At 41.7% G+C, this 288,358-nt stretch overlaps 5 protein-coding genes and 1 long non-coding RNA gene across 6 annotated transcripts in view; 3 read left to right on the top strand and 3 right to left on the bottom strand.

Annotated features, from left to right (window-relative positions):
* LOC139448674 (uncharacterized) overlaps window positions 1-16,900 on the bottom strand; it is a 28,488-nt gene extending 11,588 nt beyond the window's left edge. The window contains exons 1-10 of the mRNA XM_071230227.1: window positions 16,759-16,900; window positions 16,161-16,246; window positions 15,898-15,925; window positions 14,573-14,634; window positions 13,200-13,266; window positions 12,319-12,368; window positions 12,071-12,113; window positions 11,691-11,785; window positions 11,036-11,093; window positions 8,403-8,509 (exon numbers count right to left, since the gene is read on the bottom strand). Coding sequence (XP_071086328.1) covers window positions 8,403-8,509; window positions 11,036-11,093; window positions 11,691-11,785; window positions 12,071-12,113; window positions 12,319-12,368; window positions 13,200-13,266; window positions 14,573-14,634; window positions 15,898-15,925; window positions 16,161-16,246; window positions 16,759-16,900 — 738 coding nt within the window. The remainder of the gene's footprint in view (window positions 1-8,402; window positions 8,510-11,035; window positions 11,094-11,690; window positions 11,786-12,070; window positions 12,114-12,318; window positions 12,369-13,199; window positions 13,267-14,572; window positions 14,635-15,897; window positions 15,926-16,160; window positions 16,247-16,758) is intronic.
* Window positions 16,901-19,477: 2,577 nt separating this feature from the next.
* Window positions 19,478-20,019, bottom strand: LOC139447412 (uncharacterized). The gene is made up of 3 exons (XR_011652023.1): window positions 19,961-20,019; window positions 19,676-19,779; window positions 19,478-19,526 (listed from the first exon to the last, which is right to left on the bottom strand). It is a non-coding gene; the product is annotated as an uncharacterized lncRNA (long non-coding RNA).
* An 870-nt stretch (window positions 20,020-20,889) lies between these two features.
* LOC139448672 (uncharacterized) lies at window positions 20,890-57,295 on the bottom strand. The gene is made up of 10 exons (XM_071230226.1): window positions 57,259-57,295; window positions 41,486-41,567; window positions 32,191-32,256; window positions 28,896-29,288; window positions 28,532-28,591; window positions 26,403-26,474; window positions 25,913-26,260; window positions 22,177-22,226; window positions 21,850-21,892; window positions 20,890-20,933 (listed from the first exon to the last, which is right to left on the bottom strand). Exons 2-10 carry the CDS (start codon window positions 41,562-41,564, stop codon window positions 20,890-20,892), a joined length of 1,155 nt encoding a protein of 384 aa, XP_071086327.1. The 5' UTR covers window positions 41,565-41,567; window positions 57,259-57,295.
* A 19,331-nt stretch (window positions 57,296-76,626) lies between these two features.
* On the top strand, window positions 76,627-87,463 carry LOC139447673 (patatin-like phospholipase domain-containing protein 4). The gene is made up of 5 exons (XM_071229102.1): window positions 76,627-76,677; window positions 80,710-80,952; window positions 82,303-82,533; window positions 84,185-84,250; window positions 85,330-87,463. Exons 2-5 carry the CDS (start codon window positions 80,743-80,745, stop codon window positions 85,669-85,671), a joined length of 849 nt encoding a protein of 282 aa, XP_071085203.1. The 5' UTR covers window positions 76,627-76,677; window positions 80,710-80,742; the 3' UTR covers window positions 85,672-87,463.
* Window positions 87,464-114,319: 26,856 nt separating this feature from the next.
* LOC139448671 (uncharacterized) lies at window positions 114,320-139,101 on the top strand. The gene is made up of 9 exons (XM_071230225.1): window positions 114,320-114,605; window positions 125,924-126,040; window positions 128,276-128,445; window positions 129,081-129,225; window positions 131,912-132,013; window positions 133,643-134,056; window positions 134,776-134,952; window positions 136,536-136,805; window positions 138,968-139,101. The coding sequence occupies exons 1-9, from the start codon at window positions 114,521-114,523 to the stop codon at window positions 139,099-139,101; spliced, it is 1,614 nt and encodes a 537-aa protein (XP_071086326.1). The 5' UTR covers window positions 114,320-114,520.
* A 1,143-nt stretch (window positions 139,102-140,244) lies between these two features.
* Window positions 140,245-272,262, top strand: LOC139448341 (uncharacterized). Its single transcript, XM_071229885.1, has 83 exons — window positions 140,245-140,844; window positions 142,747-142,848; window positions 143,515-144,156; window positions 145,410-145,427; window positions 146,311-146,433; window positions 147,553-148,251; window positions 150,212-150,319; window positions 150,743-151,236; window positions 152,473-152,629; window positions 153,464-153,490; window positions 154,414-154,522; window positions 155,939-156,099; window positions 158,313-158,330; window positions 158,808-158,898; window positions 160,009-160,230; window positions 162,248-162,493; window positions 165,435-165,547; window positions 167,018-167,126; window positions 169,320-169,526; window positions 170,234-170,577; window positions 172,575-172,680; window positions 174,955-175,188; window positions 176,099-176,326; window positions 177,087-177,320; window positions 183,575-184,731; window positions 185,321-185,415; window positions 186,184-186,346; window positions 186,967-187,048; window positions 188,427-188,645; window positions 189,760-190,020; window positions 191,275-191,526; window positions 192,015-192,183; window positions 193,296-193,542; window positions 195,420-195,534; window positions 196,485-196,715; window positions 198,017-198,280; window positions 200,037-200,291; window positions 201,040-201,404; window positions 203,221-203,253; window positions 203,578-203,680; window positions 205,060-205,287; window positions 206,297-206,453; window positions 207,298-207,413; window positions 208,078-208,326; window positions 209,101-210,242; window positions 213,457-213,542; window positions 214,169-214,340; window positions 215,905-215,992; window positions 216,409-216,630; window positions 217,785-218,063; window positions 221,310-221,730; window positions 222,787-222,982; window positions 224,979-225,105; window positions 225,930-226,154; window positions 227,244-227,492; window positions 228,558-228,803; window positions 229,370-229,541; window positions 230,444-230,624; window positions 232,446-232,559; window positions 236,528-236,645; window positions 237,937-238,170; window positions 239,740-240,024; window positions 241,140-241,373; window positions 242,130-242,491; window positions 247,436-247,538; window positions 251,336-251,530; window positions 252,452-252,587; window positions 253,366-253,523; window positions 254,105-254,318; window positions 255,235-255,314; window positions 256,092-256,158; window positions 257,254-257,454; window positions 258,744-258,843; window positions 259,844-259,973; window positions 261,192-261,337; window positions 262,699-262,817; window positions 263,592-263,762; window positions 264,428-264,608; window positions 265,950-266,149; window positions 267,056-267,289; window positions 268,546-268,660; window positions 270,275-270,416; window positions 271,576-272,262. The coding sequence occupies exons 1-83, from the start codon at window positions 140,340-140,342 to the stop codon at window positions 271,778-271,780; spliced, it is 18,108 nt and encodes a 6,035-aa protein (XP_071085986.1). The 5' UTR covers window positions 140,245-140,339; the 3' UTR covers window positions 271,781-272,262.
* The last annotated feature ends 16,096 nt before the right edge of the window (window positions 272,263-288,358 follow it).

Genomic DNA, 288,358 nt, shown 5'->3' with positions numbered 1-288,358 from the left:
TATTACTGCCTACACACAACCTATATAGAGGATGGCCCCACCAAATACACAGGCCCATACAGTGCTGAAACAATCAGAATATATTACTGCCTACAGACAACATGTAGAGAGGATGGACCCACCATATACACAGGCCCATTCAGAGCTGAAACAATCACACTATATTACTGCCTGCAAAAACCTGGAGAGAGGATGGCCCCACGAAATACAGAGGCCCGTTCAGTGCTGAAACAATCAGAATATATTACTGCCTACACACAACCTATATAAAGGATTGTCCCACCAAATACAGAGGCCCGTGCAGTGCTGAAACAATCAGAATATATTACTGCCTACACACAATCTATAAAGAGGATGGTTCCACCAAATACAGAGGCCCATTCAGAGATGAAACAATCAGAATATATTACTGCCTATGCACAACCTGTAGAGAGGATGGTTCCACCAAATACACAGTCTCATTCAGAGCTAAAACACCAAGAATATATTACTGCCAACACACAACCTGTATAGAGAATGGTTCCACCAAATACAGAGGCCCATTCAGTGCTGAAAAAATCAGAATGTATTACTGCCTACACACAACCTATATAGAGGATGGTTCCACTAAATACAGAGGCCCATTCAGAGATGAAACAATCAGAATATATTACTGCCTACACACAACCTATATAGAGGATGGTTCCACCAAATACAGAGGCCTATTCAGTGCTGAAACAATCAGACTCTATTACTGCCTACACACAACCAATATAGAGGCCCATTCAGAGCTGAAACAATCAGACTCTATTACTGCCTACACACAACCTATATAGAGGATGGTTCCACCAAATACAGATGCCCATACAGTGCTGAAACAATCAGAATATATTACTGCCTACAGACAACATGTAGAGAGGATGGACCCACCATATACACAGGCCCATTCAGAGCTGAAACAATCACACTATATTACTGCCTGCACACAACCTGTAGAGAGGATGGCCCCATCAAATACACAGACCAATTCAGAGCTGAAACAATCAGAATATATTACTGCCTACACACAATCCGTAGAGAAGATGGCCCCACCAAATACAGAGGCCCGTTCAGTACTGAAACAATCAGAATATATTACTGCCTACACACAACCTATATAAAGGATTGTCCCACCAAATACAGAGGCCCGTGCAGTGCTGAAACAATCAGAATATATTACTGCTTACACATAATCTATATAGAGGATGGTTCCACCAAATACACAGGCTCATTCAGAGCTAAAACACCAAGAATATATTACTGCCTACACACAACCTGTATAGAGCATGGCTCCACCACATACATAGGCCCATTCAGAGATGAAACAATCAGACTATAGTACTGCTTACACACAACCTGTACAGAGAATGGTTCCACCAAATACACAGGCCCATTCAGTGCTGAAACAATCAGAATATATTACTGCCTATGCACAACCTGTAGAGAGGATGGTTCCACCAAATACACAGTCTCATTCAGAGCTAAAACACCAAGAATATATTACTGCCTACACACAACCTGTATAGAGCATGGTTCCACCAAATACACAGGCCCATGCAGTGCTGAAACAATCAGAATATATTACTGCCTACACACAACCCATATAGAGGCCCATTCAGAGCTGAAACAATCAGAATATATTACTGCCTACACACAACCTGTAGAGAGCATGGCCTCACCACATACACAAGCCCATTCAGAGCTGAAACAATCAGACTTTATTACTGCCTACACACAACCTACTTAGAGCATGGCCCCACCACATACACAGGCCTGGGCAGTGCTGAAACAATAAGCATGTATTACTGCCTACACACAACCTGTATAGAGGATGGTTCCATCAAATACAGAGGCCCATTCAGAGATGAAACAATCAGAATATATTACTGCCTACACACAACCTATATAGAGGATGGTTCCACCAAATAGAGAGACCCATGCAGTGCTGAAACAATCAGAATATATTACTGCCTACACACAACCTGCAGAGAAGATGGCACCACCACATACACAGGTCCGGGCAGTGCTGAAACAATCAGAATATATTTCTGCCTACACACAACCTTTATAGAGACCCATTCAGAGCTGAAACAATCAGAATATATTACTGCCTACACACAGGCAGTAACGCTTAGTCTCATTTAGAGCCGACACAAACGGAATACATAACATTGTACAACTTGATATGGCTGATTCTATGTTATGTAATGATATCATTAATATTTAGTAAATTAAGCCAGTATATTAACAGACGAATCGTTACAGATTCCATATCCACGCAATGAGCTCAACACGCATTAGCAGTAACTGACATTCACGAACATTGTAAACAAGGAGGACTTACCGTGTAAAGAGGCGAGGTGGTCTTCATCATCGAGAATCATCTGAACACAGAGAGTGGAAGAGTTGAGTTTAGTGTCTAATGTACAAGGAAACACACAAATAACATCATTGTATAATGTATCTGTGCAACGTGGTCTCACATAATGGAGTATCATGAATTTGATGTTCCTTGACTTACTAATCTTGACATACTCGTTGACCTGAACTGTTTTGTATCAAGTCCATGTTCTCCACTGAAGTATGGGTTTCCCGAAGGTCGAAGATAACACCAGTTTGGTTAATCTTTGCCAGGCACGATCCATTGATTTGTAAGCACCAAACACATGCTCATAGGTTTATTATACTATATGTGAGTTTTACATAGTGAGTATATATATATATATGAAGGGAGTGGCAATAACACACAGGCAGACAGACAGTGAGTCTGATACACATTTCACCCAGGAACTTTGAAAACACTAAAAAGAAAACGCTTAACACTTCCCACACAGGCAGAGTGAAGACACACAAGACACAGGACGAAGATAACACTTGTCACACTAAACACTTCCCACACAGGCAGAGTGAAGATACACATGGCACAGGACGAAGATAACACATGTCACACTAAACACTTCCCACACAGGCAGAGTGAAGACACACAAGACATGGGAAGAAACAGATAATCATTACAACTCGTCTCTCACTCAAACCCGTAAATCAAAGACAATGAACATTACACGTCTCCCACAGGCAGAATATAGACAGTAAATACAACCCGTCTCGCACAGACAAAATATAGAGAGTGAATACAACACATCTCACACAGGGAGAATAAAGATAGTGAATACAACATATCTCCCACAGGCACAATATAGATAGTGAATACAACACATCTCACGCAGGCAGAATATAGATAAGGAACACAACACATCTCCAACAGAAAGAATATAGGTAGTGAATACATCACATCTCCCACAGGTAGAATATACATAGTGAATACAACACATCTCCCACAGGCAGAATATAGATAGTGAATACAACACATCTCCCACAGGTACAATATAGATAGTGAATACAACACATCTCACTCATTCAGAATATATATAGATAGTGAATACAACACATCTACCACAGGCAGAATATAGATAGTGAATACAACACATTTCCCACAGGCAGAATATAGATAGTGAATACAACACATCTCCCACAGGCAGAATATAGATAGTGAATACAACACATATATCACACAGGCAGAATATAGATAGTGAATACAACCGGTTTCCCACAGGCAGAATATAGTTAGTGAATACAACACATATCACACTGGCAGGATATACATTGTATATAGAGAATACAATACGTTTCATACATGAAGAATATAGATAGTGAACACAATGTATCTCATACAGGCAGAATATATATGTACACTGCAGTGCTGCATTACTTAAGACCTGACGAAAGACATGGAGTAATCCTAAGGGATGAACCACACTGCATTGCTGAATTACTTAACCCCTGAAGTAAGACATGGAGTAATCCTAAGGGGTGAACCACACTGCATTGCTGTATTACTTAACAACTGAAGAAAGACATGGAGTAACCCTAAGGGGTGAGGCACACTGCATTGCTGAAGTACTTAACCCCTGAAGTAAGACATGGAATAATCCTAAGGGGTGAGGCACACTGCATTGCTGTAGTACTTAACCCCTGAAGAAAGACATGAAGTAACCCTGAGGGGTAAGCCACACTGCATTGCTGTAGTACTTAACCCCTGATGAAAGACATGGAGTAATCCTAAGGGATGACCCACACCACATAACTGTATTCCTTAAACCCTGAAGTAAGACATGGAGTAATCATTAGGCGTAAGCCACACTTCATTGCTGTAGTCCTGTATTACCATCACTTTAGTGCTGTATTACCCAACCCCTGAAGAAAGACATGGAGTAATCAAATGGGCGATCCACATTGCATTGCTGTATTACTTAACTCCTGAAGAAAGACATGGAGTAATCCAAAGGGGGGAACCACACTGCATTGCTGTATTACTTAACTCCTGAAGAAAGACATGGAGTAATCCAAAGGGATGACCCACACCACATAACTGTATTCCTTAAACCCTGAAGTAAGACATGGAGTAATCATTAGGCGTAAGCCACACTTCATTGCTGTAGTCCTGTATTACCATCACTTTAGTGCTGTATTACCCAACCCTGAAGAAAGACATGGAGTAATCAAATGGGCGATCCACATTGCATTGCTGTATTACTTAACTCCTGAAGAAAGACATGGAGTAATCCAAAGGGGGGAACCACACTGCATTGCTGTATTACTTAACTCCTGAAGAAAGACATGGAGTAATCCAAAGGGGGGAACCACACTGCATTGCTGTATTACTTAACTCCTGAAGAAAGACATGGAGTAATCCTAAGGGGTGAATCACACTGCTTTGCTGTATTACTTAAGCCCTGGCGAAAGACATGGAGTAATCCTAAGGGATGAACCACACTGCTTTGCTGTAGTACTTAAACCCTGGCGTACAACATGGAGTAATCCTAAGGGGGGATCCACACCGCATCACTGTATTACTTAACAACTGAAGTTAGACATGGAGTAATCCTAAGGGGTGGACTACACCACATTGCTGTATTACTTAACTCCCCTGAAGTTAGACATGGAGTAATCCTAAGGGGTGGACTACACGGAATTGCTGTAGTACTTAACCCCTGACAAAAGACATGGAGTAATCCTAAGGGATGAACCATACTGCATTGCTGTATTACTTAACTCCTGAAGAAAGACATGGAGTAATCCTAAGGGGTGGACTACACCGCATTGCTGTATTACTTAACCCCTGACAAAAGACATGGAGTAATTCTAAGGGATGAACCATACTGCATTGCTGTATTACTTAACCCCTGAAGTAAGACATGGAGTAATCCTGAGGGGTGAACCACACCACATCGCCGTATTAATTAGCACTGAAGTAAGACATGGAGTAATCATTATGGGGTAAGCCACATTTCATTGCTGTAGTCCTGTATTACCAATGTTGTAGTGCTGTATTACTTAACCCTGAAGAAAGACATGGAGTAATCTAAAGGGATGAACCACACTGCATTGCTGTATTACTTAACTCCCCTGAAGTTAGACATGGAGTAATCCTAAGGGGTGGACTACACGGAATTGCTGTATTACTTAAATCCTGAAGTAAAACATGGAGTAATCCTAAGGGATGAACCACACTGCATTGCTGTATTACTTAACTCCCCTGAAGTTAGACATGGAGTAATCCTAAGGGGTGGACTACACGGAATTGCTGTATTACTTAAATCCTGAAGTTAGACATGGAATAATCCAAAGGAATGAACCACACTGCATTGCTGTATTACTTAAACCCTGGCGTACAACATGAAGTAATCCTAAGGGTGAAACCATATCGCATCTCTGTATTACTTAACAGCTGAAGTTAGACATGGAGTAATCCTAAGGGGTGGACTACACCACATTGCTGTATTACTTAACTCCCCTGAAGTTAGACATGGAGTAATCCTAAGGGGTGGACTACACGGAATTGCTGTAGTACTTAACCCCTGACAAAAGACATGGAGTAATCCTAAGGGATGAACCACACCACATTGCTGTATTACTTAACCCCTGACAAAAGACATGGAGTAATCCTAAGGGATGAACCACACTGCATTGCTGTATTACTTAACTCCCCTGAAGTTAGACATGGAGTAATCCTAAGGGGTGGACTACACGGAATTGCTGTATTACTTAAATCCTGAAGTAAAACATGGAGTAATCCTAAGGGATGAACCACACTGCATTGCTGTATTACTTAACTCCCCTGAAGTTAGACATGGAGTAATCCTAAGGGGTGGATTACACGGAATTGCTGTATTACTTAAATCCTGAAGTAAGACATGGAATAATCCAAAGGAATGAACCACACTGCATTGCTGTATTACTTAAACCCTGGCGTACAACATGAAGTAATCCTAAGGGTGAAACCACATCGCATCTCTGTATTACTTAACAGCTGAAGTTAGACATGGAGTAATCCTAAGGGGTGGACTACACCACATTGCTGTATTACTTAACTCCCCTGAAGTTAGACATGGAGTAATCCTAAGGGGTGGACTACACTGCATTGCTGTAGTACTTAACTCCTGAAGTAAGACATGGAGTAATCCTAAGAGGTGAACCACACTACATTGCTGTAGTACTTAACCCCTGACAAAAGACATGGAGTAATCCTAAGAGGTGAACCACACTGCATTGCTGTAGTACTTAACTCCTGAAGTAAGACATGGAGTAATCCTAAGAGGTGAACCACACTACATTGCTTTAGTACTTAACTCCTGAAGTAAGACATGGAGTAATCCTAAGAGGTGAACCACACTACATTGCTGTAGTACTTAACTCCTGAAGTAAGACATGGAGTAATCCTAAGGGATGAACCACACCACATTGCTGTATTACTTAACCCCTGACAAAAGACATGGAGTAATCCTAAGGGATGAACCACACTGCATCGCTTGTTACATTAATCCCTGACGAAAGACATGGAGTAATCCTAAGGGGTGAGCCACACTGCATCGCTTGTTACATTAACCCCTGACGAAAGACATGGAGTAATCCTAAGGGGTGAGCCACACTGCATCGCTTGTTACATTAACCCCTGACGAAAGACATGGAGTAATTCTAAGGGGTGAGCCACACTGCATTGCTGTATTACTTAACCCCTGAAGTAAGACATGGAGTAATCCTAAGGGGTGAACCACACTGCATCGCTGTATTACTTAGCCCTGAAGTAAGACATGGAGTAATCATTAGGCGTAAGCCACACTTCATTGCTGTAGTCCTGTATTACCAATGTTGTGGAGTGCTGTATTACTTAACCCCCGAAGAAAGACATGGAGTAATCCTAAGGGGTGGACTACACGGAATTGCTGTAGTACGTAACCCCTGACAAAAGACATGGAGTAATCCTAAGGGATGAACCACACCACATTGCTGTATTACTTAACCCCTGACAAAAGACATGGAGTAATCCTAATGGATGAACCACACTGCATTGCTTGTTACATTAATCCCTGACGAAAGACATGGAGTAATTCTAAGGGATGAACCACACTGTCTTGCTGTATTACTTAAACCCTGGCGTACAACATGGAGTAATCCTAAGAGGTGAGCCACACTGCATTGCTGTAGTACTTAACCCCTGACGAAAGACATGGAGTAATCCTAAGGGGTGAGCCACACCACATTGCTGTATTACTTAGCCCTGAAGAAAGACATGGAGAAATCCAAAGGGGTGAACCACACTCCATTGCTGTATTACTTAACACCTGATGTAAGACATAGAGTAATCCAAAGAGGTGATCCACACGGCATTGCTATGTTACTTAACCCCTGCAGAAAGACATTGAGTAATCCTGAGGGATGAACGACACCTCATTGCTGTATTACTTAACCCCTGAAGTAAGACATGGAGTAATCCAAAGGGGTGATCCACACTGCATTGCTGTATTACTTAACCCCTGAAGAAGACATGGAGTAATCCTAAGGGATGAACCACACCACATTGCTGTATTACTTAAACCCTGGCGTACAGCATGGAGTAATCCTAAGGGATAACCCACGCTGCATTGCTGTATTCCTTAAACCCTGAAATAAGACATGGAGTAATCCTAAGGGGTGAACCACACAGCATTGCTGACGTACTTAAACCCTGAAGTAAAACATGGAGTAATCCTAAGGGGTGAACCATACCACATTGTTGTAACACTTAATCCCTGAAGAAAGACATGGATCTATTCTAAGGGCTGAGGTACACTGCATTGCTGTATTATTTAACCCCTGAAGAAAGACATGGCGTAAACCTGAGGGGTGAGCCACACTGCATTGCTGTATTACTTAACCCATGAAGAAAGACATGGAGTAAACCTGAGGGATGAGCCACACTGCATTACTGAATTACTTAACCCCAAGCGAAAGATCAGAAATGGGCCCCACTGGATATAAATAGATATAAGATAATGTCTTCTTACGTTTCCTATGATGTCAAACAGGTCACTCTCCTTCAGCAGCCCTTGTTGAAACCGCCTCAGTTTGGCAATCTGACTTCTCTTCACAGGCCTCTGGTGGATTTCATCTTCTGATAAAATATAGAATGGCATTGTGGGTAGAGAGAAGAAGCTGGATCACATATATAGAATCCTTATACAAATATGGCAATTATTATCATTGGGATGTGGCACTCAAAGTTTGCTTAGGACAACACATATATTGATCAACAACGTGATTATCAAACTTTAACTTGACCATGTTTAGGTAACCCATGACACACAAATTTTGGCTTTCACGCACTATGCGTGAAGGGAAATCAATGTGTATACAAATATGCTGTACACTTAATGCTGTATGTGCTGCAGAGCATGGAATCGTTTCCAACCAATGCAGTCCTCAACGCAGCGGGAGGACAGGCTGCTGAAGACATCCGTTCATGCCGGCAAACAGTCACGTAAGCCACACTAGTAAACATGTCAAGACAAGCAATGTGTTTTCAAGGAGATCTTCGTTCCTCCAGATCAAGTATCCCATACAACTGATTGGCATACACGGGCCCGTTATGCCTGGTGTTGAGATAACACCAACTGGACGTTGCTTGACTGGTCGTCCCCGTTCCTCTTCACTAGTTGACTTCACAGAACCGACCCGTGAAGATCCGGGGTAGAATAGGTCTCCAGCAACCCATGCTTGCCATAAAAGGCGACTATGTTTGTCCTAAGAGGGGACAAACGGGATCAGATGGTCAGGCTCGCTGTCTTGGTTGATGCATGTCATCGATTTCAATTTCGTGGATCGATGCTCGTGATATTAATCACTGGACTGTGTGGTCCAGACTCGATTATTTACAGACCACCGTCATAAAGCTGGAATATTGCTGAGTGCGGAGTAAAAAACAAACCAACCAACCAGCTTCACAGAACCTCGTGGTCGGGTGTTGCGCAATGGTGTCAGGAGGCTAACGTTGCTAAGTGGGTCAGAAAAGGTCAGCAACGTTGTATGAACAGATCTCCTTGTCCTTAAGGACAGCTATTCCCTTCAAGGATGACATTTGCGATATGTACATTCGTTACCATTGGTGACTACGTAAATCCTCATCATGTCAGCGCTATGGACCAGTACTTGAATGTTGACAGAATCGACCGTATTGTATGACCAGCTCGATCACCTGACCCGAGTCCATGAGTACATGTTTGGGACGTTCATTACACCATATCCTGCAGTTCCCCGATATAGACAGGTCCTGCTTAGTGTTGCCATTACACCACATCCTGCAGTTCCCCGATATATACAGGTCCTGCTCAATGTTGCCATTACACCTTATCCTGCAGTTCCCCGATATATACAGGTCCTGCTAAGTGTTGCCATTACACCACATCCGGCAGTTCCCCGATATATAGAGGCCCTGCTTAGTGTTGCCATTACACGACATCCTGCAGTTCCCCGATATATAGAGGTCCTGCTTGGTGTTGCCATTACATCACATCCGGCAGTTCCCCGATATATACAGGTCCTGCTTGATGTTGCCATTACACCACATCCTGCAGTTCCCCGATATATACAGGTCCTGCTTGGTGTTGCCATTACACCACATCTGGCAGTTCCCCGATATATAGAGGTCCTGCTTAGTGTTGCCATAACACAACATCCTGCAGTTGCCTGATAAATAGAGGTCCTGCTTACTGTTGCCATTACACCACATCCGGCAGTTCCCCGATATATACAGGTCCTGCATGGTGTTGCCATTACACCACATCCTGCAGTTCCCCGATATATAGAGGACCTGCTTGGTGTTGCCATAACACAACATCCGGCAGTTCCCCGATATATAGAGGTCCTGCTTAGTGTTGCCGTAACACAACATCCTGCAGTTGCCTGATAAATAGAGGTCCTGCTTACTGTTGCCATTACACCACATCCGGCAGTTCCCCGATATATACAGGTCCTGCTTGGTGTTGCCATTACACCACATCCGGCAGTTCCCCGATATATACAGGCCCTGCTTAGTGTTGCCATTACACAACATCCGGCAGTTGCCTGATAACTAGAGGTCCTGCTTGGTGTTGCCATTACACAACATCCGGCAGTTCCCCGATATATAGAGACCGTGCGTACTTTTGCCATTACACCACATCCTGTAGATCCCCGATATATAGAGGTCTTGCTAAGTGTTGCCATTACACCACATCCTAAAGTTCCGCGATATACAGGTTCTTGGACTGTCATTATCTGATAGTTCCTCATTAAGCTAAAACTCAGATGCTATTGGGAAGCATGACGTGGCAATCAATCAGATCAAAGTGGTCACAAACACACATTACTGACACCTGTCTCCGCGACTCGGAACACTCGATGCAGTTGTTTTCAGATTTTGACAACAGGACTGAATGTCTTGTTTGATCGATTATCGAACCGGACGGACCAGTCGTCCAGAGCTCCGAATAATGATTCTTGGCTCGTTCTTGTTGGTTCCGCCAAAGTGGTAAATGTGCTTACATCTGCCTCACCTCCCCCCACATCAGGCTGACACGACCTGATGTAACTGAAATACTGCTCGAAGTAGTGTTAAAATTCACTCATGGGTAGGATGAACATTGAGTATGATGAGTTTTACCTGGAGAAATCTCTAACTTGGCTGTCTGGATGTGGGAAGGTCCGGGTCTGACCATCTCCTGCAATCATTTCAGATAAAGATATAAATATATGAACAGACTTGATGAGAATCGCTCGCGATGTCAACAATTAATTCAGTGTGATAATGTATGTACACATACTCACCATTGTGCGAGACCTGTTCGACATATTGAAGTTATCAGAATTGTGTGACGTTTTTTGTGCCTTAAATTCATTTACTGTGTGATATTATGACATTATAGCTATTGTAAGCCATATTTACATATTCACCTTTTATACACATTACTTTAAAAACAAATTCATATGAATCAGAGTGGTGAGTTCTATATATGGCCGAGCGCCTCCTTGTGTATGAATCACGTACACAATACACACGTGTTACAGGTTCACTGTCAGCAGTAGGTTCATCAAGTTATACCTGTGCTCAACAATTTCGAACACTTTGTATGTATCATCACTAATTGATAGTGATTCATTTACTCATGTTATGATACAGACACAGCTTTTTGGACAGATTTCTTATGATTTCAGTGTTTTGTTGCTTTATTTAGAAGAAAGATTTGTTGATTGGGTTCATTGGTAGAGGAGAGGAGTGCCTCTCTGATCTTGATCAATAAATATGAATGCCGACTCACACTGATGACTTCCGGCAGCTCCACGTCGTACAGGGACAAGACATCCTGGTGTCTCTGTAGGTAGTGCACTTTGATGTGCCACTCATCAGGAAGGTCTGTAGGTACAAGATAAATCACGTGACATGTTCTTGATAATTGTGGTTTAGGTTTAGACGGAAGTGTTCATGACCTGCATGTGCCATTTCAGATCTATTTGTCTGTACAATGCAAGTTGTTAATGTAAGTTATTGGTTCTCAATTCATGATTTCCTCAAGTCCATTTGGACATTTGTTTGGTCAACCCTGAAACTTCAGGTGTAGTTATGTTTATCCACAGATTCCAACCGTCTGTGGCAACATGTTATAGAGAAGTATAACCCGTGCACTATCGTGATACGTACCACAGTACAGCGAATCAAGGTGTCGTTTTTGGAGGTCTTGTTCCTTAAAATACACGGGAAAATCATTCAAACCATTCATATTTAAACGTCGATAGTGCATATTATTCATTATCAAAGTTGGCTATACAATTAGATTATGTACTAAAATAATGGGCCAGTTATCCATTACATATAGAGATTATTATGAGTCATTGGAACTTGATACGGATGTAATTTGAATTTATCAATTGTGGTAGAGAAAATTGTACCTCCTTTAAGGTCAGCAACATCTTCTCTTGTTCGGCGATCTCTGCAATACCTGAAGGAGAAGTCCACATATAAACAGTGTCAGAGTGAGAAGCGCTGACACTGATGTCTGCTACATTAATACTAATGTCTGCTACATTGATACTTATGTCTGCTACCTTGGTGTGTCTGAGATTCCAAGGAGTGTGTGAGTGAGTTTGGTTTAACGCCGCTTTTAACAGTATTACAGTTATATCATGGCGTGTCAGCTTAATGTGGGGGGGAAAGCCCGAAGTGATGCAGGTCTCATACGTTTACCATTTCGGTTAAACCCACGAGCACAGGTATGGTGCTGACAAACCTAGAAACATAATCGGGTCGAACCGGGATTCCAACCCACAATCATAAGTTTCTGGCGTGCCCAAGAGATGCAACTCTGCACAGCGAATCGCGGCGCCTTAGACGACTGGGCCACCCGTACCCCCAGATTCCAAGGACATAACCACACACATTCTATACGTTCATAACACAAACACATCCACTGATAATGGGAAGGGACAATAGGGCGTGTGACTGCACTAGGTCACACTGTTTGACACCTGATGTCACGATTTGTTAGGCTTAGATACCTCAGGGAATTTTCCCTCCCAATACCTTGTGTAAAAGCCCATGTTACAATTATGGAAAACTGACTTTCCACAGCCACAATACATGCTCGGGTCGAAACAGTAACAGATATTGTAATTAATGCAATGTAATATGCTGTTTACTCCCTGGTACATTCATTGATTCTCAACACTTTTAGTTCAGGCTTAGTGTCATATACCATGTCACTGCGGACATTTGAGCATTGATATCTTTCAAGCCAGGAACGTTGTCTATACATGTCAAACTGAACACTTACATATTTGTGTCTCTGCAGCTCTCATGTCCCGTTCTTGACTTGCAGTGTAGTCATCACTCAACGTCTCCTACAAACATATGTGATTTACAAGTCTGCAAGTTGTCCATACAACAATATCAACTTTTTAGGGAATTTACTGCTATCATTTGACCAAAACGTGACACTGATCCTACCTTTGATATAGATGGCTCATCAAAGTGATTGCTATGAGACTCGTCCATATCTGAGGAAAATGAATTCTTTGTTAGTATCAAACATATGACAGTTATTACATACACATAAACATAAATCTATAACATAGTATCATGTTTTGCATCGATGTCTATATGAACTAAGTTGAAAGATGATCATGATGCTTTAAACACACAAAGAATTTCTTAATTTGAATAACCTGGCACACAGACTATGACTATTGCTCTGGATAAATTAAACAGATATAAAAAAACACAAGTTAAGATGAAAACGTTGTTGCTAAGGTACTCTTGCTGTAAACATTTCACTTGTGTACTTTTCGTTATATCATCAACGTTCCATATTCCGCTTTTGAAACATAATGCAATTATATTTACATTTATTATGCCCAACTAAGAAATGCGTGCACTTGGAGTCAAATCCAAAACTGATTGATACGCTGCTAGCTGACTGGTACCTTTAGCCATCTTAATAGGGCGGAGTTACTATGAGAAGACTACAGGGAGCAGTGGATATTATTGGATACATTGCATGGGGTTTCCATTTGTTTAAAAAATATTACAGTTGAAAAATTCCCCAAACCTAAAAATCAGTTCACCTTTCGATTGAAAAGTGAGGAAGTACAATGGTTCATGAGTTCTGCTATGGAAATGAAGCCTTCATTAAATTGGAATTTGAAAAGATTTTCCCTTAAAAACATTCCAGAATAGCCAAGGACACCAGTTCAAGCCTTGACTGATATCTGTGCAATTTGTACTCATGAAAGCCGGATAAAATATAAACTTCAAAATTTTCTGTGATACCTGTGAAAAGTTTGGTACTGAAATATTGAGTGATCTTTGAGTTTTCGTCCGGAAACAAAACGTGACGGACGGAAGGCGGGACGAACAACACTCAATCCTGTGTCCCCTCCCACTGTGGCGGGGAATATTACATCAGCAAGGACGAAAACAACCAGACTCACCTTCGGCCCTTTTCATAATATCCTGGAACTGAGAGAAAAGAGTTCGTTGGTATTGTAGTAAGAAGATAATTAGTCCATTCATTAATAACTGTAAGATATAATTGTCAATTATATAGGGTTATTGTAAATGCATTCTTGGGCTCATTGTCTGCTTCTGTACAGTGAGAGCTGTCGGATGAGATTCGAAGAACCGAATATTAATCCACTGTATGGTTACCTTGATTGACATCTGCCCCATTTCCCCTGTCTTCGTCTCGTCTCTTTCTTTGTCTCCGGAATCTTTAAGAGAATTTGCAATCATCACAGACAAAATGTTTACAGAAATAGAGCCAGGTTTCATGTTTTTAGTCCATTACGTTTCAGTTAAACATATGTTGATTTGTTGAATAATAGTTGCTAATATAATGTTATAGGTTTATCATCAATAGATGTTTATATGTTGCAAAATGATTTAAGATTGTCACCTGTGTCACCAAAAGCGGGCAAAGGTTAATTTAATTTTTAACTAATACTGTCTCCAACTTAATACGATTAATTATAGTAGATTTCTGAGCACGTAATGAATTGATTTGTTATACCCTGTCTTTGGAGAATACTCAAATCTGATTGGCCAATAACAGATATCAAACGTCACATTTCCACCTAAAATTACGCCCCATTATACCATCTGTTTTTCATATTTAGATATAGGCATAGAGATTCAGAGTGACAGAAAATAAAACTGCATGACAAGAGGGACGAGTTCGGCTTTCCAATTTTTAACTTTCCTTTTCAGTCGAGCAATATTACAGCCTTTGATGTCTACATTTTCCAACTATTGAGTGAGTGAGTGGGTATGGTTTTGCGCCACTTTTTTTAATATTCCAAGCAACATCATTGCGGAGAACACAAGTAATAGGTTTCATAGAATTGCACCCATGAAGGAATCGAACCACTAGGCTACCCACCGCCCCCGCAACAATTGGAGCTTTCCAAAATGGTATTGTACTAGAAGTTAAAGCTTCCTGTCCTTGTTGTATACACAGTTCAAAGACTGACAAAAGTGACACTTTGCACTTTCAGGGACGAAGTAACAATTGGTCACATGAGGTAAAATAACTTTGTTTCTTAGCAGTACAATACAATAGCAGTAATTCGTCAATTCAGGAGGGAGGAATATTAGACGCGTGTAGCATTTACCTACTTGGGATTTACGCACACTATATTAGTTTCTTACAATTGTAAGTAACTAATAGAAACACATTGTGTGTTACTACATGCTGTTCATTCATAACACCTCCAAATAACCAAATAATAAGTACTTCAAAATATCGAACACGATTTACACTGTTTGTTATTGTGACATGATTGAGAATAATTGAAAAACCGAACCCCCTTTCCTTGTCACTTTGTTATGGTAGATTAGTCTGCTAATTAATCCTTTATATCTGTTTTCTAAGTACAGGAAAATGTCAATAACAATTCAATAATTATAATAATTATTTAACTACTGTTTGCCACAGTTTTAGAACATCATGTTTTAATCATACGACATACACTTACCTCTTTCACTGTTTCTCTCCATATTTACCTGCAAGTGAGTAAATTTAACTGCCAATTAACATTTCATCATGGAAAAGAATCAAATCCAAAGCACAAAATGTCCATACTTTTCCCCCAAAATGTAACAATGCTAACCAAACTCATAAATAGTCAGGTTTCAACAACAGTACCTGCTTTATGAACCCATAGTTGGACGCCAGACAAACAGCCAGGTGTGCTCAGATGTATGAGATCATTCCTACATCGTATGTATAACAACGTACCTGCTGGGTGACGCGTTCCAGTTCCCTTCCAAGGTTTATGGCTGCGGAATCATCAGCTTCATCATAATCATCTTCATCATAAAGATCTAAAATAGAAGGACGTGTATTAAAATGAAACTAAATAAGACTTTAAGACATTCACTAATGAAAGCCGTTTGACATGCCAGATTACTATTTGTTGGTAGGTTATTACTCTACCTGTCTGCCACTATTTCATTATCCAAGAATTTGAAAAATAAAGGTGCTGTACAGAAAAAAAAGAATATGTACTTTATTACATCATATACTTCCAGCCAAGACATTATCTACAGTAGTAGTTGTTAACACTGTTCATTTATTCTGGACTGCAGCACAGTAAACACATCAGTGTAGTGTAGTGTAGTGTAGTGTAGTGTAGTGTAGTGTAGTGTAGTGTAGTGTAGTGTAGTGTAGTGTAGTGTAGTGTAGTGTAGTGTAGTGTAGTGTAGTGTAGTGTAGTGTAGTGTAGTGTAGTGTAGTGTAGTGTAGTGTAGTTATAGGCACAATTAAGCCAAATAGGGGATACTAACAGCAATAGTGTTTCACATTGTTAGTAATAACATTATTTCGCCACCGTTACACCATATATGTCCATTGACAGCGACGAGGTTAACTCTTCTATCATCGCCAAAATCTTCATTAATTTCCATTCCATCACCTTTTGTAACAGCGGGATATCGTCCATGACGTAGATAGTTTTGTGACGTCATTGACTCCCTCATTATGCGAATAAATTGTGACGAGCAAGACCGCGTCCGAAACATGCTACAAATCAGTTACTCTACCCAATCTAGAACCATACATCTGACATTTGAAGATCCAAGCAAACCGTGTGGTAACTAGACGAATCTCTCATTTGAAAGAGGGATAATTTTAACGTGAAAATAGAAGGACGTGTATCAAAATGAAACTAAATAAGACTTTAAGACATTCACTTATGAAAGACGCTTGACATGCCAGATTACTATTTGTAGGTAAGTAATTACTCTACCATTATGTCGGCGCCGCCATTTCATTATCCAAGAATCTGAAAAAAAGGTGTTGTACAGAATTATTTTCATTAACTTTATTACATCATATCCTTCCAGCCAACACGTTTTTGTCGAAAGTAGACTTTATAGACAGCAGTAGTTGTAGAAACACAGAAACACTATTCATTTATTCTGGACTGAAGCACAGTAAATATATCAGGAAACACCCCGAACACTCAAAATCAAACTCAACTTTATTCATACTCTTCTTAGAATTAAGCTCAACAAAACTATACCATCATTCCAGATGTTTCAGAATGCAGTGAAACAATATCATATGATTACTAAATGTTCTTCCTTACTAAACTAATTTACATTTGGTCTTCGTGCCTCACTCTATTCCTGTGAAAGAACACTATTATATTGAGACCATTTTAAAGATTTCGTAGTTATTCAACTAGATGCAGAGATGTGACTGCTTGTCAATCGAATGTCTTTGTATTTAGTGTTACAAAATGTTGGCATATGCTACAAAACAATTAAATTCTAAAAAAACCTCTTTTGAAAAATGATGATTGGCTCAATTAAGCCCCCCACTCCAGCCCCCATGAAATCGGGGACCAAAAATGTACTAACAGCAATAATGTTTCACATTGTTAGTTATAACATCCCCTCGCCACCGTTACATCACACATGGCCGTTGACTGCGACGAGGTTAACTCTTCCAACATCTTTAAAATCTTCATTATCTTCCATTGCATCACCCTTTTGCGACAGCGGGATATCGTCCATGACGTAGATGGTTTTTTGACGTCACTGACTCCCTCATTATGCGAATAAATTGCTGACGAGCAAGACCGCGTCCGAAACATGCTACAAATCAGTTACTCTACCCAATCTAGAACCGTACATCTGACAATCGAAGATCCAGTCAAACCGTGTGGTAACAAGACGAATCTCTCATTTGGAAGAGGGATAACTATAACGTGAAAATAGAAGGACGTGTATCAAAATAAAACTAAATAAGACTTTAAGACATTCACTAATGAAAGACGCTTGACATGCCAGATTACTATTTGTAGGTAAGTAATTACTCTACCTCTATGTCGGCGCTGCCATTTCATTTTCCAAGAATCTGAAAAAAAGGTGTTGTACAGAATTATTTTCATTAACTTTATTACATCATATCCTTCCAGCCAACACGTTTTTGTCGAAAGTAGACTTTATAGACAGCAGTAGTTGTAGAAACACAGAAACACTATTCATTTTTTTCTGAACTGAAGCACAGTAAATATATTAGGAAACACCTCGAACACTCAAAATCAAACTCAACTTTATTCATACTCTTCTTAGAATTAAGCTCAACAAAACTATACCATCATTCCAGATGTTTCAGAATGCAGTGAAACAATATCATGATTACTAAATGTTCTTCCTTACTAAACTCATTTACGTTTGGTCTTCGTGCCTTACTCTATTCCTGTGAAAGAACACTATTATATTGAGACCATTTTAAAGATTTCGTAGTTATTCAACTAGATGCAGAGATGTGACTGCGTGTCAATCGAATGTCTTTGTATTTAGTGTTACAAAATGTTGGCATATGCTACAAAACAATTAAATTCTAAAAAAAACCCTCTTTTGAAAAATGATGATTGGCTCAATTAAGCCCTACCACTCCAGCCCCCATGAAATCGAGGACCTATAAAGTACTAACAGCAATAATGTTTCATATTGTTAGTAATAACATCACCTCGCCACCGTTACATCATACATGGTCGTTGACTGCGACGAGGTTAACTCTTCCAACATCGTCAAAATCTTCATTAATTTCTATTGCATCACCCTTTTGCGACAGCGGGATATCGTCCATGACGTAGATAGTTTTGTGACGTCACTGACTTCCCTATTCTCCCGATAAATAACTGACGAGCAAGACAGCAAACGAAGTTAAGTCAAACCGTGTGGTAACTAGACGAATCTCTCGTTTGGAAGAGGGATAACTATAACGTGTGTTATTTAGCAACATACCTCAATGGCAAATCGACACGGAGCTCTTACTTTTCCTTTAGATAAACAGCGAGTGTAACTGCTTTCGTGTTCTGTCATTCGTGTAACTGTGCTCGACAAAACAACTTCAGTTTGATTCTGAGCAAAGTTCCTGGCAAACCATACATGAAGATGACGTCATAGTGCATAACATAATAACGAAGGGTTAACCTCTAAGAGGTCATCTTATTACCTGATGCTTAAATTACATCTAATGTCTAGAGTAGAAGTGGTGACTATAAGCATAATGATCCTTCCATGAGCATTCTATGTACTTACCTATTGTAGTCTGGAAATAATCAATGAGGATCTTGTCTTCAACTCGAAACTAGAGAAACCATAACAATATTAGTTGCTTACAGTCATGCATGTATACATGTACATAGTTGTATGTTGTTTTGCTTTTCTGTTTATCGTGTTTCTTACCAGATGTTTATTTTTCGTGTATGCCCCTGTTTGTCTATCTCATATTCTCACCTCTTTTATGCTGCACAGAACGTCTTCCTGTCGCAATATTCTCTGTTTAAACTCCATGAGTTGAGGATTCATCCTAATAGCGAGGAGGTCCCGACCGTCACACACTGTAACAGAAGACATCCGTTTAATTGTGAGAATAGTATTCCAAAGGATGAATGAAGGATATTTCTTATGGTAAACAAGCTTAAAGAACAACGCAGCCAGCCACAGCATATACTTCTTACACCTTGTTATAACACACAAGTTTATGTAGCTTCACAATGCGTTTAACCTCCTCATTCTCACCTGGTGAAAGGTCGTCAACTGGAGGGTGTCGAAGTGCCTTTTTCTTTCGATCAAGTTCCTACAAAAATAGATGAATACAACAACAAAACTGATAGTGACGCAAAGCCTTCTCACCATTGCACTTCAGAATCACATGGCCAAATTCACACGTGTATAATAGACTAATTCTCATCGAATGTCAAAGTGTACTTATTACTATCAATGGATGTTTATATCAATGTCAATGAAATGATTGACTATTCCAGTGAACGCAGTGAATGTGCTTTAGGGCAAAGCTATCTCTAAACAACAAACTAGCCAACAAGGCATAATCGAGCGAACACTGGCGACATAATGACATCTATAACTGTTCTGAAACATATGCAGCTTATATGGCAATGTGTCGATACTGATTTACTTGTACCGGCCCCGAATACCGCATGTTAGTTGACCATTACATGCCAAATGCTTGCTGAGCAACAACGGGATAATGTCGGTTTAGCGACACTAGCACCGGTAGGGATAACTATCACTATAGATAATTCATTGATTCGGTGATGGCCCAAAGCCAGATCTCTGCAACAGGGCCATTCTTCGGTTGTTGTTACAAGCCAATTATATACTTCTTTACCGTGTTTTAATACATTTTGCGAGATTCTTTTCAGAGGATGTTGTCTGTTAGCGAGACACTGTTGTACACAAGTAATATAATTATTTAAACGAATGCTTGATTATGTTAGTTTAAGTATATTTAAATCTAGCAGGGCAACGTTCCTGAGGATTACTTTTTGAGCAGCGATTGAGCAGCGAATATTCAAACATGACTATGTCTGAGAGTGTGACATTTTGTCACTGTCATCATCTCACCTGTGGTGTTTGAGCAAAAGGAAGACCTGCCTCACAATGATATATTTTATTCCGACAAAGTTTGGTCGAGGTTATTGTCAGTTTTAAGAAAAGTACTTGAGACCATTATAAAACCAGTAGCGGTTGACTATAAAAACACAGATAATTTATAACGGTGCAAATAACGGGCAAAACAGGCTGAATGTTATCGGCCTGAAAAGGACCAGTATTGTACTGGCACCCACTGAAGTCAGTATGCAAAACAGTAATCAGGAATGTTGTAATCACGCAAGTAATGCAGTGTCAGCTAAACGATATCAGGCGTGAAAAGGACCAGTATTGGACCATGGAGCCAATACATAAAATGTACTTCCAAGTCAATGTGCAAACCAGTAGTAAGCAGGGGATGGGGCGGACTCACTGTTGTGATCGGGCTGCTATTGGTCTAAGTACGCAATGTTAGCTGGGGTATGTTTTGAATGGCTATACCATTATTAAATGTCGAGGTTGATGACGAATTGAGTCTTCACCCTCAAAATGTTATACATTACTTTACTATTATATAACTATTCGGTGTCACTCACAGTCATGAGGCGCTTTAATTTTACAGATAACAGCCGCAACACGTCCATTTCTTCAAAAAGGAAGTTTATTTGTCTTTGCCAGCCAACTGGAAAGACATGAAACGTAAAGACACAAAGTAAACTCCAGAAAGCAAAAGCATGCTACAAACATATAACAACATGTTTAAATATCCTGCAGGCAGCAGGTTGTCATATTTCTGCCTTACCTCGGTCATAACAACAACTAAAAAACATTACTTTCATAGGGGTCTTAAATTGAGAGACTGTTAGAGCATCTTGAGAACAAACTGTGATACAGTTCACACAAGAACTGATACACACGTTTACAAACAGCTCAGCCTTGAACCGTTGAGGACGTTATCGATACCCTTATTTAGAGGAAAATGTGGAATATTTGCTTAGTATTCCCGAATAAATTTAATAACTGATCGATATGAAAACATGGAATATATATATTATTCTTGCGTGTCATGAACTCACCTTCCTTCAATGCATCTATTTGTCCTTTCATCCTGTCCACCTCCTGAAACATAAATTAATCCATTATTCTTCTCACTGACTTTATCAATACACCCTCATACACTACATACACATACAAGCTGATGCAGATAACTAACCACGTGTAAGACAGGCATCAACGAAGTCATGATGTTTTCTGTGGTCCATGTCAGTCAAGTGGTAAAGCAAAGCCTCACGGTAATTTCTTTAAGTATATAATCGTTACATATTACAAGATATGCTTATATATATCGATGTAAGACTCCAAGTCATATATTGTACTTATTCAAAGCATCTATGTATACTTACTCTTTTCATGGCTGTGTAACGCTTCTTCAGGTTTGCCAATTCCATTTGAGCTGCAACAAAGATTGTTATTAACAGTCATAGCACTCAAATACTTTGAATTGTTTTACAATGTATTTCTGCAAAGTAGTAGCAACTGTGAAAATGTATATTCTACATGCGATCGTAATGTTGTTTTATTCAACTGTTTTTTTTCATGGCGAAATCAATTAAAAGAATTGCTGTCGTCGTATGTTATGCAAAGTATAATTGGTTTTTAATGTCATGTTTCTAGTTCGCCTGGGTCAATGTATGTGTACAGATAGTTTTACATGCAATGTATGGAGTAGAAAATCTCCGAGATATAATATGCTACAACTTGTACAGAAGTATAACCTATATGATATACTTGTTAACTATGTCAATATTTGTCAATTGTTGGTCCAAGGCAATGAATGATGCTATTAAATCTCATCAAGATGATGTATTTTATGTCCATCTTAATTCAAGACTTAGCCTGTTAATATATGTAGTATAAGATCAAGTAAAGAACACGATCTCTGGAAACTAGCCGTGGAGAAGTATGACCATTTAACCAACATTGCAAGACTTGTATTCTTGGGATCAGCTGAAATTGTCTCTAGAGAAAGCTGGTGTAAAACTGTCGCCAATGATATTGTAAAGCGCGTGTTTATGTCTTGTACAATCAACATGAATGACCGAAATTAACTTTTTAACACCATATGTGATATCCTGGATGAAAATGTTTTTGTTAAGATCTGGGAGAAAGATGATGATGTTATTCTTGCGTTTTCACTTGGTGAATGTTTAATTGAATTATTATTGAACTAGAAAGAGATGTGTGGGCGGAAGTACTAATTAATGTAAGCCGCTTTTTAAGGAAATGGCGATACCTGCTACAAAACTTGTATGTTTATGAACATGTGTAAATATACCCCCGATTCATGTTAAACATGTAACATATTTACAATCTGCATATTGTAATTGTAAAGTTTAATGTGTTCAGACTACACATCCCTTGTGAGTAGTACAGTTTAATGTGTTCAGACTACACATCCCTTGTGGGTAGTACAGTTTAATGTGTTCAGACTACACGACCCTTGTGGGTGCTACAGTTTAATGTGTTAATGCTACACGACCCTTGTGGGTATTACAGCTTAATGTGTTCATGCTACACGAGCCTCGTGGGTAGTACAGCTTAATGCGTTCTGACTACAAGACCTTTGTGGTTAGTACAGCTTAATGTGTTCTGACTAGAAGACCTTTGTGGGTATTACAGCTTAATGTGTTCATGCTACACGAGCCTCGTGGGTAGTACAGCTTAATGTGTTCATGCTACACGAGCCTCTTGTGTAGTACAGCTTAATGTGTTCATGCTACACGAGCCTCGTGGGTAGTACAGCTTAATGTGTTCATGCTACACGAGCCTTGTGGGTAGTACAGCTTAATGTGTTCATGCTACAAGACTTTTGTGGGTAGTACAGCTTAATGTGTTCAGGCTACAAGACTTTTGTGGGTAGTACAGCTTAATGTGTTCAGGCTACAAGACCCTTGTGGGTAGTACAGCTTAATGTGTTCATGCTACAAGACTTTTGTGGGCAGTACAGCTTAATGTGTTCAGGCTACACGAGCCTCGTGTGTAGTACAGCTTAATGTGTTCATGCTACACGAGCCTTGTGGGTAGTACAGCTTAATGTGTTCATGCTTCAAGACTTTTGTGGGCAGTACAGGTTAATGTGTTCAGGTTACACGAGCCTTGTGGGTAGTACAGCTTAAGGTGTTCTGACTACAAGACCCTTGTGTGTAGTACAGTTTAGTGTGTTCAGGCTACACGAGCTTCGTGGTAGGGTAGGACAGTTTTACGTATTCAGACTACAAGACCCTTGTGGGTAGTACAGTTTGATGTGTTCAGACTACACGACCCTTGTGGGTATAATAGTTTAATGTGTTCAGGCAACAAAACCCTTGTGGGTAGTACTATCAGTAGCCTATCAGTACGGCTGATAGGGTTCACACGACATGACCCTTGTGGGTTATACAGTTTAATGTATTCGGGCTACCCGATCCTTGTGGGTAGGTTCTATAGAACTAATGTTGCCAAGCAACTCACAACTTCAAAAAGATGGTGTATTAAGTGTTCTTATGGTAACAAAAGCCAGCAGTTTAATATTTTAAAAACATATCAGCACCTCGAACACACATTTTCTCACACTGTGTCTTGACTCATGTATTTCCGTTTGACATATTTGCTGTTTCATCAATTGCTTATCTATTTGTGTTATGGTTAAACATGAATGTTTTGAAGTTCTGACTTCAAGACCCTTGTGGGTAGTACAGTTGAATGTTTTAAGGCTACACGACCCTTGTGGGTAGTACAGCTTAATGTGTTAAGGCTACACGAGCCTCGTGGTTAGCACAGTTTAATGTATTCAGACCACAAGACCCTTGTGGGTAGTACAGCTTAATGTGGTCTGACTACAAGACCCTTGTGGGTAGTGCAGTTTAATGTGTTCAGACTACAAGACCCTTGTGGGAAGTACAGTTTAATGTGTTCAGACTACAAGACCCTTGTGGGAAGTACAGTTTAATGTATTCAGACCACAAGACCCTTGTGGGTAGTACAGCTTTGTGTGGTCTGACTACAAGACCCTTGTGGGTAGTACAGTTTAATGTGTTCAGACTACAAGACCCTTGTGGGAAGTACAGTTTAATGTATTCAGGCTACCCGATCCTTGTGGGTAGGTTCTATAGAACTAATGTTGCCAAGCAACTCACAACTTCAAAAAGATGGTATAGTAAGTGTTCTTATAGTAACAAAAGCAAGCAGTTTAATATTTTCAATACATATCAGCACCTCGAACACACATTTTCTCACACTGTGTCTTGCCTCATGTATTTCCGTTTGACATATTTGCTGTTTCATCAATTGCTTATCTATTTGTGTTATGGTTAAACATGAATGTTTTGAAGTTCTGACTTCAAGACCCTTGTGGGTAGTACAGTTGAATGTTTTAAGGCTACACGACCCTTGTGGGTAGTACAGCTTAATGTGTTAAGGCTACACGAGCCTCGTGGTTAGCACAGTTTAATGTATTCAGACCACAAGACCCTTGTGGGTAGTACAGCTTAATGTGGTCTGACTACAAGACCCTTGTGGGTAGTGCAGTTTAATGTGTTCAGACTACAAGACCCTTGTGGGAAGTACAGTTTAATGTGTTCAGACTACAAGACCCTTGTGGGAAGTACAGTTTAATGTATTCAGACCACAAGACCCTTGTGGGTAGTACAGCTTTGTGTGGTCTGACTACAAGACCCTTGTGGGTAGTACAGTTTAATGTGTTCAGACTACAAGACCCTTGTGGGAAGTACAGTTTAATGTATTCAGGCTACCCGATCCTTGTGGGTAGGTTCTATAGAACTAATGTTGCCAAGCAACTCACAACTTCAAAAAGATGGTATAGTAAGTGTTCTTATAGTAACAAAAGCAAGCAGTTTAATATTTTCAATACATATCAGCACCTCGAACACACATTTTCTCACACTGTGTCTTGCCTCATGTATTTCCGTTTGACATATTTGCTGTTTCATCAATTGCTTATCTATTTGTGTTATGGTTAAACATGAATGTTTTGAAGTTAGACAACACCTTTTAAAAATAAATGTGATGTCAAATGTATTTGAATTCTTTACAGAATATGGCATTTTATGTCGGTATTATTAACATCACAAGCACACTTACCGAAATTGTGACTCAAGTGACGTCCAGAAGACTGACTCAACTTCACCTGCATCTTGATGTCTGTCACTTCTGCATCCAGTTTACTGAGAAGGTGTAGAATACGGTCTTTCACCTGTCTGTGCTTGATGATCATATTCAAGGCCTCTCCTCTAGATTTGTGTTTAAAGAGAAATATCAGACTTCCCCGTTTTGTTTGTTCGAGGTCAGCACCGAAGTTTTCTTTCATCTCGTCCTTAAAGACGGCAGTGTCTCTGCTGGATGGTTCAGATAAGGCTCGGTTCTTCGTATCGTTGATGTTCCACTCGCTTCCGAAATTAACTGTACTATTGCTTATGTTGAATGTATTTCCTTCAAATGAAAATATTGTATTCAAAGATGTATACAAATACTGACTAACGTCTTGAATTAAACGGAAGCAGAGCGTTTATAACATTTAATAAACAGATAGTCAATTTGTATACATATATTTAAAGACGTGATATATGAGTACCTTCATTTCTTGTTGTCGTGTTCTGTGTTCCGAAAACGTTCGAGTTTGTAGCCTTAGAGTTGCCGTCCATTCCTACAATAGATGTATCTGAAAAACATTACTGGACATCAGAGAGATACGAGTATCCTAGGGTGGAGAAAAAGAAAATATACAGTCAGACAAAAAATGTCAAATGGTTCAGCTATTGTCATTGCAGACGCTCATCTACGAAGCTATAATTCTTTTTATCAAACTGCCACTAATTGATGCCATTCACTTCAATATCATAATCATATTAGAAATTTCTGTGGTGATAGTTGTCACCTAATTGAAATCGATGATCTGTTTTTTACTTTTAAGGGAGATAAGGGTTTCTTTATCCCCTTAACAATAGAGACACAGAAGAACATACAAAACACCAAAGAACTCGATGGGATGAGAGATATAATGTTAACAAGCGACAAAATCCTTTCATAAGTCAGTTCATTGCACGATCCCGACTAATAAGCATGTGTTTATGAATCACCATCAAATTGGGAATTGGGTATTTGACCTTTATTAAAATATCAGATAATTGTTATATCTCACGTTTAAGTTTTTGGCCAAATTCTTGGGGGGGGGGGGGGGGGGGGGGGTATTTTGCCAATTTGGATAAAGAAAAAGGGGAGCACAGTTGACATTTGCTTCACCTTTTGGTGTTTTGTTTGTTGTTTAACGCCACATTCAAGATTCACTCAGCAATATTCCAGCTATATGACGGCGCGCTGGAAATCCAGTGATTGACATCATGAGCATCAAGTCAGCGAGCTTGACCACACCAGATTTAGTTAGTCGCCTCCTACGACAAGCAATTGCTGATTCCCAATTCTGACCCAGATCTTCACGGGGGAGATAGAGATGTAACTATATGGAATCGGAACCATGATATTAACCATGTGATTGTGAAATAGGCTATGCAAGAATTTATCTGAAAAAAAACTAAGAAAATATACATTTGGTCTATGTGTACAGATTTGTTTAGGACATAAATGATCCCATGTTTAGAAAAAGAATACCCTCTAAAAAAACATTAGATAAAGGGACATAACTCTGAAGTGTGTCATTATTCATTGTGACATCGTGTTGCCTCAAAATAACAAGGAAGTTATATTACCTGACCTTACTTCGTTATTTTTACTGTTAGTGGCATCCAGGCGATTTTACCAATCACACATACAACAGCAGAGGGTATTACAAGGTATTTTGATAAACAATTACCTTCCATAAAAATATTTGCAGATTTAGAAACATCACTCGGATGATCTCTCTCAAAACCATAAGATACATCTTGGTTCTTTTCCTCCTGTGGACTTTCTAATACTAACTTGTATATGTATAGTTAATATGGTTAACATGAAAAGAACCTGATTCAAGGATTTATTGTCATAAGGCCATAATACCCAAAAGACATACATGGTGAAGGTCATGTAACTCACAGTGTGGTGTGTGAACAATATGGAACAATTAGTAGCATACATGGTAGGATTGAGTATAACCTCACAGTTCATTTCCTATACGAAATCATTAAGCATACTATAAATTCTTACAATGTCACGGTTGAAAAACATGTCAGAATGTTCATACTTGGACAAATATTTACTATTTATTTGAGACTAGAGAGGAGAACTGAACACTTATATACACAAAGGACCTAGAAAAGCATCTTCATTCTCCAAAGAATTGTTTCTTATGTATTCCTGGACACAAAGTATATTATAACCAGTTCTAAGTTTCAGCAATGCAGTTCTATACTTAGAAGTATTCATATTAACAACATCGTTCTCACATCGAAAACCTGACTTAAATTGTGTATAAAATACTACAGAGGGGTTTAAGACCATTGTTTTGTTTGTTTGTTTGTGTATTGTTTAACGCTGCGCTGGGCTATATTCCAGCTTTATGACGGTGGTATGTAAATAGTCGAATCTAGACCAGACAATCCAGACATCATGAGCATCGATTCACGCAACTGGGATACGATGACATGCATCAACCAATTCAGCGAGCTTGACCACCCGATCCCGTTAGTCGCTTCTAACGACAAGCATGGGTTCTAACCCGGAATCTTCACGAGACTGGAGGGATTGTGAGAATATGCGAGAAATACCTACCTGTACATAAAGGAACCTGTCCAACATTGCCAAGGTCGGATTCTATTGAAGGAGTCATCGCTATTAAAATAACGGGTAAATATTTTTAAAGCTTGTACATTTCATCATCATCCTTAATGAGGCTGTTCATAATTTAGTAGTAGTGTTTTATTGTGCAATAAACAACTCCAACTCGTCGTTTATTTCTCAAATAACACATCATAAATTGGATAACACATTATGATAGCATGTACACATAAAATATTTTTGAAGGAGTGTTATCTTCGATATAACAAATTGATGCCACTGTAAAATAATTAAATACGCTTGAGTATCTAAATTCATGCTTTGCATAAACATGTAAGGAGAAATTGAATACCCGTACTCTTTTTATGTTCAGTTGCTGCTCCTTGTGTCGGTGTTCGTGACTTCACTTCAGCAGTCATTTTTATAAATTTCACATTTGAATCAACCTTCTTCAGAAACTTTTTAATGGTGTGCTTTACCACTCTAAATCTCTTAGCCTTCTCTATTGCGTGTACACGTGTTTCATGTCCAAAGATAAACATCAAATTTGAGCTTTGTAAAGTCATCAAGTCGTTATTAGTACATTTCAACAGGCACACATGGTCACAGAGGTCTTCACTCAGCTGAAGGTAGTATGTCACTGGTTCCGTGTCGCAGTTCCACCGTGTCTCATGCTGCCATGAGGGATTGTCATCGAAGTGTAAACTCAGGATTCGTCCATTGTCTCCAATTATGTTGAATACAACTGTAACTGAGAAATAGATGGATTGGACTGACGGTCTTGTGCATTGCCATACTTATACTTTTTATTTCTGTAAATGTAGGGCAACATTATATTACATGACGTGTAGTATACATTCAACATATTTATATAAAATAGTTGACAAGTTAGAAGATTTATGACATTATATCCTCAGAATTACATCACATGCTAAAAATATGTAGCTAACGTACAGCTTTTTGTGGCCATTAGAAGGTATATAAAATTATTCTTATCAGGACGAAGGCTATAAGTTTCTTGCAAACTAATATGAAGTGATATTCATCTTCAATTTATCCATAGTTACAACATTTTCATAATCGACCACTTTGCGGTATCTTTACATATCTACCGGTTTCAATATGCAGAAAACATCGAAATAGTGTAAGGGCCACTTTGAATTTTTTGATAGATATAAAATTGAGGTACACCTCTGTACCAAAACAATAAATATGATGATGTTCAAGTACCGTTTTAGAACATGCTATCCCAATCCTGTTGATGGGTATATTTTAGGCGTGACATGAATTCATATAAGAAAGATTTTGAATAGTGAATATCCTGCTGTTCCCATATACATGTATATCCGAAGCAAAAACTAAAGGTGATATATTTACATTTCTAAACCCAGTTGTGTTTGCCTTTATTAGATGCCTAGTACATCATGTTGTAACACCTTTTTGGACAACGGGAGTCAGACATAGAGATAAGCTTTATCCAGTATCTGATACATCTTTAGAAAGCATCAAAATATGATGGATATCGGCCTCACTCTTCGAGCACGATGTGGTTAGGGGAAGACACCTTAACACCAAGAAAGTGCTTACACGCCAACATACATGTATGTACAATTTCCATTTCATCATTTTGATACAACCCCCATACCTATGATCCATAAAGCAATATTGGGGTTATTTTCATGTCAAATATTCTAAAACATAGTTCATGTCCAAGAATTATCTACTTTACATAAAGACTTCAAAATGCAATTACAGCTTTTATCCCTTGCAAAGCTGCATTTTCGAAATGTCTGAACGATGAGAGATTTCTAGAAAACATAACGCCTAAGTATTTGTAACCTTCACTCATGTTTCGTCAATTTGTAAAACCATATCTCAATTCTCGATAGATGTCCTCCCTTCTTGAAAACCATCACTTCAGTTTCATCCAAATCAACATCTAATTGATAATCAATGCAATATTTTCCAAAAAACATCATTTCGTTTTTGCAAACCCCAATAGAAATTTGAATAATATCATCTGCGAAAAGCAAAAGAAACAATTGCATCAGATCGGGGTGCAGCTGGATTCCTGGTTGGCAGCTTTCCTCATTTTGGATTGCTAACTCATAAATAAAAATAAAAAATAAAAACGGACTTAATACGCAACCCTGACGAACTCCGCGTGGACATTGAAACATTTCAGAAAATGAGTGATCAAATCTTACACAAGATTTTACTGATTTATCGACTGATTGATACACCTCTTTCTGTTAAGACTAGCCACAATTTAGTACGATTAACACTGTCGAATGCTTTAGAAAAATCCACAAAACAGTGCAAAAGGTTTACCCTTTTGTTTACATAAGTATATACCAATAATAGACTGTAATATAAAAATATTGTCAACCGTCGAATATCCATGTCGAAAGGGGAGGAGTTATCTGCCTTACTGGCATGACGTGTGTGGGAGCACGGAGCAAGTGTTCATGGGATAGTGAAGCCAATAGCTTCAACAAGTAGAAGTATATATAGGTTTCCGAAAGGCTGAAGGAGCTATTCTGCTCAGAATGGGCGTCACTATAGATGTGTGGAGGGCAAGAATTGGTGCTTTTGTCACCCACGAGGGACTCGACAAGTCGGCCATGTTGCTGCATACACCCCATACTCGAGGTGGACACCGGGTGAAGATGTGGACTATCGTCTTTTGGGTACCTTTGTGTTACTGACGTCAATATATAACACGAGTATGATCATCCTTCTTCGTGGGACAATATTCTGCTCTCTAGCGACGTGGAAATGAATCCGGGAGCAACCAGTAAGATTATAGACAGTGCTGAATTGAATGTTTTGAAAAGTGATATTTTACAGGAGTTTTGATCAATGAAAAATTAACTAGCAAGACATCAGAGACATAAAAACACGCACATTTGGAGACAATGTTGAAGATATCAAACATAGCATTGAGAAACTAAAGGGAGAACAGAATCAATGAACGCATGGACAAGATTGAACAAGCACATTTTACCCCCACTATCTATGCAGCTACTGAACAACTGACAGAGATACAGAATGAATTAGAAAGACTAGAACAGTACTGTAGAAACAATAATGTCTTATTGTATGATGTTTCAGAAAAAGTTGATGAAACAAGAGAAAGGTGTAAAGATATGGTATGCGATTTTTTTAACTCTTTGGATAAGCAAGAGGGATGCAGCCCACTCTGTCATTCTGACATTGCTGGAAAAATAAGGCTTCATACGAAACGTCCAAGACCAATAATCATCAAGTTCTACAACACAGATGAGGTGCTTAAAACTCCAAAGCGAATTGTAATCTACAGATGTGGGAATTGCACTTACATGTAAGTGACTTAACCCAGGAAGAAGCTACGTTCAGAAAACAAGGGGGATTGTTTTACCATTATACATGTTTTGTTTGTTTGTTACATTCATTCATGAAAATGGCGTAAAATAGTATTTTCCCTTTTGTTCCAGGTATCGTGCCTAAAATAAATTGATATTCAGTGTAAATCAATTTGATAAGACATAAATGTTCGATTACTAAATATAAAACGTCGAACCCAGAGAATAACAGAAAAATTGTACTGGGCATAAAAGACAGAATAGCGGTATTATGATTGACATCATTCTCATGCATAATTTTACACATACCTGTTCTAGGTTCATCACACTCATGGACCACAGCTGTTGGTATATCAATTGTTACTGGGAGAATGTCTAATAATAAAAAAACAAGACATATAGTTAAGTGTCAGTATAGTTCAAGTTTATTTGTTGTAACTGTGTGAGTGTGTTGGGTTTAACGCCGCTTTTAACAGTATTTCAGTTATAAATCGCGGCGTGTCAGTTTAATGTGACGCAGGTCTCAGACATTTACAACTTCGTTGAAACATACGAGCACGGGTATGGTGCTGACAAACCTAGAAATATAATCGGGGCGAAACGGGTTTCGAACCCACAATCATAGGTTTCTGGCGTGCCCAAGGGACGCAACTCTGTAAAGCGAATTGAGGCGCCTTAGACAACTGGGCCACCCGTGCCCCATTATTGTTACTCTCGCTGGCAGCAAATGCTTGAATTGCCCCTGAAATATCGAGTGTTGTGTAGGTACTGGAAGTGTGGGTTAGAGTTATCTGCCCTTGGTTGTAAACACACAGGACAAACTACATTGTTTGATTAGGTTTTATGATGTGACAGTTTGTAGAAACATGTCTGTACCTATACATGAGCGCGACTTAACGTCAGCCCCCAATACTATTTCAAGGCATTCAACAGTGACATTCATGAGTGTACTGCATGCCTATGCCTCTTTCGTACTTGATTCCAACCCCATAAAAATCCGTACAAAGAGAAAGATAATCCTAAATACGGTCAAAACACTAAAAAAATCAGGGTCTTTTTGTGGCTTATATTTTCTGCCAAAATGTATACAGTTAGTTTTTCATTTAGAAAATGTAAACCCGTTTGACCACTTGTGAATTTTGTTAAGATAGTTTTGTCACTGCTTCTCTATTGTTTCCATATTTTTACCAAGACAAGAAATATTAAAATAATCCATGAAAAGTGATGCATCTACTTAATACTGTTGTATTGGCTTCCTGTCTTTTTGTGTGTTCTCTGTCCATCATGTTGTTACAGTATTATCCTTTTGTCGTCATTACTTAACTTACTCATGAATGCAATTGTTGTTACTGTTCATCCTCCACCTAATATAACGGCCTAATTCAAAACCTCCAAGACAAAGCCATTGATGGAAGAATCCTAAATTTCATTCACTCTTTCTTAACAGAGTGAAATATTACAGTAAAATCAAACCACACACTCCCAGACCCTTACTCATTAGAAAACGGCGCCCCACAGGGAAGCGTCTGAACCCCAACCCTATTTATTTTCATGATTGACGACATTTTCCCCAAACTACCTATTAATATAACTACAGCCACATTTGCTGATGATATTTCATTTTGGACTTTTTCAACATCATTAAGAGAAAATGAAAAAATAATCCAGCCTATATAAAGCGATTTTGAATTCTGTGTTTCCCAGCGGGGATTCTAAATTAACACTAAAAAAACAATTGGCTTACTTCTAAAAAAACAACAGATGCCAAATTTAACGACCAGACTTACACTTAATAATGAAATTATTTCTTTCCAAAAAGAAGCAAAATTCCTAGGAATCACCTTTGACCAACAACTCACATGGTCACCCCATATTGATAACTTGGTCAACTCATGTCAAAAAGATACTATCCTTATGAGAGCCATCGGCGGCTCTGATTGGGGCGCTGACAGACGAAACAGGGGAGACGCACACTGATTGCAAGGTCAAGGTACTAGACATCTTGAACAGCAATGTTCAGACCAAGACATGGGTTAGTGATGACGTCATCCGTGCACATCGACTCGGCGCCCAACGTGAGGATACCTCTAAACCAAGACCGCTAATTGCTAAATTACGGCTGCCTGATGACAAGATTGAAGTATTGAAAGCTCGACCAACACTCAAGAATATCGGTTATGGAGTCTCAAGTGACTTAACTATCCGCCAACGCGAACAACTTAAAGCCGTGAAAGATAGAGGACTGATTGGCTATTTTAAAAATGGTAAGCTGTTAACTAAACCACGAAATGATGAACATAACCATGACACACAGAAATCTGAGAGCTCCAAACGACAATTGAGGAGTACCTCAAAGCATGGTGGCTACCATAAGAGATAACAATCCGGCCAGGGCCAGTATTCGACACAGAATGGAAATAACACCGGTAACGATAAACATTTGTCATTGTTGTCCTGGAACATTTGTGGCCTTCGTAAAATGTTTGATGATTGTGACTTTATTGCCTACCTCCAATCATTTGATATTGTGTGTCTCTTGGAGACATTTATATCAGATTTCCCAGACTTAAACTGGTTACCTGGTTACCAAATGTACTTTGCCCCAGCAGTTAAAACATCATTGTCAGGTAGATGTTCTGGTGGTGTGTGTCTCTGCGTTAGGCAAGATGTTGTGAACATGTGCATTCACCTTAGCACAGACAAAGAAAATTTCATATGTTTAAAATTTCCAAAATCTGTGTTTAATTTGAAATGTGATTTAATGTTGTTGTGTAGTATGTGTACATATGTCCCTCCGGCAGGTTCAACATTTTACAAAGGGAGAACTGATTCAGGTTGCCTTATTGATAAAGTGGAAGCTTTTATATTGGAGCATTGGTCTGATTTCACTTCTTCACATGTGCTACTCTGTGGTGATTTTAATGCCCGCACAGGCAACGAAAATAATCCCATTTCTGAGGAAAGTGATGACTTTGGACATGATGATGTATACATTGATGTCGACAATGCCCCTGTTGAACAACGTGTATCGCACGATGGTACTATCAATAGATTCGGACGCATTTTATTGAATCTATGCTTTGTACTTCGTATGTTTATACTAAATGGGAGAGTTTATGGTGATAGTGCAGGCGAGTTTACTTTTGTAGGAGACACTGGTTCTAGTGTTGTTGATTATTTTATTGCATCTGCTGATTTTTTACAGTATGTAGATATGTTAAATGTTGGTGATCGATCAGATTCAGACCATTTCCCTCTTGAGTTATCCTGCAGGTTTCCTTGTAGCAATCGTGCCATACATAGTTTAGACTGTGAGGATGATGTCTCTATGAACAGTACATTTTCATGGAACGAATCGAAGAAAAGCATTTTTATCACAGCACTTAGATGGTCCTTGCATATTCATGAAAATTCCTTGATGGATAAAATTGTAGCTAATGTAGAGGAGGGGATTACATATTTGGTACAGTATGTTCTAGACTCGGCGTCCTGTATGAGGAAACAGATCAAATATGGTGAAAATAAACACGATAAACCAAACTTGAATATAGCTTGTAGGGCAGCAAGATCTGAATCCAGGAAGGCTCTCAGAAGATATACGTGTTGTCGCAGTGAATACAACCGACAACGCTACTGTAAACTGAGAAATGTGTATAAAACCTTTTGTAGAAAGTTCAAATATGATCTTAAATTGTCACGGCTAGTCCGACTTAACAGCACTTTACACAGTCCGAAATGTTTTTGGAATACTATACGTTCTCTTCAGAGACATCCTACCCCCAAAGGATCTATATCCCAAACAGAATGGTTACATCATTACAAGAAGTTATTCTCAAAAGATGATTCGATATATTTGGTAGACAATGAGTGCTTTGAACGCGATGATGATGGCGTCAGTGAAATTCTTAGTGATGTTGACATGCTTCTGTTGGAATCGTCTATCACGGAAACGGAAATATTTAATGCTATATCTCACCTTAAAACAGGTAAATCTGCTGGGATTGATTGTGTTATAGCTGAAATGCTCAAGTACTCACTACCTGATACTATGCCTTTTCTGGTTAAATGTTTCAATCGGATTTTTGATACAGGTATTTTTCCTTCTATCTGGTCAAAATCTATTATTATTCCGTTATTCAAGAATGGAAACGTAAACAATCCTGACAATTATCGGGGTATATCTCTCACGAGTATCCTTAGTAAAGCATTTACATCTATCATCAATAATAGATTAACATAGTGGTCAAATATGAGAGATTTGAACTCTGAAACACAAGCGGGATTTAGAAAGGACTATTCGACTTTTGACCACATATTTACTTTGTATGCAGTCATTGAGAAATATTTATCGTACAGGAAACGTAAGTTGTATGTGGCCTTTGTTGATTTTAAAAAGGCATTTGATTCTGTAACTAGAGCTTATTTGTGGAGGTGTTTGAAAAATAAGGGTTTAGGAGGCAAAATGCTTGTCATTATCAAATCAATGTATGCAAATGTAAAATCATGTGTTCGCTGTGGTGATATTAAGAGTGACTTTTTTGATTGTCCGATAGGTTTACGTCAAGGATGTGTTTTAAGTCCTTTACTTTTCTCATTTTTTATAAATGAGTTATATGATGATATCATACAGTCTGGTAGACATGGCGCCCAGCTCTCCCCTGATATAATAGAACTTTTCATGCTACTTTTTGCAGATGATGTGATTTTGATGTCTAGTACTATTATTGGTCTACAGAAGCAGCTTAACATACTTTCGGAATATTCAGATAAATGGAAACTTAGTGTTAATCTTGATAAAACAAATATTGTTATATTTCGTAGAGGTGGTCGAGTGGCCACAAGAGAGAAATGTTTTTTTAAAGGTACATGTATTAATGTTGTGCATGAATACAAATACCTTGGCATATTGTTTACCCATACACTGAATCTGAATAAGTCAGTAATTAATCTCACAAAAAGAGCAAAGAAAGCTCTGTTACAAATCCACTTTGTTATGTCTAAGCTCGGAGTTATTTCACCAAAAATGTATTTTAAATTATTTGATTCTCAAATACAACCTATTTTACTATACGGGTCTGAGATATGGGGTTGTAAAGAGTTCTATACAATTGAAAAGGTTCATCTCCTCGCTTGTAAAAAGTTTTTGAATGTTGGTATGTCAACACCAAGTAATATGGTTTATGGAGAATGCGGGAGATTCCCATTGTACATTGGATCTTACACTCGTTGTTTGAAGTATTGGTGTAAAATAATAATAATGCCTGAACACCGTTTACCCAAGAAAGCCTACAACATGCTCGTACACCTCGACAATCTTGGAAAGAACACATGGGCTTCTTGTATTCGTACATTGCTTTTTACATATGGCTTTGGTTTCATTTGGCTGTCCCAGACAATTGGTAATGCAAATGCCTTCATTAAGTACTTTCGCATGCGTGCCATTGACATGTTTCATCAGAAATGGCATTCAGATATTTATGAAAGTTCAAGATATGATACTTATCGCCAATTCAAGTCATTGCTTGAACCAGAATCCTATTTATCAAATTTACGGTACAGGAATTCTCGTAACACCCTTATTCGGTTTAGACTTGGCCTGAATGATCTAAAAATTAACACAGGGAGATTTTCATCTATTGAGAAATCGATACGATTATGCCCATTTTGTGACATTGTTGTCGAAGATGAATACTATTTCATGTTTATTTGCCCTATATACGAAAATCTAAGAGACAAGTACTTACGCAGTGGTCTCTATATCATTTTAATGCTAAAAGATTGTCTTCATTACTGTTTTGCAACTCCGTTGTATATGGGCCTGTGGCCTTTCATACAATAAAGAATTGAATTGACAAGCAGACATATTACTAAACGTATGAAAAACTCTTATCAAACCCAAATTAGACTATGCTGCTCCGGTCCTCCATTTTATCACTGAAAAACTTAATTCTATACAGTATAAAGCATTTAAGATAGCCCTGCGTACTAGAGCCGGTACTTCACTTAACACATTATTCATACCATCAGGCATCACATCTATACGACTCGGACGACATCAAACCATACTCAACTACTGGGCTGGGGCCCCACAAAACCCAATCTACAAGCACATCAGCCACAAATATCCGAACCTAAGGCCTGCAAAAATTTTAAAATTTAAAAACATTCACCACACAGCACCATACTTCACCCAGCTACACAAACTAATTAAAATCCACAAACTAGAAAACACCCAAACACATCCCGCTCCTTTACACATACATAAACGACCAACCCCCTCCAGACACAGACACATAACTATGTGCAATATTCCAACATCAACCTAATCTCACCAATATAGAAAAAAACGACAATATCACTCAACTACATACAACAAAAGTGGCCACAAAATACACATATCTATACTGATGCATCACTAAACACTGACAAAAAACAGGGCTGGGTATCCATGTAACACAACCCGACACAATTACAACTAACTTCCACTACACTAACTATTCCAATACCAATACAGCTGAACTATTGGCCAATCAATGTGCATATAACCAAATTAAAGTATAAAAAAACAAAAATGTTCTCATAATTTCCGACTCTCAATCCCTCCCCCCACAATACAAAAACAACATCACATTACTACTACAGCTATCAAATACAACAGCCATATACTCACAAATATCTAAATTCCTTAAAAACACTAATCTACAAAACATACTTTCGGCCAATCCCAAACAAATTACAAGCCTAACTAACTAACTTAGTTGGAGATTTAACGTGCGCTTTCCGCATAAGGAAAAATACATCCCGCGTACTTCGCACACGTGGTTGCACTTATGCTATTGGGAGAAAATCGGGGGAGGGCAGGTGCTTGTGCTGTGATCCAGGATCTGGTCAGCTAGTCGAGCCAAGTCCACTCGGGGGTGGGGGGTGGTCTGGGTGTGGCTGTCGTTGGGCGTCGGGGTCGGGCGGGGGATAGTCTCGGGGGAGACCTCTCTCCTCTTCCTCTTCTTTATCCCGTGTCCGGTGTCCTTAGGCGAGCGGAAGGGCTCCTCCCCTCTGGATTCGAGGGGAGAGAGGTCCTTATTTGCGACAGGGGTCGGGGGTGGGGGGGGTGCAGGGTGGGGGGGGGGGGGGACTTCTAGATCTTCCTCCTCGGTTGCCTGACTTTCTGCACCGGGCGTGGTGTAGAAGGGTTTTGGCCGGGGTTGTTCTCTCCTTAGGCTTGGACTTGGCCGGAGCCTTGTCCAGAGGCCTCTTCCTCTGATCTAAGTCGAAGGAGATGGGGAGGGTCGAGGTCTTTGTGCTGTAGGATGTCTCTTTGTGTGATTCGGATCGGAATCGAAATTCCAAGCGCATGTTGTCTACTACGACGTCCGCGCGAAAAATTGCTCTTTATCCATACACACTAATAGTAAGACTCTTTAAACCAGCCTGTCAGCCAATGCCTAGGCCACTACTAACCCGCCACCGACACACACATGCACCAAGGTTTTCTAGTATAGGTTACTCAGTTGTTGCGTTTTTCTTTATTAATTAGATATATAATAGTTTAATAAATCAGCTTAACTGATTCTATATAATTATATCACTCTATACTTATTATCATATTATTTTATGTTACAGTATATGCCTCCTTACAGCTCCTCATTGCCTCTAATTGCTCTTATACCATTAAATCTCTTTACTATTTTCATTTCTTTACTTTATCCCTCCTCATTCGTTTGGAATTTCGATCCCGATCCGAATCTTGGAAAATGTTGTTTGTAGCTGCTAATTTATAAAGAGAGAATTGTTGGGGATGTTTCTACAATCGGTTTGAAAGATTAGTATTTTGAATACACTTTGATATTTTGGTTGAAATAATAATATTATGTTGTTTTTGTATTGTGGAGGTACAGTTGTATGTGTTGTGGGCTGATGAGGGGAAAGTGATTGAATATTTGGTTTATGTCTTCAGGTATGTTCCAGTGATTGCAGTTTTGATGTGGGCAGCGATTCTGTTTGTATAGGAATGTATTTAGGTTTGCTTGGTCACTGTGAATTCTATTTATAATTTTGTCTAAAAGGACCTAGTTGGTAATGTTGTGGCATTTGTTGATTGGTTTAGTGAAAAGAGACTTTATCCAGTTGGGTTTACAATTTTGACTAAGAATTTGGGAATTTTGAATTTTCATGTATTTCTGTTAGAGGGATTTTGTTTCGGCTTTACTGGTGGTGAAGTTTATAGAGGGGGAGGGGAGTGTAGTTTATATTTTGGTAGCTACATCCGCGAGGTTATTCCTTGGTACTGTTGTATGTTTGTCATGAGAGTTTAAAATATAATTTAGGTGAATTATGTTTTATATAAATCTTGGTGTGATTTTGAAGTTTTCTTTTGAATTTGTTGTATAGAGCCTAATAAGTCTGAAATTATTAAAACGTTTGTGTTTTGTATACTTTAATTTTATGAAATGCACATTGGATTGTGAATAATGAGTGTAATGGAAGTTAGTGGCGATTGTTTCTGGTTGGGTTACATGGATAGCCAGCCCGGTTATTGTGTTTCAGTTCTGCGAAGCGCCGGTATAAATATGGGTGTGTTGTGGCCAATTTTGTTGTATGTTTCTCTTGCCATAAAATAGATAGTTTTCTATCACTCTGAATCTATATGCACAGATCTAAATATGTAACAGATGAGATGGCTTCACTGGTCTCGTTTATTTCTAATTCAGGTAAATCGGTCAATGGGAAAGAAATTCATTTGACGCATCTGACACTTAAATCAAACTTCTTAGCGAGATTTCCTTGGTTTTTACTCCAATGTTTGTAAGAAACAGATAAACAAGGAGTACAGTTGGTGTTCATGTGAATGCCTACTTCTTACCTTAATGCCATCCCCCCACACATTACATAGATGTTATCGATGAGGAAGTTGCAACTGAGCATTTCACATATTATTTTCTCAGAAAAAAATTAAGATGATATTTGCTTTTATTTTTGACCTAATTCTTAGCTATAAACTGAGGAATATAAACTAGATCTATTATTTTACGGGGTGGGGTAGCTGTGTACAAAGTTTATGTTTCGACATTATTGAACTTGATTCTTTTCTGAGTTTGCAAAAATCAAACACCTCCTTTAAGTTTTTGAGAATCCACCTGGAATTAATTCCGCTTTTTCAAATATTTTCTGTGAATATGATGTATATCCTTGAGGGATTATTGTTATATTTTTAGACAGGGATTGGTGGTAGATTTGCTGGACCCTCTTACCTATAAATTTATGGAGCTTTGGAATCCAGTATAAACGATAAATGGTCATGTCTTTAGGCTTCAAGAGTCAAAAGTTAAAAGTACGCATGCACATTGAGTGACCCTGACCTTCATGTGAATGAAATAATCCCGACGTATATAGGAGGTACGTGGGTATAAAGCCTCAAACACTTGTTTTTAGTGTGTGGTTGACAAAACCTAATTGTGGCAGGGCTGCTAAATTTTCAGATGTGGACTCATATGTTCATGACAGGAACATGATTATTTTTGCATCAAAAACTAAAAACGATACTTTGAACACATTCGACACTGAACACTACCGCTAACGAAACAGCAACAATTGGAAAGACAAATACCTTCGCTTGGCACATCATCCTCGCTTTCAGAACTTGTTGATTGTTCCTTTATATCGTCTTTGTCGTTTGTGCTGGTCATCTTCTGTAATGAAAATAATAAATATGCCGTTTGTAACTAACTCAATGTGTTGAGACAATTATTTTTCCCAATGGCGACGATAATACTACTTCCCTGGTAGACAATAAATTATTGATTTCATCACATTTACAGGTGTACTCAAAACATGTAATGAAGCTTCACCCACATGCACATAAATAATTAATAATGGTAGCATATTCGAGGGACATCGACATTCAGCCGGGACAAATTATAAGTAGTGAAACCAGAGTATCGGATGTACATGTGCTCTCCTTTATTCAGTGATAAGAGGGGTTAGTATGCGCTAAAGTAGCTATGTTGTCTTAAACTAATTCTGACCAACACAAGGATACGATTACATTTGATTCAAGCTCTAGGATCATGTTATTATTTCCTTAGGTTGATTGGTTCCAGAAACTATATTAACATTCACATTTCAAAAGGTTACCCCGAAAAATCATGTTCCCGCATTAACTCTGATTATTTGAATACACATATAGTTTTGAAAACTTCATTAACCGATCATATCAAAAGTGCAATAATCAATATCTGTATTGATGATGATGATGCTAGTGATAGATTTAACTTTCACACATTTGAATATCGCTCTTATTGCATGCATTTTATTACTTATCTGAATAAAAGTAAAACTTGAGATACTTCTTGTTTCTGCGTATTTTGTTGGTTAAGTGAGTGAGTGAGCATGGTTTTATGCCGCTTTTAGCAATATTCCAGCAATATCACGGCGGGGAACACTAGAAATGGGCTTCACACATTGTACCCATGTCGGGAGTCGAACCCGGGTCTTCGGCGTGACGAGCAAACACGTTAACCACTAGGTTACCCGACCGCCCCTGTTGGTTATGTACTGATCCTCTCATAACACTGTAATTTCCGCATGTGTTACATCATTTTTAGAGATATGAGCTTGCTTACTGAAGAACTCTAAAGTATATTGTGTGCTTCCTGCATCAACTGACAAGGACTAGATCAAAAACTAGGTATAAGTGACATATCAAATAATGCTACATATAAAGCGAGCATCTGCAAAAAACATGCCTTAGTGCTATAAGCTTTTCGCTTGACTCTAAAACCTGAAGACTTGTCCATTCCTCGTTTGTACTGGATTCCAAAGCTCCATAAAAATCCGTACAAAGAGAGAGATATTGCTGGGTCGACTAAATGTACCACCAAATCCCTGTCTCAAACACTAACCATAATCCTCAATACAACCAAGGAAGGACTTTCTTCATATTCATAGAAAGGCATTTAGAAGTGATTCGCATTCTTCATTCACCTGATGAAGGAGTAAGCATATAGTCCGAAACGTTGTGTTCCTCATAATAAAGAAGTTGGCATCCATAAATTCTTTTCCTTAGGCATTTAGAAGTTGGAGGTCTAAGTAAGGATAAGAATTATGGATGAACAAATTCTTTTTTACAACTAAGAGCGACGTTTCGGTGTAGGTTCTGACACCGTTATTCGGGTAAGTTATCACTTGCTTGATAACGGTGTTGCTATGCAGGTATCTGAGAATGAGCCAAGAGCAATATAAGTTCAGGGTGGTGGAAACATAAAGGATTGAACGAATTGTTTGTTGCCCAGTTTGTCATGGCTGATGGTAGAGGATTCCGTTCTCAAGACCAACATTAAGCACAAACCTGAGACCAGTCTTCAATATGTTAATGAAGGTGAAGGTAATGAATTAGCGTAGCTGCAGAACAAATGAAAAGAACCTACACCTAAATATGTACCAAATGACGTACATAGCTCTTGTGTTGTGTTTGGCCTATGGTGCAGTGATAAGGGCTACACTGTTCAAGATATAATATCACAAGATATTGCTGCATGTTATCCAGGTAGCTTTAAGAGTATGGGAACCATACTCCGAACATTACGGACATCCTATTCACCATGAGATTGTACGTATTAATAGGGGATGGGATCCGACTGCATAGTTAGCGATAACGCTTGGTGTAAACCTATTACTAAACCTAGAAAATGCCGAAGCCATAGTTTTATCAAAGGTACAGAATAAGGTACTGTCGTGTTTGAAGTATGAAATATTAAATTATGAAATCCGGTATCACTGATAAAGTATCAATTGTTACATTATTATTGTATGAAATATTAAATGTGAAAAATGTTAACCTTTCCTTTGTGGTTCTTTGTGTGTGTGTGCGTTTGACCTGGGGGGAAATGACCTAGAGGGGGAATTGACCCACGGGAATTCGACACGGGGGGGGGGGTATTTCCAGCTTTTATGTTTTCTATATTTCTTTACAATCTTATTCTTGTCAAAAGATATTTAAAACTTCATATCAGTGGGTATTTGACATATAGGACCAGTACCACACAATAAGATTTGAAGTTAGAATTTATAGAATATGGGTGATAACATACACATAGCTTTTGCTGTCAGGGGCCTGGCAGAAAAAAAGAAAAAGTAAGGCAAAAAAGATTTATTTTCAATTATATGCCCACAAGATATTTACATCTCTAAGGAAGATGAAACCATAATGAGAAATGAATGAGGCCACCAAAGCGTTAAAGCACCTTACAAATCAAACTCAAGAGTGGTTGCTGTCCTATTTAATAATAATTAAGAAATAACAACCCAGTAGATACCAATGGAAACTATATTATAATAGATGTAAGTATAGAAGGTATAAGACTCACACTGTCTAATACCTACTGACCTTATCAAAATGAGTTCTACAATGCATTATTTCAGAATATTGATGAATTTGAGAATGAATTTCTTGTAATATGTGAAAACTGGAACTAAGTTCTGAATACATCTCTTGACTTAGAGAGCTATAACAATATTAATAATCCAAAAACAATGAAAGTAGTGTTAAATAAAATAGCAAACTATGATTTGAATAGATATCTGGAGGAAATGAAACCTTGAGGTTAAGGAATACACATTGTGGAAAAAAGAATCAAAATAGCTAGACTTGATTTCTTTTTAATTTCACATTTAGCAAATATCACTACTGACTTCTAAACTCTCCCAGGTTATAGGTCTGATCACTTGGCAATTACCTTACCCTTTTCTTATGAACTTAGTAAAAATCGTGCCGGGAAATACTGGAAATTAAACACATCATTACTCTACAACCAATAATATGTACTACAAGTCAAGGATATACCAGCTGACACACGATGATAAACTCGAACTGCACTGAGGAAGAACTATGTGACATCTGTGACTTTGATCCACAACTAAATATCAGTAACTCTCTTTTTTGGAAACATTTGAATGAAAGGGACGAATAGGAAAGATAATTAAATGGTGTGAGGAAGGAGATAGACTAACTATACTGAACCGCAAAAGAAACGTCACCGTGGATAGATATATGAGAAACCTTATTTGTCCAAACACTGTAAACATACTTTGAGACATATTAAAAAGATGAAACTTGGCAAAACTGATCATCAAGGTTGAAATTAAAGTGTCAAATGTTCTTAAAGTGAAACGCAACACTAGTCTCTGAGAAAATTGCATCACAAGTCAGTATCTCGTGTGTCCGCCACGTGCATTGATGACGGCCGTGCAACGTCAATTCATGGAATGGAGGAGGCGGTTGATGAAGGCCATAGGCACTTAAGCCCATACTCTGGGGAACGCCTGACGCAGTTCAGCTGCAGTTGTCAGCCTTGGTCGTACGTCATTCAGCCCTCTTTGAATCTCGTCTCACAGGTGCTCAATTAGATTTAAATCGGGTATGAGGGCAGGTCACTGCATGGTTCTGATGCAAATCTGCTGGAGGAAGTCTCTTGTTGCTCTCGCCGTGTGGGCACGGGCGTTATCATGCTGAAACTAGTGGTTGCCGCGACGTGCCAAATGAGGTATGGCGTGTGGTCTAAAGACTTGATCAATGTAGTGAGCTGCTGTGACATTGCCTCTCCCAGGACCGATGTTCTGGAAGACCACAGGGCCGACCCTCCGTTCAAGACCAATTCCACCCCAAACCATATTGCTCGGACCACCCTATCCTCACTCAACAATGCAGGCATCCAAATAACGTTCGTTTCCCACGGCGTCGCCAGACTCTCTCTCTCTCTCTCTCTCTGCCAGAGATACAGTAACCGCTCTCGTCTCAGAAGAGGACTCTTTTCCACTGCTGGTGGCGCCAATGCTGGTGTTGTGATGCCCTCTGAAGACGGTCCCGGCGATGACGTGGTGTCAGAATGGGTCCCCGGTGTGGACTGTGACAGTGTAGGTGTCTGCTTGTCAATCGTCAACGCATGATGTCCATACTAATGTGTTGCTGGTGTGTCCCCATGGTCTGTCGAGCAGTTTCCGCAGCAGTAACAAAACGATCTTGAAGATGCTGTCGCACAAGCTGACGATCCTGACGTCGGGTGGTGACCTTTCGCCTTCCACTACGTGATCGGTCATCTGTAGTGTTGGTGGTCTGGACCGTTGCTTGAGCCTGCATATGGTCCTTACATGGACTTGCAATGCATTGGATACTTGCCAGGCAGATTGTTCAGCTTGCAATCATCCAAGGGCTTGGTGTCGATGATTTCTTGTCAATCTTGGCATGTGGCAGCAATTCAACAACGAATGAATGTTAACCAATCTGGGTGAATTTTTATAGGGCAAGAAATGGGGGAACGCGTGTGCATTTCAATTTGCATGGAACTCACGTGCATTGGGTTACCATGGCCATTGCTGTGATGCATTTGAGCGATCAGTTTTATTGTCAGCTGCTTTGTTTTTTATCAACAAATTTCATATTTCCGGACAAGGTATTGGCAAAACTTAGACACTTTGACAAAAATTACCAAGATGACAACTTTTCACGCAATGTTACTTGGGGTTACGTTTCGTTTGCGGTTCAGAATATTTTGCAAACTTGAAAAGAGAAACTAGTTAATTTATGAACAGTGTTATCAATGACAAAGGGGAATTAATATCAGATGGGAAGGCTATTTTATATTAGTAAAGATATTAATATGAAAACATTCTTCAGGTTGTAAAATACCAGATGAAAATATTGATATATTTGACGACACTAATACACTCCTGCACAGGCTGAAAGCACTGATGGCGATATTACTATGGATGACATAACACAAGCTATTAAGTCAACGTAAAATAACAAAGCCCAGGTACACATGGTTTCCCAATGATTTCTGTAAGGATCTTCAAATTTGTGTTGGTAGTTATATATCAGAAACTTTCCGGCAAAATAAGTTAAGTTCAGCAATATGGCATTATCACATGTATACCCTAAGCTAACAAAAATAGCGGTTGTTAAAAAAATTGGCGTCCAATTTCCACACTAAATTCTTTGAGTAAAAGATTGAGAACTTGTATAGCTAATAAAATAAAAAAGTGATTAAATACATAAAATCAAACCGGTTTTATACCATTAGACAACATACTATATGATATTATATTTGAAGCAAAGTTAAAAGAAAAACAGGGTCTCTTGTTACTTACTGATTTTGAAAACTGACACTGTTTCTGAAGAATTTATTATTTTGATAATTGGAAAATATGGCTTTGGAACCAATATGGAAAAATATATCAAAATACTAATTAAGAATGCCTCATGTGGTATACAAAAAGGGCCTTTATCGTCGTTTTTTAACATGAAAGGGACTGTAGACAAGCCTATCCAGATTTTTCCTTCTTATCCTTCTTAGTAGCTGAGATCTTAGGAATAATGATCAGTAACAACAGTGAAAAATAAAAGGAATTATACTGAATAACATTGAAATTAAACATGGACAATACGCTGATGATTTACAGAATTATTTCTTGATGGAACTGAAGAAAGTTTAAGAGGAGCTACAGTAAACTAAGGTTATAAGGAACTCAAAGGGACTACTATTTTTAGTTTGTTATAACCGTAGTTCGTTATAAGCATATATACAGCATAACAACAGCAAATAGTCGGGACGAAAAAGTTAGTTTGTTACATCCGTCAGTTCCTTATAAGTGTGTTCGTTATAACCGTAGTTTACTGTATTAATACCCTCAATGATTTATATGACATGTATGGTTTAAGAATATACATAAATTTAACTAAAGCTATTTGGACAGGCTCAGTGACATTACTTTATGCCAGTTTGAGGGGCATCATGTTTTGGTTTTTTTATATTCTAGGCATCAGGTTCAATCCTTACTTAAATAACCTTAGGGCCATTAACACAAGAAAAGACTAGAAATCATTAATAGACCTTTAGTACATAATAAACGTGGTCATTTAATTCCATGTATTATGGATACGATTTCGTGATAACAGTGAGCTGACACGAAATATTAATGCACATATCACTGTTGAAAATGGGGTGTATGTAATTGTTTACATTTCATCGACGTGATGACCACTTTCGAGTCTCGAAACAGCTTAAATAATGTTTTCCTTCACTGAAGGTAACAACGGACGTTATTCTCGTGACATATACATTGCACGAGCATTCATGAAAAGAAAATATTTTAACCACCCGTTCTAGAGTTTTTCTATAGTAAATACATGGCGTGTCCGCCATGTTTGTTCGTCTAGTGGAGGCGGCCATTGTGCAGTCATTGCCTGGGTCAGTGTAGCGCCAGCGCAGCATACCCAGGGAACCAGGCTGTGTAAGGCACACTCTGTATGCATGTTGACCTACACACGTTAGCCACGTGATTTCCCCACCGAACTCCTTCTCTTTCCAATCACTACGGGTGTCGTGACGTGCTATACAGATTGAGACGTTTTTATTCTTTACCTGAGAATAATTTTCAATCCCGTCGGTGTTTTCTCTCGCGATTTAATCATGGATGATCAAGTAGTGTGACATTCCCCTTGCTTGACATGCGGGAGTGGTTTTTTTCACCCTCGGATACCAATTACATTTGGCCCGATTGCTGGGGATGTTGTAGCGCATCTTCCCTTTGTGATCAATGTTGGGATTTACCTGAAGAACCCTTCAGCCTCTCTTTGCACAAATGGCGACGTAGAGAACAGTATTGCCGTGCTAAATCATCTGAAAAATCTTCAGTGTCAAAGAAAACGCCGTCCAAGAAAAATCATTTACAACATCGAGAAACATCACTGTCTCGTGCCCTCCAATCGCCCTATTCTCGAATAACGACGAGGGTGTGTCAGATAGCTTCCTGACTGACGATGTCAGGTTCGGCGAACGTTCCCGAGCACTTCAGCGAACCTACCATAGGGGAGGAACGTTCGGAAAGTGCTCGTGGGTGTTTCGAATCCTGCCGACCATACTACTCCTACTTAGGCCTCGGGCATTTTACCTTCAACGAACCCTTTGGAGGTACGGAATAATTCTCGTTTGTCCGTTCGACGATCCATAACTGCTGGAAGTTATCGTCGGCGGATGGTACTTCATTAGATCCCTTGATGGAGACGAATCGATTATACCATCGTTTACGTAGGCAGACAATCGATCTACGATCCCCTACTCGTCACTCATCTCGTGAGATATCTTCTCTAGATTCCTCAACTTCGTCATCTGATGACAACTCTCATGAAAATCGCCGATCAGTTTCGATCAACGTGGAAACTACCCTCTACAGTTCGGGTTTCAGACTAGTATCATTTTGGGTGAACCGTCCAGGATCGGCATATTTCGAAGAGTCGCGATTCATCATCGGACCAACCTGATTTTTAATGTGCGTCAAACGTCTCTGGATCACCATGCTTTAACTACTTAGCCTTCCAGTAACGTTTGACGAACCTCGGAACATCTAGAACGAACATCTAGGGTGCGTAGCAGGCAACGAATTGCTGAGAGTAATCAAATTAATCAGTCATTCTGGTGTCTGCAACAGCTTGAAAGACTTGCAGGGCACGGGTGACCCTGTCGTCTAAGGCGCCACGATTCACTGTGCAGAGTTGCGTCCCTTGGGCACGCCTGAAGCCTATGATTGTGGTTCTAATCTGGGTTCACCCCGATTATGTTTCTAGGTTTGTCAGAACCTCCCACTTTAAGCTGACATGCCGTGATATAACTGGAATACTGTTGAAAGTGGCATTAAAGTCAACTCACTCACTCACACTCGAAACACTTGCGCACTCTTCCAAAATGGTGGTGCATCTACTACCCTTGGTTGCCTTGCTCTAATGAAGAAAGGAATAGAAGAGTCTTGATGACAAACTGAGGAAATCTATGACTACTTTGAAGATGTGAAGCAGACTGAGGATGATGTGGTTTTAGCTGCCTTTGCTCATGATCCAGTCAAGAATTTCTTGTTCTGCTATTCATCTAAGGATCGCCGATCGGGAGTTCAATTTTCCTCACATCGTCGCTAATGCAGGGACACTTCAGATTCGTCACATGATATGGAGGATGGACATTATAAAGACACATTAACCCGACAGTCTCATTTTGCTCCTTTATCTTCAAGTTGTCTGGGATCGAACGGCTATCATCACCAATGCCTTCAACAATCTTCCCATTCTCACCGACGCTGTAGAAAAAGTTTATCAGAAAGACCACCATACAATGCCGACCACTCCAGGATTCTATATATCTGGTTCCAAAGAAAGACGGCCTTCAACAACACCTCATTTTCAACATGAAATTATTCAACAAGTTGTACCGAGAAGAACCTCCTCACTACCAGATGATGTCCATTGTGCTGTTATGCACGATTCTTTGTCCCACAGGGTGCGTATTTACACGTCCCATTTCTTTAGGAGCACCAACGTTTCCTTCGGTTCATTTGTCTAGTCCAGCATTACCATTGAAAGGTCCTCCCATTGGGAATTTCTTCAGCCCTGTGGCTATCTACCTGCCTTACCAAGCCCATCGCCAGATTCCTGCATGATCGCGGCATAGTCTTTGAATTGTACATAGACATTTGCATCCAGGCCAACGAAGATCCAGACATGTTATTCCTGCATCTCAGTTTCATGCAGAATCTTCTTCATTAGCTTGGATGGCTCATGAAAGAAAAGAAATCCGAAAACATTACTGTCCAGCGTCTTTTTCGACATATGCCAAGGCAAGATATTCGTGCCCTAGGATTAACAAATAAAGGTACAAGGCCTTGTTCCATTGGCTCTCTTTGCCAATGGCAACAACTCCTCAGTCACCTGATATCAGCACAGGCTCTCACCACGAGAAGTCAATCTCATTTACGACCGATTCAGCAATTCAGGAATCCATTTCTCTTGACCGACGACTATCAGGTTCCAATCTCCTTGCTAAACCAATATCTCCATAATCTACTTTAGCTACATATTTGGCTGTGATTACCTCCGTTGTCGCATCTCCTACCGATGCAAAGGTATCCATGATGGCCGAATGACAATCATTGATTTGGTCATACAAGTTGGCGGACCAGTCCTCTCAGTTTTGTCTCCCGACCTAGAATCTGAACATCATACTTCGCCATCTCGGTTCGGCGGATTGGCTGAGAAAGAAATTCGAGCTCATTGCATATGAACGTTTTCCTGGGCTAGAGATGGGATTTTATCGCCAAAAATCAACTTCCGGGTCAATGTTATCGGTTATATACTATTCCACCTTTGACGTCTTTTTTGAATCCTGAAGATACAAACCCATGTCGTTGTGTCCTGTACGCGCTCTTTGGATTTATCTTGATGCAGCAAAAACACTTCCCAGGTGAAGCCTTTCGCTGTCGCCTCTACCATGACTTACACAGTAATTGTATCTTGGCTGCAATTATGGAGGTATCTTACCAGAAATCGGATATGGTTTTCGAGTCCCATTATCTCCGAGACATTTCTGTGATGGGCGTCCAAGGTCTACACCAATTTGGACCCTTGGTACTTGCACAACAGGTCTCCAGGACACCTTTGCACGGATAGAAGTTGATTGTGCCATGTCTTACGTCACATTTTTTTCCTTAAATAAACTTTGAACTGTTTCATTGTGTTTATGAACTTTGGGGGTATTTTTTCCAGACTTTTTATCATCGGAGAATGTTCCACTCGTCTGTGGAGACTTTGGTCTTCATCACTAAGTTGCCATACGGTGCAATCGGCTGCTTTACCAGTGTCCCGATCCTTTATTCCACTCACCTCTGCCTTGTGTATCTGATTTGATGGGCACTAGATCAGGGATCCTCTTGTGGATAAAGTAGATCGTTCCCTCTTCTCGTCAAACTGACCTAATGGCTATACTATTCATGGGTTCCAGGGTTCGTTGAAGCGTTAAAAGAGATGCCAACCAGGTTATGTAATGTCGTCTGTTGGAGATAAGATGCCCCTATCTTGAAGAATTGATTGGCTGGATTTCACTCCAAATCAGTTGTAAGTAGTCGTACTCGTTTTGTTAAGCTTCACGATTACGCTGAGCTCCGTTGAACATGATTTACATATAAGTACCTGACTTCATGTTTCTCTCCTCTGTTCACGTCTCAGGGTCACAAAATGTGGTTGAGTGTTCATCACTATTCAAGAGCTCTGTCTTAAGCCAACAGATAAGCCACACTTAATAGTTTGGTATCCGTGTTCAGTTCCAGCTTCCTCGTTTGCCTCTTCTGTATAGTCTGTGGAGTTGCGCCCCACCTTCCAACCGTGGGATAGATAGTGAGAGATGGGATAAATTTTAATATTTTCCAAAAATTTCAATAAATTGTATATTTATAAACTTATCCTATTTAACCCATTTTATGTCCACCCGTCCATCCCCGCATCACAATTCCCTTAGACTATTAAATAATGTGGTAAAAATAGTGTAGTAAAAAATAACCTCCAGTATGTGAAAAGTGGCAATTTAAATTTCATATTGCAATTCCATGGAAACGTATTTTTAAACAATATAGAAAATGTACAAGAGATATTAATTTGATTGATTGCCAATTTAAATTTATTCATGATATTATTTATACAAATAAAGAATTGTTAAGAATGAAATTAGTGGATGAACAAATTTGCTAGAGACATTTATTAAGATATTATGTGATATATTCCAGACAGAAAGATTTATTGACAATAGAAATACAAACAAATACATATTAAAATAAAATGGTCAACTCGTTTAAATCTATTTTCTTAAATGCCTGTATTGAGGAATATTGCCGTGTACTTCAAACTGTTGCCACTACGAACTTGCCCATGTTTAGCATATGAACACCCACTATTTTGTGAAACTATGTAATATTGTATATGTCGACCACTTGTACCTACTGATTGAAATGAATGAAAAAAATAAGAAATAACAAAGCGATGAAGTCGTGCACTCAGCTCTCCTGCTGCTCGACAGACGATGAACCACGCGCCACGACATAAGCTCACTTGACTTTCATTTAGGTGAACTAATAAAACCAATTGTAAGATGTCATAAGCATGTTTATGAATCTCTATCCAATAATGATGACACGCGAAAAGGTAGACGCGTAGACGATTGTGTGATGCCTAACTTAATTGTAATAGTTTATGACTATATTCAAACTATGTAATCCGTCGTCATTGACTCCTTACTATCTATGTTGATCATGTGGTAGGGTCTGCAAAACATATACTAGTAACTGATCTGGCTATTGGACAGCCACATTAATGCAGTATATCTTTCGTGATACTTCAATGATACTTTGAAAGTAGTAATCAATACATGAATCGTACATAAGCATTCGATAAACAGCTGCCCTTACATATAGATGTTTACAAGTCGTGAACATGTCTTTTGATCTGTCTTTCGTGTCAACGGTCCTCTTTTACAAGTAAGTAAAACTTTCACATTTTTAATACACAACTGGCGAAATGAATGGACTGCATTTTGCAGTATTTAGGAGCATGAAAAGTGATGAATTGGGCAGCTGTTAATTTTATTCTTATCTTACAGTTTAAGTGAGAATAAACTCGTGTGTGAGCCTCCTTTGAACCATTAAGAATAAGGCATTTTTCAATTTAATCGAAATTCTTTTAACAATCTGTCAGTGTGCGAGTGATAACAAGTTTTTGAATATATTTTACGTTTTGTCATAATGTTGTGATATTTTGACATAATATCACTGATTCCGGAAGTAAGACAGGTTGTCAACAGACGTACAGGTATACATGATATGAAGTCAAATCTAATACCTTGAGACCAGTTAGTAGCAACAGAGCTACATACGTACATATGTACAATTTTATTCCTTGTTGCTCACGACAAACGTGTCATAACTACTTCTGCAAGATGTTAATTTTACATATCTCGCATATAAATTAAAGTTGCTTCTTTTACGATAATTGTGCACCTTCACCTCTTAGTTCTTGCAAGGGTCACATTGACAGCTTGAGGGCGTAAGCTCTTTGCAGAGTCCAAAACTCAAGTGGTACAGGGTGGCGTCTGTAAGCACGGTGTCCATGTTCATCCCAGGGGAGTTTAAAGAGCCCAAGTCAGCAGAACAAGCAGGTCACATGTATTGTTGGCGAATAAATGCATTGGCCAAATTTCTACTCTGTGAAGAGCTTTACTGTCTTTAAAGATCACCTCTAGATCTATAGTTTGTTTGTTTGTTGTTTAACGCCGCACTAAGCAATAGTCCAGCTATATGACGGTGGTCTGTAAATAATCGAGTCTGGACCAGACAATCCAGAAATTGAAAACATGAACATCGATCCACGGAATTGGGATACGATTATATGCATCAACCAAGTCAGCGAGCCTGACCACACGATCCCATTAGTTGCCTTTTACGACAAGCAGAGTCGCCCTCTACGGCAAGCATGGGTTGCTGAAGAGCTATTTGATTGATCATGCACCAATACAACATTCTCAAACCGTTAATGACACCGTCTGTAAAGACGCCTTCGGTCACCATGGAAGGAGATATTAAATCTGCTTTCATCCAATAAAATATCTGACCACCATATATTAACGAGCTTGCCTATGGATTAGGTTAACAAGCTATTTCGATTCTGGGTGGTGACCGGCGACTAGGTCTTTGAGCATGGCACAGTATCCCAACAAAACTCCGGGTGAGTTAAGTGTCGCCCGTTTGTTACATCCAAATAATTAACTATCACGAATTTCAGTTCTCAGTAGGCATTATATAAACTGTTTACTGGCCAGGATAATTTGAAAACAATACAACAATTTCAACTGACTCTTTCGAAACTAGTCTTTCACGTCTACACACACAGAGAGATATATAGATTCAAAGTAGCTTTTCCACAATTTATCATTATAAATCTTACTATTTGGTTATCTCTAGAAAAATGGGGGTATGTGAAGGTATTTGCTTCATCAAAAATCAAACTATTGACACCATAAGTTACTGTTTTTGAGGTTTTGGATGCAATATGCCGATCTAGAATTGCATGCACAGATAATGACAACTGTCTGTGTTCGCGTTTTGTTTTGTTTTTATATATAAAATATACATCTGAAATCATTGGTGCGTTTTTGCAGAGTATAATGTAGGTGCTAAATAAAAAAAGGTGTGTGAGTAAGTTGGGTTTAACGCAGCACATTATGTCGAAATTACGAGAAAATAATTGAAATAATGAGAATATAATTCAAATTACGAAAATATTCGAAGGAACGAGGAAAACTCCATAGGTTTTTAATAAACTTAAAATAACAAGAAAATAATTGAAAGTATGATAAAATAATCGAAGTAACGAGACAATATCGAAGCAACGAGAAAATAATTGAAATTACCAGAAAATATTTGACGTAATAAGAAATAACTGAATTTCGAGTTTTTCACTATATCAAAGATAATGAGAAATTAATCTAAATTACATAAAAATAATCAAAGTAACGAGCAAAAACTCGAAGCAACGAGAAAAAAATTGAAATAACGAGAATATAATTCAAATTATGAAAATATTCGAAGGAATGCGTAAAACTCGAATGTGTTTTTAAAAAACTTGAAATAACAAGAAAATAATTGAAACTATGATATAATAATCGAAGTAACGAGACAATAATCGAAACAACGAGAAAATAATTGAAATTACCAGAAAATATTTGACGTAATAAGAAATAACTGAATTTCGAGTTTTTCACTATATCAAAGATAATGAGAAATTAATCTAAATTACATAAAAATAATCAAAGTAACGAGCAAAAACTCGAAGCAACGAGAAAAAAATTGAAATAACGAGAATATAATTCAAATTATGAAAATATTCGAAGGAATGCGTAAAACTCGAATGTGTTTTTAAAAAACTTGAAATAACAAGAAAATAATTGAAACTATGATATAATAATCGAAGTAACGAGACAATAATCGAAACAACGAGAAAATAATTGAAATTACCAGAAAATATTTGACGTAATAAGAAATAACTGAATTTCGAGTTTTTCAATATATTAAAGATAATGAGAAACTAATCGAAATTACATAAAAATAATCAAAGTAACGAGCACAAACTCAAAGCAACGCGGAAATACTTGCAATAACGAGAAAAATAGTGGAAGCAACGAGAAAGTTATTGAAAAAACGAGAAATTAAATAAAGTAACGAGAAAAAAATCGATATTTCGAGTTGTTGAAATAACAAGAAAATACTCAAAATTACAAGAAAATGATCAATGTAACGATAAATTAATCGATAATAACACGAAAATATTTGAAGCAATGAAAAAAACCGATATTTCTAGTTTTTTAGATAAACTTTAAATAGCGAGAAAAACCTTGTTATTTCGAGAAATAATTGAAATGATGGGAAAATAATCAAAGTAACGAGGAAAACATCAACATTTCAACTTGTTGAAATAAAATTTAAATCGTGAGAAAATACTTGAAATTACGAGAAAATAATCAAAGAAACAGAAAAGCTCTACGAAACGAGAAAATAATCGAAATAAGGAGAAATTTTTCGAAATAACAAGAAAATAATTGAAGCATCAAGGAAAAACAATAGAAATTTCGAAATTTTCGATAAACTTGAAATAACGAGAAAATATTGGAAGTAACATGAAAAAAAACTCGTTATAGGAGAAAATAATTAACATAATGAGAAAATGATTGAAATAACGAGAAAAAACTCGTAATAACGAGAAAGAACTCGAAATATCGAGAAAATAATTGAAATATGTAATGCTACTATAGTGGCACCATTAGTCTTTCGTAAGTTATATCAGTTATATAAAATAAGAATAATACAATAGGGTGAATATGGGCTTTGAACCCAGGTTCACAGGATTTTCTCACTATGAAGACATTAGACTTTACACAGAAAATGACGCTGAATACGACTAGGTCACCTGATCATCGCAATGAACGAACAAGTCGGATCAGGTGTGGAAAAGTCATCCCGTTTCATCACTTGCTCATCAGGTTTATTTCAAGCCGCGCTCACAGCCCTTAAAAATACGTTTTAGTTGCTAAAATGTATGTATCACTGGACACTTTAATAAATAATTCACTCACTTCACAAAACTATTGCTGTTGTTTAAAGTACCATTGTGATACTATTGCAACTATTAGCCAAAGGAAAATTGCAGTGAATCGATAGTTACAGCCCTATAGCGGGTGAAATAGTCGTGTGTCAATGTAATAGACACACCACGTCAGGGGTACACGGGTATGCATTGTGTGCATATGACCCAGCAGTTTGATATACAATACCCCAACAACGATCGTCATTTTGATAACATTCGGCCTTCAACGTAACATAGTTGTTTCCAGTTGATTTAAGTCGCGCTGACACACGTTACGACTGCTGATAAATCTTATTCTCTAGTTAGTGAGGATAACTGTACAATATAATATTTAACAAATGTTAGTGCTGATGATCTAACATACAATAACCACTTACCTCACGCTAACCCACGTAATCTTCCTGCTGTGGCGTGCGCTGCAAGTTACACCCCGACCACGTGTTTTAAGTCGTCCAATCATAGTTCACATTGCTGATATACGGGTGTACTTCCTTGTACACTGGTTGTTCTCTCAACATGTCATGCTATCCATTCTTCCTCATATGAGGTCCGATGTCGGAGTGAAATAAATAATGTTTCTCTCGGTTAAGTGCATTATGAATAAGAGAAAAAACTGCTTTCTCCTTAGCGGTATGCAATGGCTAATGGAGGTAATTAGCTTGGTTATGTTACGGGTATAAATAAGGGGTGGGGAGAGCAGCTCGTCTCTCTCGCTTGTCAGCACGGCAGTAACACTGAACGTAAGTGTCAAGTTCTGTTATGTCTCAAGACGATCCATCTACAGCGGGAAGACTTGACGCCATTTTGAAAATATTGGACACAAATCAAAGAGATACTGAGAGTGATGTTGAGGAAAGAATTTCTCAACTGAGAAAAGAATTTATTCAGCAAGCCAAAGGTTTGGAAAAAAAGTAGGAAATCGAATTCAATTTAATGTTAATTCGGAAGTTTTAGAAGATTTACTTATTATCAGACAAGCCATTCAGAATAGGAATTGTGATAAGTCAAGGTGTGTGGAAGAAGCTATCGGGAAATTAGAGAAAAGAAATAAGCTGATAAAAATTGCAGATTCGTCGTGAGGCGGTTGGGAGACCGTTAAACATTATGTTTCAAATGTGTTAGCGGAAGATTCGGATGATGACAAGAAAAATGACGTCGTAGAATATTGTGGTGTACGGACAATCAAATGTGATTACCATAGTGGATAAGGGTAGTATGAAACCGCAATTACAAAGAATAGTTATGGACTTTTTTTAGTCAAAACGTTAATCTGGATATGCAGTGGATCCCGCGTACAGAGAATGAGACCACAGATATGTTGAGTAAAATTGTTGATTTTGATGATTGGTCCATTTCGAATCACATATCTAAGCATATAGATGCCAGATGGGGTCCTCACGATGTAGATAGATTTGCATCTTGGTACAATGCTAATTTGCCATGTTTTAATTCCAAGTATTATAACCCGGGATGTGCGGCTGTGGACTGTTTCACAGTCAGCTGGAGGGGTGTGGTATATTGGGTTGTCCCCACTGTTGGTATGGTACCAAGAACCTTAAGACAAAAGTCTGTTGTGCTAAAGGCACCATTGTTGTACCCGAATGGCATTCCGCATGCTTTTGGCCGCTTATCACTCGCAATTCTTCGTTTAATCCACAGGTGATGGAACACATGTATTTGCCAAAATCTAAACAAGCTTATGTACCGTCTAGGATGGGAGGTGGATTTTTTGGAGAACAAGATTTGCTGTTGAATATGCTAGCTCTGCGTGTTGATTTCAGCATATGTTGAATGTGCAAATTCTGTTTACAGATGTGATAAGTTCCTCTTTTTAGAGGAGTTAAAGGCGTCACCTCCTGGTGTGAGGGGGTTGACAGCGGGTTTGCCTCCTGATCTGCTGGCGAATTGTATAGCAGATTCCACTGCTAGAAAATACAGATATGGCCTTGATGCGTGGAAACGGTGGGCACATTCTTGTTTGATGGCTACGAGTTTACCGATTTCACCTTTACACTGCGCATTATATTTGCTGTCTGTTGTTCAGCGGAGTGAATCGTTTGCCCCTGTGCTAACTGCGTTTTATAGTATTCGCCATGCTCATGTGATAGTAGGATTGCAAAGCCCGACTGAGAAAGGTTTAGTCAAAAAAGTTTTAGAAGCGGCAAAACAAGATTGGCCAAATGTGTTAATAAAAAGGAGCCGATTACCGTAGAATTATTAGAGAAATTAGTTGATGTAACAATGCTTAATCCTACACTTTGTAATTGAAGGATTATGTGTATGAACCTTTCAGCATATTCAGGATTCCTGATATCTGCAGAACTATTACACATTAGACGATCTAACATTGGCTTGTATGAGAGTCATATAATGTTATTTTTTTAACAATCAAAAACAGGCATATACAGATACGGCTCACGGCTTGTCATTGGTAGGACAAATTCAAAATTATGTCCCGTTACAAGTTTGGAAAAATACTTTACCTTATCCGGAATATTGACTCATTCTGATGAATATATTTTTAGAAGCATTACTAAGACGAAGAATGGTTATAAGCTTAGGAAATGTGACTCCCCTTTGTCTTACACTCGCCTGAGAGAATTGTTTATAGATGCTTTTACGTCATTTGTGTGCAACATCAAAAGTTATGGACTTCATAGCTTGCGTATTGGTGGCACGTCAGCAGCGGCAAACAACGGCGTACCAGATCGAATGTTTCAAAGACACGGACGCTGGAGAAGGGAAAATGCCACGGACGGTTACATAAAAGATAATCTTCAGAGACGATTGTCTGTTTCCCTGTCTCTAGTGCCCTAGACTTTCTTTGAGTCTCTGCCCGTGTTGACACTGCGACCGGGCCATTGTAAATATTGGTTTTATGCTGTATGTATACATGTCTGGGTATGTAGCATTGCATAGTATGGGGAGGAGAAATACTGTTTCTCTCAATTGAGTGCATTATGAATAAGAGAGAAACTGCTTTCTCCTCAGCGGTATGCAATGGCTAAGAGAGGTAATTAGCTTGGGTATGTTACAGGTATAAATAAGGGGCGTGGAAAGCAGCTCGTCTCTCTCGCTAGTCAGCACGGCAGTAACACTGAACATAAGTTTTGTAATCCATTATTAATATGTATGATTGATCAAAATATTTATGTATGTTTCTGTTTGGAGAATTTCAATTCTGACGAGAAGGATTGTGCGATCGGGGAAGATGTGAAGTGTGGGAATTTTCATTGAGCAGTTACGCCCCTGTCGGGTTGGTTTATATATGTACCATTATGTTTCTGAGTTGGTTGACGAGTTGTCATAATACGTGAAAAAGTTATTTGTAATCCATTCAGTTTTGGAAGTTAGGCTGGCGAGCCGTCATTATACGCTCGTGGAATAAATGATGTAAATATATATTTCGTTATGGATGGGGCTGACGAGTCATTATGATACGTGCAAGAATTATGGCCTTAATGTATAATTGGTGATGGAGTAGGCTGGCGAGTCTTTATAATACGAGTGTAATGAATGTATATCCCATTATGTATTTGGCTGAAGTCAGTATACCTTGCTAACATGCTCATTTTAAGTCCTAACACTGTATACCTCATAAGGTTTATGTACATCAAATAGATATTCTATAAACTCCCCAGAAAAGAGACTGTTGTCTTCGTTGGGAGAACACGGTCCAGAGCAATGTTGGTTTTTGATCCTACGACACAAATCTTAGACACAGACACAGACACACACACACACACACACACACACACACACACACGCACGCACGCACGCGCGCACACACACACACGCACGCACGCACGCACACACTCAAGTGAAGAGTAGGTTCTTCACAACTAAATCTTTATTAATCTCACCATGTGCTTAAACTCGATGGATGATGCCAACATTCCTCTCGTCTGATGTTAACTTTGTAATTATGAAATTTTTGTTCTTAAAATGTTTTCATTTAGCCTAAAATATCCAAACATTACCACATTTAAATATTCTAAATCCATAGATTTTCAAATGAATACATCGTTTTTTTTATGTTCATGAAACCAAACAGTGGGATTTCACAGATTGCATTTAATAACACAAAAAAGTTCTGTTCTGTGTGTCACAGAACGTGTGCAGGGGGCACGGATGGCCAAGTCGTCTGAGGCGCCGTGATTCGCTGTGCAGAGTTGCGTCCCTTGGGCACGCCAGAAACCTATGATTGTGGGTTCGAATCCCGGTTCGCCCCGATTATGTTTCTAGGTTTGTCAGCACCATACCCGTGATCGTGGGTTTCACCGAAGTGGTAAACTTCTGAGACCTGCATCACTTCGGGCTTTCCTCCCACATTAAGCTGACACGCCGTGATATAACTGGAATACTGTTAAAAGCGGCGTTAAACCTAACTCACTCACAGAACGTGTGCACACACTGATTGCAACCCTAGATATACTCTGCAAAAAAACGCGAAAGTGATTTTGAATGACTGTATATTTAATATATAATATAAATAATCAACAGAGGCTAATCGATTGTTCAAAACTTGCACAAATCAGTATCATTAACCCAGGTTCCATATGACACACATGGAACAGTAGATTTTCAAGGTGAAGGGCATCTGTTCTCAATATTTTGTATCTTGTAATCATATTCCAAATTGTGGCCTGGTAATTGTTCTCCCATTCTGCCTGCAGTGCTTGTGCAAACAGTGGGAGATTATGTGATTGTTGCTGACGTGCTCGCAGTCGTTGAACCAGTACCCGTGAAGGTCCAGGTTAGAATAGGTCTTCAGCAACCCATGCTTGCCGTAAAAGGCGACTGTGCTTGTCGTAAGAGGCGACTAACGGGATCGGGTGGTCAGTCTCCCTGACTTGGTTGATGCATGTCATCATCCCAATTGCGTGGATCGATGCTCATGATGTCAATCACTGGATTTTCTGGTCCAGACTCGATTATTTCCAGACCGCCGTCATCTAGCTGTAATATTGCTGAGTGCGGCGTTAAACAACAAACAACCAACAACCAACCCTATTGTATGGATAGATACTCATGATGTCAATCACTGTATTGTCTGACGCAGACTCGGTTATTTACAGACCGCCGTCATATATAGCTGGAATATTGCTGAGTGCAACGTTCATCTTTCTACAGGACTGACTCGACTCTTACTCACTGCCGAAGTGTTGCTATTATCTCACGTGATCAAATGCCACGCGTACTTGTGGTCTAGGGGGCACGGGTGGCCAAGTCGTCTTAGGCGCCGCGATTCGCTGTGCAGAGTTGCGTCCCTTGGGCACGCCAGAAACCTAGGATTGTGGTTTAGAATCCTGGTTCGCCCCGATTATGTGTCTAGGTTTCTCAGCACCATACCCGTGATCGTGGGTTTCACCGAAGTGGTAAACGTCTGAGACCTGCATAACTTCGGGCTTTCCTCCCACATTAAGCTGACACGCCGTGATATAACTGGAATGTTGTTAAAAGCGGCGTAAAACCCAACTCACTCACTCACTCACTTGTGGTCTAACATATCAGACTAATTTAACACCCTGGGAAAGAAAAGTATACGCGCTTGGTGGATAGTGGCTAAAAATTGAAATCACCAAGAAATGCTTATTCAATGGCAATGTATTTTTTACCGGCATCTTAGTTGTGTTTTAAGTTTGCAGTATTTTGGCGACGGTTTTCAGGCTTGTAACGTTTTGATAACGTTTGTATTTTGGGGTCTGATCCAATTAACGAGTGTATTCTTTCTTAGGCCTGCAGTTCATCCCCTCAAAAACAAGGGGAGAAACTTTCCGTTTGGCCTCTTCGTGGAAGACAATATCTGACCGGTGAAGATTCCGGGGTAGAATAGGTCTTCAGCAACCTATACTTGCCGTAAAAGGCGACTATGCTTGTCGTTAGAGGCAACTAACGGGATCGTGTGGTCAGGCTCGCTGACTTGGTTGATGCATGTCATCCATCCCAATTGCGTGGATCGATGCTCATGATGTCAATCACTGGATTGTCTGGTCCAGACTCGATTAGTTTACAGATCGCCATCATCTAGCTATAATATTGCTGAGTGCGGCGATTAACAACAAACAAACTGGAAGACAATATCTGAAAATATTTTACGTACGCTTCAGTGACTATTGAACGAATAATACTTTTCGTTCATTCTCCTTGAAGTTTTGCAGTTCAATTGTCAAGTATGTGTTTATCTCTACATTTATTAAAAAGCCTTAATTTGAGGCTCTGAAATTTTGACTGTGACCAGTGCGTCAGGAAGACGTGAAAACAATGACCCACAACCTTTGTAAGTGAACAAGATGTCATATACCCCCTGGAAAAGCTAACCACTTTGTTTGTTGTTTGATAGGCATTACTTAGAAGTTGACGGATGACAAGATAGACACAATTTTTTTATGGATAACAACTTCTTTAATACTGTAAAAGTCTTGCTTGACAACGGTATAAGGATCTATACCGAAACATCGCCTTTTACAGTATTAAAGAAGTTGTTATCCATAAAAAATTGTGTCTATCTTGTCACTTTGTTTGTGTTCATATATCCCGAACTTCCATGTACACTTTGGAAATATGGTATTAACCTCACTTTGATAGTTGTCTAAGGCACTACAGACATCTGCTGAAACATTGGTTCAGATTACGATGTATCTTCCCCCAGACGGACAAAGAACTTGCCCCATGGGACACTCGAAAACTTAGATTTAGATACCGATTTCGGTTTCTGTGTATCAATGGGAGTGTCACTTTGTAATTAATTTGTTTGTTTGTTTGTTTGTTTGTTTAATCCCGCACTCAGCAATACTCCAGCTATATGACGGCGGTCTGTAAATAATCGAGTCTGGACCAGACAATCATGTGATTGACATAAATCAGCTTATAGAACACAACTTGGTTGGTTTGTTGTTTTACGTCGCACTCAGCAATATTCCAGCTATATTACGGCGGTCTGTAAATAATCGAGTCGGGACCACACAATCCAGTGATTGACATCATGAGCATGGATCCGCGCAACAGGGATCAGTGACATGTATTAACCAAGTCAGCGAGCCTGACCACCCGATCCCGTTAGTCGCCTTTTACGTCAAGCATAGTCGCCTTTTACGGCAATCATGGGTTGCTGAAAACCTATTCTACCCCGGATCTTCACGGCAATCCGATCCGGGGGATGGAGGTGGGGTAGGGTCAGCAAAAATCAGCTTATAGAACACAACAGGCAAATCCAATCCATCCGCTTTAAAACAAAAATAACCTGCACAAGGACACAATGGTTCACAATGGTTCCCTCGGGTTTAAACTTTCCGAAATGCTCAATACAAGTAACCCAATTTGGATCAGGGTGTTGTGGTGTATTATATAGGTACGTAATCCACAATCATCATACGCTACGTTCATGAGCCACAAATGAAATCCAATCCCAATTATTAGACATTATGATGCTCTAGCCATATTATCCTTTGTGTTCAGAAAGTGTTTCCACACAACGCGCACGTAATCGGGATTGTGTGGGAAATCCCCATTCTATAAATAGACAATTTAAAGTAGCATGTTCGTTTCATTCATTAGAACACAATAGTAACGTAAACATGAGGAATGCATTTTTGGGCAGTTAGAACAGATTCTAGATAGGACGATCCTGCATCCACATCTACGAATAAAAATATCGATTTTAAAGGATCCGGAAACAAAATATAAAACTATCATATACATCAACCAGAATAGGATACTATAAACTTCACCACACGATCTCACATCATATCGGTTTGTTTGTTGGCTCCGAAAGTTCACTTTGATGTTCAGTGGTCGGAAAAGAAGACAACCACTTTTAGTTTTAAAACACTGTCGGGCAAAAGAACGTTACATTTACAAAGTGGACGTGACCAAAAACGTCCAAACCTCATGAAGACGTTCCTAGGCTGAAGGCATGTGCAGTCGCCGAAACACTGCACACTTAAGGTCCAAAACACTACTATATATATGATACCTGTATCAAATACATCACCCTCGAATAATTATTTCGTGTGTATTTCATTAATAGCTACCATCAAACATCGACAATGCATATTTATTTTTTTGGCAGTGTTTGACTGTACTCTCACAGATTGAGAGTAATTTATGATATTTTAGTCGGATCCTTTTCTAATCGGATGGAATTATCATTGACAAGTTTAATGCTTCAAGTGATGTTAATCTGTTCTCTTGACACCTGGCCCGTGAAGATCCGGGGTAGAATAGGTATTCAGCAACCCATGCTTGCCGTAAAAGGCGACTATGTTTGTCGTAAGAGGCGACTAAGGGGATCGGGTGGTCAGGATCGCTGACATGGTTGATGCACGTCATCGATCCTAATAGGGTGGATCGATGCTCATGATGTCAATCATTGGATTGTCTAGTCCAGACTCGACTATTTACAGACCGCCGTCACATAGCTGGAATAGTGCTGAGCGCTACGTTTAACAACAAAACAACCAACCAACCCTTGACACCTGCTAATATCCTAAGAACTTATAAAAAATATTATATTTTTATATTTTTTATGTGGAGTTACATTTTAGGAATTCCTTTCTTCTGAACATAATAAGATTATTATGAGGTTATTATTGCCCTTCACCCTTTACCCATAGTCTGTATGTATTTAAGTAAGGATGTACTTTAATATAATATTTTCTATGAGAAAATGGACCCCAAATAAAGTTGTTTGATAAAATTAGTATGAGTGTCACGAGAACCAAGCATCAATCTGTTGAAGGCTTCTTGCATGTACCAAACTCTATTTGCATGGACAAATTGAAAATTAATTACCCATCGAAATCCTGCTCCATCAGCATACATCATTATTAAGATTCATTAATGAACGACGTATAAAACATGTCCTGAACTTTGCTGACGTTAATTACATCCTTGCTGCAGTCGATTTGAAACGCCACAGATGTTTGACTGGCACGTCGGGGTAATGGATATAGCTGTCACCACCCACGTGACAGATCGTCATTCCAACATGGCTGCACTTCCGGGTTGACTGGGGGCAGATTTATCTTCCGCCTGGGTGGGACAGAGAAATAAAATAGTGTAGTATCTTGGAGAAAACATACTGTTTGTTTGTTTGTTTGTTTATTTGTTTGTTTGTTTGTTTGTTTAACGTCGCACTCAGCAATATTCCAGCTGTATGACGGCGGTCTGTAAATAATCGAGTCTGGACCAGACAATCCAGGGATTGACATCATGAGCATCGATCCACGTACTTGGGATACGATGACATGCATCAAACAAGTCAGCGAGCCTGACCACCCGATCCCGTTAGTCGCCTCTTCCGACAAGCATAATATCCTTGGTTTGCTGAAGACCTATTCTACCCCGGATCTAAAAAACACACAGAGGAAACTGAAAAGTTGTTTTTGTTGTGGATGCTGGTGCTGGTGTTGATGCTGGTGGTTGTGGTGGTAGACTTGTTGTTTGGTGGTGGTGACAGGATAACTGATGACATAACTTATAATATTCAGAGAGGCTACTCTCTCACTCACTCACTCACTCACTCACTCACTCACCCACCCTCACACAAACTCTTACTCACTCACACGCAAACACACCAACTCACTCACTCACTCACCCATTCACCCATTCACCCACACACCCACTAACTTTGAAAACATTATTTACGTAACTCAAAACCTGAGCGGCGTAAAGCACAAATCATTCTCTCCCTTCTTTTCATCACCAAATCAAACGGCTCTAATCACCAGATGTCACTCGGAGATCACAGCAGAACCACTGGCTGATCTAGTGATTGTATCTCCCGCTGCATATTGCTTGCCCTATCACCCCGCCAGCGCCGTATACCCCTATCACCAGCCACTACCTACCTACCGACACACGCTAAGATACCACACACCCCAACCACTGCGGTCTGTGTCAGTGACACACACAGTGTTTACACAAGGCTTCGTTTCAGAAGCTCTGGTTTTGACGACCTGGTCCACTTTTAACTAAATAAGGACATACAGTAAACTACGGTTATAACGAACTCAAGGGACCACTGCTTTTAGTTCTTAATAACCGTAGTTCGTTATAAGCATATATACAGCAACTGGCCTGGACTAAGAAATAAGTTCGTTACATCGGTCAGTTCGTTATAAGCGTGTTCGTTATAAACGTAGTGTACTGTGCTTAGAAGTGCGAGGCAACTAAAGTACGATATGTAATGACGTTGCTTGACATGGTGTGGTTATATAATTTTGGTAACATACAATATGTTGTGGACCAAAAGACGTTAAAAGATGGTACTTGTTGTTACTCTGTCTGGCGCTCGGCATTAAGGGGCTAAAACAAGGACTGGTGGGCTCGGAGTCAGTATACTGTGTCTGAGTGGGGTATTCATGTTAAACTGCGGCATGGTATCTCATAGAGCTAGCACTATAAATCGGCATTAGTCCGGACTAGTACAAGCAGCCACACACATACATACACGTGCATGCACGTCGCTATATAAGTGCAATGATCTTGGACGCGACGTTAAACCCCATTTCACCTCACCTCACCAATATGTTGTGGACCAAAGACGGAGCAACTATTTAATACTACACCCAACGGTTTGATTAAGTCGATTTGTCTGTTTGTTTGTTGTTTAACGCCGCAATATTCCAACTTTATGGAGGCGGTCTGCAAAATTAATAACCTGAGCTGGACGAGACAATCCAGTGATTGACATCCTGAGCATGGATTTATGTAATTGGGATGCGATGACATGCATCAACCAAGTCATCGAGCCTTACCACCCGATCCCGTTAGTCGCCTCTCAGGACAAGCATTGGATGCTGAAGACCAGTTCTAACCCGGATCTTCACAGGAAGCGCCGTTCCAAGCACTTATGAATTATATGGAAGCCTGTGAGCTAGACGAGGAGGAAAGCCCTGGATGCAGGTTGTGGTTGAGACCCATAAGGAGAAATCCAAGAGCAGAGGTATATTGTTGACAGACCACGGGTCATAATCCAAGCGAACCTGGAAATCGAACCCGCGATTAGCAGATCCTGGTACGGCGGAGTTGAAATGTGACGCCGTAGACTACTGTGCTACCCACACCCTTCCTCAGTATCTTCCACATTCAAAAGTCACTGTGACCATCCGATACCCATTTTAGCGTCATCGCCTGTATACATCTCGTGAGGACACCAAAATTTGTTCAAGAGGTTCGAATCCGATTTTCAATTTGGTTGCCATGGCATCTCTAATGAAGAGCTTATTGATGGCCATTATTCGGCCAGTTTTGTTCAAAATGTAATGAAACTTGGAATGTGTTCAGTTTGTAGTGGGACTCGAGACCAATGTTTCGTTTTTGGCAATAGTTATAAGTTTGATCATATTTTATAACTTCTTGTTTGTTGCTAAACACGAACTCAGCAATATTCCAGCTATATGACGGCGGTCTGTAAATACTCGAGTCTGGATCAGACAACCAAGTGATTTACATCATGAGCATCGATCCACGCAATTGGGATACGATGATATGCATCAACCAAGTCAGCGAGCCTGGCCACCCGATCGCGTTAGTCGCCTCTTACGACAAGCATAGTCGTATATTTTATAACCATTGTGTTTTGGCCACGTTCTTAAATAATCTTTTTTTCCTCTGTAAACTGAGGAAGCTGAAGTTTGCCATGTTACGTGTTGTTTTATTATTTGTTAAAATCCAGAGACTTTCGTGTTAGTGTTTATTCCTCAGGTTTTATTCAGAAACTTTCGGGTTTTGGTTGACAATTTGATCAGTTGACTGCATATCCACGTGAGCTGCAGTTCTGTAACACTAGTTGTATCGCCTTTTCGGAGAAGGCCTCTTCTGCCCCGGTTTGCCCTTTAAGAAAAATGATAATTGTTTGTTTGTTGTTTAACTCCGAACTCAGCAATATTCCAGCTATAGGACGGCGGTCTGTAAATAATCTAGTCTGGACCAGACAATCCAGTGATTGACATCATGAGCATCGATCCACGCGATTTGGATACGAAGCCATGCATCAACCAAGTCAGCGAGCCTGACCACCCGTTAGTCGCCTTTTACGACAATGATGGGTTGCTGAAGACCTATTCTAACCCGGATCGCGAAAAATAATAACGATGAAAGAATTCGCTGTATTATAAAGAAAAATGTTGCTATGGAAACTAAATCAAATTTCTTCATTTAGCCTCTATTGGATGTGTTGAGTAATATGCAAACCACTACTGTCAAAATAATCTGCATTTTAAAAAAGTTTGGTTTGGATCGAAAAACATGCTGAGTTATGTTAAAAACCACGCCCACCATACTAACAGCCTGCTATTGCCTATGTGTTATCAGTACCTAAGACGTGCATAGCTGATCCCAGCCTAGTTGTCAAGGGGCAACATGTCCAATCTGACATAGAGTACAGGGTACATGGAATAGTTTTTCTTGAACGTATATTTAATCACTCTTGATTTTTTTTTAGTTATGCATATCAGATGTCCATCAAAAAATATTGTAGCTGAATTATTTCAACGTGACAAGCGTTGGAAGAGGCTTAGGAACAAAAGTACGTATGCTTATCTGGTTGTCATTTACGTATGAGTGAATAGATTCTTCCTCGCTTTCAGCAATATTCCAGAAATATATTTGGCATGGACACTTGAAATGGGTTTCACATTGTACCCATGTGGGGAATCGAACTCGGGTCTTCGGCGTAACGAGCGAACGTTTTAAGCACTAGGCTAGTATGAGAACATATAAACGTATAAATATGTTCTGCCTTGATATCACGGCATATGGACGCAATAGGCTCCATACGTTACACCATGCGAAGAGACGAACGCAAGACTACAAGCCCGCCGTACACGCGGTACGCAAACATGATTATAATGCATACGGATATAACGTACTAGTTATAACTTACAAGCCGTTATAACGTACTAATCGTTATAACGTACCATATACAATTCACGCGAGCAGTGATTCCTCTGTAGCGAATATGCGGCTTCAGCCAACTGGTGTTCCAACTTTTAGAGCGAGTGAGTTGTGTTTAACGCCGCTTTTAACAGTATTCCAGTTATAGCACGGTGTGTATGATTAATGTTCGAGAAAAGCCCGAAGTGATGCAGGTCTCAGACTTTTACCACTTCGGTAAAAACCCACGAGCATGGAAATGGTGCTGAAAAACCTAGAAACCTAATCGGGAGAAACGGGATTCGAACCCACAATCATAGGTTCCTGGCGTGCCCAAGGGACGCAACTCTTCACAGCGAATCGCGGCGCCTTAGACGACTGGGCCACCCGTGCCGAGAGACATAAACTCAGTATATTCTTACGTGGATAGCGAACTGGTCAAACGTGGTCAGTGTCTCACCATCAGTGGAGACTCAGACATTATATCTCGCCTACACGGAATAAATATACGATAAGCAGATACCTACTTGTATTTAGCAATCAAAATCAATAACCCAACAACGGTCCAAATAAATCATAGCCATGATGTTAAAACCAGGCAAAAGACCGAGCAAAGATTTCACAATTGATTACTTTTATTTAAATTAAAGGTTAGCCTTAATGTCATTAAAATAACCTTCAACTATCAGTACACGTTGAAGTTAACATTTTATGTGCCTCTTTCAGTGACGTTACATAATAGTCAGGTAAATACAGGTAAGTACACATGTAAGGGTCTCTGTTCACGTTGCCTGGGGGCGTAATCCGATACGCGGCTAAGTCTAACGTTACATCATACGTGTAAGAGCGATTGTACACACTGGGGATACGGCTTGTCACGAGAGACCATTGCAAGGTATGGCCTTGATGCAGTGATGGTATTTCACAGGCTGGCGAAATTAACATTTTAGGATCGGTGTGTAATCAATTGACCTCTTTATTGGTTCAACGTGAACTTGTGACCTGTGTGGTCTCGTCAATGCGTTCTACCTGTATATTAGAACCTGTGATTTGGCGCTTATGGGACTTTGTTAACGCTGAAGGCTCGCGGCGACTCGCGGCGACTGAGAGACGTGTGTGCGTATACCGATATCGTCTCGGCCAAGGTTGCGCTACAGGATTATCAGTACGCTGGGGACAGTCGTGTGCACATGGAGTATTGTATCTCACTACCTGTCGATCCTGCCATGGTAAGTATTGATGTTTCTGATTGAAATGTATGTTCCTCATGGAGCTGAGAATGCAATTTGGAGCCTTATTGATTCGATCACCTGACTAATGATATCATGTTGGAAATGTGAGAATTTACATCCGTGGTGAGAGTCGTGAGTCTTTCAAGTGAGAGTCCGATATCGCAGCAGCAGTATATGTCGCAGTAACAGCAGCAGCAGCACTAGTAGTAGTAGTAGTAGTAGTAGAAGTATAGTGTATAGATGTAACAGTATTAGTTGTGCAGCAGTAGTGGCACTAGTGGCAGTAGTAGTAGTAGCAGTAGTAGAAGTAGAAGAAGTAGAAGTAGTAGTAGTAGTAGTAGTAGTAGTAGTAGTAGTAGTAGTAGTAGTAGTAGTAGTAGTAGTTGTTGTTGTTGTTGTTGTTGTTGTTGTTGTTGTTGTTGCTGTAGCAGTAGTAAAGTAATGATATATATATTATTTTATATACTACCACACAAACCCTCCCACCCAACCCCACAGCAACAACACACCACACTCACGCGCACACACACCTCTGTCCACAGACCAGTGAAGATACGGGTTAGAATAGGTCTTCAGAAACCCATGCTTGCCGTAAAAGTCGACTATGCATGTTGTAAGAGGCGACTAACGGGATCGGGTCGTCAGGCTCGCTGACTTGGTTGATACATGTCATCGATCACAACTGCGTGGATCCATGCTAATTATGTCAATTACTGGATTGTCTGGTCCAGACTCGATTATTTACAGACCACCGTCATATAGCTGGAATATTGCTGAGTGTGGCGTTAAACAACAAACAAAACCTCTGTCCACACATTTTGCGTTCGACCCGTGAAGATTCCGGGGTAGAATAGGTCTTCAGCAACCCATACTTGCCGTAAAAGTCGACTATGCATGTTGTAAGAGGCGACTAACGGGATCGGGTGGTCAGGCTCGCTGACTTGGTTGATGCATGTCATCGATCCCAATTGCGTGGATCGATGCTCATGTTGTCAATCACTGGATTGTCTGGTCCTGACTCGATTATTTACAGACCACCGTCATATAGCTGGAATATTGCTGAGTGTGGCGTTACACAACAAACAAAACCTCTGTCCACGCATTTTGCGTTCCATTCGTGATTTCTTCAGCTGCGAGAATATTCCTGACAGCGGCGTAAATCTATATTCACTCACTAACGATGAAAGACATATGTTGGTGTTCAGTATTCTACTGAGACAAAACTGTTGATCATATGAGATACATCAGGGCGGTTGTTAGTGTGTAGGTCAACACTTCTACAGATAACCTCGTCAACAACAGTACACTGCGTTCATAAAAAGTTGGTTTGACGATAATGGCGAGAGTCAAACTGTCTGGAGCATCTCGTTATCGCTTTGTAAAAATGCAGGTGACACATGATACAGTCCTTGACGAACAGGTGCGGTAGCACTAAGGGTCATATACTGATGATTATAAATAACGGAACATAGAATAAGATGTGATGTGAAATTGGGTTTAACGTCGCGTCCAAGATCATTGCACTTATATAGCGACGTGCACGTACGTGTGTGTGTGGCTGATTGTACTAGTACGGACTGATGCCGATTTATAGTGCTAGCTCACTGAGATACCATGCCGCAGTTTAACATGAATACCCCACTCAGACACAGTATACTGACTCCGAGCCGACCAGTCCTTGTTTTAGCCCCTCCAGACAGAGTAACAACAAGTACCATCTTTTAACGTCTTTTGGTATGACGTGGTCGGGGATCGAACCCCGGACCTTCCGCTCTCCGGGCGGACGCTCTACCACTAGACCACGTAGGCGGTACATAGAATAAGAGCGAGTTGGAACGTATGACCGACACAAAACGAAAGACAGGTATTGTCGTGAAGGGCGAAATCTTTAAGGGCAAGTTAATTGAACATAGCAACTTTGCAGATCTTAATAAATTAGGGCATACTTAATCTCAAATGCTTGACCAAAATCAAATTTGAAAAAAGGAAATAGCATAAACAAACGATAAAGGTATAGCTAGATCGTCACCTGGACACAAAAAAATCGCCACTCGGGTTAAAACGGGTTCCCGATGTTTGTCGCGCTGCGAAATTTCAACGAATTTATAATCACATGACAGGGCTTTTTTGTCTGTACATCCGTTTGATTACCATGTCCATAACTTATGCCAAGAACTAGTGAAAAGAGAAAATACTTTCAGACCACTCAGTTGTCTTTGACAGGCATTCATTCTGTGGAATAGGACCAATGCAGCAGGTTGTGTGTATTGTACCCAAACAGGATGATAGTCATAATCTACTACTACCACTACTACTACTACCACTACCACCACTACTACCACCACTACCGCAAACACTACTACTACTACTACTACTACTGACCCGTGAAGATCCGGGGTAGAATAGGTCTTCAGCAACCCATGTTCGCCGTAAAAGGAGACTTGTTGACGTAAGAGGGGACTAACGGGATAGGGTGGACAGGCCCGCAGACTTGGTTGATGCATGTCATCAATCCCATTTGCGTTGATCGATGCTCATGATGTCAATCACTGGATTGTCTGGTCCAGACTCGATTGTTTACAGACCGCCGTCATATAGCTGGAATATAGCTGAGTGCGGCGTTAAACAACAAACAAACAAACAAAACGTAGATGACCCTTCAATAATGACGCTAAGTATAAATTGAGTGTTTGTTTGTTTGTTTGTTGTGAACACCGCACTCAACAATATTCCTGCTGTATGACGGGAGTTATAGGGAGTGAGTGAGTTTGGTGCCGGTGTGTCTGCGTGTCGGTGTGTCGGTGTGTCGGCGTGTCGGCGTGTCGGTGTGTCGGTGTGTCTGCGTGTCGGTGTGTCGGTGTGTCGGTGTATCGGCGTGTCGGTGTGTCGGTGTATCGGCGTGTTGGTGTGTCGGTGTGTCGGTGTGTTGGTGTGTCGGTGTGTCGGTGTGTTGGTGTGTTGGTGTGTTGGTGTGTTGGTGTATCGGTGTGTCTGCGTGTCGGTGTGTCGGTGTATCGGCGTGTCGCGCGAAGTCACCATAATAGGTCAAAAGCTTCACGGATTTATGCATATGGGTATTATCTGGTATTCGACGCTGTTGAACTTTTAGCGCCCTTGGGGACTCGGGTTAGATTTGAACCTTGACCTAAAACAGCCAATCAATGGATTGGTCATGCGGGATCGGTGACATGGTTGTTACCGACGACGTAAGATGTTGCTCATAATATCAATCAGTGGATTGTCTCGTCCAAACTCGATATTTACAGTCCGTCGTCACACCGCCAGGATAAACTCGCCTTTTCGCGAACACTTGGTGTCATCACTATCCGACAGTTATTCATAAACACATGCTCATGATACCGTCGGAATCGTACAAAGGACTCTATATGGTGGCTAAAAATGAAACAAACAAGAGATGTAACAAATTGTATATTTGGGATAACACTTTCTTAGTAAAGTACAGATTCTAGTACTTGTTTGGGTTGAGTCCCGTCTGGGATTCGAACCAACTCTTGCCAGAGTGAGGCACCTAATTGCCAGCACACACAGTCAGCGAACTAACCCACTCAGCCACCGAGGCTTCCCCAAACAAGAGACGGTTATTCGATGGTGATGCATTTGATACGAGTATCATAGTTGGGTTTTCGGCCTTACGTTTGCGGCGTTTCGGCGACTGTTTTTAACCCGGTGACGTTTTGATAACGTTTGTAATATATATTTTTTTATAAAATCGAACTTCCAGTTGTATACTTTCTTTTACAGTTAAGATGGAATATTGCTGAGTGCGGTGTTAAACAACAAACAAAACGTTATGTTTCAAGAAGTTTTTAATGTTTCATGACGACTTTTTCAAATCAAAACTTAAGTTCAAGGTTAATACGTTTGTAGTTTCTACATCAGAATATGTAGCACTCAAACCAATGATAAGCGAACTATTCTTGTCACCTTGACCCTTCTAGCTTCACTGCCAGATGAAGGAAATTACGATTTGAGAAATTAATTAAATGTCAGTTCAAACTGTGCCTTTCATGGAACAACAATGTCAGGAATTTTTATGTTTCGACCATATGTTCATATGAAGCTTATTAATAAGTAACAGCCGTTGGGGCATTAGGAATATGGGTCGTGCTGTACAGTACAGCATTGGAAAGAGGGGGGCGTTTTAAACTAACACTTGTCTCGATTTTTACTAACACAGTTAAAAACAAGGGTTTTTGTTTCATGTTCAACTCCGCACTCAGGAATAATCACTTAATAATCAAGTTTGGACAAGACAATTTTGTGATTACTCTCATGAGCATCGATCCACGCAATTGAGATAAAATGACATGCATCAACCAAGTCAGTGAGCCTGACCACCTGATTCGGTTAGTCTCCTCTTACGACAAGCATAGTCGCCTCTTTTACGACAAGCATGGGTTGCTGGTGATTAATTCTAACCGGATCTTCACGGGGTATAAAACCTATATACACATGTCTAGTATCGTATCAGTAATAAAACGTAACAACTTGGTCATAGATATCAGATACAACTGTAACACCTGCAAAGTAACAACGAAATGACAGGACCTGTATGTTTATCGCCAGGCAGACGGGGTAATACAATATATGACAATAATATAAGTTAAAACAATTACGGTTGCTCGTGTATATGAAAAAGAAGAAGATATAATTAGGTATGGCTCGTCGTTTTAGAAAGACCATCTATGGTTAACATTTGCGTAGTAACTTTACAGTCACGTGAAGATCCGGGGTAGAATAGGTCTTCAGCAACCCATGTTTGCCATTAAAGGCGACTATGCTTGTCGTTAGAGGCGACTAATGGGATTGGGTGGGTGGTCAGGCTCGCTGACTTGGTTAATGCATGTTATCGTATTCCAATTGCGTGGATCGATGCTCATGATGTCAATCACTGTATTGTCTGGTCCAGACTCGAATATTTACAGACCGCCGTCATATAGCTGGAATAATGCTGAGTTCGGCGTTAAACAACAAACAAACAAACAAAAGTGACTTTACAATCATAATTATATTGTTATACAAAACAATTTGGTTATCAGTTAGAATAACATTATTGTTCCTAACAGTTTTGAATACCCTTTTTAACAATATCTATTACAATCATATTTACATTAGAGAACATACACATACATGTAGCTATGAATTGTTCTCTGGGGTTGTTATAGATCGACAATAATCAAATTACATCTACTTAACCCGAACACGAAATTGGTCAAATTCACCGGATAATACCACTTGATTTAATATTTCTTTGATATCCAAAACGGAGGTATATACATCTCCACTGACGTGTTTCACTCGAACTGAAATATATATCTTATTTCTTGTTCCGATCTCGAATCCTACTTCCTGAGAATGTATCTGATATTGTTTCCTGTCGGCGATCCTTAGATTCCTTAGAAACACTCCGTTTTAAAACATATATTATAGAAACTTTATATTATTCAAATAGATGAAAGTTGCTCTACGAAACCCCAAAAGTCTTTGTCGTCGTATGGCTATTATAAAATATAGCCATCGCAATGCAGTTTTCATGGGACGTCATATACGCGCTATAACGAGGGGATTGCTGACGTAATAAAGAGAAGATAACTCTGTCCGGCTATTCTAAAACATGGCGGACTCTGTGAGCTGACGATAAATGCACAAATCTCGAATTATAAGGTAAATGATGTGAGATTTATGAAACAACGCTCATTTGACGTATTCTGTGGGTGATCCCAGTGATGTTGTTGTGGTTTTTATTTTTATAGTCTTATCTGTCAATAATGTTGAGTGTTCAAAACGCCTAATCGCCCGGAATGTCACCATGGTCACCGGAGGAGACTCGACAATATAATACTTTGATGGCATTGTCAAAATTTATTAGTGAAACGAGTTGATTGGAACTGAATTCTTTTGAAAGCGATCACGGGATTACTGCTGTGTGGGTAAATTATATTTGAGAGATACTGTATCATACATGTAGATCAATGTTGAAACTGAGCATCTGAGGTGTTGCATTGTGATATGATATCGATTGGCCTAGATTGATTTCGAAATAATGAATTTCACAATGACAATATGGTTTGATCTGAGACTGGTCGTCTCAACACCATCAACATGAATTGACAAGTGAACTTTACCCCATCCAAACACGTATATTGTATATACGTCTGTGCCCCATCCCACATGTAACAATGGGGCCAAGTACTAAGACCGTAAGGACGGAATGTTCTAAAAGTCTAAATAGGTCTAAACCTAAACATTTGCTAAAGGTAACCAAGAGCTGAAAGTTTGAAAAATTGAGATCAGATAAAGGTGAGACAATTGGTAGTGTAAGGGTGTCTCCCTGAATCCTGCCATCTTGCCAAAAGATTAATTTCGCAATGAATATGTTTCTTGTTCCATGTTAGCAGTCTGAAATCCGAGTCCAGTCTGTGCCAAAGCTTTGATTGAGGGGTGCAGGCTGATACGGCACCGATTTCTCTATTTTTGATAACCATAAGAACGATTTATGTAGAAGTATATATGCTTTATTTACATGCTTTATTATGTTATGTTGTACTATATATTAGGGCTATTCTGGTCACGTTACGATACATATCTCGATATGCAGTGCTAAAAAAGGAAGACTTAAAGCATGTCAAGATTGAACCTTTCATGATTTTGGAACAGTCAAAATTATTTTATAATACCAAGACTACTGAAGTTGTTCAACTTTCCTTCAAAACAATTCAAAGTTCAAACACCAGAAAATAATTAATGCACTCCACCAGTGATACAACTTCAAAGAATTTTGATGCAATGGTTGAAGAAATCGTATCTGAATTTATTGTTTTATGAGGAATAATTTATTCCAATATCGTGTTACCTTAGTTGCAGCTTTTACTTTATATATATTTATAATTATAAGAACCACAAGGGTAGCATTTTGGTAATGGTTATTGCTGTTGCAGGATATTTTTACGTATGGAACAATTTGACCAGTCACTCTAGGGACTTCCCGTGCTACATGTATTTCGATTTTTAATATATGTATCCATTTTCTAGCAACTAAAGTTCGTTTCAATGCGTCAAAAGCGGTAATCTGACCGTGGTTGCTGTATCTCTTCACACACTTAATGAAAACAATATCAAATGAAATTTTGAATAAAATTGATAAAATATATGACAAACACAAGTCCAGATTTACAATGAACACGTTTTTAATAACAAGATAGTATAATAATGGTATTGAATTGCGTACTTCAGCATTTGCTGACTGGTGTATTTTCGGTGTTATGTGCTTGCGGTGATCAGCTGATAATGTTTTATGAGATGGGGGAAAAACATCTGTCGGTGTAAAACCTGAGATTTTTAAAAATGTAAGTACGTTTTTGGGAGCCATGCATTAGCGCGCGCTATAACCAAGGTAGCGGTTTATTGAAATGCACAATAGCGAGGAAATGCTGTACTTGAGATTTGCGTTCCGTATCGTGGCATATCGATAAATGGGCCCACGTTTATCGTATATCGTATCGTGGGTCAAGTATCGCGATGCATCGGAATGTCGGTGTATCGTTTCACCCTTACTATGTATGTTTTCCGTGGGCAGGGACTAGGGCTGCAACGATACAGGAAGGTCACGATACGATACGCATCTCGATATTCTGGTCACGATACGATACGTATCTCGGTACGCAATGATAAAAAAACAAGACTTAAATCATGTCAAGATTGCACCTTTCATGATTTTGGAATAGTCAAAATTGTTTTATAATAACAAGACTACTGAAGTTGTTCAGCTTCAAAGTGGAACTTTCTCTAACTTTCCTTAAAAACAATTCAAAGTTCAAACACCAGAAAATAATTAATGTGCACCACCAGTGATACAACGTCAAAGAATTTTGATGCAATGGTCGAAGAAATTGTATCTGAAATTATTGTTTCATCAAGAATAATATATTCCAATAGCATGTTACCTTAGTTGCAGCTTTTATTGTATATATATTTAAAATTATAAGAACCACAAGTGTAGCATTTTGGAACTGGTGATTGCTGTTGCAGGATATGTTTACGTATGGAACAATTTTGACCAGTCCCCCTAGGGACTTCCCGTGCTACATGTATTTCGATATATATATATATTAGCCAAATTGCCACAAATACGACTTTTAACGAGTCAAAGTATGGCATTTTTAATATATGTATCCATTCAATAGCAACTGAAGTTCGTTTCAATGCGTCAAAAGCGGTAATCTCACTGTGGTTTGTATCTCTTCACACACGATTTCATATAACTTAATGAAAACAATATTAAATGAAATTTTGAAAAAAAACTATTAAAATATATTACAAACACAAGTCCAGATATACAATGAACACGTTTTAAGAACAAGATAGTATGATAATGGTATTGAATTGCGTGCTTCAGTTCGGATTTGCTGACAGATATTTCCATTGTTACGTGCTTGCGGGGATCAGCTGATAATGTTTTTTGACATGGGGAAAAACATCTGTCGGTGTAAAACCTGAGCTTATTAAAAATGTAAGTACGTTTTTTGGAGCCATGCGTTACCACGCTATAACCAAGTTAGCGGTTTAGTGAAAGGCACAATAGCGAGAAAACGCTGTTCTTGAGATTTGCGTTCCGTATCGTGGCGTATCGATAAATAGGCCTACGTTTATCGTATATCGTATCGTGGGTCAAGTATCGCGATGCATCGGAATATCGGTGTATCGTTGCACCCTTAGCAGGGACACCATCTGTTATGGATCCACAGAAACATTCTTGTGGTGTTGGCTGCTGGCAGAAAGGGGAGATATACATGAAATATCTATAAAATTACTATCTATTTCCTACTTACCATGCTCATTGAGATAAATATTAAATATATAGTATGCCTGTAGTCCAATTTCTTGACATTTCCGCCAGATTCAGTTTCAACATCGAGTTTGTTTGAGTAGTAGTGATGTTTTCACAATAACTATAGTTGGAACAGAGGCTAATTTGTGATGGAAACTTGTTTCAATTGGAACAGAGGCTAATTTGTGATGGAAACTTGTTTCAAGGGGATTAACATTTCACAATTATTTGTGTTTGTAAGTGACCATATGAGTTTAATTTCATTTATTTTACTTGAAAGCATGTAATGTTTTCACAATAAGTTAAGTTGCGCCACCCAATCAGAGTCGGCAAGTAAATTGGAGTAGAGGCTAGTTTCTAATGTAAACTTGTTTTAACATTTCACAATTGTCTGTGTGTGCATGTGACCATGTGAGTTTTATTTCATGTATTTCAGTACCAAGGTAAAAAAAAAAAAGGTGCCATGTTCTCATAGCCTTTTTCCCTTTAGGCGAGGTGACGTTTTTCGCCAATCAGTACTGTTTTCGGTCGGTGACGTTTTCCTGAGGTGCCATTTCAGTTATAACCCTTTTTGAGTGTACCAGCCTGATCTTGGCTATCAGCATCAATATATATTAATTTTGTTGTTAATATTAGACTGGTAGTATAGTATTACTAGCTGAGCTTTCTGGACCAAAAAGAATTTTTATTGACCTAGGCTTCAGACTAGCGGCTAAAGTTGCAGAACTCTGAGTCTATTCCAAATATGACTAAAATATTGTTAAAAAACTGGCAGACATTGATTAAATAACATGAAGAAGCAGACTCCCGATTCCTGCGGTCAGAATTGTCTTAGTGTCCCAGTACACAATGTGTTGTTTTCTCCTCAGACACACCCTCCACACAAGCCATCAGGATCAGCTATGAAGGAATCGCGATCAGATGTTGACGCGGACATGAAGTACAATCTCTCTCTGTGTGGCAGTGGTTTCCTGGGGATATACCACCTGGGTGTGGCCTCGTGTTTAGTCAACCATGGGCAGACACTTCTCTCGAAAGTGGACACCATTGCAGGGGCATCAGCAGGGTCTCTGACGGCCGCCATTCTGGTTATTGCTCAAGATAAAGTGCCAGTAAGTACCCACTGTAGATTCTGATTGTACTGGAGTGAATGAGTATTGTTTTACGCCGCTTTTAGCAATATTCTAGCAATATCACTGCGGGGGACACCAGAAATGGGCTTCACACATTGTATCCAGTCGGGAATTGAACCGGGGTCTTTGGCGTGACGAGTGACGATTGTACTGGAAATCATTGTGGTTATTTTTGATGCAAAGAATGTGATGCCGCATCTGTTTGAGTCCACATCAGTGTTAGAAATTGGCACTAGTCATATTGTCCTTACCAAACTGGCCAACAGTTAAGGTATCATAAGGACTAGTAGAAATTTGCCCTTTTTAAGGTTTTGCTATATATGTTATCATTATAGACTAGTGGACTAAAACTGTTAGTTTCTACCGCTGCACATTGGGATATCATGCTGATTTAGCTTACCTTACGTTATCATACTGGCTTCTGATTGGTTAAGATGCCCTTCTCACATCAGTTTATCCGTATGTATTGGGTAAAGGAAGTAACTCAGTTCGTTTGCGTCATCTGCAACACGTTTTTGCAAGCTCAGTGAAACTGCTGTAGTTATATTCCAGACCTGTATGAATGACTTTTGGTAAGAAATATTTGTTGTAAACCGGACCCTTGAGGCATATAGTCAGAGCTCCAGATAACATTTTGAGCAATTGAGTTTTTACTTGAAGGTTTCTATTTTAATTGGGTTATTACATTTTTCATTGGGTAACCAATATTTTTTCACTCACCTATTCATCACTCTATTGGTTGTTCCCAAAATGAGTTAGCATTTTGAGATTTAAAAAAAAATGAAATAATGTCTATAACGGTTCTAAATATAGGCTTGACTCGGAAAGTAAATTAGCTCGTAATTTTGTTTTGGAAATTAGCTCTGTTGTAGGCATGCTGGAAAAGCAGGTCTTTCTTAGCGCATTGCATCAAATTACGTGAGCACCTTGATTTAAAGCATGAAAAGATTCAGAAAATATCTGTTGACGCGAGTTAGTAGTATACATGCTTTGCAAATCCTGAAATCAATTGGAATCTGCACGGCAATTTCGTTTCGCGATTTTGATTGGACTTTGCATAGGCTTGGTAGTCCAGCCAAAATATCAGTCCATAATACCAGTCTAGTTCGGCAAGGATGACAACTGGACTTTCAAAGTCAGTTAACTCCCTTCCCTCGAGAAGATGTGGCGATATATATGTCTATGAGCAGGTGATGACAAATCACCAACATGTTTGCATTTGTAATTGTTTACCCTTTTCATTCCGTGATTACTGGCTGCTCATGATGATGTACAGAATATTAAGCTCTTCATGTACATCCTCATCAATATCATCACTTCCTTCTCCAGGAATCTGTGGACTTCACCAAGAACCTGGCGAAGGAGATCCGGTCGAAGCCTCTGGGGGTGTTGACGCCGCGCTACAGCCTCCTGAAGACTGTGGAGAAGTTCCTGGAGGGGATGCTGCCTCAGAACGCCCACAAGACGGCATCAGGGAAACTGTTCATCTCACTCACCAACGTGGACACGAAAAAGAACGAGATCATGTCCCAGTTTGACAGCAGAGATGAACTCATAAAGGTACGGATTCTTGTCCGAGTCAGTTTGGTTCAACGCCATTTTGAACAGTAAAACAGTTATGTCATGAAGGGTCAATGAGAACCCAGGGGTTTAAGCCACAGAGTTGTCCCCCCTAGCTAGGGTTAGAATTGGTCCTCAGCAACCCATGCTTGTCGAGGAGGCGACTGCCGGGATCGGGTGGTCAGCCTTGCTGACTTGGTTGATACATGGTATCATATCCCAATTATGTTGATCAATGCTCAAGATGTCAAAGACTGGAATGTCTGGTCCAGACTCGATTATTTACAGACCGCCGTCATATAGCTGGAATATTGCTGAGTGCGGCGTTAAACAACAAACCAACCAACCAATATAATGACATGACATGGCGTCCATAGGGGTCATTGACAGGACAGCATAATAGCAACGTCAAATGTGCTAGTTCTATTATATCCAGATCATATTACCGCCTCATGGTGGATTCAAGGGCGTGGTGCATAGGAATATTCCTGAGTGCGGCGTTAAACAACAAACAAACAAAACCATTGCCTTTGTTTGTTGAATTCCCTGAAGTGTTAAGCACCTACAACCTTCTTCCATATTAGTTGCTTTTTTGTTGTTCAAATTGTTGTTTAACGTCACAATATGCAATATTCCAACTATATGACAGCAGCATGTACATAATCAAAACTGGGCCACCAAACAATGCAGAGACTAATATTGTGAGCAACGTTCCACCTCATCAGGTGATGACACACAAAGAACCAAGTCAACGTGTCTGACCAAACGATCCATTAGGCCACCGTCTACGACCTGCAACGGTTGCTGGGGACCTGTTCTAACCCAAAACCTCCACTGGGTTCGTCCCACAATTATGTTGATAATGTATAATGTATACTGAAATACTGTTCATAGTCACTAAGCATTGAGTCTGGCTAACTGAACAATGCTGAGTTGTGTCCCTTAGTTGAGAAAGTTGTTGGTTCACGTTCAGCAGCGTGTAAACTACCATGACCCTCTGTGTGTCATCAGCCAATCTATGCTTAGTCACCAGCCTCTTTCCAGGGCAAGAGCGTTAACCGACTGTAAAAATCCAGTTTCCACCCTTGCTGAACTAGGCCGGAATTTCCAGTCGCTATTACGAGTTATGTCCCTTATGTGTCGCTCCTATTGACCAATCAGATTCCACCTTTCATATCACTTGCATTTGCTTCAAACAAAATGGCGCCCCTAGTCAAGACAATCTGATCAATAATCAAATCTATATTGTGATAAAATGGGTCTTACTTCACGAAGTGCATCAAACCACATAAACACCTTGATTAAAAACATGAAGAGATTTGGAATACATCTGTTGACCAAAATCTGCATGGCAGTTTACGGACCAGATGTCGATTTCGGTACATGATTTTGATTGGACTTTGCATAGACTCGTTAGTCCAGCCAATATAACTCCATAATTCCAGCCTAGTTCAACTGTAATGTTGTTTCCAAATTTGCATAAACATGATTTAGCCTCCTATCTCTTGCAGCTGAAATATTTTCCAGTTCCTTTCTGTGGGGAATATACTGCTGCTTGTATGTTTAAATTGGAGCTGCATCCACTTTTGATATACATTTGCAAATACAGTAGTTTGTAACCATGGCAACATGTGTGTATTTGTATCTCCAGGCCCTGATTGCCAGTAGCTATATCCCCGGTTATGCAGGACTTAAACCCCCCAAGATCAAGGGACATGTGAGTAGCATCTCCTGTTAAATGTGTATTGTCATGTGTTGAATGTGTAAAATCTTATGTTGAATGTGTGGCATCTCATGTGAAATGTGTGGCATCTCGTGTTGAATGTGTAACATCTCATGTTGAATGTGTAACATCTTGTGTTGAATGTGTGGCACCTCATGTTGAATGTGTGACATCTCGTGTTGAATGTGTAACATCTTATGTTGAATGTGTAGCATCTTGTGTTGAATGTGTGGCACCTCATGTTGAATGTGTGGCATCTCATGTTGAATGTATGTCATCTCATGTTGAATGTGTGACATCTCATGTTGAATGTGTGGTATCTTTTGTTGAATGTGTAGAATCTTATGTTGAATGTGTAGAATCTCATGTTGAATGTGGGGCATCTCATGTTGAATGTGGGGCATCTCATGTTGAATGTAGCTTCTCGTGTTGAATGTGTGGCATCTTGTGTTGAATGTGTGGCATCTCATGTTGAATGTGTTGCATCTCATGTTGAATGTGTGACATCTCATGTTGAATGTGTGGCATCTCGTGTTGAATGTGTAAAAACTTATGTTGAATGTGTTGCATCTCATGTTGAATGTAGCTTCTCGTGTTGAATGTGTGGCATCTTGTGTTGAATATATGGCATCTCATGTTGAATGTGTGGCATCTCATGTTGAATGTGTGGCATCTCATGTTGAATGTGTGGCATCTCATGTATATATGTTATCATTATAAGGACTAGTTGTCTAAAACTGTTAGTTTCTAACGCTGAATAAGTGCTGGTCTGGTGGTCTAGTGTTATTTTCGAGACGAACAAAGTAATGTAAATTTGTTGGACTTTTTAAAACCAGCAACCTAAACAACCCTGCGTAGTACAGTGGTTACCTTCTTGGTTTCTCTTTCTAATCGCACAAAGAAATAATGAACCGTTTTGGGTCAGCACTATTGTGTCTTGTCAAGATCCTACACGACCTGTAGATGCTTCTATATGCTGGTCCTTTGGACCACTGAGATATTTTGGTCAGTGTCAAACACTGATATTCCCATCTGTTACCATGGTAATGCAAGAGCAATGTTCTTCCTTGCAGCGATACATCGATGGTGGTGTCACCAACAACCTCCCATCTCTCCGCGGCACAGGGAGGAACATCACTGTGTCCCCATTTTCTGGTCGCCAAGACATCTGTCCCCGCGACAAGGCAGGGAAGGGAATGTTCTTCCGACACAGTAAACAAGACTTCCAGGTGAACTTCAACAACCTGGTTCGTGTCACACATGCTCTGTTTCCCCCAAAACAGAAGACTCTGGCCCAGTATTTTGAAATGGGAGAGAGAGATGCCAGTCGGTTTCTCAGAAGGGAGGGCTTGTACGACACACCCAAACCTAGACCTGTCTACAAGAAGGTTACCCAGTATGAGTCAACTGTATAATGGCCTGTTATCTTGTATTTTTTCACAGATTCTTTCTGCTGTGCAGAGTTACTTACCCTTCGTATGCCTGGATCTGCTCGTTGTGGGTTTGAATCACAAATTAGCTCTGATTATGATATTAAGATCCTTCCTGTCTTCATCAGACTTATGTATCGCTTTGGGCATTTCTCCCATTTTAAGCTGACAATTACAAACAATTTCACTCAGCATCAGTTATTTATTAAATGCCCAGCTTCTGCAGTTACATATATCCTCAGTGTTCATCTATGCAATGTCCAGATAGGCATGGTAAGGATATCTTCCGTCTCTGTTACCATGGTTACACAGATCATCATTTGCTTTCAAATTTGGTTGCGTAGATATTCATTGTGACTGAAACACTTAGTGTTTTAAGGGAGCATCCTTTTGATTTGTGTTGACAGGGTGGGGTATTGTCTTGATAACAGTCTCTTTTGTTTAGCAATAACAATAGTCATCAAGCAATGTTATGTTTGTGAAAAAAGACCCTGGAACCTTCCTCTTCAGCAACTCATTCTTGCTGTAAAAGGCGACTATGCTTGTCATAAGAGGCGACTAATGGGATCAGGTGGTCACACTCGCTGACTTGGTTGATACATGTCATTGATCCCAATTGCGCGGATCGATGCGCATGATATCAATCACTGGATTGTCTGGTCCAAACTCGATTATTTACAGACCGCCGTCATATAGCTGGAATATTGCTGGGTGCTGCGTAAAACAACAAACAAACAAACCAAATCCTCTAAAGCATGAAATCAAACCAGCCATTGTCACGAACTATTTGTTCAACAGCTGCTCATCTCATTGCTGTATGTATGAAGGGAGATAACCTTGTAAATATGTCTTCTCATCCTTACAGTATGTGTTATGTACTGTGTTTTGTAAATATGTAAATAGGCCATGAATAACAAGTCACAGTGGTGTTTTGTGTTTAATCTGCGTCCAGATGTCTGTTGTCAGTGTGGCTGGAGAGCGAGACCATGTAGTGTCTTGTACTAGTTGTAGTCGGTCACCTGGACGTGATATTTATACAATGATCATTCATTGAATCATTCTGTTTTCCTATGGAAACGGTGGACGATGCGGGTAAATGAGCGTGGAACAATGACATCAGAAAGATTTTGAACAGTATGAATTTTTAATGTTGAAAGTGATGTTTAGTCAGTTTTGTGGAAATATTTCATGGATGGTATGAGCAATCATTATTCATTGAATAATGTAAAGCATACGGTTGTTCCTTGAATATATACTCACCACCAATGAAACGCAAACTATAGAAACATATAGAGAAGTTTGTTAGTTAAGAAGAGATGTACCATTTCTTGACAAAACTAACAATCAGTTAAGTGTTACCACAGAGTGTCTTTATTCTTATCACAATATGCTGCACATGATTTCAAAACTTTACATGCTAATCTTGCACGAGACAGATGGTGCATCTGGAGTCATGGATCTATGACGTCACGTGTGATGCGTTCATGAGCGTTGGTTCACACAAAAATAACACTATGTTCGTTTGTGCATCGGACCAATATGACATCGCTTGACTATAAGTAATGTTTCCTGTATTAACTATCATGTATGGTCCTCACGTTTCTTTTGTCGGTGAGTATATTACACAAATGATACAAAGTTTGAAATTTAATTTATTTTGTGACTTTTTATTTAGTTGAGCTTTGTCATGATTGAAATTTGGGACATTTTCCAGGGTACATTGTGTTACAGATATCTAAACATGATCAGTCATTGTTCTGATATTTATCAGGGTTTTTTTCTGTTGTAATTTTTTTTTTTGTGGGCGGGGGGAGGGGTGGGGGGTGGGGGGAGGAGGTGGTTGGTAGGGGAGGGTGGTATTTGATTAGAAAATGCAAATCTTAAGCTTCATGGAAAACACCTATTAAGCATGTTAAAAATAGATTATGCTTGTGTGTTTCTCATTGTTTGGGGTTTGGCACTGTTCATCTTCTGTAGATTGTGTTCACAGTTGAATACTGGCACTTACAGATGTGTTCATCATTGGAGAACCTGATGTTTGGTATCTGGTATGAAGGGATGTTCATCAGTGCGTTCAGCTTGTTGTAGGAATCATGCTAGTTTATTTCCAGGGTATTATTTTGTTATTGTTCTCCTGGTTTTACATTTTCACATACGGTATTCATGTTTAAGATTTTTTAAATTTTTTTTATATATATATAACAAACAGTTAAAATCTGTATTTTTGTAAAAATGACAGTGTTTTAAATTTCTATCAGTAATAATTATTGAACAAACAATTAACATGAATATGGTATTAGTTTACTGTTATACTTGTGGTATTTTAAGCTTCATCGGTTTATGTAATTTGTTTATCTGTGCATGGGCCAGGTATCCATAAATGCATTGTCAGCAGTTATACCTCAGGGATAGACACAAGAAATTGGTTTTACGTATTCATCTTAGTAACTATGACAACACCAAAGATATTTATTCATCAATAAGGGCTTGACTTTTATAGAAGAATACTATTTTTAAATGATATTTGAATGTATATATTCTTAGGTTACTTTTCAACATGGATTTCTGACATGGCACCTGGCTTTGTCTTATGGCAATGACAGCTTTGAGAGTAGTCTCCCTTAATGACCTTCACATTGAAGAGCATTTAAAAGGGGAGTTCTTGCTAGTCTGGTTTGATCTTTATTGCTGGCCAAAGAAGATGTTAAAGGAACTTTGAAGATTGTATCAACAATGTTTCTTTTGGCAATAACAGCTATGAGAGTAATCTCTCTTGATGATCTTCATATTGAAGAGTATTTAAGAGGGGAGTTCTTGCTGATCTGGTTTCATCTTCGTTGCTGGGCCAAGGAGGAGATTAAGGGATCTTTTATTAAGATTATTTCAACAATGTTTCGCAACCATTAATAACAAAGTCCCTTGTCTTGAATCATGTAGAAATTCTGTTGCCAGATTGTAGTGACATCAAAATCAAACTGTTAGTCATATTTGTAGCAGTGTATTGGTTTTAGAGCCGAAGAATATTCAAGTATTGTTACTTCAGATATTTTCTGCAATTTTCCTTAGTTTATTTTTCATATGTGTACATTTACTGTGGCTACATCTTTTTGCAAGAATCCAGGGATTTATCAATGATTGTAAACTAAGTGCTTGTGGCAGGATACTTTTGGGTAAGTCTTGTATGTTCTCCCATTTATGGCTGTTCTAAAGTTTAAGTTAAACTGAGTACTTAACTCTCTCATTATAACATCATGTAAACAGTTAGTTGTATCTGTTCAGTATCTATATCACTCACAGTAGGTAAAGACATGGCCATCTCAGATTAACCATAGTCATATGAAACAATTGAGTGTTCTTTAACTTCTTTTGAGGTATTATGGAATGGCGCCAAATATGCTTTTTTTTATTTTGTTCAGATTTGTTTTTCAAGCAAAAAATCAACCTCGTGCTAACTGTGTATTATGAACTCATATCATTTTATATTGTGTGATTGTGTTCACTTGTAGTCTGTACAGAGATGTTATCAATGTTAGATATGTTATTGGGTGCAAGTACCGACATGGCTTTGACAGTCCTCCATTGGACCAAGTCGTAAGATGGGAATGAATGGAAGTTATTGTGGTAGCCCTGTAGGGATTCTGGGTTAGAATAGGCCCATGTGCTTGCACAAGGCCACTCGGTGGAACATGTGCTTGTTGTACAAGGCTACTCTGTGGAACATGTGCTTGAACAAGGCCACTCGGTGGAACATGTGCTTGTTGTACATAGCCAGTCGATGGAACATGTGTTTGAACAAGGCCACTTGGTGGAATGTGCTTGTTGTACAAGGCCACTCGATGGAACATGTGCTTGTTGTACAAGGCCATTAGGTGGAACATGTGTTCTGAGTTTGTGATTATGTGTCATTTTGCCCAACGTTGTGGGACATTGCTCATAATATCAATCACTGGTTTGTCTGGTTGAATATATAGAGTCCATGGTCATACAGCCAGTGTGGCATTAAGCAACAAACATGCACAGAGCCAAGGTCTCTCTTAACCTGTGGTTTTGATTGCATGTTGCACTCAGCAATATTCCAGCTATATGACAGTTGCCTGCACAGAATCAAAATTTTGCCAGACAATCCAGTGATTGAAATCATGCATCAACCAAGTCAGAGAGCCTGACCACCTGAACCCACATCTGGTCACATCTAACAACAAGCAGGAGTTGCTGAAGACGAATTCTAACCCGGATCTTCATGGGGGTATACCTGTGGTACTCAGTGAGGTGGTAGCCTTGAGGTTACAGCATTGTTCCCCTTGTGCCTTTGATTGAAGACTCCATCTAGGAATGGTCTATTAATCCTGGTGTGATATAACTGTAATAACACTTAATCCCTGTATGTTCACTCCCTCGTGAATATGACATGTGTTCCCTTGTCCAGTATTTACTCCTATGAAGAACACACAGATAGTGCTTGTTTTTTTCACTGTTCTTTGTATGCCTTTGCTCAATCCAATCAGTCTGATCTTCCAGTGTGTTCATCATCTGCCTTAAGGGACCCATCATGTATGGTAAAATTCTCGGGGGGAGATTATTCTATTGAAGGAGGGGCCAATTTCTTTAAAATCAAAACATTTTGAAGGGGCATCAGAGAACAATTTTTAACTATTTATCGAGAGACATTTGGTGATTTGGTGCCTGCTTTTCTATCATTATCAGCAACAAATTGTCTTTTTCAACCTCCCCCCCCCCCCCCCCCCCCCCCCAGAATGTCCATGTTCGGTCCCTGAAATGTTCTATTTGTGTCCACTTAAAACTGTTACAACCTTAAATCAATGCTCAGAATTTATATAAAATGTTGATTGTTTCAGCCCTTATACAGCCCATGCACTTTGAAAGAACCTTTTCTTATCATGGACCTTATTGTTGATGGATAACTGTCCAAGATGTGTTGCAAGGCTTTATGTGATAGAGGAGAAAGAAATGATTTTTGGTGTGCTTTTCAATTGCTCATGTACATGATTCAGTGTATTTTGTGAAGCATTGAGTAGTATTTTATGTGCATGGAAGTAACAATCATCAGTTGAGGTGATATACGAGCTGATTTTACAGTGACAGCAGGAAAGATTATATATGTAAAAGCAGTTGTTTTCTTCCTGCCAAAAGCTTTTGTACCAAAACTCATAATGTTATAAAGAATAATTTTGCAAGGGAGGGTTGGACTATTTGTCCTTATCTTTATCCAAGTTATCCTAGATTTCAGTGCCATCCAGTTGGAAACTGGTTTGGGTTTATTTTTTATCCCCTCTGGAGATTCCGGGTTAGAATTGGTCCCAAGCAACCTATGGTGGTTGTAAGAGGTGACTTATTTGATCTGGTGGTCAGACTCCAGGACGTCGTTGATGGAGTGTCAGCGCACCCTGTTGGATCGTTGCTCGCAGTGGAAATCACTGGATTGTCGGATTCTGACTCGATTATTTGCAGACCACTGTTACGTAGCTGAAATATTGCTGAGAGCGGTGTTTACAACTCAAACACACTAACACACACACACACACACACACACACACACACACACACACACACACACACACACACACACACACACATTTATATAACTATTTTTAAGCTTTGTAAAATGTTCCGTCACAAGTTTCACATATCATTTTTATGGAACTGGGGAAGGTCTCACAGATCAGTTTTTGATGAAGTTGTGATATACTTTCTTTATGGACAAAACATCATCAAAATACATGCATCATGTAAAAAAACACAAACACCACCCCTTATGCTTTTGCAGCTGCTACCATGACCATGATGAGTAATGTATTTATATTTTTATGTTCAGTGTAATGGTAGTAAGGATTTGGTTTTTAAGAATGTTGATCAATGTACATATCAGTACCAACTGTATTGTGGGTAATTATATAGTTTTTGACATTTATTCATGTGTTCAAAATAAAAAAAATGAAACCTTTTCAAAATGTATGTTTTTCGTTATCAGTGACTAAGGGACGTGAAAGAAATCTTCTGGACTGACGGTAATTGTGTTGGGACATGTTCACAGCAACACACGCATGTTCCACACTTTCGTAGATAATCGGATACAAAGGATCAGAGGTCACACTGACAAGTCACAGTGGAGATATGTCATGATCAGAACTGAAGAAAGTCTTGCGGATGAAAGATCTCGGGGGGTGGGGGGGGGGTGGGGGGGATATCTGTACGAGCATTCCAATACCCTGAACTGACTTCCTTTGGAAAATCGAGATCACTTCTGACTCGGTGAAAGACAGTGACATGAAACTATCAGCTGATGATCCGGAACTGAAGACTGGAGAAGCATTTGGTACATCTACAGTAAACCCTGAAACCTTCAAACTGTCTAATTTGGACTACTTCTCAGATTGGTATCGTATGAAGAGAGACGTGGCAACAAGGCAACATTCAGACAAGGCACAAAAACTTCAATGGAGAAATTTAGGTATTGAAATCAGAATATTGAAATTGACTCATAGGAAAGCAATCTCATTAGAATCAGATCTTAGTTCTCGCTACCCCTAAACAAGGATCTGAGGACATCCCATGAGGGGTCTTCCAAGGAGTCTTGTCAACACAGAAGTTGTGATTCGACATTTCTATGAGGGAGTACAACACTACGGTCGTGGTATGACTGGAGCAGAAATTCGAGCCAATGGATAGTGGATAACTGGTTGTACATCTGTTGTGTTTTATTGCATTTCTAAAATTAAGAAGCAATATTCATGAGCAGAAAATGGCTGATCTACCACAGGACTGACTTAATCTGCTGAGCCAACTTTGCTACATTATGCAGTAGATTATTTTGGTCTCTGCTACGCAAACAGTTAAAACAAAAGGCAAACAGTTGAAAAGATATGGTGCACTTATCCACCGGTGGTCTGCCATTCACATTAAAGTAGCCAACTGACTCAGTACTGAAGAGACCAATGAAGATCCGGGGTAGAATAGGTCTTCAGCAACCCATGCTTGCGTAAAAGGCGACTATGCTTGTACGAGCTGACTAACGGGATCTGATGGTCAGGCTCGCTGACTTGGTTGATGCATATCATCGATCGCAATTGCGTGGATCGATGCGCATGATATCAATCACTGTATTCTCTGGTCCAGACTCGATTATTTACAGACTGCCGTCATATAGCTGGAATATTGATGAGTGTTGCGTAAAACAACAAACCAACCAAATCCTCTGTAGCATGAAATCAAACCAGCCATTGTCACGAACAATTTGTTCAATTTGTTCAAGAGAATCATGATATTAATCACTGGATTGTTTGGATTATGTACAGACCGCCGTCATACAGCTGGAATATTGCTGAGTGCTGCGTTAAACAACAGACCAAACCAAACAGAGTACTGTAGGCCAGGGACTCGGGTTAGAATAGGTCCGCGGTCCGGGGACTGTTGCAAATGACACAACGTCAAGGGGCATTTCACTTGTGATGCGTCTGTAAAATATCAAAATACCTTCAGTTTAATTTCAATGTTTGTCTTTGCAATATGATAATTGCATTCCATTTACGGCTTTAGAGTAAAATGGAACGAATTCATTTGAAAACAATACCACTCATATTAAAGTTTGGCTGAGCCACATCATATATGTATTGTATATACACCTGGAAAAAAGCTAAGCACCAGTCCTATACTTTGATAGTTTTGTTTGTTTTTTCCTTTAACGCCGCATATTACAGCTGTGTGACAGCGGTTTTAATACCCGTGTCTGGACAAAACAATCTAGGGATCTATATAATGAGCTTAACGTAGATGGGGTACGATGCCATGCATCAACCAAGTCGATCGTGAAGATCCGGGTCATAATTGGTCTTCAACAACCCATGTTTGTCGTATGAGGCGACTGGCGGGATCGGGTGGTCAGACGCGGTTACTTGGTTTGTTTGTTTTCTTTGTTTGTTTGTTGTTTAACGCCGCAATCAGCAATATTCCCGCTATATGACGGCGGTCTGTAAATAATCGAGTCTGGACCAGACAATCCAGTGATTGACATCATGCGCATCGATCCACGCAATTGGGATACCATGACATGCATCAACCAAGTCAGCGAGCCTGACCACCCGATCCCTTTAGTCGCCTCTTGCGACAACACTGCCGTAGCCAGCCAAAAATCCAGGCCAAGCATCGATCTTGTTTTGTTTTCATAACTCATATTAAAATGCATAAACTGAAATTAATTACCATTTCTCTGGGATTGATGTTTTATATTACGCCATCTTGAATAGTATACAGTGTCCCATAACCATAGTTTCATCAGGTGCCGTGATAGCCTAGACATGTATTATACGGAAGCCTACTGGAGTCACTAATGGTAGCATTATTTTTTTTAAACGACATTTTTCGTTATTTCAATTATTTTCTCAAAATAACGAGTTCTTTTTCGTTACTTCGAATATTTTTCCATTTTTTACAAGTTTATCTCAAAAACTCGGAATTTCGATTATTTTCTCGTTGTTTCGATTTTTTTCTTGTTACTGCGATTATTTTCTCGTAAATTCGATTATTTTCTTTTTATTTCAAGTTTTTTTAAAAACTCAAACTCGTTATTCCAATTATTTTCGAAGTAACGAGAAAAAAATCGTAATTTCGAGTTTTCGTAATCAACTTGATACAGCGAGAAAATCGAAATGTACGAGAAAATAATCCCGTAAAGAGAAAATAACTCGAAGCAACGTGAAACTAATTGAAATAACGAGTAAATAATTAAAGTAACGAGAGAGAAAATCGAAGTAACGAGAAAATAGTTTTGAAATAATGATAAAATAATCGAATTTACGAGAGAAAACTCGAAGTAACGAGAACATAATTGAAATTGCGTAAATATAATCGGAATGACGAGAAAAAAACTCGAAATTTCGAAGAAAAAATGAAAATAACGAGAAATTTCGATCTGGAAATAATTATCTATGCTTCCAAAGTGGCACATTAGGCTTTTGTAAAATTAATAGGACTTCGATGTCGTATGAAAATATCTCCTTAGTTCCATGATAGTTCGAGATATCTTAAAACAGCGTAAAATTATTCTCTATGAATGGTGTTGTCAAGTTAATGCAACCATGACTAAATATTATTCTATGGGCAAGAAGTGTGCTTGACAAAAACGATCACTTTGACCCACAGAGAAACGCATGCTTTCCCTAAAAGGAAATCAGTATTTGAAGGCAACGTAAGCATTACTTAGAGGCACAGTGGCCTTGGCCCTCATATTCGTTAAAGACAGAATGCAGTGTGTATTGTGTACGTCACGTTCGATTTGTCCCAAAGCCATGGCCAGATATAAAAGGGCACGGCTCATCAACATCGTATAGAAGAGGGCGCGACACACAAATACTGCTATAGGTATATGTCAACCCACGCGCCGGAGTTGTACAAACAAATTTATGAATTGTTTATGAACGGGTTGTGTGTACTCTTTATGCCAAGACATGGGAGCTGTGCACGGTCAAGGTACTGAATACCTTTAAGGGTTACTAGAGCCTAGAGACCTATTAGGTAAACACTACTGAACGGGCCATAGCTCTGTGTAGCAAATCACAAAAGGAATTTGTTTAGGGGCAGCGCGGAGAGGCGGTTACTGCAGATAACCCAGTAAGTGTTACGGAGGTCATTGGCAACACAAGGGACGGGTTGTGCGACAACTGCGTTGCACCGTGGTTACAGACGAATCAAAGTTTTGCGTCCGATTCACAGATGGCAGAAAAATTTGTTGGCGACGTAGCGGCGAGCAGTATGACAATATCGCAATGCTGTCTACAACAGCCATCACAGCCCAGCTCGAGGTAGTTCGGGCTATCGGGCAAAGGGGCAAATGTAATAGGACAAGGATTCTAACATAATTCATTGATGTATTTGGAAACACACCTCCCAGTCACACATTATGGGGTGACAAACACGTTTCAAAAGGAACCTCCATGTGGTTGGCTGACTATTCATCCCATTCAGCATGGCGGCCCCGCACGGTTAAGTAAACCACAGTGAAGTCACTCTAATCTACATGCAATTACAGGAGGGAATTCAGATATAAAATATTCTAAAGGTTTTTGAACTGGGTTGACAGCATTAAATTCTAACGACATTTTAAACACCCGCCACTGTGTGATTTGCAATACTGCTAACCCACAAGATAGGAATTATTGCGCTTTAAAGACGAATAACGGGTGGTGCGGCTACGCGCATGTTATGCGTGTGCTTCACTTAATCCTCCGACTAAATAAACATGTTTGAAGTTAATGTGTATCATAATTGATCTACCGTCCGATACAGTAGGATTATATATTGTTTTATTTTCTATCCATTTAGATTTAACTAATGAACCATTTGATCAAGTTAAATTTGTGAGTTCTACATCAACGTCTCACGAGATTATTCAGCTTTCTCAATGTACATGTTTTTACTTATTTGTGCATATATTGTCAGAGAAATCTGAATTTGTCACAGACTTGGCAGATTTCCAGAAAGTCGGCTTTGTTACATCGCAGAGCAGTACGTTCCAGCTACACTTTTCACATTACCTCTACATTAAGAGTGAATGAGTATGGTTTTACTCCGCTTTTATCAATATTCCAGCAATACATGTATCACGGCGGGGGACACCAGGAATGGGCTTCACACATTGTACCCATGTCGGGAATCGAACCCGGGTCTTCGGCGTGACGAGCCACTACGCAACCCGACCGCCCCTCACAGTAAGAACAAGATTGGGTGATTCTACCAAAGGTTTCAATATTACCACGTGCCTCCATCACAAATCGAGTTAATACATCAATCACCTCTCATTAGACCAAGGGCACGGGTGGCGCAGTGGTTTAAGGCATTGCAGGATTACGTCCCTTATCTGTGTCATGATCCGCTAGTCATTGGTTCAGTTCCCATGCAGTCTGATCCTTGGCCTGCCAGCTTCACTACCTAACCGTGATTGTCAGTTTTCCAAAATGATAAACGTCTTCGACCTGTTCCACTGTGACTGGCATACCATGGCATAACTGAGATATTGTTAAACGGGTGTTTAACACAACTCACTCACTCACTCATTCTTCTAAGCTGTGCACCCCCTACTGTTTCTGCCTCGGGCAACCATCTCAGGAGACCTGGTCAATGTAACCACTTATACATTGCGTTGTTTCGTACGCTGGTTAGGCAAGTACGTATTACCTACATATTGTTTTACCTCAGAGAAATATGCAATCGTCGAGTCCGTTCTTTTTATCTATTAACAGGCATCCCAAACCATTTGTTGATATCCTGGTTTGGCAACACATTATTCTCTATGTTATGTAGAACACTTATTAGAACACTTATTAGAACAATACAAAATTTGTCATGTTCTCGTCAGGCATCAAACATTGCAAAGTGGATCCGTGAAGATGCTCATGATGTCAATCACTGGATTGTCTGGTCCAGACTCGATTATTTACAGACCGCCGTCATATGGCGGGAATATTGCTGAGTGCGGCGTTAACCAACAAATAAACCAAACCAAACCGTGAAGATCCGAGGTAGAATAGCCTTCAACAACACATGCTTGCTGCAAAAGGCGAATATGATTGTCGTAAGAGGCGACTAACGGGATCGGGTGGTCAGGCTCGATGACTTGGTTGATGCATGTCATCCTGCCCCAGTTGCGTGTGTCGATGCTCATGATGTCAATCACTGGATTTTTTTGTCAAGACTCGATTATTTACAGAGCGCCGTCATATAGTTGTAATATTGCTTAGTACGGTGTTAAACAACAAACATTGCACAGTTGGCCAAACCATGCCTTGAATAAGGCCTCAGTGACTACATTCAAAACCTTGGTGAGTACATTTAAGGCCTCGGTGAGTACATTCAAGGCCTCGGTGAGTACATTAAAGACCTCGGTGAGTACATTCAAGACCTCGGTGAGTACATTCAAGGCCTCGGTGAGTACATTCAAGACCTCGGTGAGTACATTCAAGGCCTCGGTGAGTACATTCAAGGCCTCGGTGAGTACATTCAAGGCCTCGGTGAGTACATTCAAGACCTCGGTGAGTACATTCAAGGCCTCGGTGAGTACATTCAAGGCCTCGGTGAGTACATTCAAGGCCTCAGTAAAGCTTTCAACAGGTTTTACTGTAGACATGTGGAGGGCAATTTTAAACTGGACGCATGAGTGATGTCCGATGCAATTTCTTATTTAGACATGGACCACATGTTCCCGTGGGTGTTTTATTTTCAATTGAACAACTGAGTTGCCTTTGTATGTGTTTGTCACTATTTGATAGTGATTTATAAACACATGCTCATGACAAAGTCGGAATCGTTCAGTGGCCTCTGCTTTTAGAAGAGATTTCGTATGATTGTGAAAAGGGTTTGTTGCTTTTATTCCCATCAACGTTCGGCCCATATTATGATGAACATCTAGAACAGTTATTGAAAATGAGCAAATATTAAAGAAGAACACAAATACAAAATAAAGTAAGCTTAAGTCAATATAGACGGAGCGTCAAGGGAGAGAACCGCGGTAATGGCTCTCACAGATGTCAATCTAACACAATACAAGTGTTAAAGTCTTCAGTAATAACGCATACTAGTGCTACGACGTAATGTCAATATACAGAGGAAGAGAGTCGTATGTTAAACCAGTCTTTTTATATTATTATGTGTGTTAGGGTAGGGTAAATATGTATCTAATACTCGATTGTTGACGCGCGGTGACAAGTACCATCAACTGTGTGTAGGGGGAACCCGAGCATTTATCAGTCATTGAGGAACAAAATGTATGAGAAATAAACACACACCATTCATTTTTTTGTGTAAATCAGGGACAGTCTCAAAGCTTTTTGCCTTTTTTTTAATGAATGACCCGGTTTAAGTAAGTGGATATGTGAAAGTAGGCGTGTTTTAACCCAACCCAACCCAACCCAAGAACATGAATAGATCATTATATTGGTCTATACTGTATTAAGAGGGAGGATCTGCAAATAAACTCGGTGCTCGAAGGTTATCTCATGCGGATATGTCGACTTCCAATATGTCGACTTCCGAGCAACAGGTTGGTTTGTTTGTTTAACGCCGCACTCAGCAATATTCCAGCGGTCTGTAAATAATCGAGCCTGGACCAGACAATCCAGTGATTAATATCATGAGCATCGATCCGTGCAATTGGGATCGATGATATGCATCAACCAAGTCAGCGAGCCTGACCACCCGATCCCGTTAGTCTCCTTTTACGGCAAGCATGGGTTGCTGAAGACCTATTCTACACCGGAATCTTCACGGGTCCCGAGCAACAGAGCCACTGTCGCTGCCCAAAGTGTATAACATGATTCATTACGAAATTTCGCTTTATTAAAACAAAAGTTAATGTAAAGCTTTAAGTGTGTCAACACAACAATATCACTTAAATAAATTGGTTCTGACACGACCATAAATGAACACTTCTTCGTGAGTGACTGAGTATGTTTTTTACGCCGCTTTTAGCAATATTCCACCACTACCACAGCGGGGAACACCGGAAAATAGGCTTCATACATTGTACCCATGTGGGGAATCGAAGCTGGGTCTACGGCATGATGAGCCAACGCTTTAACCACAGGGCTACCTCACCGCCCGAACACTTCTTAGTGTTGCAGTACTTCCTGTGAGACGTGATTTCATGGAGTGAGTGAGTGAGTGATTTGGGTTTAACGCCTGTTTAATAGTATTCCAGTTATATCACGGCGTGTCAGCTTAATGTGGGAGGAAAGCCCGAAGTGACGCAGATCTCAGACGTTTAACACTTCGGTGAAACCCACGAGCTCGGGTATGGTGCTGACAAACCTAGAAACATAATCGGGGCGAATAGGGATTCGAACCCACAATCATAGGTTTCTGGCGTGCCTAAGGGAAGCAACTCTGCACAGCGAATAACGCCTTAGACGACTTGGACACCCTTGCCCCCTCATTTCATGGAAGTAATAGCCACTGACTGATACTGATATTAATGATACTTGCAATGTCCTTTAATCTCATATAACTTTTATATGGCTCAGAAATACCCACCCCGTTATTGAACGCAACGAAGTACAGGTAACACCACGATGACTCACAGTTGTATAGACTGAGATATGTATGTAGTACTCCAGTATTCCAATATAATGAAACCTATGAAGATCCCGGGGAGAATAGGTCTTCAGCAACCCATGCTTGCCGTAAAAGGCGACTATGCTTGTCGTCAGAGGCGACCAACGGGATCGGGTGGTCAGACTCGCTGACTTGGTTGATGCATGTCAGCGATCCCAATTGCGTTGATCGATGCTCATGTTGTCAGTCACTGGATTGTCTGGTCCAGACTAGATTATTTACAGACCGCCGTCATACAGCTGGAATATTGCTGAGTACGGCGTTAAACAACAAACCAACCAACCAATCTTATCCTGCTGTTTATCCTGCTGTTATCCCCCGTTTATAACCCTTGGTGTGCTAGCGCTCGAATGTTTCACTAAAGTCACGCCTAGCATCAACATCTGCCCCCATGGACGTGAAACGCCGCGATGTCACTGAAATACTGTTCAACCTCTTGAACCTATAGTCCCAGGGATCGTCGAATACCTGTCTGTAGTCAAGCGGAGTGCCGATACACATGTCGACCTATCTGCAGTTCGAGAGAAGCAGAGTGCCGATGCATCTGTCGAGTTATCTGTAGTTCCAGACAAGCAGAGAGCCGATACATCTGTCGAGTTATCTGTAGTTCGGGACGTGCGGAGTGCCGATACACCTGTCGACCTATCTGCAGTTCGAGACAAGCGGAATGCCGATACACCTGTCGAGTTATCTGAAGTTCCAGACAAGCGGAATGCCGATATACCTTTCGACCTATCTTCAGTTCGAGGGAAGCAGAGTGCTGATTACATCTGTCGACCTATCTTCAGTTCGAGGGAAGCAGAGTGCTGATACATCTGTCGACCTATCTTCAGTTCGAGGGAAGCAGAGTGCTGATACATCTGTCGACCTATCTTTTTTTCGAGGGAAGCAGAGCGCTGATACATCTGTCGACCTGTCTGCAGTTCGAGGGAAGCAGAGTGCTGATACATCTGTCGACCTATCTGCAGTTCGAGGGAAGCAGAGTGCTGATACACCTGTCGACCTATCTTCAGTTCGAGGGAAGCAGAGTGCTGATACATCTGTCGACCTATCTTTTGTTCGAGGGAAGCAGAGTGCTGATACATCTGTCGACCTATCTTTTGTTCGAGGGAAGCAGAGTGCTGATACATCTGTCGACCTATCTTCAGTTCGAGGGAAGCAGAGTGCTGATACACCTGTCGACCTATCTTCAGTTCGAGGGAAGCAGAGTGCTGATACATCTGTCGACCTATCTCCAGTTCGAGGGAAGCAGAGTGCTGATACACCTGTCGACCTGTCTGAAGTTCGAGGGAAGCAGAGTGCTGATACATCTGTCGACCTATCTTCAGTTCGAGGGAAGCAGTGCGCTGATACATCTGTCGACCTATCGCCAGTTCGAGGGAAGCAGAGTGCTGATACACCTGTCGACCTGTCTGCAGTTCGAGGGAAGCAGAGTGCTGATACATCTGTCGACCTATCTTCAGTTCGAGAGAAGCAGAGTGCTGATACATCTGTCGACCTATCTTCAGTTCGAGGGAAGCAGAGTGCTGATACACCTGTCGACCTATCTTCAGTTCGAGGGAAGCAGAGCGCTGATACATCTGTCGACCTATCTCAAGTTCGAGGGAAGCAGAGTGCTGATACATCTGTCGACCTATCTTTTGTTCGAGGGAAGCAGAGTGCTGATACATCTGTCGACCTATCTTCAGTTCGAGGGAAGCAGAGTGCTGATACACCTGTCGACCTATCTCTTCAGATCGAGGGAAGCAGAGTGCTGATACATCTGTCGACCTATCTCCAGTTCGAGGGAAGCAGAGTGCTGATACACCTGTCGACCTGTCTGCAGTTCGAGGGAAGCAGAGCGCTGATACATCTGTCGACCTATCTTCAGTTCGAGAGAAGCAGAGTGCTGATACATCTGTCGACCTATCTTCAGTTCGAGGGAAGCAGAGTGCTGATACATCTGTCGACCTATCTTCAGTTCGAGAGAAGCAGACTGCTGATACATCTGTCGACCTATCTTCAGTTCGAGGGAAGCAGAGTGCTGATACATCTGTCGACCTATCTTCAGTTCGAGGGAAGCAGAGTGCCGATACACCTATCGAGCTATCTCTAGTTCGAGACGTGCGGTGTGCCGATACATCTATCGAGTTAGTTCTAGTTTGAGACGTGTGGAGTACCGATACACATGTCGAGTTATTTGTAGTTACAGGCAAGCGGGGGTGCCGATACATCTATCGAGTTATCAGTAGTTACAGACAAACGGAGTGCCAATACATCTATCGAGTTATCTGTAGTTACAGACAAGCGGGGGTGCCGATACATCTATCGAGTTAGTTCTAGTTTGAAACGTGTGGAGTGTCGATACACCTATCGAGTTATCTGTAGTTACAGACAAGTGGGGGTGCCGATACATCTATCGAGTTATCAGTAGTTACAGACAAACGGAGTGCCGATATATCTATCGAGTTAGTTCTAGTTTGAAACGTGTGGAGTGTCGATACACCTATCGAGTTATCTGTAGTTACAGACAAGCGGGGGTGCCGATACATCTATCGAGTTATCAGTAGTTACAGACAAACGGAGTGCCGATACATCTATCGAGTTAGTTCTAGTTTGAGACGTGTGGAGTACCGATACACCTATCGAGTTATCTGTAGTTACAAACAACCGGAGTGCTGATACACCTATCGAGTTATCTGTAGTTACAGACAAGCGGAGTGCCGATATACCTATCGAGTTAGTTCTAGTTTGAGACGTGCGGAGTGTCGATACACATGTCGAGTTATCTGTAGTTACAGACAAACGGAGTGCGGATACACCTATCGAGTTATCTGTAGTTACAGACAACCGGAGTGCCGATACACCTATCGAGTTATCTGTAGTTCCAGACAACTGGAGTGCAGATACACTTGCAAGGAGAAGGGGCCTCGTCTGAATGGTTTACAGTGAATACATTTTGTGGTGAAAGTACGTGTGCACGCGTCTTGAATAATTGCCCGTCATGTGAGGAACGCGGAGTTCAGGTAGCAAGGTGTATGATTGATTGATTACTGTAATGCGCTGTTTCGGAATTCCGCCCCTTTGGAGATCAGGATCCGCAGATAATGCGTTCGAATCACAAATGCAACCCGATAATTATGTTAGTTTCTCCACACCATACACCTGCTCGTGTGTTCCACCAACTTGATTAACCTGCATCGATCCAACTTTCAAAGTGCTTTCCTCTCACCTTAAGTTGGCATGCGGTGATATCTATATTACGACTCAAACTATTAATTGTCACCGTCAAGAGAAGAACCAGTCTAGAACCCAACCCTACCCTCTCTCAGCCTATTTAACTTTCCCTTGCCCCACGTTTCCACTTTATTACTAGTATTAATACAACTTGTATTTCAAGTTCAAATTCCGAGGCAGTCATCCTCAAATAGCCAGTGAATCTAAAAGTGCTCTTTCACGACTGATAATGGAGGTTGAGCCAAGGTATGCCTTCTGCTTACAGCGTGTTTATTCAAAATGCATGTGTTCATAAAACACACAGATGCAATTTGGAAAAGAATTTTCATCACCAACTTTTCCAACGAAAACGGTTTCGAAATTCCATTCTCCTTTATGTATGCAAAACGTATGCTGAATTAGAAAGCGGATATGATTTTACGCCGCTTTTAATAATGTAACGGCAGGGGATATAGGCTCCATACATTGTACCCATGACGAAACGAACCCGGACATTCGGCCTAACGAGCGAACGCTTACACCACTAGGCTACCCAACCGCCCCTTATGGTTTATTTGATCAAATGTGTATTGATGTTTTGATGTTGAGAAAAAAAGTTTCAATTAATATCAGCTTGTGTTTCAGCTAGAAGATCCACGAAACTATTATCGTAAAGAGCCACTACCAAGATCGGATGGTCAGGCTCGCTGACTTGGTTGATGCATGTTATCGTATGCATGGATGCGTGGATCGATGCTCATGATGTCAATCACTGGATTGTCTGGTCCAGATTCGATTACGTACAGGCCGTCGTCATGTAGCTGTAATGTTGTTGAGTGCGGCGCTAAACAACAAACAAACAAACAAAAACACGACACCACCAGAAACGAGCCAAACAATCCATTCACATTTATCATGTCCTGCAGTGGTGAGTGAAAAGTAACCAGGTGCGATGACATGACTTTCAAATAACAACTCATAAACACCCCGCCCTAATGTACCCTAGACTATCACAACAACACAGGGTGCGAACTATCTCTAACCCTTTATTCTCAAATGTATTATTTACGAAAGCGTAGAAGGGACACGGTTTTTGTCTTACTATCTCCTACTTAGGACTTATTATCTTCTACGTAGGACTTATTATCTTCTACGTAGGACTTAGTATCTCCAACGTAGGACTTACTGTCTTCTAAGCGGGACTTAGTATCTCCTACGTAGGACTTATTATCTACTACGTAGGACTTACTATCTTCTACGTAGGACTTATTATCTTCTACGTAGGACTTAGTATCTCCTACGTAGGACCTAGTATCTCTTACGTAGGACTTAGTATCTTCTACGTAGGACTTAGTATCTCCTACGTAGGACTTAGTATCTCCTACGTAGGACCTAGTATCTCTTACGTAGGACTTAGTATCTCCTAGGTAGGAGATACTAAGTCCTACGTAGGAGATAGTGATTCTAGGCCATACTAAGGAGATAGTAAGTTCTACATAGAATATAGTTATTCTAGTCCATACTAAGACCTACGTAGGAGATAATAAGTCCTACATAGGAGATACTTAGACAAATATAATTTTCACCGTGGCCATACTACGTTTCCGCAATATCTCTAACAATGTGCGGTCGGGGGTACGTTTTATGTAAAAATACTTGTAATGCGACTGTGCGGTCCGGTCCATAGATCCGCACGCACGCACGCAGCAATACACATCACCGGGCAAAAGAGAATATACAATCATGGTTGATGATGACTACAGATGAAACAAACAAGGCCTGGTTATTCAGTGGCCATGTATATGGTACGGGTATCATAACTGTTGTGTGTAGGACCTTATGTTTGCAGTGTTTCGGCGACTGTTTTCAGTCTTGTAACGTTGATAACGCTTGTATCTGTTTGGTCAAATCAATTTTTTTCAAGTATACTTACTTAGCCCCGCAGTCCAGTTGCACAACTCGTTCACGGTGGCTGACAGTAAATAGTAATTAGGAAATTAATGTTAATGCAAATAAACGTTGACATGAATTAGCCGCTATGTCAGCTGAGTTGCCCGGATGACAGGAAGGATGCACAGCAATCTCCTCCTACCCCAAGTAGCTTCTACCTGACCGAAACAAGTCAACTAAATATACACACAAAACCATATTTTTACTGAAACGCATATTCTATGGTGGCCGAGAGGGAACATCGCTTTCTCGCTTATATCTACCACCACGAGAAAGCGATAAAGTGATAACACGAGATGGGAAAGCATAGCACGAGATAAAGCGAGTAAGCGATAGAACGAGGTGATACAATGAGAAAGCGATAGAACGAGGTGATACATGGAGAAAGCGATAGAACGAGGTGATACATGGAGAAAGAGATAGAATGAGGTGATACATGGAGAAAGAGATAGAACGAGGTGATACATGGAGAAAGAGATAGAACAAGGTGATACATGGAGAAAGAGATAGAATGAGGTGATATATGGAGAAAGAGATAGAACGAGGTGATACATGGAGAAAGAGATAGAATGAGGTGATATATGGAGAAAGAGATAGAACAAGGTCATACATGGAGAAAGAGATAGACTGAGGTGATACATGGAGAAAGAGTTAGAATGAGGTGATACATGGAGAAAGAGATAGAACGAGATGATACATGGAGAAAGAGATAGAACGAAATGATACATGGAGAAAAAGATAGAACGAGGTGATACATGGAGAAAGAGATAGAACGAGGTGATACATGGAGAAAGAGATAGAACGAGGTGATACATAGAGAAAGAGATAGAACGAGATGATACATGGAGAAAGAGATAGAACGAGGTGATACATGGAGAAAGAGTTAGAACGAGGTGATACATGGAGAAAGAGATAGAACAAGGTGATACATGGAGAAAGAGATAGAATGAGGTGATACATGGAGAAAGAGATAGAACGAGGTGATACATGGAGAAAGAGATAGAACGAGGTGATACATGGAGAAAGAGATAGAACAAGGTGATACATGGAGAAAGAGATAGAATGAGGTGATACATGGAGAAAGAGATAGAACGAGGTGATACATGGAGAAAGAGATCGAACGAGGTGATACAAGGAGAAAGAGATAGAACGAGGTGATACAAGGAGAAAGAGATAGAATGAGGTGATACATGGAGAAAGAGATAGAATGAGGTGATACATGGAGAAAGAGATAGAATGAGGTGATACATGGAGAAAGAGATAGAACGAGGTGATACATGGAGAAAGCGATGGAACGAGGTTACACAAGGAGAAAGAGATAGAACGAGGTGATACATGCAGAAGAAAGAGATAGAACGAGATGATACATGGAGAAAGAGATAGAACGAGGTGATACATGGAGAAAGCGATGGAACGAGGTTACACAAGGAGAAAGAGATAGAACGAGGTGATACATGGAGAAAGCGATAGAACGAGGTGATACATGGAGAAAGAGATAGAACGAGGTGATACATGGAGAAAGAGATAGAACGAGATGATACATGGAGAAAGCGATGGAACGAGGTTACACAAGGAGAAAGAGATAGAACGAGGTGATACATGGAGAAAGAGATAGAACGAGGTGATACATGGAGAAAGAGATAGAACGAGGTGATACATGGAGAAAGAGATAGAACAAGGTGATACATGGAGAAAGAGATAGAATGAGGTGATATATGGAGAAAGAGATAGAACGAGGTGATACATGGAGAAAGAGATAGAATGAGGTGATATATGGAGAAAGAGATAGAACAAGGTCATACATGGAGAAAGAGATAGACTGAGGTGATACATGGAGCAAGAGATAGAACGAGGTGATACATGGAGAAAGCGATGGAACGAGGTTACACAAGGAGAAAGAGATAGAACGAGGTGATACATGGAGAAAGAGATAGAACGAGGTGATACATGGAGAAAGCGATGGAACGAGGTTACACAAGGAGAAAGAGATAGAACAAGGTGATACATGGAGAAAGAGATAGAACGAGGTGATACATGGAGAAAGAGATAGAACGAGGTGATACATGGAGAAAGAGATAGAACGAGGCGATACATGGAGAAAGAGATAGAACGAGGTGATACATGGAGAAAGAGATAGAACGAGGTGATACATGGAGAAAAAGAGATAGAAAGAGGTGATACATGGAGAAAGAGATAGAACGAAATGATACATGGAGAAAGCGATAGAATCATACGAGAAAGGGAGAAAGCGATATTTCCGATAATGCCGTACATTGAAAATGTTCTTGCTGATATTCAGTGATCCATTCCTATAATGTTCATCGCTATTTCACATTTTATAACTCGAATCTTTCACCATTACCTGCAGAAAGCGATGTCCCCTCTCGGCCACCATAATATTCAACATTATGTAAATTTGGCAAAATGGGCACAAAACTCAAAATAAGTTGTTCTGGGTATTTAGGCGCGATATAATCAAACACAACAATGTCTTCGAGCCAATTCGATGTTTTTGGGGATGGACTTGAGCACAATAACATCTTTCCTGATCCCGAATTAAAGATGATTTTGTGTTTTCACTGAGTCAATATACATGTCCGATGTGGATTGCGATAGCGCACGTAACGCCATTTTATTTTACATTTTACCTTCTCAAAAGAGTTCAAATAAAAGTCAAATTGAAAAGACATAAATTTAAATAGGGATATGCAGCTAAGAAGCATTATAAGTTATTGGTCGGACCTGTTATGAGAGTTTAGGCGTGTGAGAGTCACTGCTTTTGTGACCACCTGAATGGGTTGTTGAAAGGAGCTCTGTTGGGCAGATCCTACTTACAACATGTATTATCCTCGCCGGGCGTGTCTGTTTATCCTTGTCATTTGAACCTTTCAGGATATTTTCGAGCTATGAAATGACGATAATTTTTACTGTCTAAAGATATTCTCCGACTGTCCGTTGAGAAAAGTTTCTTTGTACCATTAACTTCCACATATATCTTTCAATTTTACCCTTTTAAAGAAACACATTCGGTGGACGTGAAACTAGCGTCCTTTGAATCTTAACAAGCTGTCTAACACTGCCTGCTTTCTATAACCTATAGTCCGGGGAATGCGCTACCTGGAGATATACATCTTGTTATTAATCATATATATCTAAACAGCTTCATGAGTCAGTGAGTGAGTTTAACGTCACACCGGCAGTATTTCAGCCATATCGTGAAGAGAAGTTATACATTAATAATACATATGTTTTGACTGAATAAAAAGCTGTCAACGATGGACAGAGCAATAACTCGAACATCACAGATTCGATTTAAAACTAGTTGAGAATATTTAAAAGCAGAATGTGTGAGTTTACAACACAATATAAAAATGGGCTGGAGATCGTCCACAACTAAAGGGATGAACAGCTTCATGAATCTGCCGTATGAGTTTATATTTTAAACATATTTTTATTCATTGAAATGAGTTGGGATTGGTGAACAAGTTTTACAACTTATGTTAACACCGCTCCCATACAACATATATTACATATTGAAATGAAGGATGTGACGTCATTGACATAGACATTATTTAAATAATATGTTTGTACATATTACATCAAATACAAATACAAAGTGAACCTAAATAGAAAGTTACAGCTTGTGTGTGTCTACCAAGTCGTTTGTAACAGAAGTGATAGTCAATCATGAGGTTATTGTACTGACAGAAAGCCGTATGGTACTGACAGAAATCTCATTCGCACCATTGACCATTATATACACCTTAAAATATAAAATATAAAGCACCGTCTCTTCGATCTTCTTTGGATAGATCTACAGACGACACTGATTCATATGGAATAAGGAAAGGGACATTCTTTCCTCGTTATCGAGATCTCAAACTTTGCCAACAAGTAAAACATCCAAAAATGTGTGAACATTTACCCTTTTGGCGATCTCGCATTATCGCACTTTTCTATACTGTCCCTTCCTATATTCAGTGGATCCATGCTGATACATGTCTGCGCCTGTGTGAGTGCGTGTGTGACGTTGCTCGTGAGTCGGGTTGGGAACAAAGGCAAAGATGGTTCAGCCTGATCAGCCGTTGTTCCTGAGCCCACACAATGATGGTTCAACTTGATCAGCCGTTGTTCCAGAGCCCACTCAAAGATGGTTCAGCCTGATCAGCCGTTGTTCCTGAGCCCACACAAAGATGGTTCAACTTGATTAGCCGTTGTTCCTGAGCCCACTCAAAGATGGTTCAGCCTGATCAGCCGTTGTTCCTGAGCCCACGCAAAGATGGTTCAGTTTGCTCAGCCGTTGTTCCTGAGCCAACACAAAGATTGTTCAGCTTGAACAGCCGTTGTTCCTGAGCCAACACAAAGATGGTTCAACTTGATCAGCCGTTGTTCCTGAGCCCACTCAAAGATGGTTCAGCCTGATCAGCCATTGTTCCTGAGCCCACTCAAAGATGGTTCAGCCTGATCAGCCATTGTTCCTGAGCCCACTCAAAGATGGTTCAACTTGATCAGCCGTTGTTCCTGAGCCCACTCAAAGATGGTTCAGCCTGATCAGCCATTGTTCCTGAGCCCACTCAAAGATGGTTCAACCTGATCAGCCGTTGTTCCTGAGCCCACGCAAAGATGGTTGGTATCCCCCCATGGTTTAAAAATGTTCATAAAATCGTTATTGCTGTTTGTTTGTTTGTTTATTGTTTAACGCCGCACTAAGAAATATTCCAGCTATATGACGGTGGTCTGTAAATAATCGAGACAGGACCAGACAAAACAGTGATTGATATCATGAGCATCAATCCACATAATTGGATCAAGATTAGGGGACAAGGAACGTGTTCAGGTTTGTGAAAGATCTAAACACATTTTTCAGTGTTGTTCTTGAGTGACGGGTTGGGTACCCGCACAAAGGGAGTTCAGTTTGAACAAACATTGTTCCTGAGTCGGGTGGCATACCCGAAAGTTTACGTTTGAGCAGACATTGCAAGGGGGTGACGTGAGAGGCACCCACCCAAATATGCAGCATGTTGATTAGACGTGTGTTTACTCAACCAACCAAACCTTTAACCGTCTGCACCTGGTACAAGATCAGCGTCATGCGTAGACGGCACTACGTCGACGGGGATGCATGTGCAGCACAATGGAGGATCGCGTCCACGTCATTATCATATGCTGTGATATAGCTAAAAGCAACATAAGACTCGTGACGACCCCGGTTTAGAATTGGTCTTATCAGAGGCGTCGAACTGGATCGGGTAGGCAGGCTCGCTTACTTGGTTGATGGATGTCATCGTATCCCAATTGCGTAGATCGATGCTCATGATGTCAACTACTGGATTATCATTATTTACAGACCGCCGTCATATAGCTGGAATATTGCTGAGTGCGACGTTAAGCAACAAACAAACAAATGCAACATAATAAAAACTGTCAATTTATTCAAATCACTGTCACAGGCTATGAAATGTCCCCACGTCAAACGGGTGGATATGTCTTTACGCATGCTACAAAAACGGGTGGATATTTCTATGTTCGTGTAATATAAACGGGCGCTGCATGTATTGACGGCAACGGACCCATTACATATAACCCATGCCCTTTATTTAAATTTCTAGAAATGGGTAGGTATGGTGGCAATAACATTAACACTGAATAGAGTCATGCATAGCTAACTTTTTCACCTGCGCTCTTCGTTTCGACCGGAGCTTAAAGTACAATCTGGGTTTGCTCATACTCTGGACTGTACTATTAGCTCTCCAGTTTATGTGAGGGTTGAGTCTGGGTTTAACGTCGCGTCCAAGATTATTGTACTTATATGACGACGTGCATGCACGTGTGTACTAGTGCTTGTACTAGTTCGGACTGGTGCCGAGTTATAGTGCTAGCACACTGAGATACCATGCCGCAGTTTAACATGAATACCCCAGACACAGTATACTGACTCCGAGCCGACCAGTCCTTGTTTTAGCCCTTTTATTCCGAGCGCCAGACAGGTTAACAACAAATAGCATCTTTTAACGTCTTTGGTATGACGCGGCAGGGGATGGAACCCCGGACCTTCCGCTCTCCGGGCGGACGTTCTCCCACTAGACCACGGAGGCGGTCTTCCAGTTTATATAATACAAATCAATCTTTATTTCAATCAATCTTTATTTCAAGTACTGAAAAGGCCATAGGCCTATAGTACATATATACATACAGTAGCAATGGGTGCAATAGGAATTACATATATCGTAACAAAATATCACATCTATAATGCAGAGGATCTGATGTTCATTGCATGATATATATACATTGAAAGATATTTTGTGACTGTTTCATTTTGGGATGACATGAGGATATAAAATTTGTCTATTCTAGGATTCAGATAAAAATAGTTTTGTATGTATTCTTTTCTGATATTTGCATACAATGGACAGACTAGCAAAAAATGGTATTCATCTTCTATCTCTTTGCAAGTACAATATTTACACAATCTGTTTTCCCTTGGTATCGCTAAATGTCTACCTTTTTCTATTAGAAGGTCATGAGAACCACATCTGAAACGGGATAGTGCTGTTCGGAATTTCTTAACATTTATATCCAAAAGATATTTTTCGGTCAGAATGAATGATTTAAAACAGGTGTCATGCTTTAACTTATTATGTAAGTTTAGTGAAGAGTACCACTTTTGAAAATACATATCTTTTAGCCTTTGTCTTAAATTATATATGAAACGATCTGGTACTGTTACATGTTGCTCTCTCCAAATGTACTCATACCCGCAAGATTGGAGTATCTTTTTGACACCCGAGGCCCAGTTATTTTTACCTCTGCTATCGTAAAGAATCATCATGTTATAGCATTTCTTTGGGAATCTGGTATTTGGCATTTTAAGCAATTTTATCCAATATTTTATTACTTTTATGTAACTGAATATATACATTGGGTATAATACAAATAGCCAGGGCAGTTGTTTCACTGAACTGGTATTCACAATAAGTGTACATATTTTAAAAAGAAAACTTTAGCTATGGATTATGTTGGACGCCTGGGACACTTGAGGAAGGGTGGGATTGAAACTTTTAGCTATGGTTGTATACTTCCCAGGGAGTTGAGAATGGAAACTGAAATGCACACTGATCCGTTCACCGAGAAAATAGTATTAATATCATCATCGTTGTTGTTGTTGTTGTTATTAGATTTATCACACTTCAAGCGCTTAATACGCAGCTTTAATTATATACTCCACATGGAGTTGAGAATGCAACTTAATTGACTGCACGGTCTGGTCTGTGTTGCCATCGTATTTGTGTCACTGCGCGTTTTGGTCCACCACTGTGTTGGAACATGTCTTTCTACTCAGTGTATGCTTGTACATTGTGACAATGTGTTATATTTATTGCACATATTTTAACATAAGAATTTGAAATATTGAATGAATAATGATTAATAGAACATTATATCCATACCTATGTGCATAGTTTCTTGCACGTGTATTGTTCTGGGGATCACGTGTAGCTGTTAAACGCCAGTTAGTCATTCCTCATTACTGGAAAAAACAAAAACATGTTCTTTTCTAAAGAGACGTATCGATTCCCAAATTGAAACAAAATGGAATTCTGTACGAAAAGAACCTAATGTGAAACCAACAAACAAACAACAAATGGTACACAATCATCAAATGTATTACAAACATTCACTAGGTTTACAAATCACTGCAAATTACTGCACATAAATTACAATGGCAGTACACAAACTCATGGGCGGATACAGAGAGGGGAGGGGGGGGGGGGGGGTGCGCACCCCCAGTTTTTATTTCGAAAAAATGCTTTATTTCTGTATAAATTACCACCAAAGACAATATATAGATCTTAATTGTGCACACACCCGACAGACAACTCCCCCAGCAAAATTGGAAATGGAGTGGGAACGGCGTGTTTAGCGTTAGATGGTGGCATCGTTTGCGCCATACTGGTACAATAATTAATCGTTTTCTCGTTTTTACAGAAGACTGTCGTGTTTGGGGACCATTATGATTTGGGCTAGCATCCCCTACAGCTGTATGATAGGCCTCATCCGTGTTGATGGTCGACTCACAATAGTTCGTTTATGATGTTTTGAGGCCAATCGTGGTACCCTTTCCCCGTAGGATTGGTCCAACAGGATAGCGCCCGCCCAAACAGCTCATGTGTCTAGGGCTTTACTGTAAGAATGGAAACAGCCGAGTACTTCCTTTGGGAACTGGAAGTCCTCATCTCACCACCACTGACCATCTGTGAGATGAGCTTGTATGTCGTGTGCGCAAGCGCTCTGATTCGTGTCACGTTCTGGAACAACTCTTTGCACTTTTACAGCTCCACAAAAGGGGTGTGGGCGGTGGGGTAGCCTAGTGGTTAAAGCGTTCGCTCGTCACGCTGAAGACCCGGGTTCGATTCCCCACATGGGTACAATGTGTGAAGCCCATTTCTGGTGTCCCCCGCCGTGATATAGTTGGAATATTGCTAAAGGCGGAGTAAAACCATACTCACTCACTCACAAAAGGAGTGGTTCCGGATCCAAGAACTAGCACCAATGTCGTCATTTAGAGCATGCGCAGACGATGGTCATTCAGTACACGCGTACCGATATTTCTTCTATAAGTATATGTCTATGCAGAATATGTTAATTTTAACAACCTATGTCGCTATATGGCTGAAATAATGCCGATGCGACGCTACATTTTAACTCACTCACTCTTAACAACCTACACCCACACAACACTTCAACACTAGACACACCACGCCCTCACAAACATCCAGCAGTCACCCCAAACCGTCACGCCCAACCATAGTAGCTGCACTTGATAACTCTCAACTTTCTTACTCAAATAAACCTCCATACTTGTGGTTAACCTCATTATGTTGTGTGTCATGCTGCTTTTTTGCATGGCAACCAATCAGGTGACGATGCAACACATGTTTCTCTATCATGTGATTTGCAATCGTTGTGTGTCAGCACATTCTATTACAGTTTAATGGGAACAAGAACCGCTATTGAAACAACCTAGTCTGCGCCAACAGTACACAAACAAATCCAACGTCATGACATTTCAGAGAACCGTTTACGTCAATACAGTCAAAGTAAATTTGAAAGCAGTCATGAAGATGCTACGTCACTGATCAAAGCGTTGTGTTAACGTGCATGTGTACTGACCCCCAAATGTTGATGTACGGTGGGTCAAAATCTCCCCTCAACCATACACTCGTACCCACCATGAGGACAAAGATGGTTAAGTATTCTATTTGAACACGGGGCATTATAAGACGTGACAGGTGAATACCTATAAGAAGAACCTATGGTTAAGGATGGTGGATAGTCAAGTGTGTTTGATTTAATATGATTTGGAGAGGTTCTCGTTTGGGACCATGTGGGTTGGTTGAGCTGTAGAACGACTCTATCAAAGGGGTTCTTTCTTGTTTAGACAGTGTTTGGTTGATGCGGTGTCCCCAATAGACATATTCTTCATACTGTTTGGGGTCGTGAGTAAAGTTGTGTCTGGTCTGGTATAGTCGCTGTTAGACAGCCGGAGTCTTCAGTTGAGGGTGGACGTCTGACCATGCCTCACGCTCGATCAATGCTTGGGTCTGTGTACCTGACGGCATTCCTTCTGGTGTGTTTCCTACATGGAGATGCGGCGCAAGGTAAATAGTATTTTATTTATTTGAACATTTTTGTGCTTGTTAGTAATATCAATTTAATTTTTCATTTTCATTATATTTAATTTAATATGAACATTTGTATATGGCAGACAGCTTTAAAAAAATGATAATAATTTACGGGATTTTTAAAGATTTAGGTTTCATATTTTAATTGTCTGAAAAATTTAAATGAAGTTTTAATTAATTACGTCACAAAGAACGCATTGCAATAACAAAGTATAGATGGGTATGTCTGTTTCATCAAAGCTGCAACGTGTTCACGACAGATGTCTTTTCTTTCTTACTATATTTCCAACTCTTTCTGTTTGTAGAACAACTCGTTTATTCATTCACGGCATTGGTAACAATGCCATGTCGTCATAAATGTGTTTCATGACTAGCTTGTAAATAGGCTCGTTCAAACATGTTCTTTGTCAGTGCGAACAAAACCTACACCTTTCATGTTTTAATCGCGTTCCTATTTCCACAATCGTTTGACCCTACCCTCTTTTCTTGTTTGTAGCCCTGCACTGTATAAATATCTGAATGTTTCCATTTCAAATAGGTCCTTGTTGTATTTTAGAGAGAGAGGGAGAGAGTTGGTTGACAGAGATTCATCGTAAACCTGGTTCAAACGCGATTATTTTCAGACCGCCGTCATAAAGCTGGAATAATGCTGAGTGCGGCGTAAAACAACAAACAATATTTCATCTCTTTTCATGAGTTGGTTTAAAGATTATTTTCTTAAAATATTTGTTAGGTGGTCAAAAATAATAAAATAAGATTTCATTTGTTTAATTGTTTTTTACGAAAATATGGTCCATGTATGTGGTGAAATAAAAGTTCAAAATCTCTTTTCTCCATTTCGCGTTTTTAGCTAAATGTGACAGAAATATGAACATATTTGGAGCGTCCACACAGTAAGAAGCCACACACGGCATACAGTGTCGGGGAGGGATGTATAATATTCAAATACAAATACAATCAAATGCGGGTCATTGACCAAGTACCACTGATCTCAGGCATGGGAACAGTTTGTGATGTTTAATATTCACAAGCGTAATCTGAATTAACGTTTATAAACCTATGCTGAAAACTGGATATTTCTTCCACATTCTTGATTTATTTTGGAATGATCGTTAACCACCATGTTAAAGGCCATCCGCGATACAATAGGTACATATGCACTATAGCGATCTAAGAGAGCTCGGTGTTAAACACACACACACCCTAAATGCCATTTTGACCTATTTTAGGACATGTTGCCTTATTAAGAGTGAGTGAGTGAGTTGGGTTTAATGCCGCTTTTAACAGTATTCCAGTTATATCACGGCGTGTCAGCTTAATGTGGGAGGAAAGCCCGAAGTGATGCAGGTCTCGGACGTTTATCACTTCGGTGAAACCCACGATCACGGGTATGGTGCTGACAAACCTAGAAACATAATCGGGGCGAACCGGGATTCGAACCCACAACCATAGGTTTCTGGCGTCCCCAAGGGACGCAACTCTGCACAGCGAATCGCGGCGCCTGAGACGACTGGGCCACCCGTGCCCCCGCCTTATTAAGAAATAACGCAGAATTGAAACTGAACTAAACTGGACTGAACAGAATTGAAATCCGGGCTGATCATGAAATCATACACTGCACAAAAAAACACTTCGTATGATTATAACCTCGCGTTTACAATTCTTTTTATAACAATCTCGTTTTTGTCTAACACATCTAAAACGCCTAATCAGTCCTCGTTTATTCCATTAATGCCGATCGACAGACAGGGTAACAAGTAGTACTATATTTTAACGTCGTTTGACGAAATTTTAGCCGACTTCGGCAAGGCTGGAAACTGGGCTTTAATAGTCAGTTACCACCCTTGCCTCGGGAAAATGCATTTGTCAGACAGGTCAACAAGGAATGGTTTTGTGATAAGGGTGGTCTAGCTATTGTTACCTGGATCAGACCAATAGTGTTTTTTATCTACGGTTGAGCACATTTGTCAAACATTTAAAAAGAATAACACCATGATCATCATGAAATTAGACTCATTAAAATTAACAATTGAGCGCAACGCATCCTCAACCCGCATGGCTTCTATTTGTACCCAGCATAATGCATCATGGGTGCTTCTTCCACTTTACGTAGTCATTTCAATTGAAAACGCAAATACTTAGGCTTGTTGCGGCCTTCCACAGTCGTCTAAATGCTTCTCTTTCCCATCGTCATCCGAATGGCTTCAGATTCGTTGAGGGGCGGTCGGGTAGCCTTGTGGTTAAAGCGTTCGCTCGTCACGCTGAAGACCCGGGTTCGATTCCCGACTTGGGTACAATTTGTGAAGCCCATTTCTGGTGTCCCCCGCCGTGATATTGCTGGGATATTGCTAAAAGCGGCGAAAAACCGTACTCACTCACTCACTGAGATTCGTTGAAATCGTAAAAACGATTAAGAAGGCGGAGAATACCATGATCTACCACATCAACTTGCGCTTCCTCCTCCGTATACAGAACATCTTCCCGAGGCAAGGGCGTTAACTGACTATAAAAGTCCAGTTTCAACCCTTGCCTAACTAGGCTGGAATGCCGGAATTACAGTTTGGCTAGACTAATGAGTCTATGCAGAGTCCAATCTAAATCGCCTGAAGAATCAGACATCTGGTTCGTAAACAACATGGATTTCAACGTGCATATTTCGGTCGACTGCAGGATTTGGAAAGCATGTGTACTGCCAACTGGACGTCGCCATATATCTTGCACATCTTTTCATGCTAATCTAATCAAGGTGCTCAAGTGACCTGATGGACTGAGCGAGGTTACACCCGTTTTATTACAATATACATCTGGATTATCGATCAGATCGTTTTGACTGGGCGCCGCCATTTTGTTTGAAGCAAATGATGGAATCTGATTGGTCAATAGGAGGGACATTCGTAACTCGTAATAACAACTGGTGGCGCTACGATCGAGCCTAGTTCGGCAAGAGTGGAAACTGGACTTTTATAGTCAGTTAACATCCTTGCCTCGTGAAGATTATCTAGAAATGAACAATCATCTGGGTAGACAGAAGGATCAGCTCGCCAGACCCCTTTACTGTATTCGGGTACTGTTGGAAAACTGGTTTAAAATGGTCAGATAAATGGAAAACTATAAACGTGCCATGTGCAGTAACCTTTCAAACGTTATTAGACTCGTTATTAAACGATTCTTCCTGAAGTGTTCTATTGTATGATAAACAACGACCACGAGTCTCTTTAAGGATGTTAATAAAGTGTATACGCTTCAAGTATATTAACCCCTATTTAAATAATGACTCCCTCAATACAATACGGCGTCGGGAACGTCAGACAAGTCCATTTTATGCACAGGTGGATATTTGCCACATATTCTCACAATCCTCACGTCGATTAGCCGGACCTTTTCTCTTAATAGCGATTGACATACTATCTCTCCCGGTTTGGGATGCGATCGTTCGGCCATCGTGTTTATCTGCGTCGCCCTGCTACATCTATGGGTAACAACTCACTAGACACTCCCCTCTCAAACGTCGTCAAACAAACCACGTCATCAAGTTGCGAGCGCATGTTCGAATCTCTTGAAAGGACGTCTTGATAAAACAATGTTTTATAGCGAAATAAACCACACCTCGTTCTACGAATATGCAATTCATTTTGAAAGCGTATACTTTCTTTTGCCAGACAGTTCATAAAACACTTCTCGATACAATATCTGACTAAGTTGTTTTAGCAAATATTAAACATCTGACATTATTACTATTATTTTTTATTGTTTTATAATCATCATGATTGTTATTATTATTACTGCTATAATCGTTAACTCACATTTTAACATAATCAGCCTTCAGTGTACCCTTTAACCTGTAATTCATTCATATTGCTGCATAAACATTATCCAAAATGCGATGTGGTTTGAACGTAACAAAAACCTTACCTAAGATACATTTAAATCAACTTTGCATTATTAGAACGTTTGTATATATGATCATTCAAACAGGGTAGAAATACATACACTACATGAAACCGCTTTGTCGTTTATATATAATCCCTGTTTTCTCCGTGCTATGCACGTATATCCCGCTCTGGTTTGGTTTTGTGTTGTGACGAGAAAAGAGGGCGTCGGCTCGCCTTCGTGATGTGACATGTTTTGAAAAGAGACCCCAATCTAGAATATCCCCATTGAATGCCTTGGAGTCTTTGTGTTAGGAGCACCACGTAGCCCAGATAGAACGTATATACAGTTATATATCTAAAGGAACATGATCGCGAACTTCTGACCGTTGGATTGCAATGGCGTGACTTTGTCATTGTGGTTAGCGATCCATACAGTGAAAGAACGTTTCAATTATTAACTGTATAACCTGTCACTGAGGCCTTGGCCCATTTTATCGTGTCCCAGCTATGATTATTAGTTATTGCTGTAAAGTGTAAATAGACGTGTAACTGCCAATAAATATTGAGTATTCAGTAACGTTGTTTGTTGTTTAACTCGTGGCCTCAATCATGGCAATCAAGCGGGCTTCATTAAGAGCATGCAAAAATTTCAGCAGAAAAGAAAGACACATTTTATGTAGGATGTCTCTAATTAATACACCGTTTTGATTTTATGTAACAAATGTTATATTTGGGATAACACTTTCTAATCGCCAGCACATAAAGTCAGCGATCTAACCCACCCAGCCACCAAGGCTTCCACAAAAACGAAAGTCTGACAACTGGTAGTCTAGATCACGTACTTTGTCTACCCCTCTGACGAGTGTAAATTGGCACTGCTCTCATGACTGTGTTCATAACGTTTTGTTTTGTTTGTTGTCTAATCTCACACTCAGCAGTAGTCCAGCTTTATGACGGAGCTCTGTAAATAATCGATATTGGGCCACACAATCCAGTGGTTGACATAATGAACATCGATCCTCGCCATTGGGATACGATGACATGCATCAACCAAGCCAGCGAGTCTGACCATCCGATCCCGTTAGTCGCCTCTTACGACAAGCACAGTCGCCTTTTAAGATAAGCATGGGTTGCTGAAGACATAATTCTAACCAGGATCTTCAAGTTGTTTCATTACAGGAAGTCATGCTTAGCCACAACTTACTACCTACGACTGTCTAGGTCACCTGTCAGCTCCATACTTAAGCCACATACCAGTGTGACCAATGATTCACACAATGAAATGTCCATCAATATTATATACACAACTTTGTAAATGCTATGATTGTTGTCCTTATTTATCGAAATTGTTTGATCAATGTTACAACCATCTTCCCGTTGCAAGTGAGTTAACTGACTATAAAAGTCCAGTTTCCACCCTTGCCGAACTAGGCTGGAATTTTCCTAGTTATCAGTTAACTCCTTTGCCTCGGGAAGATGACTCTCCTCTGAATCAAAACCATCTTCCCGAGGCAAGAGAGTTAACTGACTTTAAAAGTCCAGTTTCCACCCTTGCCGAACATTTTGGCTGCACCAACGAGTCTATGCATAGTTCAAACAAAATCGCGTAATGAAATCGAAACCCGTTTCGTAAAACTGTCATGCAGATTTCGGTCGGTTGCAGGATTTGCAAAGCATGTGCACCGCCAACTCGTTTTCAGCACGATAGAGCCCAGGAATTCGGCAAGGGTCGAAACTGGACTTCTAAAGTCAGTTAACTCTTTTGCCTCGGGAAGATGGGTTACAACATTCAAGGCCTTAGTAAAGCTGGGTAGACATGTGGAAAACATTTCCAAATTTGGCGCATCAGTGACAAAAATGACGTCCGATGCAATTCCCTATTTTGATTTGTACCATATGTTCCCGTGTTTTTTTTAGGTGAACAATTAACTTGCCTTTGCGTGTGTTTGTGATGTGTGCCACCAGTGGGACAGAATACGCTCACCTTTTCGCGAACACCTGGTATCATCACTATTTGGTAGTGATTTATAAACACGTGCTCATGATATAGTCGGAATTGTACAGTCGACTCTGCTTTATGCAGAGATTTCTATTGGATATGGAAAGGCGTGTCATTTATGAAGGATTAAATATATTTCTCCATTCAAATGAAAACTTATATATATTCATCAATATACCGCGACCCAGTCATGATATTTAATAAATGATGGCGTACACAGTTCCAGATCTATAGGCCAGGGACACGTCATGCCCCACCGAGCTCGACCTTTCCAGACATACACCGTGTGACAGTGGTGCATTCTTAGAACTTGACAAAAATGTAAAGTGTGCTTTTCAACAACTATTCATTTTGCTAGCGATAAACAGTGTCATTCAGTTCTATCACGTGGTTACAATCCGGGTGAGGACCGGCAGTCAGGTGACTGTGAGAGGTTATTGACAGCAGTGGGTGCTGTCTCGAACTAGGTCAATGAAGACTTGCTGGATACGAACCCTGACCTCTTGATTTGTAGTACTTCATGCTAAAACCTGCGCTGCGAAAATTGTTGACGTCACAAAATTTTATGTCAAGTTGTGTAGTCATCATTATCTGAGCTTGAGTTTGTTTGTATAATTAATGTTAATATTGCACCCACTTCGTTGCACGTCATGTGGTAACGCAAGTGCCTGTGTATCTGATTGCACATCTAATTTCAATATTTATGGTGAGGTGAGGTGAAATTGGGTTTAACGTCGCGTACAATTTTTTTTATAACAATCTCGTTTTTGTCTAACACATCTAAAACGCCTAATCAGTCCTCGTTTATTCCCTTAATGCCGATCGACAGACAGGGTAACAAGTAGTACTATATTTTAACGTCGTTTGACGAAATTTTAGCCGACTTCGGCAAGGGTGGAAACTGGGCTTTAATAGTCAGTTACCACCCCTGCCTCGGGAAAATGCATTTGTCAGACAGGTCAACAAGGAATGGTTTTATGATAAGGGTGGTCTAGCTATTGTTACCTGGATCAGACCAATAGTGTTTTTTATCTACGGTTGAGCACATTTGTCAAACATTTAAAAAGAATAACACCATGATCATCATGAAATTAGACTCATTAAAATTAACAATTGAGCGCAACGCATCCTCAACCCGCATGGCTTCTATTTGTACCCAGCATAATGCATCATGGGTGCTTCTTCCACTTTACGTAGTCATTTCGATTGAAAACGCAAATACTTAGGCTTGTTGCGGCCTTCCACAGTCGTCTAAATGCTTCTCTTTCCCATCGCCATCCGAATGGCTTCAGATTCGTTGAGGGGCGGTCGGGTAGCCTTGTGGTTAAAGCGTTCGCTCGTCACGCTGAAGACCCGGGTTCGATTCCCGACATGGGTACAATTTGTGAAGCCCATTTCTGGTGTCCCCCGCCGTGATATTGCTGGGATATTGCTAAAAGCGGCGAAAAACCGTACTCACTCACTCACTGAGATTCGTTGAAATCGTAAAGACGATTAAGAAGGCGGAGAATACCATGATCTACCACATCAACTTGCGCTTCCTCCTCCGTATACAGAACATCTTCCCGAGGCAAGGGCGTTAACTGACTATAAAAGTCCAGTTTCAACCCTTGCCTAACTAGGCTGGAATGCCGTAGTTACAGTTTGGCTAGACTAATGAGTCTATGCAGAGTCCAATCTAAATCGCCTGAAGAATCAGACATCTGGTTCGTAAACAACATGGATTTCAACGTGCATATTTCGGTCGACTGCAGGATTTGGAAAGCATGTGTACTGCCAACTGGACGTCGCCATATATCTTGCACATCTTTTCATGCTAATCTAATCAAGGTGCTCAAGTGACCTGATGGACTGAGCGAGGTTACACCCGTTTTATTACAATATACATCTGGATTATCGATCAGATCGTTTTGACTGGGCGCCGCCATTTTGTTTGAAGCAAATGATGGAATCTGATTGGTCAATAGGAGGGACATTCGTAACTCGTAATAACAACTGGTGGCGCTACGATCGAGCCTAGTTCGGCAAGAGTGGAAACTGGACTTTTATAGTCAGTTAACATCCTTGCCTCGTGAAGATTATCTAGAAATGAACAATCATCTGGGTAGACAGAAGGATCAGCTCGCCAGACCCCTTTACTGTATTCGGGTACTGTTGGAAAACTGGTTTAAAATGGTCAGATAAATGGAAAACTATAAACGTGCCATGTGCAGTAACCTTTCAAACGTTATTAGACTCGTTATTAAACGATTCTTCCTGAAGTGTTCTATTGTATGATAAACAACGACCACGAGTCTCTTTAAGGATGTTAATAAAGTGTATACGCTTCAAGTATATTAACCCCTATTTAAATAATGACTCCCTCAATACAATACGGCGTCGGGAACGTCAGACAAGTCCATTTTATGCACAGGTGGATATTTGCCACATATTCTCACAATCCTCACGTCGATTAGCCGGACCTTTTCTCTTAATAGCGATTGACATACTATCTCTCCCGGTTTGGGATGCGATCGTTCGGCCATCGCGTTTATCTGCGTCGCCCTGCTACATCTATGGGTAACAACTCACTAGACACTCCCCTCTCAAACGTCGTCAAACAAACCACGTCATCAAGTTGCGAGCGCATGTTCGAATCTCTTGAAAGGACGTCTTGATAAAACAATGTTTTATAGCGAAATAAACCACACCTCGTTCTACGAATATGCAATTCATTTTGAAAGCGTATACTTTCTTTTGCCAGACAGTACATAAAACACTTCTCGATACAATATCTGACTAAGTTGTTTTAGCAAATATTAAACATCTGACATTATTACTATTATTTTTTATTGTTTTATAATCACCATGATTGTTATTATTATTACTGCTATAATCGTTAACTCACATTTTAACATAATCAGCCTTCAGTGTACCCTTTAACCTGTAATTCATTCATATTGCTACATAAACATTATCCAAAATGCGATGTGGTTTGAACGTAACAAAAACCTTACCTAAGATACATTTAAATCAACTTTGCATTAATAGAACGCTTGTATATATGATCATTCAAACAGGGTAGAAATACATACACTACATGAAACCGCTTTGTCGTTTATATATAATCCCTGTTTTCTCCATGCTATGCACGTATATCCCGCTCTGGTTTGGTTTTGTGTTGTGACGAGAAAAGAGGGCGTCGGCTCGCCTTCGTGATGTGACATGTTTTGAAAAGAGACCGCAGTCTAGAATATTCCCATTGAATGCCTTGGAGTCTTTGTGTTAGGAGCACGACGTAACCCAGATAGAACGTATATACAGTTATATATCTAAAGGAACATGATCGCGAACTTCTGACCGTTGGATTGCAATGGTGTGACTTTGTCATTGTGGTTAGAGATCCATACAGTGAAAGAACGTTTCAATTATTAACTGTATAACCTGTCACTGAGGCCTTGGCCCATTTTATCGTGTCCCAGCTATGATTATTAGTTATTGCTGTAAAGTGTAAATAGACGTGTAACTGCCAATAAATATTGAGTATTCAGTAACGTTGTTTGTTGTTTAACTCGTGGCCTCAATCATGGCAATCAAGCGGGCTTCATTAAGAGCAAAACCTGCGAAAATTGTTGACGTCACAAAATTTTATGTCAAGTTGTGTAGTCATCATTATCTGAGCTTGAGTTTGTTTGTATAATTAATGTTAATATTGCACCCACTTCGTTGCACGTCATGTGGTAACGCAAGTGCCTGTGTATCTGATTGCACATCTAATTTCAATATTTATGGTGAGGTGAGGTGAAATTGGGTTTAACGTCGCGTCCAAGATTATTGCACTTATATAGCGACGTGCATGTACGTGTGTGTGTTTGTGTTGGTGCTTGTACTACTCCGGACTGATGCCGATTTATAGTGCTTGCTCACAGAGATACCATGCCGCAGTTTAACACGAATACCCCACTCAGACACAGTATACTGACTCCGAGCCGACCAGTCCTTGTTTTAGCCCCTTAATGCCGAGCGCCAGACAGGGTAACAACAAGTACCATATTTTAACGTCTTTTGGTATGACGCGGCCGGGGATCGAACCCCGGACCTTCCGCTCTCAGGGCGGACGCTCTGCCACAGACAATATTTATAATACATCTTAATCCATATTTGACTTTATGCCCAATGATATGCATTTTTATTTAAACTGCATGCACACGATTTCTAATCGCCATGTCAGTAACTTGAGCAAGTGACCAGCGATTTGACTGGCTGCTTGATTTCGTAAAGCCTTGTTTCTGATCAGTCGATCTTTGACTTGTGTTACTGACACTGGGTGTTCTGTGCAGAGCGGATCATTTAACATTTTGTCTTCAGAAACCGGTTCGAAAGTCTGCAAGTCACAGAATCAGGCACATTGAACATTATGTCTGCAGAAACCGGTTCTGAAAGTCTGCAAGTAACAGACTCAGGCACATTGAACATTTTGTTTGCAAAAACCGGTTCGAAAGTCTGCAAGTCACAGACTCAGGCACATTGAACATTTTGTCTGCAGAAACCGGTTCGAAAGTCTGCAAGTCACAGACTCAGGCACATTGAACATTTTGGCTAACAATCGCGGAGTTCTACCGGTATGCAGCTTGTCATGAGCCTCAGACGTTCATCACATTGGACACGACGCGTTTCTATCTAATCACAAATACTGCATTAAAGCAAGTGTAGAGAGCTTACGTGTTGCTGTAGGTAATGGAATTAACAATACTAATAGCTCAGAGCGATTTGACGACATTTCACTGATGTGTGAAAATCAAGAATGAATGTGCACGGAGGAATTGCATGATATTGGGGCGTTAGGTTTTGTTCTGAAACCGTCATATCATTGTATTCATTTTTGAAAGGTGAGAGGTCTTCTGATGACCGTTCATAAGATTTAGATTTTCCTGATCCTTTACTTTTCTTTGAGAGAATATTTAGTCTCACCTGACAGCCAGCATGGATGGTTGGAGACCAGTTCTAACCCGGAATCTCAAGTTGTGACACAACGCTTCACTGGCAGTGATATAATCGAATGATTATTCACGAGGTTTCCATAAAATTATCTAAAAGGAATCACGTTTTCTTCACCAAAATATGTCTATTATTCGTGAAAGAAGATTAAAAGATTAAACACACAAACCACGGTGCTGCTAGACAAAGGTACACAAGTGTGAAGGTCCCAGGATCAGCAGGTCCTTGCACGGCAAAGGGACGCAACTCAACTTGTGTCTATCCCTCAATAGGGGCGGTCGGGTAGCCTAGTGGTTAAAGTGGTTAAACCATACTCACTCACTCACTCACTCACTCCATCCCTCAATCAGTTTTTGTTCTTTTTGTAACTCTGGTTTTCGTCCGCTTTTGTTTTTAAATATCCTGGATTTAAAATAATATTTCATGTAATTATACTTATTCCGCAGATATAGTGTGTGACACGGAACTGGGTATCGCCACCGGGAGCCTCCCAGACGCCAACATCAACGCCACGTCATCAGTACCAGGAACCACTCCATCTGATGTCAGATATGGATCGACTGGTGAGTAAAGTGATACAGAGCTACCGTTCTAAATGGTCTCTTGAAAGATGTGTCTGTCTCTCTTCTAACGGGCTAGCATCATCATTGTTTACATGGGTATAGTGCACACACACACGCGCACTAACACACACACACACACATTCACACTCTCACATTCACACTCTCTCACTCACACACACACACGCACACACACACAAACACACACACACACCACACACACACACACACACACACACACACACATTCACACTCACACACACACACAAATTCATATTATTAACACAATTATGTATATTTCGTCGGATGCAGACGGCATTTTGTTTTTTTAATCGTTTATACAAAATGCACGCATAGTTAACCCGCTGTGGAACCAACACAGTTGGGGGATAACGTGTTGAAACAACAGGACAACAGTTGACATGAAGACATGACAAGGAAGACATGCCCAGCATAAGCTCAGCATGAACCAGGCACACACGAGCCTTGGACGAAATGAGAGCACGAATCACAAATTCGAAAAAATGTCAGTCCACACGGCATGAAGTCCATGGCCAAGCTGTTGCAGTGGCTGAGGTTCGTGATGACGCTACCGTACGCGGCAATCACACTTGTTCGAAAGTTGGTGTATCGGGTTCAAAACTGGTGATTTAGAGGGATGACCTGTCATGGTTCCGTTGCCAACATCAAATCTGTCGACCTCCTGTGTGATGACGGTACACCCTGGTTCTCCCTGCAGCTCGATGTAGCGCTAACCCAAACAGTCCCATTGTGTGACTGGCGCGGAGACCTGCATCACCAAGGTAGTTCCCATCTTCCCGAGGCAAGAGAGTTAACTGACTATAAAAGTCCAGTTTCCACCCTTGCCGAACTAGGCTGGTGTTGAGGAGTTAATTTTGGCTGGACTAACGAGTCTATGCATAGTCCAATCAAAATCGCGCACCAAAATTGAAATCCGGTTCATAAACTGTCGTGCAGATTTCGGTCGATTGCAGGATTTGCAAAGCATGTGCACCGCCAACTCGTTGTCAGCAGATATTTTCTTCTCATGTTTTTAATCAAGGTGCTCACGTGATTTGATGCATTTTGCGATGTAAGACCCGTTTTATCACAATATAGATATTGATTATCGATCAGATCGTCCTGACCGGGCGCAACCATTTTGTGTGAAGCAAACGGAAGTGATACGAGAGGTGGAATCTGATTGGTCCTTAGAAGAGGCTTAGAAGGGACATAACTGGTCATAGCCACTGGTGTAGCTACGATCGAGCCCAGAAATTCCAGCCTAGTTCGGCAAGGGTGGAAACCGGACTTTTAAAGTCAGTTAACGCTCTTGCCTCGGGAAGATGGGTAGTTCCGCACGTGTGGACAGGTATCCTTCGCAGTGGAATTGCTGCTGTTGCTGTTTTGTTTTTTGTTTCTTTGTTGTTTAACGCCAAATTCAGCAATATTCCAGCTATATGACGGCGGTTGCATTGCTGCTGTAGTAGACGAGGTAGTTGTACACCTTTACCGCGAATGACGTAGCCGTATTTGAAGCGGTTCTGGGCAGCCGTTGTAACATGCGGTCGGTCACGTGACGTACCATGCTGTTGGTACCGATACCAAAATCTAGAGATTCTGCTCTGGGGCACTCTGGCAATAGCCGGTTCCCTCCGATTCTCCTGCTTCCAATTATCTGACGACGTTGTTTCGGTGTGCTTCAGGAGACATGCATGACGACACAGTTTTAACAGACAACCGAGAAGCATGTGCATTGATGCTGTGGTTCTACGGTGGTGTTAACGACCCGTAAATGCCAGGGTTAGAATAGGTCTTCTGCAACCCATGCTTGTCGTAAAAGGCGACTATGCTTGTCCTAAGAGGCGACCAACAGGATCGGGTGGTCAGGCTCGCTGACTTGGTTGATGCATGTCATCGATCCCAATTGCGTGCACGTGGATCGATGATTATATCAATCGCTGGCTTGTCTGGTCCAGACTCTATTGTTTCAACATCTGGACTGCCGCCTTAGAGCTGGAATATTGCTGAGTGCGGCTTTAAATAACAAACAAAAGGTTGCGGTTCCTTTCTGAAGTGTTACGTAAGTGTTATCGTTAATGTCTCAATGTCTGTCATGTATGCGTATCCCTTTTTGAGGAGTACATCTGCACTTACGAGTCTGGTACACGTCTGTCTTAAGTCTGATTAGGAACTGTTCAACTGAACTGTTCAATATCATGCATGTCTGTTACCCAGGTTGGTGCCCAGATGCCGCTGACAGTGACCCGTGCATCGAGTTTCGGTTCGACAGCCTCAAGGCCCTGAACACCTTCACATTCGGCCGTAAAGATGGCGGAGAGTACATGAAGACCTGGGACCTCCAGACACGCGGCCCGGGAGAAGAAGAATTCGAGACAAGATTCACCGTGAGACAACCCCATCAATCTCTCTTTCCATCAGAACTGCTCTCTCTCTCTCTCTCTCTCTCTCTCTCTCTCTCTCTCTCTCTCTCTCTCTCTCTCTCTCTCTCTCTCTCCAATCAGAACTGCTCTTTCTCTCTCCATCAGAAGTACTCTCTCCACCAGAACTGCTCTCTCTCCATCAGTAGTACTCTCTCCACCAGAAGTGCTCTCTCTCCATCAGAAGAACTCTCTCTCGAACAGAACTGTTCTCCCTCCACCAGAACCGCTCTCTCCATCAGAACTGCTCTCTCCTCCAGTACCGCTCTCTCTCCATCAGAACAGCTCTGTCTCTCTCTCCATCAAAACTGTCATATCTCCATCAGAACTCCTCTCTCTCTCCATCAGAACTGTCGGACCTATCACTGTCCGTTTTCACTATGTAACGCTTCCTTATATCAAATATTTGCATATACACCCGTCGCCTCACAGTATACGAATGGCAGTTGTCCCTCCAAGTCAAAAATACTGAGTCGCCATGACAACTAAACCAACACAGGGTAATACAAATGGAAGGATAATATATATATTTTGTATTGTAATATGCCAAATGCTTACCGGGAATCTTAAATCAACAGCAATAATATTTTTATTTTTTTAAGAACCTCAATGCTCTGACAGACACAGCATTCTACAATGTGACCATCAAACCACCGATGGTAGTGCAGGCGTTCAGGATCTGCCCCAAACAGGTGGTCGGAAACGCCTGCTTCCGGTTCAACTTGACAGGATGCGCGGACAACAATGGTGAGATTATCTCCCCTTACGATTTCAAGATATTCGTCCCAAAATGGAGACAATGGATATATAGACTTTAATATCCGAGTGTTTTTCGCATTGTAATATAAAGACAATGTTGAAATATTCCCCAGACAATATTGCAGAAGCAAATTTGTTAGTAAGAATCTTGACAGAATCTGTGTAAACATAATATCAATTAATTTCACAAATCTATATATGTCTAATTATTATGTCTCTGGAGGTCGCTTTGAAGATCGAATATGTTTTGTACATGTGTACAAATTACTCTTGTCGTTGTAGATAATTGTTTAAATGATTAAGATGGAAGTATGAAGTTAATTTACCATTACATTCAATTATTTTTACAGCTGATGGTATTGTCATATTGGCAGAATGACAAACCTATTATATTTATCATCTTACAGTAATACACATTTCGCCGCGAATAGCTGCAAGACTGCTAACAGTCACTCACAATACAAAACACTTTCAGGGTGCAGAAAAGGCATTCGTGACAAACTCGTGCTTTTCCGGACAAGCCGAATAGCGACTCGTGCCCCTCTCATGGCCATTTTTGCGACCGGAAAGGGTCGAGTGGTGACAAATGGCAGAAATAGCCATTTTTAAAGAATGATTTATACAGGGGAACTAACTCTAATCGATGCTATACCAAAGTTGCTGCTTGGAATATGGGATAAATGTCTTTCCAAATTTCGACAGCTAGGTTCCTGGCTGTAGGTGTAAGGTACTTTTCTCTTGTCCATTCTTCCTATACTATGAGATATGCCCCGTGAGATGCTTTGTTTTGCGCAGTAGAGCGGAACTTTGCGCTGTACCGCTGTACAGACGGCGTTTCGTACGACCCGAGCCGTGAGGCAGTACGAGTAGGTCGCTGAAGGTTTTAAGTTATCTCCCTTTGTCTTGTACGCTGGTCCGGAATCCGAATTGTGACATAAGCGTGAGAAAATATATTACATAAGACGCATCAGGGGCGCATCGCAAGCCCCGAATCACCCAGAGTAAGCACATAAATCGCTCTTCCCGGGCCTGGGTATGAAGGTGTGTTAGCTACCTTTGCTCATGTCCCAGTTGATCGAGTCAAGAATTTCTTGTTCCGCTGTCAAACTCACCCGCAATAATTTGTTTTGAGAACGAAGCGACTGGTACGATTGCGAGCGGCTGAAATGTAGCGCCCGTTGTAAGGCGAATCGCAGTACATCGTTGGTAAGGGATTGGCGCTTTGCAACGCAACCCAGGTTTCTGTAGATTTTTCAGTAAAAAAGACTGTCACCGTTGACGAGCCTACATTATCAAGTGGAGGATGTTAATACGTTTAGACATCCAATCTCATTAAAATCAGATCTAAGTTCTCGCTGCTGCTGAACAAAGGTCTGAGGACATCCTATTACGGGCCAACTTTGACGGACCACTTTGACTGACCACTTCTAACAAGAAGTCGACATCAGCCAATTAGAAAGCAGCTTTCTCGAGCTTTACGACACTCGTTTCAACCTGGGGACTTCCATTTCAGACTACGCTTGTAAAATATGTTGACATAGTTCGCGATTAAAATTTTGAAAACTGAACAAACGAACATTCCGGAATGTCTAATATATGGTTGAGATTGTATAGCAGTGCTTCACACAGACTGTGCAACGCCTCCACCGTTCAAGTGTTTATCCCACGGAACCGAGAGATAAACGATAATTTTGACGGAATCAGTCGTACGGGCCGGAATACGGGTCTTTCGGAATACCCCGTGTCAACGTTTCCGAGGTTGCATGATTAGAAAACACATTCCGACTGTCACTTTCATGATCTGGTAAGCGACGCTTTGATGAAAGGTCGTTCTGACGTGACCCGTAATGGGATGCCATCAGATCTTTGTTTATCTATAGCGAGAATTAAGATCTGATTTTAATTAGATTGTTTAGACATTTTAATTGATTTTGACTTTGACTTAACCGACTTCACGCTCGAGTTCGAATCACGGAGATTTTATGGTCGCTTCTTTTGAAGAACAAGCGCGTCGAAGCAGCTGCATGTAGACCACTTTGATAAAAAATTCCAACATTATACCAAAAATAATAATAAATGTAATTGTCTTAGCATTTCAATGATTAACGTTAAGTTGTGCTTTAATTTCACTGATTAACTTTGACATGTTTTAATTTTTTTAAGTATCATATTTTTAGTTTTACTATAACATTTGCCTTTCTCCAATATTCATCATACACTCGTGTAGACCAATGCTCTTTATATCAATCACTGGATTGTCTGGTCCATATTATTTACAGGCTGCCATCATATAGCTGGAATATCGCTGAGTGCAGCGTTAAACAACAAACAAAACAACAAAAAAACATGTGCCTCATATATAATAAAGTATATATATATCCCAGAATTGTCATTGATCATGCTGGTGAAGGTAGTTGACATGCAGACATAAGAAAATAACGTAAATCTAAAAGAGATTGTAGGTTTAGTGGTATCACTAATGGTATTTTTATAGGCCTACTTTCTGTATTGAATATTACAAAGCTCTTTCTGAAAAGTATCAACAATATTTATTTATTTTCATACATCTTTTTCTTGAAATCAATTTTGAAAACAAGATATATTGAACTCAGTTAACAGCATTGTAGCAGAGGACTGACTGTAGGCATATGTAATGTCCTGTTGTGTGTTTCAGAGCTGTGTCCCAATGTCACGTGCCCAACGGGAGGCAATTGTATGGGCCCCAACTACTGCACGTGCCCTGATACACAGTATGGGTCAGACTGCAGTTATGATGGTGAGTACAGGGGTTCTTTGTGAAGTTTTCCCCTGAGGAATGAACAAATCCCCAGTGGTGCTTACAGCCTTACCATGAGGACCCCGGGATCAGAACTGATCTAAATACCACCTGCTTGTTCTCCCATAGGTATTCCTAAACAGACTAGACCCAAAGTACCCAATGCTTGTTTCCCTGTGAGGATATCAGAACAGAATACAGATCCCATTTACCCCTTTTGCTTGTTCCCCTATGGCCATTCCATAACAGAATGCATCCCAAGTAGCCCATGCTTGTTTCACTGTGGCCATTCCGTAACAGAATGCATCCCAAGTAGCCCATGCTTGTTTCACTGTGGCCATTCCATAACAGAATGCATCCCAAGTAGCCCATGCTTGTTTCACTGTGGCCATTCCGTAACAGAATGCATCCCAAGTAGCCAATGCTTGTTTCACTGTGGCCATTCCGTAACAGAATGCATCCCAAGTAGCCCCTGCTTGTTTCACTGTGGGGATTCCGTAACAGAATGCATCCCAAGTAGCCCATGCTTGTTTCACTGTGGGGATTCCATAACAGAATGCATCCCAAGTAGCCCATGCTTGTTTCACTGTGGCCATTCCGTAACAGAATGCATCCCAAGTAGCCCATGCTTGTTTCACTGTGGGGATTCCGTAACAGAATGCATCCCAAGTAGCCCATGCTTGTTTCCCTATGGCCATTCCGTAACAGAATGCATGCCAAGTAGCCCATGCTTGTTTCCCTATGGCCATTCCGTAACAGAATGCATGCCAAGTAGCCCATGCTTGTTTCCCTGTGGCCATTCCGTAACAGAATGCATCCCAAGTAGCCCATGCTTGTTTCACTGTGGCCATTCCGTAACAGAATGCATGCCAAGTAGCCCATGCTTGTTTCACTGTGGGGATTCCGTTACAGAATGCATCCCAAGTAGCCAATGCTTGTTTCACTGTGGCCATTCCATAACAGAATGCATCCCAAGTAGCCCATGCTTGTTTCACTGTGGGGATTCCGTAACAGAATGCATCCCAAGTAGCCCATGCTTGTTTCCCTGTGGCCATTCCATAACAGAATGCATCCCAAGTAGCCCATGCTTGTTTCCCTATGGCCATTCCGTAAAAGAAAGCATCCCAAGTAGCCCATGCTTGTTTCACTGTGGCCATTCCGTAACAGAATGCATCCCAAGTAGCTCATGCTTGTTTCCCTATGGCCATTCCATAACAGAATGCATCCCAAGTAGCCAATGCTTGTTTCACTGTGGGGATTCCGTAACAGAAAGCATCCCAAGTAGCCCATGCTTGTTTCACTGTGGGGATTCCGTAACAGAATGCATCCCAAGTAGCCCATGCTTGTTTCACTGTGGGGATTCCGTAACAGAATGCATCCCAAGTAGCCAATGCTTGTTTCACTGTGGGGATTCCGTAACAGAATGCATCCCAAGTACCCCATGCTTGTTTCCCTGTGGGGATATCCAAGCAGAATATCGACCCCAAGTACCCCATTCTTGATTGTCCCCTGCATCATACAATACAATCTCACAATACAACAATCAAATGTAGCAGAAACTATTCTAATTAACAGAAACAAAGAATAGTTAAAGCACCACTGACATGGACACTGTTTATTTTTTTCCAGGAACCAGTGACGTTCGAACCTATGTGAGCTTTGCTTCTTCGGAAATTCTTGCCAACAATACCGTGATCTCTGCCAGTCTGCCCACACTTACCCTGTCCGGTGTAGATGGCGTTAACGCTTCTGCGTCTATCATGGAGGGCTACCGTGCTATGGCTGTCTACTTGAAAGGCGAAAATGTCTATGCCAGTCTTCCTGACCTATCCTGTTTCGATGATCTGCAAGTGTGCACGTCCTTCACCTTGGCGATGGTGGCAGCTGTACAGTTCGAGGAATCCAGTTCCACGTTTTCCCTCCTGTCATCGAACAACCTTGCCAGACAACAGGGTGTTACTGTGTCCGTGCGCGAAGGACACCTGAACGCTCTCGTCCTCGCTGGGCAGTACATGTGGAATCTCACTATAGAGAATGTGCTGGGTAAGTCAGCAATCAAGTCTACCTTATGTCCTTGAATGTACCTAGGCATAATGAACAGCATCTTCCCTAGGCAAGGGAGTTAACTGACTATAAAAGTAGAGTTTCCTCCCTTTCTGAACAAGGCCGGAATGTTGTGAATCATAGTGCCACCAGTGGCTATTACGAGTTATATACCCCGCTATTTTGTGTGAAGCAAACGTAAGCGATACGAGAGGTGGAATCTGATTGGTCAATAGGATGAATATACCGTGTGTGTGTGTGTGTGTGTGTGTGTGTGTGTGTGTGTGTGTGTGTGTGTGTGTGTGTGTGTCAGTGTCTGTCTGTGTTTATGTGTCTATGTATGTCTGTCAGTGTGTGTGTCTGTATGTCTGTCAGTGTCAGTGTGTGTATTTGTGTGTGTCTGTGTGTCTGTGTCAGTGTTTGTGTGTCTTTTAGTGTCTGTGTGTGTTAGGAGGTGAGATTTTTCAAAAAGGCACAAAAAGTGGCCAAGAAAGTGCTTAAAAGAAGTTAGGATCATAATTTTGGAACTGATTTTAAAATGACAATTTAGTTATTTGTCACAGAATGGATTCGCACTTCATGAAAACAGGTCATGGCTTGAAATCCTATTGCAGTGAATGATGTCATTATTTGTGAAATTATTTACTTGTTTCTTCTGACTGAAAAAATTGTTTCAAGTTGAAGGAAATAGTGGTGTTATCTCTGTGAGTCTTCTGCAGGGGATGTCTGCGTGATGGAACGGGATCCCGGTCTGTGCAAGGCGCTGAAGCCCCGCTGGTACTACTCCCCTCGGTCACGGCAGTGTCTGCAGTTCAACTACGGGGGATGTGGGGGAAACGGAAACAGGTTCACCACTGAAGCTGAATGCGAACAAGCCTGCAAGGAGACTAAAAAATGTGAGCATTTGAAATAAAAATAAGTAATTCCTTTGGTTATCACTTGATGAGGGTTCAATTCATGTCACTGTGTGTTCTGTGGTTTTACTTCCCCATTGTGCTGAGATGACCGTCACTCTGATATTCAGCTCCAAGTCTACATCAGATGTCATTATAAATTACGAAAATGGAATCAATACTTTCTCAATTTATGATAATATATGTAAAAATAGCTAATTTTATGGCTTTGTAGAAATACCCTGTATTACAATGATAACAGGATGAGTAAATAGGAACAGGTTGTAATTCTCAGTTACTAGTAACGTCAGACATATGTTTGTATCTATACGGGCACCCTGAGTTTTTGATCTGCCAATCACTGAACTACGACCATAAGGCAATATTCTTCTTTTTTCAGAACATCAGATAAGCTGAAAATTTGCATAAAATTCTCCCCACAAAACCCAATTACTTTCAATAAACTTGCATACAGAAATGCATGCATTAAAAAAAAAAAAAAGTGTATAAGAACAGCATGCGTAAATACCCAATGAAGCTTTTTTCAGCATGCGTACAACCTAGCTAATTTCCGAAACACAATTACGAGCTTTTCCGAGTCAAGCCTATATTTAGAACTGTTATAAACATCTAAAATATTATTATTATTTGTGAAATCTCAAAATGTGTACCTACTCATTTTGCACACAACCCAATAGTGATGAATAGATAAGTGAAAAAATATTGGTTACCCAATGAAAAATGTAATAACCCAATTAAGATAGAAACCTTTGAGTAAAAACTCAATTGCTCAAAAAGTTATCTGGAGCTCTGTTGTTGGTTGGTTCACAAAAATCGTGGCTGAAATTTCAACATACATGTAGGTTGTCGATTTATTGGGTTTTTTAATTTCAACTTCGAGATTGGTACTGCTGCTAATGAATTACATTAAAACAAGTTTTCATTTGGCAAGATACCGAAGGGTAATTGATTAGTTTTTTTGTTAGAATAAAGTTTTATACATATTACTGGTATTTAGGGACAGTGGTGATAAAATATATGCGGGTTTTTTTTATTTCACCTGATTGAAAAATATTTTTCTCAATGGTTGTTTCTAATTTCAGTTTTTTTTGGACAGTAGGTCTTGTAAACCAACGGAAAAAATATAAAGCCTAATTAGTGTTGTTGATGACTTTCTGTTGACAATCTATTTAATTTGAAACTGTCGTTCTGACTTGCCTTCATTTTGGTTTAGGAAAACTGATTCACTTATGAGTGGGTGAGTGAGTGAGTGAGTGAGTTGGGTTTAACGCCACTTTTAACAGTATTCCAGTTATATCGTGGCGTGTCAGCTTAATGTGGGAGGAGAGCTTGACGTGATGCAGGTCTCAGGCGTTTACCACTTCGGGGGAAACCCATGAGCACGGGTATGGTGCTGACAAACCTACAAACATAATCAGGGCGAACCGGGATTCGCTACCACAATCATAGGTTTCTGGCATGCCCAAGGGATGCAACTCTGCACAGCGTTTAGATGACTGGGCCACCCGTGCCCCGATTCACCTATGAGACACAACGTAACCATCAATGACCTGGTTGTGTTTCAGTCACTCTCATCAGCGGTCTGTGGTATCGCTTTGTTCTGTCCTGGAACTCAAGAGGAGGACTGGAGCTGTACGCCAATGGTCGACGCATCGGAAGAGTACCCAGTGCTGATGTCATTGACAACGTTGGCTCTGATGTAGCAGCAGCTGCAACGTCTGAGTTGCATATTGGCTACACCATTGGGGATACTGTCTCCACGGATCTCAAGTTTGAGAGTATTGAGTTCTGGCCTCTGACATACAGTGAAGTTCTCGTTATTGGAAACTTCAACGGTGAGTGGACATTGTTTGGTTCTTATTGATTAATGCACGTTTTGGATACTTATTATATTCATCATATAAATTTTTGTGTTATCTATGCAGTAAACTAGGTGACATGATCCGACGTGATATGCAAATGAGGTCATCCGACAGGAACTACTTTTAGTAAGCTCTATAAATAGATTTGGGCTTTACAGAATGTTCCCTAAATGACCAGATAGTAATTTCTCGTGTGAGTGCTGATGTAAACAGCCATGGCTGCAAGTCATTTAGCACTGTATGATAATGGGGCAGTTCACTCAGACTTTATATTCCTACATTGTTCTCAGACTCTATATTCCTACGCTGTTCTCAGACTCTATTTTCCTACGCTGTTGTCACACTTTATATTCCTACGCTGTTCTCAGACTCTATATTCCTACGCTGTTGTCACACTTTATATTCCTACGCTGTTCTCAGACTTTATATTCCTACGCTGTTCTCACACTTTATATTCCTACGCTGTTCTCACACTTTATATTCCTACACTGTTCTCACACTTTATATTCCTACGCTGTTCTCAGACTTTATATTCCTACACTGTTCTCACACTTTATATTCCTACGCTGTTCTCACACTTTATATTCCTACACTGTTCTCACACTTTATATTCCTACCCTGTTCTCAGACTTTATATTCCTACGCTGTTCTCACACTTTATATTCCTACGCTGTTCTCAGACTTTATATTCCTTTTCTAATGTTACTCAAGTGAATAGCAATATGTCTTAAACTTTGATTATTTTAATAATGACATTATGTGATAAGGAGATTCTTTCCCTTGTGTGCTGTTTGATTGGCATTCTAGAAGTTGGTGAGTGAATTAGAAAACATACAACTTTATGGATAACATCTTCTGGTGTATTAATTGCATATAGCGAGGCAAAGCTTGGATAATGCAATTTATTTCCTAGTATATGTTATGAAAACACACAGCTAAGAATCTCTGTGTCTTCAATGGGGTAATAACAGATAGCTACATGTCTGCAATCATAGTTTGTTTTCTTGTTGAATATTGCACTTTATGTATACTTGCTTAATGTCTTCAATTAGATAAGAGACCTGTGCAGATCCGGGGTAGAATAGGTCTTTGGCAACCCGTGCTTGCCGTAAGAGGCGACTAAGCTTGTTGTAACCATCGGGTGGTCAAGCTCGCTGTCTTGGTTGATACATGTCATCGAATCCCAGTTGTGTTGATCGATTCTCCAAAGGATTGTCTGGTCCAGACTCAAGTATTTACAGACCACCATCATAAAGCTGGAATATTGTTGAGTGCAGCGTTAAACAACAAACAAACAAATTAGATAAGAGGAGTTGAAAGAAAGCTCTCTGGCCCTGTGTTGGATATATTCTAATTATCCATGTTCACACAGAATCTGAACATGTTACTACATATTAAAAGGTCACCTAAACTATAAATCATTAAGGGAGATAACAGAAGGTTCCCTATGCAAGTTGTAGGTTGGCAAAATTAGGATGAGGTGCTCATGCTGTCAACCACTGGTTTATCTGCGCTCAATCTGGCTGCAGGGTAACTGAGGTAACAAATAAACCAGATGTACACAAGCAGGAAACATGAGGAGAGTTATTTCCCTTAGTTTGTTTGTTGTTTAACGTGCCACTCACCAATATTCCTGCAAAATGACGATGGTCTGTAAATAATCGAGTCTGGACCAGACAATCAAGTTATTGACATCACAAGCATTGATCTAAGCACTTGGAATGTAAGCACTTACAATGACCTGGATCATCCAAGTCGGCGAGCCTGAATGCGAATCTGGTTTGTCGCCTCTTACGACAAGCATGGGTTGCTGAAGACCAAATCTAGCCCGGATCTTCACAGGGCACTTCCCTTATTGAATCTAAACAAATGGAAGAGTATAGCTATCCTTTTTGGTCATTGTGGAGTGTATATTTTTAGTATTCCCAATTTCCCACAAACAAGACTGTTACTTAGTAATATTTACACTGATCCATAATTTCCACTGACCACCTCTTAGCAGAGTTGAGAGTTATCTCCCTTAATGCATCCTCCCAGCAGAGGTCAGTGCGAGAGGAGTTACCTCCCTTTTCTGCTTGACATTGATAAGTATTTTCCCATAATTCACCTGTGGAACTGTTATATTCTTGTTTCAGGGAAGTGCAATGCATCTGACTGTGATGGTATGGGCAGCATTGGTTGCTATGACAACACCACATGCAGTTGTCGTAAAGGTTTCCTTGGAAGACGTTGTGATCAGACAGGTATGAGGTGTCTCCCTGGTTTTTAATCAATACCACATATGTTGTCTAGTCAAGAATACTGCAGGCATTTGCAACCTGCACAGCAACGTGTTAATGTTTTCTGGCCTGCTATAAACATGATATTATGTTAACTGATAAATAGGAATATAAAAATAAATAAATATAATTATCTCACCTCCATGAGATGTTGAGATCTGATTGGTTCACGTGATCTTGATAAAATACAACGTATCCGACCTGGCAGGGAAATAAATTTCTGAGCAGGGGAATAAATCCCTTATACCTCATCACAAAGAGAACAGGCTGCACATTGATTTCTGAGCTTGAGATCAAAACTCTTGCACCCGTCTATGAAGCAAAATGTTGCACTTTTTTGACGAATCAATGAAAGTCTAGTGACAGAACACAATTTAACCTCAGCTGAATCAAACAGCTGTTTTTTTGTCAATTTCTAATTGTTATAATTCTTTTACAATGACAGATTGAAACATGTCGGCAAGATAAATTCATTGTAGCAGTATCATGAGGGGTATCAAACCTAACAAGACATATAAAACCACATATACCCCTTGTGATACTGCAACAACGAATTCATCTTGCCGACATGTTTCAAATCTGTCATTGTAAAAGAATTACCGTATTCGATGTAATAAGCGCCCCGCTCTAATAAGCGCCCACGGCGATATTTGCTAATATATTAGCTAGTGAACAATCCCAATTAGCACCCCCTTCCGATTGATCGATGTACACAAGACTTATTTATTCGCGTATAATACGTACTCATGTCTTATATGCATTCTTAATTATGGGCAATTAAATTCTGGAAAAATATATGTCGTATATAAACATTTCAGTCTGTCAGCATAAACCACAAAATTCATCTTTCATCTCTGTTTTTTCCACCAAAATAATGTTCTGATAAGAGCCCCCTATTTCTTATTTTGAGAGCGCCCAGGGAGCTTATTACGTCGAATACGGTACCGGTAAATCAAACTTATAATGCACCAACTATTTTGAGATCCAAAAATTTGGATGTCATGAAAATCAATCAATTCCAAACCACTCTGACATGCCATGGTGTTACTGAAATTCTATTCAAAACTTGTACCCGGTATGTCTTTTACTAATCTTGTATTTTATTCCCCTTGCAGTGGACAGTGCTTACATCAACATCTTCACCTTCGATAGAATCGAGTCCAGCACTCTGTACACCTCACTCAGCGAGTTCTCTGTGTCTGGTACTGTCTCTGTCACCAGTCAGAACATGAGTCTGTCCATTCTGGAACTGGCAGCTGGCGTATCCTATGTGACCTTGACCTCTGACACTGGCTGCCTTGGTGACCTTAGCTGTGATGATGGCTACACCTTCAGCGTTCAGGCCCAGCTGATGTCTGGATCCGCAACACTCTTCTCAGTATCGTCAGCTGTAACTAATTCCAGTTGTTCCCTCGCCTACGACGGAACGTCTCTGGTCGCCGTCACAGTCATCGGCAACAATGAGTACAGCTTGTCGTATCCCTACACAGTCGTCAGTGACAGCTGGGTTAGCCTTGAAGTCAGCTTCTCAAAGGAGTTCGGCTTCAGTCTTGCCATCGATGAAGTCGTCATGGCATCTACCACCATGTTCGTCGAGGTTTCCCAATTATTTGAAACATACAATTTGACAGTGGGATCTCGGACTGCATCCTCGGTCCTTCTTCAAGTGACAAGTTTCAGCTATGCAGCCTACTATCGCTCACAGCTACAGTTCTCTGGCATCAGCGTTGCAAGTAAGTCAGCTACTATACCGTATTTGACGTAATAAGCGCCCAAGGCGCTCTCAAAATTAGAAATAGGGGGCTCTTATTAGAATATAATTTTGGTGAAAAAAAAAAAATAGTTGAAAGATCGTAAATTTCGTGGTTTATGTTGACAGCCTGAAATGATACAAAAGAAAACTCTGTGCATATTATACACAACAGATATATTTTTCAAGAATTTAATTGCCCATAATTAAGGGTGCATATAACTCATGAGTGCATATTATACACGAATAAATAAGTCTTGTGTACATTCATCAATCGGAAGGGGTGCTAATTGGGATTGTTCACCAGCCAATATATCAGCAAATATCGCCGTGGGCGCTTATTAGAGCTGGGCGCTTATTACGTCAAATACGGTAAGTTGATATTTCCAGTATTCTGCTCAACCTTTAATAGGAATATTCTTCTTGTCCTTGATACCCAGAACAGGGCTGCCTTCATGGTGGAGTGGAGAAGCAGAATGTCAGCAGTTCAATCCCCGGCCGCGTCATACCAAAAGACGTTAAAAGATGGTACTTGTTGTTACCCTGCTTGGCACCCTACATTCAGGGGCTAAAACTAGGACTGGTCAGCTCGGAGTCCATATGCTGTGCCTGAGTGGGGTATTCATGTTAACTGCGGCATGGTATCTCAGTCGGCTAGCATTATAAAACCAGAATTTGTGCAGACAAGTTGTTATATGAGTGCAATAATCTTATATGCGACGCTAAACCCTATTTCACCTCACCTCACCAAGCATTTAACTATTACTGGTATTTACAATTTAGGCTTTCTTTTTTCAGTACCTCTATCAAAAGTTGAGTACTTTCGGCCTTTTATGTTATGACTTTGGTTTACACGTTTTATTTAAAACATAAGGTCAGTGGTAGCAATAAAAATAAAATGCACAACAAGGTTGCAATATACAACCTATGATTGGTGTATGAGGCGACTCAGTGGATCAGGTGGTCAGGATTAGTGACTTGTCATTGTATCTGAACTATGTGGATCGATGCTCATTATGTCAATCACTGGATTGTCCTGTCCAGACTTGATTATTTGGAGACTGCTGTCATAAGGCTAAAAATAATATTACTAAGTGCGCAAAAAAACAAACCCAAATAATACTCAGAATATACGGGAAGAGAATTTATTTATATTTTTGGCGATTAATTTAATAAAAAGCTATAACTGTCCACCTTTCAATCACGAATAGCGTGTCATTTAATCACTGCAGATATTCTTTCATGGTCTTGAGAAACATCTCCAACAGAGACTCAAACATGTTTAGCTGCATCACGAAAGAAGTTGATAGCAGATCTCAGCAAGCCAGATTGATGAATAGAGTCATCTTTCAGTTTCTCCACTTTCACAAATGAAGAAGTCCACTGGCTCTGGACTCACATTATATGCAGTCAATTCATTCATATAAATGTACTATTTGTTTCACGATACCAGGCTGCACAGAGTCATCCAATCAATTCTTTTATTGATATAATTACTTTTGTAAGATAATTAAATTTCAAAATTAGTGGTAATGCAGCAGTCTTTTCATTGTTCTGTCGGAGTGAGTGAGTGAGTTGGGTTTAACGCCTCTTTTTACAGTATTCCAGTTATATCGTGGCTTCTACAGGTCTCAGACGTTTACCACTTCGGCGAAACCCACGAGCATGCGCATGGTGCTGACAAACCTAGACACATAATCAGGGCGAACCGGGATTCGAACCCACAATCATAGGTTTCTGACGTGCCCAAGGGACGCATCTCTGCACAGCAAATCACGGCGCCTTAGATGAATTGGCCCCCCGTGCCCCCCTAGAACTAGTGAATGATCCTTGTAAGTTCAGTGATGTTAGTTAGCCACGTGACATGACTGACATCTCCTTGCAGATCCCTGTCCACCCAACTACTGCAGGAACGGCGGGGTCTGCACCGGCGTGGCTATGTGCGCTTGCACCGATGGGTTTTTCGGAGCAGCTTGTGACCTTGAAAGTGAGTTGTCTATCACAGCAGAAGTCTGATATTAATTTTTGAAAGCATGGAGTCGAATGTTTCTCCTTTTTTGTGGCGATCTGTACGATGGATAATATCTTATACCATAGATGGAGATGTTGCTCAGGAGAACTAGTGATGTACAAGTTCATTTCAACATTTTTTTATTTTATTTTATTATATTTTTATTCTCAATATCATTCTGCAAACCTGTTTTGTATTGCTACAATGTGAGTACAATTGAGTGACCATATTGAGACAATGGGTATTTGAAGAGATACTGTTTGTCCGGCATACATGGCGTTTCATTGTGATTTGCCACAGAACCAGACATTAACAGAGCCAAATTTCAGCCTCTGAGCAGGTCTAGATAACTCCTTGTTAGGGCATACACAAGTTACATTTTATCCACAGATCTTGATATCTTAGTTTAAAATATATCTGAAATCAATAACAAACAAATCTATAGCTGTTTGACTAGGGCATTTTACTGATTAATGTACCGTGAAGATCTGGGTTAAAATTTATCTTCAGCATCCCATGCTTGTCATAAGAAGCGACTAAGGGGATCAGAAAAGTCATGATATGACTGATATAAGTTTAGTTAATCTTTGTTGGTGCTACTTAAGTAAGACCATATTCATGATCAGTAAACATGTTTTACAGGGAAGGATGACGTCACTGTCCGAGACATTACAGTAGCAACAATAATGAAATCTGGACTATCGGCCACGATCGAAGGAAAGTATATCATAAGAAACGGCAATGCCCTTGAACTTGACTCGACCTCTGAGAGGTCATACGTTGAAGTGGACTTTCCCAGCAGCGCTTCCTGTCTGACGCGGCCCCAGCACTGCAGGAACGGCTACACCATGTCCGTCAGCTTCTCCATCACCAAGATGTCGGCCAACAGCATCGTTGTCCTCCTCTCCACCGGCGGCGATGGTGGTGCCAGTGGCTTCTACCTGGCGTATAACCTTCTCCTTAAACGATACGAAATCGTCATGCAGACATTCCGTCAGCGTTGGACTCTGAAGGTTCCCTATGAGTTGTCGACTAATAAGGAGTACAACATCGGATTCTCTTGGAGCTTCAAGGAACTTTCTCTGTTTGTGGATGATGTCGTCATCGGCAGTACCACGACGTTTGAAAAGTTGGACAGGGGGGTTGTTACCATGGGTGCCGGCAACCTGCGAATGGGGTCATGCTACAGCGGTATTGCGACGACGACGTACGTTCTGCGACTGTTCTCGTTCAAGTCCTACTCAGTCTCCAGGAGTCTTCTCTCAACATTCAAAATTATCAAGAGTAAGTAGCTGAGCTGGAAACCTGTGTTGTGTTGCCAACTTGATTGATATATATATGGGCAGCCATCCGGTCATAAAATACTAAGTTGAAATAAAGGCCTAGGACAAACGTATGCAATAATAGTCAAATGTTACTATTAAATAATTAGATATTAATAATACAGGTCAAAATACACCTGTTAAAATCATAAAGTTGAAATATAGGTCAAAAGTATGCAATATGTTAGTCAAATGTTACAAAAAGACGTCATATGGAAAGAAAAAACAATGTGTACTGAAGTTCGTCACACTGCCAAAGGATGTTGACAATAAAGAACGCCAGATGGCTGTAATTTGTAAAACATTCCGAGTTTAGTCGGCTTGTTCCTCTGTGTTTATGATAACTGTATGCCGAGGTGCACAATGTATTATGTCATTTTCATTACATCTGAAAAGTAAATGCTGTGCGAGAATTGCGCTCCCGCAGCACTGTGTCAACCTCAGACTATAAAATTACACAGAGATGTAAAATGTCCACTTTCCTGTCTGGTTGTGTGGTGTAAATGTTACTGCAAATTTTAAACTGATTTCAAAAAGCACCACTGCTTAGTGTTATTTGAGATTTTGTTATGCGTAAGAAAAATAGCGAATCGCGCCACTTATCATACACTGATTAAAGTACTGTCCGACGATTTGTTTTATTTAACAGCTCGACGAAAACTGTGAGCGAACTAAATTCTGCCTTAAATCTGAGCGGCAAAAATATATATCAAATTACCTTAGCCAGTAACACCCTCCACCAACATCACGACTAATGCACTGCCTGTGAGAGATGTTTACTGCATGTATTCAGAAAAAAACAATTGTATAAACTTGAAAAGAATCTCTTGGAGTACCTCATTTGCAGTTTAGATAATTGTAAATTAATAATTGTCATATGGTGTTATTTTGTAAATGGTCACATTGCAAAAATATAATTTTACCCAATAGCTAGGTGTATTTGAATAGTCATCATTTAATTATAACATGTAAATAATGTCAAATAACATCAAAAGGTGGTCAAATTTCAAAATGTTTCCAGAGTAAATGTAAAAAGTGTCGCTCAAAATTTTTGTAATGTTTTTCAAAATTCATATTGAAATGTACTGTTTTAGGTCTGAGTAAACAGTTGACAATATTTAATTTTTTATTCTATCTGAATGTTTCTTGTATTAGTGGGCAATGACTTTTTATGCACTTGGTTTTGTGACCATTGTTTTGTTTCCTTTATTTCAGTTTTAGGAGCAGCTGAAGGTATGGTTATTAATACACATCGCTCACTTGTAGTTGTACATGCTTGGTCTTCTCCACCATCAGACCCTGTAGCAATCAAAATATGTACCGTATTTGACGTAATAAGCGCCCCGCTCTAATAAGCGCCCACGGTGATATTAGCTAATATATTGGCTAGTGAACAATCCCAATTAGCACCCTTCGTCTGTTATATGCACCCTTAATTACGGGAAATTAAATTCCGGAAAAATATATCTGGCGTGTCTAATACGCACAGACTTTTCTTTTGTATCATTTCAGGCTGTCAGCCTAAACCACAAATTTACTAGCTTTCAACTCTTTCACCAAAATTATATTCTAATAAGAGCCCCCTCTTTCTAATTTTGAGAGCGCCCTGGACGCTTATTACGTCGAATATGGTAAATAGTATTCAGGGCTTTACCTGGATTAATTTTAAGGGTCCTTGCAGGTAATATGATGGTCCTGTAAAGTAATGAAATGGTGTAGTGTACTGTATGTTTAGATAATTACTTTAGAGCCTGGAATGAACCATGTGGACAGTGGTCATGATTGATGGAGGAAATAACAGACACCATATATGCTATTAATGCGGTGTAGGTACAATGTATATTATTGTGCATCCCTTGAGACGCAGCATTTTGTTTTTCTGCATCCATTCTCTACATATGTGCATCGCGTAAAACCCTGGTATTTAAGTAATGATGATGATGATGATGATGATGATGATGATGAAAAATGTTTTGATGGTAGTGATAAAAATTATGTTTAAGAAATGAAGGAACATTAATATGTAATAGAAATGAAATTGGTGACAAAAAATTGTTTAAAGCAATAAAGAAATATTTACATGGATAAGATGATGGTGTTTTTCTCTCCGTGACAGATGAATCCAAGCCATGTGACAGCGACCCATGTGAGAATGGCCAGTGTGAAAACAAGCCAGGAGATGCATTTGAGTGCAAATGTTACTATGGTTACAGTGGTGACAAATGCCAGACCAAGATGGGTAAACAAAGTTTTACTTAATCTACAGTATGACAAATCCTAATAAACTAGAGTAATACTTATTCCATGGAGTGAGCGAGTTTGATTTTAAGCCGCTTTTAGCAATATTTCAGCAATATCACGGCGGGTTACACCAGAAATGGGCTTTACACATTGTACCCATGTCGGGAATCGAACCCACGTCCTTGGCACGACGAGCGAACACTTTAACCACTGGGCTACCTGAACGCCCCCTTATTTCATGGAAAGGGTGTGCAAGGCATTCACTGAGCAGAGTCGTGTCCCTTACCCGCACAATGATCTGCTTCACATGGGTTTAGAATCTTCCTGATTATGATCCTTGAGCTGTCTGGTCCAGACTCAATCAAGTATATACAGACTGCCTTCATACAGCTGGAATATTGACATGAAAAGAAACAAAAAACATTTCAGCTGTACATTATGCTGCTGTTACATAGTTTCTTGGGACTTCTGCTCCTTAAATGAGGTCACAGGTTGCGTCAGTTTACTGTGTGAGTGTGATTATGTTTGTTTGTTTGTTGTTTAATGCTTCACTCAGCATTATTCCAGCTACATGACGGCGGTCTGTAGATAACAGAGTCTCGACTGAGTGATTGACATAACAAGCATCGATCCATGCGATTAGGACACAATGACTTGCCGATTCCATTAGTTACCTTTTATAACAAGCATAATCGCCTCTTACGGCAAGCAAGACCCATGTTGGACATTTTAATATTATTTAGTTTATCGATTTAGTTAAAGATTTGTCAGTCAGAGGTTTCAAATAATAATAACATGTCTAACACAAGACCCAGGTTGCAAATTTTAATATTATTTTATGTCAATTCCAGGCAGGCTGATAAATCGATTTAGTTAAAAGTTAGAACTGATTCTGATTTGACAGTCAGAGGTTTCAAATAACAATAAAATGTCTAACACAAGACCCAGGTTGAAAATTTTAATATTATTTTATGTCAATTCCAGACATGCTGATAAATCGATTTAGTTTAAAGTTAGAACTGATTCCGATTTATCAGTCAGACGGTTCAAGTAACAATAACAGGTCTAACACAAGACCCAGGTTGCAAATTTTAATATTACTTTATATCAATTCCAGGCACGCTGATCAGCCGCTTTACCTTCACATCGCTGAAACGTATCAAGGACTACTACTCAATCCTGACCTCCGCCTTCCCGTTGATCGGTCATGGAAACATCGAACTCATCAAGGAAGGCAACAGAAAGTTTGTCAAGATTGGGGGAAGTAGAAGCAGACTTGAGATCACCTTCACACGATATCGAAGCATCAAGTCGATATTTACATCAGAAACTGTGTCCGCCTCATCAGCATTCTCTTTCAGCTTTGAGACGAAGCTTACAACAACCAGAGTTACCACGGCAACCCGAATCATCTTGTTTTCTGTTGGTTCGGTCACCAATGGCGACCTGACCTCTCCCGGAATGCTGGTGTATTATGAGAATGGGGTGATGACGTGTTACCTGAGTCTGAGACAGAAGAAATATAAGGTTCAGTTTGCAACTACTTTGCAAGACCTTGCCATACTAAGGACAGTCGACTTCTCATTCAGTCTTGCCACAGGATTTGTCATCCGGACCAAAGAGGCAACGGCATTAAATTACACAGTGCTTGGCACGGCGACGACTTCATCCATCCAATCACTCGAGGCGGTAGAGATTGAGGAGGCCGTGATTGGTTCCCGTGGCGACGTGGATGCTGAGTATGACCTGTACGTTGGCACCTGCAGTATCGCCGATGCCACCCCAAGCCAGATTGCCACTGAAGGCCTCACCCAGGGTGAGTTGGGTTTCTCTGTGTGTTTATGTTTAACCCACTTCATTGCTGCAATATGTCTTATCAACCTACTGCCACTTTTGCCTGTTGTACCTGTCTCATAATAACCTCTTGGGAGGTTTTACTTTATCCTAGTAAAACCTCATCCCGGCTGTGAGGTTTTACTTTTGCCTTGTAAGACCTGGTATGAGTTTTACTTTTGCCTACCCAGCTAAAAATGTGCACCATGGTATACCATGGTCACCAAGGTGTACCATGGTGTTTCTAATGCCATTTCAGCTGGGCAGTAAGACCTATTATGAGGTTTTACTATTGCTTAGTAAGACCTATTATTAGGTTTTACTATTGCTTAGTAAGACCTATTATGAGGTTTTACTATTGCTTAGTAAGACCTATTATGAGGTTTTACTATTGATTAGTAAGACCTGGTATGAGGTTTTACTTTTGCCTTGTAAGACCTGGTATGAAGTTTTACTTTTGCCTAATAAGACCTGGTATGAGGTTTTACTTTTGCCTTGTAAGACCTGGTATGAAGTTTTGCTATTGCTAAGTAACACCTATTATGAGGTTTTACTATTGCTTAGTAAGACCTGTTATGAGGTTTTACTATTGATTAGTAAGACCTATTTTGAGGTTTTACTTTTGCCTAGTAAGACCTGGTATGAAGTTTTACTTTTGCCTAGTAAGACCTATTATGAGGTTTTACTATTTGATTTTAGTAAGACCTGGTATGAGGTTTTACTTTTGCCTAATAAGACCTGGTATGAAGTTTTACTTTTGCCTAGTAAGACCTGGTATGAAGTTTTACTTTTGCCTAGAAAGACCTATTATGAGGTTTTACTTTTTCCTTGTAAGACCTGATGAGCCTGAGGCGTCGATGAAGTTTGTACTTGGTGTTTCAAATGTCCAATGATCTAAAATCGGGTTTTCAGTATGGATGACGTGCATCGAACCTGCAACCTCACATATCATGTTTATATTTGTAACACACTGTTTTCCCACTGAGCCACTGGGGCAGGTGATGAAAAGTTGTTCAGTTTTATATTTCATGAATCCAGTTGGTCCATGCTGCATGCAGTTTTTTTCTCCCACACTTTTCTCAAATTCCTTTTATACCGGGACACACTGTTTCACGATAAGGCATCTCGATGTTTTCTTATTTTGGGGGGTATTTCATGCATTTAGACAGTTCCTAAGTTGGATAAAACAAGGACTCCAAGGTTTTAGTTGAAAATTAAAATCTTGAGCTCGCGAAAAGCCGTCTTGGAGTCATGTTTATCCTATACATCAAAGTGCAAGTGTGTATTAAAATGAAAAAAACATGTTTGTACCCAGTAAGTGAGCATGAGATGGGCCAGGCTTCTTGTAATCTTAAAACATTAGCTTGCTCGATGTTAAACAATACCTGGAGTCCTGGGGTCATCAAGGCTTACTGATGTAGTACTTGACGATAGGGACCCCTGATTCTCTAACATTCAACATTAGTTGACTTTAGATGCATAATTTCGAACATTGAGAAGAGTAATCTTTGTGTATTTAATTTTAGTGTTACAAAAGTAGAGCCATGACAATATTTGTTCATGAGACATTATCTGTATAACGCTTTTTACATAATGTGTCATAAATATCATCATCAAAAGGAATGACAAAAAATGAAATCGAAACATATTTTGTCAATTTAAAAAAATTACAAATTTTGAAAACTCTTTTCCATACAGTCAGAATAAAATAACATTTTATAATTTGTTTTATCCTGTCCTAAGTCACATTATGACACAAAGTATAAGCAGGAACTCTGTAGAGAATCTACAACCTTAAATAAGGAAGAGAACTTTTGCTGTGATACAAGACAACAAGATTGTTTCTGATGGCTTGAATTTCCTGTACAGCCAAGCAAATTGTAGAATGTTTGGATGAGCATATATGTTGCCTGTCATCTCTGATGTGATGCTTGTCTTGACAGAGCTGTGTTCCGATGGATTCTGCAAGAACGATGGTGTCTGTGACGGCGTGGACCACTGCATGTGTGACCGAACAAAGGACTTCACAGGACCAGACTGTTCTGTAGCAGGTACACTATGTCCTTGACCTTATCAGTACAACATGTCCTTGAACTTTTGGGTACATGTCCTTGAACTTTTGGGTACAACATGTTCTTGACCTTGTGGCATGTGCATGATGAAAGTCAATGAAGCTGAGGTTCGTCAGTTTAGACTGGTCTAGACTCAAGACCTCCAACAATGATTGATAAAAATTTTGAAAGATTTTTTGTTTACTCTAAAACAGGAATTTTTAATTTTTAATTTGTTGACGTGAACACCATCTTTTGTAGTGGGACAAATACTTAGCATTAATCTGCATGTTCTATGTGATAGAGAGATTTATGTGTTATTAATCATGGAGCGAGGGGCTAATGTGGTTAAAAAAGGTGATCAGATCACAGTCATATTGCTCCAAAGATCCGTGTTCAATTGTTTTCTATGTCAACTTTTAGGGAGCAGCCTCACCTCCGAGACAAACACATTCACCAAAAACAGCGACGGCACTTTCTCCACCTCCAGTGGCAACAACTGCACCATCCGCGGCAGTGTCAGCGTCACAACCACAAGCACCACCATCACCGCCTCCAGTCAGGGCAGCTACATCGAGGTGGACTCTAGCGCCAACACCTGCCTCAACAACCTCGCTTCTTGCACCGCCGGCCTCACCTACTGCATCCAAATGACCTTCACCTCCCTGGTGGAGGACTCCCACATCTGTCTCATGTCAACCGGAGGTGAAGCCATGTATGGCCTGTCCTTGACCTATGACAATCATGACAAGCAATTCAGCGCCAGCGTCCGTGTGCCTTTCAAGACCTGGGAGCTGAAGGCCAACTTTAAGGCGAAGCTGAATGTTGAATACAATGTCTGTTTATCCTGGAGTATGTTCAATGGAGTTTCTATCGTTGTCAATGACAACAAAGTCGGTGCCAGTAATGTCTTTGAGGTAAGTGTTTTATAGTCAAAGGATTTCAAGGTAACATGGTGATAAGATTGAAGAAGAGTTGTTAAACTATCAGGGAGAGTTTTTTAATATATGGCCAGACAAAAAAAATTAAATATGGATATTCTGATCAATATTCCAAGAGGGAGGAGGTAACAAAATTGAAAAATTTAGGGTTGATTCCAGCCCTCATGTTTACCTTACAGGTACTTCCACATAAATTACATATTAGAATAAGGATGTGACAGTGATAGGTGATTTATCTTCGTGAAGCAAGGGAGTTATCTGACTTTAGAAGTCCAGTTTCCACCCTAGCCAAACTAGGCTGGAATTTCTGGGCTTGACCATAGCACCACCAGTGGCTGTTGCTAGTTTTGTCCCTTCAAACAGACACACACACACACACACACACACACACACACACACACACACACACACACACACACACACACACACACACACACACACACACACACACACACACACACACACACACACACACACACACAGAAACACACACACAGAAACACACACACAGAAACACACAGAAACACACACACAGAAACACACACAGAAACACACACAGAAACACACAGACAAACAAACACACACTGACACGAACACACACACACTGACACGAACACACACACACGAACACACGCGCGCACGCACGCACGCACACGCACACACACACACACACATCCCTTTGCTCATATTACTTGCATTTGCTGCAAAGGCACACCCAGTCAAGGCGATCATCGATAATCAAGATGTTTATTGAAATGAATCAGGCTTTACCTCGCAAAGTGCATCAAATCGCTTGATCACCATGATTAAAAACATGTGGAAACTATGTGTCGGCGCCCAGTTGATGGTACACATTGGCTGCAAGTCCTGCAATGGAACGAACTCGGCAAGGCAGTTACCATGTTGTTTATGAACCGGATGTCGATATCATTGCGAGATTTTGATTGGACTATGTATAGACTCGTTAGTCCAGCAAAAAAATAACTCCATTATTCCAGCCTAGTTCGGCAAGGGTGGAAACTGAACTTTTAAAGTCAGTTAATTCCCTTGTCTCGGGAAGATGAGGTTAAGCAGGACTAGTAAAGAAGGGTTCTCGAGGAATCTTAAATCTAGTCCATTACATATCAATATTATTGATAATATATTGATAATATTAATCTAGAATACAAAACCAACCCCTTGTTTCACAATGGTGATGCCGACGTGTTGTAGACCTCCTTGACCGTTCTGCCCGGAGCGCTCAGTCAGAAATTGAGATTCGGCAGCTGCTACAGCGTGGTCCACACTGAAGAGTGGAGCTACTCCATCACCAGCTACAACTACTACGCTGCCAGCATACAGGCCCTTGCTGCTGTCAACATCACCCAAGGTGAGTTGGTCGGCTCCCCTGGCCAAAAGTACATTGGTCTTACGTTAAGGTTTATCAAATGACCTTGAAAGGAGTAAGGTCTGCTCTTCAGTGTTCCCTTTTACCAGGAGTTACCAGTTTGTTACCAGTAAAATTGGACCAGTAATTCATGAGACTGTCAGTCCCTGTGGACCGGCAAATCAAGTACCATTTTAATCTTTGTTGTTGAACAAACGATCGTCAATAGTCAGCTCGTCTGTTACCATCAGGGTGTCCCGTTGTCTATTTTTAGTGCAAGGAAATAAGATTTTGCTTTGCTTTGAGGTTAAACATCTTTTTTAAAAACACTTAGTCTCGAGCCTAAGTGAAATGATGTTGAAAGAACTAAAACCACATAATTTTCATACATTTTATTGTTTGTTCAGAGTTGGGGCTGACAAAAATTTGGAAGGAACTGGTAATTTTTTTAGTTGCCAGCAGTTTCAAAAAAAGTCAGCGGGAACCCTGTCACTGAAACATTCATTCACTCAGTTATTTGTTGATCCTTTCTCATTGAAAGTGAAGATCCGGGGTAGAATAGGTCTTCAGCAACCCATACTTGCCGTAAAAGGCAACTATGCTTGTCGTAAGAGGCGACTAACGGGATCAGTGGTCAGGTTCGCTGACTTGCTTGATGCATATCATCGATCCCCATTGCGTGGATCGATGCTCATGTTGTCAGTCACTGTATTGTCTGGTCCCGACTCGATTATTTACAGACCATCATGATATAGGTGGAATATTGCTGAGTGTGGCGGTACACTGTGTTTACAATGAAGCAGCAGTTGTGTAATATTATCTCTACAACTGTTTCAGTTATCAACAAAGAGCCAGAACGTGTGGGTGAGTTTCATTCATTTATTCACAATTTGGGTGTGATGATCTACAGATCCCCAGGGTCTTCGTCTAGTCCTACTGTTTGTTATAACCGACTTCGATCAACTTTGTTTTAGCTGACGGTTCATATTAATCGACTTTGGTATAACTTACTGTTCATTATTAGCGACTTTGTTATAACCGTCTGTTCACATATTAATCGACGTTGTTATAACTGCCTGTTCATTATGAACAACTTTGTTACAACCAACTCTTCATTATAACCAACTTTGTTATAACTGACTCTTCATTATAACCAACTTTGTTATAACCAACTCTTCATTATAACCAACTTTGTTATAACTGACTCTTCATTATAACCAACTTTGTTATAACCAACTCTTCATTATAACCAACTTTGTTATAACTGACTCTTCATTATAACCAACTTTGTTATAACTGACTCTTCATTCTAACCAACTTTGTTATAACCAACTGTTGATTACAACCAACTTTGTTATAACCGACTTTTCATTATAACCAACTTTGTTATAACTGACTCTTCATTATAACCAACTTTGTTATAACCAACTCTTCATTATAACCAACTTTGTTATAACCAAATCTTCGTTATAACAAACTTTGTTATAACCAACTGTTCATTACAACCAAACTTTGTTATAACCGACTCTTCATTATAACCAACTTTGTTATAACCAACTGTTGATTACAACCAACTTTGTTATAACTGCCTGTTCATTATAATCCACTTTGTTATAACCAACTGTTCATTGTGTCCCACTTCATAACATCCAACATTCACTGATGTCCGACTTTGTGGGCAGCTGTTTGTACAGCCAAGTAGATTATGCTGACTTCATTACACCTGACTTCATGATAGCCAAACTTGTGACTTCTTTGTAACATTGTTGTTGATGTCTGTGCTGCAGTGGAGGAAGTCTGTGATGTTGCTGTCTTCAGAACAAGCATGACCTCCATCGTCAAGGTCGGTGTCAGCCTCTTCAGCATCGCAGCCAACGCAAGAACTACAGCGTGCACGTATGTATACTTACATTGGTATTGGTGCTGCCACTGTTATCTGTGTGTTATTATTGTAACCGACTGACTGGTGGTCTAGTCTAGAGCGTCTGCCCGGAGAGCTGAGGGTTGGTGGTTTGATCCTTTGTCTCGTCATACCAAGAGATGTTGAAAGGTGGTACTTGTTGTTACCCTGCCTTGCTCTCAGGATAAAGAAACAAAACAAGGACTGGTCGGCTCAGAGTCAGTATACTGTGTCTGAGTTGGGTATCCATGTTAAACTGCGGCATGGTGGCTCACAGTGGGTGAGGTGAGGTGAGGTGAGATGAAATGGGGTTTAACCTCGCATCCAAGATTATTGCACTTACGTAGTGACGTGCTTGTATGTGTGTGTGTGGCTGCTTGTAGTAGTCCGGACTGATGTCGATTTATAGTGCTAGCTCACTGAGATACCATACCGCAGTTTAACATGAATACCCCACTTAGACACAGTATACTGACTCTGAGCCGACCAGTCCTTGTTTTAGCCCCTTAATTCAGAGGTAGACAGGGTAACAACGAGTACAATCTTTTAATGTATTTTGGTATGACGTGGCTGGGGATCGAACCCCAGACGTTCCGCTCTCCGGGGGGACGTTCTACCACTAGACCACGGAAGCGGTCGCTCACAGCGGGTTCGTACTATCAAATCAGCATATGTCCAGTGCAGCCCAAGCACATGCAGGCGCTCTCACACTCACTCTCACACACACACACACTCTCACACACACACACACACACACACACACACACACACACACACACACACACACACACACACACACACACACACAGGTCAGGTCAGGTCAGGTCAGGTCAGGTCAGGTCAGGTCAGGTCAGGTCAGGTGCCTTGTACATAAGACCAAAGTCACCAAGGTCTTACAGTAAGGATGTCACCTGTGGGGTCACTTCATGCCCTGTCACACACTACACTGTCAATACAAGTCACATCAATGGCTGTATAATGGGGTACTGAGACTTAATTTGCTCAAAGAACCCATGAAGATCCGGGGTAGAATAGGTCTTCAGCAACCCATGTGTGCCGAAATAGGCGACTATGCTTGTCGTAAGAGGCGACTGATGGGATTGTGTGGTCAGGCTTGCTAACTTGGTAGATGCATGTCATCGTATCCCAAACCCTTGGATCAATGCTCACGATATCAATCACTGGATTGTCTGGTCCAGACGCGATTACTTACAGACCCCCTTCACATAGCTGGAATATTGCTGAGTGCAGGGTTAAACAACAAACAAACAAACAAACATGCCCAAAGAGAGCCCCCTTCAGCAAGCTTACAGAGTGAGGATGTCATCTGTCGCCTGACTCCTTCCCTGCTGCAACAGGCATGGTCATATTCTGCACCACACACCTCACACTGTCTCATGTATACTCCCCAGGGAGTTCACCACGGCCATTGCTACAGCGGAGACCTCCATCGCTGGATGCTGGAACGAGAAGGATGAGTCTGTGTCGTCCTCATCCCTCCTCTCCTTCGTGAGGTACTCGCTGCGGCCCAACATCCTGGCCTTCAAATCTCTGAAGACCCTCATGTGCGATGGTAAGTACATAAGCCAGCTCTGTGTACTATTTGGATAGGGGTGGTGGGGTAGCCTAGTGGTTTATGCGTTTGTTATCACCCTGAAAGAGTTTGATTCCTCGCATTAGTAGAATGTGTGAAGCTGATTTCTGGTGTCCTCCACTGGGATATTGCTGAAAAAAATGGCGTAAAGCCCAACTCACTCACTCACTCTATTTGGATATGTAACATTCACATTTGGGACAGTAACCATGGTAACATGCAGGACAAGACAGGATATTAGGGGTTTTTTACTTAGTTTAGGGATCCACCATTTATGTTTTCCCAAATATGCAACAAAATACAATTTTGAAGAACTTTTGACTATTGTATCAAATTTCAGCACAACTAAGCTGGCTGATATGGGAAGGGAAGTAACTCTTTGACTTGTAGTTCATATATTTCTTTCGTTTAAACCATTCTCACCAAAAATTCGGAATGATTTTTAAACCAATTTTAACTTAAAACATCATTTTATTTTGCACACTGACAGTGGTTTTGAAAATGTACCTATAAACTAATAAGAGACAAAATACCAAAAAGCCCTATTTGGTTAAGAAATGACTTCAATATATATTTGCGTTTAGGGAAGTTTAAACGTGCAGAACTGTGTGCTGACTGGAAATCAGTGTAGCGTAGCGGATTTACATAGGAGTGGGAACTCTGGCTTCTGTGTTCCTAAACATATTAAAGTCAATCCTTATACATAAATAAGTCAACAATAATAACTTCACAGACTGCTTATTTAATCATTACTACACACAGAAAATGTTTACAACTACCGTATTCGCCACAATAAACACCCAGGGCGCTCTCAAAATTAGAAATAAGGGGCTCTTATTAGAATAATATTTTGGTGAAAAATAAGTTCAAAGATCGTAAATTTCATGATTTATGCTGACAGACAGAAATGTTTATATACAACAGATATATTTTTCCGGAATTTAATTGCCCATAATTAAGGGTGCATATTACACACAAGTGCGTATTATACACGAATAAGTAAGTCATGTGTACATTGATCAATCGGAAGGGGTGCTAATTGGGATTGTTCACTAGCCAATATATTAGCAAATATTGCCATGGGCACTTATTAGAGTGGGGCGCTTATTACGTCAAATACGGTATACGCAATCAGCAACATCATTCAAGCGACACACACCGCCCATTCTGTTGGTGGGCATGACATAATCTTATTTAGGTTTATGTAAATTTTTATGTAATTCCCCTTTCAATACCATGTTTGATTTTATTTTTTTGAAAATGTTACTAAACCGAGGAGCAAAAGAAACTATACCTGTCAGTTGGTTTTATATGTTTGATTTTCAATTGAAAATAAGTTAGCGATAGTGTTTCCAAAAAATGAACAGTACTGCGGTTTTGTTGGCACTGAAAGAATACTTCTACATGGTTTTATTTTTTAAAATATAATTTGATTTAAAACTTTTAAAAATTAAAATAAAAAATACATAATGCACAAATGTTAATGGGTATCTTGTACATGTTTTTTTTTAAATCAATAAGTTTGCTTTTTTCGGCACAAATTTACAACATTTCGAACATGGAATGAGTTTGGTTTTACGCTGCTTTTACCAATATTCCAGCAATATCACAGAGGGGGACACCAGAAATGGGCTTTGTACCCATTGTACCCATGTCGGGAATCAAACCCGGATCTTTGGCATGACGAGCGAACGCTTTAACCACTAGGCTACCCGGCCACCCCTCAAACATGGAAGGGGTCATGTGGCTGCAAATTCTTTCCTTACGCCTGTCTTCAATTGAACCAAATTATTGTGACACAAAATTACCCAGCAACAAATTACTTTTTACAAGCTGTTGCACGAGTGAGGGATGGTTAGACAGACATTATCAAATTCAACAACAGCTCTGTCAATTTTCAATTAGATTAAAAATGTACATGGTATAGTTTCATCTGCCCCTTTGTTTGTTCTACAAAATATTACTAGGCGACTAACGGGATCGGTTGGTTAGGCTCGCTGACTTGGTCGATGCATGTCATCGATTCCAATTGCGTGGATCGATGTTCATGGTATTAATCACTGGATTGTCTGGCCCAGACTTGATTATTTACAGACCGCCGTCATATAGCTGGAATATTGTTGAGTGTGGCGTTAATCAACAAACCAACCAACCAATCTATGTAACTTGAATATTTCTATTCTCTATTTCAGATCTGACCGTTACCACGGGTAAGATTACTGTATGTCATGATGCCAGCCTTGTGGGTAGGACGGAATGTTACAAACCAGGTCAAATACAACACATGTTAACACACAAAAATAATTGCTTCTTGTCAGTTACAGAAACCAAAGAAATATGTTGCATACATGAACGTGTTTAAGAAGAAAGACATTGTCAGGATTAATGTTTGGCTAAAGGGACCAGTCATTTTTTAAGAGTCAGATGGGCCGGAGTGGATAATAAAAGATAATGAAAAGACCTGGCGATGATTGTGTCAAACTGTATATGCAGTTCGTCTTTGATAAAAATGGATGTTTGTTTCCGTAAAATATGATATGTGATTTTCATCATAACAGTACTGACGGAATCAGTTGCAGAAATATATTTGTATTTTGAGATGATCATCAGATATTGGAGTTGTAGGTGCCACGCACATGAACAGTAATCAGCATCCTTGCTCAGTCCATGTGTGCTTGGTGCTGCAGATGCTACTTGTGACTTCGCCACCATCAGCACGGAGATACAGGCCCTCTTCACCTCCACCTCCAGCAGCCAACTCACCACCATGTCCTGCAGGTAGGTGTCTGTACCATGTCTGTATCTCTCTGTACCATGTCTGTATCTCTCTGTACCAGTAGGTATCTGTACCATAGCCTGCTTGTATACATTAAAGCCAGATCTTTTACTCTGATACGATATCATCAGGTCTGCTTTCAAATCAGCTAATCATGACAAGACTTTTAAAATCTGTATGTCAAAATGAATTTATTGGAGAGTTCCTAATGCAAACAAAAATAACTGCGCTCACATATTAATGTAGATATTTTATACATCCTTCCTTTTCTGAGCATATGGGTGTACTGTTGAGGGCATATTGGTGTTGTATTGGGTTTCTTTTGCTATAAAGATGTCCAAATCGAGGGGTACAGATATGAAGCCAAATCATTTTAGAAAGCTGACATCTGATTGGCTCGATCAAGAACCCATTCATCCTTGCATCCTTCATTCAGTTGTCAAAGTGGTCAAAGTCTGCACAGTGTCATCTTCCCGAGGCAAGCATGTCCACTAGCCTCTATCAAAGCCTAGTTTATACACTTGCCACATCAAGGCAACTTTTCTTGGCTCGACCCTGGCGCCTACTCATGTAGATCACAAATTGTGCCCCTTGTAATGAAAATGCGATATCAAATCAGATTGCTGTTCTTTTGTAGTATAGCTTCACAAAGATGGCGACTATCATAGGCGTCAAACAAGTCAGATAACAAAAATATTTGCGATTTCATCCCTGAAACCAAAACATAGGCAATCGTTGGGGGGTTTAAAAGATGAAAAGACAAATTTGTATCAACCTAGACAGGCAGCAGCAAATCACTTTCATACGAAGGTGAACCAGTCGTGTATGTTGATTTTGTGAAACGTTCTCTGATTAGACCATCGATATAGTCCAATCATATTTAGCACAGGAAAGTCGGCTTGATGTGGCAAGACTTTGATAAAAAGCCTAGTGGACGCTCTTGCCTCAGGAAGATGTCACAGTGTTCACCTGAGGCAGCCTTCCTTGGAGGTGTCCTCAAGCAGAACCACTGCATCAGAGTAAACGATCGGATTGTAATAAGATCGTATATGTATCTCTATGTACCAGGCCCCGTCCACCTCTGTACCATCCGTTAACATTGTCTATTTCAGGTCTGTTACAAACACTTTCATCCACATCAAAGAGAAGCTGCAGACGTGTTCCACTGGAACGAGGGAGTTGATGACATCCCTGATGCTGCAGATGGGGGTTACAGTGAGCTCCGTCTGTGCAAAGGCAACATGCAACATTGAATACTCCAGATCGTGTGTCAGTGACGCCTCCGCAGTCATCACCAACGTTGCAGCGGAAGGATACACCCAAGCTGTCTGCAAGTATGTTCCTGTACAGTTAGACCTTGTCAATCCGGACACCACTAAATAGTATGCTCCTGAGAAAACATAGAACTTTGTGGATAACAACTTCTGGCTTGTTGTATATAGCAATGTTTCGATGTAGATTCTTATGCCATTATCTAGGTGTAAGAATCTAATTCGAAATATCACTATATGAAATAAATCAGCTGTTGTTATCCAGTTGTACGTTTCTTATTTAGGCATCAAATTCAAGAATGCCAATCAATCAGTCATTATGCTCCTGTTCTATACAGTTGAACCTTGTCAATCAGAACCCTGATAAAACAGTATGTTCCTGTTCTATAAAGTTAAATCTTGTCAATCAGAACCCAGAAGACAGAAACGTCTGTCCAAAGTCTGACAATCCTGTCCACAGCCAAACCCAAATTATACATATTCAGCCATTGAAACCCCGGCATGAGAACAGCATCAGTGCAGGGTGATATGTGTTATAGTTGGAGTGTTGTGAACTGCAACCGCGTTTTGCTCTTGAGTGCTGTAGACCCGTGAAGATCCGGGGTAGAATGGGTCTTCAGCAACCCATGCTTGCCGTAAAAGGTGACTATGCTTGTCGTAAGAGGCGACTAACGTGATCAGTTGGTAGGGCTCGCTGACTTGGTTGATGCATGTTATCGTATCCCAATTGCGTGGATCGATGCTCATGATGTCAATCACTGGATTGTCTGGTCCAGACCTGATTATTTACGGACCAAACATCGTCATATAGCTGGAATATTGCTGAGTGGGGTGTAAAATAACAAACTAACAAAACAAACAAATCTTGAGTACTGTACTTCATTTGTGAGCAAATGATAGAATGAAGCTATATCTTGCTTATCCAGGTTATTAAAACAGATGTAAGATTAACCTTCTTAGTGAACAGTCTCAAGAGGATAGCATGGAAGACAGTAGGTTAAATACACTCTGATGAAGGAGTTGATGCAAATTAGGTGCCAGGTTTTTCTATTTAGAGACATTCTGAGATCCTGGTTAGAATAGGTCTTCAGCAATCCAAGAATTAGGTGGTCAGGCTTGCTGACTTGGTTGATGCCTGTCATCATATCCCAATTGCATGGGTCAATGCTCATGATGTCAATCACTGGATTGTCTGGTCCAGACTCAATTATTTACAGACAGACGTCATATAGTTGGAATATTGCTGAGTGTGGGATCAGACAACAAAGAAACAAAACAAAACTTTATTCCATTTAGAGATATTCTACATGAAATTTGTCTTCCTTTTCTGCGGAAATAGTTGCATGGTCTTGATGAAGCCCACTTGCTTGCCATGAGTGTTGCTCACATGAGTAACCAACTGTTTTCCTTCTTTCCCTGTTCACTTGCATACAGCGATCTTAGCGCTACAATTATGGTAAGTCTATGTTAAAGTATGGCAGTTACGATCATCTTAGCGCTACAATTATTGTAAGTCTATGTTAAAGTATGGGAGTTACGACCATCTTAGCGCTACAATTATGGTAAGTCTATGTTAAAGTATGGCAGTTACGATCATCTTAGCGCTACAATTATGGTAAGTCTATGTTAAAGTATGGGAGTTACGACCATCTTAGCGCTACAATTATGGTAAGTCTATGTTAAAGTATGGGAGTTACGATCATCTTAGCACTACGGTTATGGTAAGTCTATGTTAAAGTATGGGAGTTACGATCATCATAGCGCTACAATTATGGTAAGTCTATGTTAAAGTATGGCAGTTACGATCATCTTAGCGCTACAATTATGGTAAGTCTATGTTAAAGTATGGCAGTTACGATCATCTTAGCGCTACAATTATTGTAAGTCTATGTTAAAGTATGGGAGTTACGACCATCTTAGCGCTACAATTATGGTAAGTCTATGTTAAAGCATGGGAGTTATGATCGTCATAGTGCGAAGGTCGCTGTTTGCAAGTGGACCCTGGTTTCAATAATGAAACAGATTGCAGCCCTTGGATTGACTTCAGGTGTGAAATCTGTCTCTTCTGATATGTTTGCAGGAAGCTGAAGCAGTCCCTGTCCTGCGTTACCAACCACACCATCGACTGCAGAGGAGACACCTACGGCAAGATCTCCTCCAGTGTGGAGGAAGTGCGTAAGGTTTACTACGAGAAGTGCTTCGGCAAGTCCCCCAAACCATCTGACCCTGAAGACTGTGAGAGCCTGGCGGTGGACGAGGTGGACACACTGGTCAGTCTCCAGGCCTTCATCGGCAGCAAGCTCCTCACACGGGAGGCACTCTGCAGGCAGGTCTTTCCCTTCATGTTGAGTCTGTGATGATCCAGTGTGTATCATCCCTGTCTCTGTCTCAGTGTGTATCATGCCAGTCTCTATCTCAGTGTGTATCATGCCAGTCTCTGTCTCAGTGTGTATCATGCCAGTCTCTGTCTCAGTGTGTATCATGCCAGTCTCTGTCTCAGTGTGTATCATGCCAGTCTCTGTCTCAGTGTGTTTCATGCCAGTCTCTGTCTCAGTGTGTATCATGCCAGTCTCTGTCTCAGTTTTTATCATGCCAGTCTCTGTCTCATTGTGTATCATGCCAGTCTCTGTCTCAGTGTGTATCATGCCAGTCTCTGTCTCAGTGTGTATCATGCCAGTCTCTGTCTCAGTGTGTATCATGCCAGTCTCTGTCTCAGCGTGTATCATGCCAGTCTCTGTCTCAGTGTGTATCATGTCAGTCTCTGTCTCAGTGTGTATCATGCCAGTCTCTCAGTGTGTATCATGCCAGTCTCTGTCTCAGTGTGTATCATGCCAGTCTCTGTCTCAGTGTGTATCATGCCAGTCTCTCAGTGTGTATCATGTCAGTCTCTGTCTCAGTGTGTATCATGCCAGTCTCTGTCTCAGTGTGTATCATGCCAGTCTCTCAGTGTGTATTATGCCAGTCTCTGTCTCAGTGTGTGTCATGCAAGTTTCTGTAATGATTCAGTGTGTATCATGCCAGTCTCTGTCTCAGTGTGTATCATGCCAGTCTCTGTCTCAGTGTGTATCATGCCAGTCTCTGTCTCAGTGTGTATCATGCCAGTCTCTGTCTCAGTGTGTATCATGCAAGTCTCTGTCTCAGTGTGTATCATGCCAGTCTCTGTCTCAGTGTGTATCATGCCAGTCTCTGTCTCAGTGTGTATCATGCCAGTCTCTCAGTGTGTGTCATGCCAGTCTCTGTCTCAGTGTGTATCATGCCAGTCTCTGTCTCAGTGTGTATCATGCCAGTCTCTGTCTCAGTGTGTATCATGCCAGTCTCTGTCTCAGTGTGTATCATGCAAGTCTCTGTCTCAGTGTGTATCATGCCAGTCTCTGTCTCAGTGTGTATCATGCCAGTCTCTGTCTCAGTGTGTATCATGCCAGTCTCTCAGTGTGTATCATCCCTGTCTCTGTCTCAGTGTGTATCATGCCAGTCTCTATCTCAGTGTGTATCATGCCAGTCTCTGTCTCAGTGTGTATCATGCCAGTCTCTGTCTCAGTGTGTATCATGCCAGTCTCTGTCTCAGTGTGTATCATGCCAGTCTCTGTCTCAGTGTGTTTCATGCCAGTCTCTGTCTCAGTGTGTATCATGCCAGTCTCTGTCTCAGTTTTTATCATGCCAGTCTCTGTCTCATTGTGTATCATGCCAGTCTCTGTCTCAGTGTGTATCATGCCAGTCTCTGTCTCAGTGTGTATCATGCCAGTCTCTGTCTCAGTGTGTATCATGCCAGTCTCTGTCTCAGCGTGTATCATGCCAGTCTCTGTCTCAGTGTGTATCATGTCAGTCTCTGTCTCAGTGTGTATCATGCCAGTCTCTCAGTGTGTATCATGCCAGTCTCTGTCTCAGTGTGTATCATGTCAGTCTCTGTCTCAGTGTGTATCATGCCAGTCTCTCAGTGTGTATCATGTCAGTCTCTGTCTCAGTGTGTATCATGCCAGTCTCTGTCTCAGTGTGTATCATGCCAGTCTCTCAGTGTGTATTATGCCAGTCTCTGTCTCAGTGTGTGTCATGCAAGTTTCTGTAATGATTCAGTGTGTATCATGCCAGTCTCTGTCTCAGTGTGTATCATGCCAGTCTCTGTCTCAGTGTGTATCATGCCAGTCTCTGTCTCAGTGTGTATCATGCCAGTCTCTGTCTCAGTGTGTATCATGCAAGTCTCTGTCTCAGTGTGTATCATGCCAGTCTCTGTCTCAGTGTGTATCATGCCAGTCTCTGTCTCAGTGTGTATCATGCCAGTCTCTCAGTGTGTGTCATGCCAGTCTCTGTCTCATTGTGTATCATGCCAGTCTCTATCTCAGTGTGTATCATGCCAGTCTCTGTCTCAGTGTGTATCATGCCAGTCTCTGTCTCAGTGTGTATCATGCCAGTCTCTGTCTCAGTGTGTATCATGTCAGTCTCTGTCTCAGTGTGTATCATGCCAGTCTCTCAGTGTGTATCATGCCAGTCTCTGTCTCATTGTGTATCATGTCAGTCTCTGTCTCAGTGTGTATCATGCCAGTCTCTCAGTGTGTATCATGTCAGTCTCTGTCTCAGTGTGTATCATGCCAGTCTCTGTCTCATTGTGTATCATGCCAGTCTCTCAGTGTGTATCATGCCAGTCTCTGTCTCAGTGTGTATCATGTCAGTCTCTGTCTCAGTGTGTATCATGCCAGTCTCTCAGTGTGTATCATGCCAGTCTCTGTCTCAGTGTGTATCATGCCAGTCTCTGTCTCAGTGTGTATCATGCCAGTCTCTGTCTCAGTGTGTATCATGCCAGTCTCTGTCTCAGTGTGTATCATGCCAGTCTCTGTCTCAGTGTGTATCATGCCAGTCTCTGTCTCAGTGTGTATCATGCCAGTCTCTGTCTCAGTGTGTATCATGCCAGTCTCTCAGTGTGTGTCATGCCAGTCTCTGTCTCAGTGTGTATCACGCCAGTCTCTGTCTCAGTGTGTATCATGCCAGTCTCTGTTTCAGTGTGTATCATGCCAGTCTCTGTCTCAGTGTGTATCATGCCAGTCTCTGTCTCAGTGTGTATCATGCCAGTCTCTGTCTCAGTGTGTATCATGCCAGTCTCTATCTCAGTGTGTATCATGCCAGTCTCTGTCTCATTGTGTATCATGCCAGTCTCTGTTTCAGTGTGTATCATGCCAGTCTCTGTCTCAGTGTGTATCATGTCAGTCTCTGTCTCAGTGTGTATCATGCCAGTCTCTGTCTCAGTGTGTATCATGCCTGTCTGTTTGATGATTCAGCCTGGTGACAGCCAACATGAAGTTGTTCACAGTCCTCCCCACCAGCCTGACTGGGGACAGACTGGAGAAGTTCATCAACGCGCGCGACTTTCTGGCAGCAGTGGCTGCACCATGTACGTAAATCTGCTACATACAAAACAGCACCACTTACATCTGGTTTTACAGGACTAACACACACAAATTATGAATAGACACACGTTATTGTGAGTCCGGGGAATACAAAAAGGTATTCTTTCCTGGCAAGAAATACCGCCAAAGTTCACAGTGTCAATGGCTGGTGAGCATCAAACTGGGAACTCGCCATCTATACAACTCAACAATTTATAGGGGTCCAGGAATTATTTATCCTGTTACAAAACAAGTGGACAAAATATTAATGAATCGTTTACAATGAAGTCAGACATGATTCAGTGCCTCTGCAATATGAGATACTATTTGTATGACAACACTTCCAAACAATTAGTCTTGTTCAGTCTCAAACAGGGCACTCAGAATATCCTTATAAAAAATTTAGTGGTGTAATATAGATTAAAGCCTTTTGAGCATGTGCAGTGATATGACAACAGCAAAATCCAGGAAGGTGTGCCTCTTGTCACCAGCCTGGGACTCCATGCCTTGATTCTCCTATAACAATAACTGAAGTCTAATAGACTCAACAACAGATACATCCAGGTACATACATCACTGGGTAGGTCATAGAGGCTATACCATTGGGGAGGAGTTTATGAGGAATACTCCCAGGAAAGCCTTGAATTCCTTCTTTGGGTCTAAAGTTGATGTGTGGAGTGTTTAATAATAATTTGTCTATTGTAAACATGATGCACTTCGATGAATTTAAAAATGATTTTCAATGTGATCAGTTTATGATCATTATTTAATATGCATTAATACTATATTTATTCCTAATACCGGTATATGATATTTGTGATATTTAGTAAACACATAGCTAACCAGGGGTGTATTGAGACCTGCTAAGAGTCCGATATTTGGCACCCAGTCTGCAGCAAATGTCAGTAAATATTCCAGACTTTTCCCCAAGTAATGCTGTTATAGTTATAACTAATGGCATGTCTTTGTAGAGGTGACTGCCTCCGTGGTCTAGTGGTAGAGTGTCCGTCTAAAGAGCTGAAAGTCGATTGTTCAATTTCCGGTCGTGTCATACCAAAAGGCGTTAATAAAAGATGGTACTTGTTGTTTCCCTGTCTAGCGCTGGGCATTAAGGGACGAAGACAAGGACTGGTAGGCTCGGAGTCAGTACACTGTGTCTGTATGGGGTGTTAATGATGCGGCATTGTATCTCAGTGGGCTAGCACTATAAAGTTAATCCGGAATAGTACAAGCACACACGAAAATATAAACTTTTTAAAAAATTCTTATTTTGAACAAATGAATGATTTTACACAATTGCCCTACAAAGGGTAGTTAGGAATCCTATATACATCCCTGCTAATAACCTCTATTGTTTAGCAACTTGAAACTTATCATGTGTGACAGGCATTTCAAAACCCCAAGTAACACGGCCAAAGTAATTTAGTTGGAGGGACGGTTATTGTGTATGTCGATGCTTTACTTTAATGTTCCAGGTTTGTCAGCTGCAGCAGCAACAACTACATGCACCTGCAACTTCACAAATGCAGAGGCATGTGCACAGGATGCAATGCAGCTCCTGGAAAACAGCACGTCACCATGCAGGTTTGTCACCCCCTACACCTCCGTACACAGGTGCTCCTAACCCATAGACAGTCCAGGATGTCACCCCCCTACACCTCCATACACAAGTGCTCCTAACCCATAGACAGTCCAGGGTGTCACCCCTTACACCTCCGTACACAGGTGCTCCTAACCCATAGACAGTCCAGGCTGTCACCCTCCTACACCTCCGTACACAGGTGCTCCTAACCCATAGACAGTCCAGGGTGTCACCCCTTACACCTCCGTACACAGGTGCTCCTAGCCCATAGACAGTCCAGGCTGTCACCCCCTACACCTCCGTACACAGGTGCTCCTAACCCATAGACAGTCCAGAGTGTCACCCCCTACACCTCCGTACACAGGTGCTCCTAACCCATAGACAGTCCAGAGCGTCACCCCTTACACCTCCGTACACAGGTGCTCCTAACCCATAGACAGTCCAGAGTGTCACCCCTTACACCTCCGTACGTAGGTGCTCCTAACCCATAGACAGTCCAGGATGTCACCCCCCTACACCTCCGTACACAGGTGCTCCTAACCCATAGACAGTCCAGGGTGTCACCCCTTACACCTCCGTACACAGGTGCTCCTAACCCATAGACAGTCCAGGGTGTCACCCCCTACACCTCCGTACACAGGTGCTCCTAACCCATAGACAGTCCAGGCTGTCACCCCCTACACCTCCGTACACAGGTGCTCCTAACCCATAGACAGTCCAGGGTGTCACCCCCTTACACCTCCGTACACAGGTGCTCCTAACCCATAGACAGTCCAGGCTGTCACCCCCTACACCTCCGTACACAGGTGCTCCTAACCCATAGACAGTCCAGGGTGTCACCCCCTTACACCTCCGTACACAGGTGCTCCTAGCCCATAGACAGTCCAGGCTGTCACCCCCTACACCTCCGTACACAGGTGCTCCTAACCCATAGACAGTCCAGGCTGTCACCCCCTTACACCTCCGTACACAGGTGCTCCTAACCCATAGACAGTCCAGGGTGTCACCCCCTACACCTCCGTACACAGGTGCTCCTAACCCATAGACAGTCCAGGCTGTCACCCCTTACACCTCCGTACACAGGTGCTCCTAACCCATAGACAGTCCAGGGTGTCACCCCCTACACCTCCGTACACAGGTGCTCCTAACCCATAGACAGTCCAGGGTGTCACCCCCTTACACCTCCGTACACAGGTGCTCCTAACCCATAGACAGTCCAGAGTAAACACAGATTCTCACCCTCGTGTTTTTATGCCAATACTTCGGTACAATGCGTGAAGCCCATTTCTGGTGTCCCCGCCGTGATATGGATGGAATAATGCTCAAAGCGGCATAAAACAATACTCTCTCACATACTCATGTCAACACTTGTCAAAAATCGGTGAAAACTCGAAGTATTGCTGAGGAGTTTTACACTTGTGTCGATGAGTGTTGATATATTTCGTACATGACATGAGATGAGATTCTATATGTCATCCAAAATCATTCTGCCAACTTTCTCCGTACGTAAACAGTAAGAAATAGCGTCTTGAGTGTAAAAAGCACAGCCAACCATCTTAAGTGGCAGCGTGCATGAGTTGGGTTTTAACACCACTTTCAACAGTATTCCAGTTATATCACGGTGTGTCAGCTTGACGTGGGAGGAAAGGCCGAAGTGATGCAGGTCTCAGACGTTTACCACTTTACACGAGCACGGGTATGGTGCTGACAAACCTAGAAACATAATTGGAATGAACTGGGATTCAAACCCACAATCATAGGTTTCTGGTGTGCCCAAGGGACGCAACTTTGTACAGCGATTGCGTCACCTTAGATGACTGGGCCACCTGTGCCCCCCCACCCCTGAGTGTTTGAGAGAGAGATAAGCGATGTCATTTGATTGTGATGACATGATAACGAGTGATGTGCTTGACAGTGGTGTACATTGGGATGAGGATAATATCTGATTGTGATGGGATTGCTCTTAATGTCTTTGGACCCGTGAAGATCCGGGGAAGATTAACCCATGCTTGCCATAAAAATGCTTGTCATTAGAGGCAACTAACGGGACCCGGTGGTCAGGCTCGCTGACTTGGTTGATGCATGTCATCGTATCTCAATTACATGGATTGATGCTCATGATGTCAATCATTGGATCAGATTTAAAGAATAAGATGGATAATTAAGGAGATGTATTTGGCTGGTGTATGTTTCAGTGAAATTCAAGCTGCTTTTACCTGTCTGCGCACAAACTCAAACTGTACTGGAGCCGAACAAAGTTTTGTTGACGCAGCACTCACAAAAGTGACAGACAGGTCGAACATCAGCAGATGCTACAACCTGGACCCTGGCAGTGACATCTGCCTGGGTGCTGCATCGTGCGCTACCGACATCAGAGACGCGTGCACAGATCCAATTTGCTCGTAAGTCATTGTTTAATGCAAACACAGAGTGATTTCTTATCCCCCCATGATAGTCTCCGTTTGTAACCCAAGATCAGAATAGACCCCAATAGACCTTGTCTCCCGGAGATGTTTGGTCAGAATAGACCCCAATACACCTTGTCTCCCAGGGATGTTTGGTCAGAATAGACCCCAATAGACATTGTCTCCCAGGATGTTTGGTCAGAATAGACCCCAATACACCTTGTCTCCCGGGGATGTTTGGTCAGAATAGACCTCAATACACCATGTCTCCCAGGGATGTTTGGTCAGAATAGACCTCAATACACCTTGTCTCCCAGGGATGTTTGGTCAGAATAGACCCCAATACACCTTGTCTCCCGGGGATGTTTGGTCAGAATAGACCCCAATACACCATGTCTCCCGGGGATGTTTGGTCAGAATAGACCCAATACACCATGTCTCCCAGGGATGTTTGGTCAGAATAGACCCCAATACACCATGTCTCCCGGGGATGTTTGGTCAGAATAGACCCCAATACACCTTGTCTCCCAGAGATGTTTGGTCAGAATAGACCCCAATACACCTTGTCTCCCGGGGATGTTTGGTCAGAATTGACACCATGTCTCTGTGCTTGGAGTAAGAAGGATGCCATGATGAGAATGCTTGGAGTAAGAAGGATGCCATGATGAGATTTATCGCCTGGTGAATTTGGTTTGTCATTTCAGGGATTCTTTCTTGAGATGTGTGGAATCTCAAACTGGTTGTGGATCGTACCAAAGGCTGTTCAACGCCTTACAGCTCCGGTCCCTGAGGTGTTCCACTAACCTGACGGACACTCTAGCCATCTACAGAGGAAGCAGCTACCAACACACTGACCTCGAGACTTGTCTCTCCGCCGTCGAAAAGTCAAGGAGAACAAACATGGATGACTTGTGCAATGACATCACTGACCTCAAGGCATGTCTTGATGGCAGTGACCTTGACCCTGCATCCCATTTCCTTGTGGAGGCCATGAAGGCGACAAGTCAGTCATTCATCGACAGCGTGTGCTCGGCAGATAATAGACCAAGTAAGTTGGAGACTGGACCCCATGGGGCTTTCATTGTGCATCTTCCTGAGGCAAGAGAGTTAACTGACTATAAAAGTCCAGTTTCCACCCTTGCCAAACTAGGCTGGTATATTTAGTTACATTTTGGCTGGACTAACGCGTCTATGCATAGTCCAATCAAAATCGCCCAACGAAATCAAAATCCGGTTCGTAAACCGCCGTGCAGATTTCGGTCGATGGCAGGATTTGCAAAGCATGTGCACCACCAACTCGTTGTCAGCAGATATTTTCCAAATCTTTTCATGTTTTTAATCAATGTGCTTGCGTGATTTGATGCATTTTGCGATGTAAGAGCCGTTTTATCACAATATAGATCTTGATTAACGATCACATTGTACTGACTGGGCACAACCATTTTGTGTGAAGCAAACGCAAGTGATACGAGTGGTGGAATCTGATTGGTCCTTAGGAGAGGCTTAGGAGGGACATAGCTGGTAATAGCCACTGGTGCGGCAAGGGTGGAAACTGGACTTTTAAAGTCAGTTAACTCTCTTGTCTCTGGAAGATGACATTGTGTAACAACATGGCAACGACTATGATATTGATATCTCATAGGTGAACTGTGCCCAGTGTTCCTTTAACATAAAAGCTGTCGACCACAACATGTCATTACAATCAGATGTTAGTGCTTACCATCGCTACACATAGATCTGAGGACATCTCATTGTAGGTCTTGCCAGAACAACCTTTCTTCCGGCCAGTCAGAGCATTTCTTATGAATTTGTGAAAGTCTAAATATGTTTTCTTATCATGCAACTTTGAAAAGGCTATCACAAGGTATGTCGAACGACAGTGACGTGCTGTATAACTGATTCTGTTAAAATCATCGTCAATCTCCCACCCTGACTTCAGTGGGATAAACATTTGAAACGTAAATACTTTCCATAGCACGGGGGAAGGGTTGTCATACAAACGCGGCCATCTATTGGACATTACAGAATGTGTCTTTGTTCAGTTTTAAAATTTTGAGTGAAGAAATCTTTGTCAAAATATTTTTCAGAACATAGTCTTGAATGGAAGTCACCATTTTCAAACTAGTGCTGTTTGACTCATGTTGACTCCCTGCTAGTCATTTGTTGGTCAGTCAAGGTTCGCCCCTCACTAACTCAAACAATCAATCACCAATTCAGACGTCTACTCACTTATCCACCCACACACCCACACACCCACTCACCACCCACTCACCACCCACTCACCACTCACACACCCAATCACCCACTCACTCACTCATCCATCCACTCACCACTCATCACCCACTCACCACCCACTCACCACTCACACACCCAATCACCCACTCACTCACTCATCCACCCACTCACCACTCACACACCCAATCACCCACTCACTCACTCATCCACCCACTCACCACTCACACACCCAATCACCCAATCACTCACTCATCCACCCACTCACCACTCACACACCCAATCACCCAATCACTCACTCATCCATCCACTCACCACTCACACACCCAATCACCCAATCACTCACTCATCCACCCACTCACCACTCACACACCCAATCACCCACTCACTCACTCATCCACCCACTCACCACTCACTCACCCAATCACCCACTCACTCATCCAACCACTCACCACCCACTCACCACTCACCACTCACACACCCAATCACCCAATCACCCACTCACTCACTCATCCACCCACTCACCACTCATATACCCAATCACCCACTCACTCACTCATCCACCCACTCACCACCCACACCACCACTTATCCAACCTCACTCACTCATCCAAACACACACCAAATCACCCACTCATCCACTCACATACCCAATCATCCACTCATCCACCCACACCACCACTTATCCACCCTCTCACTCACTCACTCACTCTCACTCACCTATACACACACACATACACACCCACACACAAGCACCTGCTCACTGACTTCTGTTTCTTCTTGCTGATGTCATGGAATACCTGCCTTGTTTCAGATGTCAGTGACTGTTCTCCCAGTGATAATCATGCTGGCTGCATCCAGGATATTTTAACCAGAATGCTTGTGGTAGACTGGCCAGGCACTGGGAACACCATATGTTCGTAAGTATTGTTTTCCTAAACTCAAGCCCATTGATGACCTGGGGTCCTCCCACACCCCACTGCTAATCATAAGAGGCGACTAAATGGTGTTATTCCAGAATAGAACTGTTCCATAGCAACCCTATATCATTGCGGCCTGTAAATAATTGAGTGTAGACCAGAAAATCCAGTGACTGATAGTATGAGTAACAATCCGCTCTGTAGGGGTACATGGGCAGGCCATGAACCATGTCACCGAGCCTGAACCACCCACTTCATTTCGTCACCCCTCACTAAACAAGCTCAGATTGATTCATGACATATATAGGTACGTATTGTCTTAAGAACACATTTATTTAAACACCATCAGGCACTGTCGAACACTGAAGGACACCAAAGATGCCTGCCATGATGTCAAAGGGTAATAATTAAGGAGTGTGTTGGGTTCAAGGTTATAGGTGTGGCAGTACATGAGGGCGCCACATTACTATTTTGCCCTGTATAAAAAGATCAGAAGTTAGATTGGGAAACTTGCGTTGACTGGACTAGACCAGCAGCTGCAGTGGGCAAATATGTTACCAGCAGAGAAATATTAAGTTTCTAAAAAAGCAGGGATAATTAAGTTAAGCCAAAAGGTTCTCTCCACCCACTCATCCACCCATACACCCATACACCCACCCAATCTCCCACTCGTCCACCCAATCTCCCACTCATCCACCCGTACATCCAATCTCCCACTCGTCCACCCACTCACTGACTCACACACTCATTTACCCACACACCCAATCTCCCACTCATCCACCCACACACCCAATCTCCCACTCATCCACCCACACACCCAATCTCCCACTCATCCACCCACACACCCAATCTCCCACTCATCCACCCACACACCCAATCTCCCACTCATCCACCCACACACCCAATCTCCCACTCATCCACCCACACACCCAATCTCCCACTCATCCACCCACACACCCAATCTCCCACTCATCCACCCACACACCCAATCTCCCACTCATCCACCCACACACCCAATCTCCCACTCATCCACCCACACACCCAATCTCCCACTCATCCACCCACACACCCAATCTCCCACTCATCCACCCACACACCATATCTCCCACTCATCCACCCACACACCCAATCTCCCACTCATCCACCCACACACCCAATCTCCCACTCATCCACCCACACACCATATCTCCCACTCATCCACCCACACACCCAATCTCCCACTCATCCACCCACACACCATATCTCCCACTCATCCACCCACACACCCAATCTCCCACTCATCCACCCACACACCCAATCTCCCGCTCATCCACCCACACACCCAATCTCCCACTCATCCACCCACACACCCATACACCCACCCACACACCCAATCTCCCACTCATCCACCCACACACCCAATCTCCCACTCATCCACCCACACACCCAATCTCCCACTCATCCACCCAATCTCCCACTCATCCACCCACACACCCAATCTCCCACTCATCCACCCACACACCCAATCTCCCACTCATCCACCCGCACATTCAATCTCCCACTCATCCACCCACTCACTTACTCACACACTCATCCACCCACACACCCAATCTCCCACTCATCTACCCACACACCCAATCTCCCACTCATGAAGATCCGGGGTAGAATAGGTCTTCAGCAACCCATGCTTGCCGCAAAAGGCAATCGGGTGGTCAGGCTCACTGACTTGGTTGATGCATGTCATCGATCCCAATTGCGTGGATCATTGTTCATGATATCAATCACTGGATTGTCTGGTCCATACTCGATTATTTTCACACCGCCGTCATATAGCTTGAATATTGCTGAGTGCGGTGTTAACCAACCAACCAACCAACCAACCAACCAACCAACCAACCAAACAACCAACCAACCCACTCATCCACCCACTCACTCATCCACCCACACACCCAATCTCCTACTCAGGCATTAATTAAGTTCAGCCAAAAGGTCCCCTTCTTCTGAGAATCAGAAAGATTGACCAGTCCTTCTGAAGGTCAGTTACCTGGTAATGTTGGATGTCTGGTTGGTGATTTATAAGTATTAGTATAAGTGATAGTATAAGTCTCGTTATTTCCCAGTGATTGAAGGAGAGAGTGAGTTAAGGTAAGTGAACAAAAAAATACCTTATGGTAAAAAACATGATTAGTGTAAAGCACTCAATGAACTTACAATGGCAGAGGATACCAATGACTTTCCCGTCTTGTTTGTTTTTTATAACCTATTGAACCCTGTTTGCTGCCTATGTTGATCCAGGGAGAAGAGAGAGTTTGACGATGCTTCTATCTGTCTTGCTGGAGTCTCCTGTGGCGATGCAGACAACAACCGGAGACTTGCCTCAGTTCGATCATCCTTGCATCAGACTTACCGGAATGTATGTAGCATAGCCACAACGGAGCAAGTCAACAAAGGCTGCAATGTCGCCAGGGCAACAGAGTGCATCAGCACACTGGCCACCAGAATTTATGGAGGAGATGATCACGTTTGTGGGTACGTAGAAACATGAATGTGATTCAGTTAACTTCAGGACAGATGGGGCACGTTGTCAAATTTACTACCCGGGTACGCGACCCCACATTACCCGACCCTACCCGGGTACCCGACCCCATATTACCCGACCCCATGTTACCCGACCCTACCCAGGTACCCACTACAGGTCTCAAGAGTTGGGAACAAAATGTCTCATTGGGAATTGTTTTACCGCAGCCCTGGCCAAAATTATTAAGATACATGTATCAAACAATCAGATCATGCATTCACTGAAGGTTTATCTTTACTCAAACATATACAAGTCAAGTATATGTGACGTCAGACGGTGAGTGCACGAGGAATGACGTAATACATTGTGCACCCCGGCATCCAATTATCATATATAGGGTGGAATAAGCCGATTTAACTCGGAATGTTTTACAAACTGCAGCGCCATCTGGCATTCTTTATTGTCAACGTCTTTTCGTGCTCACTGACGTTCTTTATTGAAAACGACCTTTCATTCTCACTGCTGTTCTTTCCTACATATTGTTCTTTTTTTTCTTGTAACGTCTTTCGTAACATTTGACTTTTTATATTGCATACTTTTGACATTTATTTCAACTTTGTATGTTTAACCAGCCTGTGGTTTTTTTTTTATATTTTGACCTTTAGTAGTAACATTTAGTTCTTTATTCATAATATTTGACCTTAATTGCGTACTTTTGTCCTTTTTTTTCAACTTTGTATTTTTTGACCGACTGGCCGCCCATACTCAGCATCTGACTCTGGCTAGCCAGATGCTTCAGACTGCCCAGCCAAAGTTAACTTTAGCATGTGGTTTGTCTTATGAAGACATGCATATTCAGAAACACTTCTTTTATTTAGTTGGATGAGCAAGTGTTGTGTTCTAACCTTTCTGTCCATGCAGTGCGGTGAGTTCAGCGAAGGACTGTGTCAGGGCCCAATCATCGCAGTGTCCAGAAGCCATCAAGATGAAGCTCCACACAGTGTTGATGAAGTTGGACAAGTTGACTGCTAAGGACTGTTGTTTGAAGGGTCAGTCGAAGACCTGTGACCCTGCCGGCGCTGTCACATGCATCATGGACATCCATCACTGGGCCAAGATGCCGGCGCCGGACTGGGAGGGAATCTGCAAGTGAGTAACTTTAACACTCAACTTACAGTAGGTATTTGAACAAACATGGATATATGGCTTTCTTGAAAAGTGAATTGAGGGAGCATAGACGTTTTAGAAAGGTGGGTTGCAATGCTGGATAAATGCTAGATAAATGCAGATGATTAATTTGGGAAACAATTTGCATGTGGGTGCAAAAATTAGTAAAATAAATGAGTTTTTTTAAACATGTCACCATATGATACAATAACATGTGTTATTAGACCCGTGAAGATCCGGGGTAGAATAGGTCTTCCGCAACCCATTCTTGCCGTAAAAGGCGACTATGTTTGTCGTAAGAGGTTACTAACAGGATCGGGTGGTCAGGCTCGCTGACTTGATTGATGCATGTCATCGTATCCAAAATGCGTGGATTTATGCTCATGATGTCAATCACTGGATTGTCTGGTCCAGACTTGATAATTTACAGACCACCGTCATATAGCTGGAATATTGCTGAGTGTGGCATTAAACAACAAACAAACAAATATGTGTTTTTATGCAGTGACATGAAAGACTTGACGCACTATTGTGATGTAATATATTCATGCTCATATTCCAGGATAACTTGTAATATTTAGGTACCGTTTGTGAGCGATAAGTATACTTTTTTTGATGACAGAACTTTAAAAAATGACATGATATGTTTTGGATTGTAAATATCCTATATTATGTATTCAGCAAGCCTGGGTTCAATATACTACATGTCAAATACTGACTCACACACTGTTGTGTTTGCCAGGAAAGTGGACTCGTCCCTGGAGTGCATGAGGGGCTTCACAGACACCTGTGAGCAGTGTGAGAAGGACACGGTTCATTACATCGTGGAGCGACTGAACCGGGACATCGTGGACACCTGCAGGCGGCCGCCAGAGGGCAAGTGTAAGGTGACCAAGGCCCTCACCTGTATCGAGACTCTCAAGACCTTCGCCGCACTCCAAGACTCTTCTGAAAACTGGGAGGACTTCACCTGTCTGTGAGTAGATGTAGGGCTTCACCTGTCTGTTAGTAGGACTTCACCTGTCTGTAAGTAGATTATAGGAGGACTTCAAATGTCTGAGTAGATTAAAGGAGTACTTCACCTGTCTGTGAGTAGAGTAAGGGAGGACTTCACCTGTCTGTGAGTAGATTATGGAAGGACTTCACCTGTCTGTGAGTAGGTTATAGGAGCAGTTCACCTGTCTGTGAGTAGATTGAGGGAAGACTTCACCTGTCTGTGAGTAGATTGAGGGAGGACTTCACCTGTCTGTAAGTAGGTTATAGAAGCAGTTCACCTGTCTGTGAGTAGGTTATAGAAGCAGTTCACCTGTCTGTGAGTAGGTTATAGGAGCAGTTCACCTGTCTGTGAGTAGATTACAGGAGCAGTTCACCTGTCTGTGAGTAGATTACAGGAGCAGTTCACCTGTCTGTGAGTAGATTACAGGAGCAGTTCACCTGTCTGTTAGTAGGTTATAGGAGCAGTTCACCTGTCTGTGAGTAGATTATAGGAGCAGTTCACCTGTCTGTGAGTAGATTGAGGGAGGACTTCACCTGTCTGTAAGTAGGTTATAGAAGCAGTTCACCTGTCTGTGAGTAGGTTATAGAAGCAGTTCACCTGTCTGTTAGTAGGTTATAGGAGCAGTTCACCTGTCTGTGAGTAGATTACAGGAGCAGTTCACCTGTCTGTGAGTAGATTACAGGAGCAGTTCACCTGTCTGTGAGTAGATTACAGGAGCAGTTCACCTGTCTGTTAGTAGGTTATAGGAGCAGTTCACCTGTCTGTGAGTAGATTATAGGAGCAGTTCACCTGTCTGTGAGTAGGTTATAGGAGCAGTTCCCCTGTCTGTGAGTAGATTATAGGAGCAGTTCACCTGTCTGTGAGTAGATTATAGGAGCAGTTCACCTGTCTGTGAGTAGGTTGTAGGAGCAGTTCATCTGTCTGTTAGTAGGTTGTAGGAGCAGTTCACCTGTCTGTGAGTAGATTATGGGAGCAGTTCACCTGTCTGTGAGTAGATTATAGGAGCAGTTTACCTGTCTGTGAGTAGGTTATAGGAGCAGTTCACCTGTCTGTGAGAAGATTATAGGAGCAGTTCACCTGTCTGTGAGTAGGTTGTAGGAGCAGTTCATCTGTCTGTGAGTAGATTATGGGAGCAGTTCACCTGTCTGTGAGTAGATTATAGGAGCAGTTCACCTGTCTGTGAGTAGGTTGTAGGAGCATTTCACCTGTCTGTGAGTAGGTTATAGGAGCAGTTCACCTGTCTGTGAGTAGATTATAGGAGCAGTTCACCTGTCTGTGAGTAGATTATAGGAGCATTTCACCTGTCTGTGAGTAGGTTGTAGGAGCAGTTCATCTGTCTGTGAGTAGATTATGGGAGCAGTTCACCTGTCTGTGAGTAGATTAAGGGAAGGCTTCACCTGTCTGTGAGTAGGTTATAGGAGCATTTCACCTGTCTGTGAGTAGGTTATAGGAGCATTTCATCTGTCTGTGAGTAGATTATGGGAGCAGTTCACCTGTCTGTGAGTAGATTATAGGAGCAGTTTACCTGTCTGTGAGTAGGTTATAGGAGCAGTTCACCTGTCTGTGAGAAGATTATAGAAGCAGTTTACCTGTCTGTGAGTAGGTTATGGGAGCAGTTCACCTGTCTGTGAGTAGGTTATGGGAGCAGTTCACCTGTCTGTGAGTAGATTATGGGAGCAGTTCACCTGTCTGTGAGTAGGTTATAGGAGCATTTCACCTGTCTGTGAGTAGATTATAGGAGCAGTTCACCTGTCTGTGAGTAGATTATAAGAGCAGTTCACCTGTCTGTGAGTAGATTACAAAAGCAGTTCACCTGTCTGTGAGTAGGTTGTAGGAGCAGTTCACCTGTCTGTGAGTAGGTTATAGGAGCAGTTCACCTGTCTGTGAGTAGGTTGTAGGAGCAGTTCATCTGTCTGTGAGTAGATTATGGGAGCAGTTCACCTGTCTGTGAGTAGATTATGGGAGCAGTTCACCTGTCTGTGAGTAGATTATGGGAGCAGTTTACCTGTCTGTGAGTAGGTTATAGGAGCATTTCACCTGTCTGTGAGTAGATTATAGGAGCATTTCACCTGTCTGTGAGTAGGTTATAGGAGCAGTTCACCTGTCTGTGAGTAGGTTGTAGGAGCAGTTCATCTGTCTGTGAGTAGATTATGGGAGCAGTTCACCTGTCTGTGAGTAGATTATGGGAGCAGTTTACCTGTCTGTGAGTAGGTTATAGGAGCATTTCACCTGTCTGTGAGTAGATTATAGGAGCAGTTCACCTGTCTGTGAGTAGATTACAAAAGCAGTTCACCTGTCTGTGAGTAGGTTGTAGGAGCAGTTCATCTGTCTGTGAGTAGATTATGGGAGCAGTTCACCTGTCTGTGAGTAGATTATGGGAGCAGTTCACCTGTCTGTGAGTAGATTATGGGAGCAGTTTACCTGTCTGTGAGTAGGTTATAGGAGCATTTCACCTGTCTGTGAGTAGATTATAGGAGCAGTTCACCTGTCTGTGAGTAGATTACAAAAGCAGTTCACCTGTCTGTGAGTAGGTTGTAGGAGCAGTTCATCTGTCTGTGAGTAGATTATGGGAGCAGTTCACCTGTCTGTGAGTAGATTATGGGAGCAGTTCACCTGTCTGTGAGTAGATTATGGGAGCAGTTTACCTGTCTGTGAGTAGGTTATAGGAGCATTTCACCTGTCTGTGAGTAGATTATAGGAGCAGTTCACCTGTCTGTGAGTAGGTTGTAGGAGCAGTTCACCTGTCTGTGAGTAGATTATAGGAGCAGTTCACCTGTCTGTGAGTAGATTATAGGAGCAGTTCACCTGTCTGTGAGTAGATTATAGGAGCAGTTCACCTGTCTGTGAGTAGGTTATAGGAGCAGTTCATCTGTCTGTGAGTAGGTTATAGGAGCAGTTCACCTGTCTGTGAGTAGATTATAGGAGCAGTTCACCTGTCTGTGAGTAGATTAAGGGAAGACTTCACCTGTCTGTGAGTAGGTTATAGGAGCAGTTCACCTGTCTGTGAGTAGATTAAGGGAAGACTTCACCTGTCTGTGAGTAGGTTATAGGAGCAGTTCACCTGTCTGTGAGTAGATTATAGGAGCAGTTCACCTGTCTGTGAGTAGATTAAGGGAAGACTTCACATGTCTGTGAGTAGGTTATAGGAGCAGTTCACCTGTCTGTGAGTAGATTATAGGAGCAGTTCACCTGTCTGTGAGTAGATTATAGGAGCAGTTCACCTGTCTGTGAGTAGATTATGGGAGCAGTTCACCTGTCTGTGAGTAGGTTGTAGGAGCAGTTCACCTGTCTGTGAGTAGATTATAGGAGCAGTTCACCTGTCTGTGAGTAGATTAAGGGAAGACTTCACCTGTCTGTGAGTAGGTTATAGGAGCAGTTCATCTGTCTGTGAGTAGATTATAGGAGCAGTTCACCTGTCTGTGAGTAGATTATAGGAGCAGTTCACCTGTCTGTGAGTAGATTATAGGAGCAGTTCACCTGTCTGTGAGTAGATTATAGGAGCAGTTCACCTGTCTGTGAGTAGGTTGTAGGAGCAGTTCACCTGTCTGTGAGTAGATTATAGGAGCAGTTCACCTGTCTGCGAGTAGGTTATAGGAGCAGTTCACCTGTCTGTGAGTAGATTATAGGAGCAGTTCACCTGTCTGTGAGTAGATTATAGGAGCAGTTCAGCTGTCTGTGAGTAGATTATAGGAGCAGTTCACCTGTCTGTGAGTAGATTATAGGAGCAGTTCACCTGTCTGTGAGTAGATTATAGGAGCAGTTCACCTGTCTGTGAGTAGATTATAGGAGCAGTTCACCTGTCTGTGAGTAGGTTATAGGAGCAGTTCACCTGTCTGTGAGTAGATTATAGGAGCAGTTCACCTGTCTGTGAGTAGGTTATAGGAGCAGTTCATCTGTCTGTGAGTAGGTTATAGGAGCAGTTCACCTGTCTGTGAGTAGATTATAGGAGCAGTTCACCTGTCTGTGAGTAGATTAAGGGAAGACTTCACCTGTCTGTGAGTAGGTTATAGGAGCAGTTCACCTGTCTGTGAGTAGATTATAGGAGCAGTTCACCTGTCTGTGAGTAGATTATAGGAGCAGTTCACCTGTCTGTGAGTAGATTATGGGAGCAGTTCACCTGTCTGTGAGTAGGTTGTAGGAGCAGTTCACCTGTCTGTGAGTAGATTATAGGAGCAGTTCACCTGTCTGTGAGTAGATTAAGGGAAGACTTCACCTGTCTGTGAGTAGGTTATAGGAGCAGTTCACCTGTCTGTGAGTAGATTATAGGAGCAGTTCACCTGTCTGTGAGTAGATTATAGGAGCAGTTCACCTGTCTGTGAGTAGATTATAGGAGCAGTTCACCTGTCTGTGAGTAGGTTGTAGGAGCAGTTCACCTGTCTGTGAGTAGATTATAGGAGCAGTTCACCTGTCTGTGAGTAGGTTATAGGAGCAGTTCACCTGTCTGTGAGTAGATTATAGGAGCAGTTCACCTGTCTGTGAGTAGATTATAGGAGCAGTTCACCTGTCTGTGAGTAGGTTATAGGAGCAGTTCACCTGTCTGTGAGTAGATTATAGGAGCAGTTCACCTGTCTGTGAGTAGATTATAGGAGCAGTTCACCTGTCTGTGAGTAGGTTATAGGAGCAGTTCATCTGTCTGTGAGTAGGTTATAGGAGCAGTTCACCTGTCTGTGAGTAGGTTATAGGAGCAGTTCACCTGTCTGTGAGTAGATTATGGGAGCAGTTCACCTGTCTGTGAGTAGATTATAGGAGCAGTTCACCTGTCTGTGAGTAGGTTATAGGAGCAGTTCATCTGTCTGTGAGTAGGTTATAGGAGCAGTTCACCTGTCTGTGAGTAGGTTATAGGAGCAGTTCACCTGTCTGTGAGTAGGTTATAGGAGCAGTTTACCTGTCTGTGAGTAGGTTGTAGGAGCAGTTCACCTGTCTGTGAGTAGATTATCGGAGTCACTCCTCACCTTATTTAAATAACAATCATGTTATAGCCAGTAACTATAGCATGTGTGGTATATAGTGTGTTCCCCTTTCCAATGATCATCTGTTTGGGTAAAGCCACTCTTTGTAACTTGCTTTGCAGATCTGCAAACTGGAAATTTTGTTGAAATGAAAAAGAAAAAAATCAGAAAATCCTATTTTTTCATTTTGTCCCCACCGATAAGCTGATAGCATATTGCACTCAAAACATCTTACTCAACAAGGACCCACCGATAAGCTGATAGCATATTGCACCCAAAACATCTTACTCAACAAGGACCCACTGAATAGCTGATAGCATATTGCACCCAAAACATCTTACTCAACAAGGACCCACTGAATAGCTGATAGCATATTGCACCCAAAACATCTTACTCAACAAGGACCCACCGATAAGCTGATAGCATATTGCACCCAAACATCTTACTCAACAAGGACCCACCGATAAGCTGATAGCATACTGCACCAAAACATCTTACTCAACAAGGACACACCGATAAGCTGATAGCATATTGCACCCAAAACATCTTACTCAACAAGGACCCACTGAAATTGACACTTGTCAAACATGGGAGTCAAAATAGAGTTCATAGGCTGCCTAGATGCACATCAGTGTTCCAGCTTGAATCCTCAGGCTAGCCATGGCTTAAAGTCAACAGCTGTGTGGCAGACTATCCTCCCACGTAAACCTTCTCTTATTTTATTCAAGCTGATGGGTAGTGAAAAGCTAAATAAAAAAGAACTGAATTGCTTTTTGCTTTTTCTTTTCCCCACCTACCGTTAGGCATTTTACTGCACAAAATCTCTAAATAAAGGAAGAAAAGTGTGGCCTACGAGTTGAAAATGCCCAGCATGCCACTTTTTTTATATGCAAAAGGTGATAAATGTAATGAAATGTTTAATTTTGCCTAGCTTATTTATTTTAAAATATATTTAGATAGTGATAATAGTTGCATTGTCCCCCATTCTCTCACTTCCCCCGTGAAGATCCAGGTTAGATTTGATCTATCTTAGGTGACAAACGGGATCGGGTAGTCCATCAGGCTGACTTGTTTGATGAATTGCATCCCCATTGCATAGATTGATGCTCATGATGTCAATCTCTGGATTGTCGGGGATGCAGACTTTATTATTTACAGACCGCACTCATATGCACATTCCCTCACTCACTCGTTTATTCACTTGTTCACTCTCTCGTTCTCTCACTCACTCACTCACTCACTCACTCACTCACTCACTCACTCACTCCTTTACTCATGCTCCAGGAAGGTTCAACAGGCTGAAACCTGCATCTCGGAATATATGGAGGAGTGTGTGAGCGATGTCAAGTTCACCGTGGACTACGAGCTGAGCAAGGTGGTGCGACTCATGGAGGCCGAGAGTTGTAGGAAGGTGGACACCACTCAGAACTGTGTCAACATCTTCCGCCAACGCATCCAGGATATCATCAACTACGACCCCAGGAATGCCAGCAACACCAGATGTCTCATCCCCGGCATGAAGGCTCATGGCGACATGGAGCTGGAAGAGTGCCAACCCAGCATCATGTGTGCCAGCGGGTCTGTAGCCCGACCCCGAGCAGCTCTTGTGGAGGAGGACACGGTCCTGGGCTTCACCAACTGGACCTGTGTCCCCAAGTGCAGTGATGGCGCCACGCTCAAGCTGGTGGGAGGAAAGAAGGGATCTAGTGGATCAAGCCAGAAAGACAGCGAGAAGTCTTGGCAGTGTGTTGATGACAAGGACAGCAAGGAAAGCGGAAAGAATAGCAAGGAAAGCGGGAAGAATAGCAAGGAAAGCGGAAAGAATAGCAAGGAAAGCGGAAAGAATAGCAAGGAAAGCGGGAAGAATAGCAAGGAAAGTGGGAAGAATAGCAAGGAAACTGGAAAGAATAGCAAGGAAACTGGAATGAATAGCAAGGAAACTGGAAAGAATAGCAAGGAAACTGGAAAGAATAGCAAGGAAACTGGAAAGAACAGCAAGGAAACTGGAAAGAATAGCAAGGAAACTGGAATGAATAGCAAGGAAACTGGAAAGAATAGCAAGGAAACTGGAAAGAATAGCAAGGAAAGTGGGAAGAATAGCAAGGAAACTGGAAAGAATAGCAAGGAAACTGGAAAGAATAGCAAGGAAAGCGGAAAGAATAGCAAGGAAACTGGAAAGAATAGCAAGGAAAGCGGAAAGAACAGCAAGGAAACTGGAAAGAATAGCAAGGAAACCGGAAAGAACAGCAAGGAAAGCGGGAAGAAAAGCCAGAGTATGAAGAAGGTACTCTACAAGACCCGCCTGGAGAAGCTCTGTGCAGAGGCGCGTGTGGCCTGGAGCTGTGTGGAGCATGAGCTGAAGGACAAGGCAGACAGCAGATCCAGCCTCTTGTTCCAGACTGTGTCAGGGTTATGGGAGATTGCTCTGAAGATGTGTGATGGTGAGTACAGTAATGCATCTTCTGTGGATCGCATTGTTTTCACTTTTAAAGCAGTGAGTTGGGTTGGTGGACATCAGAGGGTGGGATACCTAGGCCCACTTGCACAAAGCGATCTTAGCGCTAAGATGATCGTAACTCCCATACTTTAGCATAGACTTACAATAGTCTTAGCGCTAAGATCGGTTTGTGGAAGTGGGCCCTGGGTGTGTGTGGTTTGCCAGAGAACTGCATTAGTGAGTGAATAATACTCACTGCCTCGTCAATCATATCACAGCTGTTCAGAGTAGGGATGTATTGATAAAGTATATCATGATTATTGCAATACCGTATTCGACGTAATAAGCACCCAAGGCGCTTTCAAAATTAGAAATCGGGGGCTCTTATTGGATTATTATTCTGGTGAAAAAAACTGAGTTGAAAGATAAATCACAGCTTGTGTACAGTCTTGTGTACACTGATCAATCTGAAGGGGTGCTAATTGGGATTGTTCACTAGCCAATATATTAGCAAATATCGCTGTGGGCGGTTATTACGTGAAATACAGTAATCAAAATGAAGCTTTTGCCAATGTGGAGTGTGTTCATTTCAGAGCCAAAGGCAGCTGCCCGGTGCTACGCCTGTGACAACGCTCTCACCAACGACGCGTGTAACCTGAACATGGAAGAGTGTAACTCCACACAGTCTGTAAGTACACACAAAAACACGCGCAACCCAAATACATATTTGCTATATGTTATACGGGGGTATATTCTACATTTTATTATCCCACAAGGAGGTCAACATTGAGGGATGTCCTGCTGTCCTTGAGGTTTGCTCATATGCTATGTATGGGATAAAACACACCTCTGAGGTTTTTTGCGAGGTCAAGGTTTTATGTTTTCAACCAAAACCGCGGAGGTGTGTATCCAACATATGACCTAACTAAATGCAAGAAAAGTGTTTCGCGGTATAAAAGGAATGTCCCCCCAAGTTTTGCCAGTCCCAACTTTCAACACATTAAAAAACATAAGAACATGGTTTTAATTCTTTCAACATCATGTTCGATTGAAATGACATCATCTTTGAATTAACTTGTTTGATCTACACGTCATTCACACAAGGATCATTCACAATTTTCTCTCTTTTTTTGTGAATATTTCAAGACTAAATTGCATATATGTTTAACCTCAAAGCAAAGCAAAATGTTATTTCCCTGCACTGCAAAATAGACAAGAGGGAAACCCTGACTTACAACTCTAACAATATACTTATTTGAATATTTCCAATGTTTTGTTCAACAACAAGAAAATACTTTAATTAATTTAGTCACATAAATTACCGGTCCAAGCCTAATTTTAGCGGTAAAAAACATGTAATTCCCGGTAAACAGGAACACTGGGTCGGCCTGTCTGGACACATCTACTCCAGACTAAGTCAGTGCAGCCATCTTGAACAAAGTGTTGTCTTATACAGGTGTGCATGACACGAGTTAAACACGACGAGTCTAGAACGATCACATCCTTGTCCAAGGGGTGCATGGCGGGAGACAGATGCAAGCCTGGTTGCGTTGATGGCATCTGCACCTACTGCTGCAGCGGGCAGCTGTGCAACGCCCGGGCGGAAGGGCCCATCAGTCGTAAGTTGGGGGATTCATCATGTTCATGGGTAAAAAAATTCTCTATACTCCCTGATTCTTTGGAGCCAACTTTCATGAGGATTTGGTGCCCCATGTCTTGAAATCTTGTTTGAAGAAATTTTTATTAAAATGATGTGAGGTGGGCAGGAAATTGAATAATTAATTCATTGCAGCATTTTTGTCCAAAACCATTTCACAGTATGGATATACATGCCAATGTAGATCACTGCTACTTAACAAGCAACTGGACATGTCACCATGATAACTGGAAGGCAGAGAATGTTTTGACCACCCAATGTATGATATATCTTCATCATGTAAATACTCTATTAAACACCAGCTATGATGGCTGGAACATGTGGACTATCAAAGAATTTTTCTACATTCCAAGGGGCGGTCGGGTAGCCTAGTGGTTAAAGCGTTCGCTCGTCACGCCGATGACCCGGGTTCGATTCCCGACATGGGTACAATATGTGAAGCCCATTTCTGGTGTCCCCCGCCGTGATATTGCTGGAATATTGCTAAAAGCGGCGTAAAAACCATACTCACTCATTCACTCTACATTCCAAATGTATTTCATCAAAATTCATGTTGTAATTCCTGCAATGGTTATTCTCCAGCCGTCTGTTCTGTGAGCTATGCCGCCAAGTGTGCCTTCAGACTCGCCACCAGCCTCTCCGCCAACAAGGACATTCAGTGCAGGTTTGTCTTCATGCTTGCCCGAAATGTGCCAATGGTGCCATACATGTCCCATGTGTGAACTTTAGTTGTTCTCAGATTCATCCAAGTTTTGGAGTGTTTCTGATCTCCAGTCTTGGTGTATGTATACCGTATTCGACATAATAAACGCCCCACTCTAATAAGCGCCGACGGCGATATTTGCGAATATATTGGCTAGTGAACATTCCGAATTAGCACACCTTCCGATTGATCAATGTACACAAGACTTATTTATTCATGTATAATACAAACTCATGTGTTATATGCACCCTTAATTGTGGGAAATTAAATTCTGGAAAAATATATCTGTCGCATATAAATATTTCAGGCTGTCAGCATAAACCACGAAATTTACGATCTTTCAACTCTGTTTTTTTTTCCACCAAAATAATATTCTAATAAGAGCCCCGTATTTCTAATTTTGGGAGCTACCTGGGCGCTTATTACGTCAATTACAGTATATCAGGGGAGTGGAAGATGAAAGTTTTAAAAAATGAAAATATAGTTTACCTGTTTTGTTGGGAATACAATTGATAAGATACTGTAGGGGTAGGGGGGTACTGAAATTAATCTTTGGACTGTATCACTACCACCACCCCCATATTCTACATCCAATATTTGCTTTAGAGCTTTAAAGAAAAAGTGGAGGGCTAAAATAAGACAAAAACAGTTCCCTTCTTTGCATATCCCTACTTGAACCAGTGCAGATATGTGCTTTTGTGTTTGAAAAGGGGATTTCAGTTTTCCTCCCCTGATTTCAAGGAATTGCATTGATGTCATAAAAATGTGCATGTTCAAAAGCATTATATACGAGACAGTTATAAAGGTAGAATTCAATGTTAGTTCCAGGAAAATCGACCATTGACATGCTGAACTTTGAATGTATTTCTTACCAGAATAAAAATGGCAGTTGTATATGACATAATTACAATTTTCAAACTGCCATATGTTTGCATCCAGCAGGACTGTCAACGTAAATTAATTTTCTACCCGTGGTAGAATAGGTCTTAGCAGTCCATTGCTTGCCATAAAAGGCAACTGTGCTTGTCGAAAGAGGTGACTAACGGTATCGGGTGGTCAGGCTTGCTGACTTGCATGTCATTGTATCCCAATTGCGTGGATCGATGCTCATGATGTCAATCAATGGATTGTCTGGTCGAGACTTGATTATTTACAGACCCCCATCATATAGCTGGAATATTGCTGAGTGCGACGATAAACAACAAACAAACCAACAACAAAATAATCAATTTCATCCAATTAAAATTGGTGTATGTATGGACATATTTAGTGGCCAGTAAGACCCTGATGATTGTCGTGGTCCGAGTGTTACACCGACTTGTGTCTCCCATGTTTGCAGTGTGTTTGAGGCTGAGCTAAAATGCATGAAGGAAGTCCGGGAGCAGTGTGTCTCGGACACCCAGAGCAAACTGTTCCAGCTGACTGAGGTTCTGTACCAGTCTGTCTCCTTCAAGAAGTGCCAGGTACTACTAGCTCCACCTACCTGCAGCATACACAGTGTTGTCTCCCTTGGGCTGCTACTCTCAGCCCCAGAGGCGAGGAAGGAGGATGTTTGCAGGTGAGTGATCTTCCAAGTGCATTTGGACCGCCTACATGGTCTAGTGGTAGAGTGTCCACCCAGAGAGCTGAAGGTCCAGGATTCGATCCCCGGCCGCATCATACTAAAAGACGTTAAAAGCTGGTACTTGTTGTTACCTATCTGGCGCTCAGCATTAAGGGTCTAAAACATGGTCTATTCGGCTAGGAGTCTGAGTTGGGTATTCATTCAAACTGTGGCATGGTATCTCAGTGAGCTAGCACTATAAATCGGCATTAGTCCAGACAAGTACAAACAGCTACACACACACGTGCATACACGTCTCTATATAAGTGCAATAATCTTGGAGGCGACGTTAAACCCCATTTCACCTCACCTCCAAATGCATTAGAGTTTTGATTTGGTTCTTTATTTTTATTTATTTACCATATAGTTTTTGTATCTATGGATTTCTTTTATTTCACTTAAACTGATAATGCTTAAAAATATGTTTTTGATATTTTAGTTAAATTCACCTCCATTTTTAAAAATAGAATCTGTAAACTAAGTTATGACAATAGTCGGCCTAGGCAACTGCTTGCAAACAAAAAGACAATTAACCAAATTTTTCATTTCTTGTCTGACCAACTCTATGCTCTAGTGGATAGAGCATTTAACCGGAGAATGGACGGTTGTTGGTTCATCCGTTCCATGGCCATGTCATGCCAAAGATGGTACTTGTTGTTACCCTGTCTGGTGCACCATATTAAGGGGCTAAAACAAGGACTGGTCGGCTCGGAGTATGTATACTGTGTCTGAGTGGGGTATTCATGTTAAACTGCGGCATAGTTTCTCAGTGGGTTAGCACTATTAAACAATCATAAGTACGGACTAGTGCAAGCAGACACAAACACACACACACACACACACACACACACACACACACATACACACACACACACACACACACACACACACACACACACACACACACACACGTGCATGCATATCACTATGTAAGTGCAATAATCTTGGACATGACCTTAAACCCATCACCTCACCTCACCTCACCTCACCTCGTCTCACCTCACCCCACCTCACCTCACCTCACCTCACCTCACCATGTACTGACACTGATGACATATTGTGATTGCAGAAACTTTGATGCAACCATGTTGGCTGTGACACATGCTAAGAAAACCTCGGGATGCTCCGCAGACGCCATTGAGCGAGTCGATGGATCCATGACCTTGATCCGGACACAGCTCCGTGGTTACGGTTGTCGAGGAGTTGATGGATTCCGTCTCAACTGTGACAAAGAGAAAGAGTGCAGTATTAAGAACGCCTCTGAGTGTTTCAAGGGCGTTGGCCCCCTAGTGGCCACACAGAAATGGACCGAAAAGAAGGAGGTCTGCAGGTACGATTTTTATTATTTTGTTGACCCTATTGGCCATTGCTCATAATATCGATCACTAGTGTGTTCCATACATGATTATTTTCAGCCTGTCGTCATATGGCTGGAATATTTCTCAGTGCAAACAAAATTCTGTTGTTGTCAGTTGATGCAAGAGCTTTGAAGTGGGACCTTGCTCTTAGATCAGTTTCACATCTTTAGTAGTTGTCAGGGCCCTGTCCACATAGTGATTTTAGCGCTAAGATGAACCTAAGTCCCATACCTGAACATAGACTTACGATAGTTCTAGCGCTAAGATGATTGTACCTCTTATACCTTAACATAGACTTACAACAGTTGTAACCCAGGATGATCGTAACTCCATACTTTAACATAGACATATGACAGTTGTAGCGCTAAGATGATCGTAACTCCGAAACCTCAACATAGACTTATGACAGTTGTTGTACTAAGATAATCGAAACTCCAAAACCGTAACATAGACTTACGATAGTTTTAGAGCTAAGATGATCATAACTCCCATACTTTAACATAGACTTATGACAGTTGTAGTGCTAAGATGGTCATAACTCCATACCTTAACATAGACTTATGACAGTTGTAGCACTAAGATGATCGTAACTCCATACCTTAACATAGACTTATGACAGTTGTAGCACTAAGATGATCGTAACTCCATACCTTAACATAGACTTATGACAGTTGTAGCACTAAGATGATCATAACTCCCATACCTTAACATAGACTTGTCACAGTTGTAGCACTAAGATGATCGTAACTCCATACCTTAACATAGACTTACAGCAGTTGTAGCGCTAAGATGATCGTAACTCCATACCTTAACATAGACTTACGGCAGTTGTAGCGCTAAGATGATCATAACTCCCATACCTTGACATAGACTTACGGCAGTTGTTGTACTAAGATGATCGTAACTCCATACCTTAACATAGACTTACAGCAGTTGTAGCGCTAAGATGATCATAACTCCCATACCTTAACATAGACTTACGGCAGTTTTTGTACTAAGATGATCGTAACTCCATACCTTACCATAGACTTATGACAGTTGTTGTGCTAAGATCACTTCAGGAACACTGCCCTTGATGTTGCCCTGCCCCGTGTGAAACTGAGACGTTTGCGATGATATTACCCATAATGCTAGAACGATCCAGTGTGATAAATTACTGTTATTCGCACATCGGTGTTAAGTTACATAAGTTACGTTTAATCACAATTCACTCTTTCACTTTGCAGGAAGTATCTGGAGATCCGGTCATGTCTGGAGAACAGTCGTGATGGATGCACAGACAGGCAGACGATGACTCTCGCCAACAATCTGTGGAAACAGTTTGAGTCCTCTACTGAGATTGTTGCTGACCGATGTGAGGCAGAGGTCAAGGCTGCATCATGTGACCCTGACGATCACGAGGTCAAGTGCAGACCAATGGCTGCTCTCACCAAGTGCTTCAATAACTTCCGTATACGCAGTGTGTTCTCAGAATGCCAGTAAGTTTCAACTGTCACATTCCTAATGTTAGGATCGAAAATTAATCCGTGAATAATTTAATGGTGGAAAAAATAATGTGTTTGTGTAAAGTTTGGTTTTCTTTCCCTTCAGTTGTCAAAATTAAGAGATGGTTGAAGTAGGCCAGTGGTTAAAGTGCTTATCACTCATAAATTCTGGTTCGATTCCCGACAATGTGTGAAGGCCATTGGTGATGTGTCTGCATGATGATATTGCGTGAATATTGCAAAACATTGTGCAAAACTTTACACACTCCACTGGATGTGATGCCTACAGTTGAAATGGTTCAGGGAAACTGAGAGCAATAGGGTAGCCTAGTGATTACAGACCCGAGTTCGATACCTCACATGGATACAATATGTGAAGCCCATTTCTGGTGTCCACTGAGGTGATATTGCATGAATATTTCCAAAAGTGGCGTAAAACCATACTCACTCAGGTAAACTAAATGGATGTGTGTGTCCAACAGGAACCTGAAGCTGGCCCACACCTGTATCATGAGGGAGACTGCCAACTGTCTTCCCATCCAGAGGAAGCTGTCCATGACGCTGCTGTATCTCCAACCCGACATGCCTGCTGTCATGGCTCGCTGCGGCAAAATGCCTGACACTGACGACAAGGTCACTCCTTACACACAGGTACATACAAGCTTATAGAGTTTATAATTACGGCTCCTAAGCATCAGGTACTTAATTACACCATCAAATATTCAATAACACTATCCATTATTTAAAAACACTTTCCAATATTTAATAACACCATCAGATACTTAATAACATCATCAGATGCTTAATAACACCCTCAGATACTTAATAACACATCAGATATTTTATAACACCATCAGATACTTAATAACACCATCAGATGCTTAATAACACCATCAGATACTTAATAACACCATCACATACTTAATAACACCCTCAGATACTTAATAACACCATCAGATACTTAATAACACCATCAGATACTTAATAACACCATCAGATACTAAATAACACCATCAGATGCTTAATAACACCATCAGATACTTAATAACACCATCAGATACTAAATAACACCATCAGATACTTAATAGCACCATCAGATGCTTAATAACACCATCAGATGCTTAATAACACCATCAGATGCTTAATAACACCATCAGATACTTAATAGCACCATCAGATGCTTAATAACACCATCAGATGCTTAATAACACCATCAGATACTTAATAGCACCATCAGATGCTTAATAACACCATCAGATACTTAATAACACCATCAGATACTTAATAACACCATCAAATGCTTAATAACACCATCAAATGCTTAATAACACCATCAGATGCTTAATAACACCATCAGATACTTAATAACACCATCAGATACTTAATAACACCATCAGATGCTCAATTACACCATCAGATGCTTAATAACACCATCAGATGCTTAATAACACCATCAGATTCTTAATAACACCATCAGATACTTAATTACACCCTCAGATACTTAATAACACCATCAAATGCTTAATAACACCATCAAATGCTTAATAACACCATCAGATGCTTAATAACACCATCAGATACTTAATAACACCATCAGATACTTAATAATACCATCAGATGCTCAATTACACCATCAGATGCTTAATAACACCATCATATACCTAATTACACCATCAGATACTTAATAACACCCTCAAACCTGAAAACATGTAAAGATGCTCTCCTAGACATGCCGTATTTAATGTGACTTTGATTTGTTACAGGTGATGTCCTGTATGGGCGAGTTTGCCATGAGTCTGAAGACAGTGCTGATGTCTCCGAGTGAATCTCTGTCCGCTGTGTGCACCAAGACTATCAATGTGGTCCAGAGATGTGTGTCTCGCCTGAACCTGGACAGGCAGGCCAGGTTGTCTCCCCTTGAGAAACTCTACCTTAGGAATACACTCATGACCTTGCAATATTTCGAGGATGCGGTTTGTGAGGATGCGGAACCCAAGTCAGCCCTGAATGGTGGGTAACAACTGTTGTGTGTTTGGATTAGCTGCCCATGGTCTTTATTTCAAATGCAAGGTACCCCCCCGTGAAGATGCAGGTTAGAATTGGTCTTCTGCAACCCATGCTTGTCATAAAAGTCGAGCAACGAGATCGGGTGGTCGACGTCAGGCTCGCTGACTTGGTTGATGCATGTCATCGTATTGTATTGAGCAGATCAAAGCTTATGATGTCAATCACATGATTGTCTGGTCCAGATGTGATTATTATCAGAATACTGTCATACAGCTGGAATATATTTTAGTGCTGTGTTAAACAACAAAAAACAAATACAAATAGTGAAACAAACTTTATACACCCAAACTTTTTTATCATTATTTGATTCTTCATCACATAACTCAGGTAGCCCAAATGGTCTTATGATTTTACTTACAACCCTAATGTTCATATCACAGCCATAAGGAACCCTTATTTTAAATTTGGAAAGAATCTGTTGTTTCCACATATTATCATTATTAGGTTTTGCCCTGATGCAGAAAACCTGCGTACTGACGCAATCTAAGTAGAAACTATGCAGCATTATTTCCCCATTGCATCAACCGTGATGCAGATCATTCAGTCTGTGGAAATCCATAAGTCAGTTGCACTATTCAAAATAGGACCGATATCAGCTTTGTTTAATGGTGGAAAACCAGATGTCTATAAACAGGACAGCCTGTGTGGCAAGCTATCTGCGCCAACCAAGTGCACTACTTGCTTACTGGGTGCTTGTATTTGCTACATCACATGGAACTCCCACATCAAGCCAATCAAGAAAATATACCTCAGAAAATTACAAGTCCAAATATATGCAGCATAATGCTTACATAAAAATGCAGGTATCTCTTCCTGTTTTATGTCAATTAATTTCAGAATTTTTCCATCACACAATAATATTACATTGAGAAAATCTGGTTCTGATTTTAAACCAAAACTTCAAGGATTCCATTAAACAACAAATCATAACACCTCAAAGTGCAAGACAACAGGCTGACCACTTGAACGTTGATGTTTGTAAGTCGGTTGAGTTTGTTATTGTTCTAGATTATGCTTTGTGGTTAAAAAAACAACAGGTAATATATCGTCACAAAGCATGAATCATAACATTGTTATTGATAGAATATTTAGGTTTTTCCAAGCTGTTTGGAATTTGATTTAATACAAGCTCCTTGAATAAAAGATTAAAAATATTTTTAATAACTGTTGCTGTGTTCATTTACCTATCTAAATAACATTTTAAAAATGTTCTTTAATTTTGCTAAATAAAATTACAACTGTCAACTGACCACCCTCATCAGGACCCTCTGAAATGCTCCGATCCCCATACAGACCACACCATCAGGACCCTCCAAAATGCTCTGTTCCCCATACAGCAGACCCCCCCATCAGGACCCTCAAAAATGCTCTGTTCCCTGTCCAGCAGACCACCCCATCAGGACCCTCCAAAATGCTTTGTTCCCTGTCCAGCAGACCACCCCAACAGGACCCTCCAAAATGCTCTGTTCCCTGTCCAGCAGACCACCCCAACAGGACCCTCCAAAATGCTCTGTTCCCCATACAGCAGACCACCCTCATCAGGACCCTCCGAAATGCTCCGTTCCCCATACAGACCACCCCATCAAGACCCTCCAAAATGCTTTGTTCCCTGTCCAGCAGACCACCCCATCAGGACCCTCCAAAATGCTCTGTTCCCTGTCCAGCAGACCACCCCATCAGGACCCTCCAAAATGCTTTGTTTCCTGTCCAGCAGACCACCCCATCAGGACCCTCCAAAATGCTCCATTCCCCATACAACAGACCACCGCATAAGGACCCTCCAAAATGCTCACACAATACATTTCTTATTATCTTTTCAGTTTCTGATATATGTCTGAGTGGTTATGAGAAAGCCTCCACATGTCTGTCAGTTCAGACCATCGGCCTGATGACCCGTCCATTCCTGCCGGCTACTGATGTTGCCTCCTTCTGTGGGTGAGTGGAGTGCGGGATGAGTTGAGTAGTTTTTCTCTACAGTAAGATGAGATTTGAGTAGCATTGTGCACACTAAGAAACAAAAGGCAGCCAGCCTTACGAATGTCTCAAAGTCAAATGCATGGATCGAAGCTCTTGATGACCCATGAAGATCCAGGGTAGAATAGGTCTTCAGCAACCCATGCTTGCCGTAAAAGGCGACTATGCTTGTCGTAAAAGGCGACTAAGCTGGCTGACTTGGTTGATACATGTCATCGATCCCAATTGCATGGATCGATGCTCATGGTATCATTACTGGATTGTCTGGTCCAGACTCGATTATTTACAGACCGCCATAATATAGCTGGAATATAGATGAGTGCAGCGTTACTCAAGAAACCAACCAAACCAATCAATCACTGGATTGTCTGGTCCAGACTCGATTATTTACAGATCGCCACCATATAGCTAGAATATTGCTGAGTGCTGTGTTAAACAACAAACAAACAAACAAACATTTTCTAAGAACCAACTTAGCAAATGGCATCATCAACTGTGTGTAAGTATTTCTACTTTATGAAAAAGGGGGCACGGGTGGCCCAGTCGTCTAAAGCGCCGTGATTCGCCGTGCAGAGTTGCGTCCCTTGGGCACGCCAGAAACCTATGATTGTGGGTTTGAATCCCGGTTCGCCCCGATTATGTTTCTAGGTTTGTCAGCACCATACCCGTCCTCGTGAGTTTCACCGAAGTGGTACACTCTGAGACCTGCATTACTTCGAGCTTTCCTCCCACATTAAGTTGACAAAAGCGGCGTTGAACCCAACTCACTCACTCACTCACTCACTCACTTTAGGAAAAAAAAGTTCTGACACCCACCACCCCAGTTCTTCACTCGCCAATGATTATTGTCCCTGAATATCACCAGCTGCTTCTTGATCCAGGGCGTGATGCTACCACCTGCTTGGTTTCAGCCACTTCTATGAGATCGAGACGTGTGTGGAGAAGAGCCTGGAGTCATGTGCAACAGAGGAGAGAGGGGCTGTCGGACAGTACCTCGAGGTCGTACGCGAGAAATCTATCAGCGTTTGCATGTCTCAGATCCGAACTCGACCAACGTGTTCCCTGCGGGTAGCTGGTGCTTGTCTGTCGAGTCTGTCGGCCTACATGGAGAGCGGAAACATCACGCTGTCCGATCAGTGCATGTAAGCTTGCGACATTGTTCTATCTCCAGGGATTCGTCTAGACCTGCTCATAGGCTGTTATTCGGCCTCAAGTCTTAAAGCATATGCCACTGAAAGTTCCCAGAAGTTCCCAGAAGGAAATATTACCCAATTCATGCTGTTAGGCTTAATAAAATAAAAGAATTGGTTCTCAAGCAATGTTTTTTGAAAATTTAGTGCAGGCCGGGCGGTGTCTTTTTTTTTTGAGCGTGGGGGGGGGGGGTTGTTCCAACTAGTATGTTACCAAATAAACAGTTGTGTACCCAAATAAAAAGTTGTGTACAATCAACCTGGGAAAGGGCCTCCCTACATAAATGTATTCCTTGATGAGTAAAATAGTGGAATACAGTATTTGACCACTGTTGGATTGGGAATATTAAGGATTTTTTTTGTTTTTAAATTGAAATAAAAATTAAACGTGCTGCGGACTTTGTGATGAAGCGGGCTGTGCCTGAGAACCAACATTTTATAAATTTCTTTTAGCCTTATAGTTAAAATTAATGTTATGCCTTTGTAGAGGTGATTTGTATATCACAGATAACAGGACCAATAAGGAGGAAGAGGCTTTAATGTTCTGTTTAATATCAGCTACGCAATTTTATACAATTTGTGACTGTTATACTTCCATGCATGCACAAAATATGTTTATTGTTTTTACGGAAGTGCTCTACTCAGCGCTTAATAAGCGGGGCTATTTGCTGTTTAAAATTGGATTAAGGTAAGGTTTGATTAAGATATAAAGATATGTATCATTCCACTGGAGAGGGGGATGGAGGGGGGAGTGCAGTCGCATGAATATGGAGTTACATTTTTGGCTAGGGATCAGCAGTCGTAATAATTTGGAAAGGCATTAATTTCTTGATTTACGGTATTGCTAAATTACTGCATAATTTCTGCTGTAAAATTGTAAGTATTAAGTATCAATATAAATGTTGCGAAAATATGTGGGAAAATGGTGATTAGTTCATGGGACTAGTTAGAGATCCATGCACCGCAAGCATTTATGACCGCCTTCGTGGAGTAGTGGATAGTGTGTCTTAGAGTGGAAGGCTGGTGGTTCCATCCCCAGTCACATCATACCAAAATATGGTAAAAGATGGCACTTGTTGTTACCCTGCCTGGCACTCGGCATTAAGGGGATAAAACAGGGACTGGTCAGCTCGAAGTCATCACACTGTCTATGTATGGTATCCATGTTAAACTGGGGCATGGAAACTTGGGCTAACATTAAGTACTGGACTAGTATATGCAGTCTTATCTTGAATTACTTTTCTGTTTTGCAGGATGGTGGAGACTGTCCTTGCTTGTGTGAAGAGCCACATGTTCGGATGTGAGGAAAACACGACACAACACATTCAACATTCACTGAAAATTGTCATTGCCAAATATGGAAGCGCATGCCCCGCCCAAGTGAGACCACTGGTCTGCCACGATGCCGAAAACTCCACCTGTGGGCTGACGGATGCAGCTGCCATGGCAACGTGTCTTGCCCCCTTGGCCTCCTTAGCAGTACAGTCCAACCAGTACTATGAGATACAGTCGTGTTGGTGAGTACAGTCCAACCAGTACTATGAGATACGGTCATGTTGGTGAGTACAGTCCAACCAGTACTATGAGATACGGTCATGTTGGTGAGTACAGTCCAACCAGTACTATGAGATACGGTCATGTTGGTGAGTACAGTCCAACCAGTACTATGAGATACGGTCATGTTGGTGAGTACAGTCCAACCAGTACTATGAGATACAGTCGTGTTGGTGAGTACAGTCCAACCAGTACTATGAGATACAGTCATGTTGGTGAGTACAGTCCAACCAGTACTATGAGATACAGTCGTGTTGGTGAGTACAGTCCAACCAGTACTATGAGATACGGTCATGTTGGTGAGTACAGTCCAACCAGTACTATGAGATACGGTCATGTTGGTGAGTACAGTCCAACCAGTACTATGAGATACGGTCATGTTGGTGAGTACAGTCCAACCAGTACTATGAGATACGGTCATGTTGGTGAGTACAGTCCAACCAGTACTATGAGATACGGTCATGTTGGTGAGTACAGTCCAACCAGTACTATGAGATACGGTCATGTTGGTGAGTACAGTCCAACCAGTACTATGAGATACGGTCATGTTGGTGAGTACAGTCCAACCAGTACTATGAGATACAGTCGTGTTGGTGAGTACAGTCCAACCAGTACTATGAGATACGGTCATGTTGGTGAGTACACTCCAACCAGTACTATGAGATACAGTCGTGTTGGTGAGTACAGTCCAACCAGTACTATGAGATACGGTCATGTTGGTGAGTACAGTCCAACCAGTACTATGAGATACGGTCATGTTGGTGAGTACAGTCCAACCAGTACTATGAGATACGGTCATGTTGGTGAGTACAGTCCAACCAGTACTATGAGATATAGTTGTGTTGGTGAGTACAGTCCAACCAGTACTATGAGATACAGTCGTGTTGGTGAGTACAGTCCAACCAGTACTATGAGATACAGTTGTGTTGGTGAGTACCGTCCAACCAGTACTATGAGATACAGTTGTGTTGGTGACTGGACCAGGTCTACAGAATGTTACTTGTATATTACCCAGGGCACTGGACCAGGTCTACAGAATGTTACTTGTATAGCACCCAGGGCACTGGACCAGGTCTACAGAATGTTACTTGTATATTACCCAGGGCACTGGACCAGGCCTACAGAATGTTACTTGTATATCACCCAGGGCACTGGACCGGGTCTACAGAATATTACTTGTATATTACCCAGGGCACTGGACCAGGTCTACAGAATGTTACATGTATATTACCCAGGGCACTTGACCAGGTCTACAGAATGTTACTTGTATATTACCCAGGGCACTGGACCAGGTCTACAGAATGTTACTTGTATAATACCCAGGGCACTGGACCAGGCCTACAGAATGTTACTTGTATATTACCCAGGGCACTGGACCAGGTCTACAGAATGTTACTTGTATATTACCCAGGGCGCTGGACCAGGTCTACAGAATGTTACTTGTATATTACCCAGGGCACTGGACCAGGTCTACAGAATGTTACTTGTATATTACCCAGGGCACTGGACCAGGTCTTCAGAATGTTACTTGTATATTACCCAGGGCACTGGACCAGGTCTACAGAATGTTACTTGTATATTACCCAGGGCACTGGACCAGGCCTACAGAATGTTACTTGTATATTACCCAGGGCACTGGACCAGGCCTACAGAATGTTACTTGTATATTACCCAGGGCACTGGACCAGGCCTACAGAATGTTACTTGTATATTACCCAGGGCACTGGACCAGGTCTACAGATGTGTGAGAAAGCTGTCAGGGGACTGCTCAGACACAGAGTTGACCACAGCATGGTCTACCATCCAGAGTTCAGTGCCTGCCCTCAGTAGCATCGATCTACCATGTGCAGCTGACCGAACAGTGGACAGCATCAGGTCAACCTGTCCGATACGGGCACCCAAGTGCTCCATCATGGCCGCCATGTCTTGTCTCCGGGATGCCAGGGAGAAGTACAGCGGTTCTGATATCACAAGGTGTGTGGTCATTGGATCTTCTGAAGTGTATATAATATTGTATTACTTTATCTGTGTAATGCCATACTCCGTATAATACAGACATTACATCATTACATCATACCCGGTTACCATCAGTCTCCAGCAACCTATGCTGGTCATAAGAAGTGGCATGTAGGGCTCGGACGAGTCCAAATTTACTACCCGGGTACCCTACCCCACAATTACCGACCCTACCCGGGTACCCGCTGTAGGTCTCAAGAGTTAGGTACAAAATGTCTGAATAGTTTTATCGGAGCCCTGGCAAAATGTATTCAGATACAGTACACGCATTAAACGATCTGGTCCTGCATACACTGAAGGTGACAGAAGTTTTATCATTCTTCAAATCTTCAAGGTCAGAAGGAATGGGTGCATAAGTTGCTTGTAGAGTTTTAGATAATGTTTGTCATTAAACAATATATCACGTGACCAACCACGGGTCCAGGTAGTCCTGTAGGTACACGACTCAGTACCCCCTGGACCCGAGTACCTGATTTACCCGTCCCAGCTATAGTATCCCAATTGTGTGGATCGATGCTCATGATATTAATCACTGGATTGTGGTCCAGACTTGATTATTTACAGACCGCTGTCATATAGCTGGAATATTGCTGAGTGCGGCATTAAACAACAAATAAACAAACATTCTGCATGGTCCAAACTATTTACAGCCAGACTGTTGCACTCCAGATATTGTTTTCACCCACTGTGACCAATCTGTTGCCAGCATCGCCCGGGACAGCGCTTCCTGCGTGTGGGGCAACGTCACCGGCTGCAACACTCTCCAGCGAACTATCTTCAGCCTCTCCATCACAAACATCTTCCAGACAAGTCTGTCGCTCACCCTCCAAGACACCACAAGGATGCCCTTCTATGACCTCATCATCAACTTTAACTCCAAGGTCACTCTGGCCCTCACCAATCCCACCTACAATCATCTGGATCTGTGTTTTGCTGCCAAGGCAACGGCGTCCGAGTTTGAGCGGGTGTTTGTGACGGCTGGAGTTGATGGTCTCGGGTTTGAGAAAGTGCTGGTTCAGCGAGGAAGGAATATGTTGAAAAAGTTCACGAGCCTTGCTTGTAATGACTTTGGTGAGTTATCGTGTTGGGTGACAGTTGTATTGAGAAATTGTAATACTCATATGTAGAGGAGTACAGCTAGCACCACCGTTAGCTATGCAGAGTTGCATCCCTTATGATTGTGGTTGGAATACCAGTTGTGCTAAACATCCAAGACCTGCATCAGGTCAGGTTTACCTCCTACATCAAACTGGTGTTACTACTAGAGGGTGGGTCAAAGGGTAAATGGGAGCCTGTCAAGGGTAAATGGGTGCCTGTCAAGGGTAAATGGGTACCTGTCCAGGGTAAAAGTGTACCTGTCTAGCGTAAATGGGTATCTGTTGAGGATAAATGGGTGTCTGTTGAGGTTAAATAGGTGCCTGTCCAGGGTATATGGGTACCTGTCTAAGGTAAATAGGTGCTTGTTGAGGGTACCTGATACGTGTCGAGGGTAAACTGGTACCTGTCGAGGATAAATGGGTACCTGGTGAAGGTAAATGGAAACCTGTTGAGGGTAACATGGTGCCTGTCATGGGTAAATGTCTTCCTGTCTAGGGTACACAGGCTCCTGTAGAGGGTAAATGGGTGTCTGTCAAGGGTAAATGGGTGTCTGTCAAGGGTAAATGGGTGTCTGTCAAGGGTAAATGGGTGTCTGTCAAGGGTAAATGGGTGTCTGTCAAGGGTAAATGGGTGTCTGTCAAGGGTAAATGGGTGTCTATCAAGGGTAAATGGGTGTCTATCAAGGGTAAATGGGTGTCTGTCAAGGGTAAATGGGTGTCTATCATGGGTAAATGGGTGTCTGTCAAGGGTAAATGGGTGTCTGTCAAGGGTAAATGGGTGTCTGTCAAGGGTAAATGGGTGTCTGTCAAGGGTAAATGGGTGTCTGTCAAGGGTAAATGGGTGTCTATCTAGGGTAAATGGGTGTCTGTCAAGGGTAAATGGGTGTCTATCTAGGGTAAATGGGTGTCTGTCAAGGGTAAATGGGTGTCTATCTAGGGTAAATGGGTGTCTGTCAAGGGTAAATGGGTGTCTGTCAAGGGTAAATGGGTGTCTGTCAAGGGTAAATGGGTGTCTGTCAAGGGTAAATGGGTGTCTGTCATGGGTAAATGTCTTCCTGTCTAGGGTACACAGGCTCCTGTAGAGGGTAAATGGGTGTCTGTCAAGGGTAAATGGGTGTCTGTCAAGGGTAAATGGGTGTCTATCAAGGGTAAATGGGTGACTGTCAAGGGTAAATGGGTGTCTGTCAAGGGTAAATGGGTGTCTGTCAAGGGTAAATGGGTGTCTGTCAAGGGTAAATGGGTGTCTGTCAAGGGTAAATGGGTGTCTATCAAGGGTAAATAGGTGTCTGTCAAGGGTAAATGGGTGTCTGTCAAGGGTAAATGGGTGTCTATCTAGGGTAAATGGGTGTCTGTCAAGGGTAAATGGGTGTCTATCTAGGGTAAATGGGTGTCTGTCAAGGGTAAATGGGTGTCTGTCAAGGGTAAATGGGTGTCTGTCAAGGGTAAATGGGTGTCTGTCAAGGGTAAATGGGTGTCTGTCAAGGGTAAATGGGTGTCTATCAAGGGTAAATGGGTGTCTATCAAGGGTAAATGGGTGTCTGTCAAGGGTAAATGGGTGTCTGTCAAGGGTAAATGGGTGTCTGTCAAGGGTAAATGGGTGACTGTCAAGGGTAAATGGGTGACTATCAAGGGTAACAGGTACCTGTTTGTGTCTGCAACCTTGATCTTATTGGTATCATTCAATCTCAGTCTGGGTTAGAAAGTTTGTTGACAGTGGACAGTGTCTCGTGGTTTATTTCCACAGTAGCACAAATTTGAAGCAGAATAACATTCTCTTTCTTTCTTTCCAGACATCATTGATAAGGTCCTGACATACGAGGAAAGTGAGTAAACATTTTGTACATGTAAAGTTCAAAACACCTTCCCAATATTCTTGATAAAGTGTGGGACTAGACTGATATTTGGTCATGAGATATTTATTATTGTTTAAACAATCTAATTATGTCAATAAGTATATCAAATAAATATATGAAACAAATATATCGGTAACTTTTTTTTCTAAGTTTTGACTTATTTTGAAAAAGGGAATAAAATATGCTCCTCCAGAAAGCAGTAACCTGCTGCCCCGGAATGGATGTTAAATAACACCCTGATTATAAGACATCGTAAGATATATATATGGCCTGTCATGGACGTTTCTCCTGCAGCATCCTATGAGTGCAAGAAGTACATCTACCACTACAGCTCCATCCTGGTACAGAGCATCTTCAGTGGATTCCTGTCCATGGAGGATACGACTGCCCTCTGCAGGTACAAACTTACATGACGAGTGTAAAGCCTTTGTTTGTTCAACGATGCTTTATTTCGGTATGTTGCCATATACGTACATAGTAAGAAGCTGAAATAAACAAAAGCATACTCAGCATACATGTACTGATAGTGATACATTATTGCTTCATAAAATATTTGTGCAAAGTTACGTTTACACTGAAATCTGAGAGACTGAGAATTTACCAAGTTTGATTACCAATCCATTTAATTTATAAAATAAACAATTCTACGTCACGTCATTTGCTTTGTGCACACAACCCAATTTCTAAAAATACAGGTAACTCCATGGCCTATGTGACTCTATATATGACCTTGACATTGTTTCAATAAACAACATATAATTGTGCATAAAAGTACATTAAACAAACAAATCATACTTTCACACATGCGATGTGTTAGAAAATCAATCTTTCTTTATGATATTAAACGCAAACATTTATGACACTTACTCTATGGGGAGGCAAAGGGACGCACGGTGACAAACATGTGGGCTGCCTTGCAGCGCGAACTAAACCAGAAATGAGCTCTGTCTAAAAATAGGGCTGATCAATTCACAATGCAAGAGAGATAACTCTAACGTAAATTATGCACCACTACAACGAGGGGAGATGACTCTCTTTGTGTATGAAGCTGCAAGCTCTTTCCCAGCGTGTGACACCCTCTCTGCGTACATCGCTGCCACCAGTGTGCATGGTTCCATTACAAGAATCTTGAAATTTCCCCCTCTTGCCCAAAATAGAATGACAATATATTTTTGAATGGAATTATTGTGAATTGAGGACCAATCAAAACAATTTATCTAGGGAAAGAGATAGTCAACATTTGTTTGTAAATGTTTAAGTTTAAGTCAATGCATGGATGTGGCCACTTAACACTGTAGGGAGCTGTGGCTGGTGGCAGTGATAGTATAGAGAGCTCTGTGAACTGGCAAACACTGTGGGGAGCTGTGGCTGGTGGCAGTGATAGTATTGAGAGCTCTGTGAACTCCTCCATCGACCCGTGAAGATCCGGGGTAGAACCCATGCTTGCCGTAGGAGACGACAAAGAGTCAACTAACGGGATCGGGTGGCGACAAAGCTTGTCGTAAGAGTCACCTAACGGGATCGGGTGGTCAGGCTCACTGACTTGGTTGATGCATGTCATCGATCCCAATTGTTTGGATTGATGCTCATGATATCAATCACTGGATTGTCTGATCCAGACTCAATTTTTTACAGACTGCCATCATATAGCTGGAATATTGCTGAGTGCTGCGTTAAACAACAAACAAACAAACAAAACTTCTCCATCCTCAGCAGGATGTAACTAAAAACTAGCATGAAACCAAACTTACACTCTGGTTTTTCCAACTGTTTCAGAGCTGCCTCCGTAATGGAAAGGGCCAACCACACCACGGTGTTGGCGTCCTGCTCAGCAGGTTTCCGACAACAGATGCAGTTTGCCAGCCGCCTCCTCACATCCACCGTCTCGGGGGTGTGCAAGAAGCCCAGGGTCTGCAACCTCATGCGTGCTCGTCACTGCATCTCAAAGCTCAGCATCACCGTGTCCCACTATGGACTCAACACCACCCAGGAAGATGTCTGCATGTACGTGAGGCCTGTGTGTCTTATAACACAACACCCCTTGAAGATCAGTGTCTATCTTATAACACAACACCCCTTGAAGATCAGTGTCTATCTTATAACACAACACCCCTTGAAGATCTGTGTCTATCTTATAACACAACACCCCTTGAAGATCTGTGTCTATCTTATAACACAACACCCCTTGAAGATCTGTGTCTATCTTATAACACAACACCCCTTGAAGATCTGTGTCTATCTTATTACACAACACCCCTTGAAGATCAGTGTCTATCTTATAACACAACACCCCTTGAAGATCTGTGTCTATCTTATAATACAACACCCCTTGAAGATCTGTGTCTATCTTATAACACAAAACTCCCTTGAAGATCTGTGTCTATCTTATAACACAACACCCCTTGAAGATCTGTGTCTATCTTATAACACAAACTCCCTTGAAGATCTGTGTCTATCTTATAACACAACACCCCTTGAAGATCTGTGTCTATCTTATAACACAAAACTCCAGTGAAGATCTGTGTCTGACTTATCACACAAAACTCCAGTGAAGATCCATGTCTACCTTATAATCTAAAATGGAGGCATGAGGGTTGCCCAGCCATCTAAGGACTTCTCTCTGTGTGACAGGCATACCAGAAACCGATCATATGATTTGGGTTCAAATCCCGGTTCGACACAATTATGTTTCTAGGTTTGTCAGCACTATACCCATTCTCGTGGGTTTCACCGAAGTGGTAAACATCTAAGTTATACATCACTTCGGGCTTTCCTCCAACATTAAACTGACACGCCGTGAAATAACTGGAATACTGTTGAAGGCGGTATTAAACCCAACTCACTCACTCACTCATTACAAGAGAACAAATTGCGCTTTGAACAGAAACGATCTTCTTCAGCTTCTTGTATTATTAAGTAGTTGAATGATTAATAAAATTATTAAATAAACAATAATGGCATAAGAGAAATTGAATAAGTGAAAGACTGAACTGTTTCCACTCAATGTGAACAGCGCCCTGCGTTCCACGGACAAGTGCATCGAGCACAACACCTTCCGCTGCATGGACGTCATGGAGGACTCCTTCAAGGCACGCTACACTCTGGAGCGGAGTGTCGCTCTGGACATCTGTGGGGGAGTGGATGAGAGTGCATTCATACCTCGATGCAAGGTGGGTTCGTTTGCTAAATTATACAGTTCATAACTTCTGGATTCATGGTGGGTTTATCAAAATGTGTAGTGTATAATTTCTGGATTCATGGTGGGTTTATCAAAATATGTAGTGTATAATTTCTGGATTCATGGTGGGTTTATCTGAATAAGTAGTGTATAATTTCTGGATTCATGGTGGGTTTATCAAAATAAGTAGTGTATGATTTCTGGATTCATGGTGGGTTTATCAAAATAAGTAGTGTACGATTCCTGTATTCATGGTGGGTTTATCTGAATAAGTAGTGTATAATTTCTGGATTCATGGTGGGTTTATCAAAATAAGTAGTGTACGATTCCTGGATTCATGGTAGGTTTATCTGAATAAAATTTCTTAAAATATTTCAAAATCTCTGTTACTGTAAAATTATTTTACGAAAGGTGTAGAGACATATAACTACAATATATATTTGGATGGCTAATTCTCCTCTCACCGCCGTAAAGGTAACCACTCTTGTAATATTGTTTGTTTGCTGCCTCACTCAGCAATATTCAAGCTATATGATGGCGGTCTGCAAATAATCGAGTCTGGACCAGACAATCCAGTGATTGACATCATGAGCATCAATCCACGCAATTGGGATACGATGACATGAATCAATCAAGTCAGCGAGCCTGACCACCCGACCACCCGACCACCCGATCCTCTTGTAATATTGCCTGGAGGGAATGGCCTGATTAACTCTGCTGGTGAACTCTACTGGTGACTGGTTAATTGTTACAAATCAGTTGTCATGTTCCTGAGTTATCTACACAACAGTTAGGATATTGCGACTGTAAGGTCAACTATGCCAATCTACTGACAGGTGAAGAGCATGGAGTACGCTGATAAATGTTCCCCGAGAAAAGCGGAGAGATGTCTCAGGATGTTTGTGAGAAACGTTGTCACCTGGCCAATACTGAGACGAGGAAGACAATGCTCGTAAGTGTATCTACCCACTAAATGGTGTGACCACTCTTTCTGTATGCCCACACTATATAGTGTTTTTAAGTGGTCACATAGGGACCGACCATTTGATAAATGTTACTTTGTTGCAAGGTGTGTTTCTTAAAAAAATATTCAGGCTTATACTATAAACATTTTTGGCTTCAAAGATTGGCCTATGACCCAAGTTCTATTAATAAGGTATTTGCCATAATAAGCACCCTGGTACTTGGAAAGTTGACAAAGGGCTGTGCTTATCAAAACCATAAATAACGAGTTAAGTTTATTTTTTTAGATTGAGTGGTAGTGATCACTCAAAAGTCAATGAAATCTCTTTGATAATATTTACTAGGCAACTCTTAATAATGTAAAAAATGTGTGATATGCACAATAATATATGGACTGTCATGTATTTTTTCAGTTGAATATGGGGGCACTTATAAAAATTGCTCATAAATTGGTGTAGAAGTTGTTCAGGGGTGCTTATTGGAGATAGAGCTTAAAAAGGCCTCTCAGGAGGTAACACTAATTAAGTACTATTCCTTGTCAGATACCAAGTTCGTGTTTGTAGGGAGTTCAACTGGGCCCAACACTGCCTCTAGAAGGGAGGATACTCTAATTAAATATAATACCTTGTCTGATACCAAGTTCGTGTTTGTAGGGAGTTCACCCAAGCCCGACACTGCCTCCTGAAAACTGCCCAGAGCTGTGTGGAGCGAGGAGACCAACTCTCCTTCAACGGCTACCTCAACAAGATGACAGCATTCTTTGGTGAACATACCTGCAATGTTGCTGAGTACGAACAAGAGTGTTTTGAAGGTTGTGAGGTACAGGAGGCAGAGGAGTGCATCTCAAACCTGCACGTGCAGTTGAAGTCTGCGAACATGCTCGATGGATCTGCAGCTTGTGTGTAAGTAAACTGGTTCAAGTACTTCATGGTTGCGCAGTGAACTTAATACTTGCAGCCAACAGACGGTGGCCAAAATTTATGGTACCAGTTTCAGATGTGTTCATTACGAATGTAAATTAAAATGGAGACAACTCATAAGTTTTCAGTGCTACAAGTCATAACAACAGCTCTGCTGACTCAATTTTTATGGTGTCTATCAAGGGTTCAGTGGATTGACTAGGGACTTTGGGTAGCCAATTTTAAGTGTTTGCTCTTTGCGCTGAATGAAAGGGGTATTTATGGCCATTTCTCAGTCATTTTTTTTCAGAATAGGAGTGAGTGAGTGGGTTGGGTTTAGCGCCATTTTGAGTAGTATTCCCGTTATATCATAGTGTGTCAGCTTAGTATGGGAGGAAAAGCCAAAGTGATGCAGGACTCAGATGTTTACCAATTTGGTGAAGCCCACAAGCGTTGGTATGGTGCTGACAAACTTAGAAACATAATCGGGGCAAACCAGGAATCAAACCCATGATCATAGGTTTCTGGCATGCCCAAGGGACGCAACTCTGCGCGGCAAATCACGACACCTTAGACAATTATTCCACCTGTTCCACCAATGTAGAATGAAATTTGGTATATGTGAAGCTAGTAGTAGGACTCCTTTTTAGCAATATTTGATATTTTTTCTTCGATTTGGGTCCGCCTGACGCAAACCTTCTACTCTTTGTCCTATGTTGAATATCTTGTTGCTCAGCTTTGCTTACAGTGTCGTTACTCTATGTTCCATGGTACCAGGGCCATCTCTGATGCCAGGCTGTGCCTAACATCCAAGATGTCGCGGTGCCCAAAGTCACTGCAACTCCGTCTGCAAGGGAAACTGGACACCGTCCTTCGTGTCGCCAACCTCCACAATGTGGACTGCATCAACGTGTATAGATGTATATCTGACTTTGAGGGCTTGGCAGCAAAGATTTTTGGATTTTCCAAAAATGAACCAGGACATGACAGCAAAGAAGGTGGAAAATCAAGTAAAGAATCTGGTCCATCTAGCAAGGAAAGCGGAAAGAATAGCAAGGAAAGCGGGAAGAATAGCAAGGAAAGTGGAAAGAATAGCAAGGAAAGCGGAAAGAATAGCAAGGAGACTGGAAAGAATAGCAAGGAAACTGGAAAGAACAGCAAGGAAACCGGAAAGAATAGTAAGGAAACTGGAAAGAACAGCAAGGAAACTGGAAAGGAAACTGGAAAGAATAGCAAGGAAACGGGAAAGAATAGTAAGGAAACTGGAAAGAACAGCAAGGAAACCGGAAAGAACAGCAAGGAAACTGGAAAGAACAGCAAGGAAACCGGAAAGAACAGCAAGGAAACTGGAATGAATAGCAAGGAAACTGGAAAGAACAGCAAGGAAACTGGAATGAATAGCAAGGAAACTGGAAAGAACGGCAAGGAAACCGGAAAGAACAGCAAGGAAACCGGAAAGAACAGCAAGGAAACTGGAATGAACAGCAAAGAAACTGGAAAGGAAAGTGGAAAGAATAGCAAGGAAACTGGAAAGAACAGCAAGGAAACTGGAAAGAACAGCAAGGAAACTGGAAAGAACAGCAAGGAAACTGGAATGAATAGCAAGGAAACTGGAAAGAACAGCAAGGAAACCGGAAAGAACAGCAAGGAAACTGGAAAGAACAGCAAGGAAACTGGAAAGGAAAGTGGAAAGAATAGCAAGGAAACCGGAAAGTCAAGCAAAGAAGCTGGAAAAGGCAGTATTGAACATAGCAAACCGGACATTGACCTTGACCTTTCATCTTTGTGCCTGAAAGCTCGTGAAGCGTGGGAATGTGTGAAGACAGGCCTACATCTGGTACCCAGCAAACACCGCCATCTTTTCAAGACCACACTGCAGGGAATATGGAACATTGTTGAACACCGCTGTGCCAATACAGGTAGGTAGAGAAATATATACCCTGTGATGTCAGTAGGTAGAGAAATATATACACTGTCATGCCAGTAGGTTGAGAAATATATACACCGTCAAGCAGTAGGTAGAGAAATTACACTGTCATGCAAGTTTGTAGAGAAATATATACACTGTCATGCAAGTTGGTAGAGAAATGTATAATCTGTGATGTCAGTAGGTAGAGAAATATATACCCTGTCATGCAGTAGGTAGAGAAATATGTACCCTGTGATGTCAGTAGGAAGAGAAATATATACATCGTCACGCAGTAGGTAGAGAAATGTATACACTGTGATGTCAGTAGGTAGAGAAATATATAATCTGTGATGTCAGTAGGTAGAGAAATATATACACTGTCAAGCAGAAGGTAGAGAAATATATACACTGTCATGCAGTAGGTAGAGAAATATATACACCGTGAAGCAGTAGGTAGAGAAATATATACACTGTCATGCAAGTTGGTAGAGAGATATATACACTGTCATGCAAGTTGGTAGAGAAATATATACACTGTCAAGCAGAAGGTAGAGAAATATATACACTGTCATGCAGTAGGTAGAGAAATATATACACCGTGATGTCAGTAGGAAGAGAAATATATACATCGTCACGCAGTAGGTAGAGAAATGTATACACTGTGATGTCAGTAGGTAGAGAAATATATAATCTGTGATGTCAGTAGGTAGAGAAATATATACACTGTCATGCAGTAGGTAGAGAAATATATACACCCTCAAGCAGAAGGTAGAGAAATATATACACTGTCAAGCAGAAGGTAGAGAAATATATACACTGTCATGCAGTAGGTAGAGAAATATATACACCGTGAAGCAGTAGGTAGAGAAATATATACACTGTCATGCAAGTTGGTAGAGAGATATATACACTGTCATGCAAGTTGGTAGAGAAATATATACACTGTCAAGCAGAAGGTAGAGAAATATATACACTGTCATGCAGTAGGTAGAGAAATATATACACCGTGATGTCAGTAGGAAGAGAAATATATACATCGTCACGCAGTAGGTAGAGAAATGTATACACTGTGATGTCAGTAGGTAGAGAAATATATAATCTGTGATGTCAGTAGGTAGAGAAATATATACACTGTCATGCAGTAGGTAGAGAAATATATACACTGTCAAGCAGAAGGTAGAGAAATATATACACTGTCAAGCAGAAGGTAGAGAAATATATACACTGTCATGCAGTAGGTAGAGAAATATATACACCGTGAAGCAGTAGGTAGAGAAATATATACACTGTCATGCAAGTTGGTAGAGAGATATATACACTGTCATGCAAGTTGGTAGAGAAATATATACACCGTCAAGCAGAAGGTAGAGAAATATATACACTGTCATGCAGTAGGTAGAGAAATATATACACCGTGAAGCAGTAGGTAGAGAAATATATAGACTGTCATGCAAGTTGGTAGAGAGATATATAATCTGTGATGTCAGTAGGTAGGTAGAGAAATATATACACTGTCATGCCAGTAGGTAGAGAAATATATACACTGTCATGCCAGTAGGTAGAGAAATATATACACCGTCATGCCAGTAGATAGATAAATATATACCCTGTGATGTCAGTAGGAAGAGAATTATATACACCGTCATGCCAGTAGATAGAGAAATATATACACTGTCATGCCAGTAGGTAGAGAAATATATACACTGTCATGCAGTAGGTAGAGAAATATATACACCGTCAAGCAGTAAGTAGAGAAATATATACACTGTCACGCAGTAGGTAGAGAAATATATACACCATCAAGCAGTAGGTAGAGAAATATATACACTGTCATGCAAGTTGGTAGAGAAATATATAATCTGTGATGTCAGTAGGTAGAGAAATATATACACTGTCATGCCAGTAGGTAGAGAAATATATACCCTGTGATGTCAGTAGGAAGAGAAAAATATGCATTGTCGTGCCAGTAGGTAGAGAAATATATAATCTGTGATGTCAGTAGGTAGAGAAATATATACCCTGTGATGTCAGTAGGTAGAGAAATATATACACTGTCATGCAGTAGGTAGAGAAATATATACATTTGTTCCTTTTCTTTGTGAATTGGTGTTGCCAGTGACAGACATTATTCAAAATGTAGAGATCCTGATCCCGCATCTGACCCTGCGTTACACAGTTATCAGTGTACTGCTGTGGTTACTTTGCCACTTCGCATACTACCAATGGGGGATGGTTCACGCGACAAAACATCACTCACCATCTGACCCTGCGTAACCGCAGACACAGTTATCTGTGTACTGCTGTGGTTACTTTGCCACTTCGCATACTACCAATGGGGGATGGTTCACGCGACAATACATCACCATCTGACCCTGCGTAACCGGGGACACAGTTATCAGTATAATGCTGTGGTTACTTTGCCACTTCGCATACTACCAATGGGAGATGGTTCACGCGACAATACATCACCATCTGACCCTGCGTAACCGCGGACACAGTTATCAGTATAATGCTGTGGTTACTTTGCCACTTCGCATACTACCAATGGGGGATGGTTCACGCGACAATACATCACCATCTGACCCTGCGTAACCGCGGACACAGTTATCAGTATAATGCTGTGGTTACTTTGCCACTTCGCATACTACCAATGGGGGATGGTTCACGCGACAATACATCACCATCTGACCCTGCGTAACCGCGGACACAGTTATCAGTATACTGCTGTGGTTACTCTGCCACTATGCATACTACCAATGGGGGATGGTTCACGCGACAATACATCACCATCTGACCCTGCGTAACCGCGGACACAGTTATCAGTATACTGCTGTGGTTACTTTGCCACTATGCATACTACCAATGGGGGATGGTTCACGCGACAATACATCACCATCTGACCCTGCGTAACCGCGGACACAGTTATCAGTATAATGCTGTGGTTACTTTGCCTCTACGCATACTACCAATGGGGGATGGTTCACGCGACAATACATCACCATCTGACCCTGCGTAACCGCGGACACAGTTATCAGCGCACTGCTGTGGTTACTTTGCCACTATGCATACTACCAATGGGGGATGGTTCACGCGACAATACATCACCATCTGTTGGCTGTGAGCTGAAGGGCATCGTCTTTGATCATGGGTCAAACAATGATAGAATTGTGCATAGAAATATTCTGACTAAATGTTTATCAATGTCAACTTGTTTTTGCCACCAGTCCGACAGAGTTGCTACAGCTGCGATGGAGCACTGACTGATGAGGAATGTAACGCCAAAACCATGCGATGTGGCCACCAGGAACAGGTAGGAACTTGCACAGGAGTGGCTGGTCTGGATGTAAACTCATTCCTGATTGGCTGGTCTGGATGTAAACTAATTCCTGATTGGCTGGTCTGGATGTAAACTAATTCCAGATTGGCTGGTCTTGATGTAAGCTACTGGTAATTCTTGATGGGCTGGTCTAGATGGACACAAATTCGTGATTAGCTGGTCTGGATGTAAACTCATTCCTGATTGGCTGGTCTGGATGTAAACTAATTCCTGATTGGCTGGTGTGGATGTAAACAATTTCTCAACAGCAGGTTTGGATGTAAACTAGTTCTTCATTGGCTGGTCTGAATGTACCCGGTAAACAAATCTGTGATAGGATGTTCTTATTGACTGGTCTGGATGTAAGCTACCGAAAATTCTTGATTAGCTGTTATGGATGTAAACTTATCTGTGATTTGCTGGTCTGGATGTAAACTATTTCCTGATTGGCTGTTCTGGATGTAAGCTAATCTGTGATTGGCTGGACTTGATGTAAATAATTCTTGATTGGCTAGTCTGAATTATGTTGCTCAGTGATGGTAATTCGTTTTTGTGACCAATGAAACCATGGAAGGAGAAGAAATCATGGCTTTGTGTAATATGTGTGATCTGTTGCACAGATGTGTGAGAGTATCTTGAAGCGGGATTCTGACAACAAACTCCGCTTCTACAAGTCCTGTGTGCGGCCATCTTTCTGTACAATGACCTGTAAAGGCAAGGGAGATGACTGTCGCAGCTTCTGCTGTGTCGGGGACCTCTGCAACAAAAAGTACAACGTTGAGAGTCCCGTCGGTTTGTACTTTCAAATGTTCCAAATTACCAACACACAACTTAATAAATTTATTATAGAACTAATGGATCAAGGAAACTATCTGAATATTTTGTTTCATATTTTGTATGACAAGGGTTAAATGGAAAATACCTGGATATTTTTTTGTTTTTTGGTTGTGACATTATGGGCTGAAAGGAAACTTACTGAATATTTTGTTTCATATTTTGTATGACAAGGGTTAAAAGGAAAATATCTTGATATTTTGTTTCATATTTTGTATGACATTGTTAAATGGAAAATATCTGGATATTCTTTTGTTTTTAGGTTGTGACATTACGGGCTGAAAGGAAACTTACTGAATATTTTGTTTTATATTTTGTATGACAAGGGTTAAAAGGAAAATATCTTGATATTTTGTTTCATATTTTGTATGACATGGTTAAGTGGAAAATATCTGGATATTCTTTTGTTTTTAGGTTGTGACATTATGGGCTGAAAGGAAACTTACTGAATATTTTATTTTATATTTTGTATGACAAGGGTTAAAAGGAAAATATCTTGATATTTTGTTCCATATTTTGTATGACATGGTTAAGTGGAAAATATCTGGATATTCTTTTGTTTTTGTTGTTGTTGTGACATTATGGGCTGAAAGGAAAATATCTGAATATTTTGTTTCATATTTTGTATGACAAAAGATACACATTGTCATTGAAATGTTTTACTTGTTTTACAATTGCAAGTGATTATTCTATGCGTTTTTTCGGTTGTATGTTTTGTTGCACATTACTGAAAACAATCCCCATGCTTAGCTGACAGGATAATAAGTAAATCTAATTCACCCCCATGTTTAGCTCACCTGACTGAAAGGGAAGTACTGTTCCTGTTTGCGATATTTTTAAGTTTTGACAATGCTCTGAGAGAGCTCAACTTCACCATCACTGTTTCTCCTTATGCCAACATCATATTTTGGACAAATTATTGGAGTTTTGTATGTATGCAGAAAATATTTTCGAGTAACAGTGCTGACAGCTACTTTTGTTCAGTGGCTGTCATTGTTGACATTCTAGACTGTTGTCTACATATCCAGGTGAGCTACAGTGCTGGGACACTAGTTTTAATGATTGGAGGTTTTTGCTGTCGTCTGCAGATCAGTCAATAAAATTGAAAGTGTGGCCCTAGACTTGATAGAATCAGAAACTTATTGGTTCAAGTAAAATGTACAATATCGTTTTCCAAAATGCATTTTGTGAAATTTTGATATCAAATCCATACTTACGAGTAGTTACATGTAGCCTTTACACAATTGACCTCTTACTTTTTATCATGCTCAGTGAAGCTGGTAACAAGGAGGCTTGACATGAAGAACATGGTTGGCATTGATGATAAAATATGCTACAGTCAAACACCTTTGTGTCAAACTTTGATATGTCAAACTTACGAAATCTCGTCTTGAAGTAAAAGCTTGGACCCTTCTTTATTCATCATTTTTGGTTGTGTCAAACCTTGGATTACTCGAAGTATTTAAGCAGTTCCCTTCGACACAACACTGTTTGACTGTATCTTCCTGTTAAATGCTTACAGAGCCACTGACGTGCCGTGTCGATAGATCTGTGTCTTGTGCCCTCAGCCTCGTCAGGAACATCGTCAACTATGGGGAAGTCAAGTGCAGGTACATAGTTTAAACAAAATGATCTGTAATTTGTTTGTTTATTTTCATGCTTGAATCTTCTGTAGATAACTTACATTTGTTGGCAGAAAATAGTTTTTATTTACATGTGCCTGCTGTATGCAATTAAGAATAAGACTTTCTAAAAAATATTACATTTGTCTGTATTTTTTTTTTTTTTTTTTCTTGTAATAATTTATTATGTTTATTCATTGAATTGGATACGTAAAATAGGGGTGGCCAGGTAGCTTAGTGGTTAAAGCGTTCGCTCATCACGCTGAAGACCCGGGTTCGATTCCCGACATGTGTACAATGTGTGAAGCCCATTTCTGGTGTCCCTGGCCTTGATTTTGCTGAAATATTGCTAAATCGGCGTAAAACCATACTCACTCACTCACTCACATCAAAATATTTTTTAGTTCAAGTCGACGTGACCTTGAGTGTATGGAGAAGAACACCCGCGAGTGTCGCACACCAACGTTTGTGAGCCTCAGTACAACGGCGTTCTCTGTCATGTCCTCGATCTCTGAGTCGACCTGCCTGGTCGAGGTCACATCCTCGTCATGTGGCTCAAAGGCCATCCTGTCCACATACGCCATCTTGAAGTCTGGGTATGCAACGCTCGACGATAAGATCTGCAGGTAAGTGAAGGCTAAGCTTACTCTGAAACATTTTTTTTAATAATTAACCTAAGATTATAAAAATTTCCCTTGACTTCATTTTTGCCAAAAAAATCAGATACTACCAATAAATACTGATTCATTCAGATTAAATTAAAGACACAGTATTTCATTCACAAGACAATGTTTCTGTTACTTGATTGTTGGAAAGAAGAAGCCTCTAAAACTCCCCTGCAACTGGCACTTGGCCCAAGCGTTAAGAAAGTTATCAAAGGGGGGGCACTTAATAAAACAATGCACAATGAGTTAAATTTGATTCAGAGATTGAGCAGTTCTGGAAAAATTTAATTCAAACATCGATGAATGTTGTTTTCTGATAATAAATATAAGGCAATTGTATACCCTTCTACTGTGTCCAAAACTGTATTCTCCCATAGTGTTCACCTGTCCAACACTGTATTCTCCCATTGTGTGTTCACCTGTCCAACACTGTATTCTCCTATGGTGTGTTCACCTGTCCAACACTGTATTCTCCCATGGTGTGTTCACCTGTCCAACACTGTATTCTCCTATGGTGTGTTCACTTGTCTAACACTGTATTCTCCCATGGTGTGTTCACCTGTCCAACACTGTATTCTCCTATGGTGTGTTCACTTGTCTAACACTGTATTCTCCCATGGTGTGTTCACCTTTCTAACACTGTATTCACCCATGGTGTGTTCACTTGTCTAACACTGTATTCTCCCATTGTGTGTTCACCTTTCTAACACTGTATTCACCCATGGTGTGTTCACTTGTCTAACACTGTATTCTCCCATGGTGTGTTCACTTGTCTAACACTGTATTCACCCATGGTGTGTTCACTTGTCTAACACTGTATTCTCCCATGGTGTGTTCACTTGTCTAACACTGTATTCTCCCATTGTGTGTTCACCTTTCTAACACTGTATTCTCCCATGGTGTGTTCACCTGTCTAACACTGTATTCTCCCATGGTGTGTTCACTTGTCTAACACTGTATTCTCCCATGGTGTGTTCATTTGTCTAACACTGTATTCTCCCATTGTGTGTTCACCTTTCTAACACTGTATTCACCCATGGTGTGTTCACCTGTCTAACACTGTATTGTCCTATGGTGTGTTCACCTGTCTAACACTCGATATTCTCTTTTCCCAGGGGTGTGAATGAAACAATCCAGAGTCTTCAAAGAATTGAGGACAAGGGAGTGTGCACTTTGTCCGAGCTAATCCCAGTACGACAGTCGCTCAACCTCATCAAACACCAGACTGCTGGATTCTGTGGAAGGGCAGCCACATCTGTCACATCATGTCAGCGAACCTCGAGGGAAGTCTCCGGATCAAGAACCGGGAAATGTGGTGGCCAGTTTTTGACCACTGCCTATTGTGTTGCCCAGGCCATCAGGAAGTTCAATCGCGATGGGGCCACATTCTGTAGGTAGGTTTAGCCTTTGTCAATGCGTCATGGACGGTGGGGTAGGCTGGTAGTTAAAGTATATGCTTGGCACACAAGATAGGTAGGTTTTAGCCTTAGTCAATGCGTCATGGACTGTGGGGTAGGCTGGTAGTTAAAGTATATGCTTGGCACACAAGATAGGTAGGTTTTAGCCTTAGTCAATGCGTCATGGACTGTGGGGTAGGCTGGTAGTTAAAGTATATGCTTGACACAAAGGATAGGTAGGTTTTAGCCTTTGTCAATACGTCATGGACGGTGGGGTAGGCTGGTAGTTAAAGTATATGCTTGGCACACAAGATAGGTAGGTTTTAGCCTTAGTCAATGCGTCATGGACTGTGGGGTAGGCTGGTAGTTAAAGTATATGCTTGGCACACAAGATAGGTAGGTTTTAGCCTTAGTCAATGCGTCATGGACTGTGGGGTAGGCTGGTAGTTAAAGTATATGCTTGGCACACAAGATAGGTAGGTTTTAGCCTTTGTTAATAGGTCATGGACTGTGGGGTAGGCTGGTAGTTAAAGTATATGCTTGGCACACGACATAGGTAGGTTTTAGCCTTTGTTAATACGTCATGGACTGTGGGGTAGGCTGGTAGTTAAAGTATATGCTTGGCACACGAGATAGGTAGGTTTTAGCCTTAGTCAATGCGTCATGGACTGTGGGGTAGGCTGGTAGTTAAAGTATATGCTTGGCACACAAGATAGGTAGGTTTTAGCCTTTGTCAGTGCGTCATGGACTGTGGGGTAGGCTGGTAGTTAAAGTATATGCTTGGCACACAAGATAGGTAGGTTTTAGCCTTTGTCAGTGCGTCATGGACGGTGGGGTAGGCTGGTAGTTAAAGTATATGCATGGCACACGAGATAGGTAGGTTTTAGCCTTAGTCAATGCGTCATGGACTGTGGGGTAGGCTGGTAGTTAAAGTATATGCTTGGCACACGACATAGGAAGGTTTTAGCCTTAGTCAATGCGTCATGGACTGTGGGGTAGGCTGGTAGTTAAAGTATATGCTTGGCACACAAGATAGGTAGGTTTTAGCCTTAGTCAATGCGTCATGGACTGTGGGGTAGGCTGGTAGTTAAAGTATATGCTTGGCACACAAGATAGGTAGGTTTTAGCCTTTGTCAATACGTCATGGACGGTGGGGTAGGCTGGTAGTTAAAGTATATGCTTGGCACACAAGATAGGTAGGTTTTAGCCTTTGTCAATATGTCATGGACTGTGGGGTAGGCTGGTAGTTAAAGTATATGCTTGGCACACAAGATAGGTAGGTTTTAGCCTTAGTCAGTGCGTCATGGACTGTGGGGTAGGCTGGTAGTTAAAGTATATGCTTGGCACACAAGATAGGTAGGTTTTAGCCTTTGTCAATGCGTCATGGACTGTGGGGTAGGCTGGTAGTTAAAGTATATGCTTGGCACACGACATAGGAAGGTTTTAGCCTTAGTCAATGTGTCATGGACTGTGGGGTAGGCTGGTAGTTAAAGTATATGCTTGCCACACAAGATAGGTAGGTTTTAGCCTTAGTCAATGCGTCATGGACTGTGGGGTAGGCTGGTAGTTAAAATATATGCTTGGCACACAAGATAGGTAGGTTTTAGCCTTTGTCAATGCGTCATGGACTGTGGGGTAGGCTAGTAGTTAAAGTATATGCTTGGCACACGACATAGGAAGGTTTTAGCCTTAGTCAATGCGTCATGGACTGTGGGGTAGGCTGGTAGTTAAAGTATATGCTTGGCACACAAGATAGGTAGGTTTTAGCCTTTGTCAATGCGTCATGGACTGTGGGGTAGGCTGGTAGTTAAAGTATATGCTTGGCACACGACATAGGAAGGTTTTAGCCTTTGTCAATACGTCATGGACTGTGGGGTAGGCTGGTAGTTAAAGTATATGCTTGGCACACGACATAGGAAGGTTTTAGCCTTAGTCAATGCGTCATGGACTGTGGGGTAGGCTGGTAGTTAAAGTATATGCTTGGCACACAAGATAGGTAGGTTTTAGCCTTTGTCAATACGTCATGGACTGTGGGGTAGGCTGGTAGTTAAAGTATATGCTTGGCACACGACATAGGTAGGTTTTAGCCTTTGTCAATGCGTCATGGACTGTGGGGTAGGCTGGTAGTTAAAGTATATGCTTGGCACACGACATAGGAAGGTTTTAGCCTTAGTCAATGCGTCATGGATTGTGGGGTAGGCTAGTAGTTAAAGTATATGCTTGACACAAAGGATAGGAAGGTTTTAGCCTTTGTCAGTGCGTCATGGATTGTGGGGTAGGCTAGTAGTTAAAGTTTTTGTTTGGCACACGGGAATGACACGAGATAAGAGGAGACCGGGATTGCTATCACCTGGCTCAGTGGAAGAAATTGTGAGCCCATTGCTGGTGTCCCCTGTCATGATATTGCCAGAATATTGATGAAAGCAGCCTAAAACCAAGCTCACTGTCTGTGAGAGGCCCTCGGTGAGATACCAGAGCAGAACACATCGTCCCAGCACCCCATGATGTGGAATTGTTACAATGTGTGATCTGTTTTGTGTTGTTTTGGGGCTTTTGGGTAGCCTTGTGGTTAAAGTGTTCGATGATCACACCGGAGATCTTGGTTCAATGTGTGAAGCCCATTTCTGGTGTCTCTTGCCGTGATATTGCTGGAATATGGCTAAAAGCGGCTTAAAGCAATACTCAACAATATTTGGGTTGATTTCATAACAGACTTTTTGATCATTGAAAACATAGCGAAAGCAAAGTCTGAAATGTCTAATATTGGTTCCTGTTTCTGTGAAGAGATACTATTTTCATGACAACAGTAAATTATTGCTTATTTATTCTGTGTCATCAAAGGTTACGTGTACCTTCAGTAAAATCCACAGCATTTCATGACTTCTCATGCTTATGGCTAATGTGGAGAATCATCAGAGGGGGAAGACACTGACATACCCTTAAAAGACACACCAACATTATTCCATTAACTATTACCACAGTGTATATACGCTTGTATCTTATCACCATTGTCATGACATAATGTACTTTAAGGTGGAATCAAAATGTTTAAAAATGATTTATTTCTTCCTTTCTGAATTATAAACTTCTGTGATCAAATTCTAAAAATCTCATTTTTATTTCTGTAATTATTTAGCAGACTTATTTCTGTGCTATATTTGTGAAATTTGGGGTCAGTGGATCCACGTAATAAAAAAATGTCTTTATGCCAATATTTGACCCATTCCTGTCTCTCCCTGTCAGCGCCTTCCGGTCAACAGCCTCGTGTCTGGACCCACTGAAGCACTGTGCTATCCCAGCCAGCCTCCGCACCATGAACAACACCCTCTCCAGCCTTGTGAAGGCCATCTGTACATCTCCCACTGGGACCTCGGACACCGCCTGCCCAGCGGAGGTGTGTCACCTGGCAGCTGCCCGTGCCTGCTATGCAACGACCGTTGTGAATAATGTCCCGTCTGGTGGATCCATCTGCGAGAACCTCCGAGTGAGCCGTGGATGTGTCTCGTCCCAAACCTCTGGCTGCTTCTCCATCCAGGAGGTGACTGTGGTTCAGGATTACAAGGCCACGGTGACTCGACTTGGGGCAGGATGCCAGCTGGAGGAGCTGACCATGAAGCAGGATATCTTCACTGACCTCTCCACCTGCCTTGTGACATACTCTAACGTGAGCACAGTTTCTGTATCTTGTTTCTATGCTGTTGTTAGTGAGTATTGTGTGTTTGTAAGTACTGACTTTGTCTGTTGTAGAGTTGTAGAGACTGACTTCAGCTGTTATTGAGACTGACTTCAGCTGTTTTAGAGACTGACTTCAGCTGTTGCTGAGTTGTAGAGACTGACATCAGCTGTTGCTGAGTTGTAGAGACTGACTTCAGCTGTTGTAGAGACTGACTTCAGCTGTTGTAGAGACTGACTTCAGCTGTTGTAGAGACTGACTTCAGCTGTTGTAGATACTGACTTCAGCTGTTGTAGAGACTGACTTCAGCTGTTGTAGAGACTGACTTCAGCTGTTGTTGAGACTGACTTCAGCTGTTGCTGAGTTGTAGAGACTGACTTTATCTGTTGTAGAGACTGACTTCAGCTGTTGTAGAGACTGACTTCAGCTGTTGTAGAGACTGACTTCAGCTGTTGCTGAGTTGTAGAGACTGACTTCAGCTTTTGTAGAGACTGACTTCAGCTGTTGCTGAGTTGTTGAGACTGACTTCAGCTGTTGTAGAGACTGACTTCAGCTGTTGTTGAGACTTTCAGCTGTTGCTGAGTTGTAGAGACTGACTTTATCTGTTGTAGAGACTGACTTCAGCTGTTGTAGAGACTGACTTCAGCTGTTGTAGAGACTGACTTCAGCTGTTGCTGAGTTGTAGAGACTGACTTCAGCTTTTGTAGAGACTGACTTCAGCTGTTGCTGAGTTGTAGAGACTGACTTTAGCTGTTGTAGAGACTGACTTCAGCTGTTGCTGAGTTGTAGAGACTGACTTTAGCTGTTGTAGAGACTGACTTCAGCTGTTGCTGAGTTGTTGAGACTGACTTCAGCTTTTGTAGAGACTGACTTCAGCTGTTGCTGAGTTGTAGAGACTGACTTCAGCTTTTGTAGAGACTGACTTCAGCTGTTGTAGAGACTGACTTCAGCTGTTGTAGAGACTGACTCCAGCTGTTATTGTGAAGGAGTGTTGTGATTATAGGGACTGACTTTAGCTGTTATTCTGATCCTCTTGTGTGGTTGTAGGATCTGACGGCAGCGTTCACGAGCTCGGACATGTTAGGGGAGATGTGCGCTGCCCATGCCGCCTCCAAGACATGCACCAACAGCACCTCCCTGCCCCTCCTCTCCTCCAACTTCACCAAGTCCGCTGTGAAGACATTCAACATGGGATTCGGGGCGTACCTGGAAGACAAGTGCCGTTCTGATAGCAGTCAACCAGGTATTGACCCTGTCTGTATTCTGGGGAAGATTCAAGCACAGTAACCCATGCTTGCCTTAAGAATAATTTGTTTGTTGTTCAGCGCCACACTCAGGAGTATGGTGGTGTCCTGTATCTAATCCAGTGATTGATATCATCCATCCGTCACTACGGACACGCTATAAACCAAGTCACCAAACCTTTCTACCTGATCCATTAAATCACATTTTACGACAAGCAAAGATTTCTGGGGACCTATAGTAAACTAGAATCCCCATAGCGTTTCATGACAATCAGGTGGTTACTGGTGGTGGCCTGGTTGATTGTGTGTCCAGGTCTGTGGATCATGCCTCATACTGTCATCCTTTTATTTGCCAGCCCCAGGTTAGAAGACAAACTAGTCCTTGAAACTCTCTCAAATGAAGCCCTTTTAAAAATTTTGAAAATCTTTGAAGAGTTTATGAACTTGCTCTGTACTCATATTTCCATACAGTGTATGTTTGCACCAAACTATCTGAATCAGGATTAAATAGAGGATGTTATATTCGTATTCATGTCATACTACATTTACGACACGATTGTTGAAATACTGGAATTTAAGCACAATTATCGTAAACATAGTATGACATGAACACCAATATCATGTTCTATTTAATATCGAGGAAGATGTACAGAGACAAATTTTAGTGTTTACCTTTAAGGACAATAAGTTGCAACAGCTGCGGAACCACAATTTGTTGAGTGACGTCAACAATCTTCAGCTATGACGTTGTTTCTATTGTGATGTCATCCCGACCACACATCACAATAAGATTCGTATGACGTCAACAATGTCTACACTGTCAACAAATAATACACTGTTGTCTCGTAACGTGATATGACCGTAGGACTCATTTTATTTTTATGAACCCTGATGTGTTTGCCCTCCTGGGTAATGCATACAGTTCAGCAGAATGGCAAGTTATTACCAATGGACGTTCTTACATGGGCATTTAGTTACCTGTATGTCCTCTTGATCTGCAGCGTCATACCAAACGCGAACTTTTTGGTGTTAGCAAATATACTGAGTGAAGCGGCATGGGTTGAGTTCAGTGTTTTGAGTGGGTTATCGATCTGAATTACGGAATCACCGAACAAAATATGGTGCTGTGTATACTCAAGCAGTTTGTTTACACCGTAATACTTCGCTCGAACATATGACAGGCATTGAAAGTATATAATCACGGCAACTTGGTAAGCTAACATGAGGTGGGCATCCCTAAAGAAAACAAAGCAAGCTTCGCAAGGCTTTCGCTCTACATCGCAAGTCACCATTATGACGTCATATCGCTCATTGTGACGCAAAAGATATGACGTCACAGTCGTATATAGAAAAGCGCCAAAATTCCAAGCTCTCTGTTGTCTCCAAAACGTAAATACATTCCCTTTGTTGATTTCTGTCGTATTTTTCTGCACGAAATGTATTGCCACACATCCTTTGAATATTGTAGTAACCGCATCTGTGCATTTTGTAACCTGTAATTGTAGATATAATTATTTAAATGTGCCTACCGACAATGACTGAAAATAGTACTATTCTATCAATTTTAGCTTCCGCGGTGATGCGGCCGTCAAACCAGCTGTTTCAATCAGAGGGGGTTTATTGTGATTTAATAGCCTCTGATTGACCAATCAGAATCGAGTAAATTCCAAATTCATGGTAGAATTGTTGTTACCCTGTCTGGCGCTCGGCATTAAGGGGCTAAAACAAGGACTGATCGGCTCGGCGTCAGTACACTGTGGCTGAGTGGGGTATTCATGTTAAAACTGCGGCATGGTATCTCAGTGAGCTAGCACTATAAATCGGCATCAGTCCGGCATGGTATATCAGTGAGCTAGCACTATAAATCGGCATCAGTCCGGACTAGTACAAGCAGCCACACAAACACGCACACGTACAAGCACGTCGCTATATAAGTGCAATAATCTTGGACGTGACATTAAACCCCATTTCACCTCACCTCACCTCTATCTGCAGCTGCCCGAAGACGCCGACAAACTGATGCCTGCAACCTGCAACTCGCCCAAGAGTGTGCAAATTCTTATCTCCTGGCGTCCTGGACTCTCCCGACCACCGAACTGTCTGACAGATCAGGAACTTGTAGGTGAGTTCAGAACTCAGATCACATGGGTAGTTAGATGGTAATATGTACCGCATTCAGGAGGCCAGTAGGCCAATTTCCATTTTAATAAATAAACCTAACGGTTGAAACAAAAACTGTATTTTTTTGTCAGTCAGATCCAGTAAGATCTTTACAATGGACTACTATCTAGTATATTTTGAGGACCAAACCCTGTATAATTTGAGTGCTGTATTCTGTGCTGAGGCCCATACCCTGCATACTGTAAATCTTGAAATTAACATAAGCCTGAATTAAATGCGAAAAATGTGAGTGGTCTTTGTTTGCATTAATGAAACTTCGCATTTATTGTCTCCAAAATGACTGTCAACAATACAATGGCCTCACTGCACACTTTGGTTAGCAGAAATACCAATTTGAATATCAACACAAACATGGTTTATTGAGCAGCAGTTGTTACAAGTATATAACAATGTCATTCAAAGAATAGGAATGACACAATAGGCATCTGGTGAGTTATTTATATATCTTGAGGCCCATGCCCTGTATATATCTTGAGGCCACTACCATGTATATCTTGAGGCCCATACCCTGAATATATCTTTAGGCCCATACCCTGTATATATCTTGAGGCCCATACCATGTATATCTTGAGGCCCATACCCTGAATATATCTTGAGGCCTATACTCTGTACATATCTTAGGCCCATACCCTGTATATTTCATGAGGCCTATGCCTTGTATATATCTTGAGGCCCATACCCTGTATAACTTGAGGCCTATGTCCTGTATATCTTGAGGCCGATGCATTCTCCGACATTTATCCGCATATTTCTTGTTCAATCCAGGGAATTGGAGGCCAAGTATCAATGTGTGACCCAAAATGTAGACAACTGTGCGTCTAAGGCCATAATCCTGAGTATGATGTCCAGCGCCAAGTCCACGTTTGACGAGTTCTGTTACTCCCGACAATACAAGGAGGATGGCTGTGACTTTGAAATGGTGACTATGTCCCTGAAAGGAATGAATCAACTGACCACTTCCGCCCTCGTTTCCACGGAAGACGTGTGCAGGTAGGCGTTTGTTTGTTTCGTTCAAGCATGTATTACAATGTGTGGTCAGATATGAAATAGCTTCCTGCTTCACAAACACACTTACTTATTACATCAGGCCAAAATAATTGTACTTCGTGAGTAAATCAATGAAAACGACTTTACAGTAAACTACGGTTATATCGAACACGCTTTTAACGAACTGACGGATAAAACGAACTTACTTTTTTGGTCCCAACTATTTGCTGTAGTTAAGCTGTATATATATATGCTTATAACGATCTATGGTTATAACGAACTAAAATTAGTAGTTGCTTTGGGTTCGTTATAACTGTAGTTTACTGTATTTTGATATAAAGTTTACAAATGTTCTCTTCACAATATGGCTACAAAAATGCCAATATGACTTCAAAATTTTAAATCGCTTGTACAAAGCCAAAACATTAGAGTGAGTGAGTGAGTTGGGTTTAACGCCTCATTTCAGCTTAATGTAGGAGGAAAGCCCGAAGTGATGCAGGTCTCAGACATTTACCACTTCGGTGAAATCCACGAGCACGGGTATGTTGCTGACAAACCTAGAAACATAATTGGGGCGAACCGGGATTCAAACCCACAACCACTGTTTCTGGTGTACCCAAGGGACACAACTCTGCATAGCGAATCACGGAGCCTTAGATGACTGGGAATATTTACAGAATATCGGCCTCTGAGCAGGCCAACATGAATTTCTGTATTCAGTCCAAGAACACTGCGGTCACTTTTTGTCGACCTTTAATTGGAGCATTAAAGTTTTGTTTTAAGCAAAGCTGTATTTCATAGTCTATTTACGTTAAATGTTTGCAATACAAGTTTGACAAATTTTACACTTTCAATAATGTTTTGAAGTCGTTTAGTCAGTAAACCCATCACGACTCTCCTGTCTCTACAAGCTGCCCTCACATTGTAATAACTGATGGGTAGGCTAGGGGCAAGATCGTTTTCTTCTCATGTCAAAGCCCTGGATTTGATTCTTCTCTTGGGAAGCCCATCACTGGTCGGCCCTGCTATGATATTGCTAGAATAATGCTAAGAGCTGCTTAAAACAATATTCGCACACCATTACTTTTTCAGTAATACCAAGAATGCTCTAGGCTGGCTGAAGAAGTTCTCTAGCGGATGCCCAGATGCCACCATTCTTCCCAGCTACACAGCCTACTTCGGGGGTATTGTCGGCAACAGCTGCCCCCGCCTCACCGTGGAGCTCTTCTGTGGTGACTCCGCGCCCATAAACAGGTCATGTGACTTCAAGCGGGCAGAGACCTGTGTCAGCAACATTGACTTGTCCATAGATGCTGAAGCTGATACCGAAAATTTCTGCAGGTATGAATTTGATCTCTGCTGGTCTTATATTACCCACTTGAGAAAAGGGTTTCATATAAAATATATATCTGGCCACTCGGGATAAAAATGAACCAATTTCTCAATTTATAAAGAAGCAATACAAGTAATCACCTTTGACCTTGACAATTGTTTTGTGGTAGTTCAATCAGGTGAGCTTACCTTGATCATCTTTATCATCTTTGCAACCTCGTCCCTGAAGAGAATTCTGAAACAAACGTCAAGTCCCGTTAATCCGACATGGTTGGTTGCAGATGATTATGTCGGATTAACGAGTATGTGGGATAAAAGGAATTAAGTAGTATCAACGTTCATGATCTAAATCAGACAACTACACGATAGATAACGATACAAACAGGTTATAAAAAAATAAAAATATTCATATTGTTATGTTACATTGTTAGCGGAATATGTTTCTTAATCATGCAACCTCAACGCAAAACAACTGTTATGGACTGTATGACTTTTTCAAAATACTTTAAAAAGCATAGTCTGGAATGGAAGTCGCAAGTTTGAAACTGGTACCGCAAAGCTTAAGAAAGCTGCTTTCTAAGGGGCTAACATTGACTTCCTGTTAGTCATTTCATGTCGGATTAACGGTGAGGTGATGTGAAATGGGGTTTAACGTCGCTTCCAAGATTGTTGCACTTATGTAGCGACATGCATGCATGTGTGTGTGTGTGTAGCTGCTCGTACTAGTCCGGCATCCGGTACTAACTGATGCCGTTTATAGTGCTAGCTCACTGAGATACCATGCCGCTGTTTAACATGAATACCCCACTCAGACACAGTATACTGACTCCAAGCCAACCAGTCCTTGATTTTAGCCCCTTAATGCTGAGCGCCAGAAAGGGTAACAACAAGTACCATCTTTTAACATCTTTTGGTATGACGCGGCCAAGGATCATACCCTGGACCTTCCGCTCTCCGGGCGGACACTCTACCACAAGACCACAGAGGCGGTTGTCGGCTTAACAAGACTTGACTGTATATCCAAATTCATACAGTTTCCCTGCAAACTGATATCAAGATTGTTTTTTTCTCCAGTGGCCTGCTGCAAAACGTGACCTGCACACGGAACAATCTGGATGGATGCTTGTCGTCACAGATTGCTAAGGTTTCTGTTGAAGCTGCAGTTAATCGTGACACCATTTTAGCCAAGTCATGTAACATCGATGCAGACTTGCTAGAATTTGGTGACGTGTGTACTGCTCGACCTGTGTGTTCCCTTTCCGGCGCCTCCAGATGTCTGGAAGATCTGCTCATACAGAACTATGACTCCAACGATTGCACGTAAGTGGTAGTAGTGGGACAATCCACCGATGCATCGGTGGATCGCGATTTTTTACTTTTCGATACAAGTATCGATCACAATCGCACACAAAGTAAAAAGTATTGATTCTTACAATAAATGTATTCTTCAATAAATGTTACACCAAACACTAATTACTAGTGAAAATGAGTAGAGAAAACGTAAATATTTTCATTAATTATGCCATACTTGACACTGCCAACTGTAAATCGTCAGTGTGCCAGGTATTTGGCCATCCTGTCTATGAAAAACATGGCTCACTCAACACAGAAAAAAGCTCATGGAAGTGTCGTGATACGTATCGGATTGTGAGCAAGGTACCGTGATACGTATCGGATCGCACAGTTGGTGTATTGTCCCAGCCCTAGTACGTGGATGAAGTGTTTTTTTAGCAATCTGAGGCCACATCTGGAATGGGTCCCGATGAGTCAGACTGACAAAGATAGGAATTTAAACAAGTTTGTTTATATTTTTTTCATGACTTTTGGCTTCGGTCAGTTAAATGCCAAATCAGAAAAATAAAAAGTTTTACCACACCTGTTCATAGCATCCGGACAGCAAAGAAGAACTGCATGGCAACACACCTCCAGGGATGCAACCACATCCAGATTTCCCTGGCAACGGCTCTGTATGAGGTCCTGCTGCCGACCACATCCACCTGCACTGCTGTCGTCCTGGCAACCAGCCCCTTCAGCACCTCCCTCAGCACATCTCAGCAGGTGAGCAGGGCGTGTGGGCATCAGTTCCCAGTGATGTAGTATATGTGCAGTGGTCCGTTGTGTCGTTCAAGCGATGTAATTAGGAGATACATATTTCGTTTTGTAAGATTTGCATGATGTTATGCTGGATGGATGTACGGAAATTAAGAATTGACCTTCACTTTGTGTGAGTTCATTGGAGTATGAACCTTCATAGAGTGAGGGCCAAAAGGTGAATAAAGATGCGTCAAATAGACACAAAGGTAAATTCATAGATTGATGGAGACGGTCAATGTCAGCCTTGGCATGGATAGAGTCGACACTACGATAGTTTAGATGTGCATTTCATTGTTTGTTCATCAGGATAGGATAGGCCGCAGCGAGGATATTCGTGAACAATCATGCAGTCACGCCCTCTGACATTTCTCAATGTATACTGAAACGCTGAGACCAAGAATAAAGGTTCTAAATGATCAGAAAGAATGCTTATGTGTGTTTTCATGCTAGGGAAATGGGGAATGTGGAAGTAGTCCGTCAGTGTTTACGTCATTTAAAGAACACGGTCTCGTGAAAAACGTACGAACGTCAAATTGTGTCGTTCATACACTTATGAACGTCATTTTCACGGTCATGTGACCGACCTCTCATCCATTTGAAAAGCTGTATATCGTGTAAACTTCAAATTAAAAAATTATTTTCATTTGAACACGACGCCGTAAGGTTCTGATGTGACCCATAATGGGATGTCCTCAGATCTTTTTTTAGCGGCAGTGAGAACTTATGTCTGATTTTAATGAGATTGCAGCTCTAACTCCTGTGTACACGTCCCAGCAATCCATGCCATACAGTGCCCACCCTACACTCAGAATGTTCCTCTGAGTCCAGTTGTATGGTGACACATGTACTTTCCATTTTGACTTCAGCAAGAGGTTACATGTATGACAGACATGCTGACCTCCCTCGACAAATTCACCAGTGCGTCGACACTAGCACCGCGGCACCACCTATGCCAAATCTTCAGGACATATTCTCTTTGTCGTGTTGGAGGAAAAGATCTTACAATTGATGTTGTGGAGGAGTTTATTTCAGCCAACTGTTCTGATGGTAAGCTGCCTTATTTTGTGCCATCTCCTTGTATAATGTATCTCCTCGTGTAATGTATCTCCTCGTATAATGTATCTTCTCGTGTAATGTATCTCCTTGTATAATGTATCTCCTCGTGTAATGTATCTCCTTGTATAATGTATCTCCTCGTGTAATGTATCTCCTCGTATAATGTATCTCCTCGTATAATGTATCTCCTCGTAAAATGTATATCCTTGTGTAATGTATCTCCTCGTGTACTGTATCTTCTCGTGTAATGTATCTCCCTGTGTAATGTATCTCCTCATGTAATGTATCTCCTTGTGTAATGTATCTCCTCATGTAATGTATCTTCTCGTGTTATGTATCTCCTCGTATAATGTATCTCCTCGTATAATGTATCTCCTCGTATAATGTATCTCCTTGTGTAATGTATCTCCTCGTGTAATGTATCTTCTCGTGTAATGCATCTCCACGTGTAATGTATCTTCTCGTGTAATGTATCTCCTTGTGTAATGTATCTCCTTGTGTAATGTATCTCCTCGTGTAATGTATCTCCTTGTATAATGTATCTCCAGGTGTAATGTATCTCCTCGTGTAATGTATCTTCTTGTGTAATGTATCTCTTCGTATAATGTATCTCCTTGTGTAATGTATCTCCTCGTGTAATGTATCTCCTTGTGTAATGTATCTCCTCGTCTAATGTATCTCCTTGTATAATGTATCTCCTCGTGTAATGTATCTCCTCATATAATGTATCTCCTCGTGTAATGTATCTCTTCGTATAATGTATCTCCTCGTGTAATGTATCTCCATGTGTAATGTATCTCCTTGTGTAATGTATCTCATCATATAATGTATCTCCTTGTGTAATGTATCTCCTTGTATAATGTATCTCCGTGTGTAATGTATCTCCTTGTGTAATGTATCTCATCATATAATGTATCTCCTCATGTAATGTATCTCCTCGTATAATGTATCTCATCATATAATGTTTCTCCTCGTGTAATGTATCTCCTTGTGTAATGTATCTCATCATATATTGTGTATCTCCTCGTGAAATGTATCTCCACGTGTAATGTATCTCCTTGTGTAATGTATCTCCACGTATAATGTATCTTCCTCGTATAATGTATCTCCATGTGTAATGTATCTCCTTGTGTAATGTATCTCATCATATAATGTATCTCCTCGTGTAATGTATCTCCTCGTATAATGCATCTCCACGTGTAATGTATCTCCTCGTATAATGTATCTCATATAATGCATCTCCATGTGTAATGTATCTCCTTGAGTAATGTATCTCATCATATAATGTATCTCCTCATGTAATGTATCTCCTCGTATAATGTATCTCCATGTGTAATGTATCTCCTCGTGTAATGTATCTCTTCATATAATGCATCTCCACGTGTAATGTATCTCCTCGTGTAATGTATCTCATCATATAATGTATCTCTTCGTGTAATGTATCTCCACATGTAATGTATCTCCTCATGTAATGTATCTCCTTGTATAATGTATCTCCATGTGTAATGTAACTCATCATATAATGTATCTCCTCGTATAATATATTTCATAAAAATAATTGTTTACGAGGACAGTAATAGTCGCTGGGTTGATAATGTGGATTGGGTGGTTACAGTATGTTACCTGCATGATTGTGTGCCAGGTGATTTATTGTCCACCTCATCCTGGCTACTGATTGGTTGCTGGATTTGTTCATAAACATGGCATATTTTCATGTATAACCGAAAACGTACATATTGACTGATAGTGTTGGAGTCTTACAATTTGTTGTTTGTACAGTGTTGCTATGACAACTATCAACTATGATTGCAGTTGTGGCTTGTGCAGCTGGAGAAACTTACTGCAGCAATGGCAGCTGCTACTCCACCACCGCCAGATGTGACGGCACCTCTGACTGCGCTGACAGGTCGGATGAGGAGGACTGTGGTGAGACTTTCTCCATCCTTGTCTGACAGTGTCTCCGTCGCTAGAGTCTCTGATGCCCCAGCTGTCCTTGTCTAACAGTGTCCCCGTCTCTAGAGTCTCTGATGCCCCAGCTGTCCTTGTCTGACATTGTCTCCGTCGCTAGAGTCTGTGATGCCCCAGCTGTCCTTGTCTTACAGTGCCTCCGTCTCTAGAGTCTCTGATGCCCCAGCTGTCCTTGTCTGACAGTGTCTCCGTCTCTAGAGTCTCTGATGCCCCAGCTGTCCTTGTCTTACAGTGTCTCCGTCTCTAGAGTCTCTGATGCCCCAGCTGTCCTTGTCTAACAGTGTCCCCGTCTCTAGAGTCTGTGATGCCCCAGCTGTCCTTGTCTGACAGTGTCTCCGTCTCTAGAGTCTCTGATGCCCCAGCTGTCCTTGTCTGACAGTGTCTCCGTCTCTAGAGTCTCTGATGCCCCAGCTGTCCTTGTCTTACAGTGTCTCCGTCTCTAGAGTCTCTGATGCCCCAGCTGTCCTTGTCTAACAGTGTCCCCGTCTCTAGAGTCTGTGATGCCCCAGCTGTCCTTGTCTGACAGTGTCTCCGTCTCTAGAGTCTCTGATGCCCCAGCTGTCCTTGTCTTACAGTGCCTCCGTCTCTAGAGTCTCTGATGCCCCAGCTGTCCTTGTCTGACAGTGTCTCCGTCTCTAGAGTCTCTGATGCCCCAGCTGTCCTTGTCTGACAGTGTCTCCGTCTCTAGAGTCTCTGATGCCCCAGCTGTCCTTGTCTTACAGTGTCTCCGTCTCTAGAGTCTCTGATGCCCCAGCTGTCCTTGTCTTACAGTGTCTCCGTCTCTAGAGTCTCTGATGCCCCAGCTGTCCTTGTCTAACAGTGTCCCCGTCTCTAGAGTCTGTGATGCCCCAGCTGTCCTTGTCTGACAGTGTCTCCGTCTCTAGAGTCTCTGATGCCCCAGCTGTCCTTGTCTGACAGTGTCTCCGTCTCTAGAGTCTCTGATGCCCCAGCTGTCCTTGTCTTACAGTGTCTCCGTCTCTAGAGTCTCTGATGCCCCAGCTGTCCTTGTCTAACAGTGTCCCCGTCTCTAGAGTCTGTGATGCCCCAGCTGTCCTTGTCTGACAGTGTCTCCGTCTCTAGAGTCTCTGATGCCCCAGCTGTCCTTGTCTTACAGTGCCTCCGTCTCTAGAGTCTCTGATGCCCCAGCTGTCCTTGTCTGACAGTGTCTCCGTCTCTAGAGTCTCTGATGCCCCAGCTGTCCTTGTCTGACAGTGTCTCCGTCTCTAGAGTCTCTGATGCCCCAGCTGTCCTTGTCTGACATTGACTCTGTCGCTAGAGTCTCTGATGCCCCAGCTGTCCTTGTCTGACAGTGTCTCCGTCTCTAGAGTCTCTGATGCCCCAGCTGTCCTTGTCTGACAGTGTCTCCGTCTCTAGAGTCTCTGATGCCCCAGCTGTCCTTGTCTGACAGTGTCTCCGTCTCTAGAGTCTCTGATGCCCCAGCTGTCCTTGTCTTACAGTGCCTCCGTCTCTAGAGTCTCTGATGCCCCAGCTGTCTTTGTCTGACATTGTCTCCGTCTCTAGAGTCTGTGATGCCCCAGCTGTCCTTGTCTGACAGTGTCTCCGTCTCAAGAGTCTCTGATGCCCCAGCTGTCCTTGTCTGACATTGACTCTGTCGCTAGAGTCTCTGATGCCCCAGCTGTCCTTGTCTGACATTGTCTCCGTCACTAGAGTCTCTGATGCCAAAGCTGTCCTTGTCTGACAGTGTCTCCGTCTCAAGATTCTCTGATGCCAAAGCTGTCCTTGTCTTACAGTGTCTCCGTCTCTAGAGTCTCTGATGCCCCAGCTGTCCTTGTCTGACATTGACTCTGTCGCTAGAGTCTGTGATGCCCCTGCTGTCCTTGTCTGACAGTGTCTCCGTCTCTAGAGTCTCTGATGCCCCTGCTGTCCTTGTCTGACAGTGTCTCCGTCTCTAGAGTCTCTGATGCCCCAGCTGTCTTTGTCTGACAGTGTCTCCGTCTTTAGAGTCTCTGATGCCAAAGCTGTCCTTGTCTAACAGTGTCTCCGTCTCTAGAGTCTCTGATGCCCCAGCTGTCCTTGTCTGACATTGACTCTGTCGCTAGAGTCTCTGATGCCCCAGCTGTCCTTGTCTTACAGTGCCTCCGTCTCTAGAGTCTCTGATGCCCCAGCTGTCTTTGTCTGACAGTGTCTCCGTCTCTAGAGTCTGTGATGCCCCAGCTGTCCTTGTCTGACATTGACTCTGTCGCTAGAGTCTCTGATGCCCCAGCTGTCCTTGTCTTACAGTGCCTCCGTCGCTAGAGTCTCTGATGCCCTAGCTGTCCTTGTCTGACAGTGTCTCCGTCTCTAGAGTCTCTGATGCCCTAGCTGTCCTTGTCTGACAGTGTCTCCGTCGCTAGAGTCTCTGATGCCCCAGCTGTCCTTGTCTGACAGTGTCTCCGTCTCTAGAGTCTCTGATGCCCGGTGAAGATATCCCCAGCCGTCCTTGTCAGAGTATGTCCCCAGCTGTCCTTGTCAGAATATGTCCCCAGCTGTCCTTGTCAGAGTATGTCCCCAGCTGTCCTTGTCAGAATATGTCCCCAGCTGTCCTTGTCAGAATATGTCCCCAGCTGTCCTTGTCAGAATATGTCCCCAGCTGTCCTTGTCAGAATATGTCCACAGCTATCCTTGTCAGAATATGTCCCCAGCTGTCCTTGTCAGAGTATGTCCACAGCTGTCCTTGTCAGAATATGTCCCCAGCTATCCTTGTCAGAATATGTCCCCAGCTATCCTTGTCAGAATATGTCCCCAGCTGTCCTTGTCAGAGTATGTCCCCAACTGTCCTTGTCAGAATAAGTCCCCAGCTGTCCTTGGCAGAGTATGTCCCCAGCTGTCCTTGTCAGAATGTGTCCCTAACTGAATATGTCACCTGACTGACATGAGAACTGGCGACACAATGTGTCACCTGACTGACATGAGAACTGGGAATACAATGTGTCACCTGACTGACATGAGAACTGGGAATACAATGTGTCACCTGACTGACATGAGAACTGGGAACACAATGTGTCACCTGACTGACATGAGAACTGGGAATACAATGTGTCACCTGACTGACATGAGAACTGGCAACACAACGTGTCACCTGACTGACATGAGAACTGGCAACACAATGTGTCACCTGACTGACATGAGAACTGGCAACACAATATGTCACCAAACTGACACAAGAACTGGGAACACAATATGTCACCTGACTGACATGAGAACACAATGTGTCACCTGACTGACATGAGAACACAATGTGTCACCTGACTGACATGAGAACTGGCAACACAATGTGTCACCTGACTGACATGAGAACTGGCAACACAATGTGTCACCTGACTGACATGAGAACACAATGTGTCACCTGACTGGCATGAGAACACAATGTGTCACCTGACTGACATGAGAACTGGGAACACAATGTGTCACCTGACTGGACTGACATGAGAACTGGGAACACAATATGTCACCAAACTGACACAAGAACTGGGAACACAATATGTGACTTGACTGACATGAGAACTGAGAACACAATGTGTCACCTGACTGACATGAGAACTGGGAACACAATGTGTCATCAGACTCATTAGACAACATCACACCTTCACCGTGTGAATTGTTCTTACTTACAACCTCTGGTGTGCCTGGCAGACTTGATTATTTACTTTTAGTTGCAGTTCAGCTGTCATATCACTGATTACGTCATAAAACAACATTCATGTACACATGCTTGCATTGACTGTACTGAATATTTCAATGAATTAATTGCTGCTACAATGTTAAATTCACTCACTCTTCTGATGAATCTATATTTAGCATGTAGCCATGTTGGGATATCCCTTATATTTGCACACGATAGTAAGGATGAATGACATGCTAATGTCAGGTGTTTGTAGACAAAAGACATCAATAAAAAAATAAACATTCTGATTATCTATATCCAGGTGTGGCAATAGATTCAGCCTGTCAGATCCGAGAAGCCTCGTTCTGCGTGATGAAACAACTCAGCTCGGCCATCATGGGCAAATTCCTGCCTGTGGAGGACAAGAAGGACATGTGCAGGTATGTCCATGAATACACACTGCAATGGACTCGTGAAGATTAGAATAGGGGTAGAATAGGTCTTCAGCAACCCATGCTTGCTGTAAAAGGCACCTATGCTTGACGTAAAAGGCGACTAACAGGATCGGGTGATCAGGCTCGCTGACTTGGTTGATGCATGTCATCGATTCCGTTTGCGTGGATCGATGCTCATGATATCAATCACTATATTGTCTGGCCCAGACTCGATTATTTACAGACAGCCGTCATACAGCTGGAAAATTGCTGAGTGCCGCGTAAAACAACAAATCAAAACCAAAAAACAACTTGGCACCGATGACCTCAGCCATGGATTTGTGAAAAAAAAATTTGTGATGTTTGAATACGAGGGTTGGTCAAACAGTTCTAAGCCTGACTAACTTTCAACTATGGACCATAACAAAGTGAACTCGTCAATGTAGTACATTGTTTGAGTTGTTCGTTGTAGTTCAAGTGTAGCTGGTCTGTTGAGGCCATTTGTATATTAGTGACAGCCATTGAACGTGATAGTGGACCAAATGGACTCAGAAATGGAAAAGAACAAGTACCGAGCAGTCATTAAGTTTTGGACTTTAGAGAAGAGTACTGCCCAAGAAATTCATGATGACATGTCACAAGTATATGGGAAAAGTGCTGATAAGTGCTATTGATATGAGAAGTGTATTGAAAAGCAGGGAGATTTATGTTGAAAAATAAAATCAAAAACATTTTTTCACAATTGTTGGTTTTGTTTGTTAGGCTTAGAACATTTTGACAAGGTCCTTGTATATGATCAATTCATATGAAAATTATTCAGTCTAATGTTAATGACACAAGAATTTAGGTTCTCATTTTGTTTTCCTTTTTCGTTGAAAGCCTGCATGTTTCCAAGAAGGTCTTCATTTAAAAACAAAACATTCGACTAGCTATGGTTATAATAATATTTAGAAGAAATATGCAAACACCATGATACTGATGCCACATGAATATCTGGGTTAGAATTGTCTTCAGCATCCTAATCAGTTTCATTGACTTGGATGATGCATCCCAATTTGCATATTGGGTAGATCAAAGCTCATGATGACAGTCACTGGCTTGTCTGGTCCAGGCCTGATTTTTTTATACCGTCATATAGCTAGAATATTGCTGAGTGTGGCATTAAACAACAAACAAACGAAGACATTTCATAGTCATTTCGGGTTTCGACTGGCCATATCTACAGTGGGTCGTCGAAAAACTTTCTTGATGTATGAATAATGAGCATATATTTGAAATGACTATTATTGTCCTTCAGCCAACGTGTAAAGGCCTCCCAGTGCATTCAGGCAAGGACCAACATGTGCCCCAGCATGGTGAAGGCAGTGTTTGAGCAGACTCTGGCGGTATCGGAAGCCCTGATCGTATCCCAGGGTTCATGTGACAAGCCCCAGATGTGTATTGAGGAGCACACATTCACCTGTATCAACAAGCTGGCCGTGGTTGTTGCTCAGACTGACATCACCACAGGAACCAAGGATATCCTCTGCAAGTAGGTGTCATGGTATTGTGCTTGCTAGAGGTATGCATGTTTCTTGATATGTAGAATTATCTCCCTTGATCTCCTGATACCAAGATGGATGGACCGGTTGTAAAAAGACCCATACTTGATGTGTACTTGACTTGAATGGAGATACATACAGAACTGAGCTAAGATTGTTAGCATTCGAAATTTATGCTAGTCCGCTAGCCAGAGACTACTAAATGTTGCTGAGGGCAAGTCAAAATTTGATGATGATAGTCATTGACTATAAGCATTTGAGGGCTGCAATTCTGATCCAGTTCTCAAGGCTTAATTTGGAATTGACTGAAACTGAGAGAAAATGTAAACATAGTAAATAAAAAAGACTTGCTTCAAATTCTGAGGACAAGAGAAAGAAAGTTTACACTGGTACTCCTTACTAGTCTTAAAAAAACAACTTCCTAATTTGGTACCCTTCCTTATCGATCCACAGTAGATTTTGTAGGTGAGTGAGTGAGTTAGTGAATTCCCAGATGTATATGTGTGTAGTGGGGGTAGCCTAGTGACCTTTAAAGACGCAGGTTCAATTTCCGTACGATGTGGATGTTGCTTGTGTTCTCTGCAGGATATGACAGGAATAGCGTAGGATCCAGAAGGTCACAAGTCCGTAGTCAAATCGGTGTCATTTAGTCAGTATTAATATCATGTTCTAGTGAACATTGCGAAACTTGTAACATTCTTTTCATAGGTTGAAATTGAAATGTGCCTTAAATAAAATCTTAGCTGTCTTTTCAGAAAAAAAAACCATTCAGCTCCTAAAAATGAGGTGGAAAACCATGACTCTATCCCCAAACTCCCTTGTCAAAGAAATCATTGTCATATGTGTGCTTCATGATAACTACTCAGAGAATCTCACCTGCTTGTCCCTTGATATCAAATATATCAACATGATTCAATAAAAACTCATGTTATTATTTTTCATATTAAATGACAACAGGATGAGATTGTATTTATAATCTGTCATCATTCTTCCAACTTTTTAGCTTGTACACAGTATAAGCAGTGTTACCAGTGTAAGATGTACAGCTAACCAGCTTCAGTGGCAGAGAGATCAGTGATGTCATTCGATTGTTACATTAGGAGTGAGTTGGGTTTAACGCCGCTTTTAACAGTATTCCAGTTATATCGCGGCGTGTCAGCTTAAAGAGTGAGGAAAGCCCGAAGTGATGCAGGTCTCAGATGTTTACCACTGCAGTGAAACCCACGATCACTGGTATGGTGCTGACAAACCTAGAAACATAATCTGGAGGAACTGGGATTCGAACCCACAATCATAGGTTTCTGGCGTGCCCAAGGGACGTAACTCTGCGCAGTGAATCGCGGCGCTTTAGACGACTGGGCCACCCGTGCCCCCCATTACATTATGAGAATTAAAGACATCACAATGGTTTGCCAAGCACTGTGCAATTTCATTAATATGAGAAATCACTCCTCAGGAAATTTCGGTTAATCTCTCCAAAGCGATATCTCCTATGGAAGCCAGCTTTGGATTATACATACCTTATGTGGATAATAAAAACCTGTATGCTATTATCCCAGACAATTCCTGGAGACCAAGTCGTGTGTGGAACAGTTCAGCGCCACCTGTACAGGCGGAGCGTTGAGCCGGATCACCAGTCAGTACAACTCGATCCTCGCCCTGGTCGACGGGAAGTGTGATGACTACACAGAGCCCACTGATGAGCCAGAGACGCTGTGCCCCGACATCGCCCCAGCAGACAGGAAGTGCGAGGTCTTCACCGCCTTCAACTGCCTCCTCGGTTCCTACACCAACCTCATCAACTACAACCCCCGCAACAACCTTGAGAACAGCAAGTCATGCTTGTAAGGCTTTTTAGGTTAATGTTTTCCAGCATTTATATAAAGAATTAAAGTCAAGGAGATTTATCTAGACTGAAAGCAGTTCCTGTTGCCAATAAGGTGAGTGAGTGAGTGAGTGAGTTTAACGCCACTTTGAACAGTATTTCAGTTATATCACGGCATGTCAGCTTGATTTGGGAGTGATGCAGGTCCTAGACACTTACAGCTTGGTGAAAACCATGATCATGGATAGGGTTCTTAAACATAATCAGGGCGAATTGACATTTGAACCAACAATCAAAGAATCCTGGCTTTCCCAAGGGATGCAACTCTGCACAGCAAAATGCGCCACATTAGATGACCGGGCCGCCCATGCCCCCTTTTGTCCAATGACCCCTAGTGTTGTGTTTATGCAATTCATTCTCTATAATTTGCTGGTGGACTGGTGCAGAAAGTATGCCATGTCCATACACTCTAAGATTTGAAGACACTTCCCCTGTTGGTCATTGCTATGCCCTTAATCATACACCCCCATTTGGATCCTTTTGTCAATGTGTGTCTTTGAAGGTCTTTGTGAGAATTGCTGACCCAAATAGATCCCCAGTACTTTATACTTGTCATTCGAGTCGACCTATAAAGTTAGGGCCCCGTTCCATAACACGGTCTTTGTGCTACGTCTGTCATAAGCCTATGTTAGAGTATTGGAGTTATGAAAATCTTAGAGCTGAGGTTTCTTTGTCAAACAGGATCCTGCATTATAGCAATCACTGATGTCTCTGGTTCATACTGAACTATATATATCTCTCCGTCCACTGCTCTGCAGACAACCATCCGCTGCGTGGCGGCCAACATATAGCTGTCTTTGTTAAACATCAAACAAACAAATCGCTCACATAAAAGTGGAATGTATCTCTCCTTCCACTGCTCTGCAGTCCACCATCCATTGCGTGGCGGCCAACATTTAGCTGTCTTTGTTAAACATCAAACAAACAAATCGCTCACATAAAAGTGGAATGTATCTCTCCTTCCACTGCTCTGCAGTCCACCATCCATTGCGTGGCGGCCAACATTTAGCTGTCTTTGTTAAACATCAAACAAACAAATTGCTCACATAAAAGTGGAATGTATCTCCCTTCCAGTGCTCTGCAGTCCACGATCCGCTGCGTGGCGGCCAACATCTCTGGCTGCAAGGAGGAAGATGCAGCAGAGGTCGTCAAAAGTCTCAACAACCTTCGTGACGGCGCCAAGGAGCGCTGTATGCTGTACGACACCAGCCTTTGTGGTAACCCCCAGCCTTGCCCAGTAGGTGGCGCTGGTTGTGTCAAGACATTCAAGCAGGAGTTATCCTCCCACCCAGAGAAGGATGTCTGCGAGTGAGTGCAATGGAATACATTTGAAAGAAATAACTGAATATTTCATAAGGACAAACTGCATGGGTTGTTGCAAGGCATTATCAATTATTTCACAGGGATGCAAGTCTAATATTGTAGAATACAGTTTAAGAAAGTAGTCTCTCTTGTATACAGGCCTTTTCATGCAGAATAAGTTATCAAGGGATAACCAAGTACCTCCTGCAGGTGGAGGTCAGTCCTACTTGTATGCATTCTCTGGAATGACTGATAGAAGCCCCACTGCCATACTGTTGCAACATAGGTAACACTCTTGCTATATATAACATAGCCACACAAAGAACACTGAAGAAAAATGCATGGTTTATTTCATGATAAAACATTGTTCTATCGTGTCATTTCTGGAGATTTGAATATGCCCTTGCAACTTGATGGCGTCATATGTTGGACACTGTATGTCTAGTAGCAATGACCTCACTCACTCTGTGATCTCAGAGACCCGTGAAGATCCAGGGTAGAACAGGTCTTCAGCAACCCATGCTTGCCGTAAAAGGTGACTATGCTTGTCGTAAGAGGCGACTAACAGGATCAGGTGGTCAGGCTCACTGACTTGGTTGATGCATGTCATCATTTCCCAAGTGCGTGGATCGATGCTCATGATTATAATCACTGGATTGTTTGGTCCAGACTCGATTATTTACAGACCGCCGTCATTTAGCTGGAATATTACTGAGCGCGGCGTTAAACAACAAACCAACCAACAACCAATTGTGATTTCAGACTTATCACCACTGCACGCACATGCATCTCCGACAACACCGTCGACTGCTCCCCACAGTCGTGGGCCATCGCCGACTACAACCTGAAGAACGCCATCAAGGAGATGAAGACCCAGGTCCGCTGTGACAGCAACAGCGCCGACTCCTGCATCCTCACCTTCCAGACGCAGGCGCACAGGATCCTCACCCGCCACGAGACGACGGCTCCGACTATGTCCCTGGCAGACCAGTGCAGTGCTCTGGAGATCACAAGGATGTGTATCAATGATAAACTGGTGTCGACACCAATGGGCGGCGGCATGGACGCTATTGTCAACAGGCTGTGGAGACATCTGAATGCCAGTGTTGTAGCAGTGTGTGAAGGTGAGTTCTAGTCACATTTGTCAGGAAGCTAGTTGTATGAGTTCAAACTGTCAGCATGACACATTGAGTTTAAAATGTCTCTGCAGCTTGTATGTTACGTTAGATAACATTTTAACAAGTACACTGGATTCAAACTTGGGTAATGTGTCTTAAAGCCCCACCCTGACTATAAATAGCCCGCAAGGTGGCGGTGTTTCAGTTTCGACTGACCTTCTCTGGGTGGCTTCAAAACAAGTATTTAACCTCAAGACCTTGAAATTTTGCTATGATTTGTCTCTTTTGTTTATACCGTATTCGACGTAATAAGAGCCCCGCTCTAATAAGTGCCCACGGCGATATTTGCTAATATTTTGGCTTGTGAACAATCCCAATCAGCACCCCTTCCGATCAATGTACACAAGACTTATTTTTTTGTGTATAATACGCACTCGTGTGTTATATGCACCCTTAATTATGAGCAATTAAATCCTGGAAAAATATATTTGTCGTATATAAACATTTCAGGTTGTCAGCATAAACCATGAAATTTACAAACTTTCAACTCTGTTTTTTTTCACCAAAATAATATTCCAATAAGAGCCCCCTATTTTTAATTTTGAGAGCGCCCTGGGCGCTTATTACGTTGAATACGGTAACCGTATTCGCCGTCCATATGAAGCACTCTAGGCACTTCGAACATTGACGGGGGGTCTTGCTTATCAAAATCATTCACAACAAGCTTTTGTTAGAGATCCGGCAGTTCTAAACAAACTCAGTTCATATTCAATGAAACTAAATGTTTTTGATAATAATTATTTGTAGGGTGCAATGTACAGTAGGTAGGGCTGGGATGAGTTCAAATTTACTACCCGGGTACCCACCACCCATTTACCAGACCCTACCCGGGTACCCACCACCCATTTACCCGACCCTACTCGGGGACCCGCTGTAAGTCTCTGGAGGTTGGGAAAAGCTTGACTGAACTGAACTGTCAAAATGTATTTAGATACACTTATAAACCAATCTGGTCATGCAAACACTGAAGTTGACTGAAGTTTTATCTTTACGCAAACATATATAGTCAGAAGGAATGTGTTCATAGTCAAAAAGAAATGTGAGCATTTGTCACTTATAGTGTAACCATAGAGTTCGAGATAATTTTGGCCATGAAACAATATCCTCACATGATTAACCACTGGTCGGGAAGTCCTGTGGATACCAACTCAGTACCCACCTGACCCGAGTACCCGAGTTACCGTCCCAGCCCTAATAGCTGGTGCATTTATCAGTACCCACCTGACCCGAGTACCCGAAGTACCATCCCAGCCCAAATAGCAGGAGCATTTATCAGTACCCACCTGACCCGAGTACCCAAGTTACTGTCCCAGCCCTAATAGCTGGTGCATTTATCAGTACCCACCTGACCCGAGTACCCGAAGTACCATCCCAGCCCAAATAGCAGGAGCATTTATCAGTACCCACCTGACCCGAGTACCCGAGGTACCATCCCAGCCCAAATAGCAGGAGCATTTATCAGTACCCACCTGACCCCAGTACCCAAGTTACTGTCCCAGCCCTAATAGCAGGTGCATTTATCAGTACCCACCTGACCCCAGTACCCAAGTTACCGTCCCAGCCCTAATAGCAGGTGCATTTATCAGTACCCACCTGACCCGAGTACCCGAGTTACCGTCCCAGCCCAAATAGCAGGTGCATTTATCAGTACCCACCTGACCCGAGTACCCAAGTTACTGTCCCAGCCCTAATAGCAGGTGCATTTATCAGTACCCACCTGACCCCAGTACCCAAGTTACTGTCCCAGCCCTAATAGCAGGTGCATTTATCAGTACCCACCTGACCCCAGTACCCAAGTTACCGTCCCAGCCCTAATAGCAGGTGCATTTATCAGTACCCACCTGACCCGAGTACCCGAGTTACCGTCCCAGCCCTAATAGCAGGAGCATTTATCAGTACCCACCTGACCCGAGTACCCGAGTTACCGTCCCAGCCCTAATAGCAGGAGCATTTATCAGTACCCACCTGACCCGAGTACCCGAGTTACCGTCCCAGCCCAAATAGCAGGAGCATGTATCAGTACCCACCTGACCCGAGTACCCGAGGTACCATCCCAGCCCAAATAGCAGGAGCATTTATCAGTACCCACCTGACCCCAGTACCCAAGTTACTGTCCCAGCCCTAATAGCAGGTGCATTTATCAGTACCCACCTGACCCCAGTACCCAAGTTACCGTCCCAGCCCTAATAGCAGGTGCATTTATCAGTACCCACCTGCCCCGAGTACCCAAGTTACCGTCCCAGCCCAAATAGCAGGAGCATTTATCAGTACCCACCTGACCCGAGTACCCGAGGTACCATCCCAGCCCAAATAGCAGGTGCATGTATCAGTACCCACCTGACCCGAGTACCCGAGGTACCATCCCAGCCCAAATAGCAGGTGCATGTATCAGTACCCACCTGACCCGAGTACCCGAGTTACCGTCCCAGCCCTAATAGCAGGAGCATTTATCAGTACCCACCTCACCCGAGTACCCAAGGTACCATCCCAGCCCAAATAGCAGGTGCATGTATCAGTACCCACCTGACCCGAGTACCCGAGGTACCATCCCAGCCCAAATAGCAGGTGCATGTATCAGTACCCACCTGACCCGAGTACCCGAGGTACCATCCCAGCCCAAATAGCAGGAGCATTTATCAGTACCCACCTGACCCGAGTACCCGAGGTACCATCCCAGCCCAAATAGCAGGAGCATTTATCAGTACCCACCTGACCCGAGTACCCGAGGTACCATCCCAGCCCAAATAGCAGGAGCATTTATCAGTACCCACCTGACCCCAGTACCCAAGTTACTGTCCCAGCCCTAATAGCAGGTGCATTTATCAGTACCCACCTGACCCCAGTACCCAAGTTACCGTCCCAGCCCTAATAGCAGGTGCATTTATCAGTACCCACCTGACCCGAGTACCCAAGTTACCGTCCCAGCCCAAATAGCAGGTGCATTTATCAGTACCCACCTGACCCGAGTACCCAAGTTACTGTCCCAGCCCTAATAGCAGGTGCATTTATCAGTACCCACCTGACCCCAGTACCCAAGTTACTGTCCCAGCCCTAATAGCAGGTGCATTTATCAGTACCCACCTGACCCCAGTACCCAAGTTACCGTCCCAGCCCTAATAGCAGGTGCATTTATCAGTACCCACCTGACCCGAGTACCCGAGTTACCGTCCCAGCCCTAATAGCAGGAGCATTTATCAGTACCCACCTGACCCGAGTACCCGAGTTACCGTCCCAGCCCTAATAGCAGGAGCATTTATCAGTACCCACCTGACCCGAGTACCCGAGTTACCGTCCCAGCCCAAATAGCAGGAGCATGTATCAGTACCCACCTGACCCGAGTACCCGAGGTACCATCCCAGCCCAAATAGCAGGAGCATTTATCAGTACCCACCTGACCCCAGTACCCAAGTTACTGTCCCAGCCCTAATAGCAGGTGCATTTATCAGTACCCACCTGACCCCAGTACCCAAGTTACCGTCCCAGCCCTAATAGCAGGTGCATTTATCAGTACCCACCTGCCCCGAGTACCCAAGTTACCGTCCCAGCCCAAATAGCAGGAGCATTTATCAGTACCCACCTGACCCGAGTACCCGAGGTACCATCCCAGCCCAAATAGCAGGTGCATGTATCAGTACCCACCTGACCCGAGTACCCGAGGTACCATCCCAGCCCAAATAGCAGGTGCATGTATCAGTACCCACCTGACCCGAGTACCCGAGTTACCGTCCCAGCCCTAATAGCAGGAGCATTTATCAGTACCCACCTCACCCGAGTACCCAAGGTACCATCCCAGCCCAAATAGCAGGTGCATGTATCAGTACCCACCTGACCCGAGTACCCGAGGTACCATCCCAGCCCAAATAGCAGGTGCATGTATCAGTACCCACCTGACCCGAGTACCCGAGGTACCATCCCAGCCCAAATAGCAGGAGCATTTATCAGTACCCACCTGACCCGAGTACCCGAGGTACCATCCCAGCCCAAATAGCAGGAGCATTTATCAGTACCCACCTGACCCGAGTACCCGAGGTACCATCCCAGCCCAAATAGCAGGAGCATTTATCAGTACCCACCTGACCCCAGTACCCAAGTTACTGTCCCAGCCCTAATAGCAGGTGCATTTATCAGTACCCACCTGACCCCAGTACCCAAGTTACCGTCCCAGCCCTAATAGCAGGTGCATTTATCAGTACCCACCTGCCCCGAGTACCCAAGTTACCGTCCCAGCCCAAATAGCAGGTGCATTTATCAGTACCCACCTGACCCCAGTACCCAAGTTACTGTCCCAGCCCTAATAGCAGGTGCATTTATCAGTACCCACCTGACCCCAGTACCCAAGTTACTGTCCCAGCCCTAATAGCAGGTGCATTTATCAGTACCCACCTGACCCCAGTACCCAAGTTACCGTCCCAGCCCTAATAGCAGGTGCATTTATCAGTACCCACCTGACCCCAGTACCCAAGTTACCGTCCCAGCCCTAATAGCAGGTGCATTTATCAGTACCCACCTGACCCGAGTACCCGAGTTACCATCCCAGCCCTAAAAGCAGGTGCATGTATCAGTACCCACCTGACCCGAGTACCCGAGTTACCATCCCAGCCCTAAAAGCAGGTGCATGTATCAGTACCCACCTGACCCGAGTACCCGAGGTACCGTCCCAGCCCTAAAAGTAGGTGCAATTATCATTACCCACCTGACCCGAGTACCCAAGTTACCATCCCAGCCCTAAAAGTAGGTGCATTGATATAGATTACATCCAGATTGGTTTGTCAGAGGTTTGTGCTTAATACGGTATATGTGTTTTGTTAGAAAAAGGATGAATCAAGTAAATAAGGAAGGTCTTGAGAATACAAGTATTTGTTTACTATTGTTGTTTTTGTTTTTCTCCAGGCGCCGTCCCCACATGTCCCCTGGGAGATCGGGTGGGCATCCTCCTGAATCTGCTGGTGAAGCTTGTCACAACTCCTGCCTACACACAACAGGCCTTCTGCAGGTCCGTCCACATCGTAGTCACTAAGTAGTGCCTGTATGATATTGTGGTGGTGTGTGGTCCGTGCACAACACCCAGGCCTTCTGCAGGTCCGTCCACATCGTAGTCACTAAGTAGTGCACATATGATATTGTGGTGGAGTGTGGACCGTGTACAACACACAGGCCTTCTGCAGGTCCGTCCACATCGTAGTCACTAAGTAGTGCCTGTATGATATTGTGGTGGAGTGTGGTCCGTGTACAACACACAGGCCTTCTGCAGGTCCGTCCACATCGTAGTCACTAAGTAGTGCCTGTATGGTATTGTGGTGGTGTGTGGACCGTGTACAACACACAGGCCTTCTGCAGGTCCGTCCACATCGTAGTCACTAAGTAGTGCCTGTATGATATTGTGGTGGAGTGTGGACCGTGTACAACACACAGGCCTTCTGAAGGTCCGTCCACATCGTAGTCACTAAGTAGTGCCTGTATGATATTGTGGTGGTGTGTGGACCGTGTACAACACACAGGCCTTCTGCAGGTCCGTCCGCATCGTAGTCACTAAGTAGTGCACGTATGATATTGTGGTGGTGTGTGGACCGTGTACAACACACAGGCCTTCTGCAGGTCCGTCCACATCGTAGTCACTAAGTAGTGCCTGTATGATATTGTGGTGGTGTGTGGTCCGTGCACAACACCCAGGCCTTCTGCAGGTCCGTCCACATCGTAGTCACTAAGTAGTGCCTGTATGATATTGTGGTGGTGTGTGGACCGTGTACAACACACAGGCCTTCTGCAGGTCCGTCCACATCGTAGTCACTAAGTAGTGCCTGTATGATATTGTGGTGGAGTGTGGACCATGTACAACACACAGGCCTTCTGCAGGTCCGTCCACGTGGTAGTCACTAAGTAGTGCACATATGATATTGTGGTGGAGTGTGGACCGTGTACAACACACGGGCCTTCTGCAGGTCCGTCCACATCGTAGTCACTAAGTAGTGCCTGTATGATATTGTGGTGGTGTGTGGTCCGTGTACAACACACAGGCCTTCTGAAGGTCCGTCCACATCGTAGTCACTAAGTAGTGCCTGTATGATATTGTGGTGGTGTGTGGTCTGTGTACAACACACAGGCCTTCTGCAGGTCCGTCCACATGGTAGTCACTAAGTAGTGCACGTATGATATTGTGGTGGAGTGTGGACCATGTACAACACACAGGCCTTCTGCAGGTCCGTCCACACCGTAGTCACTAAGTAGTGCCTGTATGATATTGTGGTGGAGTGTGGACCATGTACAACACCCAGGCCTTCTGCAGGTCCGTCCACATCGTAGTCACTAAGTAGTGCCTGTATGATATTGTGGTGGAGTGTGGACCATGTACAACACCCAGGCCTTCTGCAGGTCCGTCCACATCGTAGTCACTAAGTAGTGCACATATGATATTGTGGTGGTGTGTGGTCCGTGCACAACACCCAGGCCTTCTGCAGGTCCGTCCACATCGTAGTCACTAAGTAGTGCCTGTATGGTATTGTGGTGGTGTGTGGACCGTGTACAACACCCAGGCCTTCTGCAGGTCCGTCCACATCGTAGTCACCAAGTAGTGCACGTATGATATTGTGGTGGTGTGTGGTCCGTGTACAACACCCAGGCCTTCTGCAGGTCCGTCCACATCGTAGTCACCAAGTAGTGCACGTATGATATTGTGGTGGTGTGTGGACCATGTACAACACACAGGCCTTCTGCAGGTCCATCCACATCGTAGTCACTAAGTAGTGCACGTATGATATTGTGGTGGTGTGTGGACCGTGTACAACACCCAGGCCTTCTGCAGGTCCGTCCACATCGTAGTCACTAAGTAGTGCACGTATGATATTGTGGTGGAGTGTGGTCCGTGTACAACACACAGGCCTTCTGCAGGTCCGTCCACACCGTAGTCACTAAGTAGTGCCTGTATGATATTGTGGTGGAGTGTGGACCATGTACAACACACAGGCCTTCTGCAGGTCCGTCCACATCGTAGTCACTAAGTAGTGCACATATGATATTGTGGTGGTGTGTGGTCCGTGCACAACACCCAGGCCTTCTGCAGGTCCGTCCACATCGTAGTCACCAAGTAGTGCACGTATGATATTGTGGTGGAGTGTGGACCATGTACAATACATAGGCCTCATGTCAAGTGCTACACTGACCCACACTTAAACAATTTGCTTATGGCCTCCGCAGACAAAAGCAGGGCTCGATCTAAGTTACTTGATTTGACTTGCACTAGGTGCATGTTGACATGAAAGCCAAGTTGCACAAAACAAAACCAGGTTGCATCCTGGTCACATAAATTTATCAAAAGTTGAAACATAGATGTTATAAATTAGTCTAAATAACTAAATTCTCAGATTTCTGATGTCTTAGTCACGGTTAGTCAGACAAACAGTTTAATGTTTTTTACATGCGCTCTGTGCATGTAGACATAAATATCAGGTGGCATTTTTCAATAATAAGTTGTATGGGTGCATGATTTATACAGCTAAATTGAGCCCTGAAAAGACTTTGTTTGAAATATGTCTCTGTTAATCAGTGAATGGGTACCTGGCAAGATGACTGTTAACCTCCAGCACCTCACTTGGGTTGTATACTCCCCAGGGAGCTGAGAATGAAATTCAAGTGCATTCTGATCCATTGACTGGGGTATTAATGTGGCGTTTTGAGAATGTTAGGGTGTGCTCATTATAAATATAAACATTCTTATTACTGTATGTACACTTATGATTGACACCGGACACTGTGGTAGGCTTGATTCCCAGCTTCAGCACTTTTCCTGAAGAACTATATGGCCATTAAGATTTTTAGTTCTCTCATTACAAGCTGTTATATGCCTGACATTTTGCTGAAGCTACCTTATATAGTAGACCATCTCCATTGTCTAATGGTAGAGGGTCCGAGCGGAGAGCGGAAGGTCGTGGGTTCAATCCCTGGCCCCATCATACCAAAAGACATTAAGAGATGGTACTTGTTGTTACTCTGCCATGTGCCCGTCATGAAGGGGTTAAAACAGATTGGTCTGCTCGGAGTCAGTATACTGTGTCTGAGTGGTGTATTCATGTTAAACTGCGGCATGGCATCTCAGTGGGCTAGCACTATAAATCGGCATCAGTCCGGACTAGTACAAGCAGCCACATGTGCATGCACATCACTAAATAAGTGCAGTAATTTTGGACTGTGTTAGAACCTTCACCAAAATGTTTTTCTTAATTGTAATAAAGAAGTTGTTCATCCATAAATCTTAGTACTCCAACTTGTAAATGCCTATCAAAGAAATTTTGGACATGACATAAAACACCATTTCACCTCGCCACCTCACTCTCTCACTTATCATGTCTGACTTCAGTTAACATTAGAACACAGAGATATTGCTACTACAATGAAGCCATCGTTTTTCTGACAATTCTAGGCTAGAACTGGTCCCCAACAACTTATTCTGGGCCAACTTGCTCAAAGCAATCTTAGCTCTAAGACTACTGTAAGTCTATGTTGAAGTATTGGAGTTACGATCATCTTAGCGCTAAGATCGCTTTGTGCAAGTGGGCCCTGGTTTTAAGAGGTGGCTTAATGGATCAGTCTCGGTGACCTGGCAAAAAGCATATCAATGTACCCCAATGGTATGGATCATTGCTAATCACTGGATTACTTAGTCCAAACTTGATTTACATACAGGAACATATATCATATATCTGGAACAGTAAACAACAAACAAATAACATGTTGCTATCACTTCACTCAAATCATGATTGTTCTGCAGATGTGAATGTGAAATATTTCTGACTTCAGTGAAGTTGCAGTGATGCTGAGCCGAGTGTCCACTGCTGGCCTGGACAGCTGCGGCGTGAGCGACACCCTCTCCTCCCTGGTGCTGTACTTGCAGGAGAGCTACACCGCCAAGTGCCAGACCACCATCACGTGTCAGCAGGCAACGACTGATGGAAACACCTGCCTCAATGGACTTACTGCTTCCACAACATGCCCGTGAGTTTACTGTTTATTGTCACACACGGAGACAGTCTCTGTGGTGTAGTGGATTAAGTGTCAGCCAGACCACGTCTGTGACCTAGTGATAGAGAGCCCTACCCAGAGACCGTCTCTGTGGTGTAGTGGATTAAGTGTTAGCCGGACCACCTCTGTGACCTAGTGATAGAGTGCCCTACATGGAGACTGTCTCTGTGGTGTAGTGGATTAAGTGTTAGCCAGACCATCTCTGTGACCTAGTGATAGAGAGCCCTACATGGAGACCGTCTCTGTGTTGTAGTGGATTAAGTGTTAGCCAGACCACGTCTGTGACCTGGTGATAGAGAGCCCTACATGGAGACTGTCTCTGTGGTGTAGTGGATTAAGTGTTAGCCAGACCACCTATGTGACCTAGTGATAGAGGGCCCTACATGGAGACCGTCTCTGTAGTGTAGTGGACTAAGTGTTAGCCGGACCATCTCTGTGACTTAGTGATAGAGTGCCCTACCCGGAGACCGCCTCTGTGGTGTAGTGGACTAAGTGTTAGCCGGACCACCTCTGTGACCTAGTGATAGAGAGTCCTACCCGGAGACCGTCTCTGTAGTGTAGTGGATTAAGTGTTAGCCAGACAACCAGTAATAGAGTGCCCAACATTGAAGAGTGGAGAGTGGTTCAAGATCAGATGTATCATACAAAAGACATTAAAAGATGGTATTCCTTGTTACCATCACTGGTGGGGTATCCATGTTATTTCCATGTGGTATCTCAGTGTTGTAGCACTTTTAATATGAATAAGTACAAACAGCCACAATGACAGACAGATTGGCATGACCTTGCACGCACACGCACACACACGCACACGCACACGCACACGCACACGCACACGCACACACACCTGCCAAATCATGGACACAAACTGAATCTTTCCTTGTGTGTTTCCAGTGAACTCCAGCAAGTGCAGGCGTGCCTTGGCAAGGCTATAGGACAATGTGCCAGTTCCTCTACTACATTGATGGCCACATTTGCAACCAACCTGGCCAAAATGACAACTGCATGTGAACGCTTTCCGGTCATCACAGTAAGTATTTTTTCAAACCACTGTCTCATGTATGGCTTAACCTACCAGAGGACAAGTGATGTTATCTGTATTACTACTGCAAAAAAATGATGTATTCTTCTTTAGGCTGCATTACCATCATTTACCGATGCGGTAATCAGAATAATGTATTGTCCCAAGTCTAACTTCAACCTCTGTTAAATACAAATGCAAGCAGAGGTCCATCTAGACCGGCTGAGAGGCCAATGGCGCAGTCGGGTAGCCTGGTGGTTAAAGCGTTCGCTCGTCACGCCGAAGACCCGAGTTCGATTCCCGACATCGGTACAGTGTGTGAAGCTCCTTTCTGGTGTCCCCCGCCATGATATTGCTGGAATATTGCTAAAAGCGGCGTAAAACCATACTCACTCACTCTTACTCAGAGACTGATATTCGGCCCAAAGTAAGTGGAATTGAAACATATTGGATGTTCATATAGTTATATCTAATGTTATGGCTTTGTGGAGGTATCTTGTATATCACTGATAGCAGGACCTATAAAGACGAAGAACCTTTAAGCTTAGTTTAACATTATTGCCCTGAATGTTACAATACCTCAGAATATTGGAAAATAACAAAATAATGATGTCTTTTTCCCAATTTGCCTGCCAAGGGCACTTGGTGTAGCATCCTAGTTAAATCCCTGCCAGGACTGTCTTTGAAATAAAACTTGCTTGCAAGTCACAAAATTGGTAAGTAGTAAGTTGAAGTTGTGTGTGAATGTCACTATGGAGACTGGTGTTGATGTTGACTTGTTTCCCAGCATTCCTTGAGCCCCGACAACACCATCTACCTGGCAGAAGGGGGACCCTCGGTCAAGTTGACTCTGCAGGACCTTGACTTCACAGCAGTCTTCGGGGCAAGTGGGGGTGAAGTCAGACTCAAGATCCAATTTGACATTGACGCCAGCACCGTTCCAAGGTGAGAATGTGGCACATGAGATAAATTTAGGAAACGGCAGGAACACACGTTGTGGGATAGCAGGTGGTCCCCATAAAAATGGAAGTCCTACGGTGGAGGAGCTCTATGTGTTTTCATATGTGTGCCACATCAATACATGGACCTCAACCCTGATGTTACCGGCTGTATGGATAGTTCAGACTCATGGGTTCAGTTGTCTGATCAAGATGTTTCTAGTGTTCAGCAGTATATTGCAAGTCACTCAAACAATTGATTTGAGTTGTTTTTTTAATATTTGTGTTACATTTGCCGAAATAAGCTCCTTAATAACAAGTCTGACTTCTGCATAACACAGCATACCAATTACAATAATTAATAAACTTAATTTAGCATTCACTGAAAAACTTAGTTAAATATAAATTTGGGGATAAAAATCATTTCCCGATATTTGAAGCTGTATGAGCTGTTATTTTTGTTATGATCATTTGAATGTTCAACTTGAGTGCGAGACAGTCTCTACTGAGATACTACTTTCCTAATAAAAACTTATTGTTATGTAACTTTTACACAACTAATTTGTTGCCATGGCTACTGCATTTCAGGTGCCCAGATGATGTTGAAATCCAACAAGTTGTGTCTGATAAATGTCAGATTGTCATCGATGACTCCAACAATGATGAGAAGAGCTTTGAGATATCGCCAGTGCTTGACAACCGCATTGATGGCTACCAGCAGCTCACTGCAACCGTTACCATGGAGAAATGGGCTGGAGCGACACCATCTCTCACAGCAACTCAGACGTTGGCTACGTTCAATGTAAGCAACACTATAGACCCCCTTCAATAACAATCAGGAAAAGAGGTAGTAGCTTTGTGGTTAAGGTTCTTGCTCATCACACCAAAGACCAGGTTTTATTCCAATATGGTTATTATGGTGATCATGTTTTTTAACAAACCAACTCTGTATTCACGAAAGTGAAACCCATTCTTACAAACCGCCACCGTGGTAGAATGTCTGCCTGGAGAGTGGAAGGTCTGGGGTTCAATTACTGGCCAAGACATACCAAAAGATGTGAAAAGATGGTACTTGTTGTTACCCTGTCTGGCACTCATCTTTAAGGGGCTAAAACAAGCACTGGTCGGCTTGGGGTATACTGTGTCTGAGTGGGGTATTTGTGTTAAACTGTATCGTATCTAAGAGGGCTAACACAATAAGTTGGCATTAATTCGGACCAGTACAAGCAGCTACACACACACACACACACACACAGACACACACACACAGAAACACACACTCAAACATACAGAAACACACACATAAAAACACACACACAGACACAAATATACACACAAACACACACACTCACTCACTCAAACACACACACACACACACACACACACACACACACACACACACACACACACACACACACACACACATATCTATATAAGTGCATTAATCTTGGATGTGACTTTAAAGCCGAGGGGGGTTCAGACAGATGAAACATTGAAAGTAAATTCTTCTCTACCTGCCAGTGCGTAAAATAGTTGCTAAACTTGACCTTGATGTTTCATCTTACTTGAACCTCAAGGTCAAGGTTTGTGACTATTTTATCTGTGCCCTCCAAATGTCAAAATGACAGTACAGGTTGCCAATGCAGATCTATCCTGATGTCATCATGTTGAGCGTCTGTTGATGGACTTGAAGCTGAGGTTGACGTGTGTTGTTGTAGATGATGGTGCAGGACCGTGATGTGAAGTCGGCCATCTGCTCCTCCATCAATGATCCCCACTTCAACACCTTCGACGGCAGGTCAGTATGGGATGTGGGGGATTTACTTATTTCATTGACTGCCCCGTAATCTGTGGATCTGGGTCAGACAAGGTCCTTGTTACTCTAACCAGACTGTAGTTTAAACTTGCTTAGAATTCGCAGACTCCAAAAATATAAATGCAAAAATTACAGCTGGGCTGTTTTATTCCAGAAACCAGACATAAACATGTTAAAACATCGTATCCTAATGGCATTGACTGTTGCTCATAATATCAACCACTGGTTTGTCCAAGGCATGGTTATTTACAGGCCACCACGACATAGCATGAATATTGTTGACTGCAGCATAAAACAAACGAACAGCAACTGCCATGTCTACTGACTCCTTACTTCACATGGTTGCTTGTTGAGATGGCAAACATGTTATCTGAAGTGCCGGGTCATGCTCAGCACAGTTGTCTACCTTTGCCATGCAAGGATCTGCCGGTTATGGTCAGGCTCGCTGACTTGGTTGATGCATGTCATCGACACCAATTGTCATGATTTTAATCACTGGATTGTCTGGTCCAGACTTGATTATCTACAGACCGCCGTCATATAGCTGGAATATTGCTGAGTGCGGCGAAACAAATAAACAGATTCTATATTATAATACTAATCAACTGTGCAATATGAATTTCCCTTGGGATCATAAATTCTTATTTTCCTTTATCTTATCTTATCCTGTATATATCAAGGGTATAACTGCCATATCACTCCTAAACTACATAAGGAAACATGTTACAAGTATGTTTTACAAACAATATTGTTTTTCAGGATGTTTAACTACATGGGCATTGGGACCTTCCTCATGTACGAAACCAGCAGTCCCATTAAACTACAGGTAGGGCCATGATTGAGCAGGTCTGTGCTGTAAGGATTGACTCTACATGAGACCTAATTTGGATTCGGGGTTAGAACCCGTCCCCAGCCGCCTATGCTGGTTGTACAAGGCGACTTATGGACCAGGTCGGCAGACTAGGAGACTCGGTTCATATAAACCCATGTAGATTTTGGGTTAGAACCCGTCCCCAGCAGCCTATGTTGTTTGTACGAGGTGACTTATGGACTATGTCGGGAGACTCGGTTCATATAAACCCATGTGGATTCTGGGTTAGAACCCGTCCCCAGCAGCCTATGTTGTTTGTACAAGGTGGCTATGGACTATGTCGGGAGACTCGGAGACTCGGTTCATATAAACCCATGTGGATTCTGGGTTAGAACCCGTCCCCAGCAGTCTATGTTGTTGTACGAGGTGACTTATGGACTATGTCGGCAGACTCGGTTCATAAAAACCCATGTGGATTCTGGGTTAAAACCCGTCCCCAGCAGCCTATGTTGTTTGTACAAGGTGACTTATGGACTATGCGCTCAGACTCGGAGACTGAGTATATATAAACTATATATATAAACTAGCTGCAGTAACCATATCCCTTAAAGTGAATCTGATATTGACTTGTCATTACACAGAGCTGAGGACTGTCCCATCGTGTTTCCTGATAGATTCCTGATTCGGAACATACCGCAGCCAGTTGATAACACGTTGTTGTTTCCCCCACAAAGATCATGCATTACTCACAATATCAATCACACGTTTGTCTGGTACAAAGTTTTTAGGTCGCTGTCATGTATTTGGGATGTTGCGGAGTTGCAGCATAAAACAAACAAACAAAAAGATGATAGATAATTTTGTCAAGCAAAGATTATATATACAGTAGACTATGGTTATAACGAACTCAAATCGACCACTAATTGTAGTTCATTATAACCATAGTTTGTTATAAGCATATATACAGCATATTTACAGTAAATGGACAGGACTAAAAAAACAGTTTGTTATATCCATCATTTCCTTAAAAAGTGTGTTCGTTATAAACATAGTTTTCTGTATCATGTTGTAACATGTCTAATGTTACACTGTGTCATCCGGCGCCGTCAGGTTCAGACCAAGTTCCAGATCTGCGGCAATGGTGGTAGCTGCAACTGTGCCGTTCGCATCCGCGTCGACAACGATGTCATCGAGTTTGACAGCTGCAGGACCTCCAGCGGATTCACCCCACTCAACGTCAACATCAAGAAGAGTGGGGATTTCACCAAGGCTGTGAAGATCCTGAAGTCTGCGGACTCCAAGACCTACCAGGTGAGTGGGCTTTAACTCCGCTGAACAGAAAGTCAGTTATGTCAGAATTTCAGCATGTTGGTTTAGTGTGGGAGAAGGTCTGAAGGGATGCAGGTCTTGGATGTTTACCACTTTGAGGAAACCCTTCAACACGAGTATGGTGCTAACACACCATGGATCATGGTCAGGGCAGAACTGGTTTTTGAACCCATGTCCTGGTGCAGTTGAGGGATGTGATCCAAGTAGGGACCCGTGAAGATCCGGGCTGGAATAGTTCTTCAGCAACCCATGCTTGCCCCAAAAGGTGACTATGCTTGTCATAAGAGGCTACTAACGCGATCGGGTAGTCAGACTCGCTGACTTGGTTGATGCATGTCATCATTTTGTGTGGATCGATGCTCATGATGTCAATCACTGGATTGTCTGGTCCAGACTCGATTATTTACAGACTGCCGTCATACAGCTGGAATATTGCTGAGTGTGGCATTAAACAACAAACAAACAAAATCGTTCAGCCTACTTGGATCCATGGATGCGTGCCCTCAAATGTTTAGGTACGTCAGTGTGTTGTGGGTGCGAATGTGAATCACCTGGACAATATAATACCCAGTTTGTCAGCATAATGTTTGTAGGTGATCAAAGTGATATATGTCTGCAACCTGACTCCTTCCTCCTCCTCCTCCTCCTTCTCCTCCTCCTCCTCCTGGAACTATCTGCTGTGTTAACACATAGGCATTAGGCTTATTCACGATCCCCTTTCATGTTTATATACGAGAGATTCATTTTTCCAGAACTTAATTGCCCATAATTAAGGGTGCATATAACACATGAGTGCGTATTATACGCAAATAAATAAGTCTTGTGTACATTGATCAGGGGTGCTAATTGGGATTGTTCACTAGCCAATATTTTAGCAAATATCGCTGTGGGCGCTTATTAGAGCGGGGCCCTTATTACGTCAAATACGGTATATGTATACTCCTGCTGATGAAGTACAGGATTACATTATCCTCAAGGACGATACCATGTCATCCACAGAGTGGGGTTGCTAGCCAACGTTTACCATGTGGGTCACAAACGTGATGTGCTTTATGTCACAATGCAAACATGGACACCAAGGCTTGCTCCATTGTCGGAATCAAATTGTTCCAGCCTCGGCACGGTGGATATGCTTGGTTGATACGAAGAATAGCCACCTGTTGGAACAATGTACATAACGCACCCAAGTCGTATATAATTACCTGTGTCGTCATAGTTATTTCAATATCTTTCCATGACTAGTTTACTTGACTCTTTGATGTTTATTTCAGGTTGTCATAGCAACTGGCCAGATCGTGAAAGTGCGGTCAAGCGATGGTCTCCTGAACACGTGGATCTTGGCCTCAGCCAATGATAGGGGCAACACTCGAGGTGGGTGGAGGTCTGAGGAGTTATAACCCTAAAAACACGTTTCCAGGAAGCCAGCTGATGCTGAACTCTTTGTCACTGCATGAAAATATTGAGTAATATTGTATTTTTGAAACCACCTACTGTATATGTTAGGGGCATGTTACAAAAAAAAGAGTGTCTTTTGATATCAAATATTTCAATATGAGTGATGAAATTTTAAAACTCTGAGGTTCGACTACTGTTGATATATTTGTTATCAAAAGACACTCGCATGTGATTTTACAGCAAACCAGCTTCAGTCGCAGAGAGATTAGGTATGTCATTTGACATCACAGTGGTCTTCAAAGTATTGTGTTACAAATTCCTGTAATGCTAGATGCTTGACATATGGGTGAATCCTGTGATGCTAGACATACTGGTGAATCCTGTGATGCTAGACATACTGGTGAATCCTGCAATGCTAGACAAACTGGTGAATCCTGTGATGCTAGACATACTGGTGAATCCTGCGATGCTAGACATACTGGTGAATCCTGCGATGCTAGACATACTGGTGAATCCTGTGATGCTAGACATACTGGTGAATCCTGTGATGCTAGACATACTGGTGAATCCTGTGATGCTAGACATACTGGTGAATCCTGTGATGCTAGACATACTGGTGAATCCTGTGATGCTAGACATACTGGTGAATCCTGCAATGCTAGACATACTGGTGAATCCTGTGATGCTAGACATACTAGTGAATCCTGCAATGCTAGACATACTGGTGAATCCTGCGATGCTAGACATACTGGTGAATCCTGTGATGCTAGACATACTGGTGAATCCTGTGATGCTAGACATACTGGTGAATCCTGCAATGCTAGACATACTGGTGAATCCTGTGATGCTAGACATACTGGTGAATCCTGCAATACTAGATATACCGGTGAATCCTGCGATGCTAGACATACTGGTGAATCCTGCAATGCCAGACACAGTTCCACACTTGACATTGCTTGATGTACATCTACTGTAGGTCTGTGTGGATCGTTCGACGGTGACCGGTACAATGACCTGACCCTGCCCGATGGCTCCCTGTACGAGGTGGCGGAGGGAGACATGACATACGGCACTCTCACACCCAACAACTACACCTGGCAGTGGAGGTGAGTCGCTCTGCTGAGTTAACTGCTAAACAACTTAACAAACATCATGACGATTTAACCAGCGGGTCTGCATAGTCCAAGCTGCGAGTGAGGTGGAATGTATTCTTGTCGGCCATTTGATTGTGTTACCGGCAATGCATGTGTCGAGTTGATGTGGCATGAACTCCACCACAGCTCTGTTCAATTGAAATGCATTCTTCCGTTGCACATGGAATTCCTGAATTCCCAAAGGTGATATTCACACAGAAAAGGTAAACATGAGAATAGTACTGTGTGGTGTTATTTCTCAGAAAATAACAATAAACTTGTTTATTGTCGAGTAAGTAACTTTAACTCCTGAACATCTGACATGCATATTTTCAAAACTGTCCGTACATCAGCAAAATAGGTCGTCTCAGACTGGTCATTTTCAATAATTCTGGTTCTACCCAGAAGTAATTTGACATGAATGTGTAAAAGAAGTAATCTAATCTATGTCCAAAAGATTCTGGCATCTCAGGGACCCATGAATGTAGAATGCTCAGGCCCCAGGATACAACACGCCTATATACTAGGTGATATGGCTAGATCTGGGAAGATCCGGGGTAGAACAGGTCTTCAGCAACCCATGCTTGCCGTAAAAGGCGTCTATGCTTGTCGTAAGAGGCGACTAACGGGATCGGGTGGTCAGGCTCACTGACTTGGTTGGTGCATGTCATCGTATCCCAATTGCATAGATGTTATTGTTTAACGCCGCACTCAGCAATATTCCAGCAATATTCCAGCTGTATGACAGTGGTCTGTAAATAATCGAGTCTGGACCAGACAATCCAGTGATTGATGTTATGAGCATTGATCCAAGCAATTGAGATCGATGACAAGTCAGCGAGCCTGACCACCCGATCCTGTTAGTCGCCACTTTTACGACAAGCATGGGTTGCTGAAGACCTATTCTACCCCGGGTCTTCACGGGTCCAAGACTGCTGTTTTAAGTGAACATACAGCTTCAGTTACCTTCAGTGTAAGCATGACCAGATCGTTTTATAGATGTACCTAATTACTCTTTGCCAGGAGTCCGGTAAAACAACTAAAAATTGGACAATTGGACAACTCTTGACACTACAATGGCTACCCGGGGAGGGTTGGGTAATATGGCATTGGGTACCCAGGTAGTAAATTTCTCCTCCTCCAGCCCTAACCTCTACTCACATGACTGAACTTACTGTCTCCTCCTCACAGAGTTGTTGCTGGTTCAGAGGACGACATCAGCAGCGGCGTCCAGGGAAATGTGTCCGACACCATTTTGCCCAGCACCTGCAGCTCATGCGGCGCTACTGCAACCTGCGACATGTTCGCACGCTCCCAGACCTGTGGCCTCATCAGAAGTGAGTATGTGTGCAGCGTGGTATCGTGTGGGAATAAAGTGAGTCGGTTGAATAATATTATTACAGTAGTCAGAGTCAGTGAGTGTGTGAGTGAGTATGGTTTTACGCCGCTTTTAGCAATATTCCAGCAATATCACGGCAGGGGACACCAGAAATGGGCTTCACACATTGTACCCATGTCAGGAATCAAACCCGCGTCTTCGACGTGATGAGCGAACGCTTTAACCACTAGGCTACCCGACCGCCCCATGTCAGAGTCAGATTGGAGGAAACCCACGTGCAGGTCTTCGATGTTTACCAGTTCGGCGCCATACACTAGCAGTGGTCATTCGTCATCACTCGCCCCTTTCCGTAACATGCAAGAAGACTCGCCCCCCTATCGATGAATGTTATGTGCGAAAATATGACCAATCAGAATGCATGTATGACTTTAAGTACTTCGGTCAAAGAATCCCTCAGGAATAATTTTTGATTTTACATGTCTTGCATTTAAATTTATACCTAACATACAGTTAAAAGTGATTTAAGCTAGGAGTTGACAATATATTTAACTATGCCCATTAGCGCTTAGAAGGAACCCAGTTTCAAAAATGGCCAAGAGAGGGGCATGAGTTGGAATAACACAAGTTGGTCACACTTGCAGCAATGGTATGGTGCTGAAGGAAAAATCAGTATAATTAGGAGAACTCTAGCACCCTTAAACTCTGCATAGCGAATTCTTGAGTTTGAGCGAGTTTTATTTTCATAGTAGTGTATTAAACCAGTTGTGACCAGTTTGCAGCAACATAGCCTGATGAGCAGTGTAATATGCTGGTGTCAACTTCCTGAGGCAAGCGTGGCCACTAGCCTGTATCAAAGGGTGGAAGCTAGACTTTGATAGAAAGGCAAGTGGATGCTCTTGCCTTGGGAAGATGTACTGGTACCGTATTTGACGTAAGAAGCGCCCAGGGCGCTCTCAAAATTAGCAATAGGGGACTCTTATTAGAATATTATTTTGAGTTGAAAGATCGTAAATTTCATGGTTTATGCTGACAGCCTGAAATGTTTATGTATGACAGATATATTTTTCCAGGATTTAATTGCCCATAATTAAGGGTGTATATAACATACGAGTGCGTATTATACACGAATAAATAAGTCTTGTGTACAATTATTAATTGGAAGAGGTGCTTATTCAGATTGTTCACGAGCCAATATATTAGCAAATATCGCCGTGGGCTCTTATTAGAGCAGGGCGCTTATTATGTCAAATACGGTATAGACTTATGGAATTATACCCTGGCTCTGAGAGTTTGTTTAGAGGTTGGTAACCTGTCTGTTGTCATGGTCGGTGTAGTTATGTGTGTTATGTGTACCTGCAGCGGGTGCGGTGGACATCACCAGTCAGGTGGTGGCCATGAATCTCCAGGCCGAGCCCATCAACAGCAAGCGGAGGAAGAGGCAGGCGACGACAGAGCCAGAGACCTTCGTTGATACCCCTGTAAGTTCAACTGGTATCCTTTGTCACCTGTACATCAATGAATCGATAATATTCTCAAGTGATAAGATATGCAATACACACTTACCTATATCAATTCATATTTTAATCCTGAATAGTTTCACACTTATTCAATCCCTGTACATGTATTTAGTTTGTTCATTTTGGGTATTTGTGAGGTATTTGGCTAACAAGGGGTTTATCATTGTATTTTTTTTTTTTTAAATTCTTTTAATGCCACTCTAGTTTTATCTGAAATAAATAAACTATTTTTATTTCAAATATGAGACCAGATATTCGGGAAGTTTCAAGCCTCCCGATATAAATAATTACGCAAATTTGCCACTGGATCATATCATGAACAAAGTATTGCAAAACGTATCATGTGGCTGACATCGTCATGACATCTCTTGACCTTTGCTAGATATATCGCAATTATTAATTTATGATACCAAAAAATGAAAATGTGTTCTTCAAGAAATATTGATCTAGCGGTAAACATCACTGAGTATTGATCACGTGGTTAAAATCCAGGTAAGGATGTACAGTCAGGTGACTGCGAGTGGTTATATGTAGCAGTGAATGCATCTAGAACTAGGTCAATAGCGCTGTGTTGATACTCTGAAGGTATCTGCCATGATGGTTTATCTACTCTCCAAGTTTCTTTTTGCGATGTTTCATACTATAATTTAATTAATCTATTTTTAGCCAATAACTATACTGGGAGTGCCTTTGTTTAATACCCGGTATCAGTTCCAGTATATTTGTGTGTTACAGCAACCGGGTTGGCCAACATCCACTGGATGGACGGAGCAAAACGCGACAGTGTTCTGCGAGCAGAAGATCCGTGATGCTCAACTGAACCAGAAATGTAGTCAAGCTGCCGAGGTGACGAACAACACCGCCGACATTGACCAGAACATCAAGAACTGTGTAGACGATATCAGGGTGAGGACAGCAGAAATAGTCGGAATACACAGACAAGAGCCAAGCACGAGTCTAATTTTTTACTTTGCTAGCAATTCCAGCTCCTGACAGTGAAATGGTGTCACATAATGCATATTAACATGGTGAAGTGGGGTTTGACGTCGCGTCCAAGATTATTACACTTATATAGCGACATGCATTTACGTGTGTGGGTTTGTGTGGCTGCTTGTACTAGTACGGACTGATGCCGATTTATAGTGCTAGCTCACTGAGATACCATGTCGCAGTTTAACATGAATATCCCACTCAGACACAGTATACTGACTCCGACCAGTCCTTGTTATAGCCCCTTGATGCTGAGTGCCAGACAGGGTAACAACAAGTACCATCTTTTAAAGTCTTTTGGTATGACGCGGTCGGGGATCCAACTCCGGACCTTCAGCTCTCCGGGCGGAGTCTCTACCACTAGACCACGGAGACGGTCAATATTAAGGTGGACTTAAATGACACGTGTGATGTGGTGCTCATATTACTTCGTGACAAACTCTCAATATCCGTTTGTATTTAATTGTGGTAAATGATAAGCATGGCGGTAAGATATCGGCTCAGGTACATGGCGCCACAGAGGGTACATCCAACTGTCATGTCCCTTACCATATATAGTTACCACCTGTGGTGTGTTTCAGATGACCGGGACGACAGCCTTCGCGGAGGAGACCAACGAGGACCTGAAGGAGACTTGCATCAGTGGCATCAAGAAGGACCCCATCTTCCAGACCGACACCCGGGCCAAGGAGATCGCCGCTGAGATCATGAACCTCGCCTGTACCCCCATCGACTGTAACGGCAACGGCAGATGTGATGGAGGTAATTCCTTCGTTGCTACTTGTTGCGTGGTTGTGGTAGTGGTGGTGGTAGTATTTAAGCTTCATCAGTGTGACTTAAATTTTTACTTACTTCATCAGCAGTGCCTACCATGAGGGAATTTGATCAAGATGGCTGCCAAGAGTCCATCTGAAATTTTAAGGCCTGATTTTGCTGAATCTCTGTGAAAAGATATACAACATATCGTTCTTATCTGTTCAAGGCATCTTTCTTTGGAAACAAATGTTTGCGCCACTTGACCACTGAGTCAAAAATCAGAAAATTACTTTGTTACTATGTATGTATTTGATTATTTGGCAGTGGTTTGTATAGTGTATTCAAGACTGTAGGACCCTACGATTTGTATGTTTAATGCTACCGTCAGCAATGTTAGATCTTACGACATCAAAACACAATTCCGTAAATCTGATAGATCTTAGTTATGTATTTCGGATGTAGATACTGCTAAGGGCTGTGAGGGGACCAAGGTTAAGTCAGTTCGTCTGAGATGAGCAAAAATCTATCAGGACTGGTTGTGTATACCACTAGCCAGTAAAGAGCTGCATATACAGTCATCCCTCGCTACAGCGCTACAAATATGACTTTTAACAAGTCAAAGTATGGCATTTGTGACATATGTATGCATTCTTTGGCAACTAAAGTTTGTTTCAAGGCATCAATAGCACTTATCTGACTGGTTGTGGGTAATAATGGTGAGTTGTGCAATCTAGGCTAGCGATCACTTCACACACCATAGATAAACAATGAACCCGTTTTTATAGTGAGATATCATACTGGTAATAATTTAATTATACCCTTTAGTTCAGATTTGTTGGTATTTCCGGTGTTATGTGCTCGTGTTGAGCAGCTGATAATGTTTTTTGTGTTGGTGAAAAACATTGTGTGCGTGTAAATTTTGAGTTAATTTAAACATAAGTAAATTTTGGGAGCCATGCGTTACCGCACACTGTAACCGAGTTAGCGTTATATTGAAGGGCGCAATAGCGAAGGAACACTGTAGTTGAATTAACATCATGGTGTCGCCACTAGGCAACAAATTTGGACTTCATCAATGATGCCTTTGTGGGAATCAAACCCAGGTCTTGACAAGACGAGAGACCATTTCAACCACTGGCCTACATCACTGCCTTTACATGACTGTAATTGTAACGACCCTGCGATTGTTTGTTGTTTAATGTCACCCTCGGCAATATGTAAATACGGGTAGTTGAGTTGACCAGACAATCAAGTGATTTTCATCATGAGCATCAAGACCTTGCAGTTGGAAACAACAGATGAAGCCTGTCCATTATATGTGACTATTCCTGTCTCCCTGTCTGCCAGGAATCTGCCTCTGCAACTCTGGCTTCCTCGGCGCCGACTGCTCCGTCAACAAGCTCCACCTGCAACCTCCCATCCTCCACGGTCTCGAGCACTTCGGACTCTGTCAGTTCTCCAACACCCAGGCCTGCAACGACATCTTCGTCTCTGGACGCAACTTCGTGGAGTCTGAGCTTCTCAGATGTCACATTGAGATAGTGGAGGTAAGACACCCGGGATCAAACCGGGAATTCTCTGATAACATTGAAATCATGAGATAACAAAAGAAACATCTGTAACGTCTAATAGGTGGCCAATATTGTATGGCAGTACTTTACCCAGGCAATGAAAAGTCTCTTCCATTTTGATGATTTTGACAGAATCAGTTTACAGCCCGTATCTGTCGTTCAGAATTCCTTGTGTTCACCCTTTCAAGTTTACATGATCAGAAACACATTCCAACTGTCACTTTCTGAGCTGGAAAGCGATGCTCTGATTGGTCAATAGAAAGGTCTTACTAGTAGCAAGCACTAGGTCTGATTTTTATTAAATTGGCAACCTGTAAATAATCCAGTCTGGATCGAGTGATTGATATTGTGAGAATCAATCCATGTCATGGGGAAAAGATGACACGCAATCGACCACGTCCCCTCATCATCTGATTCTCTTGTGACCAGCATATATTGCTTGGAACCTATTCTAACCCGGAAACCCACAAGGTTAATCCATATGAGTAAGTAGGTTAAAATCTAAAGTGTCATCAGCTGTATTTCAGCCTTATAGTGAATACATACAAAATACATAATCCAGTATCAGACAAGAGTGGATGTACAAAAAAAACAAAAGAAACCACCACATGAGACTGGGCTTGGGGTATCATGATCAAGAAATATTCAATGCAATTAGATCTCTTATTGAAGATCCGGGTTAGAATAGGTCTTCAGCAACCCATACTTGCCATAAAAGGCGACTATTTTTGTCGTACGAGGCGACTAGCAGAGTTGGGTTGTCAGGCTTGCTCACTTGGTTGATGCATGTCATCATATTCCAATTACATGGATCAATGCTCATGATGTCAATCACTGTATTGTCTGGTCCAAATGGTTCACTTCCTCCATTTGTCGCTTCAGATTAACGAGAACGGATTCACGCGAGTGCCAGGAAACATGGCCGTCATGACGTCTGCAGTGCTGGTTACTGAGACAACAGTACGCTGCTCCGTCTCAACCATCAAGGGCAGTAACTATGCAGCTCTAGTTGCCATTAGCAACGATGGTGTGACTCCGAGTCAGAAGGAGGTGTTCATTGCCTACGACCCCACATGTCAGGAGTGTGATCACGTTGCCAGGAAATGTTACCATCAGGTGAGGTCACATTGCCAGGGAGTGTTACCATCAGGTGAGGTCTTGTTACCAGGGGGTGTTACCATCAGGTGAGGTCAGGTTGCCAGGGTGTGTTACCATCAGGTGAGGTCAGGTTGCCAGGGAGTGTTACCATCAGGTGAGGGCATGTTGCCAGGGAGTGTTACCATCAGGTGAGGGCATGTTGCCAGGAAGTGTTACCATCAGGTGAGGTCAGGTTGCCAGGGAGTGTTACCATCAGGTGAGGGCATGTTGCCAGGGAGTGTTACCATCAGGTGAGGGCATGTTGCCAGGGAGTGTACCATCAGTGAGGGCATGTTGCCAGGGAGTGTTACCATCAGGTGAGGGCATGTTGCCAGGGAGTGTTACCATCAGGTGATGCCATGTTGCCAGGGAGTGTTACCATCAGGTGAGGTCAGGTTGCCAGGGAGTGTTACCATCAGGTGAGGTCAGGTTGCCAGGGAGTGTTACCATCAGGTGAGGGCATGTTGCCAGGGAGTGTTACCATCAGGTGAGGGCATGTTGCCAGGAAGTGTTACCATCAGGTGAGGGCATGTTGCCAGGGAGTGTTACCATCAGGTGAGGACACGTTGTAAGGAACTGTTACATTAAAATGAGGCTATGTCCTAGGAAAATTACAGTGTGTGCTCATTGTGACAAATCAGTTGGTTACTGGTGGACAATATGGCAAGTTTATCCTCAGTCATTGCCTGGTGCATCCAGCTACACTCCCTGGACCAGACAAGGAGCTTTGGGATTGGCAAGGGAGGTAACCAAACACATGAAATAACATGATTTATGAGGTGAGGTGAGGTGAAATGGGGTTTAATGTCGCGTCCAAGATTATTGCACTTATATAGCGACGTGCATGCATGTGTATGTGTGTGTGTGTGTGTGTGTGGCTGCTTTTACTAGTCCGGACTGATGCCGATTTATAGTGCTAGCACACTGAGATACCATGCTGCAGTTTAATATGAACACCCCACTCAGACACGGTATTCTGACTTGAGCTGACAAGTCCTTGTTTTAGCCCCTTAATGCCGAGCGCCAGACAGGGTAACAACAAGTACAATCTTTGAACGTCTTTTGGTATGACGCGGCTGGGGATCAAACCCCGGACCTTCCTCTCTCTGGGCGGACGCTCTACCATTAGACCACGGAGGCGGTCTGATTCATGGGACAATAGGGACGGATTGATCTTGTACTTTGTGCACCTTCTGCCATGATTAGTTATAACATGTCTATTTCAACCCACTTAGGACAACACCTGTAACATCGGCAGACAGTGCTACACCGCCGACACCATCGCCAACAACAACACCTGTGTCTCCTGTCAGCCTGCAGTCAGCAAAACTGAGTGGACCACAGTTGATGGTGAGTTGAGATCACACTGCATTCCTTGTGTATCTAGTACACAAACATCCTAGCTCCAGACAGCTACGATAGTCCGTAGTGATACGTGACACCCTTTGTAAATGAAGTGGCCTTTTATAAAAAAAAGGCGACTACGCTTGTCGTAAGAGGCTGACTTGGTTGATGCATGTCATCGTATCCCAATTGCGTGGATAGATGCTCATATCAATCACTTGATTGTCTGGTTCAGACTTGATTATTTACAGACTGCCTTCATATAGCAGGAATACTGCTGAGTGCGGCTTTAAACAACAACAAACAAAACTTGTGTCATCAATGAGACTGCAATGGGTATTCATTGGTCACAATGGATAGTGAGTATGGACACAGCATGGCCTGACTTTCAGTGTGGACTTATGATCACAATATGCCAGTCCTCTCCAGATTACACTGCCTCCATGTGTTACAGAAGCATGTTCAGAATTCTCAGCCTCCCTTCCAGTGCTTGTTTGGAGATGCTCCTGTAATTACCCAAACTTCCTCATATCTACACGGGGGCACGGGTGGCCCAGTCGTCTAAGGCGCCGCGATTCGCTGTGCAGAGTTGCGTCCCCTGGACACGCCAGAAACCTATGATTGTGGGTTCGAATCCCGGTTCACCCCGATTATGTTTGTAGGTTTGTCAGCACCATACACGTGCTCGTGGGTTTCACCGAAGTGGTAAACGTCTAAGACCTGCATCACTTCGGGCTTTCCTACCACATTAAGCTGACATGCCATGATATAACTGGAATAATGTTAAAAGCGGCGTTAAACCCAACTCACTCACTCACTCACTCATATCTACACACCAGCATGCACCCTCAGGTCTGAATCTCACTTCCCTCTGAGCACCAGAAGAAAAGACTGTCATCTATGGCTATCACTACTTTTCCTTTGCTGCTGCAACTGAGTAGAACAGTCTCCTACTCAAATTATCCCATGAAGATTCCGGGGTAGAATAGGCCTTTAGCAACCAATGCTTGCCATAAAAGCTATGCTTGTTGTAAAAGGCGACTAACGGGATCGGGTGGTCAGGCTTGCTGACTTGGTTGATGCATGTCATCAATCCCAATTGCGTAGATTGATGCTCATGATATTAATCACTGGATTGTCTGGTCCAGACTCGATTATTTACAGACCGCTGTCATATAGCTGGAATATTGCTGAGTGCAGTGTTAAACAACAAACCAACCAACCAAAATCCTACTCGAATTAGGAGTTAGCGCTTAGCGCTACGACTGTCATAAGTCTATGTTAAGATGTGGACTTACGATCACCTTAGCGCAAAGATTGCTTTGTACAACGGCACCAAGATCTTTCAGCACTGATTGTAGACTCACCTTTCAAGATTGCCTTCATTGACTGAACTGCAACCTTTCTTGTACGCTTTGAGCATACATTGTGTGTGGCGTTATGTGCTTTATGAGGTGAGTAGTATTGTCTACAATGTAGGTCTCGCATAGTGTGGATGTTTCAGGTCTAGCCTTCCATGTTTCTGGTGTTGCCTGTTTCAAGGTCTGTGTTCTGCATTTCAGGTCTAGCCTTCCATGTTTCTGGTGTTGCCTGTTTCAAGGTCTGTGTTCCACATTTCAGGTCTAGTGTGCAAGGTGAAAGAATCCATCAAGAGCAGATCATCCACCCTTGGTCTCAGTGCCACCATCGGCATCGGCGTGGCCTGCGCTGTCATCCTCTTCATCGTACTTGCTGTCATTGTGAAACTGGTCTGCATGAGACGGTAAGATTTGTATGATATATATTTCACTTCTACTCTCTGTCCATTGTTACATGTGGTTTGGATAATTACTCCACTTTGAAAAGTATTCAAGTTCTATCCCGGTGTGTCAGCTTAATGTGGGAGGAAAGCCTGAAGTAATGCAGGTCTTAGACATTTACCACTTTGTGAAAAACCATCAAGCATGGGTATGGTGCTGATAAACCTAGAAATATAATTGGGGCGAACCAGGATTTGAACCCACAATCATATGATTGGTTTCTGGTGACAATGCCCCCCCCCCCCCCCCCACACTCATGCCTCCAATTTAGATTATAAGATAGACATAGATGTTCACTGGAGTTTTGTGTGATAAGACAGACACAGATCATGATTCGAACCCACGGTGCTTTAGACAATTGGATTATTCTTCAATGAACTTCTTCCAAATGGGGAATTCTCTTCGTGCATCCTCAAAAGTTCAGAAAATGGTTTGTGGTGTACGCTTTCTTTGGCACTCCTAGCAAGTTTGATTCAAATCTGTAAGGAACTCTGTCTACCCTGACAACTCATAGTTTAGGTTGTAGGTCAATTTAACAGTTTACATCTACCAAGCAGTCTAAGTTTGGAACATCGCACAAATTACAACATACCTGCCCAGACTCGAGATGGGCACCAGTTCAAGGAGCATAGTCTCCATTAAACTTGGTATGTAGTTCCCTGGGATGGGGCCCTGCTTTGAAAAGGTTCTTGCCAAGGTCAAGGTCAGCATTTGGGTTTTTGTAAAACAGTTATTATCATTGTAAGTTTCTGAGGCGTTGTTACCTCTACAAGTCCTGAAATGTTGGTGCCTTGTCCATCAAAGATCAAGGTCCTCCTTGAGGTTATTGTGAACACAGTTGCATCTCTCATAGACGGTAACGGTTACTGTTTGCACGTTTACTTGGACAGTATACCGAGACTTGGTAGTAATTTTGTTAAATCTGAAGTTGTTTGGATGAAGGTCAAGGTCTGAAAGTAATTCTTTTGGGCTGGAAGAAAGTTCCCACCCAAAAGCATTACTTTCAGACCTTGACCATGATATTTCAAGCCTTTAGAAGCTTGGAGGAAACAGTGGAGAAAGGCCTGCTTCTGTTTTGTCATCTACAAACACTTCTAGTTATATTCCACTTCATGTTTCCAGATCCCGCATGGAGCAGAAGCGTGTGGACCGTGAGAGCTACCCACAGCGTCCAGAGATGTATATGAACCCCGCCTATCAGGGCAGCGAGGACAGGCTGGTCCATCTGTCTTCCTTCGAAGGGGAACCCCAGGACAGCTTCCGCGGGCGCAACATCCACCCCCGCGTCAACACCACAGGGCACGACAGCTTCCCCGACATGCATTAATGGTGCCTCGTCCTGATGAATGTTACGAAACATTCACAATTTATAGTTATGTATTATCTGTAGGATTGCAAGCTTTTCTCAAAAATAGTTGCGAAATTGATCAGTGACATGCTATTTTTGTATATTCATGTTAAGTGAATATATTTTCTATAACTTTAAGTTTGCTTGAAGTAGAACACAATCAGAAATTGGAAATAATGTTAGTTAGGTGTTTCCAATTTAACTGTACAATGTTAATGTCCCCCATGCTCAAATTACTTGTAAATATTTAATTGTGATAAAATTGATGCATAATCATTACAAAGTATTGTTATTTGCTTTGCTGTTTAGAAATTAAGAACAAAATTAAAACAAAAGACTATTATTTTCTCTCAAGAATTTTCAATTTTTCAGTTTTTTAAGTTTTACAATTTTATGCAATAATTTGTGCCTGTTTTACAATTATATTTCTCGGCATAGTATTACTATTTTTGATACACTTTACAAACTGTTAATAAATAGTACATTGTTAACTCAGTTATAATAAAGCATTCAAACATTATATATTTGTGTGTTACTTATAGAAGCAAAGTGCACCAGAATCACTGGAGTGAGTGAGTGAGTTGGGTTTAATGCCGCTTTTAACAGTATTCCAGTTATAGAATCATTGGAAGGGACAATAGATCTATTCTAAATAAACAGCCTGTTGGAATTCTGGGACAGAACCGGTTCCCGACACGTCTTGCTTGTCTTAAGGGCCGACTCAAAGCTCTTGTTGCTTGTTGCTTTTACTGAGTGTTGTAACCTTTTGCACGACTTTGACCAGATGTCTCTCCTATCCCAGTGTGTCCGCTTAATGTGGGAAGAAAGCCCGAAGTGATGCAGGGTCTAGGGGTTCACCACTTTGCTGTGTTTACCACAAGCATGGGTATGTTGATGATCCTTGCATGGCTAAGGGAAGCAACTCTGCCGAGTAAATTGTGGAACTTTTGAGAACTTGGCATTTGTGGGATTTGGCTTTATGGTCCTTGACACAAATCAACTGTGTGATTGACTGGACTGAGATCAAATACTGTGAACAAACAGTTCTATTTTGTTTGATTAAAGTTTTCAGACAAAAGTGACACTCAACATTTCCTCGTATTACAATGTGGTTAAGTGTCAGACTCAGATTTACCATGCACATAATATGACTTTGAGCAAATCGAAATACACTTGTCCAATGTGTGGTCACTAGTTTGGTCAGGTGGAGTACACTCTTTAAAAAAAGAAACGCACAAGTAGATCTTTAGTAAGTTTATTGAACCAAATCAAGTCAATACTTTTAATCTAATATCATATATACAAATATGAAATTTTGGAGCTCGATTGTCACATGTTGTACAATACTACAAAGGCATTGAAAACTGTTCATTGTCATGTCACATAAGGCCAGACGGTAGCGCTGAACTCATTATCTCTTGTGACCGCCCTGGGCAGCATTCGCGGCACTGACTGGATAAGTGTATGAATTCTGTCCTGCGGAATTCTGCACCATTTTGCTTGTAAGGCGTTGGCCAGTTGTGGGAGTGTCTGTGGCGTGGTCTGACGTTGACGTACACGTCGATTAGGTTCATCCCAGAGGTGTTTGATTGGGTTGAGATATGGAGATCTCGACAGCCAGGGCTAATCGTTGACGTTGGCATTATGAAGGTAGTCTACCGTGACACTTCAAGGTGAGGTTGAACAACCAAGTCCAATCTCATTAAAATCAGATCTTAGTTCTCGCTATCGCCAAAGATCTGAGGGCATCCCATTATGGGTCACGTCAGAACGACCTTTCATACGACCAATCCACGCGTCGCTTACCAGATCAGGAAAGTGACAGTCGGAATGTGTTTTCTGATAAATGCAACCTCGAAAACGTAAACACGGGGTATTCCGAACGACAGTTACGACCCGTAAGACTGATTCCGTCGTCTATCTCTCGTTTCCGTGAGAAAAACATTTGAACGGAGGAGGCGTGGCACAGTACGTGGGAAGCACTCCCATACAATCTCAACCAAATATTAGACATTCCGGAATATTCGTTTGTTCAGTTTCAAGATTTTAGTCGAGAACTGTGTCAACATATTTGTCAAGCGTAGTCTCAAATGAGAGTAGCCAGGTTGAAACGAGTGCCGACTTCTTGTCAGTCATTTCAGTGGTCGGTCAAAGTTCGCGAAAGGTCGTTCTGACATGACCCGTAATGGGATGTCCTCAGATCTTTGTTTAGCGGCAGCGAGTACTCAGATCTGATTTTAATGAGATTGAACCAAGTCAGATCTCGTGTTGTAGGATATGGCGCACACACACACACCATGACACTACCGCCACCGAAATTAAAATATTGTTGAATTCACCTACACAATGTGGGGTCTTCCATCTCGCTGGTGAAGAAGAAATCGTGATTTATCGCTAAAACACATTGGTTTCCAGTTTATAAAATTTCAAGGCTGCAAGGTATGGCACCAACACAAGCGTCGATGTCGATAGATCTGTTGCAAAACAGGGACGATAACTGGTCTTCTGGGTCGAATTCCAGCCTCGCGAAGATGGTTCCTGACAGTCTGGTCCGATATCCTCCTCAAACCAGGAATGCGTCCTGCAGTCTCCGTAGCGATGAGGAAGGTGGAATTGTCGAATGAAGCGATTCTGTGCAGTGGTGGTAACTCTTGATCGGCCGGTTCTCGGACGGTCTGCAGTGGAATTGAACTGTGTGTATCAGTCACAAAGGCGGCAAATGGTGCTGTGGTTGACATTGAAGTGGCGTGCCACAGAAGACTGCGATTCCCCTCTTTGGATACGTCCTATGGCGATGTTCCGATCGGCAGCGCTGAGTCTGGGCAATTTCGAACTTGAAAAATGTTGACAAATGAATGTCAAATTATTGGCTTATCCTTGCCTTTTTATAGCCACTACCACAATTTACGAATGCCATAACTTGCACGTGCATTAGGCTTTACTGTTTTCCTCCATGACATTTTTGTACCCGTGAACATTCCGGGGTAGAATAGGTCTTCAGCAACCCATGCTTGTCGTAAAAGGTGACTATGCTTGTCGTAAAAGGCGACTAACGGGATCGGGTGGTCAGGCTCGCTGACTTGGTTGATGCATGTCATCGATCCCAATAGCGTGGATCAATGCTCATGATATCAATCACTGGATTGTCTGGTCCAGACTCACTAATTTAAAGATCGCTGTCATATAGCTGGAATATTGCTGAGTGCAGCGTTAAACAACAAGCCAACCAACCAGTCAGTCCTGTGGGTACCTAGGTCCTACTCAGTCCCCAGCTGACCCGAGTACCCAAGTCACCCATCTCAGCCCTGGTAGAAGTCAGCAATATTCCAGCTATATGACCGCGGTCTGTAAATAATCGAGTCTGGACCAGACAATCCAGTGATTGACATCATGGGCATCGATCCACGCAATTGGGATCGATGACATGCGTCAACCAAGTCAGCGAGCCTGACCACCCTATTCCGTTAGTCGCCTCTTACGACAAGCATAGTCACCTTTTACGGCAAAGCATGGGTTGCTGAAGACCTATTCTACCCCGGATTTTCACGGGTCGCTGCACCTTAGACGCCTCGGTCACCCGTGACCCCCGTCATTGTCGGATCTTGTAGAGGACCAATATTAGGCTTTTGTCGACCTGCCTTCCTTTTTTTACTGATGAATCCGAGGACCTTAAAATATTCTAATATTTTCCACCCGAAAACATGAGAAAAGGATTTTCCAAAAGTTTTAACTCCATCAGTTAATATTTCAGGGGATGTCCTATATAAACTTTGTCGTGTATAGTGTTTAGTTATCCTACCCGAAGAAGGACATGTTATATTTTGAAGCATTCTGAGAAAAATATCCCGTCTCTAACAAAACCCAAAGAGAATTCCAATCTGATTTAAACATGGTCGTAATGACAGCCATGTTGAATTTGTGATCTGCATCAACAGTCAGTCACCAAACATACATATGACGTCAACAGTATTCATACATATACATATCTATACACCAAATCACCCAATCATTTTTGCATGTGGCATTGCTACCCCATAACCGTCATACACCTGAAGCTGTTTTGCCACCTTTCACCCTACCACTCTCAACGCCCCGTTGGTTTCCGGGTTAGTGAGTGAGTGAGATTTTACGCCGCTTTTAGCAATATTCCAGCAATATCACGGCGGGGGACACCACACATGGGCTTCACACATTGTACCTATGTTGGGAATCGAACCCGGGTCTTCGGCGTGACGAGCGAACGCTTTAACCACTAGGCTACCGTATCGCCCCTTTCCGGGTTAGAATAGGTCCCCAGTTACCTATGGAGGTGGTACAGTCAACTTAGTGTATCGGGTGGTCAGATTCGAATACTTGGTTCATTGCGTGTCATCGTGTTCGGACGGCGTGATCACAACATCGATCACTGGATTGTCTGGTCCAGACTCGATTATGTACAGGCCGCCGTCACACAGCTTGAATGTTGCTGAGTGTGGAGTTAAACAACAAAAAATCAGTCAGCAATTAATAAAGTCTCAACGGAAGGCCAACATCACCTAACAATCTATCTGTAAACGTCTTTTAGCCTTTATGTATCTATAATAGATAAAAGCGACAAAACCCTTTCCATATTCATAAGAATTCTCTGCAAAAATCAGATGTACGATTCCGACTATATCATGATCGTGTGTTCATGAATCACTATCAAATAGTAATGACACCAGGTGTTCGAGCAAAGGTAATAGAATCCTGCCCTGCTGGTAGCACCCGTAACAAACACACGCAAAGGCAAATAAATTGTTCACCTGGGAAAACACTGGAGCAGACATCCACATGAAGCAATACTCTTACGTGATGAACGTTTAATGCATGAAGACAGTGACTTTGATCGATCATCCCAGGAATGGTGTCGCAGGGATGTACCGAAGATTGTGTAATTGCGAGTCCTGGGGACATGGCAATGAATGTTGAGGGTCCCGGGTATATATTCGGGTACCAGCTTAGTGACCACTGTACCAACAGCAAAAAAATATACAAATTATGTTTGAGGCCTTTTGCCACTTTATGAAAGGGATTTTGTTGTTTGAAACGGAATTTAATGACTGAGTAAAGAAATCTGACATGGAATGTCCGAACATTGATACAGAAATATCATACATATCAAACTTATATTTTCAATTTAATCATCCCAGCATCCATATCCCTGTGTGTCCAATGGATATTATTTGCGTCCATTCATAATTGTTATGCGTACAGGGCGCAATATTTTGCCCCCGGTAAAATCCTGGTGTCTCTACAAATTTGGATTCCAGAATTCTGATCCGATTCTAAACATCGTTGCTATGTAAACCAAACAGAACATGACATTATTTACTATTACTGGATTAAGATTTTTTATTACTTATTTTTAATGCATCATCATGACCTCAGAGTTTTTGCTTATAATGTTGTATTGAATGTTGATATTGGTAACAGATTCGTGGTAATATTGTTTATAAATAGTTTTATTATTTTGAAAATATTCCAGAAAAAACAGGTGAGCTACAGAACTTTGTGCATGTCGCAGTATATTTGCATATATCATTATAAAACTGATTATTAATCCTAGCTCCTTTCCGTAACTCCAGCTTGTTTCCCCTTTCCGTCATATCTTCTGAGTGAGTCCGGCTTTACGCCACTTTTAGCAATATTCCAGCAATATCACGCCGCCCGACAGCAGAAATGGGCTTCACACATTGTACCCATGTGGGTTTGTTTGTTTGTTTGTTGTTTAACGCTGTACTCAGCAATAATCAGGTCGAGTAACTGACAACATTGTGTATGTCAGTTACGTGAGGGAGTTGGTTTTAACGCCGCTTTAACAGTATTAGGGCTATGTCACGGCGTGTCAGCTTAGTGGGGGATGAAACCCAAATTTACCACCTTGGTAAAACCCACGAGCAGGGCGCTGAGAAACATCGAAACATAATCGGTGCGAACCGGGATTCGAACCAAGATCATAGGTTTCTGGCATGCCTAAGGAACTCTCCACAGCTAAGTGCGGTGCCTTAGATGACTGGGCCACCCATGCCCCTGTATGTGATAAAGATTGTTTGTTGTTTAAGGCCGCACTCAGCAATATTCCAGCTATATGACGGCGATCTGTAAATTATCGAGTCTGGACCAGACCATCCAGTGATTGACATCATGAACATCGATCTACACAATTGGGATACGATGACATGCATCAGCCAAATCAGCGAGCCTGACCACCCTATCCCGTAAGTCATCTCTCACAACAAGCACGGGTTGCTGAGACCTATTCTAAGTCGTTTCCAGCTATATGACGGCGGTCTGTAAATAATTGAGTCTTGACCAGACAATCCAGTGATTGACATCATGAGCACCGATCCACCCATGTGGGGAATCGAACCCGGGCATTCGGCGTGACGACCAAACGCTTCAACCAACACAAGGCTCGGCATACTCCCCTTTGACCCTCAGTTAATACGTGTTTGCTCGTGTAGTTCTTTATACATATTGTTCATAATTCTTTGATCATTTTATTTTTCATAATCATCATTATGATTAAAATACATAAATGTTAAGGCGCTTGGCAACTCATGGTCGACCATCCACTGTATTACATCTGTTATGATGAATACTGCTAAAAATTACCATTTACCATTACAAATGGTAGGTCGGGTAGCCTAGTGGTTAAAGCTTTCGCTTGTCACGCCGAAGACCGGTTTCGATTCCCGATATGTGTACAATATGTAAAGCCCATTTTTGGTGTCCCCCACCGTGATATTCCTGGAAGTTTGCTCAAAGCGGCGTAAAACCATACTCACTCACTCATTCGCGAAATTTGGAACAAGATCTCAGCCATATTACGGGGAGGGGCGTCAAAATCGGCTCTTCATGGTGTACCCATGTGGTGAATTGGTGTGACAAGTCAACGCTTTAACCTGCTAGACAAACGTTAACCCCACCGCCAATGGCTTTGTCAGTTAAGATTATTTATATAAACAAATGCCAAATCAGGTTAGAAGTGTTGTATATTTCATGCAGGTGTTCACCAGAATAGTCACGTGATGTCATGGTTACGCGTTTAGCCAATCGGGAAACACTTCCGGTGCACGAGATTTTCCTGCGCGTTATCCAAACTCTATGGATCGAAGCAGACGACGCTAACTTTGTCAAATGCACCGTAGCATGTTAAATTAATTTCAACAAGCTGTTTAGAATTCATTTTAAATCGAGATTACAATGGACTTAGACCCCCATTTCTCATGTTAATATTATTCCCGCGCTACTTTGAACGCTGCGTTTAAAGCCTTTCGCGAAGTGACATTTTTCAGCATGATTTCCTGCCCTGCCGTATGTTTTCACTCTGGAGAGGACGTTGAACAAAACGACATGGTAAGTGCAGCGATATGTAATTAAACAGTCTGTTGGTGAACATATAATTATGTAAACGAATAATCGCTGTGGCTGTAACGATTCGCAGATCATGTGATGTTATATTCGATATAAAACAGCACCAGTGCACTAGGCCGGTAAGAGAGTTTCTCTGTCACCGTGTGTGGAGGGGGGTGGGGGAGATTGTCTCATATCATCAATGAATGAAGCATATTATTTAATTTAAGAATACAGCATGTATTGATATTGATTCTAAATTCTGTTTATGTTCTTAAACCTATGTCGTTGGGGTTTTCAACTTAACCAATTACACAATTATTATATTTCAACCGCATTACGACGGGAAGACCAAGGGTGGGTTTCACACATTTTGTCCAATTTGGGTACAAGACCCGGATTTTCGTCACAGGAGCGAACGTTTTAACATGGTTTCTCCATACAACACCAGTGATGTAAACAAGAGAAAACAGTTTCGTTGCCGTCATAACGGCTTCCTCAACACAATTATGCAGTGTTAATATACCATTTCTAAACTCCACCCGTACGAACAAGTGGTATATCATTTATCAGTATTTTTTAGATAATGAATGAATGAATGAGTATGCAGGGTTAGAAACTAACAGTTCTTGTCCACTAGTCCTTTTAATGATAACATATAGCAAAACTCTTAAAATGGGCCAATTTTTACTAGTCCTTAGGATACCATTACTATTGGGCAGTTTGGTAAGGACTATGGGACTAGTGCCAATTTCTAACGCTGAGTATGTTTTTTACGCCGCTTTTTGCAATATTCCAGCAATATATATCATACATTCTTTTTTCACAGACAGAATTATCACAGTTAAATCCCATGAAACAATATCATATACCCACCCATAAGAAAATAGCAACCCACAAGGTAGCATATTGTTGCCGACATTATTTAATTTCATGATTGATGACATTTTCCTAAAACAATTAAAAACAATAAGATATCAACAGCGAAATTTGCAGACGACATTTCCTTCTGGACATCCTCATCTTCATTAAACCTAATTAAAACCAAAATACAGTTTGCACTTAACAATATTCAAAAATGGTCTACTAAGTGGGGATTTCAAATAAACAATGAAGAAATCACATTAAACACACTCCCCTACCCCAACATTATATACTTGATCAACCAGAAACAGACACCTCACTACACAGTGTACTACATACACAACCCAACATCTCCCCTACAGAAAAAAACTGGTACGTCATTAATACTTAACCACATACACACCAACTTGATAAACAACATCATTCATTTCAATTTCAGAATTAAAATCAGAAAATAAATCTATAAGTCTACTATGGGTACCTTGCCAATCCCAAACACCTGTAACATTGCAGACATAGCAGCTAATGACTGACTGATATAGAAGATTTAACGTGCGCTTTCCGACTGTAGCGTATTTCGCACAAGGGCCTGGCCAGACCATTTAGTGTATTCCGAAAAGGGTGAAAGTGGTGTGTGCAACCCAAGAGGGAGGGGGGGGGGGGTTGTATGTTTATTGGATTTTGGATTGGTAGATTAATTAGTTTTTAGATGCGCTTGATTAGGTATGTTTTGATTAGGAATACGCCTAGGGCCTTGAAGTTTTCTAGTTTATTTTGAGGGTTTAGTATTTCATCTAGAGTAGGTACCTTATTTAGATTGAGGGCGGTTTGTAGTGTGTTTCTGTGTGTTTGGTAGTGGATGAGTGCGTGTTCTGTGGTTTCGGGTTGTTTGACAGTGGGGGCAGTTGCCTGTGGTGTGTCTTTTAAGTTTTTTTAGGTGGTTATTTAGGTTAGTGTGTCCTGTTTGGAGTTTTGTAATTAATCTGTCAAATTTTTTTGAGGGATGTAGGATTTTAGGTTTGGCTAGTGGTTTTCTGAGCACTTTTTTGATTTGGCTATTTGGCTATTTGAGTTTTGATATTGATTATGCCATTTTTTGGTTATTTTTTTTTTGTTTACACTTTTAATTTCTGATTTTGAGATGGGTAGGTTTAGGCTTATTTCTGGTATTTTGAGAGATAATTTAGCTGCTTTATCAGCGCTTTCGTTGCCGTAAATTCCTACATGGGCGGGGATCCACAAGAAGGTTATTTGTTTGCCTGCTTTTGTTAGGTCGTTGGAGCTTTTAAGTATTTGGTTTAATAATTTAGGTCGTTTTTTTGTATTTTTGTTTTGGAGGGCTTGTAGTCCACTAAGGGAGTCGGTGAGAATTAGGATTTTATTGTTGTTTTTAGATTGTTGGTTATGCAGGGCTGAGGCCATGCCCATAATTTCGGCAGCAGCTAATACAGTCGTGCCTCGTTTATACGGACTTCAGATATCCGGAAACCTCGGTTCCCGGACGATTTTCTTTCAAAACGAAATAATTACTATATAAATTTACCCGTATATCCGGAAATTCAGTTTCCGGAACCGGACGGTCATTTTCATACACAAAACACTGAAATGCACACAAAATTGTCTCACTTATCCGGACAATACACTTCCGCTGGTGGTAATCCTTTGATTCGTGAGAAGTCAATTAACCAAGTGACACTGAGTTACGCCATAACTCGTCCATCCCCATCCGTTAATCTCACACTTCCAAAGCCGAGCTGAAATCTAAAATAAAACAATCCATCTAAATTCAAAATTTCTACGGGATTGACCTGTATTAAAACTATATTTCATAAACCTATCTTTTAATGCCACAATTGTTACAATTCGACCTTTTTTGATAAAATAATATCCCGTATTATCAGTGGCAATACAAATCTTAACTATAAATTAATTAAGCAAAAAAGGACATCTAAATGGTAACTTTATAAACTGCCTCATTCCCGAATATCTAGATCACAGTTTTAACCACTGTCCACTTTATAGCACTTTCCCATTCTCAACTATATCACTCTATCTCATCTCACTATCAGCAGAATATTTCCTTAATATTCAGTCCATTCAACCCTCCGGCAATATACAACTCGATTATCAATTTCATTTTAATGCTAAACTCACGGACAAATTTTAGAACGTCCCAAACAAACTCTGCTTCTTCTACTACTACCACTACCACAGTTTGATATTTAACGTGCACTTTCCGCATGTGGAAACGATACATTCCGCGTATTTCGCAAACGGGGTTGAACTGATACTATTGGGGGGGGGGGGGCGTAAGGAATAAATGAAGAAGAAATTCCACTTTTCCATAACACCAACGTATGACAAGACAAAGACACAATAACACCGCCACTTCCATCATCAATCGCCTCCCTACCTCGCCACCACGGCTCCCAACCCCAGCGATTATAGACATAGGCTGGGCTTTTATTCCATTTTTCTTTTTTAAGTTGGCCACATATCTAATTACAGCATATCTGTAATACATTTATAACCCACTATGCTGTACTTTATATACATATATATACATCGTTAATACTACATGAGGGTAGTAGGAGCTGTTTTAGTTGACGTTATATTTTCATATTCGCGTTTTAAATTATTAACAGCTCTTCCAAATTCATTAAACCATCTATACACTCTCTTGTAAATAATAACTTAAGATATAATACATAATTATAAATACATTCTATGAAAACATTATACACGTAGGTGTTACTCAAGTACTCACGGAAATGAAAAAAACCTGTTTTTTTTCGACCTCAGATCTTAAATAAATGCAGTTAATATACAAAATATGTAAATATTCAGACAACTAAATTAGTACTAATTGGGCCGTGTTTTTATGCCTTTTTACACGTAAAAGTGTGTAAAAATGTGAATAAAACAGACTATTGTGAAAAAGGGCATAACCAGGTGTAGGTAGATCAAGGTGACCTATGACACCTTGACAGGTGAGAACAGGTGCATAATGTCTATAGTCTGTTTCTGCTATGTCAGTTTGGACTTAGTTTTATTTTTGAATGTTGAAAGTGCCTCCTGTAAAGTACATTTTGTATTGTTCACTGAGATCAAACTAGCAAATCCAGACTAGTACTTTTCGAGTTGTTTTGTTATTTCGTATTTACAGCTACGTAACACTTTGTGTCGATTTTTAAATTGAGAAAAACCGTTGTTGTTTTTCATTTCCGTGAGTACTTTAGATAGGTTTTTCCCCTTCGGTAATATTTTTGTTGTTGGTATAGTGATTTATATATATTTATAAAATAGTTAATTGATTTATTATTTATCATTCCCCACCTACCACGTCTACGAAATACATTAACTGTGAAGTAGACGTTAAACCCCCAAAACTCAGCCAAGTCCAGGTTCAGCTCCACTTGTGACGCACCACTTCATATAATGATTTGGTCTCAAATGTTTCAGCTGCAGTTGTGACGCGCCACTTTCTACTAGAATGAGCTATTTAATAATTATATAATTAGTTGGTCTCTAGTGATGTAGCGCCAGTTGTGACGTACCGCTTCATATAATGAGTTGTTCTCATGTTTTAGATCCAGTTGTGACGGGCATCTTCCTTCTAGAATGAGCTAGTTTTTTAATGATTTTTATCCAGTTGAGACGCAACACTGAGACGAATCAGATTATTTTCCAGACAGAATCATTTTTTCAATATTATGGTGTAAACTCGGTGCTACTTTAACTCCATATAGCTTCTATAGTCACGGTGACTTTGACTGAATGTAAGCATGTCCTTCTATAATTGTAGGTTATACCTAGACGACCAAGGTGCCTGGACATGGGTTACACATTGCAACTGTCCGTGGTCATGTGGGCTCCATTCTGAGAAAGCCATGCTATGCTGGACTTTCTCTGTGAAGAATGTGGTCAGTAGATATAGGGGTGTATTTTGCTGGTCAGAATGTTCCGAGTAGTGGGGAAAGTATAACCTTCCGCATTCATGGTGAAGTGTAAGAATGAGTTGCGGGTGCTGTCCACACCCAATGATACCCCAGTTACCGTAGAAAGGCAGTTGTAGTGTCAGCTGAGGTCGTCTGGAAGTCTGATCTCTAGAGCTCATATAATGATAGATATTGAAAGCTCTCAGCTTCAGGTTCAAATGAACAGATACATTGACTCTGTTTGGCTATTATTTAGCACAATAGTCAATACAAAGACTTCGTGTTATGGACATCAGTTGTGCATACCCGTTCCGGCAAGTACCTTTTGTAGAGTTTTAAAACGATTTGCGTATCACAATCAAAGGATCATTTCGAAAACAAAATCAAGACTTAGTCTATACTGAAACGTACCACCTCCAGTAATGATGATTTAGTCTTTTAATGTTTTAGATCCAGTTCAGACGTGCAAAATCCTATTTTAATGAGTCGGTCTTTCAATGTTTCAGAATCATTTGAGAAGCGCCACTTCCCGGTATAATGAGATGGTCTCTAGTGTTTTAGCTCCAGTTGTGATGCGCCTCTTCATAAGAGTTGGTCTCTAATCTTTCAGCTCCAGTTGTGATGCGCCTCTTCCAACAATGACTTGTTCTCATATGTTTCAGCTCCAGTTGTGACGCGCCACTTCATATAATGAGGTGATCTCTATGTTTCAGCTCCAGTTGTAACATGCCACTTCATATAATGAGTTGGTGTCCAGTGTTTCAGCTCCGGTTGTGACGCGCCACTTCATATAATGTGTCGGTCTCTTGTGTTTTAGCTCCAACTGTGACGCGCTACTTCATAAGAGTTGGGCCCTGTTCCACAAAGCGATCTTAGCGCTACGATTGTCGTAAGTCATTGTTAAAGAATGGGAGTTACGATCGACTTAGCGCTAAGATCACTTTGTGGAACGGGGCCTTGGTCTCTAATCTTTCAGCTCCAGTCGTGACGCGCCACTTCATATAATGAGGTGATCTCTATGTTTCAGCTCCAGTTGTGACGCACCACTTCATATGATGAGTCGGTCTCTTGTGTTGTAGCTCCAACTGTGACGCGCTACTTCATGTATTGAGTTGTTCTCATATGTTTCAGCTCTGGTTGTGACACGCCACTTCATTTTATAATGAGTTCATCTCTATGTTTCATATCCAATTGCGATGCACCAGCAAATATTAAAACTCTCGGGGTACTGCGACACGAAATCAACCAAGCCACCGAGTCCGACCACCCAATCCAGGTAAGTCGCCTCTTACGACAAGCACAGGTTACTTGAGGCAACGCCTATTTCGGACTCAGCATAGGGTGACATCAATATTTAAGGTCATTGAAACATTTTTGTTTGTTTTTCAACGCCGCACTCGGCAATATTCCAGCTGAATGACCACGGGTCTGTAAATAATCGAGCCTGCATCAGACAATTCTGTGATTGACATCGTGAGCATCGATCACGCTAATGGGATACGATGACATGCATCCCGTTAGTCGCCTGACTACAAGCATGGGTTGCTGAAGACCACTACTAAAATTATATGAATGGATCACTGGAAAACAACAGAGATAAACATGCTGTCGTGAAAGTTTAAATATATTTAAGTATTCTACTCTGTTGTCGATGCCAAACAAGACCTTTAGTATTTCCTGTCATCTAACTTAGACATGGCACGGAATGTATGCTAAATCACGCAGCATGCATATGTGTTAGGTACATGTATATCAACATGTTAGAAATGAATTGTACCTATGTACCTTCTTTTTCCACTGCATTGTCCAACTCTGGAAAGTAAAATGTCACCTTGGAAATGAAATAGGACGCTTGTGCGTACTAACTGGCGTAAATAGTCAAAATAATATAAACCTATTATATTTTATTACCCATATGGGCAGGCTCGCTGACCTGGTTGATGCATGTCATTGTATCCCAATTGCGTGGATCGATGCTCATGATGTCAATCACTGGATTGTTTGATCCAGACTCAATTATTTACAGACCGCCGTCATATAGCTGGAATATTGCGGAGTGTGGCGTTAAACAACAAACAAACAAATCCATATTGCAGTGTAATATCTTTTTTATATTTGCACAGTGTGCAGTTACTGATTCTCGAAGCTGATTGGTCAGTTAAACAAAGATCAATTTTCATTGGACAACGGGACTATTTTTCTCTCATTCCATTCATTCACAAATTCTCTCCATTTATTCAAATGTTTTACGTGCTACAATCTCACTGATTCGAGATTTTCTAGACAAGAAACATACTTTCTTATCAACAACATGACTTCACATTATTATTTTTTCATTTATTTCACATGATTTTCATATTAACAGTCAAACCCAAAACTACGTCTGCGTCGTTTGTAAACAAACATAGATGACCATTTGACCCCTGTCAAAGTAAATGACCTCGTTTAAGCGGACGGAGATCTGACTGACATGAAGAGTTATTTGTATAATTCAACCTCTAAACACACTTAATGTCTTAATGTCAAAACTGTATATGGCCAGATAGAAGTTCCAAGATTCAGATTGCGAGTGTTGCCAGAAAGTGTTTCTAGTGCGCCAAGATCAACACCACCAAGTCCGGGTTTGCGTCTGTGTTAGAGGACTTGCTGTTAGGCGAATTTTTCGACCACCCGAATCCAAAAACCGAAAGAAAGACACGAAAATTAAGACTACTCACACTTTCAACAATGGCATCAGAATGTAGACAAACTCATTTTGCAACAACTTTTAGACATTCCGAAAGACAATATAAAGATCTATTATTTCGTAGAATTTTGTAACGTTGTGTGAAGAAATAAGAACGTTGTGACATGGTTTGTTATACGTTTTTGTTACCGCGAAGTCAGCACAGTGTGGCACTGAGCGGTTTGCAGGCTGACTGACGTCCAGGCACCATGAGGGTAAATGACACAGACGGTTCAGAATCCGAACTGTGCACTATGAAGGCGATCAAAGGTAGCATAGAGCGTCTGTTACCTAAGCGACATGATAACCAACATATGCTCGCGAAACCGATGCACTTTGCTGAGCTCAGAGAGGTTTTGAAATGAAAGAAAAAATAATTAATTTCAGCTATATGGCGGCTGTCTGTAAAAATCGAGTAAGGACCAGACAATCAAATGATTGACGTCGTGAGCATGGATCCACGCAATTGGGGTCGATGACATGCAACAACCAAGTCAGCACAGCCTGACCACCCGATTCCGTTAGTCGCCTCTTACGACAATCATAGTCGCCTTTTACGACAAGCATGGGTTGCTGAAGACCTATTCTACCCCGGATCTTCACGGGTCCTCAGAATACTTTTGAATGCATACACTATTCTGTGGGGGTAGGACGCTGATACCCCTTCACCTGCAGAGCTCCAGATAAGCTTTTGGTGTTGTGGGTATTTTACCCATGCATTTTATAATCACTGGGTATCAGTTATTCTATCTGGGTATTCAAATTTCTGTTACCCACTAGTTTTTACACATGTGGGTATTTAAGTTAAATATTTAAAAACACTATTCATCCAGTCCCTGCAAACTGGTGTTGTGTGGGTTCTAGAGCTTTACAGGACTCAAAAATACCACGATACTTCCAAACGAAAGTGTGATGGCAAATGATCATGATGTAACTGTCATCGTGGAGTTTGGCAAGGTTGACGGAATGCCCGTTTTTAATTTCAAAATAAGTTGCTGATTTGCCAATCGAATACGCAGGGTTACTTCACAATATTTTTAATATACGCACAAGTTTTATTTTTGCAGCGTATCTGTAATGTTGGTTGCGTATTTGATACACTTGGATATTATTTTACTGCGTATTTCTGCATTTCTGATGCGTATTTTACGCAGATACGGAGTTTATCTGGGACTCTGCACCTGAACGAACATTAACATGGTCATTAGTAAAGGAAAATGGAGTGATGGAACATATTTGGTTTAACCTTGCTTTAAACAGTAGTTATTTTGCATCACATGGCGTGGCGGGAACGCACACTTACATTCAACAATACTCTAAATTGCATGTTTCTATTGATAGTAAGTCAAATTCATCATTGTAAATGCCATAGTATGACGTAATTACCAGAATGGCCCAATATGCTTGAAAACGACTTGTTGAAGGTTGATTTGCTTTTCATCTTTTCCTTCAAGCTGTTGACCATCTCCAATTTGGTCCCTTTGGCGTCTACTTCCATCTTTGTGCACCAGTATCGTACATCCAGAACCTACAGGATATGATACAGAAATGTTGAATCCATGGGTGAGTATGCTTTTCACTTCTATCGTGCCGTGTCACCTCAATATGTGACATCCAAAGAAACACAATCCATGTTTAACATTTTGCTACCAA

The sequence above is a fragment of the Haliotis cracherodii genome, unplaced genomic scaffold (assembly GCF_022045235.1).
Source record: "Haliotis cracherodii isolate W230 unplaced genomic scaffold, xgHalCrac1.p SCAF_7, whole genome shotgun sequence".
In the NCBI taxonomy this organism is placed as follows: Eukaryota; Metazoa; Mollusca; class Gastropoda; order Lepetellida; family Haliotidae; genus Haliotis; species Haliotis cracherodii.
This window is presented reverse-complemented; position numbering and strand designations above follow the sequence as displayed.

What these genes read in the sequence shown, in the direction of transcription:
- LOC139448672 (XM_071230226.1), bottom strand. Translation starts at nt 41,564, where the DNA reads ATGACCAGCACAAACGACAAAGACGATATAAAGGAACAATCAACAAGT. An exon ending in GGATGATGTGCCAAGCGAAG is followed by an intron (nt 32,257 to 41,485) that starts GTATTTGTCTTT and finishes TTTTATTATTAG; the next exon opens with ACATTCTCCCAGTAACAATT. An exon ending in CACGACAACAAGAAATGAAG is followed by an intron (nt 26,261 to 26,402) that starts GTACTCATATAT and finishes TTTCATTTGAAG; the next exon opens with GAAATACATTCAACATAAGC.
- LOC139448671 (XM_071230225.1), top strand. Translation starts at nt 114,521, where the DNA reads ATGCCTCACGCTCGATCAATGCTTGGGTCTGTGTACCTGACGGCATTC. An exon ending in CTGCAAGGAGACTAAAAAAT is followed by an intron (nt 134,953 to 136,535) that starts GTGAGCATTTGA and finishes GTTGTGTTTCAG; the next exon opens with TCACTCTCATCAGCGGTCTG. An exon ending in CGTTATTGGAAACTTCAACG is followed by an intron (nt 136,806 to 138,967) that starts GTGAGTGGACAT and finishes TTCTTGTTTCAG; the next exon opens with GGAAGTGCAATGCATCTGAC.
- LOC139447673 (XM_071229102.1), top strand. Translation starts at nt 80,743, where the DNA reads ATGAAGGAATCGCGATCAGATGTTGACGCGGACATGAAGTACAATCTC. An exon ending in TTGCTCAAGATAAAGTGCCA is followed by an intron (nt 80,953 to 82,302) that starts GTAAGTACCCAC and finishes TTCCTTCTCCAG; the next exon opens with GAATCTGTGGACTTCACCAA. An exon ending in GCAGAGATGAACTCATAAAG is followed by an intron (nt 82,534 to 84,184) that starts GTACGGATTCTT and finishes TTGTATCTCCAG; the next exon opens with GCCCTGATTGCCAGTAGCTA.
- LOC139448341 (XM_071229885.1), top strand. Translation starts at nt 140,340, where the DNA reads ATGAGTCTGTCCATTCTGGAACTGGCAGCTGGCGTATCCTATGTGACC. An exon ending in GATGGGGCCACATTCTGTAG is followed by an intron (nt 218,064 to 221,309) that starts GTAGGTTTAGCC and finishes TCTCCCTGTCAG; the next exon opens with CGCCTTCCGGTCAACAGCCT. An exon ending in GATACCGAAAATTTCTGCAG is followed by an intron (nt 227,493 to 228,557) that starts GTATGAATTTGA and finishes TTTTTTCTCCAG; the next exon opens with TGGCCTGCTGCAAAACGTGA.